General features: G+C 37.6%; 1 long non-coding RNA gene across 1 annotated transcript; it reads left to right on the forward strand.

Annotated features, from left to right (window-relative positions):
- Window positions 1-22,647: 22,647 nt before the first annotated feature.
- On the forward strand, window positions 22,648-197,768 carry LOC128933476 (uncharacterized). Its single transcript, XR_008482786.1, has 6 exons — window positions 22,648-22,706; window positions 65,499-65,577; window positions 105,539-105,587; window positions 134,171-134,224; window positions 159,381-159,443; window positions 195,363-197,768. It is a non-coding gene; the product is annotated as an uncharacterized LOC128933476 (long non-coding RNA).
- The last annotated feature ends 90,590 nt before the right edge of the window (window positions 197,769-288,358 follow it).

Raw genomic sequence — 288,358 nt, forward strand, 5'->3', positions numbered from 1 at the left:
ACAAATTGGCAGTACAAGTAAGGGTCCATTTGGAAGCTTAGGGTGAAAAGGATTAAAAGAGAAAATTTCATTTGAGTGTCATAAAAAATATTATTAAACATCCACAGTGAGTTGATGCCTTCAGTTGATTTTTAAGAAGAAAATATCTGACCTTCTCCTTTCAGTGCTTGTATATGAAGCTTCTGGCTACCCAATTTATCTTGAATCTTGTTTCAGGACAAGCTGGCCCTCTCAAAGAGGCTTCTTAGATATTAAAGATAGTCTGAAACATGCAATTTCCTAAAGAAGTAGCCTGGGAATACAAGCCCAGCATAAAACAAACAAGAAAGGCTGGAAATTAATCTTTTGGAAGAAAAGCCCAATAGGAAAGAATGAAGATGCCCATCTTAACTCCCTAGTAAAAGATGTGCAGGATGATGCCTGCAAGGGATTGCTAGGCAGAGGAAAGCACACGGATGACATTTGGAATTTATTTCTCTCAAACAAAAATTGTAACCTAAAACTCATGCTCTGAAGAAAATTAACTCCTATAGCTCGTAGAAACTCTCTAAACACTAGCCAGTGAATTAAACCACTGATTTAGAGGTTTCTCAGGTAGCTAAAAAATATATGAAGTCTTCAGGGCAGCAAAATCTTTTCTAGCAAATTTGTATATCATTAATCACAGTGACAAGAAGTGCTGTTTCCATTTATGCCAGAAAGAGCGTACTCTGAAAGCTCCTTTGGATGTCTGTAGTTTAATTTCCTTTTAGGGTCATTTCCACCAAAATTGTTTTAGTATTCAGCTGGTTTGTTTTTAATTTTTTTATGCGAGTTTGGCCCTTACATTTTTTTGAGAAAACCAAAGTAACATTTCATATAGCATCTAGAATCCAGTGTAAAGGGGCACAACCTTTCTATCCACCTAGAGTATGAAGGATCAGTAAACAGTTAAAAATCCCTTTTGTATGGGGGATTGTTCAATGCCAATGTTTATCTAGGGAAAGTACTTGAAACAGACAAGTGGTCTTTAAGAGGATTCAAGGAATGGTGAAGTTCAAGGAAGAATAGGAAAGCAGGTGAATCTATTTCAGACCGGTTTGCTCCAATATTTTCCCCTGTGAATAGACAGCATGGCACTCAGAGGGGTTTGTTCTCATCACTGACTGTTCTGTTGTCAGTCCCAGTGGGAGAAAACCTGGACCTGAGTGCAATCAGCTGAGGTATTTATGGAAGCAGTGATTCCAGGTGTGGTCTGAGGGGAGGAGATCCCAGCATGAACATGCCAGAGGTGGATGCTGATCTGAGCTCTAACTCCTGCAGTTGCAGGGTGTGTCTGGAACTGGTTAAAGTGCAAAGGAAGCTCCACTGCTAGTTTCTTGTCCACCATGGTGCTGTGCAGGCTTCCTGGGGAGAAGGGGAGATCTCTTTATATTGACAGAAAGAGAGGACAGAGTCTTGAGCTGTGCCTGGGCCCCTCAGTTTAGGAAGGATGCTGAGATGCTTGAGCACATCCAGAGGAGGGCAACAAAGCTGGTGAGGGGCTTGGAACAGAAGCCCTATGAGGAACATTTGAAGGAACTGATGTTGTTTAGCCTGAAGAAAAAGAGACTCAGAGGTGACCTTATTGGTCTCTACAACTTCCTGAAGGGATGTTGTAGTCAGGTGGGGTCGGTCTCTTCCACTGGCCAGCAACTGACAGAACAAGAGGTCACAGTTTCAAGGGAAGGTACATCAGGGAAGGTATAGGTTGGATATTAGGAAGAAAATTTTCACTGAAAGAATAATAAGGTACTGGAATGCTCTTCCCAGGGAGGTGGTAGAATCACCATCTCTGGATGTGTTTTAAAAAAGACTGGACGTGGCACTTGGTGCTATAGTCTAGTTGAGGTGTTAGGGCGTAGGTTGGACTCGATGATCTTAGACCTCTAAGATCATCAACCTCATTATTCTGTGATTCTGTGACATTAAGGAGATTTTCTTCAGAGAAAGGGTCTGGAATGGACTTCCCAGGGAGGTGATGGAGTCACTGTCCCTGGAGGTATTTAGGGAAAGCCTGGATATGGCATTGAGGGTCATGGTCTGATTGACATGGTGGCATTCAGTCACAGGTGGGACTTGATGATCTCAGGGGTTTTTCCAACCCAATTGTTTGTGTGATTCTGTGGTTGTCCCAAGGCTGAAGTGAGGAAGGCTCTGCTTGCATTGATATTGTACTTATGGACAGAGCCATGGCCAGGTAGCAGCTGAGCTGATTTCAAATATCTGCCAAGCACATCCCCTTGGGGTTCTGCCATCAGTGAGGGTGTCCAGCACAGGGTTGTACTTGTGGGGGTTGCTGTAATTACTTAACAAATCTTAGAATATTACAACAACCAGCTTCATGTTCTGCCGCTCTCCCAGCCACCACCCAACACGTCTGATAAATATTTTCAGGATTCTTCTCTTGCATTAGTAACTTCTTGCTTGTTTGGTGTAGTTTGGTTTGCTTTGTTTGTTGGTTTAAGTTCTCTTAATAATATTAACATATCTTGTAGTACATCCATGAACCTTCACCAGGAGTTAGATGACATGTGGTTATGTCTGTCTGTGAGGAAAAAACCCCACTGTGTTGACAGAGTACCAGGGAAAGGTATAAATGACATGTGACTTCCAAAGTGAAAATCTTGCTGCCGTATTTGTGTAGCTTGTTATGTACTTAATAAAACAAATGTAAAGTAAGTGTCAGTTATGGAAATCTTCCAAAACAATCTTTGGTAACTAAGGTAACTTCTTGCTGATAGTTTTGAAGAGCAATCAGTTTGAAAGAGAAGTTTGTCTTTTGTGACATTCGTTCTTTTATTCTTTTAATTTTCCTCAAGAGCAAAGCAGCTACAAGTTCCTGTACTCCATGTACTTATGTTTGGAGAGTTGCCTAAGAAATACATACTTAGTCTTTCTGCAGTCACTGTGATCACAGCATTACAGTAAAAAAGAGACTGGAAGGGACCTCCAGACATGTATCTAATTAGATCTGGTTGCTCAGAGCTGTGTCCAGTTGTGTCTTGAATTTCTGCACTGAATTCCTTCATGAGGAGATTCCACAGCTTGTCTGGACACCCATGTATCAATGTTTGACTACTCTCATGGTAAAACAGCAAACAAAAAACCAAAAAAATAGTTATTATATATGATCAGAATTTTCCATGTTCTGACTTATGATTGTTGTAACTTCAATGTGAAGCTGCAGGAAGGGTCTGGCCCTGTCTTGTCTGTATCCTCTGGTCAGGAAGTAGACAGCAATGTGTTCTCCCCTGAGCCTTCTGTCCTGTGGGCTGAAGAGGCTCAGTTCTCTTAGCCTCTCCTTTTTTTTCTTTTTTTTTTTTTTTTAATGGATGATGCACATCTGTCTTCACTTTATAGCTTTCTCTTATATATAGTGGATATATATACACTTATCTAACTTCAAATTGGTTTTGATTTATTTTCTTTTCCCTCCAGCCAGGATAATTTAATAGAAAGAGTTCTGGTAGCAATGCTTATCTTAGTACAACCCAGGATGTCAGCATGTGGCAAGGGCACATTGCTGGCTCATGATCAGTTTGGTGCCAGTCAGGTCACGAGGTTCTTTCTTGCAGAGCTCCCTCCAAACTGGTGAGGCCTCACTGTGTGGTGCTGTCTAGGGTAATTTCTCCCCAGGTTTTGGACTTTGTGCTTTCCACTGTTGAACTTCATGAGGTTCCTGTTGAGCCATTTCCCTGCTTCCCTCTGAAGGGCACAACTCTGGCATTTCAGCCTCTTCTGCCAGTTTTGCACCATCAGTAAACTCCTTGGTCCTGCGTCATCGCCTGTGTTATGGAAGAAGAAAATTAAAAATTATTATCTTGAGATTAACTCCAGGGGTAGGCTAGCGGACACTGTCCTCCAGATAGAGGACTTTGTGCTGATCACAACCCTTGGAGCTTGGCAGTTCAGCCAGCTTTCAGTCCCTTTACCTAGTCCATATTTCATTCCTTTGTCCATGGGGATGTTATGAGAGGCCATGGAAAATTGAGATGAACCATTCACAGCTCATTTCATCATAGACAGCTCTCAGTTGGTCCAGCCTGATTTTTCCTTTTCCTGTGCTTATTATGTCTATCATTTCCTTGTCTGCAATACATCTAGAATGTTTTTCTGGTGGATTTGTCCCAGAGCCTGAGCTGAGGTTGAGCAGGAGGTCCCTGGATCCTTCTTCTGACCCTATTGAAAGATGGGGCTGATATTTGTTTTTATTTTCCAGTCCTCTGGAACCTGTCAAGTCACAACCACCTTTCAGAGATTACTGAGAGTGGCCTTGCAGGGACATCAGCCCACTCCCTCAGCACTCATGGGTAGATCTCATCAGGTCTCAGGGTTTTGTTTATATCTACTTTAGTTCCATTAAATGTTCCCGAACCCGATCCTCCTCCACTGAATCTAAGACTTTCTGGCTCCAGACTTAAAATATAAACTTGGACTGATGAAAATATATTATGTGAAAGATGACTTATGTTAAAACTAAGCCCCCCAAATCCCTCCATAATATAAATCTGCAGCATTACAAATATGATAGTAATGACTTTGATGTAGAAAATTTTTTTTTCCAGGAAAATATAAATTTTTTTCATGTTCTATATGGAACATAATTGCACTGCCAGTGGGTAATAGGCCCAATGTTGTTTGTTAGGTATTTGCCTTTGTTTCCTTCTTTTTCCTACTGGGTTGATAAAGACAAGGCTGACCTATGATCCATAGCTCCTTAAGTAAAGTTTCCAGCTTTCTCTGATTATTAACAATTAACGATTTTAGTCATGTGTTATTTAACCAATGGCCAGATATTGAAGTAGGTACTAAGCACACTTCAGTATATCATAAATATGTTTGAACCACTTGCAAATAGTCCAAACCACATTTTGTTTGATAAACAAAAATGCCTTTCTTTTGGCCCCAGACTCTGTAGACAGAAAAATAACCCAGATTGCCTTTGGAAAAGGCTTTATCTCACTCTTTTAGAGTGAGATTTTCTAAGGAGCATGTCCCTGGCATACCAAAGTAGTCTCAAGTTTATAGCTGTCTTCATCTGTTCTGCCTACATAAACAAAAGCTGATACACAGGTAGGTCTCTTGTTGCTCCTTCTGTAAGTGACAGAAGCTTTTAATCTTTATCTTAATTTAGTTTGTGTCCAGTATTCTGCATGATTGTTTGATATTGTCAGTGCAATGCTGACGCTGAAGTTGGGTAATTCCTGCTTACTCATTACCCTCTAGAATTCTCTTAGGTGGATGTGGTTTCACTGTATTTATGAGAAGGATCAGTAAAGATAATCTTGGATTAATCCCATTACACTGTTTGGTCTTGTTTATGGCTTTCTTTTTTGTCAAATTCAGACAAACTGTGAAGAGATGTTGTTCTGTTGTGGTACTTTCATTGTCATTCATTATAGAATTCCTTCCCTAAAAAAAAGTAAATGTATCCCTCATTACATTCCACCGTTCACAGATACACAAAACAGGCACACCAAAGATTTTGATTATGTTACTTTTAAAGTGTTGTCTTTTAGGCACTGATCTTACCCAATAGTGATATGTGTATGGTTACCTTGAAATAATCTTGTCAATTCTGTGGTGCAATTAAGAAAATTAACTTTAGTTTCACGCTGGAGTTTTAGGAGTTCAAGAGGCTAAAAAAATGGGGCTTTCACCTGATAGCTCACAGAGAGCTTATGAAAGGAGTCTATGCAAAGCAGGTGAATTTACCTATCTCAGTTCAAACCTATTAACACATCATTTATGGCATCATAAAAAATGCTTCTTGTTGAATGAGTGCTTTGATGAGAAAACCTGCTAAGAGTAGAGAAGTGAATGGTATGCACTGTAATATCAAGTTGATCTGTAATCACAATTTTTGATGTGTCAATGTGTAGGGAAGTAATCTGTCTCATTAAAAAAAAAAAGTGAATCTGATTCATTTTCACTGGGTCAATTGCTGTTGCTAATCCAGAGCCTTTGTCAGCTTGCAGGCTTTCTTGTGTGTTGTGTTTTTACACTTTTGCTTAAAATGCAGGTAAGATGATACTGCTAGCACTTTCTGCTCTTGTATTTTTTACTTAGAACAATAATGTGATAGACTTAAGATAGCTGCTTTTAGCAAATTCTATTTTCCACATGTGTATTCATGGGGAGACAGATGGCCAGAGGATAGGATGACTTTGATTTATTTGCATTAACAATTTTTTTTTCTTCTGTTTATGGTGTTGTCTTTAGTGTCATACAAATTCATTCATGAAATAAAAACTTCTGTAGTCTTGGAGAAAAAAAAATAATTGTGCCCTCTGAAGCATGGTACAAATATAGAAATGTAGTTTTTTGTGCTAAGGTTTGAAGGACAAAAATGCCACTTTGTGCTCTGAATATTTAACCAAAGGAAGATCTCTCAAAATTATATCCTGTCCCCAGTATGAGTTAATCTCTATGGTTTATATTTGGATTGCAGGAATGATTCTTTCTTGCAACTTTGTGCATATTTCCTAGTGGAATATCTTTGCTGTATTTTTTCTTACTCATATAATGTGGCTTTAAATTTTGCATTGTAATTCTCCATATTTCAGACCAGGGTTTTTTTTTTTGTCAATATTTCTTAACAAAGTTTCATACAGACTCAAGTAATAAGTCTCTGGCTATGAGTGGGAGTGTTGTCCTGAGGTATGCAGAGAGATAACTGCTGAGTGCCTTAGATTTGCAGTGAAACCTCATCTAATAATGTTGTTCCTAGCACCTGGCACACAAAAATATTCCAGGATTGGGTCCTGCAGGCAGTCATGATAAAGAGGATTAATTCCAGTAAATGAACATACACATAAGGACTAAGATCTTTGGTAGTCGTGTACTGCTTGTGTGTGCATACACAGTTTATAATGATTTTGTCTCCTAGATTTTCAGTGTTTCAAACCACTACAGCATTGGGAAAACTATTTTTATATTCCAACCCTAGTACTTAGAACAGGTGAAGTCCTCAGACTTCATTTCATATACTTGTAGATAGTCCTATTTGTCTGGGAAAATATATTCAAACTCTACTGCAGAGTCCGTAGAGTATGGCATTTGTTTTGGCTTTTTTTCTGTTTGTTTAAGACAGAGTAAGTAATTAATAAATTAGTAATTATTAAAGCTGGTTTTTTTCTTCACTTTGGTAAGACTATCTTGATGTTTTAGCGAGCCTTGAGTTGCGACAAAGAGGCAAACCCCAACTTGTACATGAGTCTTTAAAGGATTTAAAAACAAAAGTCTAGTGGGAAGAGCAGCCCCGTCTAAATCTAAATCCATGGGGGGAAAACAAACAAAACAAAACCCAAAAAACAACAAAAATACCAAACCCAAACCAAACAAAAAAAGAAACAAAAAAAAAAACCAAAAAAACCCTCAAAAAAACAATAAAAAGAACCAAAGCGCACACACACACACACAAAAAAAAAAAAAAAAAAAGCCCACAAAAACGGCACAAAAACCAAAGCAACGTTTTTCCTGCTTCTTCGGCAAACTGCAGCATCATTTCTCCGGGGGCCCGGCCCGAGTGCGGCGGTACCGAGGGTGGGATGCCGGAGGTGCAGCCCCTGAGCTCCGGGCGCGGTGGGATGGAGCGGAGCACAGCGGGCCGGCTCTGTTCCCGGCCCTTCCGTGCCTTTTCCAACCTTTCCCGGCCCTTCCCTGTCCGCATCCCCCGGCCGGACTCGGGCAGCGCTCCCAGCCCCTCTGCCCAGCCAGCCGGGTCGCGTTTTCTCCCCTTTGGCTCCTCAGCGCACACGGGCGGCTCGAAAATCGGAAATGATCTTAATTAAAGGGTTTCTGTGCAGAAACATGCGAGCTCCTTTTTGTCCGCCAGGCGAAGGCAGCAGACCTTATCACAAAAGACAAAAGCAAATATTTATCAGGCAACAAAAGATGTCCACGGTTGCTTGCAGCGGGGGAGATTTCTCTCTCTTTCTCTCTCTCTCTGTCGGTGAAGATGTTTAACAGCGTAAGATGTTTATCGGCACTCCTTGTTGAAAGCCTTTGTTTCCCTGCAAGGTCTACAAATGAAACTGTTTTCCTTTCTGTGAAGCACATAATGAAGCCCATGAGTTAAAGTGCAGAGAATGCAAACACCTGCTTGTCCCTCTGTTGACTTTACTTTTTTTCTGTTTCACATGATAATGGTTTGGGGCTTGGTTTTGTTTGATTTTTTTGTTTATCCTGTGTGGAGATAAATGGTCATCTTGCCTGCCTTCACTTTGTGTCACTTGTGGTGCAGTGACTGTCTCCGTCAAAGGAATACCACGTTGTTAAAAGTATTCCTTCTTCAGAACCCTATGTGTCATCGAGTGAATAAGCTATTGCATTTTACTGTTTTCCCTGTCCTGGTATCTTTTTGTATGTTCTTTTTTTTACTTAATGCTCTGTTTGATGAGCTTAAAACTACTTTTTCATCCACAAATGAAAAGGAGGAAATATTAGAATCCATGCAACCCCTTCCAGCACTTTTGCCTGTTCCCCTTAACTATTTCATACATGGAAAAAAGGTCTTTCAGATGTACTCAAATGCTGATTATCCAGTGGTTTCATACAAATTTATCCCTAATGCAATATGAGTTTTTGGTGGTATTTGAAATGTGCAAACTCTTTTATGAGTATTCATCCCCAACAACTGGGTTATCAGTTAACTACAAAATCTATAATAAGAATTTCAAGTTTTATACTATAACCCCCACTTCCTCCAACTTGTCAAGACACTACTTGTGAGTAAATTTATTCACATGGCAAATGTTCAGTCTCATAATAAGCATTGTAAGTTGATGTTATTGCTCAGATTTCTGGTACTGGACAACATAATTCAAAGTAGTGCCTGCAATCAGTATTTGGGATTTTTTTAATAGTTCGCAGGATTTGAGGAATACTTTAAAACACTTTTCCACAGCAATTTAGAAAAGAGCTTTACAGTGACATAGGCTTTAAGTACAATGCTGTGAAGTAAAAGTACTGCATTGTAACAGAAGTGCTGTACCCAGAGAGGGCTTGCCTGCTGTGTTAATACATTTCATAGATATTGGGGGCAGGGGGATGACTTTATTTGTAGATAGTCCTGTTTTTCTGGGAAAATATATTCAAAGGAATATATATCCCTGGGACTCCAGGGAGCAAGCATTTGTGGAATTTAAACCTTTCTATTTTATATACATCATTACATTTTAAGTTAGTAATGCAAAATAAAGCTTTGTATTGGGAAAAAGATTGAATTATTGCTTTTGTTTCTTTATTAATGGCAATAATTTTTTTTCTCAAACTTCCCTGAAACGTCACAGAACTGCCAGTTTCAGAAGAACAATTCCTAGGTATGTTTGTAAATTATTTTCCTTTGTACAAACTTTAAGGTATAAGTTTTAATGAAGTGAAATTACTTTAGTTCTAATTTGACAGGATAGTTCTTAGATTAAGATGCTCTATGATTCTTTATTCTCATATGTCTATTTCACTTCTGATTACAGAGATTGCATTCCATTTTTCCTTTGTTACCGAGTCCAGAGAGTTTAATACTCTTTCCTTAAAGTTGTATAGAGAATCAGTAAATTAAATGGTTTCAGGACTTTCTTTAAACAGGTAAAAATTTCTTGTTCTTGTTTTTTCTTTCTCAGTTCAGAGTTTTCTCCTTACCAGAGATAAAACGTACTCTATGATAATTTGCAAAATTTCTCTCTTATACTAAGCCTTTTTGTGTTTCTGACAATACTAGAGTGTGTGCCTGGAAGCTAAAAAATAAATTGAATATATATTATTATAATTTTTTCCATTTCATCAAATAAAATTATTATCTAGGCTACCTTGGATTGAACTACTGTAATTTTCTCAGGCTCTTTGGCAAGACACAAGTACTTCAGCAGAGAGAGATTTATTCTTCAGAAACAGAGAATATTCTGTAGCCATATATTCTGTAAAATATTAAATGCCATATTTGGACTGCTTTTTCCTTCAAGATAAGTTTTCTTCTTAAAAGAAGAAGAAACTTAGACTGCTCCAACTTTCTTTTCTAACAGCACGTGCATTATTTGAGGATTTTATTGTTTTGAGTTTTATAAATACTGTAGTGAATTTCTTTTTCTGCAGAAGCAGAAAAGTAGAAAGAAGGGAGGAGGAAAAGCATAATACCCAAGTTGACAGAAAAAACTCATCTTTTAAGATAACTTACCTTCTTGTTTACTTCTATGTGTTACCATATCCTGTGTATAAAAGGATTTGTAATGGTTCAGATGGCCAACAACTCAGAAATAATGAAAACTCAGAAAAAGTAAAAAATAATAAATACTGTTGTGGAAATAAATTCACTCCAATATTAGAAAGTAATTTGTACCAGTGTAATGCATTGTTGCTGGTGATAGCAATGCTGACCATTCTGTAGGGTGGTTGGTGGTAAAAAAAAAAATTTAAAATTTATTTTCTAATGCAAGTGAAGTATTTAGACATGAAAGGGAAGGATATTAAAGTACAAGTATTTTTGGTAGAGTTTTGTACAGATGGGACTGTAATTGGTGACATGGGAATAGTATATATACTGAAATATTTGAAATGCTAATTCATTTTTTGCTTCAGTTTTCCAACTGCCAGCTGTAATTATGGATCTCATTTAACAGATGCTAACACAGGGAGTAACTTCACTCCTGGAGTAGTTCTACTGAGACATGGAAGTAAAGTTAAGGCTCAGGTGCTTCAGCATTGGTGTAGGTGCAGTTCTAGGAATTTGTTGAATGCTACTATTAAAGACTCTGGTGCCTAGGTTATAAAGCATTTGCATTTTGAATATATTTAGTTATACATAAACTAGGTTATGCACTCATATTCTTTATCAAGATTAATGGAGGCCTTTAAATTTATCACTGTTTACAATCCTTAAAATTTCATTATTTGTTGACAGAGGTGAATGAATCTAAAGGGTATTTAGATCCACAATTGTCCCATAAAATTTGAGAGATGAATGTGAAATGGTTTATGAACTATTTCAATTAGTTTTATACTATTTTCCAGTGGGATGTATTATATACAAAGAAGTGTTCTAATAACAGTAATAATGTGTCTAAATTTCCTCAAGTCTTCTTTTTGAATTTTCAAGAACATCTGAATAAAGCATCTATTTAAAAGAAGTTCTATACAAGCAGGTGTTCTCTTGGCAGAATGAACTGAAATAAAAACTTAAGGCTTTTATCAGTGTCTTCCCTCTGTGAAAATGATAAAAACACATTAAAAATACAACCTGTTTTATTCTATTTATTGTTAAAATATAAAATCAGCTTAATACACAGAATAGATTTCATTGTTTGTTTGTTTGTTGGGGTTTTTTCCTCTTATCAATATTTAAATATGTGAATCTTTTATAGTTCCATTTTTATTTACTGGAAGAACTGTATTTCTGCTCAGTGGGGAACCCTATGTTATTCAATCCAATTTAGAAATTTAATTTTGAACTTTCAGGTCAAATTAAATGTCTTTGTAATTGTAAAATTAAAAATCATTAATATCCTGAATGACTTCAGTCCCATGGGACTTTTTAACAAGGGTTTAGTAGGAATGGATCCAAAAATATTCTGTATAATATTAATAGAAATTACTTTAAATTCTTTGTTGTGCAAAAGAAAATACCTTCCTTTTCTAACACTTTCTGGCTGCTGAACGATTCTTCAGGAATTTGTAATAGTGATATGATTTTGTAAATCCTGGGACAGGGAAATATTTTTTCCTTCACTATAAGGACAGAAAATCCGTACAGGACAAAGAAGTAAAACCCCTGAGGGAATGCACTACACAGTAGAACAAATCCTCCTCAATTCCTGAAAAGCAACTAAGCTTATCTTGTGGTGTTGTGGGTATTATTACTATTATTATTATTACTACTATTATTATTATTACTATTATTAGTAATAATAGTAGTAATAATAATAATAGTAATAATATTATTATTATTACTATTATTATTATTACTATTATTATTACTATTATTTTCCAAAGTGATTTTAAGGTGCTTTAGAGGTTAATGAGAAAACCGAAAGCATATTTTGAAGCAAATTCTGGATACCTCAGAATAAAGGAAAGAACAGCCTGGTTCTGGGCTTCCTTTTGAAACTTAAACTTGAACAAAAGTGTTTTTGCATTTGTTCAGATGCCCTTTTTCTTCCTGCTTTGAAAGGATTGCAATTGAGTAGGGATTTGTTTTGATAAAAATTAATAGAAGTATAATCATAGAAGGGTGAGTAGGGATTACAAAAGATTGTGTTGTTTCAGGTTTTCTGAGTTATTCAGTCATTATTTTTTAATGTTTTTGGTCTCCTTATTCCAATCCCAAAAAAATGAGGGTGTGAGTGATGCAGTACTTAGATGGTGTAGGTAAATTTTCAGCCTGAATGCAAAAGCAATAAAAAGTATAACAGGAAACTTCATATTACTTCATATTAATGTGCAAGGCCACACCATAACTATGGGAAGGATAACAGAGTGGGAAGTAATTTGCTCTCAGAGCTGAGGTGGCTTTTTTGAAAGACACAACGTACTATCTTTTTAGGCATTTAAGATTAAGTAAAAAAATTTTAAAAATCCTTGCTTTGTCAACCAATTTATTTGCTTGATTTTTTTTTTTCATGTATTTTCCAAGATAGCTTCCTGTGCAAATGAGATGGCTAATTCACATAGTTTTATGGAAGATAAACCCCTCCCACCCACTATTTTTCAGCCCTTTGTCCCTTCCATCTCTTACCATTGCAAGTTCTTATTTTGATATTTAGTTTAGAGCCAAACAAATACAGGAGAGACCTTCATCTTGCCCCTGTGCTTTGCTTTATGCAGTCATGTTTGTTTTGGTGTGTGAGTGGAAGGTGGCAGCAGTGTTTGATGGGCTCTGGGAGGTTTCTGCCTTTCACTAAATCCTTGAAGAGAAAGACCAATCCCATACCTGCAGCATCTGGGTACAAAAGGCAGGAGAACATTCACCTCTTAGGTAGGATTTCAAACCAGTGGTGACCTATTCAGGCCAGAAGGGAAGAGACTCTGTGTGGAGCTCTGGAAGGACCTTAAAACTCCAGCAGAGTGAGTGGATGGTTTTGGTAAATTGGCAGAAGTTCCAAGGTGTTTGCCTAGCTGTGAGAATGACATTGTTTTTGATGAACTGGCAATGGAATAACAAAAGAGGAAGGATTTAGGCATTTGTTTTCTCTGTGACCTGAGTAGTACCAGACAGGTGTTTCTGTTTTGTATGCAACATCAGGAACAGAATAAATGTATTTGGCTTAACGATGTCACAAGTAACTCTGTTGTAGTGAAAGATGTTTGTTAAAAACTGCATATTATGGGTAAAATTAGTTTTGAATTGATTTGTTTTCAAATTGGTTTAGCCATTCAGATTCAATTTTATCTATGACATTGAGGGGTTTCTAGACAACTCTTTCCTGAATAACACTATGGAGCTTTTTGGCATTATACCCAAATTAACAGCACGCTGTGTCATTAAAAAATAAAAGAGCTGCAATTCTTTCTTGGCGTGGATTTCTGCAAAGCAATAAAAGGCTCCCTATGTTGATTACAAATATTTTAAAGTGTTTACTTTGCTCCATAAACTTGGAGCCTTTCATGTTTGGATTTATTATATGTGGCCTCTTAAGACCTTTTCCATTGTTCTGCTTGTATCTTGCTTGATGAGAGTTTCAGGTCTCATGCAAGAGAGATTTTTGAAGGACAAAACTAGTATGCCCTGCAGGAAAAGCAAAGGCTGTGAAGGTATTTTTAGGCAGGATGCACATATATTAGCAATCTTGCCTTTAGCTCATACCTAATCTTTTAGTGATTGAAAGTTGCAGATCCCCAATGCCCTCATTTCTCCGTATTTTAAAAAGGAATAAAATTTTCCTGGCCTGCAAACCAGTAGTGCTGTTCTTTATTGCTACATTGAAATACTAGAATTTATTTGCTATTTGTGATTTGCTCATTATTAGACCAAACAAAAATATTCAGACTAACTTAATAGTCAGTCACTATTTTCTCTTTTTCTAGTTCTAATGTTTATACAGAGAAATCTCCAAGCTTCATACAGCCTAGGTGTTTCCACTTCTCAAAATAATTAATGGAAGAACCTCATGTAACTTCCCAGTGAGGTCTTTGCACAACAAACCTCTTCCTGCATAATCCCATATGACCATGAAACTTTCCCAACCAGAAACTTCAGGTGCTATGAGTTGTAAAATGGTTTACAGCTGGCTAAAAGCTTCCAGAAGTATTGATAAAAATGCCTTTTTCTGTCTCAGTAATGAAGGAAAAAGCAAGGATGAACTATCCCTGCCTTGGGCAGGAGAGGAGCTGGCCCTGGACTTGCTCTGTGGGACAGTGCAGGGAGTGCTTTTCTCAAGTATTACACTAGCTACTCACTGGAGCTCTCTGAAAGCCTAGAATTTCTTTTTAAGAAATAGTTTTGTGCTGTTTAGTTTTGTTTTTTCATTTCATTGCAACAGAAGCAAGATTTTCATGCCTTTTGGTGTAACACATGGATAAAGGGTGTACCATATGGGAATGGGAGAAGGCATCATGGAATAACTGGTGGACCAGAAGCCCATCCTGTTCATGCTACCTGCTGTGCATGACCAGGGCAGGGATATAGATCTGAATCACCAGTTGTTTTCTGTTCTGAAAATGAAGAAGTTCTACTTTATAAAATATGTTCTTGAGAAATGCTCATATTTTTACTTATTTAACTATATTTTTTTACTGGTTCTTTGTTAGTAGCATTCAATGTGTGGCTTTTATGCCATATCCTACTCCAATGCAGGATTGTTTTTAAGATATCTTTCGTCTTAAAGAACACACAATTTCAGACAGAATTGACATTTATGAAAAATAGAAATATGAGTGCTAATGTTCTTAATTTGAAATTCTGGAGGCAGTTAGTAAGAAAGTTTAATCAACCATTAAATAATCAATAGTTACTAGTTCACAGAAGGTTTATCAAAATTTTAATTTATTTGGTTCAAGAATATTGGAAAATATAATTTTCAACAGCCTTAAGGAGTTAGAAGTCTCACTCCCATTGAATTTAAAAGCAATTTGAGCATTTTATTACCTCGGGCTTCCTTAATAATCCCAGCATCCATGGGTTGCATCTGTTGTTCTTTTACCATTGAAAGCAGTGAATTATGAATTCTAAATTTTTAGTTCTTCAGAAATACATGGATCTGGATAACAGGAAATGAAATGTTCTCAGGTAAACTTTGAATTCTTGGAAAACTTTGTGGAGGGACTTTTGAATATTGCATAATGAATAAATTCAGTTTCATTTTTCTTCTTGCTTGTATTTAAGATCCATCTAATTCGGTGAAAAAGACCACATGTTAAGGATCTCGTTTTCTTTTTTGCTAGTTGCATAATTTGGATAAGAGAACTCCTTTTACTGGGAGCGATTTGTGATGCGAAGAGTCTCTACTGAAATTTTTTTTTTCAATTCATACTCCTAACAGAAAAAGTATTTGCAGTCTTTGTCTCTCTCTAGATATCTAATTTATTTTTGGACTGTTATCTTAAATTACTCTGGAAAATATTCAGACTAATTTAATAGACACTATTTTTATTTTATCTTATTATATTAATCAGTCTAAATTTTCTGGGAAAACCATTTTCAGTGAATAAAATTTTCTGAGTATATATGTTATCTTCACTTTTACAGGACCAATAATTCAGCCTCCTTTTTCAGCTCCTTCACTCTTATGGCTTCTAGCTTATCCATAGTCTTCCTCTACTTCAGAAGCAGTTTATATGGATCCATGTAAAACACGCTTTCAGGAAAAAGTATATTAGAAATAGTATATGATTGTGTTTCACGTTTTGGAGCATGTGAACTGGTTTCATTTCAGATGAAAGAAATGTGGGAGATTTGCTGCAGCCAGCAATTCAAACCACAGAGGCAAACTAGAGTGTAAATGTTCATAGCATGGACATCAGGTGCTCAGTACCAGGATGTAACCAGGATCACCCTGTAGCCTGGCAGGTGGAGCATTTCTTTGAAAACGGGTTTGTGTGTATTGACTTCTTCATGCACAGAAAAGAAATGGCTTAACCATCATTGCTGTCTGAGCGACTGGTCAAAAAGTCTATTTCTGTGTTTAAAATAAGAAAAAGGGGTTTGGAGGAAGGAGCCAACAGCATTGCCCTTCCCCTTCCATGGTTGGCATGACTTGTAAAGGAGAAATGATCAGGTGTAAGGAAACACTGCTGAAATCTGGGCCCTCTACATCACCTCCTGAGAAAAGGTGCCCTCCTACAGTGGTGAGCAAAATGTATGAGAGGTAGGATTAAGTCATATCCTTAGTATTCCCTATTGCCCAGCTGGACACAGGGATCTGATAAACATGCTGAGGACATTTGTACTGTCTTCTTCCCTTCCTTCCAATCTCCCTCTCTTCCTTCCTCCCTCTATCCCATCCAGCCTTTACCTCTGCTGGAGTATTGCTGAAGGACAGAAGGGAGGAGGAGTCCTCTCCCTTTTCCCTGGGCTGAGACAATTCTTCCATCCCTGGCTGTGGGATGTACACCACATCCCAGCTCCAGCCTGCTTGACCTCCTGGGAATCTGACTCGAGGTGAGGTGGCCCAGCCTGCTGTGCCATCCTGAGATTTCAGGATGTTTGTGCTGGGTCACCCCTGCAGAATGAGTGGGAGGTGAGTTGAGGGTCAAACTCCAGATTTAGAAATGCACAGTCCTAGTCAGAAAACAGCTTTTGTCTTTGTAGAGTGTAAAGTCTCCTGAGTAATGGTAAAATAGGAACAGCCATTATTACCAGGCAGTAGGATGAGATCTGTGGGGAGGGCAGTTTTCTCCATTCAGGAGGTGGGATGTATTTAACATGGATAGGGAACAACTGTGCCAGGCTGTGAATCTGCTGTGGTAAGCCAGAAGTTCCATCACCAGATTCTGTCATGTATAAACCCTTAAAAAATTCCTAAGCGTCCTTCCATCTGTTCTGCCCCACAGTTCAGACTAAAACAGGCCGCAGAACCATCCATCTTGTCAGAAGTTGGAATTTTAAAAGTAAAATATAGTAATAGAAGAATGATTTGTCTCTTGAGAAGCATTTCCTTTTGATCATTAGATAACTGTAGAATAATTGAGACCTTTCAAAGCATTTATGCAAAGAGGTTTATTATTAATCCCCAAATACAGTCTAAATTCAGAAGGCAAGATTGGGGTGCTTTAACTTCCCCTATGTGTACTGTGGTTTGTGTGTCACAAGATGACAGCTGTAGCTCAGAGGACAGAAGGGCTCCTGGCAAGTGATGGGTGTCTGTGAGCAGGAACTTCCTGGGAGATATTGACTGGGTCACAGGCAGCTGCTCGGAAATTTGTTAAGTAATCTATCTAATATGTCCAAATCAATCCATCCAAATGCCTCAGGAATATCAATAAAGAGATAATAAATCTGATAATTCTCTGTGATTTGCTCTGGTGTGAAGCTACCGGGGAAGCCTTGTACAGTAGGAAGATTAATTCTGGTACACATTTGTTAGGGTGACAAATGCTTCGTGCCAGAACTGTGGCTGGTGAAAAATTCATTTCAAATTAATTCCAAACTTTTTTTCTGTAATAATCTGCTGTCATAAAAGTGAATGGCAACAAATGGCAATTGCTGAGGATGTTTTCAAAAGGGAACTAGACTCCAGGTTTACAGGATGAGTTTTCCAGCTTTTTTTTCTTTTGTGGATCTCCCACTTAATTTCTGTTCAGCAAAAAAACATTTATTTATTTGCTGTTGCTCTAAATTTTAAACCATAGTAAAGATAACAATAAACCATTAAGTATAACATAGTAAATGCAAAGCCTAAAGACATAATATATATATTTAGATAGTTAATACCCTATATATATAACTATATATAACTATTATATATATATATTCTATATATATAATATATCTATATTAACTACCTAAATATATATATTTAGATAGTTAATACCCAAAGGACTTAGAATTAATGTACCCAAATTAGGTACATTAGATCTAAGTCCTTTGTGAGAAGGAAAACAAGAAAAAGTCCCATCAAGTACAGTCCTGAAATCAATATTTTTTTTGTTTCCTTTGACTGTCGTAGGTATAAAATCAAGTATATAGTCTAGAAATTATCTTACATGTATTATAGGCTAATTATATTGATCTATCATTTATTTACTTTTTTTCCCATTTGTCAGACACCTTTAGCATAGAATCCCAGCACTTCTTTTTCTGACTTAATGATGTGAGAGAAGTGGCATTTCTCAGGGCAAACTGGCACTCTTGGAATTTTTTTTAATGTTTGAAAAATTCAGAATTCTGTTTGCGACCTTCATTTTAAAAAATTAACAAACTTCCCTGCATCTTTTCAAATTAACTCCAGATTGTTTGAAGATCAAGACTAGTACTTTAGCTATCTATGTCTTGGTCAGTGAAGGAAATTTGTATTTGTTTTAAAAATAATGAAGATAAAGTAGAATTTGAAGTTTCAGTTTATGAAAATAGAAGGTGAGCAACTATTAATTAAAAAAAATGTTATTTTAATTATTTGTCTGCTAAATTTGGCATTTGGACTGTAGATTTTTTAAAAACTTTATAGATTTATTTTTTTTAAATACTCCTAAATTTTTTGCTGGACAAAAGTCTGACTGTGTCTTAAAATCAAGCAGAACACTCTTTGTCCCCTTTGTTCATACCACCATGCTATCATAGTATCTGCCTTTTGTAAATCTAGGTAAGGAAAAATATATGTTGATAACAAAGTAGATGATGGAATTCAAGCATCCCCCTCACCTCTGTCAGTGAAGTTCTGTTCCTCAGGAACACAGGCTCTGCTGATGCCACTTCCTAGGCCCTTTCACACTGACTCTTGGAAAAGAACAAGAGCCCTACAATGCCTGTTCAGCCAGTGCTGCCTGTTCAGCACTGCACCAAATCTATTTTTTCAGAATATCCATTTTTCCCCATTTTATATGCAATTTTTCAGGCAGATCTGTGATCTTTCGTTTCTCCGTGTGTTGGAAAAAGCACAGCCTCTATCCCTCAGGTGCAGGTGAGAAGATGAAGCTCAGAGAGCCTGATGTTGAGGGTTCACCTCTCCAGGATAACAACTAATGTGGGATGGGGTCACAAGATGGTTTTAATTGGGACTGTGGTTGGGAGCAGAACCTTCCTGCATCTTTCTTTTAGTAAATGGTCCAAACCATAGAATTCTTAGGCAAAGCATAGAAGATTTTATTTAACTTTTATTTCAGTGTGGAAGGCAGCAGGCTATTCCATGGCAGTTTGTTCCTATTACACTTACCATAAATAAGAGGTTCTCTTCATTCCTTGTCCAAGGGAAGAATAGTAATAGCATTTAGCATTTAATGTCTCAGTATCATAAAACTTTGTTTTGGTGGTTTTTCTCCTCCTATGAGTTGTCTCTCTGAGAATTTGGTTTTGTTTTACTTTACAAACAAAAATTTTGTTTTTAAAAATTCCCCTTGTAGCTCTTCTTCTGACTCAAATATATGTATTTCACAGAGGTGTTTTGCAGTCCATTATGAAAGACTTACACTTTATAGTTTTGAACATAACTTATACCTTCTTATTCTGTGGACTTTTATCCATCTTCATAATTTATATATTAAAAGCCAAATTTGCTCAGCTATGAAGTAGAGAATGCTGGTGGTGGACCCCATTTCAGCGTATTCAAAGTGGATTTGACCAAAGTTCCTTGACACAGATGAATTTGTATCGAGTATTATTCATAACTGCTTTACCCCAAAAGAATTCATTTGTTTTAGGGCAGAAGTACATGTTTCAGGTTATTCTATGCTTTTTATTAAGAGTGACTTTCACTGTGAATGTGTTTAGGGACATCAGGTTATGCAAACTGGTAATGAAGGAGAATGTTCTACTGTGCTGCAAGTTTTATGTTGAATGGCTACCACTTGAGGGACTGAAATTTCCATTTAGTCCTTAAGCCACATAGCAAAAACAGCAGTGCCTGATGGCATTAAAATAGGTGTTTCAAAGGCTAGAAATGTTATGCAAAAACACAAGTTATATGTTGTTATATATAATGTATATATAATGTTATGCACGTATGTTATATATGTTTTATATAATGTTATGCAAAAACGTAGTTGAAACCCAAGAATTTTACTTGTGCTTGGGTTTGTGGGTGGAGATATCTGTGTACGCTAATAAGAAAACTAGTTGGAAGCATGTCAGCCTTGTTTTCATGTTTGGATCTCATCTCCAGTGTGTCCATGTCTGATGGTTTGAACCATGGATCTCTTGTGGTTTAGTCTTGCATCTATGTAAGCAGATACCCAGACATGACAAACACACTGGGACCAGTGTTATTTAATATCTTCATTAATGACATGGACAAAGGGATTGAGTGCTCCCACAGCAGGTTTTGCAGATGGCACCAATCTGAGGGGTGTGGGTGACACACCTGAAGGATGGGTTGCCATCCAGAGGGACCTCGACAAGCTCAAGAAGTGGCCCATGGGAATCTCATGAGGTTTGACAGACCAAGTCCAAGGTGCTGCGCCTGGGCCAGGGCAGCCCCAGCACCAATCCAGGCTGGGGATGAGCAGACCCAGAGCAGCCCTGGGAGAGGGCCCTGGGGGTGCTGTGGGTGAGAGGCTGCCATGGCCTGGCCATTGGGAGCCCAGAGCCCCCCGTGTGCTGGGCTCACCCAGAGCCCCATGGGCAGCAGGGCAGGGAGGGGATTCTGCCCCTCTGCCCCCTCTGCTGAGAGCCCACCTGCAGGGCTGCATCCAGCTCTGGGCTCCCAGCACAGCAAGGACAGGGACCTGCTGGAGCCAGCCCAGAGAAAAGGCTGAGAGCACTGGGATTGTTCAGCCTGGAACAGAGGAGGCTTTGGGGAGACCTCATTGCGGCCTTCCGGTACGTGAGGGGAGCCCACAGGAAAGATGGAGAGAGACTATTTACGAGGGTCCGGAGTGACAGGACAAGGGGGGAATGCATTCAAACTGACAGTGAGCATTTTTAAATTAGAGGTTAGGAAGAAATTCTTTGCTGTGAGGGTGGTGAGGTCCTGGCACAGGTTTCCCATAGAGGCTGTGGCTGCCTCATCCCTGGAAGTGCTCAGGGCCACGTTGGATGGGGCTCTGAGCAACCTGGTCTAGAGGAAGGTGTTCTTGCCTATGACAGGGGGTTGGAATGAGATGATCTTTAAAGTCCCTTTCCAACCCATGCCATTCTATGATAATTTAACATTTGAGATTAATGAAAGGGATTTATATTATATTGAGATCATGTGCTTTGTATTTAGGCATACCTGAAATATGTATTACTTTCAACTGAAAAAGAAATGTATCTTGTATAAATAGTTAACCTCAGATACACCAATTATAAGGAAAAACATTTTATTTCTATTCTGTCAGTAGGCGCCTGGTTCACAAACTTCTTACTACAACAGATTATTGAAAAATATTTATTTTCTGTCTTTAATCATGGAAAGAACTTCAAACTCAAAAAGACACTTTGGTGAAAGATATTTTCACCTTGTCTTAAAATGATATAATTTAACTGTGGTCTGCATACCTTTAATTAAAACAGGGTGTTAGTGTGGTTCTGGTACTCCAGACAAAGAGAGTAAGAGAGATATAAAGTATTTTGTACTTAATATAATAAAGTATTACATTGGTCTCTTGTAAATTTGATTGTCAGACTACTGAAGTTATGTATGTTTACAAACTATCTTCAATTGGGTTCAAAACCTTTTGAAAAGAGAATATCTGAAGGTAATGTTTATACATATTGTGTGTTTTTTTTTAATTGGCTTTGTCTTTCTTGTGGTTTCAGCTTGCACCAAAATAATCAGCTTCTCTCTATCCAGTTTCCCTTTCTCTGTGTGTTCATATTGATTGTATACAAGTCTGTGTTGATTTAGGAGCAGTTTCCACTTTGGTTCATGCATTGTCAGAAATAATAGTGAAATTCCAGTTATATGACCATCAATTTGATCAACATAGATCTCTTTTCTTCAATTTTTTCTAGTTCTATAGTGCTTATCTTCACATTTCTACAGTTAGGTGGTGGTGTCACCATCCCTTGAGGTGTTCGAGATGCAACTGAATATGGCACTCAGTGCTGTGGTCTAGTTGAAAAAGTGGTAATTAATTACCATCATAAATGGTTCTGTGGGATATTTTGAAACTGTTATCATGGTAGTCAACATTCTATTGTATCCTGGATACTTGGCAAATACATGAAAGCTTACAAATTTTTAGTTGTCTTTACTTCTAAACTGTTATAAACTCACTACTTCTAAATGGTGAAATCAGTTTTTCAAAGAAAGGCACTTTATTACATTTGTAAATGAAATCCATAAAAACATGGATTGAACTCTAGAAGTCAAGTTGAATTTGCCAGCTTGAGGAGGGGGGAAGGTTTTTTGTTTACTTCTCCATTTGTTTTTGTTGTTTTTCTAATTATTTTTTCTTCTTTGTGAAACATTGAATTTACAAGCGTGACTTGAATTAAAATAATATTGGAATTATACAGCACAGTGTTTTTACAGAGTCTTTGTTTCTGAAAGAGCTGTGATTTGGTTTTATTTTACAGGACTGGAAAGAAACATTTTCCACAGATGCCAGCTTCTGTCTGCTGTGATGCCACCTTCAGCACTGAGTAGTACTGGCAAAGGAGAGCAGCTTCTCAGAATGAGGTAGGTTTTATTCTCTTCCACAAGGCCTGATGAAGCTCTTCATAGTCACTTTTCTGTTTAATATAAGTGAAGTCTGACAGGTATTCCAAGTCTGACTTTACCTTGACTTGTCATTGGATTTGGTGGCTTCCTCTGTGTTGGTATTTACCTAAGAGAATAAGTAATGAGTCCAGACATTGTAGTGGGCTACAATGTTCCATGAGCTTTCATTTGTGTCACAGATTTGTTCCAGAGCATTCTTGGGCTGTTGTGACTGTTACCTGTGACTACAGGTTCACTCTGTAGTCCCCATGCATATGTCATCAGAAAGAGCATATCTTAGTTACCCTTCCACAGGCAAGGTTATTTCCTAACAGAATGGTTTCAGGAGAGTGATTTGAGGAAGGTTTGCATATTATTATTATTTTTTTTTTTATTATTAGACATAATCTCTGATCAAAGTGCAGTGCAATTAATAGGTACTGTCTGAAGGCCTTGGTTCACTTTCCCTATTTTCTCACTGGTGGTAAAAGACATATTGAGGTGAGAGTTTGTTACTTAAACATGGGACTGGTAAATATGACACAAAACACGCAATAGACCCACAGCCATCTGGAATGGCAGCTGAGCCCTTGGCAGGATTCTGTAGGGTATGCAAAATGCATGAGTTGCCTATGCTTAGCAGTCCTATCCTATATGTTACATTTCTCTTTCAGGGAACTGTAAAAGCTGGTTCAGTTTGGATTGGGATAGATTGTAATCCAAGATTCAGAGGTGATGTTGGAAATGAGGGGCAGCAGGAGATGTGCAAGGAAAGAAGGGTTGAAACAAAGCAAGTAAAGCAACAACTAGCAAGGTGCTGGACAGTAAGGGGGGGGCCTAATTTATCTTATTTCCTGTTGATTGCTGTTCCTGCTTACACTTTTCACGAACTAGCAACTTCAAGTGAGAGACACACTGACTTATTCTGTTGTTCATTATTCCACAAAAAGAAATGTATTAATTGCTCTGTGCTGTACTGCATCCCCTCATTGTGCACCAAGTGTAAGGGAAAATATTGCAGTCAGTATCTGACATGTGGAACTAATTTGCCTCTGTTGGAGTTCAGGGAGAGGTCTTGGCTATAGGCACCTCACCTCATGATGCTTCATTTGTAGTTTACACTTGTGATGATATACTATGGATAAAATATGGGGACCATATCCTGGCCCCATTGAAATCAGTAGGAGTTTTTCTCTTAATTTCAACAAGGCCATGACCCTGGGAATCTCTACTGGCTCCTGGTGAAGGAGTTGTTCTATTCCTGCCCCTAACTGGACCTCCTCTGAGGACTTAGTTTTTAATATTGCTACCAAATCTGCTTCTTAGGTAATAATTCTCTCTTATTGAAGTTTATGTTTTCTTGATTTGGGATGTCCTATGCTCAAACGAAACATGTTTCTATACCTATATTTTTATGTCCTTAAATATGACTGTATCATTATGGGTAATTATAGACTGAATCGCAGGAAATAGTATCTGATGAAAAGATAAAGGACTTCAGAACAATTTACCAAGGGATAGGGTGGCAATCCTACAGGCAAGGTATTATTGTTATGCAAGAGCTGCAGGAAACAAGGCTTAACTCTGAGAGGAAGACAAGATCACTTAATAGCTCTTTAATATCATCAGTTTCTCTGGCTGGTAATTCTTTCATGAGCATGTTGTGCATTTTTCCCCTTATTAACAGTTTGGATTTGATTAGTTTATTTTTGTCCACAGATGAAAATACATACTTCAGTATTATTCTTGCTTTAGTAATAGACTCTTTCACACTCCCACAGCTGGAGCATTTGGTGCCTACAGGTCATTCATAACTTACAAATCCTTTGACTAAAGGGCAACAGAATTTTTATTTTCTACATATTTTTTTTTCTATCAGCTGATCAGTGGAACTCTTTGCTCTAATATATTCCATTTATTGTATAAAGTACATTAAAATTGTTGTCTAATATGAGGATAAATTTTGATTGTTAAAACCATGAATGCTACACCAAAGCTATTTTTGACTCAGATATTTTTAATGCAATTATTAATTGTTTCTGAAAAAGGGACAGACATAAAATGCTGAGTGTGCTCTTATCTGGTTTATCTGTTTCAATATCTCAGGTTCATCAGCTCCTATTGGAAGTTTCATTCTGTTGGTGTATCTTATTTTAGGAATTCTACAATGTTTTTCATCAGAAATCTCTCCCAGTTTGGGGTGGGTTTTAAGAAGTATGCAATTTATGCAGTGCATCTGCCCATATGCATCTGTATGCTCTGTGGGGGGCTTGAAGCTGAGTGGTAGAGATATTAAAAATATTCTCTTCTGCATGTCCTGGCTTAAGTGTCCATATGAATGTTCTGTAATGCTTTGTTGTACAAAGTTATGCTGGGAGGGAAGGCTATGAAGGTGTTAAGCCATTTTTTGCCTAGTCCTATGGTGCTAATTTACCATTTTCTGCTCCCTTCATTTTCCATCATTCCTTTAAAACTGTGTAAAAAACATATTTTCCATCTTGAATTCCTTTGCCTTTACTCTCATAGATAAGTGTCCTGGCTCTAGCCAGAGTCTAGGATGTTTAAAATTACCGAAGGGATGGCGTAAAGTATTTTCCCCAGGGAAGAATCATGATGTCTGTCTACCATGGGTGTTGCTGCTTTTAGTTCCCTGGGCTCTTCTTGGTGTCATTGTTTGTCACCTTCTGTACCGAACTGTGAGAGATGTTTTGGGGAGTCATGTTGAGTACATGTGTATTATATGAGTAATGAACCAAAATATTGAGTCTTGCTTATTCCTGTTGCTTTTGGATCAACTCACTGAATCCATATTAATATTTTGCTTTGTTAATTAACCTGCCAAAGGAAACCACTTATTCACCTGAAGAGTACCCAGAAAACAAGACCCTAGTGTTCTCCTCACAGTTGTTCCAGATGCTCAAGTATTTGAAGTATCCTGTAGGTATAGTCCTACACTAATTTGTAAAAAAATTGTAGTATAAGTAAATCCATTTTTTAATACAAGATTTTGTAGTGATAAGAATGTTTGATGGAGGGAAAATGATTCACTGCAATTTGTAACTTGGAGAACACAATCCATTTGACTCCTTTTTCTGTATAATACAAAGAGTTGATCTGTTGCACAATGTTCATTTTTAATTAAACATTTTATCATAGCACAGCCTTTTATTGACATTCCTCATAATGGAGCTGATAAGATCTTGACCTACTCTTCAATACAGCAATGTATAACTCAATACTCTGGCACACACTGTTCCCTTTGGAATTAAACCCACACTTTTCTGATTTAATTTTAAAATTGTATGTACTTTTGGTCCCATTTATTTGCTTTAACTATTTATACCCCTTTTGACTTATACATTTTGTATGCAAACATTTCTTGGGCAACCACTCCTGTTTGCTCAAGCTTTTACCTAGCTGGACCACTTTATTAATTTTTTTTCTCCTTTTTTAAATTTTGCAATGAGAGGTGATTTATCACCTAATCTTGTTTCCTACTGTACTTAGTGTGTACAGTTTTGATTAGGTATGCTAACTTCACTCACTACTGCCTTAATCATAGGTTTATAGAATTTCTGCTACCATAGAAATTCCTTTAGGTACTTCATGAGAACAGATTCCTGAAGATGTCCCCAAAGATGAACAACGAAGCTGATCCCTGCCAGTAACCTTAACCAACCCTTTGATATAAAGATTCCCAGGAGCTTGTGTTTAGCCCTACTGATAAGCACCCCTGTAGCTTGGCAGGATTTTGTCACCTGCAGAGGGTCTGCATCAGGGGAGTGGGAACCAATCTCTCCAGTTGGCAGTGGAAGAGATCTGAAGACAAGGTGGCCACCCCTGTTGCTATATCAGCTGTGATGATAATGACTCAACTGCCTCATGCTTCTCTTTCATACTTTGCAGTCAGTTTTGCTGTTCATTCCTCTCATGCTGCAGGCCTTCCACTGTTCACTGTAAATTTATATTGATTAGGGCTGATAAATATGAGGTAATTTAATACCCATTTGAAATTATTTCACGTAATAAATTGCAGAACTGCCTTGCTCTTGTGAAGAGCTTTAGAGAGGGAGAAATATTCAACTGCAAAGGATGTTTTCTTACACTGTGGCAGACTCTTGAATCTTGTTTGGCCAGCATATTTATAGGTAAATAACCTACCCTAAGACCTGCCTCAAGTGGTATCAATGTAAATTTTTATAAGTGTTTTCAAATGTTCATTTTTATTAACACCACTTTAAATGCAAAAGTTAGCTTGTTTATAGTGACAGAACTCAAATAAATGTAGATGTTATTTCTCTAATAAGAAATATTTTATATAAAATATTTTAAAATATTTAATGTATTTTTATATTTTAAATTAAACCCAAACCACTTGTTTTGTGGTTTGTTTTTTTTTTTAATTCAAAAATACAGTCTCACCAGAGGGAAGGTGAAAGTGGCATTTTACAAAGTCTGTAATCTCATTCCAAAAGATATATTCACACTTATGTCAATGAGTATCTTGAATCTCCATCCTTGGTCACACCCTGTATGTTTCCTGTGCAGTTTAGAGTCTGGCACAAGTGGCAAAACCATGGAAGGATGAGTCCACAAAGGGCCACAGTGGTGGAGATTGGAATGACCTGAGCCCCTGCAGGTGCCTCTGGCTTTGCTGATGGCAAATTACCAGCTTTCTAAAACTCATGAAAATTCACACCCACTTGATGTAAAGTCTAATTTGCTTCTGTGTGCACTCAAGACAGGGGAAAAAAGTGTTTTAAGAAGAGAGGAGTTAGGTAGCATTGTTGTTTCTGTATATATTTGTTTAGTGCTTTAGATGTTGTTGAAAGACAAAGTCTCTTGACTGTGTGCTTTGGTTACATTCACCTCCTTAAGAAGGGATGTGTTTTGTTTATCAGCTTACTAGCTGACAAAATAGCATTCAAAGTTAGTTTTAGAGAACACTATTGGAATATTACAAGGACATTATTTAAAATGAGTGGATAAACTTTATTTTGTTGATGTTTTACTGGGATTTACCCATTCTAAATCTCACTATTTTATAGCAAACAGTTTAATGATTTGTGAAGTACCAAAGTTAATTGCTTAGATACTAATCTTAAACTCCTGTAAAAATAAGTCTATTAATCCTAATAATTTAATTCTAATACATGATTAATATAAATATTTAGAGTGTTCTTTTAAAGTTAAAAAAAAAAAAGGAATCAATCCATCTCAGTATTTTGACCTTTTTAAGTTCACAGGTGGTCATGAAGGAAATATATACTGTACCTAGAGAATATATATGTAAGGTAATGTAGGAAATAGGAAGATGTTGGAGAAAACTCTCTTCATTTCAGGCATTTAGCTAGAACTTGCAAGGTGTGAGTTAATTTGCTGAGTTCTACTGTGAAAAATCTATAATTTTTCATGATTCCCCATGCATGATGGATACTTTAATCCCATGGGAGAAAGTAAGTGAGAATTTTAATACATCCTTTTGCGAAGCCTGCATTTTACTAGACCTGCCTTCTTTTTATAAGATGAGGTTAATTTCCTGCCATTTTTGTTTCTTCACCTTTCCTCTTAGCTTTATTTTATGTCAAAAGAGCAGTCAAAATTTTTATTTCAAATTGGATAAAGTCAACATATTTTAGCTCTGGATTGTGTAAGCATGATGCATATTTTTTATGCAACTTCCTGCTAGAATGTTCTCCTCCTCCCTGTACCCACATGCACACTGAATTACAGTTTTGGTGTGGATTTAATGAAAGGACATTCTTCTGCTCTGCAGTTGCTCTCAGTTTTTGTATTTAGTGGTGTGATATGGCAGCTTTCACTTTATCCATAAAATATGAGTGAGCATCAATAAGGTATCCAAGAGAAAGGAGTTTTAAGGAAGAGTTTGAATGAGGAGGAGGGTGACTGTACAAAAAAACCCCTGGAAGTTCTATTTGTACATAGACAGGTAAAAAATGAAGGGGTCATTTGAGCCTGTAGACATTGGCAGACAATGTGTTGAAATTGTGAATTCCACATGGCATTTGGTATGTTCTGTGGGTGTGCATGTGTTGGTGTAAGGAAGCTCGTCCTCTGTTCCCAGGGATTCCCAGCCTGAAGTCACAGCCACACCAACCGGCCGCCAGATTGTGTGGGGAAAAAACCAACCTGCAACAAGTGTTTGCTAGAAAGTCCCATTTGAACAAAGCATTTTAACTGACTCCTTAGGCAGCTGAGAGCATTTGTGGGGAATTAGCAAACAGAAAAGACCCTCTTTTCTCCCCAGCCAGGAAAAAGCAGAGTTTTGTGCTCTGGGTGACCAGTCACGCATTGTGAATAACGAACAGTGATTGTTCCTATCGGTCAGTTAAAAATTGTGTCACAGGGTCAAATATGTTTGCATACACTGCTCAAGGACTTGGGGCTAATGAAGTAATTAAGAACACTCGTGACCTATTTGCAGACACCTGGTGGACATATTTAAGGGCTCTATCCATTGGCTGTTCTTCCCAATTCCACCAGCCCTAGCTAAAAATGTGTAAAATTTAGACTAGAACAAAATAAGTTTCATCATGTGCTAGCAAACTCCATCCTCAACATCTGCTGTGATATATCCTTTATTGACAGGAACATTACAGATGATGGATTTTGCTTTTGTGAGCCCATGTAGTCCAAACCAGGGCACCTCCAGGCCTACAGAACCTTGAAATACCAGTTTTATTTTTAAATCATCTTTTAAGTATGAGATACTGTCACAGTAATGATATTATTTGATTAATAATATGCAGTAATGATTCAGACAAGCACTGTTCAGAGGTAGGCAAAGGTCTAATCTGCTTTTCCTGGTGTTTGTACTTACTGCAAGGATAAAGTTTTTTGGTGGTAGCCAGGCAGAAAAGGAAGACTTTGTGAGTGAAACGAGGAACAGGATTGGTTCCAGACACTCAGCTTCAGCCTTAAAACTTTCCTTATTCCAATGATTACTGCAAACAGAAATATCTTCCCAAATGAGTGTGAGGAGGAGGGAGTGGAGGCCAGGGTTGGGAGCATGTAAAACTCAGAACCACAAGATTTTAAATTCCATTGCATATTTAGTACAGTTATTGTTTTTCTGGGACTGATGTGCTGCTCTAAAGAACAAGTGGAAACTGCATCAATCTCTGTGTCATTGCATTTCACACAGATTTTACTTTAATACTCTACTATATTTTCTATTTTCAAAAGGAACAAAACAATTTTAAGGAAGAAGTAAAGGGAGTGTTTTGGTTAGAAACCAGCATGCAAACTTTATGACATCTAGTTTGTAAAATCTTTAGTGTCTCTTTTGCTTTTTGTTCTGTAATTGATTACTAGCACCCCCCTCTAACCCACCTTAAAGGGCGAGCAGGAAATTCATGTTTTCCTTCATCAGCCCATCCCTCTGAAGAGCATTCAATATTAAACCAGTTTGCAAGGAGCAAAGGCAGGAGAAACAAGAGGCCCGGTTAGACCGTGGCAAGGTTGGGAGATGCATGTCTGGTGCCTGCAGCAAATATCAGCTCTTGTTCCTGCACAATTTTTGCATGGGGAGACCAAGTTAATTGGGGTATGGCTCTGTTCTTTCCTTTATGTTTGACCTTTTATTATCTCTGTGGCCCTGTAGTTCATGCGGTGTCATAAAGCTGTGGGAAACTCTTGCAGCTGGTGTTATCAGCTGCTGGAAATTAACTTAAAAATTGAAATATTTGTGTTTCTTTTTGCCTGAAGGTGTCTGGGAGTTTTTAAATTGCTACAAAGGTGCAATTATTGTAGTTGTGATTTTGCTGAGCATTGTTTGTGTATCTCTTTCCCTTCTCTCCTCTTCTTTCCCTTGCTGCTTTTTAGTGCAAGCTGTGGGCTGGCAATCAGGTGTTGTGCTGGGGCAGGAGGGTTACTTTAGCAGGGGGGTTACATGGCATAATTCCCACGAATGTAGGAGGAGGATGAAAAAGATAAAGAAATTTTGTTTTTCTGAGCTGGAGGATTCTCTGCATGACTTCCCCACTGATGGGATCATGTGCTTTCAGGCTGAGATTTTATTAACAATTCAAATGGAAATTGAGGGCACAGGAGGAGCAGATTCTCACATAAACTTGATCTGTCCATGAATGCAGTTCTCTGTTTGCCCTGACCCTGCATGGCTTAAGACACTGCCTGTGAGGCCTGAGTGCCAGACACAAAGACCGAAATGAAAAGCAAGCACATTCCAGTAGTCTGCACAAAGGCAATGGAGCAGTTTCTAGCCGTCTCCCCAGGGAGAGATCTTATCTCCTTGCAGCTAAACCCCTTTAGAGTGTTTATTTGTACTCTAGCACCTGAGGTTTAGGAATTGATATGGATGCTGATTAAACTGTAAGTTTCCTCGGTGGGTCTTTTGGGGAGACAGGGAGGTGTTCCGCGTGTAATTTCTTTCCCAAATTCCTATTGATATTTACCAAAAAGGTTGCTTTGCTTTCCTGGAGAGCAGACAAATGCTGAGGGAAAAGGGAGTATAGAAAGTATATTTGTCAATAAAATTATGCCTAGCTTTGGGAGAGTTTTGCAGAACTTAGTCTTGAGGCCCCATCGCCTGGATTTGGCACTCAAAGTAATGCAGAGGGCATCGGGCAGCACTGGGGAGGCTGCCCTGAGTGGCTGCAGCCATGAAATGTGCTGTGCATGGGGTGACCTTGTGCTAGGGAGGCACAGGAGGACACCAGGCCAGGCTGCTGTGGCCACATCTGCAGGGCCATGGCTCTCCACCAATGGCAGCCGGTGCACGACGCTGCCTGACGGGAATTCTGCTGGGCAGGAGAGATGGGGGTGGGTGACGGTGCTTTGCTGGGGGTTTGGTCATCTCTTTTTGAGGCTGGAGAACATATCCCAGTGCAAGGATAGCATTCATACTCCCTTGATGTTATTATTGTATCAGTACATTGTTAATAATGTCAGTACATTTCGGAGATTCCTTAATCAGACTATTAAACATTGATACTTCTGGCTCTCCTCAACACGCTTCCCTTTTATGAAAGCTCCCTAAAACAGTAGGAGTTGACACAGTCAACACAAATGTGTTAACTGTGTTAATTCCAAAGAGTCACAATATTAATTGTCCTACTTTTCCTTATTTTCAGCCACAAAAGAAAAGGAAAATAGCCCCAAAGAAAAAGCCAGCAACTTTTAGATTGCAAATCATAACCATATGTTTTTCCATTTTTCTTACAAAAAGTTGAAAACATTTTGATACTCCTGAAAGTATTTAAATCAGTAGGAAGAGACTATCAAGAAATATTGATTCAAATAGTTTTGGTCCCTTAATTTTATGGGTTTATATTATCCAAAATTAATGGTCTCACTTAGGCAAATTGTCAGTAATTGGTGACAAAATTGCTTTATTGCTTTTCTTTCATTTGATGCTAATTAATGGCCCTACATTATGAAGTTGAAGCCTCTTCTGTATTTCTCCTTCTCCATAAATATTAGTGGTAATATATTGGGCTAAACTTTTTTCTTTGGTGTACACAATAATTGCTTTATAGAAATGTGATAACAAACAGCTTTCTAGCATGATTTATGGAAATGTGATAACAAACACATTTCTGGTAAGATTTTTCCTGAAAGAAAATAAATGGTATTTGCTCAAGAGCTTGAAGTCATTTTGATATGAAACAAACATTGGTAGCATAATGTGTTCATTGATTCATGTGATAAAACAATATTTTTTCATATCAAAGTACTTCCTAGTAACTTACTTAGCAGTTACTTTATAAAATCTGGACTTTGCTTTGTTTTACCAGTTAAAACCCCTTTACCCCTCTCCTGCTAGTTTAGAGTGTGTTCAAGAAAAAAGATTCTCTTTCAATGGACTAGAATAAGACCATGGAATTTTTCATCATATTTTCCACCTTTAATGTAATTGATATTTGGTACAGAGCACTATTTATCCATGTTTCTCCAAACTAAATTATTTTAATGATACATAAATGTATTAAAGTTTAGAATAGATGCAGTAAATAAAAGACAATTCTAGTTATTTTTTTTAAATACTAGAACAATGGAAAAACCGGATTGTGTGTGTTATTTTTTTGTTTTCTAAAAATTTAATTTAAAAACGTAATGAATATATATCACAAAATTCAATATTTTAATCATATATTCAAGTAGAATAGTGAAACTAAATAACAAAATGACTACTAAAAGAGAGTTTTAGTGGCCTTGTAAGAATAAATTAGTAAAAATTATTGAAAGCCAAAAGGTTTTCAAAATATAAGAGGAAATAGTCTCTAAATTTTTATCGTTTCACAAGTTATCCATATTTCTTAGCTGTCTAATCTTGTATTGCTAAACCAAGAGAATGGTACCTTTCACTGGTAGAGGATTGCATCAAGGATAAAATATTGTCTCTGTGGTTGTTGACAAAGTTCTATTTATCTTTAATTTCAGGTATACCCAGAAATTTTTCAAAATTGTGATTTACTAATCCTTGAAATGGTTTTTTTCATCTTTTATCATGAGTTATTCTTGATATTTTTTCTAGTTATATATTAATGAATATTTATTAGTATTTGTTAATATTTCAGTCATGGTGATATTATTAAATAAATCTTTAGAATCACTGAATTTTATAAACAAATCCTTACCTCTTTTTTACATGATTTTTTTAAAATGTGTTCTCTTCCAAAAGAAGTTCTGAGAAAAAGGAGGGAGAAAAATTTAGTTGCTTATTTGTATTTGAATGTGAAGATGGTATTGCTGGACTTGAAACTTCTGTGTTTGTGTGCTCTGAGTTTGACCTCTGGAGGGAAGCGGGGACTCCCTGGCAGCACCTACACAGACTTTATGTTCTAGACTTAGGTATTTTGAGTTTCATCAGAGATAATAAGCTAACCTCAGGTAAAGAGTATGGCTTCTCCTCACAAGTAAATGCAAGGAAAAGGAGAATAATTAGGATCACTAGAATTAGGCAGAACAGTGGCAGTCTGTGGTATAAAAATGTGAATTTAATCTTGCCGGAGAATCTGCCTACAGCATTCACTTGTCAGTGCCTGAAGTGGTGTTGTTTTAGGCTGCCATTTGAGCAGCCATTTATGCTGCTTTGCTGAACTAACCCCACTGAAAACCAATGAAAATGAAGGGATAGTTCTTTGGGGAAGGGGATAGTTTTCATGACAAAGATGACCTTTGAATGATAGCTGAATGCATTATTGTAGGTTACTAGAACGCAAAACAACACTTCTGTAAATTGATGTTGATGAGGGATTAAATGTATGGTTTTTTATGTGTTGTGATGAAATACAAACTCAGTTGATAAAACATTTTATTGTAAACCACTGAGAATTTACCACATGGATGGAACTGTTTGAGGAGAAGGTTGTGTCTTCATATGGAACCTGTGAAATTTGTAAGTGTTCTTAGAAATCCTAAATCTTCTAAATGTAACTTAAAAGTGAAGTAAATTAGTAATTCCTTAGAATTGCTTTCCATTTCTTTTGATATCCTTGAGAGCTATCTTGATCAATTCATAATGCACTTGCCATAAATGCTGTCGAGTTTGTTATTAGGTGCGTTTCTTCAGCTTTTGGCTGTGGTTCTTATCCACTGATACAACCAAGGAAAGAGGAGGGAAAGGAGGTTCTTGCCCTCAGCCCCCAGTTTACTCTGCCCCTTTTGTACATGGAAAATTTTGTTTTCCCTGCCTTCACAGGGTGTGCACCAGGGTGAAATATGTGATCTGTTTGCTCTTCACAGCAATGCAAGTGCTCCAAAGGGGCAACCACACCATCTCGCTTCTGTTACCCAAATTGAGTATCTAATCTGGGCTTTTTCCAAGACAGTCTGGGCATCCTTCTTTTGGCCTTTTAGAGTAGCAGTTTTCTTCTCACTGACTCTGTAGGCACCCTGGACTTGTTATGTTGTTATTTCCATGAAACTGTGGCATCAGGACTTCCCAGCTTACTTCTCTTCAATGAATGTTGTCAGCTTTTCTAGCAAAATCTATGATTTTGACGTCTAGTATTTAATATTGGCCATACACTAATGAGGCATTATCTGCTGTACATATAAGGTACTTCAGCTCTGACTTCTGTGGTTGGAAGTTTTCAATGATACTTTAGATATTTTTTGGCTTTTCAGTAGTAATTTTTTAAAGAAAATATATTAATCTTAACAAGTCCTGGTCAGTCCTGGGCGAGTATAACCTCAGGGGACAGTCATCAAATTTAAAAATTCCTTTTATTTTAATTTTTCTATGGATAATTCAGGTTTAGGCACTGTTCTAAAAGGTGAGATGTATATACAGATTTTTTTCAGTATAATTTTAATAACAACACCTGTTTAGTGATCATTAATGTAATTTTATTTAAAATTGGATATATTATTGAAAATTAGTTCCTTTTGGGTCTACTGTGTAAATACACTTCTTAAAAAAATTGAACTGAAACTAAAGTTGTTGCATACTTTAAAATAGGGATGACTCAAGGAATCTTTCTGCTTTGAGAAGTCATGACTGTCTAAGTCTCCTACCTCCAGCCCAGTCATATTTGATTGTTGGTACATGAAGAAAAGATTAAAAAAAAGACTGAGCACGGATGTAATAATGAAGAAACAATGCAGCACAGTCAACCAGGCATGAAGAATTATGTATTGAAGCTAAGAGGCCAAGTGTCTCATCAGCTGGATTTTAATAGTGCCTGGCAGAAGTGCTTGTACTTGTACAGCAATTGTTTTAATATCTAATTGTGTTTCAAGCTGAAATATGACAGTCTGTCTTGAAACATGAAGAGAACATTTCCTGTGATGCAATGTCTGAGCATTTCTTTACATACTAAACTGAGACCAGAAAATTGGTGATACTTGTGTTTTCAGTTTCCAGGAGCTTCCTAAATATGCATAAGTAAAGCTGTATCCTGTGCAGTTTTACTATTGTTATTTCTTTCCTCTTCCTGTCTTTATAAGTCATCTTGTTTACTGCATTCACTTGATATAACTTGTTTCTTCTTTTTTGTTGTGTTTTGGGGTTTTTTAAAAATACTATTAGCTGCTTCATTTGCTAGTTAGCAGAATACCGAGCTTGGGGAGTTTAGCTACAAAAAAAATGTACGCTTTAAATATAAATGTGACCCAAAGCTGACATGTGAATCATGCTCCTGATAATCTAGCATTACCCTAACAGGGTCAGGAGTAAAAGATCATCATAATTGAGGGTTAGGAAAAAAGAGGAGTTTAAAAAAGACTTAAATTTTCAGGATGCATACTGAAATGGACGTAATACTCAAAGTGTAGCCTGGTTTTGAAATGGGCTTTCTTCATTTTATTTCTCATGATCGATTGGCATGTGAAGCTGGAGCTTTTCAGGAGAAGTCTGGGATTATGAGTGCATCAGCCTCTGCTTTTAGCACAGCAACGAGGTTATCAATAATGCATTGGAGATCTCAGAATCCTTGAACATAGGGAAATCACAGCTGGTGTGGGCTTATTGTTGAAATTGCAGATTTGCGCCAAGAGGTCACGCCAACTGCATGTCAGACGGTCACACACACGCACACAGACATGTCTTGAGGGAATGAGGGGAATAATATCTGAAGAATTGCCAGTGCCCATGTTATTTAGAAACTCTTCGTATGTTTCTATAGCTCAACTTTAAAAGCAGCATATTTAATGCTGCTTGCAGCAGCCTTTTGACATTTTGGCCTTTTCCAGTATTGTAAGTTTTATTGTTTTCCTGACAAGTTTATTCATATACTAACAGCTTGCTTGGCAGCAATGCTCAGACTCAATACTTAGGCTTTCTGGTCACGGTGATGGCTGGCAGTAATAGAGAGGGAGAATAAGTGAGTGTGGAAATGCAAAGCTGTCTCTTGTTACATTTTATCGATCTCATTCTGGTGTCATTCAATTAAGACAGAAATGTGATGGATAGTGTCTGCATAGATCCCTACTTTGCTTTCCAGCCACTCTATATAAAGCTTTGCGGGGGGAGGGAGGAGTAAAGAGAGTGTGAGGGGAGGAGGGGGTAGCAAATCAAAGATACACTGTGATTTGAATTACAGATCAAACTTATCTTGTAAAAAAATCATTATTCTAAAGCTATGCTGAAAAGCAATATTAGCAGAGCTAGCATTCTCTGTTGTCTTGCTAATAAGTATGTGTAAATGTCCAGCATATTGTTCATTGCAGTTGAAGTAATGTTGGTAGGTTTTTTTTCCCCCCAGATTTTGTCTGTGGTTTATGAATAAACACTTGATTCTTCTGAATTTAATACACAGATAGAAATGAAAGGATTTGCTTGCCTAAGAGAGTTGCCTGCATGCTGTAGGGCAGTAATTCCAGATAAACATCTGAAGATAAGAGTTGTCATTTCAGTCCATTGTTTACTTTAAATATGGTGAAAAAAAAAATCGAGAAGCTCTCTCAGTGTAGTACAAAAACAGAGAGATTAGCTCCATAGGTTTAAGCAGACCTACATCAATGCACTACCAAGCCTCTTGCCCAATCTTCACACAGTGGTAACTTCAGAACTAATAAATTACCTTCAATCTAATTCACAGTTTTTTGCCTAAGATGTGAATGAGAGAATCGTAGAATGCATGGGTAACTTCCAAACATGTTTTTTGGTCATTAGACTTGAGGCAGGCGCCTTAAATGCTCTTTAGAATGTACAGGGTCTTTAGTTCCCGATGAGGAAAGCCTTGATAAATCTCATCTCCTGGTTTTCCTTCCCATCTTTGTTTGGGGATAGGAGGCCTGTCTGTCCAGTTCACCTCTGTTCCCATGGAACTTCCAAGGGAAGGATTTGCAACTCTAAAACCTATGTCCAAGGCAGGTTTGGGATTCTCTGCTGAAATGAGGTTACCTGGGCAAAAGCCCAGAACCAAAGTACTTTATAGATGTATATTGGCCATTCCAATTATCACAAACAAGAAAAGACCAGCCAGCCAAAACAAAGGAGCAAACCAAGCTGTGCCACATGCAGCATGTAGGGTTGGTGTTCCTGGCTTTCCAGCCATTGTGGCTGTGGAGGATGTTCCACTTTTCACAGCCTGGCTGTCTCCCAAAGTTCCTTTTTGCTGCCCTGGGGAGCAAAGGAGCCCTAGGAGCTGCGTTTTAACTAAGAGCCTTGGGGTTTTGATGCTCAGGACTTTATTTTCCTTGCAACTGCCATTATTGAATACAAATTTACCACTGTGGATGGCATTAATTACTAACTAAGAAATAATTATGTTTTAAGGTTTTGAAGTTTAAAGGGATTTAAGCCACATTTTACATGTGACAAGGCTAAGATTTGAGAAATGACAGCACACTTCTTATTCATCAGATGAATATTCTGAGTGCTTGTTTGTGGTTGCTGAGTGCCTCAGGTTAGCAGCAGTCACTCGGTGCTCTGCAGAGCCTACAACAGAGTTATGGGCCTCAGTTCTGGATTCTTGGGCTTGAAGATCAAACATCAGCTGGGGTCTGAGTTTTCAGAACTGCACAATTTGAAATGAGAGTTAGGGCTGAGATGAACCAAGGTTTCTCAGAATAATTTGACCTTGTGCCATTAATTAGATGTTTCTGCTAAATCGATCAGCAACAGTAATACTACCATGAGTATAAAGTATCCCTTTATGCAGGAGTTCTACCAGGGATCTGTAACTTGTCTTTTGATGACCCTTGGAAGGAATCACATGAGAAAAGTGCTGCCTTCCAGACATGAGCATGCAAGTAGGGTCTCAGGCCTTTATAGTCATTGCTGGTTTTCTTACCTAAAAGCAAAGATAGGTACACTCAGGACTCTGAACAATTGTTGGACCTGCTCTTTGAGGGCTGATCTAGACTGGGGGTGCTGCTTAGATGAATCATGATTGTTTAATTCCCATTGAAATTCTTGAAGTCTGCGGGATATTGAGTATACACAGCTTGGATACTTGCTCCAGTGCCAGTATCTTTGGAAATTACTTTTAATATAAGACAGAGAGGTAGACTTCTGTTATGCTTCTGTCCTCCCCTCAAAGTGGCATTGTTTTTATTGTTGAAATTAAATCATGGTGTAGCATGTGGTAGCAAAGACAGCATTGTTTGTGCATCATCCCCTCTTAGTTGAGGAGACTTTCAGTTGGACCATTTGATACATCATGCACTTGCCAGACAGGTATGAAATCAAAAATAATAGAATCCATTTAAAGCAAATAATGTTGCCCAGATTTTACAGGCAATCTCATAGCCAATGCTGTTGGTATAACTGCTTAAAATAAAGAGTTAAAGTGATTTCCTCATCTAACATCCTGACTCGGCACAGGTTTCTGTTTCTTTCTCCACTCCAAACAGAGTTTGCTTTGCTCCTTCCTGGCTTTATGGGTTCACATAATGTAACATACAAAATAGTTTTGCATTTGTAATTACTGTTCATTTAACTGCAGGAAGGAAAATATTTGTGGCATAAAAAAAAGAAGAAAATATTTTTTTAAATGATGTGGGTTTGTGGGAGGAGATAAAGGAGCCTTGAGTAGCAATCTAAAGAAAATTGACCAATGTAAAATCTAACCACGATTTCTAAAATTTGACCATCTGGATTTTTTTGCAATGGTTCATTGAAGTGTATCAGGTTCTAACAGCCATACATAAAATAACATTAGGAAAGACAACCAGTCTCTAAAATAAGCACTACTAATAAGCTCCACAAGAAAACTTTTAATATAGTTTGTCTTCCGCAAGCTTCTCTTTTCCCTGACCTCAATGAAGAAAGTCCATTGAGGTGTAGTTTTGGATAAATTCAACACACTGACAGCTGTCTCTGAAGCTGAAACTGAACAGGCATTAAGTTAATAAAACTTGATTTAGGGGGTTTCATGTCAGTGTCGTGCTTTTTGTAGATGTCCGCATTTCATAATTCCAGAGGCAGTACCACAAGAATTACTTGTTCTGTCCAGTATTTTAATCTCATATGGGAACAGCTAAACCAGCACAAACCAAACTTGTTTTAAGACATACCATACACTTGAATTTCCAGTTTTGTTTCTAGACTTCAGAAATTCACAGAAGATTGAGGAGAGGAGGGAGGGAGGCTTCCTAAGCACAAGCACGCAAGTGGTTATGGCCTATTGTACTCTTTTTAGAATTGAAATATTTCAATAGCTTGAAAAAGAGCCAGACAGACTGTATATTATGAACAGGGGAAAAAGAAAAAAAGGATACAAATAAATAAAGAGCAGCTGCATTTCTGTTAGCAGTGCAACAGAGTTAAAAGAGACCTGAAAAATTATAGCTGACATTATATATACAAATCTAGGAGAAAAGAACCCTAAAGTATATCTAGTCTTGTCATATTCTGTTCTGCTCTGGACTGAACTTAGGGTTCAGTGTTTAATGTATGAGCAACAAACATTTTCTTTTTCAAGTGCTTCTAAGGAATTAGGATTAAATATATGAGACACAAGGCAGAGCTTTGAACAGCTTACTTGAAAGCAGAAAGAAGCCTATATCTGAGTCAGATATATTTTTGACTATTATCAGCTGTAGCAAGAATTTACAAGTAATTGCCAACAACACAAGGGTAGAAAATATTAGTATTGTTTAAGAAAAATTACTTTTTGTTGTAGAATTATTTTTTGGATTCTCAGATTCCTGGATTTTACTCCTTGATATTTAACTGTTGGTGGAGTGGACAATCCTGCTTTTCCAATGTGGAATTCACCTTTATAACTTCAATGTACAGAGAATGTCTAAATATTGTTGTATTATTTGGTAATTAGAACACTTTAAGTGAGAAAAAAAGTATTCAGAGTCTGCTTGAATTTGAAACCTGTAGCTCCAGAGTATGGCAAACATTCATTCAAAATCTGTGTGAAGGTTTAATAAATAAATACCTTTTTTTTTTTTTATAGCACTTTGTCCAGTAAACTAAAGATAGTAGAACAACCTTATTTATCCTTGCCTTTTGATTTTTCAGTATTAAGTAATCCTGTCCATTAATCAGAAACGGGACAGTCTTTCAGAGAGACAGTGGCCCAGTTGAAGAGGAATCAATGGTGTTTATGCTTTTATTCCACCTGAAGTTCAGTATTTAATACATAGAGTAATTCTGATTGTCAGAAAATGTCAGATGGTAGACATAAAAAGAACCACATGTTAGAAAAGGGTAAACTTAGTTTAATCTAGGAAAGAATTAATAAATAAAGGTGGAATGCTTTATGAATTTAGTCCTAATAATGATTAGGCGTGGTAATGGTGATTTCTAAGATTTTGGGAGTCAATCCAGGAATGCAGTCATGTTAACTTGCTTTAAGGAAGACAAACAAATACATCCTATTCATAAGTTTTTGGATTGGAACAATTGGCAAAACTCTTCCTACTGATTTTTTAATGTGAAATTCTGAAAATCAGTTTTCCTAATTCTGGGGTAACCCAGAAAACAGAGAGAACTAGTGGGACAAATCATGTTAGCAATCATTGAATCATCATAGAATCAGAATGGTTTGTGTTGGAAAGGACTTTAAAGATCATCTCATTCCAAACCCCTGCCATGGGCAGGGACACCTTCCAGTACCAGGTTGCTCAGAGCCCCATCCAACCTGGCCTTGAGCACTTCCAGGGGTGGGGCCTGACCGAGTTTGGACAATGCTCTCAGGGTGTAGGACAGCACTCTCAGGCACATTGTGGGATTCTTGGCATGACCTCTGCAGGGCTAGGAGTTGGACTCAGTGGTCCTGATGGATCCCTTCCAACTCAGCACATTTTATGATTCCGTGATTTTTCCATAAACGTGGTATTGTGGTGCTATTTTGATTAAGGATGGTATCCAGTCTGGAAAATGTAGTAAAGATGTCCCTTTTAAAGGCAGGATAAACTTTTTTAGGTTGTCCTTTTTTTTTTTTTTTTTTTTTTTTTTTTTGTCAGCTCTCTTCAAGCACTAGGGGTTCCAAACTCTGAATCGTATTTTCCAGCAAATGTCAGATGCTGACAGTAAATTTGAAAACAAGACAAGTTATTTATAGATAAATAAGGTCTAGTTTCTATTGTAATGGATGAGAATTTTCCTGAGAGGGTCCATCTTCTTGATTGAAATGAAAAACTTTGAAGGATACATGCCAGGAATATGCATCATTATGTGTATTTCTGCTTATGCAATATGGAAACTCTTGAAGATATTTGCAGTTTGGGGTCTCTTCTCCCTGGCAAGGACAAGAGAACACAGCCTGAAGCTGCACCAGGGGAGGTTCAGGTGGGCATTAGGAAGAATTTCTTCATGGCAAGAATTGTTAAACACGAGAATGGACTGCCCAGGTTGGTGCAGACTTTACAGAGCATTACATGATGTTCTGGCATGAACCCTGCTTGGCTCTTGGTATTTTATCTTTCTTGAGCTGCTACATTCTCTTATGCTGTGTAATGTCAGTCCCCGAGGAACACAGGGTAATTTTGTGTGTAGAAGAATAGTATTACAAATCTCTGAAGAGGTGTCCAAAATTATCAGGAAGTTTTGCCCATGCCTTTTATGATTGCTCAAGTCACAGAAAAGCAGATACTTAAGAATAAAAGTGTGGATAACCTTAATGACTGTTTCTCAAGAGGATTAGATTTCATTTTCCCAGCAGCACTGCTGTGTCCTAAATAATTGCACAACTTCCTCACCATAAGCCTCACCAGAGTAGAAGGGTACCAGAACTTCACCAAGTCCTGCCACAAGGAAAGAATATTGTCTATTGTCAGGAATTTTGGGATAAGTGCTGGATTTAAAATACAGCTGTTTCCTAACTGTTGCCAAAAATAGGACAACAGTTTAGTCAGAAGCTTCTCTGAGGAGAAGATAAGAAAAGGATTTATTTTGTTGTTTAATTTAATTTTCTGCTATTCTGTCTTGGGTTCTGTCACTGTGTTATGTGGCTGCTTTGTAAACTGGTGTGAAGCTTCTGCAATTGTAAGGTTTTTGGACATACTCTTTTTCATTGATTTGCTTTCCTGAAATTCAGATGATGTTTTGAAGATTTTATTTCCAGAATAGTATCATCTAGCCAAAATGAAATTAGTTATTCTTGTTAGTTTCATAGTTGTGAAGGAGAAAAAAAATTGATGACCTTTTACTTTTTCTGCTTTCCTGTTTGGCTATGCTACAAGCAAAATCCAAAGAATCCAAGATAATCTTCTGAGAATTCAAAAGAAAAAGAGATTTTGCTTTTAATATTAATTTCATTATTGGAACACTTTCCTTGAAATTGCGGAGAGTAGAGATTTAAGTTGTTTTTCTAAGATGCTGTCAAACTGCTAAGATAGATATGCAAATATATTGTCATAGACTCATAGGTGCCTTTAGGTTGGAAGAGACCTTTAAGATCATCAAGTCCAACCATTAACCAAGCACTGCCAGGGCCACCACTTAACCATGTCCCTCAATGCCACATCTACACATCTAAATACATTCAGGGATGGTGGCTCCAACACTTCCCTGGGCAGCCTGTTCCAATACTTGATAAACCTTTTTGTGAAGAAATTTTTTCCTAATATCCAATTTAGACACTCCTTGGTGTAATTAGAGACCATTTCCTTGTATCTTGTTGCTTGTTAAGTGGGAGAAGAGGCTGACCCTGCCTGTATCACTGCCCTTTCAGGGAGCTGTAGTGCATGATAAGGTCCCCTCTGAGCCTCCTTTCCTCGAGGATGACCCCCACCACATCCCAGTTCCTCTGCTGCTACTCACAGGCTTGTATTCCAGACCCTTCCCCAGCTCTGCTCCCTTCTCTGGACACACTCCAGACCCTCAATATCCTTGCAGCAAGAGGCCCCGAACTGAATTTGGTGAGGTGTGACCACACCAGTGCTGAGTACAGGGAGCTGATCATGGATACAAGGCAGGTGCCACAGCTTGCTGGGCACACCTGGGCTCATGTTCAGCTGCTGTTGATCAGCACTCCCAGGTCCTTTTCTGCCAAGAACCTCTCCAGCCACTTTCACCCAGTCCTGTTGAACCTCATGCAGTTGTCCTCAGCCCATCCATGAAGCCTTTCCAGCTTCCTGTGCAGGGCCTTCCTGCCCTCCAGCAGATCAACGCTCCAGCCCAAATTGGTGTCCTCTGGAAACTGACTGGGGGTATGCTTGATCCTCTCATCCAGAGCATTGATAAAGGTATTAAGCATGAACAACCTTTCCTTCTTCCATTGTGTTGGTCATGCAGGACTGCCTTTCATAAATCCTTATTGCTGGGCCTGATCCCTGGTTGTCCTGCCCCTGCAACATCATGGCACTCATTACTGAAAACCTCACACTTTAGTCTTATACTGGATAAATTTTTTCAATCTCTAAGTATATTCTAAATACTTCTAAGGAAATATGAAAAACAAACCAAAGTACTAAGGACTGTACCTTTTCAAAGAAATGAGAACATGGAACCGAACTTCGTGCTTTGCTCTCTGTGCTTCCTTGACTCACATGTTGGTCATGCTACATATATTCGGTTTCTTTCAAGTATCTTGGAGTGGTAGACAGATTGATGGATAGATTGCTGTGCTTGTGGATACAAATGTGTGTTTAAAGGATCATAGAAAACATTTCTGGTCATTATTGTAATACCATTTCACATTAGTATGTTATCCATACCTGATTTTATTTTATGCAGAGGCAAAAAATTAATATGCAGAACTCAGAAAAGTAGTCCTAAATTTGCTTCTTTGTCTCTATGAGGGTATATTAATTGCCTCAAATTAAAGAAATACTTGAAGTCTGTTTAACAGCTGGTCAACTACTGGGATGATAGAGGTTCTTTTGAGCACTTCTATATAAAGGAGAGCTTAGGTCAATTAATTTCCATTATTACAGGTACCAAGATTCAGTGTCGTCAGGCCTTTCCTCCTCTTTCTCTATATACTTTAGGTGGCTATAGCTAATTTATGGTTGACCTTCTTTTTTTGACAAATCAGAAAACAGTGAACTAGTTATATTTAAATGTACAATGGGATAAATAATACCTTTCTTACAAAATGGGTGGCCTGTAACAATCAATCTTGAAAAATGTTTATTTGATTCTTGGGAAAAGAAGTGGGTTGAGTTCTATATAGAAATGAAATAAAACTTGTGGATATTCCCAGAAGTTTGATAGTGGCATGTAAATGCAGATGCAGATATCATCAGGTACTCTAAATGACATGGATATCAGAGTCATGGTCCCCTGGTCTGCTAAAGGCAAATATAAATCTGAGATTTCTGAGCGTTGATCTATTTTGCTTCTTTTGTTGATTATATTTCTCTCTTTTTTATTAATTTTATGTATGAAATCTGACTCACAATATAAGACCAAAAATTATGAATTAAAAAGGTGTGGGTAGGATTCTTCTATATTATCATGCTATAATATCATTTAATATTTGTGGTCCAGGAATGTAATACCTTATCACTTAGTTTAATCACATGAGTATTAGTAATTCATTTCCTAAAAAAATAATGTCCTCCTTGCATGGAGTTTTGAAATGGCTGTATATAATCAAAGAGCAATAATGTATCTTTAGGAAACCAAATCATGCTGGAAAGTAAATGTTAAATGACAGAGTATTGCATGAATAATAACTATATAATGCTGTCTTTAAGAGTCTAAGGAAACAGCAAGTGACTAGATGAGATCAGGACAGCAGTTTAAAGGCCCAGGGTTCCAGGAAGTGACTTTGTCTTTGTGGATTTCTGCCTGAATTCAGGTTTGGCTGAATGAATATAGAAATATGCACTCAGATGCTGCACTGCAGCTGCTCTGTTTAAGGGACTCAAGAACAGATTTTTGCTAACTTTAAGTGGTCAGTATATTATTTTCAAAAATTCCATGTCCCATTGCTTCCATAAGTAGTGGAGGAGAAATCTGTAGTTTTTTGATTAATTTTTACCTGCTTAGGTAAGCCATTGCTCACTGACCTGTGCTACAGGACTTTTTGTCAAATAGAAAAGTAAAGCAGACTTTAACACCCTTGTGGCGATGAAGAGGATTTCTTCTACTGTGCTATAAAGTGGGTTTTTATGGTGTGGTTTCAGTTGCTCTTGCACATTGGTTTTGCTCTGGAGTATCTTAATAAAGTTATTGATGTTGAGGGTGTGATAATGTAAAGTTATTTCTTAGAAGAGACTTTTGACTGTTGTTATCATGTTGGGCTGAGCAAATAAAGCAGAAAGTTATAAAATGAAAATTATTTACTTTATTCAAGGATTGACATGTATCAGTCTTGCTGGTCTTGTCTTTCCACAACAAACTTATCTAAAAAATTGACCATTTTCTGCAAGAAATTAGTTACTGGGTATGTATAAAGAGAAAGGGCTATACTGATTTAAGTATGATTTTTAACCTGTAAAAATAACTAATGCATGTAGAATAGAATGGAATTTTCTTTCACTTTTTTTTTTTTTTAATACTTCAGAGTGCATTAGAATAATGAGCTAGTTACTGGTAATGGAATGAGAATAAACAAGGCCATTTTTATGGCATGGCAAATTAGACATCAATTATGTGGCCAAGCAGCACTGAAGGATGTAGCAGACTGGGAATTAAGCTGTAGTGTTAATTGATTATGAAATCATTTGATAGCCTTTGGTTTTATTGAAATGATTCTGAGAGTGCATCGTAAACTCAAAATCCATTATAGGAGAGGCACCACATTGTGTACTGAGGGCAATCTCAGTAGTGGGCCAACTTCTGACAGCAGTGAAAAACTTGCTTTGATTTTTGCAGCTATTTTGCCAAAAATGATTAGGGAATTGTGCATCTTTCTGGCCATAACTATGAGTACAATTTGGATCTGCATCCTTTAGTTTTCCAGCATGAATATCTTTGTTTCTGCTGTTGGTATATCTAGTTAAATGGCACATGCTCTTTGTCTTTTATGTATATATAATTTGCTTCCTTAAATTAGAGGTAAGCGTGCCAAGCACTTCTACTTGAAGAGGCAAGATGATACAGCATTAGCTGATTAATACTGTCTAGCCTCTGTGCAAGGTGACAGCTCCCAGATTCTTTTGGATTTGAAGAACATTGCACTTTTTGGGCTATTTTTATACCCCTTCCCAAGGACTTTGCCCTTGGGTTGCATGGGAGAGCGTCGGATATCAAGGTGGGCCCCTGGCATCCTACTGAGCTTCTGGGTGTTTTAATGGCTGTTCTTAGGCCAGATGTGGTGCCTGCTTTGCCAGGCTGCCCACTCCTTTTTTTGAACTGTGTTTTGGAAGGTCTTGCTTTGTCTTCTTCTCCAGTTCAGCCTCCTAAGACAGCTGCACCTTTTTTATTTTGAATTTAGAGTGATTGTCATAAATTCATAACACTTAAATTCCAAGTGGTTTATAACCTCCTAACAGCTTTCTCTCTTGCTGCTCCTAAAGCAGGAGTCCCTGCCTTTTTCTCATGGAAGGTCTGGCCAGTTTTACAGCCACACTCATTTTGACTGCTTCACCTCTGCCTTGCACACTTCTCTTTTGGCTGCTTTCCCCTTTTTTCTCCTAAGGGCAGGGGACCTAGGGCTGTGGAGAAGTCAGAATATAATGATAAAAGGAAGATGAAATGGCAAAAAACAGTAGTCTGCAGTGCAAAAAGCATAGAGAGGCAGACCATAAATCTGCAGCACAGGCTGGGGAAGACAGAGGTGAATTATGTGGCCATTCAGGATAGCTGCACAGTTGTGCTCTATGCAGTCAGAGTTTTGCTCTCTCAGGTGTTTTGACAGTCAGTTTTACCTCTTTCTGAGAACAAATGTTGTCCTAGATGCCAGGGGTAATGTTCATTTTGCTGGAATGTATTAAGAGGTTTCAAGCTCTGCTCAGGCAGCTGCTGGAGATTGGCAAAAGAGATCTCCTTTTATTGACTACCTTGAATAAAAGAAAGAAGGGAACTCCAGAAAAAAAAAAAAAAGAGAAACTTTTATAATTCTGCTGAATAATGTTGCCTTTCATATGCACTTATACAGAGCAATAAGGCTTCTGGGTGTATGGGATGAGGTAGAAGGCAATTGAGCCAGTCTGACATTATTTGGTCACTAGTGATATAAACACTCTTCTAGAGCCACTTATACATAGGTACCATACATATCTTTAATGGTATTTAATTGAGATTAAAAAAGCTGTTGGAGTGGATGTTGTGAATGCATATTAGGAATATTACTTAAAACCCTAAGCCTTGATATGATAAACCATAACAAATCTGAAGGACTCATAATGGCTTATCATGTCAATAAAATGCACTTAAAAATCCCCAAGTGATTAGAAGGAGCCATTTCAGTCTATTATATCAATTGTTATATGCTGAGAGCATGAGAGATTTATTTTTCTTTTCCATCCTCTGTTTAAAAAAAAAAAGAAAGGAGGAAATTAAATCATAATAAGCTATGTTCAAATAGAATCAAGGTACTAAAATAAACCCACAGAAGGCGATTTACAAATTGTGGAAGGCAGTGAAAAGTTCTTTCCAATAAGAGAATACTCTCATGTTACACTTGGTCTCTCATTTTTAAACACCACAGGATGGCTGATGTGCAGAGTGTGCACTTGCACCAAAGATGTTCCTATTGAACTGCCAATAAGTGTGAAATAAACATATTCTTACAAAGAATCAGAATAATTTTGGCACTTATACCGAGTGATGACCTCCAGCACTTGCACACAGGGAAAATTGAATTGACTTTACTACCCCATGTGGTAGTAAATGCTCAGCAAGCATTGTAGCAGAAGAGGATGGTGATATTTTTTCCTAACCTCGTACTTTTCCTGACTGATTTTTCCAGATATCTTCTTCAGGGGATGGGCAAAGGTTAGGGATGTAGTCCCCAAGCTCTTGAAGGTGATAGGGGTCCTGATGTTTTTTCTTACCACCCCAACACCCTCATCCAGGGGCAGTGTCTCTGCAGCAGATATTTGGGGGGTAGTTTTCTGTCCTAGAGGAGGTAATTCAGACTGTGTTTTCCTCATGTGTTCCTCTGCCTCTTTTCCATTTGGTCTTGTTACCTGGACTGGCCTGTGAGCCTTACGTAGATCCAGCAGGCTTCAGGAGATGGCAAGAGGACCTGCCCCAACAAATGGTCTTTGCTGAGAGGGATGAGCTGATTTTGGAGGTGGTTACTGTGCTTGTCCAGTGTGCATTTTAGCCAGGGGAACGCCTTGTTTGTTAATTTACACAGCTGAGTGAGGGAAGCTTGGAATTGTTTTCTGCTAATAAATAAAGATCCCTTAAATCGCTTCTTTGCAGGCTCTGAACTGGATTACATAGCTGTTCTGTAGCATGTCAAACAGACCTGAGCTGGCTCTCTGGGGCCAGCTTTGCAGATGGGTCTGGGACAGTCTTAAAACAGCCCCTGGGGGCAGATTGCTGCTGAAATTGGTGTCAGGGCTCCCCAGGCTGGCGCAGCAGTGGAGGGAGAGGCAGGGGCTGCTCGGCAGCTCGGTGTCCTGCTCTCAGCAGACAAGCTTAACCTCTGCAGCAAACACATTTCAGCTGTTTAATGTCTGAATAGATGGAGAGCATTCTGGGAAAGTGAATTTTCCTCTCCCAACAGTATCCCTGCTATCTCACTTGCAGATATTACATCTTACATTTAATGCAATCCTCCCAAACTGTCCAGCTTCGTATTCTCAAAGCCTGGGCTTTGCCTCTTCCTGCCCGTACAGAATTAACCTGTTCAGTCCTGCACCCCACTCACGTACTCAGGGTGCCCCTGGGACGAGGATGTGTGGGATTGCAGATTTTGGGGGATCCTTCAGCGATGCAGCTGGCAGATAGGCAGGAGAAAGAAAATAGGTTCAGGAGGTGGGGAGAAATGAGCTGCTGGAAGCCAGGGGAGGGAAGCAGTGGCAAGTAAACACAGCTGAACAAGAGGAAAAAGATGTTTATGTATGCTTGTTAAAGGTTTGCAGTGGGGATAACTGCAAGTCTGTCAGAAGTTTCTCCCCTCACAGTGCTGTGAACCCTTTGCCTATTTACATGCTGTTGTATGTGAGTAAGAAATGTGGCATTATGCAATTTTCTTTATGACCGAAATGCATCCAGTGAGGCTTGGCAGAGATAAATGTAAATGGTTCACGAGGGCCCCAATTTGAGGCTCAGCTGAAATAACAAGGCAGAGCAGGCACATTCCCACCTGTACGTGCACACGTATGTGTGTACGTGTGTGCAGCGCTGGCTTCTGCCCAAGAGAGGAGGCTGCCCACTGAATGGCCACTTGGCAGCGACAGCAATTTAAGAGAGACTTAAAAACATACATTGGATTAAAAAAGGAGACGGCACTCTAAGAAACACCCAGAGATTACATATCTCAAATTATCAAAGCCGAGGAAATGTTGGACGTGGAAACGCAGCCTCTGCACTGTTAGTCTGCGTCAGGCTGCACATTCTGAAGCAATATTCCAAGAATCATTTTTCATTTTCTGATATCTTGCTGGGGAGAGACACATGTATTTGAACAAAGTGATCAATAAAAGAACAAATAAGGAACAAATGCTAAGAATATTCAAGATAAGATTTTATTGGGCAGAGACCTCCGAATGGGACATTTTTCAGTCTGTTCTGTTATTTTTAAAATATTTGTTTGACAGGCTTATGTTTCAGGCACACAGAAAGATAAAATAATGTTTTAAAACCAAAAAATACTAAGATACTGGAGAAACTAAGTTGAGAGAGTAGGCTGGGAACAAAAGGAAACCAGTAAGATAAACTTGAATAATTAAAATAAATAAAAAATACCAGAAATAAAAGTAGGGTTTGGAGTTTTACAGTTTTAAAATCTGATAGTAGCTCTAGGTTTTCAGATGTTGAACTAGAAATGTTAAAGAAATTATGAACATTTATGAACATATGAAAATGTTATGAAGTTATGAACCATTATAAAAATTGCTAAATTGCATCTGTCCAAATGATCATAGCAAATTCTTTGGGAATGTAGGGAAAGACATTTATATTTTACATTTTTTAAATACCTTGTCTTTGTGTCCCCTAGGAACTTCAAAAGAGCATTATGAGGGAGAGAAAAATGAGAGGAGCATGTTTACAAGTATTTGTAAGGTGATAAAAAATAGCTAAGACAGAGCGCTTAAATACATTGTCTACATTCATTATGTGTGTCTGCATGTGTGGATGCTGCACGGTTTATGTGGCATGTAGTCCTGTCTTATTCCAGTTGAAGAAATATTCGTGGCTCAGTGTGACTTAGGCACATAAAACTGGCTTTTAAGAGATTATTTGTGTTATTTACTGAAGAGCAATACTTACACAATGGTGTAGTATCAATTAGTAGTATAAATTAGTGTTTGCTTTGTTTCGGTTTGTGCTTTGGGCTAAAAACAGGTGAAGCCAGGATAAGTTTGTTTGTGAAAGCTTGGTGAATACTAATGAGAAGAAAAATCGTCCCAGTCAAACTGAATAAATTCTGTGGATAGTATGAAGGATTTTCAGTGATCCATATTGTCCTTGGACTTGGCTGTTGCATTGTACTTTAAATGGAATTGATTGTGTGGTTGTAATGAAAGTAACGGATTGATTTCTATACAGAGTTACACAGAGTAAATAGAAAAATGTTCTTGTCTTGACCTGCATTCATAAACTAAAAATCAGTGGCTTTTGACCTAATCCTTAATAAAAAATGCAAATGTAATATAAGAAATCAAAAGGTTTCTTTAATTCTTAGAAAATCTACTGTTTATCAGGTTTGATTGTGTGCTTTCTTGGATTTTAATTCTTTTTATTCAGGAATTTAGTAACTATAATCTCTTTTTTTATCAAGGAAATAGTACTTTTTTCAGTTCATGTTTTTGGAAAATATATTTGACTGTTTCTTTTCTTATTATTCCTTTTGCCTTAGCTACATGGTATTTTCCTTTATTTAGGTAGAATATATATGATTTTTAGTTCCTTCTATGTTGAGCAGTGTTAGCACAGCAGTTTTGTCAGTGTGTGACCCACACATTTTTAGGTTGCTATTACTAGATTATTTCTAAAAGATAGTTCTTTCTGGACTGAATATGCAGATTAACAGCTTCATGTTGTAATAAAAGGAGGAAGGCTGTTGATGGAAATAAGGTGCAACATTCTTTCTAGTTGAATATACCTAACAAATGTTTATATTATTGCAATGATTATCTCAGTAAAAGGCCAAAGAGATATTTACGAGCAACATTTATTATTTTTTTAAAATTACTTTTTGCATGTGTGACATTGCGGTTCGGGCCCCGGTAAAATGCACAATCCAGCTGGTAAATTCTCTCATTGAGCTGTAAACCAGGACTACAATAAGCAAGATCCAACTTACTGCATTCATCAGTTTCTCGGTGAATTTTGTGACTTTATTTTTGGTGCCCAGAGTTTAATTTCTCGCTGAAGTAGAGCAGCGCATTGTGGCGCCACACAAACAAGAAGAGCAAAACAATAGAAACCCCAACGCACCGACGGCCACCGCTACTCCATTGTAGCTTCCAAAGGCACTCTATTCTTCCCAGCCCACTTGATATCCTGCAGGTTGTGGCAGTACAATTCACAGGAAAAGCTTAGACATTGAGCTTGCACGCTTCTTGACTCCATTTTAAACCCTTTGTTCACACCGGGGTGGCATTTTTTCACACCACATGTGGCAGCTTTGACTCCTATCCAGCTTGTCGTATAGAATCAAAGTCTGTGATTTCCTACATTCCCAGTGTTGTCTCCCGAGTTGCTGTATTCTTTGTTGCTCCCAAAATATTACAAATCTTAATTTCAGATGTAGGTTTTTAAAGCTTTATAGGCTATGGGATGAGACAACTGTACCTGCACACTTAGATTTGCTTAAAATCAAAGCAGCTTGTAGGGGAGGGGAAGAGCTCTTTTCCCCTCCTTCTTCTCTTTTAAAAAAATTTAAACACTGGCAATTAAAAATTATGTGGTGAATCTGGCATATATTCCTTCTGCCTGATGTATGTTTTGCAGAAAAGAATTAAAATAATGTGCAACATTATATATTTTTGGATTTGGAAATTATACAAGTGCTTGTAGTTTGTTTCAGTATTAAAACATTATTCATCTTAAGGGATTCTTTTGTTGCACACAGGCGTCATCTGTTGTGCTCTCTTTTCCCTACTTTTCCAAAGACAACCTTCCTCTGCAATTTTGCTGAAAGTTTTATGTGCCTCGTCAATAATAAATTATATTTCAAACTAATTTTGAGGAGAACAAAACAAGTCTACTGATATAAATGCCCCTAAAATATATGTTTTTGAAAGTTTATTAATAGAAGATATATTGCTAAAATTAATGTCATTCGGTCTAGCTAAAATGCCACTTCAATCCTGAAACAGATGCTAAAGTATGTGTTTCTTACTAAGAAACTTTACCAGGGATTGCAAGTGCCAAGTGACAGGGCAACAATAACATTTGGATAAAAATTGTCACAGGAATTAATATAACTTGTACTTCAGACTTTTTGATATATTTTTTAAAATGATCAATGAAAATTAAATGGATGTGTGATTTGAAAGAACATTCTCAGTTCCGTGTATATTTACAAATCTGTACGTTCATTGTTGCTGGTTCACTCAGCTGAAGATAATAGAATAATTTCTCCTTGGCACATATGCTAGCCTGTACATTGACATGACACCCTAATAAATATTTTGACTTGGGAGCTGTTGTTTGTTGCTGTTTGTCAGGTGGTTAGAATGGTCTTTTGGCTGCCGCTCCCCTCGCGAACTAAAATATTAAAATGTATGCTTTCAACCTAGCAGCTTTCTTACTGCATTTTATACATTTTCTGACTGCTCTTTCTTTCTTTAAAATATAGTACTGCTGTGTGCTTAATGCATACTGCTTATTCACCAAAATCCACTTAACTGCTCAGGGTGTTTATGAAATTCTTACGTTGGTTTTAGGTTTTAAGAATTACATGAAATTGTATTATGTAAGAGAATAATTCAGTAACAGCCTCTAGAAAGAAAAAACAGCATTGTTCTTTTCTGGTTTATAAAATATAGTAATTTCATGTGCTTGTTTTTTTGCCATTTCCTTGCTGTTTGTTTATGGAACATTAGATGTTAAGTTGTTAAATCATCTTAGCTGGTCTGACATGTAGCAGCATTGAATAACAGAAAATCTGTTCCAATTAATATTTATTTTGTATTTCAGTCCAAAATCTCAAAGATATAAACTAACTCCCAGTAATAATTAATTTTCAATTAGAAGCACAGTTTTATTAGCTCTGCTTCTAAGAAGATTTTGTGTAATTTAAAAAATCCAAACTATATGAAAATAAACATTTAACTCATAGTTGTTTGAGGTTTTTTGTTTGAGATTTTTCAAAAAAGATGAACACTCAAAGAGCACATTTAGAATCCATATCTAAAAAGAGTTTTATTTTGAATACTAAATTATACAATTTAGTATAATTACATACAATACAAATGATATAAAATTTATAGAAATGGTTTTGAGAAGATCAATGGACACTTTAAAAAATCCATCTTAATGTAATTTTATTAAAGTTACCTATTACTTTAAAAAGTAATTAATCTAAATTAACATTTTTATAGACAAAATGGGACATTTTCTATTTCTTTTCTGCCAACCACCTTAGCAGTTTCTGCAGTTTAACTAGCTAAAAGGTCGAGGCATTCTGAGTGAAATTTTAGATCATAAAAAAAGAGTTGTTTTATGAAAACTGAAACTATAAAAAGATTAAGCCTTTTGAAATGCAATACTGTAATTTGTGCTAAGCACTTATTTTCAAAAGCATGCTATAAGGAAACAAACCTAAAATTCTCATGCAAGCTTACCCATTTACTGTTTAAATATTAAAACAGTGACTCAGAAAAGCAATGTACACACACCTAGCAAAAAGTTATTTTACTATCACAGTTATCTATATCTAAACTTGACATCACACAGCATTTTTAGAAGACCCAAGTATGAATTTCTCGGAAGCAAGACAAGTTCAATAAGTGTATCAAAATTAGTTTACCTACTTTCACAGCGCGTAATTACTGAAGAAAAGGCATGATCTTATTTCATTAAAGTGTCATGAAGCAGAAATATAGAATAAGCATTTGTCAATATCCATTCCAGAAAATCCCAACTTTTATTTCTTGGCATTTCTTACTTTTCCCCATGTTTCTTCAGACCCTCTTCAGGTTAATATTTCTTCTATTTCCAGAAAAGAGAAAGGGTGTATGTGTGGGGGGGTGAACCCCAACAACAAAACCCCACAAACAATCAGCAAAAACATAATTGGTTTATATTGCCTTTCAGCTTGTGGCCTGTCCTCCTATTATTAGATCATACATACTCCCCTAAAATTCAGCTTGGAGTAATCCTCTGCTACTTAAGGCTGGATGAAAAGAGTACTCATTGTGAATTATGTTTCATCTGTCACAATAACCTTCTTTATTCTTTAGTGCACCTCCCCTTTGCCTGCGGCAATTAGAGAAAATAGGTATGCCTTGAAGTATGAGACAGTGGTATCTCAAAAATATATATACTGATGTCATATACAGACAGCTCTGGGTTAGCAGCACCCTGAAGAATAGTTAAGCCCCTTTTTGATGCAATCCAAATTTTGTTAGAACAGAGTAGACGCTGGCATATTGTACAAATAGGTCCTAATGGCCTTCTGTCGATTATTAGTTTTTTTTGACAAGCAGTGGTCAGAGATTTTGCCATTCCATTAAAAGAAGCGTAAAAACTTGCTTACCGACTGATATAATTTTCCACGTTACCTACAATTCTGTTTGATTTTTTTTTTTTAATTCGAAGGTGTTAGACAATCTTTTTCTTCACTCCTCCCTGAAATTCCTGGAGTTCTGTTGAACTCTTTGCCTGAACACTTTTCAGCTACACTTTCTCCGTGGTTTAGAATGATTTTCATAATTTCTTGCAGTAGACATTTAACTGTTTCATCTTTAAAATAAAATACATATTAAAAAAAATGTTGATTAGTGAGTATCAAAAATGTTTTTGCACTGGTACAGAAGAGCAAAAACCCATGTTATCAGATGTTAATTTTGCAAATTATTTGTCTTTCTATATCAAGGGGAAAAAAAGAATACAAACTCTTTTAGGGTTCTAGTCACCACTGTCAGGGTTATTTTATATATTAGAATATCTCTCTTTTCTTTAAGACTATCTGCTTTATTTTATCTAACAAACAAGCAAAAAAAGCAATTTTTAAATTTTTTTTTTACTTTTTGAATTAATTTTGGAAGCTTTCCAAGTTCACATTCTTTTTTCTCCTGTGTTAATTTTAAAGCCTCATGGCAGCAAACCTCCAGTCAGTATCTTGTTTTGAAACCCCTCACAATTCTGGGCTCTTCATACTGATTCCAAATCAGCCTCCCTTGCACTTTAAGAGGGCTGATGTTGAACTGGAAATGATTAAAAGAGAAAGCACATTAAAAAAAAAAAAAATTTAAGTGCTAAATCAAGCAGGTTAAAACAAAGAGATTCTGCTGCGAGGCTGGTCTAACACAAAAACACTGTTATTAAAGTTCCCAAGAAATTACTACACTACAAAAAACCAATAATACTTGTGAATAAAGGAAGAGTTTGGCCCACTGCACAGGTTTGGGCACAAAAGTGCTTGCTAAGCTATCTATTTCACACATGCAACGACAGAAGGTTCGATATTCATTCGATCGATGACTGAAAAGGCACAATGGCAAAATCGGACGGGCTTCTTTTCAAATACAGATCTCCGATGTCCCCCTACAGTCTGCAGTCGCACGGCTGGTGGTGTGGCACAGACGGAGCAAGGGTTACATCAAGGCTGTTCTCTGGACCGTGCAAACAGTCTAGACCAATGACCTGCAGCATCGTGCCCTTTGAAGAAGAGGCAAGTTCAGTCACGACGAAGAAAAATCAAGGCGTACCCCTTTTAACAATAGGGAGCAGCTCGTGGCTGCAAAGAGGTAAGCAGGGGTAAGCAAAAAAAGGCATCTGCTTCCATGGTGACAGGCCAAGCATGGGAACCTTGCTTTTGAAGAGGGACAGTTCTCAGGCTCCCTCACAGGCTATGTCATGCATTATAAGCAAAGGCAGGTTGAGCTGAAATCCGCAGAGTTATTTCAGAGTAAAATGATACGCGAGCACATGGCTGTTAGCAAAAAAAAAGTCACATGACTGTTTAGAAGCAGCCTTGCACTGTTTCTGAATCCAGCCTTTCGTTCGGGGCAGTTTCTTCTTCTTTCCTTTTTTCATTGTCCTTGATGTTTTTTCTTGCCCTCCGCTTTCGCAGCAAACTAAGAAAATTGGGAGAAGGTTTATACAAAACAAACATTTGTTTGATACACAAGATTCTGGCTATTCTCCTTCTCTAAACTGAAAAAAGGTCAAGGGTCAATGTTTTTTTCGTGACAGGGCCACAAATCCTTTTGTTAATGTAGCTTTAGCAAATGCCATTTAAAATAAGATTTTGCTTTTCTTTCCAAAGGCATATTATTATTAGTTTGACAGAGTATTAATGTAATGAATTTCTGTTTCTACAATAACTTTTTTGTTCCAATATTTTGCCAATAGTTCTTTTTCTTCGTTTTTGGGCTCTACAATGCTAATTTTCAAGATTTGCACTTCTAGAAAAGACAACTAAAAATGCACACAAAACCAACATATAATAGTTCTGCGGTCTTCAGGGGAAAAGAGAATTATCTGCAGGCATAGGTAGTAAAAATGTGATCAGTGACTATAAGCCTGTGGTGTAACCATTAACCTTTGAGAATTGTTATGTTTGTACTTTGTTTCTTTTTGCTTTGTCATTCCTTTAGCTGCTATGTGCTGCATTTCCTCCTGAAAAATTAAAATGTGCAATGTATTTGCCTTGGCATAGGTGTGTCTGGTTTTTGAACTGTGTTTATTATTACATCTGTTCTGTGACATTTTAACTGTTTGTGATTGTTTGTAAATTTTGAGGGCTTGGTGTTTTGCTAGAATTTTAGTGTTAAAGAGTTTGCTTTAGTAGCTTCTGTTACATACAATATGATGGTCTGTATTATTACAAGATATAGCATTTCTCTTCTTATTATCAGTATGAGATTAATTTTATTCCAATTATTCTTGTTAAAACTGGGGAAGTGGGGGAACAGTGGGAGGGAAATGTCTGGCAAACGGTGAAACACAGTTTAAAGTTTCAGAAACACTTATAGTTACTCACAACATTTCATCTGTATTTTTTTTCCTGCTCTTTAATAACTAGAGGGACCTGTGGTACTTGGTAGAATTTGTATTGCTATCCTATAAATGTAATGAATATTTATGAGTGTATCAAGGGTAGTATTTTCTCAGGGTGTATTTTGAACTTTCGTTGATCTTTAGGATAGTTTAACTTCAGAGTGAGGACTGTGTATTTGAAATTAAAGGATGTATGTGAACTAACTGTAAGTTGTCCTCAAATAACAACAAGCTTTTTTTAAAAAAAGTTTTTGGCCTACCCTGAACATTTATGGGCCAAAATTTTCCAAGCAAAAAACCTCAAAAACTGAGTACGGAAATATAAACATACATAGGAAAATATAAATATGCAATATAAGCAATTAAATATTAACAATACAAATTAGGGATCTCATTATCTTAAAATCTTAAAGCCCATTATCTTCAAATGGTCACGATCTGGATTAACTGAATTCATTCTGGATAATTTATTCCCTGCATATGAATTCAGTTTTCAGCTGGACTTTGACACGAATGCAAGCTGTACCTTTTCTCCAGGATATCTATCAATTAGTCCCATTAGTTTAAGAGAAGAATCTATTTGCTGGTCTTTTGTGTAGGTTGTTGGATGTAATAATACATTTTGATATTCCTGCTGAACGACAGAGGCACGTTAATAATGGCAAACATTTTCACACACTCACTGTGCTTTACAAATTCATACACTGTGTGGAAATGTTATGTCTTCAAGTTTATTTAGTCCATATGAAATTCTCTCAAATTTTATACCTTGCAATGGTAAATTAAAAGATTAAATAATCTGTCATACGTATGGCACAAACAGTGCAAAAGGCAGTGCTGTTGTATTTGGTATTCAAACATTGCTTGAAATTATTCTCATGCTAATGAAACACTCCAGTTTAACTATTTAACTTTTTTTTTTAAAGAAAGAGATTTGCTATTGGATGGAAGATTTTTTTTAAGTGGAAGGCTTTCTTCTTGTCCATTTTCATGTAATTGATAAGAAAGTAATTTCTAGATTCACAGTAGTCTGCGCAGTTTACCAAGGGGAGGATCTGTTCTTAATTATTTCATGCTCTTTTCTTGAAATAATTAGTCTTCTCCTATAAGGAGCTGAGGATAGAGCACTGCAATGAAAGATGTGTAAGACTTGATGTTGAAGGGAAAAGTTGCATCTCCAAGACCAATGAAAACATGATTGTGAAACCATTAGGTTTTATTTCCATTGGTGTTGTTGTAGGGTGGTTTTTGCCATGTGTTGATGTCTTACCCCAAAGCACACATGGTCCTGTCCCTCTGGTGGTGTTGACACATTCTGAAAAACCTTTGGGTAGTTGCTTGAGCCATGTGCCAACTTTGCACCTGGTTCATTCAAGCTAAAGTTCAGGCTGCCAGTCTGAGGCCTTTTACTTTCCATTTCAGCCAGTGGTGACTCAGAGCCAGAGATTTCCCTTTTCCCTTTTGGGCCATTCAGTTAAATGGAGGAGTAAATCATCTAAACATCTTATTCCCCTTCTTAAATGCCTTAAAGTGCCTCAAGAAGCACTACTGTTTTGTAACTTCCATTGAGCAATTCAGCTTCTCTGAACCAAGGCACAAAACAGGGAGGAGAGTTTGTTGGTTGGGGTTTTTTAATACAGAAAATGCCTCCAGGATGTTGGGAAGTTCTGTGGTTTGCATAGAAAGGATTATCAGGCACAATTTCTTTTATAAACAGTGCAATTCATACCTCTATTATCTTCAAAACAATTTTTTTTTTTTCTCCACAAGAGAGGTAAACAAAGATATGTCATGGTTTGCTCTAGGCAGGGTTTGCTGTGTCACCAGTTTATTCTACAGGAGTTTTAGACTGAATTTCTCACTTGAATTAAAAAAGAAAAAAAAGGTGTCATCTCTGTCATAGCATGCCAAACAAAGAAAAAGAGACCATGATCATCTTGCTCAGTGGAGAGGAGAATTCTGCAGTTTGGGGCCATCTTTAAGCAATTTGCACCCTGGCTTTAAGCAATTTTGACACTGTACTTTTTATGATATTGCAACAATGCTGTAAATCATAATTTCAAGGACAGTTTATCATGCTGCACATCTTAATAATCTACTGGATAAAAAAAAGGCAGCAAAAACTAGATGAACCCCCAGGTTTTAGTCTGCTGATACAAAATGAATTACAGTTGTCTGAAATTTAAGTAAAAGGCTCCTTTTAAACCCAATGTTTTTAAAAGTGCTGCCAGGTTAATCCTCACCGAAGATCCTTTGATTTTATTCTCCAGGTAATCCTTTTCTACATTACCTTAATGACACAGAAATTCAAACCTGGCTGTGGACTTGCTAAGAGCAAGGACTTGGAGAAGCCTATGGAGCAAAGAATCATCAAAGCTTAAAACTGCGGTGTTTGAATTTTGGTAGCACATGAAAGCCTCTAGATTTTTCTCTTTAAAATTAAGAGCGCTGATAGATCAGTGAAGTCAGCAAAAGTTACTTGCTTTTGGTACTGTACATGGATTTGCCTTGTTATGAACTTGAGAATGACTGACTGTATCCACTTTGATTTAAGACAGAAAACAAATTAAGTCTGTCTCTTGAGTATTCTTCTTGGTCTGTAATCCCCACCACAAAAAGCCTTAGAAAGTCTGATTAAGTCATTATCCATTATTCAAGTCTCCTTCCAAATGCAATGTATATAAATAACAGGTGCAAGAAGAAGTCTCAAATGATCAGAAAGTCACATTTTCTCACTCAGTGTCATAGTTCTCTGATGTTTTGAAATAGAAGTTAGTCTGGTTCCAGGAGCACCTCAAGTGTGTGGGGTTCTTTTCATGGCTGTCATTTTCTGATCCTCTGTTATTGGAAGCAGAAGTCTTTTTAATGCTTATATGCTGTCCACAGAAAAGGAATCTTTGACATTACAGAAATAATATTAGTCCAAAATAAGCTGATATTTGTTATAGCTTTTTAACAGAGACATGTAAAACAACAGCAATAACAGCTTTGCTTTGCTCTTTTGTAGAATCTGGCTAAGATCGCAATCACAAGTGACATGATCTCAGGGCAAAAATATTTATTGCAAAGAGCTGGTCCTGCCCAACAGCCACAGATCACAGAATAGTTTTGGTTGGAGGGGACATGAAAGATCACGAACTTACAGACTATTCTGAGTTGGATGGGACTCACAAGGATCCACCCCTAAAGTGAGTGGTCCATACAGGGATCAAACTCACGGCATTAACACCATGCTCTGACTAGCTGAGCTCATCTTAGGGTCGAGATGATCTTGTTCCAACACCCCTGCCCTAAGCAGGGACACCTTCCACTGGACTGGGTTGCTCAATGTCCCATCTGACCTGGCCTTGGACATTGTCAGGAATGGGGCATCCACAGCTTCTCTGGAAATGCATGCCAGTGTCTCACCACCCTTGGAGGAAAGAATTTCTTCTGAGCATCTAACCTATATGTGTTCTCTTTTAGCTTAAATTCATCCCCTCCATCTTATTGCTATAAGCACCTGTAAAATGTCACTTCCAGCTTTCTAAATCTCCTCAAGAATTGCGGGGTCCCAGGAAAGTTTTCCCCAAGCCTTCTCTCCTCCAGGTCTGACAACTGAACTCTCTCATCTTGTCTTCTCTTCAACTCATAGGAGAGTTGCTCCAGCCCTCTGGTTATTTTTGTGGCCTCCTCTGGCCTCCCTCCAACAAATCCAAATCTGTGTTGTCCTGGGAGCCCCAGATCTGGACACAAAACTCCAGGTGAGGTCTCATCAGAGTGGAGTACAGAGCAAGAGGCATCTGTTGGCCATGCTGCTTTTGATGCAGCCCAGAATATGATTTGGTTTCTGATCTGCAAGAAGGTGCATTATCCTGAAGTAGGAAACAATAGAAAACAATGAAAAACAAGCAGAACACATGGTTGGTTTTGCCTTTCTAATATCTTCAGAGGATCATCACAACAATTCTTCTTATTTAAAATGACTTTTTTCTCAGCATTTGCCTCTTACTTTTAATTTTTTTTTCATATTTGATTTTTCCTACCCCTAACTAAAGAATTAATTGTGAAATAAGGAGTTTTCAGGAAGAAAATTTGACTATTTTTTATTATATACCAAAGATAAGCCTTTGGTAGAAATATTGCATCCCGTTTCAGAATCAGGGGTGGAAATCTGCCTTGTATTTGTATAAATTGAAGAGCTCTGGAAGTTATGCATTACTGACAAGAATTACTTGTGAAGAAATCTTGTTTATGCTTGAGAGTAGGGTGCTTTGCAAACTAGAGCAAGCATCCAAAGTTTTATGTGAAAGAATACATAGCAGGCTGCAAAACAAGACCAGTCATTTCAGAAAAGAGAAGCTTTGAAAAGATCAGTGTTATGCTTAACTATGCCACTGTCAATGATGTGTTTATGATATTTCTGGCCTAAGAAAATAGGCCAGAACTATCATAAAAAATTTTCACACAGAATGTAAAATCTGATGGTTTTTGGTTTATGAGGGGCATGATGGTTGATAGTCTGGCCTTAAAAAGTATCAGAAATTACATTCTGAAAAAAATCTGTCATATTTATGTGAAATGACATCCTTTGAACCTTCTGTGACTGGGATTTTGGGTCTGAATAGCAATCCATTTCTCTCATGGTCCCTTGGCATCCATCATTTTTGTATGTGTGATGCTAGAGGGGACATCCTGCCCATGCCCTTCAGTATCTCTTTATGGACATCCTGTCCATGAATTTGTCCATGAGCCTGAACTGGAATTTAATCATTTTGGTATTGTAGTTCAAGGAGTGAAGTTGTTCAGTGTTTGCTCTTCTGAGAGTTATTCTGATTTTTGGTTTCTGAGCACCAAGTAGGGCAAGTACCCATAATAACTTCTGCTTCAGTGAACAACTCCACTTTGAATTGTTTGTACTTGTGTTCAGCAATCTTCCAAATATTCTGTAATTTCACTGACAGTGGTTTTCATTAAAATTTCCTTGGTTATCCTCACTCGTAAAGAATTTTGTCTTAGCACTTGTGTCACATGAAAAACTGTTCAAATGCTTGTATGTAAGGAGGATTGGTGAGATGTGAAGACAACCTTCATGACTTTGTGTTGGTCAAGTGAAACTCCTGAGATATTCAGTCCAGCCTGTTACTTGCTGCAAAACCTCTTTATCTGTGAAACATATTTATCAGTACTAGCACTTCCTTCACAAAGCAAAGAGAGAGTGATATAGTGATTACACTTTTTTCTCTTTTATAACTTATATTTGGATGATTTCAGGTAAATTCTTAAGATTCAGCAGTATTCAATTTTTTAATAATAATCCACTGTGAGATCATATAGTAGAGTAACTACCTTGATTTCACTCTGGAGTTGAGGGAAAGTATCAAATTCCTTCTGATTTTAATCTGTACTTTGTGCAGAAAAATTCTGTAATCATTCCATTGGAGAAGAAAATAGAAATATATATTTGTGCTTGGGTTTTTTGTTTTGTTTTGGGTTTTTTTTAAGTTTATCTTTTGCTATTAAACTATTTCAAGCTTTTTGCTCAGCAGGGGTAGTTAATGAGGTTTGGTAGAGATGGCAAAAAGCATCCTGCAAACTTCCCCAAGTCTACATTTTTTCATTTAAGACTGATCAAAATCCAGCATATTTTAAAATACTTGTTCCTCTTTCTCATGTGCTAGTATAGAATATCAGTTGTCAAACTGTAATTCTATAAAACACATAAGCACTTGATTTCTGAGGGAAAATTTTGCTGGCCCCAGTTACTGTGGATTTTAAAAGTGTGCTAGAAGGGCCATTTTCAATATGAGATTCAAAAGTACCATCAGTGAATAATCCAGAGAAAACTTCAGTACTGAGAGACTGTGGGGAATGGAAACAGGATGAAGTCTGAAAACTTGGTTATATACATGGTTATGATTGCTTCTGCTATTATCTGCTATCTCAAGATTTTTTAAAGGAAATTAAAGAGCTGACTATATTAATAAACCACAAAATAAGCTCTTCAGTTGATTCAGTCAAGCTCTCTTCAACAGACATATTTGTTTAGTCAGTGAAGAGTATTTCTAGGGCACAACAGATTTCATCCAGTCAGAATCTCTAAAAATAGATCAGATGAATCATGCTGTGAAGTGTCTCTGATTCTAGAGGACCTGCAGCGACATAGCTCAGGGATGCTGCTTAAAACTAGGTAAGAGCAGTTTCATCCAAAATAACTACAACTCCAGTGATCTGATAAGGCCATGAGAAAGGTTTATGAAATTTAAAGTAGCATCAAGTTGGACCTTTCAGATAATGAAATAAAATTAGTAATGCTTCCATGTGAGGCACCACAGCAACCTCCCCAGGAAAGCTGCCAAGGATTTGGAGTTCCCAGGTGTAGGAAGCATGAATTTAGGTGTAGAAATCATGGAAAGAAATGGGACTAAAACAAATAGTGGGAAGGGAAAGGTTATTGTGAGCATATAACAGCTTTATTTCCCTTCAATAAAATAAAGGCCAAGAGAAAACAGCGGGAACAGGACATTTGTGAGTGAAGGAGAGCAATCTAACCTGAGGAACAATGCTGGGACAGAAATAATTTGAAGAAAATCAGACTGGAAGTTGGAATATTTCTGGCCATAAAAGCAGTAGTGTTCTGGAGGAGCCTCGCAATAAAGCAGTCAGGTTTTGTTTTTCCACACATGTCTAAGTGTTTGCAAGGTGGAAAATGATACATTTATGAAAGGAAATGTGAAACACAGTCGTGTGTGATAGCAGGAGCTTGGGCTGGATATGCCACCACTTTGATCCCAGAAGGGCATGTGTAATGCATGACTGCACTTATTGAAGTGACAGTAATTATGCTGTAGATATGCCTATACTATCAATGTGAATATGTTGTGGTGCTTCTTTAAACTTGTAATTAATACTAATTGAGCCCTCAGAAACTGAAGGGTTCCTCATTTAAAAATCCTGTGCTTTCTCTGAGCGTAACAACAATTTCCTAACTTAGCCCACTACTTAAGAAACTCCATGTTAATGGAAGGAAGGCACTAAATATGATCTGTTGATTACAAGCAGCTCAGAGAATTTCTTACTGTGTAGGCTAAATATCTTTTGCCAGCATAGTGGTTCTGCTATATGTGTTTTCTCTTAGTAATGTATTTATTGTACTAGGCACGTGATTGTAGATTAATACTTTCCTTATATATTCTGATAAACACAACCTTGTGTTTTCTGTGAAGATGAGAAAGAAATATAAGTTTTGTGCATGAATTCATTCTATATGTTTTCTAACAATCCACAAAGACAAAAGAGAATTTTCAGGTACTAAAATTCAGTTTAAGAAATTGAATTAGTTACTTTATAAAAGTAAAAAAATTGTGAATTTATTTGCATGCAAACCTCAGCACACAAGTAAATGTGCATCCAGCAAGAAAGTGCCCCCAGTCTGATGTGCTGAAAGGTTATGGGGCCTGCAAGAGAGAAGATGTTGTACCATGTTTGTTGTTTCAGCTACTGGTATATGATAATTCCCTTAAATTTGTTAATATGTTAAAGTTCATCAAGTCTTGTTGAAAAAAAGAGTCCTCTTTTTTGTGTTTATATTGTGTAGTTATGGGACATAATGCTGTGTCTTTCTTTGATACAGGCTTCCTTTTTAAATACCAGTGAAACTCAGCTAGTTTATTGCAGAAGTCCTGTATCCCTCTTCTCATGTGCTGTGTCTCTTCCAGGTGTGCAGCTGCCATTCCAGGTGTGCAGCTGCCATTCCACCTCACAGCAGGGCTGTGTTTGCTGCTCCACAAGCTGCAGGTAAGCCCTGAGGCCACTCCCCAGATTTTGTGTCCCAGTCACCATGACCAGCCCCTGAAGCTGAGGGCAGTGCAGCTGCTCTCCATCCCACAATGGCATTCCCAGGACAGTGAGAGGATGCTACCTTTGTATTTCAGATGGCACCTGAGGAGCTCAGACATGGTGCTTCTCCTCACAGCATAGGGCTGGTTTTCAAATCAGAATGGGCCATTGGACTGTGTAATGTAAACTCAATTTTTTACATTTTGTGCAGTTACTCCCTCACATTTTTTCTTTGAAGCGAGAAATTATTTTAATTTAATCCACTATTATCTTCATAGCAAAAGTGATTCTTTAATGAAATGAAGTATCAAAATCTTTTACCTAATTTAAATTTGACCAGCTTCAGCTCTGAGCCATTTTTCCATTGTTTTCTGCTGACACTTACAGGTGGTATTTGTATTCCTATAATGACTGCTACATATTTGTTCAAGTCAGCTAAAATAGATCTGACATCTCTCTAGACTTTCACTGTAACACATGTTCTCCAATATTCAATTTTGTATCTCTTCCTTCACCTCTATTTTTCCCATATCCTTTTCAAAATACACAGAATTCTCTAAAGGTAACTGTAGGATTATTGGAAGAAAAAGCAGTTGTCCATCACTTCTACTTCACCATCCCTTCAAACATCACAGGGTTGTGCTAAGCTTTCTATGCTGGCACTTTATTTTAAAAGTTGAATGTCTGTGTTTGCTCTGCCCCCTTCAACCATGACACATTCGGTTTCTCTTTCCAAGACAAGGTTGGTCTTTGCATTCATGGTTATTTACAAAGGTTTGCATTTTCCACTTCAAATCATTTTGGTTTGGTTCATACTAAACATTACCTGATACCTTCACTTTTCCTCTTCCTTCAGGAAGAGGAAATGATGTAAGAATGACTTATTTTTATGGTGGGTTCTGCTCATCCTTCCAGCTGATATGGATATGCAATCTCAGAAGGATATCAAACCATAATTAAAAGTTTATGAACAGGTCTTTTGAACTAAAATATAACTTGAGAACATCTTCAGTTCAAATGTCACTGATTTGGAATACTGTTTATCCAGTGCACATCCAAGTAAATGGAATTTGCATTTTGGTATTAAAATTTAAATATTCAGGAATATTGCCAGTGAGTGTGAAAGCCAAGTATAATTGGCTGCTTAGTATTTAATTAGTAGAATGTAGTCATATCACTTTTTGCATTATTTTTATGGTCTTTTCTTTCAATTACTGTATTTACTGGGTTTTTTTGATATCCAGAGAAAATTTTGCTCTACTTTCTGCTGAAAAAAAACCCAAACCAAACCCAACAAACATTGGGAGAAAAAAAAAAAGGGATCTGAATCCCTGCTTGTAGGATGGTGGAAGCCAGCTGTCCAAACAGACTGCGTATTTGGTCATAAATTTAATGGAGAATGAGTGTGTTTTATTAATAAGAATGTGCACTTTTGATATTATCTTTGCAGGCAGATTAGGGCTGAACACAACCCCAGTTAATCAGTCTGAATACTAATATTAGCAGAATAGGAGGGAAGTTCTCTTTTTGTAACATAGGACTTTTTCTTCTGAAATATTAGAAGTTAAAGAAATAAAAAGGGAATAATGATCTTTTGGTTAGAACAAATGGGTAAGTTGGTCCTAGAGCTTGATATCCTACAGAATAGTCCCCATCCACCAAATTAAATTATTTTTATGGTGCCTGGACTATGTTGACAAGAACTTTACTGGTTTTGGCAGTAGAAGAAATTGTCAACTCCCATATTAAAGAGAATTTTGCTGGTGTGTAAAATAGTATGTACTGACTGCAATATTCTTGGTGTAAATTTTACCCTGAGCTTTTATAAGTCAAGAAATCTGCACACTGAATACTTTTGTCAAAAAATTATGCAAAATGTATTTATGATTTCCCCTCCTTCTTTGGAGTTCTTTGGTCTTTTTATTCATTAGCATTTATTGTAAAAGTTTGTTTATTATGCATTTGAAAGTTACCCAGATATTTGTTTGGGAATTATTCCTGGAACAAGAAAACTATTGGAAATAATGCCACTTCTCCAATTTGACAAAATTAGAGCATACTGAAAAAAATATGGACTAATATGTGTTTAAAAGAAATAATCTTGTAGGATATACTGACCAAAGTTGAGCTTAGCTATTAGTAGAACACTTTGCCATTAAATAGGAGGAAACTGGAATAACTCTACTGTACATGTTCAAAAAAAATCAACCTTCCTTCTTAAGGAAAATCCCAAACATAAAGTATGCCTTTGTTCGCTGTGCATGTGGTGACCAGTCCGGGTTATATTAAATTGAAGTTACTGCCATCTGGTGGGGAAAAGAGTGTTACATCCCAACAGTTGGAAGCAATTCTGCCAGGATTACATCCTCTACACCTGTGTGAATGATGTGTGTGTGTGTGTATAAACAGATATATATATATATTTATATATATCTACAATATTAGAATTTGGTTGCTGGTTCTGAAAGAAATTTCAAATATTCAGTAGTACAGAATGACCTGCTGAACTGTAAGTTAGTCAGGGGGAGAGAAATGTAGGAAAGAAAATAAGGAAAACTTCATAGGTAGAAAAGATAGATATGCCCACACTCCTGGACTAGATTAACATCATATAAAAGCCTTGTTCCCAGAATATTTCTTCACAGCTGGAGAGCTTACACTTTTTTGCAGTGTTTCACTATAATTTCATAGAATCACAGAATGGCCTGGATTGGAAAGGAACATTAGGATCATTCAGTTCCAACCCCCGGCATGGGTAGGGGACACCTCTCACTATCCCAGGTTGTTCAGAGCTCCATCCAGCCTGGCGTTGAACTCCTCCAGAGATGGGGCAGCCACAGCTTCTCTGGACAACCTGTGCCAGGGCCTCATCATCCTCAGAGTAAAGAATTGCTTCCTAATCTCTGATCTAAACCTGTTCTCTGTCAGTTTGAAGCCATTCCCCCTTGTCCTGTCACTCCAGACCCTTGTAAATAGTCTCTTTCCATCTTTGCTATGGGCTCCCTTCAGGCACTAAAAGGTTGCAATTTGGTCACTCCAGAGCTTTGTCTTTTTCAGGATGAACAATCCCAATTCTCTCAGCCATTCCTCACAGCAGAGCTGCTCCATTTGACCAATTAACTTGGTGGCCTCCTCTGGACTCTGTCTTAGAGATGACCACTAATTATTGCTGCAAAAACATCTGTGCTAATGCTGCCTCCATTCCTTGCTTAGGCTTTCTCTATGGTGCAGTGAGTTTGGTCCTCCTTGAGTCTTGACATATGGCTTTGTTAGCTATTGCCTGTTTCTTGAAGGATCAGCCCAATAGGAATAGAATTGTATGAACAGAACATCAGGGGAGTCTGTGGGTATTTTATGCATAGTAAATTAGTTAGGTTTTCTAAAACTAAAACTTTTACATAGGATGTACAGGTCAGTGAAGTGGTAGTAGAAGTGAGATTCAGTTGTGGCAGACAGCATCAGATGTCTATCTGCAGTAATAAATTGCTCAGTAACCATATGGGAATAATAATTGGTGTCCAGAATTTGTTCTTTTTTTATAATGTCAGTATCTTGAGGACTCCAAACAAGATTAGATCTGCTTTATGTACAAATATTAAATAGATTTTGTCCTTGCTGTATGCTTCGTCTTCTCCTGGTAGAGAACAGTACCAGTGATCCCTTGGTCTTAACATGCAGAATAAATTGCCATTTTCTCCATTAGCTTGTATCAAAAGTGTATTTTTAATGAGAATATTCAGAGTGAAGGAAAAGTTAGGGGGATCCAAGAGTTCCATGGGGTGCATAGTGGTGCAGTCAAACCCTAGAGGCAGAGTAACATCAGATTCCTCTTTAAAGAGATAACTAAATTTTGCCACCTTATGCTTCCCATCCCTCATAATTCTTCTATATTTTATTTAAAATTATTGTTCACTTGTTTGATCTTTGCTGCCCATTACCGTTTTTTGTTTCTTTTAGTCTTTTTCCTTTTTCTGCCCTCTCTAGGAGGCAGAATCCTGCCCAGATAACATCTGTCAAAAGGAAAACCATTGACCTTGTAATCCTGTCATTCTGCTTTTGAGACTGCATTGTACATGCAGGTGTCTGATTTCTTCATAAGTTTTAGAGGAAGTATTTTTTCATGACTTTGCAATGTAATTGCCTAATGGTTTTTCAAGGGCACAGACACTTTTCACACACAAGGTTTTACTGGAAGGCTCGACAGTAAGAGGGCTGGGTGGTTGCATGAATACACATTAAGTGCTTGGAACTCAAGCCCACATTTTGAACCATCCAGTGCAAAGAGCTCTCTCTGCTCAGTCTAGCTTATGCATGGCAGAAAAGTGAACAACTTTCACAAGGAAAATGATCCCTGGTTCTCTCTTCCAGTCTTCAACTCAACATAAAGCTTACTCTGAGCCGTGTGAAAGGAGCAGCTAAGTTGATTAGCTCTTGATTAGAAAACTAATTTTTGGCTGATTTTTATATTCACTGCTGCTGGTAAAATGAAGCATTCTTTGAAATCCTGATGACACCAAGATGCAAGCTTCTTTTTGTCTACTGGTGTCCTATATCCCCTTTTACCCCCTGCCCTTCACATATTTATTTATAGTCACCAGGGATTAATAAGAAATTTGATAGCTAGATGGTAATTGCACTCTCTACTTGGATAGCTACACTTTAAGAGAAGGTTTGGAGGAAAAGATGAAGTAATGAGACACAAATCTAGGAGGCTGTATCTTCTGAACCAAAAATGAGCATATTCTAGAGTGTCTGTTAGGGTGGGATAGAGTTTAAGGTTATATAATATGAGTTATAAAGTCAGAGTTTGGAATGAATTGAAGTATCTCAAATTTCACTTCTTTAAATCAAAACTGATTGTAGAAATATCCTTACTCAATGAGAAGCTGATACAGAAATGTGTGAGTCCAACTCTGAGTTCATTATGGAGAAAATCAAAACAGAGCACCGCAGTGATCACAGCTACCTTTGAAAATCTATGGGAGAGTGGATGCACCTTTATAGGAACACTCTGATTGATAGATGTGATATTTGTATTTGATAATAGCATCTCCATTCTTGGAAGTGTTCAGAACATGCCTACATAAGCTCCTGAGAAGCCTGGGGCTGAGCAGACCCAGAGCAGCCCTGGGAGAAGGCCCTGGGGGTGCTGTGGGTGAGAGGCTGCCATGGCCTGGCCATTGGGAGCCCAGAGCCCCCCGTGTGCTGGGCTCACCCAGAGCCCCGTGGGCAGCAGGGCAGGGAGGGGATTCTGCCCCTCTGCCCCCTCTGCTGAGAGCCCACCTGCAGGGCTGCATCCAGCTCTGGGCTCCCAGCACAGCAAGGACAGGGACCTGCTGCAGCCAGCCCAGAGCAGGCACCAAGGGCATCAGAGGGATGGAGCAGCTCTGCTGGGAGAGCTGGGGTTGTTCTGACTGGAACAGAGACGGCTTCAGGGAGATCTCATTGCAGTTTTCCAGTTCCTGAAAGGAGCCTGAAGGAAAGATGGAGAAGGGACCTGGGGTGACAGGACAAGCGGGAATGGCTTCAAACTGACAGGGAAGGTCTAGATAAGATTAGAAAGAAATTCTTTCCTGTGAGTTAAGTGAGGCCCTGGAACACATTTCCTAGAAATGCTGTGAGTGCTTCACCACTGGAAGTGTTCAAGGCCAGGTTGGATGGAGCTTTGTACAACCTTGTGAAGTGGAATGTGTCCCTGCCCAGAGCAGGCATGTTGCAATGAGGTGATCTTTCAGGTCCCTCCCAACCCAGGCCGTTTTATGATATGACTTCAATATCCCTTCCAAGCTCATTTATTCTCTGATTCCATGTTCTGAAATCTAGCCCTCTAAAGACAAGATTTTCCAAAAGAACAAAGGTTTCAGTATGAGATCATACTTTTTAGCTTGAAGGTGATGAGCGGCTGAAGCTACTTTAAAAAAATTATTTAATTTTGAGGTAGAAAATCACTGTAACGAATGCAGTTTATGCACACTGGAGCATTTTCTATTCTTCATAAAGCTTGTCTCCTCAGCCTTTCTAAGGACTGTTTGGGGTGGTGGGAGCCACTTTGCTACAGAAATTCAAGCGTAAGGCACAATTCTTTTCTATAGTTTTGTCTGTGACACAGCCATAGAAGTACGTATATATGTTTGCTAAAATAATAAAAGAGAAGAAACCTTACCAAAACATGACATTTAATACTTATTTTGCCCCTCAGGGCAAGAGGAAATGAACCAACTGTGACAGACAGTACTTCTAGTTCATAATAGAGGGTACTTTGATAACCTGATGCTAAAGGCAGTAAAAAGACTATACCTCTAATAGAGCACTAAATAATTTTAATGTTTCTTTTTTGTGTGTTTTTGGAGAAAATTAATTTAAATATCTTAGAACTTTCAGACTATCAGTGTTTTATTTGAAAATTCTGTGTGCTAGCAGTCTGAAGATCAGTAAAATACAAACAATAGTTTCTGAAACCCTTATATCGTCATCTCTGCTTTAGAGGGAACACCCTCTCTCTGGGGTAGAAAAGTAATTTAGTGTAAGACACTAAACAATTTTGGCTGCTCTTGAACAGATATCTCAAGTAAAACAAACTTTTCTGTATTTCATGCTGTTCTTATTCCTGTAATATCCAGAGAACTTCAAATCTTAAGTTGTTCAGGTTAGTTGAATTCAAGAATCACTTTAAATTGAAATCTTGTTTTCTACAGAGGGGGTTAAGTTAAGGGAAAAGTTCTGGGTTAAGTTCTGGGAAAAATAAGTTTCAATAACGTGTCACCATGATGATATTCCTTTAATACTTTAAGTTTTTTACATTATTCCTTTAATTACTTTCATTTTACCTGATTTTTAGTCTTGCATCTTAATCTAGAATGATCTTTATCCTTCAAGTTAGTATTTTATTTATGTACTGCTTTGAAATTGCTGAACAGAAGATGTAGAATTGATATCTTTTATGTGGTTTAAGTTTTTATTTTGCATGTCTTTCCCTGCACACAAAATCACAGAATATTCCAAGTTGGGAGGATCCAACAAGGATCACCAAGTCTGACTCTTTAGTGTGTGGTCCATTCCTTTCCTTATTTCCAGAGTACCTAAATGAGGGAATTGTAGTATCCAGTGCATACCTGAGAACTCTCATGACTCAAGCAAAATTAAAAAAAAAGGGAATGTGTTTTGAATGTACAGAAATAGGTACTCAGAAAAACATCAGTTCATGAGAGGTTTGTTTAGGGTGCCCAAAATAAAATTACCTTGATAATCTTCTGCCAGTTAAAGTGCTGTGTTCTTCTGTCTAAAGGGAAGGTTTGTGGAGTGCTTGGGTGGGACAGTATTTGCCAAAAAACCAACTTACAGGAATTAATAATTGCATGTGAAGATTCAAGTAATTTAAAAAATATCTTCAGTAAAGGGATAATAAGACCAAAAAGATGTGCTGAAAAAGTATTTAGATGATGACCACAGTTGTCCCTGGGCACTGAGCAATGCCTGTTTGGATTGTAAATTATCAATTATCCTGGAAAGGCTGTTTTGCAATAAGAATATGAATCAAGACTTACCATTTGGAATTTCTTGTTTGTTTGGTTGATTGTTTGTTTTTAAAACTTATTTTTATAGTAAAATATGTGTATGTATTATATATGAAATATATATTAATGTGTCCATGTATCAAATATCAAAACCACATCTTTTGAAGCTACTTTGAGGTTACAAAGATGAGCAGCAGAATAGCCTATAAATAGACATATCTGAAAATTAACAGTTATTATATTTTAAATTTTGTTAGTATATTGAATGCTTTAATGCATAATTTTTCTTTTCATGAATATTATACTGGCACTCAGACTTGGATATAAAATCTATATCTTCTCTGTATATGATTATTATTCCAGGATCCTTTGGAATCTGTGGTTTTCATCAGCTTTACTGTACGGCTTAATTTTGACAATCTTCTTAGAAATGATGGCTGAATATGATATCAAATGAAAGTTTGTAAGAAAACCAAGGGTGTTTTTTGGGGTTTTATGGAGCTTTTGAGTCTTCCAAGAAGGTTATATTCCTTACTGGAAAATTTACTATTTTGATTTCTGAATAGTCTTTAAAATTTTGTTTTTTAATTCAGCTCAGCATAGTTGTAGTGTCAGTAGAATAATTTTTAAGGGATAGCTTAAAGGTGAGCATATTTATACATATATAGGCTCTAACATCAGCTCACTATTAAATGTCTACATGTAAATGCCTCATCATTTTTTATTGTTCTTTTTTTGCTTTATTCACGGGTATATATGGAGATATTATTGTCTTATTCCAGTGTGGTCTATATAATTATTATTAACATGCCATTCCAACTTTGCAAAGGCAAAATGAAGACTGACTCAGGAAATAGGTCATGGAGAAAAATGAAGAACCATTAAAACAGTAGGACATTGGGTGAAAAATTGAAACATTTTAGAACCAAAGTTAGGTGCTTTTCGTCCTTCATTTCATTCATAAGAAGGTCAAAGTGCAGAAAATATGAGAATATTTGATTGTTTTTCTGATTTTGCTGAAGAACTCTTTTCATGGAAGACTACTGAATATAGAACTCTGAAAAGATACAGATCTAAATGTAATCAAAATAATAATTAAATGTAGGTGGAAGAGGACACACAGCTGGCCATGGGCTAGTATTATAAGCTTTCTGAGCATCCAGTTAGCACAGCTGTTCTCTTAATTTTTATAGTTATAGTAAATAAGAATGTTAAACCCCAGTACAATTTGCTGAGAGAATCTGTGGTGGGAAGCTGAGAAAGTGATAGCAGGACAAAATGTAGGTAAAGGTGCTTTTAGAGCTGTAACTGCCTAGGATGATGGGAAGCATGTGAAGTAATAGAGAAAAGCTCAGATGGGTCTGAGCATAAATGTTTGTTCAAGACAGAAAAGGATGACATGACATAATTGACACATATGGAACATTTGGTTGAGGATTTGGATGGGAAAGGCCATACCTACAACTGATGAGTATCCTACCTATAAAAACATAGAGGGAAATTCATTAGTCCTATCAGTGAAGGCCAGCTGTTGAAGGCTTTAGAAAAACTGACGAGAATTTTATTGAAGGGACTTCTGTGAGACCAAGTTTTAAATTTTTTGTTTTAGTGATGTACAGCTTGAGTCGATGGCCAGATGTTCATAGAGAGATAACTGAAAAGTTGTGCATTTAATTTGGGTAGAGGAATGCTTCTTCTAAAAGATTAAATATAATGGGGGATGGCATGAGAGTGTGAGCTGCAAGCTGGCTGTATACTTTACAGACTTGAAGGGTTACATATATTTGCTTTTTCATGGATGTGAGTGACATCTAGTTCATTTTTTGATTGATCTTGGAAACCAGGTGGAGTTTGAGAGACATCTAATAAAAAATTAATTCATCAATACTTGTTTTATAAGATCAGAAATATTTACACAAACTAAAAAAATCCCCTTCTTGATGTTAGGAAGACTAGACAGGAGTTTTCTATCGGAAAGCTGTTTCCTTGAAGAATGAAAAATAAGTTCCAAATAATGATTAATGAGAAAACATGTGAGAAAGTTTGGTTTTAAACTTTGTGGCATTGACTTTGCAATCAGCTTCATTCTGAGCTGTTGGGAAATGGCACAGACAGTGAGATGTGGATCAGGACCTGGTGGCACTTTGAAGAAAAGTCAGAGCAAATAAGCAGCCGTCTGATTTACCAGAAGTTTTGTGTTTTCATGTAGATAGCCAGGGCTGGCCAGAATGGGGGGAAATGCCTGGTGCTGACATTTATTCATCCTTTCAAATGGAGTACAGAAGATTGCTGGGTTTGGGATTTTGGTTGTTTTGTTGTTTTATTTTTTTTCCAGAAGATGTTAGTGTAAATGTTAGAGAAGGGTTGCTTGTCTATTTTCAGCAAAGCTAATTTTCCAGATCTGAGGTCTGTTGGCTTCAGTTATTGGAAGTGAATACCAGATAACCACAAAAAGCACAAGAATTCAGTGTTTTATGAGAAATCAGTTCAAATTCATTTAGCTGCATTTGGTTTCATTTAACTATATTTGAAAACTTTAAAGCTGAGGCTAATAGACCAGTACTAAACTTTGAGTCTTGCTCATTTATATTAAACATACATAAACTATATATAAACAATTGGGTTCACTTCCCTTCTCTCCCCTCCATCCAATATGGCAAAATATCCAATCCTGGCAAGAATGAGAAAATTACTTTGTTTCTTGTTATTGCTTGGCTATTCAAATTCACTCTCAGCATCCCAGAAGTTATTCCACTGTGGCAAAGAACAAACAGTCTCAGCTGCTTCATTGATGTTTTTGTGTTCCTTACAGTTAAACAGATTTTCAGTACAGCTCCAAAGGAATAACTGGTTTTAAGTTCTGTATTCTTGTGTGATTGGTCAGAAGGTAATTGAAGGTAGATAAGGCTAAGAACTGTTTTTATAGCCTCTGTTTTAGTTTACAGAGGTTTGTTGAAAGCAGTGGGCACTACCAGTACTCTGTAATATTTGGGATGTTTGCTCTCTAAGGCAAGTAGTATAGAGACCATGCTAAAGAGACAATACAAACTGTGGAAAGTCAATATAAGGTATCAAATGCTTGTAAAACATTTTTTAATTTATTGCATGGCTGTGCTGAGCTGTGATTTACATTTGAGTGGGGTCGCTGGCATGCTAGAGACCTTGGCATTAATTTCTACAGGACTCAGCCAGCTGCAGTCACCTCCAGTAAGAAAGAGGAAAGGACTCTTGGTTGTTCTGCTTGTGGGCATTGAGGACATAAATGCAGAAACTGACTGACTGAGTGGCAGATGTATTCTGGATCTCTGCATTTTATGAATATTGTATTGTTCCAATTTTAGTTGTCATCTGTTCCCTATCCTTTGTCTCCTCAGTGTTTTCATAGATGACAAACATTGTACAGAGGGACTGTGGAAACATATCTCAGCTTTGAACTTTGTGCTGAGTACAAGATGGTCATCTGAAGCTATGTGTGTTATAGCTTTGAGGATGCAGTGTTTAAAAAGGATAGGTAGGAACAGTGCTGAAGAAGCAGAACTGAAATAGAAAATAGGATACTTCACTCAAGCGTAGTAAAAACTTGAAGCAGCAATAATGACAATCATAGAGGAAGCTGCTGTTTAAAATGAACAACATCAGCCTGGATAACTGCATGAGACATGGAGCAAAGAGTCTTTTTTCTTTTCTAGGGGAAAAAGATAGAATGGCAGAAATTAATCTTCTGAGGGAAACAAGTGAAAGAGACCATTGACTAATGATACAAATGTTTTTAAAGCCTTCTCAGAGTGCCCTGGAAATTTACTGTGTGCTTTCTCTTCCAGACTTTCAATGAAGGCTGGGGGTTGCCTATTTTGCATTAATTAAGCTATTTATGAATTTTTTACAACTCTATTTATATTAACTTATGGGACAGGACTACCAGAGCTATTTTATTGACTTACAGAAAAGGCGGAGAAAGAAAGGAACAAAGAAAGACACCAAAGCTGAGATCTTCAAAGTACCCAAGCTCCATAAGGGAAGTTTTTTCTACCTTGATGGTCTGTGGATCTTTGGAGTGAGGGGTTCAATCTACATCTGCCATCTCAAGGCTGGTGCCATAACCAGTAAGACCTCTTTTTGAGTTTTTTTTGTGTTGATTTTATTCTTCCTATAAAATTAGTTTCAAAGTGTTGTAGCTGGTGTGCCATAATAGTTGCCATTTAAATTGCTATTTTTTTTCAAGATGGATTTCACTAGAATATATGTAGTAGAAATTTTTGCCAAAAGAATTAATTCAAGATTATGTACAAACATAAATAGAGAAAAAATTCTAAATGGAGAGAATCTGTTTTCCAAAACAGATTCTGATTTTTTTTCATCTTCTTTGTAGTTTCTACCTCAAATTAACTATTATTTTCTTACAAGACCGTAATATTATTCATGATGAAACAGGTGGAACTGCCTCAATTTTATAAAAAATTGTATAATGGCAACTTTCTTATGATTTGGGGGAATAAATACCAACTTTGCCACAATTTTATTTTCTGTACAAAGCACATTGTTAGACCCTGAATACCTGAACAACTGAATCCACTTAAAATTCAGATAGACCTCTTTACAATAACAATGCCTTAATGTTTTAAGTTTCCTAGGGCAATTTTTCCTGAAGTGTGATCATTATGAAAAATAGTGATAATTACAAAATTTGTTATTTTTGGAGCACTAGTTTGTTGTATACAATGGTTATTAAAATAAAGCTGTAGTATAGGTGAATTATTAGGGTAAGTGGCATAACATACTTAATGGATATTTAGTGGCATTTTTTAAGAGGTGTAACCATCTGAAAAAGAATGGTAGAATTCTAGTTTCCTTTGTTCATAAAGTTTGTTTCCTAGAGCAAATTACTGCAGTTGTACAAATGATGTGCTGCATCCCAATTAGTCTGTCTTTAATGAGGAGAAAAGGAAGGATTGAGGCAGTGTGGTGAGGTTTGCTGTTGCAGGAAGCACTATTAACTTCTGAAACCTTTATCTAACACTTTTATCTTCATTCTCCAGCCTAAAACCTTCATAGCTATCTCTGCTCTGTGGTGTTTCAAGCCTTCATGTAAACATTAAGGTGCAGAGCCAGAACCAGGTGCAAATTACATCAAATGCATGCTTTTAATGCAAATGTACATTTCTGAAGCCATTCAGCACAGACTGTGTTATGTACATTCTTTGCCACAGAGCATCTCTAATAGAATAACACATTATATAAAGTGTTATGTCTGTATTCCTGCACTGCACTGTTTCACTTTCAGATGTGTGCACTTGGCTTGTGCAGCGTAAGAAAATGTCTTCTCAAGACAAATATGCCCCTGCTTGCCTTTTGAAAAATACTCATGGAAGGCCTGAAAGGGCACAGAGAACATTTTCCCAGCACAAACAAAATTCTTGTTATGTAATCTATTTGGCTTCAAAAATCCAGCAAGCTGTTTGGTTCTATACTGGGATTTTGAATGTGCCAACTCTGACAGCTCCACATAATCATGTAGCTGTTGTTTGGTGGTGTCACAGCAAACCTCTCTGCTTAGTTTGCTTTAACCTTGTCCTCCAGATAAGATTCAAAAAATGCTTCAAAGGTGTATCTGTCAGCAATTAATGTGAAAGTCATATCATCTGTGCTCCTATAAAACAAGTTGCATATGGTTTTTGTTATAAGTGAAAAGTAGGTAAGATTTTGAGATTATGAATATAGAGAACAAAAGGAGAGGAGAATTTCAGGCTCTTTTATGTAGACATTTGTGAGGTTTTTGTTTGTCAATATAGCATAAAAAATATTGCTAAGGTATATAAAGTACTATAAAAATTAATAGTTATTTTTACGTGAACTCATATATTTTTATGACAATTACTCTAAATGCTTTTTTGTTCTTAATCATGCACGTTCCATCATTTCATAGAAAGGGCTTGGGTGGCTGAAGGAGGAACTTTTTTATGTTCTACAAAATTTCTTTTTCTACTTTTATCTTTAGAAGGTGCTGTAAATGGAAGTTATGTTATAAACAATCATAATATTTTAGGCACCCTGCTATCTATTTCAAATAAATATTTCCTTATTAAATGTAATTTTCAACATCCCAAAGTGTGATTTGCTTTCAGCTCTTTTAAAAGAAATAAGCATGCTAACCCTAAATTAATATTGTTTTAAATTTTCTCATTTTGTAATTACCATAATATCCTCCATAATGTTATTTCTTCTAGATTATTTTAACTTTTGGTCAATATCCTCATCAACACTATTAAATATCTCAGGAGACCAAGTCCTTAAACCTACTTTACAATAAACACAGGGAAAAGTCCTTATCAGCCAAAAGTTGTTTTTTGGTTGGTTTATTCCTTTTTATTTTTTCCAGTTTTAAACTGACCAGACTCTTCCTACATGGATGTGGTTCTAAATCCCTTCCAAATTAAACACAGAGATAAAAAACCAGTGTGCAAACAATAGCAATAATAGTACCTCTTATATTCATTCCTTCTTGCATTTCTCCATGAGGATCAGTAAGCATGGCCTTCATATATTCCAGAAGAGAGAAATGCACTTAGATGCACATCCTGCTTTCTCATGAGACCTGTATTGATCAACTTGATTACAAGTTCTAATTGTAATCATTTAACAGTAGAACATTGGTTCCTATTCTTCCTTGAAGTTTTTGTCTTTGGAGGGAGCTTGATTAGAAACATATTTTATCCCATCAATTTCTTTCCTTAATTCTGAGGGAAAAAATGTGAATTGTGATTCAACCTGCTTTTAGAACTTGATCTCTAGACATATGTGGCTATGTAGCTTTTTCTCATCTTTCAAACTGGTCCTTTAAACCCCTTCCTCACCCATCAGGAGACTATGTTGCCTATCTTATAATTATGTTATTAAATAAAAATAATTTTCTCATAGTAATGATAGGAATGAAAATAAGACCTATTCCAAACCCTATGGAGCTGAACACATCATATAACTTTTTATGTACAAGTATCATCCATGAAATTTTTAATTAACTTCAGGAGTATTCATTTAATCTAGCTGTGAGTTCTCACTGCAGCTAACATCAAAGACGTGAAATTAGTTGTAGTATTTCTACATGTGTATATTTGTCTGTAGGCATAAATACATGACAACTGAAGGGTTCTGAGGCTTGAATTACAGTTTTGGGAGCTTTTTCCTCCTCAAATGAGCTATGTTCAGATCCTGTAATATTGAAGAAAAGCAGTGAAAAACAGAAGCCTCAGAAAATGTTGATAAAACAGGTAACAGAACAGGCAAAGTTTACTTCCCTACCATGGCCACAATGATATCTCAGGCTGGTATATAAGCAGCATTTTGGAAGGCTGTTGGAGAGTTGCCACTAGTTAAGAATAAAATCATTTAAGATGTGGAATAATCACAAATATTATGCTAAACCTTTCAAATTATCTAGGCATGGTGTGCTGGAAGGAGGAGGTGACTGTGCATTATAATATTGCAACTTTTTAACAGAAAGCGCCTGGAGCTGACGAACCAGATTGGTGGTTTTTAATGAAAGAGAATACAGTTAATCTGTGTATACTTTCATTGACAGGGTTCTGCACTTAGGAGTACAGCACAGATGGTATAAGCAATGAATACTTATGTCTGACTGTAATTGATCCTATCAACAATGACATACCTTTAACTGGGTTGTATCACTTTACGTCACATATGGTTAATTAAGTAAGAAGGGCCCAAATACACTAAGGAGATTTTTATGTTTATACTTAGGAAAACAGTCTAGACAGGTGTTAATGTAAATGAAGTTAGTACTTGTCAAAGGTGAAATTCTCCATATGTAGCCCTGCTTCAGTCTCCAAATAAATATAATTTGTCTATGTCTACATTAGCAAGTAGTGAGTAGCAATAGGACCTGATCTGCAGAGAGAAACAGTTGGTGCTGAGGATCCTGCTTTCCCCACTGTAGGGATCAGGGGGAGAATGGAGGTTCCTTCACTCTGGCCCTGTTCTGATCCCACTGGCTTGAGGTCATGGCTGGGTGCAGTCTTGGAGGGGGTCATTTGGCTTAGGTTGATTCCCTGTATTTAGTACCTTTTGTGTATCTTGTGTACCTACATTATTTCATCTGTAAAGCAAAGCTTGCCCTTGATTTCCAACATCCTTCAGCCTCAATGAGAAGAGCTTCGCTTCCTCAATCAGCATCAGAGACATGAATTGTTTTACGCTATGTGTAGATGACTGACCCATGATGGTGCAGCACGACATCATGTAGTAGGATTTGTTAAATTATTTTTATTTTTTTTCACATGTGTTGCATATATTTGAGTTGGCCCATAGTTGGGTAGTCTGTCTCTTGTAGAAATGCTGTTGGAAAAATTGCATGTTCTGAATTCTTTCCTTTTATGGTCTGTGTTTTCCACTGCCAAGAACACCTTCCCTTTGCTTTGTCCAATATGGGAAATGATATGACAAAATAGAACTTCATATGTTCCCATTTTGGTCCTGGACGTCTCCATATGTACAAATTCTGTATAGCAAAACTCTCTAATTTCTGTATTCACCTTATCTCTGCTCTACATTTGAAAGGTTTTGCAACAGTTTTACCTGCAAGTCACTGTGTAGTTCAGCTCACACATCAGAATCCACTAGCCACAACTGGGTGTCCCAGGAGAAAAATCTCAACCATTATCTGAGATGCATCTACAGTAAATGCCCTTGGCATTTAAATAACTGCTAAACTACATCATCTTACTGGCTGATTGTTCTTCCAAAACAATTATTCCTACAAAGATTCTTTTCTTTATTTAAAATAAAAAAGGACAAATTAAACATTTTCAGGCCATACACGTACTGTTCTAGAAGAATAATGTTTCATGCCAGCCACTCCTTCTTTTTAATATCAAGGTGGGTTTTTGTTTCTTCTGCCAGACACACTCTTTACTTTTTTCCTGCAGGTTCCCCTTCCTTTCAGAGCAAATTCCTGTTTCTGTCTCTCTTTATCCCTAGCCCCAATTATATGTTCTGAAAGAGATCTCTGCTTCACCTCATGTGATTTTTATCAGCTTTTCCCACTTGAAAACATTGCAGCTGCTTGAAAACCTGAATCTGTCACTCCCGAAACACATACTTTGTGGATGTCATGCCTAAACTTTCCCATCCATCCCAGGTGGCTGTGTGATTTCCACATTTTGATTAGCATCATCAGTTTTGGAAGCAGAAACGTTGATGTCATTCTTAAACTGACATTAACTTAGCTGTGATAACCATTAGCCTATTGCCAACTTTTGACTGATCCAGTGTTTCTTTGAACGTTGTCAATGTTATAAATTGATATGAGAAAGTTGTGCGAAAAGTTATTTTACTAACACCTTAAGTTTAGCAGTCTGCTTATTTATGAAGTGGGAACAGACATAGTTGCTTTGATTAGGACTGCTTTCAATTTTTAAATATATAATATCAAAAACATTATGAAAGAAGACACACAAGATTAATGTGGAACATGGAATCTGGTATATACTAGAGAACATCAGTTACTAAATAAAAAGTCAAACTCCCTCTACCATTTAAGAAACTGAGATTAAGTAATTATAATACTTAGTCTTGTCATAGAAAGGGTTTTTTTCTCAAGAGAATATGATTTACTATGTTGAAAAATACTTGGTTGTGTATTTCTTTTTAGCTTAAAGACTAGCTTAAACATTGATGCAGGATTTAGAAATAGGGAAGTAAGCCCTAATAAGTGAATAGGCTCCTAAAGGCACATTTTTATTTCTGCTTATTGTTGACTGTTTTAGATTTAGCTCTTTTAATTCCATTTATGTTTTTATGCTTAAAATTAAAGCAAAAGCTCTATTTTTCTTCTTCTCTGTAAAAATAGCTGGCATTTTGTCAAAGCCTGTTGTAGTGCTGCTTGTACATAGTGAAAGAATAGCAAGCATAGCAACCTAAAAAAATGGACTGAAAGAAATTAATTCCAGATTTAATGGGATGTTTTGATATTCAGTCTGGAAAAGAAAATTTTTTAGGGTGACGTAATTGTGGACTTCCAGTACCTGCAGGGAACGCACAAGAAAAATGGAGAGAGACTACTTACAGGCACATGGAGTGACAGGACAAGGGGAAATGGCTCCAAACTGAAAGAGTTCTATGACATTGTTATTTTTTCAGATATTTTTTCAGATATTTTTCAGACAGCTTCTAATAATTTCTTAATTGGACTGCTTGTACTATAAAATATGTGCTAAAGTGTCTTGATAAATCAATTTAAATTGAAAGGTTTGGGAAGCCTCTTAGTAGTGCCTGAGCTCTGTTTCAGAACAACAAGATGAAGTCCTATACTCTGTAAAACACTTCTCTATGATGTGCTAGTGTGGGGTGACTCCTTCTGTGCCTTGTTCCCATAGAAGCAGTGTCTCCACTGTCAGCTTCCAAATAACTTTAGGAATAATATCAGCCAGAACCCTCAGCACAGTGTAATACTATTTCTAAAGGAAAGGTTCATGTAGGCTCATAAGAGGCTGGCAATGGGGCAGGAGGAGAAAATTATTCTGGTATAATTTGTCTTCCATGGGAATTACTTCTTTTTCTCTAAAGATGACCACTTAATTGACAAATTCTTGTGAATGATGATCTCTGATACAAAAAGTAGGTTTGTAGATAGAGCAACAGATGCGGGACAAATTTCATATTTATATTATGAGATCATTTGATAATCTTTAAAATATAAAATATTTTGTTGTTCATGAGTAGCAAAATCACTCTCCATGTATATGTTATCAGATGACACAAAGAAACTATGAGAATGCTGTCAAATCTGAAATCAAACATTATCAACCATGCTGCAAGATTTTTTTTGCAGTGTTCATGAAGATGCAAACGGGGCAATTCAATGCAAAAGTACAGTCAGGAATAAGGGCAGCAGCTACTGAGTTGAAAGATAAGTCTGTGGAGGTCATTAACAAGTAGAAGAAAAAAAAAAGAAGCGTATTTGTCTATTAAGCATTTACTATGATTAATTTGGTGCAATATGATGCTTGTGTTCCTTGGACTCAACTGAGAAAGAATGGAAATCTGGGAATTACATCTATTTTAGAAAAAAATGTAGGATCAGGTAGTCTGGCTAACCTTAAATATTATTCCATGTATCTGTTAAAGATATTGTTGATCTGATATTTACGAGTTGTGAATTTTGCTTTGTCATATTTTCTTGTTTTGTCCATTCTGTTCCAGTAAAAATAGAAATACTTTCCCAGTATGGTGTGTGTGTGTTGATAAGTAAATAACCAAATGCAAATTAAGGAAGGTTTTTATATATTCTCATCAAGTTGCATGTGCTGTTTGCTTTCATATATCTTTGTATGAAAACATCTTCCACCTAATTATTAAGGGATTCACACTGTTTGAAGGGAGAAGATTCTTTAAACAACCAAAAAAGAAAATAAAGAAGTAAATAGAAGCAATGTTAAGAAGAAATATTTATAGGGCATTTAGCATTTGTAGTTATTGCTCATCAGTTCTCTCTAGAAAGGAAAGAAACTGATTGCATGTAGAAATCTAAACTATTTGGTTAATTATGAAATATTAACTGCTTAGAAGGCCAAGGGAAGTGCAATATATAGCTTCAAAGATAAGCAACATTTGTAAACATCTTATCTGTGTTCTACCAAAAAAATTTGTAAGGTCATTTTATTGTGAATTTAAATGAAAAAAAACCCAAACAAACAAAAAAAAACCCCACAAAACAAAAAAATCTCCAAAATTTGCTCATAAAATATTGGCTAGTAGCAACTGGTTAAAACAAGAATTTGAGCATGAAATTTCATCATTTTTTAGAAAGAATAGTTTTTAATATTGCCACCAACATCTGCAGGCTTTTTCGCCATTCCAGCATCATTCCACCTTGAACCTTGCTTACATTTGCATTATCTAATAGTCATCATGGAACTGCCATTTATTGTGAAGTTTGGCAATTATTTGTGCTATTAATTCCATAGTGGTCAGTTTTAAAGCTTTGTGATTTGCAAGGAATAGACTTAAATTTAATGAGTAAACTGAAAAGCCAAGGAAAGGAAACTTTTTTTCTCATTTTCACCACTAAAATTTGAAATCACTTGGTTTTATTGGTCTTGATTGTATTCTGTGACTTAGTGATCACCATCAGCTCTGGAGCCTGCTTAACTATGGTGTACAGAGTGATATTCCAGGTTCCTAATTTCCAGGGCACTTTTCTGTGTTTACCACCGTGCTGAAAGAGTAAATCTGATGAGTAATATTGTATCACACCACATTTATAAGATTTAGTCAGGAATACATCATTCCTGACAATGCCCCTTCTATATATTTTCCAAGTGGCAAAATAAAAACTTTTGGCCCATAGCAACAAAAAAGGAGTTCTATGAATATGAATACTGAGGTGGATGGTCCTTAATAAATGAGCAAACCCCTCTGCTGCCTCTCTAGTTTGAGGAGAAGCAGGTTTATGGACTCTTTCATTTAAAAAATTGTTCATAAATCATATACAGTTGATGTAATCACCAAAGTTGCAGCCTCACGACTTTCTTTTCTGTATGAAGAGAAGTAATTTCAGCTATTATGTTCATATTTCAGTCATATGTTATTCATGTTCTTTAAGTTTACCTGGAATAACATTTTTCAGACTACAGTAATCTTTTGTCCTTTTTTTAATATGAAAATAAAGACTAATAGAATGCAGTACTCAGTACAGGAAGGAACGTAGTAATTCTGCATTTGGAAATTGAATTTACAGCTGCTACTTTTTGTCCTACTTCCTCCCTTCCTCTGTATTCACTCTCCTAGTCCTGGTTATGGTAAACTGTTGGTTGTTAGGTATAAAATAAAACAGTGTTTATAGCTTAAATATAAATTTAATTGAAATAAAACATCAAGAAAAATTTAGAAAGTCACATTTGAATGCATTAAGCTTCACATGAAAGTTATAAAATGTCTTTTCAAGATACTAATGGAAGAATGCTCCCAGAAGAGTCTGTTATTTTTATGTTGTTGTCATCATGTGTTCAGTTCTGTTTGATAGAACTATCAGAGAACTAATTTCTTGATTTTTTTATGTTAATTCATTTCATGTAGAATGGCTTTGGTGGAGGAAGGCAGGAAATACATTTAAATTTATTTTTTCAAAGTTTTCTGGAAATTCCTAGGACATTTATCCTCAAGTAAAATTGAACCATTGAGACTATTTCATATTAATGTTGTGACTCACAGAACTAATGAGAAATTTAACATTAGTTTTAGATCTAAAACATTGCTTCTGTTTATTATTCTGCACTTGATGGACTTCCTCTTTCAGCTTCTATTTTAAATCATATTTGCAGAGGTGTACTTGACCGAAAATATTGCTTTGGGTGAAAAACATTCCCAGCTCTAGTGCTTGGAATGAAGTTACCCAAATTTTGTGGGTATGAATTCTGTATTAGCTCAGGATGTTATTTAGTGTTTCTATAACTTAAAAATCTATTTATGAATTTTGATTTTTTTTTTGCTAGTATCACTCAGGATATTGAATAACTATTAATGGCAATAGAAATTCCAGTGATAAATCAAGAGCTTGACAGTATTTAGACTTAACCAGTTGCCAAACTCTTCAAAGACTGGAATAAGAGAGTTGTCTTTTCCTCACTAGATACATGTTTAGTACTGCAAGCAAATATTTTCTAGCAAACTAAAGGTGGAATATGTTCCTCACAGAGGTGTCTTTGCAGTTCCATTATTGCAATATATTACTGACCAATGCTTTCAATATGCTGAGCTGTCATTACCTGTTGGGAATGATCTTGTTTTTCAAACCAGTGAAAAATGCCTGAAGTTGGGTGTGATCACATTTGGCCATCCTGGGAGCTAAAGGCAGATCCTAACTAGTTCATTTTCACAGAATCACAGAATTTCTAGGTTGGAAGAGACCTTTAAGATCATCGAGTCCAAACCATGTTCTAACACTTCAACTAGACCATGGCACCAAGTGCCATATCCAGTCTTTTTTTAAACACATCGAGGGATGGCGACTCCACCACCTCCCTGGGCAGATGATTCCAGTATTTGACCACTCTTTCTGTGAAAAGCTTCCTCCTTAATTCTAGCCTGTATCTCCCTTTTCAGCACAGGGATCTAGTCCCTCCCATTGCCCAGGTGGAACAGTCTAGGGCTGCTCTCTAGGCTGAAGTGCAAACTGATGAATAAGTCAGGAGAGGAAGAGAAACTTTTCAACTTGACCTACATCCTTCCATGAGCTGCTTTCCCTTCTTCTATCAAGCTTGTTTGGCCGTGTCTGTTGACCAAAGAATGTGGATAATCTTGATGGCAGAAAATGTAAAGCACTCTCACAGTTATATGCTGCAAAATTAATACTGTGCTGGTAACAGTAATGTCATATATTTTTATTACATCTTATTTATTAAATTTTAAAAGCGTCCATGATCTCTTTCTTAGTAAATCCTCATGGAATTCTTTTAGTTTGCTTCTTCCCCAAGAAATTAATCTTGCATTATACTAGAATGAATATCATGCTAGAATCACTATCGAAGTCATATTTTAAATACTTAATATTAAAGAGAGATTTTAAAGGAATAATCTTAATGGCAGCATTTCTGAAGTTTAAAATTCATTATTCTTATGGGTTTACTTATTGATTTAGCTGCTGACCTTAAAAATATTGTTAAAAAAAGTCCTCTTGGGAGAGTAATACTCTGAAGTAATCAAAGTATCATTTGGGTTGGCTTCTGACTGGTATTGGAGGGGTTTCTTTAAAGTTTTAACTTCACAGGCAAATCTTTTTATACATGACGCTGCCATCAAGTGGCTATTGAGTAGAACCTCTGTGTTACCCATCTCTAATTTAAATGTATTTAATCTTTTTGATTAACAGCTTGGTTTGAAGCAAGGGAGTATTCTATACTTGCTAATTGAAAGGGAAAAAAATATAATTTTACTACTGTGGACAAGAGCTATAGAGGTAGGTGCTCAAAAATGCTTTGAAAGAATTGAATTTCAGTGACATCGAATTTTGTTGACATTGATTTTTACATCAGCTTCAGCTGACATTAGGAATCCCTCTGGTCACCTTGTGAACTATTCTGAGTGTCCTTTTGAATCTTCAGGCACCTTAATATACAGTTAAATCATCTTTTTTAGCGTCTCATTTTAATCCATTCCATCAAAACTCCAAAATATGGATGTTGTCTATAGACTTGGTTTGAGGACTTTAAGGTGCTAGATCTAAAAGGCCAGAATTACTGTAGATGCTAAACATCAAGAAATTTACCCTTGAATCAAGAAGCTGATGTATTAATAAAGCCAACTCTTTATAACAATCCAAAATTAGAATCTGATAATGTAGAAAAAAGCTTTTGCTTTTCAGGTTTTGGGGAGGTAAAGGCAGCAACCCTTCCCCAAATGACCATTGGCAGTTCATCAGAACCCAAATATTGGCATTCACCTTCTAACCACAGTTCACTTCCAGTGGCATGGGGCTGTTGACCAATTTAAGGCAAGTCATGATAAACATCCCGATTCTCCTGAAGATCATTTGCCTCCTTTCACCCTCTAGAAATAATAATAGAAAAAAAAATCATGCAGATTTGCATTTGTATTTACTGTGTTTGAATTAAAGCTGTAAACAGTTCTGATTCACTAATAACTGATGAAAGTGTCTCATTATTGAGCTACAAAACCTCCAACAAATTAATGGAAATTGAAAATCACCTTGCAAATTACAGGCTCTTTAGTCCTATATTGAGTGCTGGAAAACTGCATGAATAGCTTTGTTGCTTAACTGTTTCTTTTGAAAAAATAGTTTTCTTATTACATTTTTTTAAAAACGTGGCTTTGTAATTAAGACATGGCTAAGCAACATCTTTTTTTCCTTGTTATTGTGTTTTGTTTTCTGTAGATGAACATTTAACATTATACTATTGTTAAATATTACTATGTTTGGTTCCTTCTTTTTCATATAACGTTTAGGACCATGGATTCTCTGCCTCTGATGCTGAGTAAATATTTTGGCCAATTTTCTCTCATGCCCCAAATTAAAGTAGAGGATTTTACATGTTCTAATTATTTTCTGTACATAATGAATTTTTAAATAGATAGACCTGTGATATTTTCCTACAAAATTAAATCTTAAATAGAAGAAAATATTTCATGAAAAGAAAAAAATGTCATGCCATGTATTTCTTTGTTCACTCTTTGTTTGATTTTCATTCTTTCTGCCTAACTCAAAATCTAAAATTAGTACATGTTCCTTGTTAGGAGAAAATAATGTATGGCAGGTGATCTCCAGCTGGTATAAAATTTGGCATCTTCATAGTCATGGAAATGTACTTCAACAGGATATCAGTTGCATTTCTCTAAAAGATAGAATGATTTCTGCAAAGTTCTAGATTCTCTTATATCCCATCCCCCCTGCCACTCACCCCCTCCAGTTCCACATTGCAGCTGCATCCCTGAAATAAACCTATTTGATTTAAAAGAACATATTTCAGTTTAACATAGATTCAGGATAAAAAATGAGCAGTTTTTAATTTTGTCCATTTTGCCAATACATGAGTCATCATTAATCTTGTGATGAGTAATTTGTCATAGTTTTTTGCAAACAATAGAGATTTTTTTAAACATTTATAAGGCATAAGAGACAATCTTTTTATATGCAAAGCTTTATATAACATTTTTGCTAGTGTAGTGTAAGTATGGAGTATGGGCACTTTAAGACACATTTTTAACTACATTTGATGTCACTTGACTTGCTGGAACAGTAAAAGCATTGTGGCATAGAGCACCCTCTAGTTATTGCTAAGAGAAATTCCAAAATTTAGCAAAACCTTTGAACCTCCAGGAACACAACTGCTGCTGTTAGTTGGCAGGTGCCTTTTACTAGGAAAGCTTTTCTGTCACTTTCCAAATTGGTTCATTCCTAGGGCTGAATGACCTGTGAGATGTCCATCATTAGCTCTGTCCAACAATAGAACCTGAAGCAGCAAAGAATTGAAGTTTCTGTTTTTCCTGCCTCATTGTTGCAGCCTTGATGAGGGAGGAAAAAAAGGTCCCTTTCTTTTTCTCTTCCTCTTTTTCTTCCTTCTAAACCACCACCTTCTGTTTTTTTCTTTTTGTACTTGCTTGGTATTGTTAGTAATGTATCCACAATTCTTGCTCATCATTTTCATTCTACTCCACAACCCCAATTTTGGTCCTTTTGCACTTGGCCATTATCTTTATGTTTGATAGCAGCTTGCTAGACTTTTGCACCAAATGATGAAAGATGAAGTATTACTGCATTTTAACTTGTTCATGTCCAGTCTGGGGACTCAATTACTACCCCCCAAAAACTATGAAAACCTTGATGTTCTCTTGTTTGAAGCCCAGAAAAGGTTTTTGCTTTGTTCTATGTCCCCTCTTCTGCATTCTCTCCACTCCTTAGTCAGATGAGCAGTGGACACTTGAAGCTTTTGAAACACCATTTGACTGAAGAAATTAGTCAATTTACTATCCAGGTCTTTACATGCACTTGTCACAGTTTTAAAGTAGGCTTTGTTAAATATGCTGAGCATTTGTAAGAACCAAATGCACCTGGAGGAACCATCATTTCCAGCATCAATTTGAATGCAGGTGAATTCAAACTGAGCAGACTGCTATCTTTCTTTTCTTCTTTTTTTTTTTTCTGTTTGTTTTTTGTTTTTGGGTTGGTTTTTTTTTGAGAAAGCAATGTTTGTGAAAGGTTTGGTATGTGTAGAAGTTTGTGAAGCCATTCCTCACACATTGATTCCTTAAATAGTGTGATATTGAAGGGATTGTCACATACCAAGATTCTACATAACTAATGTACACAAAGTCATAAACAAAAACTCTACATTCAATTGTTCATGATATATAAGTACTCAGGGGAATCAAGCAATAAGCATGTGTTCCCCATCAGGACTTTCATTCAGCTTTCCAATACTGATGGAAACTATATGTGTCAAGCAGATGGGAGAGACCATGCTCAGGGCTTGAAAAAGGTTTTGCAAGGCCTTCATCATAAGTGAATTCCAGTTTTCTGGGTTTCACGTTGGAATAGTAATTTAACTTCATACAGAGTAAATGTAAACCAACTTGTGATGATGTGACTAACTGCAAACTACTTTTCATAGCTCCTCCTTTTTCAGCTGGGATGCAGAAGTTGCCTTAGATTAAACTTGAAACTTCTCCACAGTAAAGTGCTGTCTAAAATAACTAATAAAATGCAGATGGGAGTGGAATAAAAGCTGTGTTTGTACATAAGGAGGCATTGTATCAGGAAGGGTAGTCTCTATGCAGAGGTTAATTTTTGTATAAATAACTGTTATTGAATATGACGTACAACTTTAATCTGTGCAAGTCATTGTATTTCATAGAACTTTCACTTGACAGTTAGTGGCAGTCATGAAAATGTAGAACATCAAAATAGTATGACAAAACTTATTAAGTACATTTTTCAGCATAGTATTTTATGGCTTTTGTTTTGATGAATTATCAATTACATGACTTTCCTCTACTTTGTGCCCTTGTAAAACCTGTTCTGCTGTAACACAGACCTAAGAGAAACCATGTAATGTTATGTTTTTTATTTACCTAGTCAAGAGGCTGGAGCTGATGGTTTTTTCTCTGGGGCTGTCATAGATGTGCAATATCAGGTAATAGCTGAGCTTCATTATCCACTGCTTATTTGTTTAGGTAGTTGTTGGCAAAGACTAAAGGATTCTAGAGATGTACCACTTGTTTTATGTTGGATTTGGAAGGAGAAGACTCTAGGCAGTCAGTTTTGCATGAAGAATAAAATAATAGCATTGTATATGTTATTTCAATTGCATGCTATGTTTTTTCTATGGGCAGTTTATAGGTGGATTTTCATTATGCAAATAAAGGCTTTCATTTCCAAACACTCTGATGTAATATTTTGGAAACCTGGCTATTTTGATGTAGAATGCACATGAACACCAGCTATTTCAATGTTGGATATCTGAAGAATTTCTCTCCTATTGCCAGGTTTAATTTTGGTTGCGTCTAAATGTGCAGGAGGAGAAATTCCTGCCGAGCAGGATTTTGAAATCATCAATGTATGCAAATCCCAAGTGGCTTTTTTCCTCTCCAGAGTTTGGAATGGAGCCCAACACAGGTTTTTTCAATCTCCTGGTGTAGCTGGTAGGCTCTTCTGCTTGATATTAATATCAGTACCATCATGATTCCTAAATGAGGTGATTCCTTCTGTAAGTCATTAAAAGGCTGACAAACAAGCCCTCCCCCAGACAGGAGCAATGCATCCATCTGTGCTGGGTCAGCTGCACTCAAACAGGTGAGACTGAAAAACCAGGAAGTGGTAACTTCTCTCCATTTTGGTTGTGTAGGGTCCTTGTTCTCGAAGAGAAATTTTTGCTTGAAAGGTTTATATTAAAAAAGTGAAAATATTTAAAGAGTCAACACAGCATTGACTTAAAGGCATAGACATTGGCAGAGTGACTGGTTATTTAAGCTTTGCAGTCAAGCAAGTAGCTTAAAACTCCAGACATTTGTGCTTAGGACTGTCTTTGTGAAGTAAGCAGTGAAAAACTAAATCTGATGCCCTGTCTCTCCAATTTACACAAAAATGCCACTTCAACTAACCACAAGTTTATTCTGGATATTCAGTTCAACCTTGTTTAATATTTATTTCTACTCTTAATGAACATTACAGGCAATGAAAAGCTGACAAAAATTACAGGGTCAGAAATTGAGTTCATTTTACATTAATTTATTATCAAATTATTTCTTTGATTGCTGCAAAGGAGTATCTTAACTCACTTAGTAAGAATTAAAAATTTTCATATTAGTGTAGTATTACTTGATTATAAATCAGTAGGAACATTGTATGCCACAATTTTAGAGAAACTAAGATGAAGACAACCAAAGATTTGAATTTGCATGTCCTTTCACATGCCTTTTGGGCCTTGTGCCTTATCATCAGCTGAAATCTGAAGCAGAGGAGGTTGAGTTATATCCCATGGGGTACCCAGTGAGCCAGGAATGGGGTTAGAAGTAAGCACCAATAATCCAGATCTCCAGTCACCTTGAGCTGCTGTATCACACTCCCCCTGCAACTGCTTGTGTCTCAGTACTGTGCAATGCTGTAAATGGTAGTGTTTGGTGGGGTTCATTACCAGAAATCTTCATTATTTTATTTTTCTTGCTGTTTTGGTTTTTTTTGACTTCTTTATCATGTTTAGTCACTTCTTAGAGCAAGTAAGTCCATAAAAGATATTTACTTATAGAGGAAAAACTGGGAAATTTCTCTCTTTTTCAGCAATCATAACTGCTCAGGAAATTATCATGGTAGGAGAACAGAGCTAAGCTCTTGTCTATGAGCTCAGGGATCTTATGTTCCAATGCTGAATTTGACTGACAAAAAGGATGATGTTTGAGACAAGAACTGCCTTTTTGTCTGGCAACACAATAGGATCTTCTTCCTTGATGGATTCTCAGCACTACTCAGTATAATAATATGATAATTGGTCCCAAAGAAGGAATGAGTAAGATTGGATGGTGGTCTTTGGGGGCCCAGTTGTGTTATATCTAATCTAATTATGTTTGATACTGACTTTTTAATACATATGGTAGCTATTTCCTTGGCTTGGAACTAAGGCTTATATGCAAGCTTGATATTTGCTTGGTGTCTGTTCTAAAAGCACACAATTTTTTTTTTTTCTTAGGAGAAACCCCAACTATATCTGTCTCATGTCATACTGTATTCTAATTCAAAACTGAAACTGATTTGTTCCAGAAGATGTCTTGAAGCATAAATATGTTGTGGCTTGTGGAAATGTGGGAGGTGTGATGGAAAGAGCAAATGTCTATAGATTGTACTTCAAAAAACCACTGCAACTTGCTACAGAAAAGACATAGTAAGTTATTGCTGCCTTGGAGCAACAATCCTCAGCAGGCATTCACCCTTTTGCATGAGACAATATAAACATTTTAGTGGATTTATGAGCATAAAGGAGCATCTGGAGATGATGAGATTGTGCAAGACTAATTTTAGAGTCTGAATTAAACTAACTTCATAGCTACAAAAGTCACTGCCATGTTTTCTGCTTTTGTTTAAAAAATGTGTATGGACTGCAGCAATACCAGATTTCCTAACCAAATGGAATAGAAAAGTCTAGTGCACTACTGCTGGTGGCGGGGTGGTGGGCACTGGCTTACTGAGGGGATTACAAAAATCCTTAATGAAAGATAGTTATGCAATTGAATTTCTGAGGCAAGTTTCTTCTCAGCTGTTAGCATCTGGGTTCCATTTTGCCATGAATAGGTGACTGTCTCTTGGATTTATTTATGTTTCTCACTTTTTAATAGGGAGTATAGCATTTATTCCTGTTTGCAAGGAGGCAGCTGTTGCTTCTTTTTCCTCTTGCATTTCACCATTGTCTTCCAGCTTAAAATAAGCATATTATAAATGAAACTTATTAATAAAATTAGTGCTGTGTTATGTGCTAATGCAGTAGGTTGAGAAATAAATTTGTTTGAAGTCAGTTTCAGTTTTGGAAATTTAACCTGCTCCCCTGAAGTAACTGAAACACTGAAATGTATGTTCTACTTTGTGTGTAATTTCTTCTTTTTTCTCTTTCCCCAGTGACTCTTACTAGTGAAAGGCTTCCAGCTTAGCAGTGATGGTTATTGAAAGTTCAAATAATAGAAGGTTCAGTTTGTGAAGAAATGCACAGCCTTTTAGGAGTCAGAGACTCCAGTGCCATTGACTTAGTGTTATGTCATAGTTTTGGCCATCGTCTTTTCTAGAAGTGGCTGATGCACAAGTGAGAGCTGGAAGTTACTGATCAGCTCACAGTGATTAAAAAGTAGATCACAACCTGCACAGTTCTTGACATGCACAATTTTCTGGGACCCCCTGACAACTTACTTAAGGCTCAGGGTTGAAAAGGATAAAATCCTGGCTCCTTTCAAATCAATTAGAATTTTATAATTAACTTCAAGTGAGGAATCATGCAGTCATAACGTACTGGGCCAAAGCTGTGCTTCTAAACACAGAAGCAACATGGTTGAGAAGTTGAAATCAAAATGCAAAAAAAACCAAAAAAAGCCTTTGGATGATATGTTCAACATGCTTTCTACCAATTCCCCAGTAAAAGAAAGGTAGTTCATGGCCAGAGAAGCCCGTTTTCCCCTGAATCCATTTTTTGAGGTTAACAGAACTTTGATATTTAAAACAGTATGTGAGTCTGGTGGAAGTTTACAACATGAAGAAAATGAAGCAGTTAGCTCTTTTTCTTCCACAAATTTTCCATATTTACTAGTGGGAATGCCAACAAAATTTCACTCCTCTATTCTTTTGAGCTATATTTTTTGTGGAATAGATACCTCAACACTACTGAGTTTCTAAAAAATGCACCTGAAACCTTCAGTCATGTATTTGATCAATATTGGCCAACAACTTGAAGAGGTTTAATTGGCATAAATGTTCATGGTGTGATTGCATACACACTCAGCTCCCTACCCTCAAAATCCAGGGTAGAAAATGAATCTCTTATTTCTAACAGAGAATCCTTTTAAGACCAACCAGAGATTTTGTACAATAGGAACTGCAAATATGCTTAGCTGTACTAATGCTTCATTTATTAGATAATAAGAATTCTAAACATCTTTCTGGAAGGAAAGAGACTTGTATTTGTCAGCAAAGCTCTACTAGTTACTGGTTCCAGGGCTTCCCTATGTTTCTTAAATTGTTGCCTAAAGCTGAAAAGAGTTTGTTTAAAAGTGAAAGAAATGCCAGATACCACCTTCCTCTCCTGCAGCAACCCTGGAGCAATTCTGACAATAGGACCCATCCTTACAAACTGAAACAAGAATAAATTTTCAATCAACTCTTCAGGAAGGAGAAGGTTGTGCAAGCTTTCTGCTAGTTATACTGTGTTTGAATGAAAAGCATTTGTGTTCCACCCCTAAGACTTCTTTTATGACAATGTTTAGTGTCTATCCACCAGAGTTTATCTGCATCTTGATCTTGTCCTGCCTTGGATATGTTCCTTGCTGTCTTGGATATGTTCCTTGCTGGCTTCACTGAGAACATCCTTCCCTTCCTGTCATTTTCAAATTTTGTCTGTTGATTTGGCCATATTACCTTCTCTACTGCCTCAAGGAGCTGGCAAAGCTTCACTCCAGCCTGTAGTTTGCTTTTTATCTTGTACTTCTGTTCTTTTCCAGCCTTGCTAAATGCAGTGTTGTAAAAGTCTTTCTAGAGATATTGCTGCAGTTTTACCTCTAGTGCAGGGCAAGGTAAGGTGTGAGTTCACAAGGCAAACACCCTCCATGCTGAGGAGTCACATTTTCTTTTGGGGGCCTGAAAATTCATCTTGTGATAAATATTTGTCTGGAGAGAGAGAGGAGAGGTACTGCAAAAACTGTTGTGTTTGTCTCACCTATCTGCCATTTTAAGATTTCAGACTTCTCAGGGGTAGGTAACTGCATTTCTTGTAGTGGTTATCCATTCTTTCATGGCATTTTGGGCATAATGCATCTGCTCTTCTATTTCAATTTTCATGTTATGTAGGAACATTGACATTTGTTGTACTAGCCATTAGTCATTTCACTTGTAACCCATATTCATTCAATGGTAGGTTATTTAAGATCCTTTCCAGGATCTTTTCTAAAACTTTTAGAAAAGATTACTTATTAATGTACTTGAGGACCAGTGAGAGGTGAGGGTAGTTAGTGAGATTTGAGCTTGTGCAAAGTGAATGACTTCCACTGGGTTTTGGTAGGAGGCTGTTGCACAGCTCATGGAAATCTGTTGGTGCCAACAGCCTGTGACAGAACAGGCTCAGCTTTTACAGAATAGATTTTTTTATTATTCTTTTTTTCCATTTCTGTTCAGTAATTTTTTCTCCATTATCAGTATTGAACTGGAGATACCCAGCAGTGTTTACTGAAGGCATTCACATGTCAGGAGCCAGACCTTCCACGCACTTTTATATGAACTATAAAGGGTTGAATTCATCATCTGTGCCTTTTGCTTTTAGGTGAGTGAATTCTTCTAATTTTTTTACTGATTGAGGAAGTTATCATGACATGCAGTTTTTGAGACTAGCCAGCAGCCTTCTGTGGCAAGGTGAGAAGAGTCAAAGTTTTGGTTTAAGTACTGTGTCTAAGTTTAGGTGTAAATGCTGAAAACCTGTAGGTGCCATGTTGAACTGTACAACATGCCCACTGCTTCAGAAGCCTCTATTGATTTTAAATGTGGATATGCTTTGTTTCTGTTGCTCCAACTCTTCCTTGACTTTTTTGAATTAGAAAAAAAGTGCCAACCTCCATGCCATATGCCGGTTTCTACTAATGCATGGGTCTAAAACATGGGGTTTTTTCAGTCTCATGTGCTTTCATATGTAAATTGGCTATCAAATTCCACCCTCAGTTTTAACCTGTAATAACTTCATTGCTTACAGTGCAATTTGCACTGGTGCAATTTAGATCAGAATCTGGATGCATATGTAAATGTGTGCTCTTATGCACATGTATAATGCCTTCTTTTTATATATAAAAATGCCATATATATATATTTGAACTTTCTTTTTACAGTTGAAAATGAGAGGGAGAATCTATTGATTAATTATATATTGATCAATTTTAGAGCACCTAGCAAGAGGAAAATGAATCTTTTGAAGTGGTAGGTGGATTTTTGGAGTCATGCGCACACACACACACCTCTTTACAATGTATTTGGATTCTTGTCTGTCCCAAGCAGAAACTTTTCTTCTTCCCCTGACTTGCAATTCTGAATTTTCTGTGAGCCTCAAATCTCATTTTTAGTCGATTTTGGGGAAAATGGAGGCAGAGACTGTTTAAAAAAAAAAAAAAAGGAGGACCCCCCCCCCCCCCCCCCCCCACACACACACTAAACAGCTACCCCAGCCCCCACTTCTATACCACCCGCCCAAACATGGAACATATTTTAGCAGAAGTGCCCCAGCTCTATCATATGTGCTGTGCAGAGTCATCATGGCCATGGTGCATAGCTGAGAGCCGGAAAGCAAACAGCTGCTGTAGCCTGATTTGAGTTAAAATAGTGTCAGTGTTTAGTCTGGCGCAGTGCTTCAGGAGAGATTGGCAGCTGGGTCAAACAAAGTCATTCCATTGGCTCCCTTCCCAGTAAGCTTCTGCTAGTATTTAGGTACTAGTGCAGCCTAGGCCCCTTTTCTCAGGGATAGCCTAACATCTGACCGCACCCTCTTTGCTTTTTAAAAAATGCCTTTTCACTCTTTAAGATAAATCCTCTATTATACAATCTGCCACTAATTGTGTGTTAAGACTGTTTTTCTCTCGAAAGCTGATGCATCCTGCTCTCAACGTGGTCTAGAAAGTGGGCTGTTACAGTACTGGATTAATAAAAGGGGCCTTTATGGTTTGTGAAAGAATATCTCTGTGCTTAGGCAGGAAACTTTTTGATCCACAGAAAAGCCAGACGACATCCTAGGTAAGGCTGTGTATCAAATCTGCTTTTATGGGAGAGTGGGGCAGCGAGAGCTGTTAATTGCAATTGCTTCAAGTTTTGCATGCCCATTTTGATAAGCTTTTTAGAAAGTTTAGGAAATAGCTGCTCCTGCATCTCAAGCCCTTTCTCTCCTCCCTCCTCCTCACTCCTCCTTTGCCTTTACTGCCTGCAAAAGCTTGTAATGATCTGCTTAGTTTTCCCTGGGATCCGCACGGACGCTTCGCTTCTTTTTGGAGAGGGGTTTCTTGCTGAGGCGCAGGGCAAAAAAGTTCTGTAGTCGGACCCAAACGCTGCCAGAAGTGGAGTGGCTGGGGAGAATTTACAGGGAAAGCTTTCCACTGTTACAGACTGCCTGTGCAATCATTTAAAAGTAGTTGAAAACTGCTTTGAACTAACAAGGGTTTAATTACGGAAAAGTTTAACATGGCGATGGAAGGAATATTAAGTAAGTTGTCTTTGTCTCATACTTTTTAATTTTAGTTGTTGCTTTAGCCTGTTGGGTCACATTTTTTGTCAGCGCTGAAGGCTGCCATGAATTGGTAATGAGGGCCCCTTTTGCACATGATTTTGGCACTTGGCCAAAATCAACTTCCCAAGGCAAGCTTTCTCTAAAAGAACCTGAAGCATTTTTTTGTGATTAGGAATCATGTCTGAAAGCTGCCACAACCAGTTGTGTAGGCATGTCAAAATGACTTTATACAGTATATCTGAAGCATTTGGGGGGGAGGGTCTGTATTTTCCTCGTGTACCAAATTGTTGCTATTATCATTCTAAATTTCCGCAGCTTGCGCACCTCCAAAAACCAGGCTACAGAGAGCTAAGGGATAATGAGGATCGCTGGTATCTTTGTATTTTTCAACATGCCAAAGCAGCGCTAATTGTCACATTTAAGCAAGATACAGTATTAGGGGTTGCTTAAAACACTTGTGGATGTAAAGCAGATGAATCTTTAAACTTTTAATCACAGTAAATTACTCTCAGTGAACAGTAAGTAATGATATTTTCGAGAAGTTTCTTTGTTTGAATTGCATAAGTGGAGCTTTTTGATATATCTATTTTAAAAAGTACATGCCTGGGTCCACTGGGGGGAAATTTTCAAGGAAAATCTTGGATATGCCTTTGGATTTATCCCATTTCTTTGAAATATGGGTATGGGTCTGATCTGCGAGACAGGGAACAGGAGCTGGGTAGTTCTTTGTTGTTAAAAAGGGGGAAAGGGAGTTAGTCTAAACATTAGTAAGGAGCTGCAAAAGTTCATGTTTCAAGTGTGCTTGGAGTTCTGAAATTGTGGAGATCATCAGTGTAACAAATGAGTTATTCCTTACTGATATTATATAAACAAGTTTGGCACTGTAAGGGAATACATTATTATTGCACACTTGAACGTTCTGTGAATTTACTCTGTGAATTGGAAATTAAGGACCTTCTATTACATACTGTGTAGGCTCTGCAGTGTCTTTTCCACGTGTGTTCAGTGTAAAGACAAAATGCATTGTGCAGCACTTCTGTCAGGTATTTTTTTATTTTACATTTCTGCCCTTGTATGTGGCTGTAGCCGAGGATTTGCTCGCTCCTTCCCATGTGTGTTGTTTATTTATAAGCAACACCATCTTTCGGCAGCAATATCGATATGGAACAGCAATTTCCCACCTTCCCTGCCCCCAGCCTTGCTCCCTTTGGCTGCTCTTAAAATGGGCTTTACAGGTATTGTCTTTCTTCTGCTAAACTGTATTTTCTGTGAGGTGTTGGGGGTGTGTGGGTGTGTGTGTGTGGGTTTCCTTTATTACATAATGCAAGCCACAGCTACAGTGGGAGAAAGCTCGAGCTTTACAGACTCCTCAGAATCGGTACTTTCATGTAACTTGGCTGGGAGAGTTTGTTCATTGTTACGTTGCAGCAGACTGAGTTACAGTGCTCAAAAGCCTCCTGCAAGTTTAGCTATTACTCGTTGTATTTGCAATGAAAATAAGCATTTTGCATGTTGCAAAAGAATAGATGGAGAATTATAGCAAAATAAAACTCATATAACTTAATTGAGTTTTTCTGGGGCTTTTGAAAAGCTTTACAACAGAGGAAAAATACGTCACTGTTGAATCCTATTTTAATGTAAAGCATTGCCAGAAAATTATCATACTTGGTGAGAATGTAAGTGTGATAGTAGTGTTTTTGCAAATCATTATGGAACTTATTTGCTGGTACGTGGAAATGATTTCTCCTGGGTTCTTCAGTTAGGTACTGTTAATTTAAAATATGCACACACTCGCCTTGTTACTGCAAAACTAACTTGAAAATGTTTTACTCTGATATTCCTAGTTTTGCCTAGAAGTTTTTACTGGGAAATAATGAACACATGCTAGTGTACTACTTCTAGAGGTTTTCTTTTCTATTTTGGTTGATGAAGGGTTGTGTTATAAATCACAGAAAGTTATTCTCCAAAAACTTTGTGAATAGTTTTTAAATCCAGAATAATTTTTTTAAACATGACTGAAACGTAAAATCTAATATATGAAGCAACAGTTTTTTTAACAAACTTAAAACATTATAAAATTGGCTTTTGATTGCAGAGACCATATTAACATTTTCCTTCATGAAGAACTCTGTCGTCTCTACGAACATGCAAAAGAGTCCTGTTTTCATCAGCTAAATCAGCATTCTGTCTTCATAAGTTTAAAGTTTAAAATGCATAGACACTGCATTATATTTTTAAATCCAAAACCAGTAGATTATTTTTTCCTTTATAAAGAGGATGATAAATAACTGGTTAGTTACTTTTCCTGCCTTTAGAAAAGGTGAAGAATATAAAGTATTCTCCGTTTTGCTATTTTTATTTTTAACAGCTCTCAGGAATAATGTGTCTCTAATCTTCCTACTTGGACGGCTTTATGTTTTATATTTGTTTGCAAACACATAATGAAAGAGTGCAATTATAAAGCTTAACTTCATTGTAATTTTGTATCTTAGATATTTGTTCCATAGAAACGCTGAAGTCTCAGTTACCCATTTCAGTGCAGTAAATCAATATATTTTCCATTCAGAAAACAAAGTCTTGCTTTTTAGTTAGTACTTTTTTTGATCATCAGACATTAATATTTCATTTTTTTTTTGTAGTGCAGTGTAGTGGTGCATATTGTTATGCTTTTTGAATAAAGGTTACAAATGCATTTATGAAATGTTTTCACTTCTATGAAAGAAAAAGAACTCTAAACATCGTGGAACACTTTCAGTTTATCAAGAAAACACTGCTCTTGTAAAAACAGCTTTATTTCTCAGTAGATTCTGCTGCATGTTTTAAAACTCTAGAAGTGAAACAGGGCTGTTTTGTTTTGTCTTATGGGTTTGTTGGTTTTCTGGGTTTTTTCTTAGCAAGGGTTTAATTCATATAAACTAAGCACTTTGTTCTATATGTTCTAAATTCCAGCAATGAGATAAATAAATTGCTGGATTAGATGGAACATAATTATTGAATTTTGGCAGAACTTCAGTGAACTCTGCCATGAAAGATTAATGTGCGCAGTGCGCTCTTAGATTCTAAAGTAACAGAGTAAGATAAGGGGAGTGCATAACAGGCTCCAACCTTTGTGGTTTAGAGAAAATAGAAAACCATGGGCAAATGTTAACTTTTGGTATAAACTGCTAATGATAATGTTTTGTCATCTGGGTGATAAAAACTACAGGAGTAGACAAGAAAATCCAATTTAACACAAATTCTCTCCACCTCTTTCTTTCTCTGCTTCCCATTTTTCAGAATTAGAATAGCCACAGTTGCTCTATGTTCATAGGAAAAGGAGAACAGAGCAGACAGGGTACTTACAGTATCCAGCAATGTAAAGTCCTGACAGAATCCCTCCACATCTGCTTGTGTCGTATGTGGGTTTTTACTACAGTAACGGTTTTGGTTTGTGATTATGGTGCATTGATTTCAGAATACAAGTAAAATTGTACTGGCTGGATGAAGACAGCATGGAGTTATAGTAGAGGTTGTTATTATTCTCTCTCTCTCTCTTCTTTGTCTACCAAACCTTGATTGTTTAAAACATTTGCTTCAATTGACAATTTGTGGTTATAATCACAAAATCTTGTTCCTCTTGGCTTTTAAATGATTATTGCACCCAAATAATGTTTTTTAATTGAGAACAAAGATTTATTGTCCTGCCAGTCAGGTTCCCTCAGCAGGACCAATAGGATTGCAAAAACTTTTTAGTATTTTCAGTCAGTTTGCTTTTGGGGAGAACAGGCATGACATCCACCCTGCTCTGGGGAAAGCGCTGCCGCTTTGCCGACTGCTCCCTGCTCCTGGGAGCAATCCCTCTGCCTGCCCAGCCTCTCCAGCACCCTGAGCCTGAGCCCATGGTGTTTTCTCTTCCTCAGATATGTGCAGCAGCCAGCACCAGCCCCTGGAGCTGGTTTCCAGGAGGGCTCAGGGATTGGCAGCACGATGGGCAGGCTCCAGCATGGCTGCAGACACAGGGGCTGCCTGACGGGCTGGGCATGGGGATGTGGCTCAATGCACCCCAAATGTCTGGAATCAGAGGGAGTGAGACAGGGAGGATGCATGGTAGGATTTTTTCCTCTGTTTGCTCCTTGCTTCCAGACTGTCAACCTGCTGCTAAGGCTGAGTGTGCTCGGCTCAGTGTTTTAAAATGGTAGATATCCAGAATCTCAGATATATTTCATGACTTCAAAGACATTTCTTCTCTCCTTCTCAGCCACATCCTTAAGCTCATGATGACAGCGTTATGAGTGGGATAGTTAGAGAGGTATAAGGGCAAGGGACTGATCCTGTGCCCATTGCAGTCAGCAGAGAGAATCCCCCTGACTACGTGTCTTTGGATCCCACACCCTGTGACCTGGCTGCTCTTCCCCCTTAGTTCCTGATGGCAGTAGCATGAGCAGCATTGCCATCCTACTCAGGCAGCTTCCTTGCCTTCATTGGCGCTCCTCTAAGAGGAAGGTTTAATGAGTAAAAGTCTTGAATGTGCCTTCCTTGTGTTGTAGTGAAGCAGAGTCCGAGTGCTTATTTTGGCTATTTACAGTCTTCTCCCTTGTCTTTCTCCCCTTCTGGAAATGACTGTGCCTGACCTTGATTTATCAATTCATATCACCATTTCAAGTGGAGTTCAGTATGTGCAGCTACATGTCTGTATCTCCATTAAAATACTACATTTGTGTGTGTCCACGATGAAATGAATTTATGTTCTAGGCCTATTGTTCTGATAATCAGGCACACTTTTCTTTCGGTAGTGTTGATTCCAAGATACCTTCATCTTCAAACAAAAAAAGGACACTTTTATCTTTTTTATGGAGCTGTAGAATGCTTCAATCTTTGTTTGCCCTATAAATGTGTTTAGTTGGAAAACCTTTAAAAAGTTATATTTGGAGTATTTTTTAAGTAGACAGTGTCCATATTTTTAAGTAGACAATGATCCTTTTTTCATTTAAGCAATTCACAGAAATGAGCATTGCTTTTAGCAATGTAAAAATGTTATCACAGATAACTAAAGAACAGTAGTAGGAATATTGTGCCTTTTTGCACAGCTAATAAATGTATTTGTGTGTGAAATCAAGATATGCTTTCACAGCAGTGGGGTTATGGGCTGTTGAAATACTCAATCTTAGAATATTATAGATTTGCAAAAGTTGTATATAGGACCCAGTGAACACCCCCTATATAACTTTATTGTCTAATAGTGGACGGAATGTTGAAATGTGTTGCATGTGAGGCTCTGGGATGTCCAGACAAAAAGGTGCCTTAAGGAAAAGGAAAAGCCTGCTGTTCCCTCTCTGTCTGGTGCAGGAGCAGCAGCTCCCAGGGGTGCAGAGCTGGGGGCGCCGGGCCCCGCAGCAGCTGGGAGAGCAGAGCCAGGGCAGGAGCCAAGCCAAGGCACTTGTGACTGCCCACAGCATTTGTTCTGCCTGGTGGAGAGGGAGCAGGAGGCTGGTTTGGGATCTGAGCTCTGCTCTGAGCCTTTCTCAGAGTGGGGCCAGTGTCTTTCAGCTGCCATCCCAGAGCCCTGGGCAGAGTGTGGAGAAGTTTTGTGGGCAGAGCACTGGGAGAAGGCTCAGTCGTGTGAGGGATCTTCTGGGGCTTCATGAGTTACAGCAAAATTTAACACTCAAATTCTACCCGGAAAATATGAGGCAGGTGAATGTGGGTTCTTGGATCTATAACTATGTGCAAACCATTATTTCAAGCACAGTAATGAATTATTAAGCAGTATAAATTCTATTGAAGAGTTGTTTGGGTGCTTTTTAAGTCACCTGCACATTGTGCAGGTCAGCAGAGCAAATTATTCCAAAAGATAATCTGTAAAATTACGTACCTTTTGTTTTACAAACTTGCACATCCTGGTGTCCATTTCTCAGGAGTATGTCACGTCTGCCAAGGGCTGATCATTACAAAAGCTTGACCTTTCCCTTCCACTGGGACACACAAAATCTTGCATGTCAACATTACAACCTTCCAAAATACTGAAAGAGTGTTGTGAACAAGGGGAGTTTGCAGACATCTGAAACTTCTTTTTAATTGTGAGAAATGTGATGTAAAAAAAGCTATTATAGTTGGGCAGGGCAGGAGGGACTAGGGAAGGAGGGTTTGACTTTAGAAAACTCAACCAAGTCATGTAAATCACAATGTTTGCAACCTATGAAAATATTGACAACAGAATTGAAATTGTGTGATGTTGGCAGATCACAGCTGAAATTGTTTTTTGTGGTCTCAGAGCATGGCTGAAGCAGCAGAGTATTTTACTGAAATACTGCTGTATTAATAATAAGAAAGAAACAAGCACCAGAAAGGAATTCCAAATGCTTACTAGGTATCTCATTTGGGGACATGCACTAGTTTGGTAGATTCCAATTCCCAGACTGGCAATAATGATTGTCACTGTGTGTCCTTTATGACTTTCAGAGCAAGAGAAGCCAACTTGAGGAGCATGCACACTGTGATTCCCTCAGTGGTAAGTACCCTAACTGCAATCAAGTTTATTACATTTTTGTAGAGTGGAGGCCTTTTCAAGACCACACTTGATGCAGCTTAGTCACACAACAGCTTCAAATGGCATTCTGGAATAATAGGGCAGTAATGTGATACAGTCCATAATGAAAATCAGTGTACAGCACAGGTGGTTGCAAGCATTTGTGTGGTCAGATATAAAACCTTTGCTATGGGTACAAGCTACTGCTTTCCCGCCTGAGGAAAGTATAATTAGAAGTGGTTTCCAGATGTGCTGGCACACATCTGCTGTTTTTAAGAGGGAATTTTGCAAATACAAACTGAGCTGTATTGCATTCACCATTATAAAGCCGTTGATGGTTTTTCAGGTAATAAAAAGATTGAAGGCATCAACACTCCCACTGTAAAACTGAGGTGTCCTTAGACAACAGCATTTTGTGTTCACTTTGTTTTCTTAGGATTTTCTAAGAGTAGTTCTTAGTTGAGCTGTGGCAAATATGCAAAAAATTTTTGGACAAAAATTAACACTTATTTAATGAAAACATGATAGTGGATTCCTTGCTAGTGATTTCATTTTTTACCAGGTAGATGTAGCAAATTTATATGGCTTTGCTTGTTTGTTTGTTTTTGGTGAAGTGAATAAATGATATTGTAAAGCATTAGTAAAGAACAGTGAATAAATGATAGTAAAACATTAGGATTCAGTTTCTTTAAACAAATTTTCAAGATGTGGTAATAATTAGGAAACTAAAAAAATATGATAATTGTAAATAGACCTTTAATTTCACTTCACACGGAAAGCAGAAAAAACTCTACTTACAGGCTTCCATGATGCATCATTAGGTGAATTATCTGGAAGAAAATAAATGAGAAAAAAATTAGAAAATGTGATGGGCTTTAAAATGTTGCTGAGAGAAGATTATAGGTCTTTTGTTTTAGCTAAATAAACAACCTGTTTTCCATAATATCCCACTGATTTTGGTAAAGCTAGTATTTCCCCTGGAAATCTTGTTATTAAAATAAAATCACTCTTTCAGAAGTAAGTTTTCATGGTTCCAGAAGTTTTAGTTACTGCTGCTTCTTGGAATAAGCATAAGGGAAGAATGTTGGGCCTGCCACCTTCTTAGTGACTCTTCTAGCATAGCAGAAGTACCCATAACTATGATTTTGTGTTGGTTCTGAAAAAAAATGAAGGATGTGATCTACTTGGACTATTGGCCAGGCTGCTAAATGATGAGAGAAGGTTTTTAAGGATGTCCTCTGTAATGTGGACATTACAGTGCCACACCTTTGCTCATATTTTCTTTACTTACTTCCACAGATGTGCCCTGTAGGCTTCCTTCTCATGTGAGAGTCTAATCCTTAGCAATTATCTTAAGGAAATACTGACACTGAGTAAATCAAGTGGATTTTTGGATTTTTCCCCTTAGTTGGACTCTTTCATACAGCAGTTGCTTTTTTCATTTAAATCTTTCTTTCTTGACTAAGCAGTATCTAAAATCTCTTTTTAAGTATGTAAATGTCAGAATAATTTGCAGAAGATTTAGTCAGAAAAATGGCCACTATATCAAATAATTTTTAATATAAAACTTAACATATTGTCTGTACTTAAGTTTTTGGATTAGCTTTTCTGTCTGACACCTTTTAAGTTCTTACAAAGACATTGATGGATTCAGTGAGGGATGCACAAAGCAACCTCAGTAGCAAATTGCCCTGTGTGTTTGATTTTTCTGGAATAACATAATAACTTGCTGTGGTCCTGGTGCTGCTAAACAAGAGTGCTCTGGCTTTAACAATTTCATGCCTCTGAGACGAAGGGTCCAGATCAGCTCATTGCATCTGTGAATGGGGTCTTCTTGAGGATGCAGTGAAATGGATGACAATCAATAAGAAGGATATTAATAACATCATAGTGAAAATGCTGATTTCATCAATACTGCCAGTACATCTGACCTTTTTCTTTTAATGCATACACATTGTGATGGCTGTGGTATATTATAAATGTTCTATTGTGGCACAAAGACTTCAAATTTGCTATCCCAGTGACAGTTTTACAAGGATATATTTACTTACACATACACATACATTTAATATTAAACCACATTTAAATCACTGCTTGCCCAGGAGGGGGGATTTTAGCACTGAACCTTTGTGTTTGGGTATTTTTCTGGCAAAATGCCACTTGACGTGAAACTTAGAAAGGTCTAAAATAATGCAGACATTCAGATGTGAAAACGTGCAAAATGAACACTACCTGGCATTTAAATTACACTCTGCTGCAATTAAGACTTGTTAATAGCCACTCCTCTGAGCTGGCTGCTCACATCAGAGACAAGCCCTGGCCAGACCCTCACAGTTTTGTACATAACCATTTTGTATAACGGGTCAGTTTCTATGGAAGGTCTGGTGGGTTAGACAAAAGTAGTTTATTGGGAAAAAAATATTATTTAAATGTTGGGGAGATTACATCCTTGGCAGCTGCAAAATTTTGAGTACCTTTGGTTTATTTACATTCCTATTATTTGGAAAATTAAACAACATTTTACTCCCCGCGAGTGGGGGAGATGTGGAAGAGTGTTTTGGGGCTGTGCATCAAGGGGCATGAAAAAGGAACTTCATTGGATGGCAAAAATGACAAAGATCCTGCCCTGACCCATAGATGGAGGAGACAATCCACCAAAGGTGTGTCACCCCTCCAGGGCAGCAAACCTGCCCAGTGTAGCTCAAACAGATGAGGCACTGCTCCTCTGGGGTATAATCCTCTCCCAGACAATTCTGTATGAGGCCAGGGAGCTGATGACTGAGAGTGGAGAATCTGTTACATATATGGGATACCACTGCTGCTATGTGCTGCCAATTTGGCAAGGATTTCCTCTTCTGAGTTTACAATCCCATTTTTTAGGTAGTATTCCGGATTCAACAAGTGCAGTGCTCCCTATTTCACCCAGGAAGAGAATTGAGAGTCCCTGCTTGATGCTGCATTTTATCTCCATTTCGAACACTTTCTTTTCTTTTTTTTTTTGGTCTTAGGCTTTGAACTGCTGGTGTTAATATTTTCTTGTAAATCAGGAACATTGCCAGCACTTTTTATGCCTCCCAGATACCCATTCTTCACCTTGAATTAAAGACTTCTGGCTGTGGCTTCACAATGAGTTGCCATAAGAATATGGTCTATAATGTTAGAAGTTTTGGCTAATGCCTTGGGAAGACTAAGCCACAGGGGAAAAAAAATAATACTCTTTAGTATTAAGACTGATTATGAAAATTATGTCCCTAGGATGAAAAAATTCAGGGAGGAAAAAGACACATTCAAAATATTGCTAAAAATCTTCGACTATTTTGATGAAATGACTTTACAGAACTTGAAGACAGATCAAAATGAATTATTACATGAGTCAAGATTTTTTTTAAGTTCCATAACTTTCTGATCTCTGAAATAGAAAAAAATATAAACTATCATTTATCTTATAAGTAAAGGTCAAGTGGAAGGTGAATCAGATCAAGTTATATATTTATATCAGAATATGTTGAAATATTTCATTTTGTCATGTTTTTCTACATCTATATTAGTCTTTGGGAGAAAGAAAACCAAAAAAGATAATTTTGAACTTGAAACCAGAACTTTTTAATCCATAAAATATTTAAATAGAATATTTTTAAAATTTCAGAATTTTTTAAACAATTTTCAAAACCTTCCCTGCTTTTTTAAATGACAAGTAAATGGACACATTTCCTTGAAAATAACTTTATTTTTAAAGAAATAGCCTTTTTTGGAGGCAAAATGGTTAAAAAATATTTTCTGCTTACTCCATCATGTGACAAATGTATATTTTGCACTTGTTCAGTTGTTGTGCTTGTGAGTTTGTACCATGTGAAATATTAACAAATTCTCAGTTTCAGCTGTGAAAATGAAGAAAATTAGGCTTCTTAGAAAATTAAGTACATGAGAGTAGAAACACATGGAAAATTAGTTTCAAGGGCTTTGGCTGTGGATAAACCTCATATGCTCATGGAAATAAGACCACTGAAACCATCAGAAGTGGTGTGCTTAGTGCTTTACTTGAGATCAATATGTGTTACACCACTATAAATATAGTATAAGAGACCTGCACACAGATAGTTACACTGCAAATAATCTTGAATACAGCCATGCAGTGATTGCTGCCCTGGGCTTTCACATCCTTTGGTGAAACCTGTGCAGGGCATGTGTGCAGCCAGAGCAGTGTGAGCAGCAGCAGGACAGAGTCCTTGGGACACCAGAGGTGTTCTGCAGGGAAATTCCATACCCCACTGTCCAGCTGGGTGGCTCTGATCACTTGCCTGCTCCCAAGCCCTCCATCAAACTCGGCTGAGATCCCTTGGTATTTTGCTGCTTCCCAATATTGTCCTGTTGAAATGTTTCAGTGTTGTTTAAGGAAGGCTTGAAGACACAGCTCTTAGTAGGCTTGTCATTCAAAGTGGTTGTGCCCTGCTTTTTACAGGTCTTGTGAAGGAATATCTGCTTTCAGCCAGAAATGTGAGCACTGTGCCTTCTATTCTTGGGCAGAGTCATCACTTGTGGCAGTAGCACTGAGGACAAATATATCCCCTCCTCTCCTGTCTTGCATAACCATTTCTATTGTTTTTTAATTGAGTGCTTCAGAGTTGAGGTTGTTTCTGATCAGTGCTGATTCAGCTACTAGATGTACAGAAAAGCAAGTATGTTCTGAATATTATTTTCACTTTTCTGTGAGGCAGCTAAGAGAGGCTTTTATTTTGAGCTATCCAGTCTGTTATAGAACTGCCTTCCAATTCCAGGTGATTAAAGGGATATTGTCTATCTCTGAGAAAAGAGCTTGAGCTCTTCAGGGGCAGCACATGAGTTTCTCTGCCTGTCAGTAGCTCAGTAAAAATGCATGTCTGTGCAGTGTGTGCAGTTGCTGTTGACAGACACTCCCTGTTGGCTGGGACTGTGTTGGTAGTCTGGAGCATGATATCCCATTTTGGGCACTGGGCAGCAGGATGGGGGCAGAGTACAGCGACAACAGTCAGAGATCCTGAAGGTCTGATTTATAAGGAATGTTTGAATCAAGTGGAGCCATTAGCAAAATGTGTTGGGAAGACCAGAATAGCTGGTGGTGCCTTGTGGACACATAGAGGTTCCCTCGTGTTCCTCTTCAGCCTATCTTCCCATTTCCTCCACCATTTTCCACATGCCCTATTATTTCACTCTGCCCACCCCAACACACAAACTTTTCTAACTTTTCAGGAGGAATTTATGCACAGTGCTTCTAGTTGTTAAGCTTGTAAAGAGTTGATCGGGAAAATTTAACTTCTTTCATTACAATTAACATCTCCTGTTTGATTTGATTTTGATTTGTATGGCAAGAGCTACTTTAGGGGATGACATTGTTAAAAGAAGTCTTTTCAGCCTTTATCACTGCTCCTATTTCCACCTGTATTTCCTAGTGTAGTGCCCGAATACTTCCACTGCTTTCTGAAATAACGAGGAACAACCTTCCTGGAGCTCTTCGTCCAGGAGCAAAGTCTCTCTGCTTTATTTTTTCCTCCATCCATTGTTCTCATGGGTATCTGAAATGTACCACTGAAAATTCAGTGTGAAAGTCTTGCTTCAGAAAAGCTTAAATAATGGGAAGTGCTTATCTAGCAAATTCTGGATAGATGACAAAAAAAACCCCAACCAAACAAAAAACAACAAAAGAAACCCCAAAAACCAAAAAATCCTGAACAACTCAGACCTCCCAAACCCTAACCAATTATAAATATTTCAGCTTCAGCATGGCAGCTTCCTAAGTGGCTAAGAAAGTGCCCATGGGAAGATCCTGTACTCCTAGAATAGCTGAAGATAAATCGGGATTTTAACATTGTGGTAATTTTGTTTGGATTTCACTTTAGCCTTTTCTTACCACTAAGTGAAACAGACATGTACAATGCTAAGAATGTGTGTCTAATGCTAAACAAATCCCTTTGTACATAAACCATGAGTACATGGAGTCTGTATTTTGCCAATGGATGCAGTAACATACTGTAATTAAGATTTGAGAACACACAAATGACAAATCCTTGGTAAAAATGGTGACCTGCAAAGTCTTAGTGGTAATTTAGAGCTGCACTAGGATACTTCCTTTAAAATATGGTGTATATTGGACCAAGAAATGTATCAAATGTCATCAAAGTTGTACAGATAATTTCTGGTCAAAAGTGTTCAAAGTAATGTTCAGATTTTCTCTTTGGATGAGAATGGGGGAGTTACTAGGGCAGAATGTCCCCTAAGATGATAATAAACACCTGTTCCTCCTGAGCAACCAGGTGTCTTCCTCACTGAGTGCTGACTGTTTGCCTCAGTGCTCCACAAAGCAAATTTACAGACCCTGTCTGCCAGGAAGTTCTCAAACTGGAAAGCAAACATAGGATAGAGACAAAATACACCAGGGCATCCAAACCAACTCTAGTAGAGCAAATAGAAAACATCAACAAAAATAAATGGACTGAGGGAGCAGAGGGTGTGTTGGAGATGTTTGGTTTCTTGAAGAAAATGAAAAAAAAATCCAATTTGTGGTGTTTTGAATACAACTGAGGAAAAAAAAACTCTATTAAGGAAAGAATTTGCTAAGGCAAAACATTGTAATTCATGATGGAGTGAAGACCATGTGGTCTTAAAATACAGCAAGAAGGATCCTAGAAATAAAACTTAGGTAGAAGCAGGTTTCATATTACCTACAGATCACTAGGAAATATGAGGTTACTGAGTAGAAGGTGTGCACAAAAATCCGTGTGTGCACTGAAAACTGGAGTTTTCAAAGGCAAATGAAACTCCTTGCAGTTAAAGACACATCTAGACAACATTAAAACATGACCAACTGATCACCAGATCCTGGCTCATAGTTGAATGTAAATTTAGAAAAATTCATCTTGTTGAAATTGTACAGTCATACCACAGAATGTCAAGAGAAATCCTGGAAAAAAGGTTTTCTAGTCAGTACCTGTTTATTTTCAAGCAGTGTAATCCACTTCAATGGTGTAGACTTTGAAAATTAGTTTTTTCTTTAATCTTCTCTGGTAGAAATTTTTTTGTTTCTTTGGGTTTCCAAAAGGAAAAAAGAATAGAACAAACTATTTCCTTTCATGAACTGTTGATTCCTTATCAGCTATAGTCTTCCCTAGTTTTTCCAGCTTTCTCCTGCTGAATTCAGCACAGGTGGGTTTTATTCAACTTTTGATGTTGCCTGTACCCTGATTTTTTTCTGGTGTGTGGTTGGCTTGCCAAAGTGCTGAAAACTTCTATTTGAACACCATAAAAATGACAAACAAGGTCAAAATTATGATACAACCAGTGCAGGAATGAGGCAGTATCTGGTCTTGCGGCAGTATCTTTCTGTGCTGGATTTGTATTTAACTCAAAGCATAATTTGTCTTCTGAGCACAAAACTGATTTTTAATTTTTTTTTATTTTTTTTTTGTGGCACACTGGTATTTTTATATTGCCTTTAAAAATCAAAGAAATGTTAGGAAGACTTGTTATTGCAAAAAAAAATCTCACAGAGGATCAGTATCCAAGTAATCAGAATTTAGAAACCTGAGCTTACAGTGGCATTTGAAGGACACAAGGGTGTCTACAATAGATGTCAGGCTTGTGATGAGATTGTAGAAATCAAGGAGCAGAGAAGGAAACAAATAGGGGTCTGTTGTGACCAAAGCTATGAAAGAGAGAGGAGAAAGGGACACCACAAGGAGGTGGATAATCCTGGGTAAGATTTCAAAGTTTTCAGAGCATACCCAAATGAAACCTCTGTGGTCCCTGACATTTTGCCTGCTACAAACCAGTGCAACATTCCATCCAAGAAGTGTATGTTGGAAATGTGTTTTAAACTGGAATACTTCATTAGTGTGTGTTCCTGAGTAATGAGCCAGTAAGGGGTGAGGAATTAGGCAGCCTAGGAAGTGATTACAGTGGCATGGGAGGCTGATGATGTACAGCTCTCAGAGCAGAAAAATTGGTGGTGAAATTAGAAGTGAAATTGCTGCTTTACTCTGTCTCTGAGGTGGCATTTCTGCAAAACAATAAAACCTAGAGTTTTGGTACTAAGGACCTGAAATATGCTTTCCCCTGCCTGCCAAATCTCAAGTTAAATGTCAATATTGCTTTCAGAAATTCAATTTTTAAAATGTCCTGGAGTGAATCATGTGTCATCTCACAGAAGATCTTTCAGCCAGACCAAAGCCATTTTCCCCCTTATATGCAATATGGGTAATGAGACACAACTGAAAACAGGAAAAGAGCTTTCAATGGGAAATATAGGAAATACTTGAAAAAATATTTACAAAACAGAAGAGGAAGCATCAGGCCCATTATCCTAGAATTAAAGTACTAGTTCAGCAGTTTTCTGTTTATTTTCTAGTCATGAACATTGGTTTCTGGTTTTCTTCTTGCTAGCTATATGTACATCAAGCCTCAGTTAAAACAAGAAAACAGACTCTGACTTTTTGTTCTGTTGACTGTGTAGCAAGTGTTCTCTTCTCAGCAGTTTAATGTAATATCACATTACATTACATAGAAAAATGGCCTATATAAGATTGTGTGCACCATACCCTGGTGGAAAATACACAAGAATAAAGTTGAAAGGATTTATTTCCAATGTGCTAATACAGAAGAAGTTAGGAAGGAGTAGTGGTCTTGTGATACAGACACAAGATTTTCGTTTATTTGGGTCTGCTGATTATCAAACACTGCAGGCTTTACCTCTGAGAAGACAAAAGTGGTATCAAAGTCATTTCCACCACCTTATTAGCAGCAGGCCAGCAAAAGACCTTGGTCTTAAATTAAGAATTCAGGTTTGAAATAAAAAAATTCTGTATATAATTCCCATGGGTTTGGTTTTTTTTATGAGATTTTTATCTGTTTTTCTCTGTAACTTACTGATTTATCTACTGCTCTTACTTTTGTTTTTCTTTAGAGTTCAACCTCCAAAAGAACTGTGCATTTAAAATTCAGCATTAAATGAATAAAGGCCTGCCATACTAGAAGTCTGTGGTGGCATCATACTTAGGTTTTTTTCTGTTGGCCACATTTTCATTCTGAAATCCAGTAGGGAAGTTTTTTTTTTCTAGATTCTGAAACAGTCCAATGCTGCCTGTAATAACACTTTGGGGCATCTCATATTTTTCCTGCTTCCATCTTGATCTGTTCTGCTCAATCCCTTCCTATTGCTCATTTCCAGTTGTATTCCTGCTTCTTTTTCCATGTTGGAAACTTTTGCATCACACATGCACTGGACACTTTGTTTACTAACCTTTGATTGTTGCTTTTGCAAAGGTTTTGTTAATAGTGGTTATGAGGTATAGCTTTGGGGTTTTTTAAATAAAGATGTGGCATAAGGCATTTCTGTTCAATTAAGTTATTCAAAGTCTATGTTTATGCAGGTAATTAAATGAGATCCTTGTGTGGTTTTCTTAAAGTGCTTTAGTTCAGCTAGCTCTGTCTTTAGTCATGCCACACAGTATTTTCTAACATTTTTAATTCATTCCTTACTTTTACAGTTCAGCTGTAGTTTTTCAAAAATTTCCTGTGGTTTATAGGATAAAAAGTTTACTTACTGTGCCCTCAGTGATGGCAAAGAAGTAGAAATTAATAATCATTCATTGCAACATTTTATGCTGTTATATTGTTCCCAGATACCCATTCTTGGAGAGTTTGGGAAATATTTCCATAATCTGATATTAAAAGACATTTCAGAAAATGATGCAGTTGGAATTTATCTTTGGAAAAGCCTCTCTCTGTCCATTGATGGGCATGGAAATATGTCTTCTTAAATACCTAAATTAGGTATCAAAAGCCAAGGTAGGAAAATCATTGCCCTTTGTTTTGAGCTCTTGTAAAGTGTGCTATTAAGCTTGAGGAAAATTAGAGGAGGATCCTCATAACAGACCTGAAGTAAATTTCAAAATTCCCACCTCACTCTTCTCCAAGAGTTGAAGTAGTGCATAGCTTTGAAATCTGCATTACCTTTTATTTAGGGACAGTCCTGCATGACTCCAAACAAGGACCTTCTGTATTTTAATCTGGGAAAAACAAATCCTGTGTCTCAGAGAACATATTGCCCCATGATATTTGCTGAAAGTTTATACATAGCAAGATTCTCTTTTATGTATCTTGGCATACATTTTAGTCAGTTTTATTCCTGGAGACCAACTCCTACATCTTTATAACTTCTATTATAAATCTAAGAAAATGTCAATATTCTATCTGAAGGACAAAGCTAAATGTAGAAGTTGGGTTATTCTTTACACATACAGTACTAATCCTATGAAGGATGCAAAAGCAGCCATTTTTGAGTGTTTCAAAAAATAACCCAAGTATATAAAATAAGAGTTGAAAAGAAGATTTGTACTCCAAGAATTGTCCTTTGCTTTTCCCACATAAATTTCATTCCCGCCTTTTTCTCCTCATTATGAATACAAAAATGGCATCCTGCAAAGCCTTCTGTAATCCATTTTTTCTGAATGCCAGTCAGATAATACCTGAAGAGCTCTTCTTCATATCAGAGATGGGACTGGAGGTGAAAACCAGACGTGGTTGGAAGTGCCCTGGTGTAGCTGCAAAATGACATTTCAGAGCCAGCTGGCCTCATCAGAACCTGGGAACACATTTACAGTATCTTTAGGCAGCATCTCTCTCTAGGAACAGTGATTCTCTGTCTTTTTTAAAGTACCTGTTGTATTGCTTGTAAAGAATTTCTAGTATTTCATTATTATGATATAAAAAATGAGTAATTTTTCTTTAGGTCTGCATGTATAAGGTGGAGCTAAAAAAATCTAACAGGTGCAGGTTTGGGTAAATAATTCATTATAAACTGCAATTTGCAAATGCTAAATCATCAAACAAACTACATAAAAATTTGGGAGTGGCAGAAAAATTATTGAGCCACTGAGGTGTGTATAATATTTATATATATTGCTTCAGCAGTGTTTTCTTGATTTTTTTTCTCATAAAAATCAGTGGTTTTGACACAGTTTAAAATAATGGATATCCTGAACTTATTATATGGATTCTTAGAAGGCAAATCAGCACACATTTTGAGAGTTGAATTTTTGAATTATAATGTCATGCTGTGTGTGATGGCTTTCAAGTTGTGTGGAGCTTATATTTACAGGTGCAGGTAGGGCAGTAGATAGGGCTTGTAGCTGTGCTGAGTTTTCATAAATCCTATAGCAATAATTAAAGCTGATCTCTTTAGCTTTTTCCTGCTAAACATTATTCTGGGATTTCAGTATGTTGAGAAACATTGCATTCATAAGCAGTCATGTGTTTCCAATTCAGCAATTTTAATTACAGGAAATTTAACGATAATGAATAGTAACAAAAAATAAAATATAAAGAGGAAAAAAAAAAAGACAAAAGAGAACTTAGTTTCCATCTCAAGAAAAGAAGCCTTTTAGTAATAAACTGGTGGCTTTACATTGGAAAATTCATTTGTTGTACTTAGAGTATATATGCTAACTTTTAGCAGGGTCTTTTATTTTATTTTTGCTGTCCTTTTTATTTTCTCTTTGGTTCCCTTTTTATGGCTATAAATATCAATTTAATAATTGGGAAAACATGATGGTAAGGCATGATCCTAAACAGGAAAACAGCTGGTGCCTTAAACTCTTAGAGTTTGGTAATGGGATATCAGATTTTGTCACTGCTGTAAAATGAGTAATAAATTGGGCAAGATTTTGGCCCTGCTGAACAAAAGTTTTGCCATTGATTTCAGCAGAGTCCAAATTTCATTGCTGGGGTGTGATAAGTAATAGCCTGAGTCAGAGTCTGTGGCAAGCAGAGGAAAGCTGCCTCTTTGGCTTGTCTTGGCTGAAATGTTTGTGGTTGCTGTGTCTGTATCACAGCGGGATCCGACCTCTGCCACTTGTGCCTTTCCCAGCAGAGTATCTGATGATGGAACAGGCACAAAGGTATGCAGTCTTCTGTTGCATTCCTTTTGTTTTCCAAAAGTGGGGGAAAACTGTTTGAAGGAGTTGCTGATGCTGTGTCCTCTCTACTTTAACTTTTAATAAATAACACCTCAGCATCCCAGTTTTGTAGGACGTCAAAGAATTAAATAACTAAGAAAGAAATCTTCAGCAATTCACATCAAATTGAGCATAAGGATGATAAAGTGTAGAACCCTAGGCCTGGACAACTGGCCAGTTAAAATACCAAATGATCCAATTAAAAATAAAAGACAAATTCATGCTATTGTTGGGGAACTGTGGAGGTCATTTGATCATGGTGATTCATTTGGCCAAGAGCAGCCTATATTAGACAGATTTCATTCCAAATTATCTTTGATATAGAGCATAATCAATTAACTATGGTGATCCTCATGTCAAATGTTATAGCTGATGAATTAGCTTTACCTAACCCCATTGGTAGATTTATTTATGGGCTGTATACCCTGGCAACATACATAGATTTAGGGCACCAAGAAAATAGTTAACTGCTAAGTAATGCAGCAGCTTGTCTGGTAGCCACTTTTTTGGAAATAGAATCATCGAATTTCAAAAATAAAAACTTTCAAAAGACTGCAAATTTCAAGTAGTGACTGACAGTCACATTCTTAATTTTCTACAACTTCTTTAAAAACATCTATTGAATTAATTTTTGAAATTGACTGCAACTTCCTTTTAACTTCAATGTAATTCTACTTCAGGTTTAAGAGGTGTTTCTTTACAGTCCTTCTTTTGGAATGTTCAGTAACAACAAAGATATTAGAAACTTTAAATATGGTAAAATTTTGAAACCTATTTTGTACTCCAGAGTGTTGTTTGAAGAAGAAATGAAAACCGAAAGGGGTTGCTTTTCACACCTGAAACACCATAGGTTTTAAAGAAATCTCAATGCTTTCCTTTGAAACTTACAAAAAAATCTGATATTTTTAAACCCTGAGGATCTAACCTGAATCTCAGCCAGTAATTTCTGGTTTCTCTGTGCATACTTATAAGCAAAGATCAGGAGACTAAGATAATAAGAATTTCTGCCATCTTTCATTTTAAACTAAAACATCTTGATTTGTTTCCTTATTTTGTTCTTGGTGTCATGCCCTCAACTGCCTGCTAAAAATTAACCAGAAAGATGGGAAGGCATGTTTGCAAGCTAATGAACTTAGCCATTTTAGTTTCTGAGGTTCAAATGCGGCACATTATGCGCATGATATGTGTACAAAACTAATGTGATACAGTACAGAACATGGAGCCAGGCTCTTCTCAGTGGTATTCAGTGAAAAATTGATAAGCAATTCTATTTCAAGGCAATTTGAAAAAATGGCAGCTTTTTACCTAGGGATGCTTAGAGAAACTGTGGAGTGTCCCTCCTTGGAGATATTTAAAATTTGATGGACACAGCCCTGAGCAACCTGATTGACCCTGCTCTGAGCTAAGCTGGCCCAGGCAATCTCCAGAGGTGCCTTCCTGCCTCAGTTTTCAGTCTGAATCTGTAATTCAGTCGTGGCTAATGAAATAACTTTGAAAAATGTAGGAGACTATCATCTAATACTCTTACAGAAATGCAAATCATCCAGATTCTGAAATTGTATTAGTTGTACTTACATGATATAAAATGTATAGATAATATGTATTTTGGGTAGTATTCAAAGCCAGCCTTAAAACAGAACTTGGTAACTCTGTTCCTAAATTAAAAAATCAAAGTATTTTTACTGTCATCATAAACAAGTGGATTCTGCAGAGCAAAACCACAAAAGTTGAAAAAGCAGAAAAGTCACAATGTTAATACTGTGTTTAAAACCATGGCCTAGAGGCAGACATTAACCAGCTGAAAAGCACGTAAATTAGGATATTTTAAAAATGCTGAGTTGCACAAATCATTCATAAAATTGATGTATGTTGACTTTTCACTTTTTTTTTTTTTCTTCCATTAAAAGTGTGTTTTTCCCTTGAAGCTGCCCCAGTCCTTTAGGAGCTGTGCTCTGCCCCTGATTCTGGAAACTTTGGTGTGCATTTGTGCAGAGAGCTAAAGATTTCACTGGGGACCAAGTGCAATATGATGATGTTGATAACAGATTTATTTTCATACTGGGATGGCACTCAGAGCTTGAGCCCCTCACTCTGTTAGGTAAACTCAGCATAGAGCAGGAAGGAGAATTTCCTGCCCAAGGAGCTTCTCCTCAAGCACACAGCCAGGGTGTGTCCCCAACAGCTTCCATGTAACGACATTGGTATGCTCCACCTTCCCCCAGCTTGCACTTTGGGGTATATCTTTCCTTGGATTAATTATAGATTTTTTTAGGGAAATTGTTCTTGAAGGTAAAAGGTACACAGAAAAGAGGAAAATAAATTAAGGAGTTACGACACATTTGAAATGTTGTAATGAGCAGGTGGAGGAGTGTGTCTGATATCTAACACTTGGGTAGTGTATCTGCATGCCAAAAATTGTTTTAAGAATTATTAAGTGTTATGTACTTGCAGTAGTTGATAATGAAAAAAAAAAATCACTTCTTTTTTCTTTCTTTCTTTTTTTTCTTTCTTTCTTCATAGGCACTATATACAGATAGCTATGAGAGACACAGCCTCTAAAATGGTGCCCTTTCACTGCATCATTAGCTAATGTCCTCATCAGTAAACAAAGAAAAAAATCCCAAATTTATAAACAGCTCTTTTGCCTTTAAATTAACATTGCATATTTAGTATGTGTTTGTTTACTTTTTTTTTATTTTTAACTATAGTTTAAAGCAATAAGCCAAAGCTTTGAATAGCATACATGGACATGTTTTAATACATTCATGAGTGATCAAAATACAGTACAGAAATCACATATGCTGCTCTGCTGCAACTTTCAAGGTTCAATCCATCATTCTGGAACCCAGGGGGCTGAGATTTGACATCCTGCCTAGAAACCATACTTCAGATTGGCTGGAACCATGCCATCTCATGTTCAGGTTAAAAGAGCAGCTGTAATTTGTCTGGGTAGCACTTTAACTATGCACAGCAAATTGTAAAACCCATTTTCAGTAATAAACTGGAAGATAAAATGGGTCCATTTGCTTCATTTCCTCATCCATACAAGATTTTCATCATTTTGGTACAATACCACTTGGAGTTTGATCTTACAATGATGTAGATTTCTGTAACAACCTTTCTCAGATTAGCAGTTTTATTTAGCCTATATACACTATGTAGAATATTTCTCTTTTGGCATTTAGTGGAAGCCTTTTTCTATTGTTCTTTGGAACTGAAAATATGAGAATAATTTCATAGTAGGAGTTAAGTTTATATGTGATTGCCACAATAAATAAACCCCAATTGTACTCTTTTTCAGCTGTAAATACCAGATGTGAAAATACTCTATCCTGTTCTCTTTTTTCCCCTTTTATGTCTTAATGTGGCTTGCTTGCAAGGGAGTAGCAAATGTAAGCATTCACAGCAAAACAGTGAGACGTTGATATATATATAATTTTTCTTTATGGCTTTGGTTTGTCGTTATTTTATATTTCAACATTTAGTGTTTGCAAGTGTGACTTTTTTCTTTTTGTCTGAGAAGCAAGGGAAGGGAAGGGAGTTTTCTGTGTCATTCAGGACCCCAAGAGAATCATCCCAGGATAGACTTTCCTCAAGGGATTTGCCAATGAGCCCAGTTGTGGGCAGCCTGACCAGAGGCAGCCCCTCTCACCTGTACAGGAAGGCTGTGGGTTTTGTTTAAATTCTTTTTGGATGTTACACAATTTGAGTTCCAGCTCTTGATTTTGATAGAAGTCTGCAGAAGCTTTGTGTGCCCGCAGCCAGTAAGAAACAGCTTTAAATACCATTCTACTTCAGTAAACAAGTAATGGCTTGACCATTAAATAATTAGCCAATCCCCTCTGAATCCTTGGTACATTTATTTCACCAGCCTTCCTAAAAGTGTCAAATTGTTGGGTTTTCCTTTTCACAGAGTCATTTCTCTACCTGCATCTCTACTTGGACTTCTCTCTTTCAGCCCCACAGACCTCTCTCTTTTGGGGTATGTTTTTAAGTCTTAGAGTTTGCTAAAATGAAAGGAAAACCCCCTGTCATTCTTCCTAACCCCTGTGCCCCACCTCTGAGCTGAAGAGTCCCATTCACAGACACATCTCTGGTGCTGCCCATGCTCTTTCCCTTACCCTCCCCTCTTGACATTGTTGGCAAGATGCTTGTCTCTGTTACCCCATTGTTGTAGCTCAGCCCCACTGAAAATACATTCTTGCAAGAGGTTTGTTTCCTTCAGCCCTTTGAAAATGCCTCAGGATTAAGAATTTTTTTGCAGCTACAATGCATTTGTATTAAGCATGTAATTTGCTGGGGTAGCCAAGCCAGGGAAAATGCAATGTGTTCCTGTATATTGCATCTCCCCCTACCAGAGTGAAGCAGGAGCAGGCTGCAGGGTAGCATTGTGTGTCCTGGTGGCCACACAAGCTCTGGGTATTCACTGGAGACTCGGAGGTACGACAGCTGCATATAAATATGCATACTTGGAGAGATCCGTGCTTGTGCCTCCCTCCAGGGCTGATTGGCTGCCCCTGCAAATCAATGAGCATTTCCCTCGTCTATCAGCTGCTCCCTTGCTTGGAAGCAGACAAAATGGTTAAAACACCAGCAGCCCACAGAGGGCTCCTGAATGAGGGAGACTTGTTTGCTTCAGCACTCAAAACATTTCCCTGAATCTACAGTAGCTCTCAGTAGATGAATTTAGCACTCAGCAGATTAATTTAGCTCACAGTGTGCTGGATTTAGAAAGAAAAACTAATATAGATGAATACATTCTGTTCAGCCAGCATATTTTGTTTTGCAACAATACACATGTCTTATTTGAACTGCAATCTGGTTGGAAAGCGTTTTGCGAGTGGCGCATTGGTCATAAAAATGAGTCATGCTTGCTCATTTTTTAAAAAGCTCTCATCTACTGCAGATTGAGGAAAAAGGTATTGAGCAATTCACTGGAGAAAGTATTGGAATTTCAGCCATCTCTGATGAGCTCTGGGCTGTTTTTAGGGTAGACTTTCCTTTTGTGTTGCAAAAAAAAATAGCAGCAGGTTTCCCTTTGTTACCTGCATATCTCAGTATGTGATATGCACCACCCTGCTCTTTGTGGCTTGACTCATCTGCCTTGTGGGCGGGGTTTCCTTCTAAGGCTCTACAGGCTGGAAGCTGAAGACATCCAATGGCTGTTGGGAAGAACTGGAGCAGGATAAAACCAAGATACAAAATCCATTGTTTCATGGCTTCATTTTTACCTTTAGCTTTCTTCCTTAACCTGTAACATGTCACAAGTGGGACTAGATTGCTTATGGATGATAACAGGGTGGCTATTTGCTTGTGATAACAGTCATGTGTACTATTTCAGGAGCTAGGAAACTTAACAAAAAAGAAAAATATATAAACTAAAAATATTTTTAAAAATCCAGGAGCTGATGAGAACACTTGAACAATTTTATTTGAACATAAAATGGTCAAGGAAATGAAAAGAAAAATGTCGTGATATGACAAGCTGGCTTTTGAAAATGTGATCCTCAGTAAATGAGTATCTTATAGGAAAAACTATCTCCCAGCTCAGCTTCCAGAGCTTTTCTTGACAAAGTATTTCCACTACCAGCAGCAGAATAATGATTATAAAACATTCTTTCAGTCTCTCAACATTTTTTTTTAAAGGGAAAAACCCCCACACTAAAGAATGGGTTGAAGAGCAAATAACTCCTCTCAATTGAGTTGGTGCTGCACAGTGCAGATCTAATTTACTTGGGAGGATCTCTGCTGTTACTGTGATTACTGCTTTATAGAAGTGATTCCCAATCCCATTTAATCAAAGGAATACTGAGCCTTTTGGAGAACACAACCAAAGATCTTTCTCTCAATGATAGTGCCATGGTTTACTTTTCCCAATAGATAAAAATGAAGCAAAACTTTGGAAGCTATTATGAGGTTTGTTTTGCCCACTTGTTTGTGTACTGCCTTACATGTGCAGAGATATGCATATGTTTTCTTCTCTGTTTTTAAATCCTGCAATAGTTTTGGAGTTTATCTTGTGATATCTTGCAGGCTCCCAGCAGGTTTTAGACAGCATGTTGAGTGCTGCAAGGAAGACCACAGAAGGCTGGAGGCCTGGTTCCCATATTTGCCAGGAGCCTTGCCCACCAAACCACAAAGTATTCTGTGCTCAGATGCTCTTCCTGCTAGATGGTAAATTCTGCTTTCAGTAAGAGACAGCAAAGTGGAAATCTCTCAGGAATCATGTGGGATTTTGCCAGTTCCCCCGTGAGGAGGATGAGGCCAAGTGGTGCAGCCACAGGACGTGCAGGTAGGCAGTGGTGACTCACCATGCCTTCTGCCTCCTTTCTTCCAGGAGGTGTGGGAGGGTGTTAGGAGTAAATCCTCCTGCTGGAAGAGGAGAGAGCAGCCACTATGCCACATGAACCCCACTGGGAGCTGCAGGAAGGGGCTGGAGAGGGAGGGATTGGCACCACACTGCCCTGGCAAACCTTTGTCCCTGGCTCTGTCCCTGCAGCCCCCAATCCCAGCAAGCAAAGGGGACAAATGCAGAAAACAGGAATTATTCTAAGGGGTGAGCAGCATGTTTGGGCCACAGGAAGCAATGAGAGGCTTCTGCTGACTGAGGTCCAACTTTTTTTTCTTGGTGCCAGTTTTAAGCCACACAATCTTTCCTTTTCCTGACTCAGTTAAGGTGGTTTCAAAGATAAATAGGAATCATGAAAAGTTAACTGTAAGTCACAAAGATGCAACTGTACTTCTACAAGGACTTTGTGAGTGCTGCAAGGCTGAGTACTCCAGACCCCTAGCCTGTGCAAATTAATTGAGGGGGGATTAGTAGTTAGCTTTACTTGCAGTAGTTTGAGATTTTTGCAAATGGACCCAACTTCAGTGTCTTCTGTGCCATGGGACAACTCCAGACCATCCTGCTGCTGCAAATCCCTACATTCCACACCCCACTTCATTCATCTCCTCCTTTCAAGGTTTTTTGTGTTCTTGGCAACAGCTACAGAGGAAATTAAAAGCTTTACTTCCAGACTATCTTCAAACATGGAGGCCAGTTTCTGAAAATCCAGCTCTAAAAGCTTCAGTTTTTATTGTTTTCTGTGCTTCCCTGACAAGATCTTCTTGCTGTGGCAAAATACTGCCATCTGTAAGATGTATTAAACTAGATACATTTTAGTGTGTTGGTACTTGAGAATACCATACTTATGGCCTTGTTATGGCTTAAGATTGTGCCAGACTTCAGGGCACACAGGGCCTTATTTTAAATGTTTAGTTGGTTGGTTGAGTTTTTTTCTCTTTTGGTTCAGTGTGGTCCAGTTTAAAAGTTGCAGCTTGGGACACATACTTAAATTGAGCTAATTTAATCTAGATCTATTATATATAAATGGATACTGTGGCTCTGATGTGTACATGGAAACAAGGGATAACATATATTGGTAGAACTGACTTGTTTGTACATTAAGTGATACATGAAGTGTTCCAAGCAGTCCAGCAGTGGTGCTCTTATAGATTCTCATAAAAAATATTTGCTGCTGTAGTATTTATAGAAGCTAAAGGATCTCAAAACTTCCTCTTGATCACTACACCAGTATTTATACTTTTATGCAAAAACAATTTCATGGTCATATTAAATGAGTTAGGAACACAGTTATTTCATCCCTGGAGTACAACTGGCCATTTCTTCCTATTCCTGTGATATAATTTTAAGCTGCTATTTTCAATGTTCTTGATATTGGTTGGTAGGTTATAAATGATAAAGTGAACTAGATAAGAGATGTTTCATGTGTGCACAAACCATGCTTTGTTATGGGAACAGGACCAAACAACCAATATAGATGCAGTCTAAGTTGTTTAAAAGGACTCCTCATTGTCAGGTATTATTTTCTTTTTATCTTGAGAAACTTGGAGAATAAACAATAGACTAAGGCTGACTAGCTCAATACATGGAAAGTAATTCGTACCACTGAAGCAGATGTCCTTTTTAATAAAGTTGCTGCTATTTGGAATGAATATTTGGTTTGTTTTGAAGTTCAAATAAACTTGGATATAGAGGTTTTACGGTTTTAGATCTAGGAAAAAAGGAATTTTGTTTAATGAGGTATAAAAACATTTTGTCTCCTGAAGTGTTACTGGTTCACTGGAAATCACTTTTATTTATAATTTTGTCTGTATTAGGCACATGATTTACAAGCACTGTTTGCTTTCATCACCTTTTCCTCTTCATTCTCCTGTCTCTTCCCCTCACTTCAGCAGACTTACCTGTCTGATAGAGATAATAATTTGTAATAACTCTGTATCTGAGGAGTTGTACTGGCAAAGTCATAGAGGCTACCTCTGGCTGCTATCTCTATGTAGGCAGTATTTCTTCATGATATAGTGGAGCTATCTCATTTAAACAGACTCAGGTGCAGGGAGAAAATCCCAGTCTTCAGTAAATAAAGTGGGTATCACTGTCCTGAAGACAGCAATGTTTGGAATTTTTATTTTTTGCTCCATATTTGATGAAGGCTTTGACAAAGAGTGTTGAACAGTATGGTGTAATGAGACATATTTTCCTGAGGAATTACGAAGAAATAAGATGGTACTGAAAGCAGCATGGATTTTACAATTGCTTTGGAATTCTGTACACAAACCACACATAGAATGTTTCTTTCTTCTGCCCTTTCTTCTGCTTTTTTTTTTAGTTTTGCTCTTCTTTAACTGCATATGTTTATAGCTATAGGAACATCAATTTTTGTATCAAAGACTAAAAAATGCTGCACACAGCAAAATATTACTGGCTAACCAGTTTCTGTCTAAACGTGTATAGGAAAAGACACTCCATATTTTGCTTTCAAGCCAGCCAAGATAGTTCATCTATGCACAGAACATTCCAGGGGCAGCAGGAGAAAATCTACATACATCATATTTGCTGAACCCTTATCAGTCAGGAAGTGGGAGGAATGGTCTTTAGATTGGCATTCTAGTCCATGTTATCAGAGACTCAGTCGTGGTTCCTGAGTTATCACAGATCTCCTGATGCTAAGTAGCATAAGTAGTTTTCCCTTGCCTCAGTTCCCCATCAGGTAAAAATAGGGATCTCTTACAGGGCTGTTGTGGGCATAAATACCTAAAGCTTGTTAAGTGCTTGGCTTATTCAGTAAGGAAGCTTGTCTAAGTACCTCTAAGCACAGTTTAGGCTGGAATGTGTATGTGCAGTATCCATGCACCAGGAATTCGTTAATATCTTGGGAGGCCCAGTGAACCTTAGAGGATGGAAATGTCAGCAATGCACTGAACTGCTCTTGTGTAAGAACCAAGAGACCCTTCTTGGTGCAAGGCAGTTCTTTGAGCTGTGGCTGGACATTACTAAAGTAGAAAAATATTGAATTGCTTGGTCCAAAGGGATGCCAGGGAACGAGAGAAAGCTCTTCTGAAAATCTGCATTGAGAGAGGAGGAAGTGGAGGAGCAACCAAGCAAGTACTTTATAAGAGGGACTATTTCTAGAACGGATACTTCTTTTTGGAAGTCAGACATACAGGAACAAAAATATGGAAGAGAACCAGGAAACAGTAGAGAAGAAGGATTCTTGAAGGAGGATTTTTCTTCTGGTAGACTATATAGCTCCAGACACAACTGGGGAGTTGGAAAAGGAGAGAGAGAGTATGTTGGAAAAGAGGGATAGAGTAAGAGTAGCAACTACTGAAATACTGATGTCAATTTATTGTATTTAACTGGTGAAGCACTAATGTTGTGGATGAAGTTGTGCAGAGGAGGACCTCACAGAAGGATTAGAAATCAGAAGATTTAGAGTTTGCAGCAAAGAAAATAATTTTCTGTGAGAAGATTTCTGTATTAGAATAGTCAGAAGAATAATAATTATCGAAACACTTCTCTCCAGCTGAAAAACCTCTGCAGGGAATCCTGTCTGTTTTAGCAGAGGGAAGAAGGGTGCTCTAGAGATAACAGAGCTCTTTCAAGGTTAAAGGCAGAGGTCACGGTGGTGCTGTAAATTCCCCCAGCTCCAGTTGTCTGCGCCGGGCTGTGAGAGCGAGCCGGGCTGTCCATGGGCACCGGAGCCGCGGCTCGTCCCTCGTCAGGACAGGGCAAGGAGCATCGTGAGTAAGGGCTTGGCCAGGGAGGCAACAGGTTCCTCCTGAGGCAAAAATAGTTATGGGTGGGGGATGTGACTCGTGTGGAAAAATACTGAGAGATGAGGCACTCAACAAAAGGGAAAGCAGAGGGAATATTGAAGCTGTGCCGGGAAGGACGAGCTGGCATTTTGCTAAGAACAGATATCAAAATTTTAAGGTAGAGAATAATCTTTAGGGTAAATTTTAAGTGCAGAGAGTATCTGACTGGATTTAGAAGATGAAATTTCAGATCATTACCTTTGAAAATCTCAGGGATTAGAGGTCTTTTCCCTTGTTTTGTGTTTTTCTTTGCTTTGCTAAGACCATTCAATTTCATAGGAAAAAACCAAAAGTACAGAGTGACATGTCATCCCATCTCACCTCCTGTATAACACTATATTCTGATAGATTTGCTAGATGAGGTTTTTGTTTGGCTTGTTCGAGGGGGTGAGCAGCAAACAGAATATAAATTTCTCCTGTTTAGTCATACTGGTGAAAAAATGAGCAATTTGGCATTTAGCTGTCAGGTCTATGTACTGTTCCTGTACAAACTTTGTTTAAGAAGGATTTAGGCAAATACAAATGAAGTACTGAAAGCATAAAACATCTGGAACATTTTAAAGATGCACTGAAACATAATGTGATTATTTTCTATTCAGCTAATTATATGTATTATGAGTTTTAAAAAATTCCACTTTGCAGCCATTGTTATGTAACTTGTAGCTTTTCTGTTCTTTGAAACTCAGCTTTCCATTCATGTGGTATATTGAAAAATGTTACAAGACAAATTACAAAGCTCAACTGAATCAATGCCAAAAATCTTAACCAAGTTACTCTACTAGATAAATAACTAATATAGTGCTTACTCTTCTGTGGGGTTTTTTTTATTTTTTTTTTAATCAAAAAAGAAATGCTAATGTAATAAGCCAGGGCTGGGCAGGATGTGCTTTTTTTTTTCTTTTTTTTTTTTTCCTGGTGTATGGTTTAATGGAGTTGCTCTGAACCTATAGTGAGGTATTTAAGATAGATCAGTTTGTAAGTTACTATTCCTGCATATTATGTTCTATTCACCAGTCTGGAACAGGATAGTTTTGTCCCTGCTAGCATTTGGATGAGGGATTTCTTCTCCTTGGGAGAACACTTTGGACCCTGGAGAGGCTGCAGGGAAGAAGAGGAAAGCAGAAATCTGCTGTTTGCCTACTGAAGGGAGATGAAGAGGGTGATTTCCAGGGGGGTTGCCTGGCTGTGGATTTGCTCTGGGTGCCCCACAAAGCTGCCACAGAGAGTGATGCTGACTCAGTGGGAAGTGTCGATGTGCCTTCCAATCCTCCTCCAAATGCAGTGCAGTTTTTACTTCTCTCTTTTTCTGCTAAAATTTGTTTACAGTGAAATTCAACCCCTAGAAAATTATTAAAATCAATACTGGATTTAATATTTTAGGAGTAAAAAGACTTAAAAGACTTTTTTGTTTCTTTTTGCAGCAGTGACTGAAACTACTACTAACAAAATGAAAAGAGTTAGATAAGCTTTGTGTTGATAAATTGGTCACTGTTTGGGCACTGCTGTAGGAATCTGACTGAAATTAGCAAAGCCAATGTTTGAGTCCAGTTTTATCCCTAATTTAAGAACTGAAGTGAGCTTGAAGCCTTACAAAGTAGAATAGCTTTCACTGCGGAAAGAAAAATTAAGTTTTTACCCCCAGATCAGTCATAATTTGCAAAAAAACCTTGAAGAACTCGAATTCATTTAATAAAATATTTGATTTATTTTTCTGTATTATTTTTTTGAGACAACCGTTCACAAAATATTTTTTTTTTAGAAATGTGAAAATCCATACGATGAAAATTCCTCTAAATAGTTTGTGGGTTTTATCACACAAATGCAAAAGATGGAAAGAAAGAAAGAGCGAGAGAGAGAGTTTGGTTCCTCTCATACCTTACTATTTGCTTGAAATACAAAAAATACCATTAACACCTTTTATTGCCTACAAAATTATCCAGTCCAGGTTTATTAGTAAGTGAGGTACTGGTAGGTGACTTCTTCATGTTTTCTTTTAATTAAATATGACTTCTCAGTCTTTTCAGATTGACCCTGTTCAGCTGGAAACATGCATTAAAAAAGGGGTATTTATTAAATATTTAAATTCAATGATTGTCAGCATTTTTCATGAAATTTAGAGGATTTTGTTAGCTATTTTTGCATGCACTTATTACCATCTCCAGTATTATTAGCCTTTTCCTCCTGAAATGTGTAAATTTGTTGAGTAGAGCTCCCAGTGTCCTAGGAGCACTGGGGAGCATCCTGGGAACGCTTGCTAGGTTCCACTGGTTGTATTCTAAGGAAGTGCTATGGATAAAAACTGGGAAAACAAACATCTTGACCCCAAGAGTGATGTATCATGATATATCTGAATCCACCTTGAGAACAGGAACCTGATTCCAAGCTGTGGGTAGCTGACACAGGGGTTAAAACAGAGCTGAAAGGCAGGAATTTGCAGCTCTCAAAGTTCACTGGACATATTTGTTATTGTGTTTGTAACCAGCCAAGTGTGTTGCTGGTGTAAGGTGTATGAAGCCCATTGCAGTATTACACCAAAAAAAAGGCCATAAAAACACTGTGCAATGAAATTTATGCTGTTCTGAAATGCCTTGATGCTACCATCAACTGAGATGCTTCCTATTCCCACAACTTTTTTAAGCAGGCATCTAAACTGATAAATTTATTTTCTCCATGGTTAGGTGGAGGATGTACAAAGCCGTTTTTATAGGAAGACTTGAGTCCATAATAATAAAATAAGGTTGATGTTAATACTTTAAAAAGTCATTGCTTTAATTACTTAGTGTGCATTTCTGTGGGCTCTCTGTTCTTATTTCTTTTCCCTTTTTCTCATAAATGGGTGTGGAATGGGATGGAAGAAGTTCAGGTATTATAATGTGCATTCCAGGATTGTTTGTGCTGAGCTGATTTTAATGTCTAGGGTCAGAAAAGCCAGTTTAATTATGTACAAACATCCAAGAGCTATAGACAAGAACTCCAGCTACTGATAAAAGTAACCCCAGCACTGATGAGTGTTGCAAATAAAGATCCCCCAGAAACCCAGTTAATGGCATCTTTGTTCCTAACTCCTGACTTTGTAGCAGTCCTGATACTTCAGGTTTAAAAATTAACAACGTGGACCTGAAGTGAAAATAATACTTTGAAAGTGGGGATGAAACAAACTCTTCCCTTTTCATCTTCCCCAATGATTTACAGGCAAACACCACCCCAGGCAACTTCCGAACTTCCATAATTGCCTTGAATTCCTTGTTAATTGGGCTTTTCTCTTGCTTTTGAGTTCTTTCTTGAGTAATGCCTGCTTTATAATGATTTGTGTGCAGACAATAAATGTAGAGATTTAATAGGATGAAGGCTGTGGCTCCATATAAAGGTCCTTAACTCCCATTGAAATCAATACCTTTCCAATTATTGTTATGATTTTAAATTAATATGCATAAAATAGGATTATTATTAAATGTTTGAGGGATAAAAAGAGAATAAAAACACTGTTCTCCTCTAAAGGGATTGTGAAAATTGTATCTTTAGAATTTCATGGTAATTGTTCCTGTAACTTGATGCTTTTTACATCATATGTGCTCAATTTGAAAATAAGAATTTGGTGACTGTGTCTGGAAACTAGAAGGGAAACTTGCTTCATTTCTTGCTTGGACGTCATCACAAGTTAAAAACCCCTGTCTTTCATCAGACTCTTTATGATGCCTGTTCTTCCAGACCACGTGGGGATAACAGCTTGTTTGTGAGTCACTAGATGGTAAAGAATTGAAACTATTTTCTCTAAGCAAAGCAGAGATAAGTTGACTAAGGAGGAGTGAGCAGTATCTTTTGCTCTGAAAGAGGCTGTGAAAAAATTAATGAAGTGGAGCTGGTGTTTTTTTCCCCAGAGCAGAGTCAGAGGTTCAGGGATTTTGGCTGGTTCAGGAGTGCTGGCAGCAATGTCAGCATCAGCAGGGATGGGTGGCCACCACAGTTCTGGGACCTGGCCAAATCTGCAAATTGTATCCCATCTCTCATGAGTGCATTTACTCTTGCTAGTTTTCATGCACATCATGTTGTTACTGAAAGGAACAGCAAAAATACCCAGAAGTCAAACAAGGAAAGACAGTTTGCTCTCTAGTGCTAAACAAATGTAATGATCAGGAGCATCCATGCTTGGTGCTGGAGTCTAACCACGAAGGATTGAGGTTGATAGGACATAACTGGTGACCTAACAACACTGTCAGGAAAAAAGGGAGATGAGCAGTGATGGGCAAAGGCTTCTGTCTTTTAGTGCACATAGTGATAATCCTTCTCATGCAAACATAGCTTTCTGAAACAGAACAGATTCTGGTTATATTTTCTGTTGGCTTTAGATTTTTGGGGTTTTTTGGGTTTTGTTTTTGTTTTTTTTTTTCATAGTATATCTCATTCCCATGTAGGACCTCAGAATAAAGGATTATGTACAGCAAATCTTGCAAAAGCACACTGACCCGTTTATTTTATCCTTTATCCCATCATCAGTCATCTTTTCCCTGTTTTTGCATTTACTCAAACTCTCTTGCTGTCAAACTGTTTCCCTGCTATTAGATCTGAGCAGAGAAACTGTTTTATCTACATTTACATGCACAGCCCAGTGATGCAAACCCAATAGCAGGGCTGTGTTTAAGACTCACACAATGAGCCTTTCTGAAATGAGATAGGTGTTCTCAAAAGGCACAAACAGGCAGATGGCTGAGGAAATGGTGAGGACATGATCCTTTCAGTTCAAAGTTGTCTGACCTAAATCAGAGTTTCTGAATTTAGATTAACTAGCCTGACTGCATCAGAAAGATTCTAATGTAACAAGAGAAACCTTTATTTTAAGCGAGATGTACTCTGGGCTTTGCTGAATACTGAGCTGATTTGACAGGGTTTGCATGTTGTCTGCATCTTTTCTTGTTGCCATTTGTTGGTCCATTCCAAAATTCCCAGCATCATGGTCAGTGGTTTCCCTTTTAGTGAAAGATGTAAGGAATGTTGGCCAACACAACTGCATAGAATGATATTCCATGTGGCAGAAACTGCTGTCTCACAGGGCTGGTAGACAGGTGAAAGAACTGTCTTTCTGTGTCACCATAATCCTTTTCAAGAGTCTTCTGCTGACGTTGTTTTTACACTTCCTATCATAAGTCTCAGCTTCTAGAGTCCAGGATTGAAGCTGTGTTTCTTTCTTTGAGGTCAATAGATGTCAGGTGGAACACTCCCAAAAAAGCCTTCTGTCACAAGAGTATGAGGAAAAGATGGAATGTGCTGTCAGTTCTTCCCTGACCTTGAGGAGGATCATCTGCTGGAGCTGGTGATAGTGTTTGGCAGATAAAGCTCTTCCTAACAGAATTTCTGAAGATTATATCCAATCTAAACACAATTCTTAGATATTTACTTATCAAGAAAATTATTTGCAATGTGCTCAGTGTTTGTTTTCAACTGAAATCTTTGAGCAGGGCCGTGAATATATAAATTCTGCAAAATTTATGAGAGTCCCCTGCAAAAAATAAGTCCATGTGATCCAAATTAAGTATTTAGTTTTCAGTCTGATTTCTTGGCACTGGGGAGCTCATCTGGGACAATGTTATTGCTGCAAAGGAATTTGCTGAACTTGAGTTGTGCAGAGTTTGCAACACAGTCAAAGCATTCATGATTAGAATATATGGACCATAACAAAATTATCACTCTTTTTTTCTATGAGGATTTGAATACTTCTTATTTAATGTGTCTCCAGACCACAGGTCAGTCAATGAAATTTCACATAATATCAGTGCTTGGACCTCTTGAATGTCTGTTTGTGCATAGGCTGAAGAGGAGTTCCCATGGAAATTCTGTGTGGCTAAGTAATTAAGGACTGTAGCATTTCTGTACTCATTGAAAAAATAAAAGTTGCTCAGGAAGGCTAAAAACTTGGCATTTTTTGATGTTAATATTTATCACATAAGAGTCTTAATAATGCTCTTTTGACATTATATTTATTTAAAATATTACAGAAAGTAAAGTAACTGCATTTCTCAGTTCCTTGAAGAACATTTAATGATAATTACTTGCCTTTTCACCATCTGAACATCTGAGTATCTTATAATGATATCATTATCATATAATGATAGTTATACATTTGGATTTGAATAAAAATATACAAAAATTGGTACTACCTATGTAACACATAACCTCAAACATTTCTTTGAATAGCATGGTTTGTTATGTCTGTTGGGTTTAGTTTGTTTATAAATGTAATCCTGCAACACAGTCAGGAATCTTCTGAACAAACAGGGACCTGCTAGATTTTAAGAGGCTTTTCATTTAGAATGATATTGCTGCTTGCAGTTTCTATATAAGAATAACCACTCATTACTGAATTTTTCATCAAAAATATGAAAGAGAAAAATAAATTATAATTAAGCTTTTTTTTCTGCTTTGCAGGTTTCTTTTACGATGTGTTCTCCTGCAGCCAGTGAATTTTGTTTCACAGACTGGGTAAGCAAATATCCATAGTCTTTTTTTTTTTTTCAGATAAAATGTTTTCCAGACATTTGACAACTAATTCTGAGAGATTGGTGTTCTTAATTGTTGGATAAAATTTCCAAAATCTATTATAAACATATTCAAAAAGCTTTTGTTAGTTTTTAATTTAAAAAAAACTCAAGAGAAAGACAATTATAATTTTAAGAGTGCTACCATTTTCAAGTAGGAAATTTACCACATTTTCCAGATGTTTGAACTTATATTGTTTCTCTCCCTTCTTTTCTTTTCTCCTTGTTTCCTCACATTTCACATTGATATTTACGTGGGTTTTTTTTGTTGTTTTTATCAGAGTCTTACAAGTGGAACTTTTTTTCGCTATCTATTTCCTTCTACTTACCAGAATTTCAGCATTGCAAACAAAACCATCTGCTGAGAACTCCAGGGATGGTATTTTAACACCATGGGAATGGCAAAGCAATGCTCTAGTGACTGTTGGGAAGTAGAGATGGGTTTGGAAATTTATAAACATAAATTCTGAAATTAACAAAATACAATTCAGAAATTAGTGAATTTAGAGGTAATGATCTGGTTTCATTGGCATCAAAAAAAAATAAGGCAAAGCAACAAATTACACTCTTGCTGTGCCTAGGTTCATAGGATGAATTCAGTGTTTTACCTGTGGAATTTCAGTTTGGCTGGCTGTTTTTGTAGGTAATTTGCAGAAAATAACTTTTTTGTCCACCTATTTTATCATTATGAGAGACTTGGACAATATTATTTACATGCAGTGCAGCTGTAATGTTGCCTACATAAATTTAATAATTTTTTATCTTTTTTTATAAAATGATGTGGACAAAATGAATTAAAGTTGCTATTTTGGATGGAATATTATGTTCTCAGTATACTGATGTGGTTTGCCTTAGATTCAAAGTTTTTGTGCTTTTTTAAAGGCTTATCCTAGCCCTAGCTAGAATAACCAAAACCAGCCAAAATAATAAATAAGATCAAGGTATTCCTTGGCAAGTATTTTTCTTATTTTATGTTAAAATAGTCCATTGCTCTACCTTTTTATCAGTACTGTTAATCTCACCTTTTATTTAGATAAACTCTTCTTTGATCATCCTCTCATTATTCTAATTTCTTGACATTGGATTTTTCTGTGGTGCTGCCAACACTTAAAAAGCTTTCTCAGTCTCAGTTCACCAAGGAGAAATTTCATCCCTTTGGATCTTCTCCTGAAATGTTTTTTACACAAATTTCTCCCAGTACCTTTAAAGTTCTTTAAAAAATTGATATCTGCTTCAGCCTGTGCTGCCTGTTGGGTGCTTACTGTGATATCCCTGGATTTTGTTTGCAAATTAGTCTGCAATCACACTTCCAAAGAAAGATAAAATCTTGGTTGAAAAATACCTAGTAATTTCAAATGCCTAGTCTTAAGAATTTTTCAAAAGAATTTATTATTAAAAGTTTGGACTACTGATCAAAGAACAAAAAAAAAAAAAACACAAACCAAAAAAAATTATTTATTTTTTGCCCCCAACATCTGGAGTCTCTTTTTCTGAGTCATTTGCATATCCGAATTAGTCATTTCTCCAAGATTCATTATTCTGATATTTTATTATGATATTTTCTTCAAAACCTTGATAGATATAATTATTAACAATAAGTGAATCCATTAATTTTACCAGCTCTAGCAAAAAGATGGCTGTTGATATTTGATTTTTTTTCTTCTTATATCAAAATGTCTACTGCAAAATTTGTCATGGTGTTTGCCTTACAGATATAAATTGCAATGAAATTTTAATGCTTTGATTGATTTGAAATAATAATTGGTTTATTTATCAATATGAGATATCCAAGAAAACAAATCATTATGACTCAAATAGCTATTTTAATTTATTTTTAGCAGCCTCTCTTTAAATATCATTAATCATTTTCCTGAAACAAAAAATCAATGTAATTTAGAAAGATTTCCCCAAATATGTCTTTGGCAGGACAATTTTTTAAAATTACTTTAATTAAAAGAGTGAAATAAAATTCATCATCAAAACTTTATTTTCTGTGAACAAATTACTTTCTCCCACTTCATCCCTACACCTTCCATACTTTCTTTGTTTGGCCACCACACTCAAAGATTGCATGGTCTATGTTTCTGGATAAAATATGTCTGGCAGTCAGTGACATTTTTTTCAAGAAGCAAAGTCCAAAGGCAGAGATTAGATCCCCCAAACAGTTTCATACAAACTGGAGAAACAGAAGAAGTGGCCCAAGATGATCTTTGAGATCCCTTCCAACCCAGGCCATCCTATAATTCTATGATTCTCTGAACTGTTTGCTCTCCTTACTGATTTTATTCATGGCCTCCTTTGCCCTTAATGGTGATGCTTGTAGGCTTTATGAGGTACAATAGAAAATGAACAAATAAAAAGCTACAAAAAATGATGTACAAAAAAAATGCTACAAAAATGAGGTACAAAAAAAATGAGCTACAATAGATATTTCTGCTCCATGAGCACAATATATCTTTGCATGTACTCCCTAAATTTCAATGAATTAATTGTATTATTGTGAATATATGTATGTAATGAACATTTCTGTGATGAAGTAAAAGGCTTGGCTGAATCAGGTGATGACCAGCTCAACATGGAGGGCAGTGCTGGTCTTTAACACTGGTACAGAAATACAAGCTGGTTTGACACTTTTCATTTCTCTTTGTCAACTTAAAATGTGAATCAAAGGTTATTCAGGGTTTTGATGAGCCCATGACTCTGTTTATATTTGAGGGGTAGGACACTGTGAGCCTGCAAGGCTGCCTGGTGACTGAGATACTAGGGTGCTGCTGCAATACTGTCCAAAAGCAGAATTTTCCGTAGATATTTGATCAGCAACAATCCTTACAAGAATTAACATTCTGTCAAATAGCTGCATTTTAAAGTTTGTCAGGCTACTGGCATTCTCAGAGACTTTGAGAATGGTATTTCTTATAGTATGGTTGCATTGTTATCACACAATTTCTATGCAGTACACAAATTGAGAACCAGGAATTATCAATAATATAGAAAATCCAAGGAAAAGGCTTACTTTTAAATTTTTTAATTTTAAATATTTTCAACAACTGGTGGTATCTTATATTTTCATTTCAAGGAGTAAATTTGGGTTCTGTATGAAATAATAAGAGCTCTAAATAACTATTTTGAGGCAAAAAATATCTTAGAAGTGTATTCCATAAGAGCTCTGGTGAATGGCATGGCAATTCTTTCAGAAAATTTTGTACTCCAATGATGCCTTTTTGAAATACTCAGAGGTTTTAGCAAGTTAGGAATATTGTAGCTCATCAAATTACTGGCAGATACAGAACAAACTCTAAGGAACAGCCATTGTGAGCAAAAATTGGATTCACAGTTTTCACAAACTGAATCTGGTTACCAGTGTTACGCTTGAACAAAGCCACAGGATGCATCTAATTACTCTCCACTCAGGTCTCAGATGCATTAGGAGATCTGTTCTCAAACTATAAACCAAAAGCCATACAAGCTGGAATTAAATAAATCAGTGGTTCTCCATTAATTGTGCTTCACTTAAACCTCCTTGTAAACACCTGGTCCTGGCTCTCTCAGAAATTCAGGTCTGGACTTATGAGCCCCAGGTTTCATCTCATGTGGTGGTTTCTCTATTGCTGTTTTTCTGAAGTCTTGTGTGGCATAAAACTGTGTGTTTGTTCCTGTGCACAGGGATGAGTTTCATACAGAATCAGTACAGATGAAATAATTTCAGTTTGCCTCTGAAAAATTAATGACCGAAAGAAAAATAGTAGTTTCTTCACCAAGTCTAGGGCTTGCACACATTTGTACTCATAATTTCACAAATCCCTGAGTGAGTGCAAAAAGTCCATTAAGAGGAAGCACTTTTATTTTTTAAAAAATGCAAAAATTCAATTTCATTCATTTGACTAAATATTTTGGCTACTGAAAATAACTAAATGCAGAGAAAGTTTTCATAATGCCCAGCAGTAAATAATTGCTCTTCTGGGCCCTTTGTTTTAATTGGTGACAAGAATACATGAATATGTGCATTTTTTGAGAGAGGCTTAAATTTGTTAAATGGCTGTTTCTTTTTCAGCTTGGATGTGCAAGAATATGAACTTCAGTACTAGTGATTATAAAATGTGTTTTGAGGGTTTTGCTGTTGTGGCGTTTTGATTTGCTAAGAGGGTATCTCTCTTCAGTTTATATCGGCAATGGAAGACCCCAGAACTGGTATTAACTTGGTATATATATTTTTGTTTGCAGTATTTTTATCTAACTACTCCTAAATTTGCCTTTTCATTTCTTTTGTAGCAATATCTGCTGGTCAGATATACTAAATCCTGGGGATGATTTGTATGGCAAATCTCTCCAAGTTTTTTCTACTCCTGAGTGACTTTTCTTCAGGGTGTTGGCACATATAACCTCCCTTTTCTTGGCAGGAGATTATCACCAAAAATTCCCCCTCTCTTTGGTCAGAGGTTTGATGTGTGCTGAGTCAGATCCTGCACCCACACAGTTAAAACACAACTTTAGGTGGACCCAACCCCTCCTGTGCAGATTTCACCCTTGCAAAGAGAGGAGCTGCCCCTGAAGAATAAAAGTAGTGTGTGCTTCACTGTTTGAGAGAGAACTGGTTAGGGAAGGGAAATCCAGCCTTTATTCCTGGATCAGGGCTCTTGTCCTGGCCCACTGTGTACACTTGAGAAGTCAGGATCCAAACCCCTGTCTCCCTTCAAGCAGCTCGGCCACCTTCCTTTCTTAAAGGAAAATAAGATTATTTTGGGATCATTTGAAATTAAATACAGCCTTGGAATGATAGTTCTGATGGGTGTGGAATACCTGGTGTCACTTTTTGTGCTATGTCTGCAGACCTGGGAAAGCCCAACAATAGAGCCTCAAGCTAACGAACCAATTAAAATGTTTTTAATATTTCCTATGCAAAGTTCCATGCAACATTGTCAGAGTACACATATGCAGGTTCTGCTCTTGGAGCTCCATCCAGACAGAGCAAGCCCTTGTTTTGAGAAAAGGCATGTTTTCGTAGATCTTTGTATGAGCACAGGAGGCCTCTTGCAGGGTCAGGCTCTCAGCAAACTTGGCAACTCTTTTTCTCCTGCCATCAGTCTTGCAAAGTTTGATAATTTCATTAATGCTTAATCACTTGGGTGTGAGTATGAAAAAGCTCCTCCTTTCACGCTCTCTTTGACTTTGTAGCCTCAGTGGTTAGATAGGATGTTTTCAAAGGCTAGTTCTAACTTCAGACTTCAAGCAGTATTTATAAAAGAAAGGATAGCCGAGACTCAAAAACGTGTATTTTCTTTTTTAAATATCATCCTCTATGCTATATTGTTACAATCATGACTACAAGGAGAACAAAGACTGAAAAAATTATTTCACACCTTTTAAACAATTGTAAAGCAAGTCTTTAAGGCAATTGCCTTTTATGCCTTTTTTCTTCATTCTATATTTTCTTATTTTCATCAGGAAGCAGCAAATGAAACATAAAAAATTGGTTACCTGAAGTTTTAAGATTTCAGCAGAGCCATCTCATTGATTTCATTCTGTAGAGCTTCCAATCTACTTTTAGAAATTAGTCAGACATGTAAAAATAGGTTAGTGTATGTGATTTTTTTCCTCAAATATCTCCAGGCAGTAGAATGTCAGAAGCTACAGGAGCTGAGAGCTACAAGCCTCATCTTGGAACAGTGGAGACATAACTATTGTGGCTTTGGCATTTTCTCAAAATGAATAACTGGATGAGATATTAACTTGCTTCATTTTTACAGCATCTTAAAAACTGTCATATGTCCAAAGGCATGGTTTTAAGTAGTTTTTCCTGGAGCATTTAAGGGAAATTTCATCTAAATATACTTGCAGTATTATTTTGTAGTTTAAACTGGTATCTTCAGGATGCTATTTTTATTATTGCATCTTTTATGTCTGAAGGTTGTTTGGTTGATTTTCAATATATAGCAAAGATGAATAGCTGCTCTACAATTTTATTGTGATTTCTCAACAGTATCATTTTTCTAACCTTCTCTGGGGATAGTTTCTATACAGTATTGACAACTTTGTTTTCTGATCTACTTGAATGAAATTAAGGAAATAATAAGGAATAAAATTCTAGAAAGGATAAGGAGGGATGGCCTGATAAAAATGAGTTAAAATATTTTCCAACCTTTTTACAATTGCCCTGTTGGAAAGGCCAACAGCTATAATAAATTAAGTGAGATTATAGAGTTTTTTCTGCCAATTTTCTTTTAAGATGTTAATATGTCCTAAAGATTCTGTATCCTATTAACTTACAATGGTTTCAAAACAAAACAAAATGCTTTTTTAGCAGTCACATCTCGTTCTTAAATAGAAACTACACTGTGAAGAAATAAGTTCTGAGGAAGTTTCTTATGTTACAAAGGGAAACATAGGAGAGCAAGTGAGTGGCAGATTTACAGGTCTAAATGTGCTCCCCATGTGTCATTCTGAATACCTAAGGTGGCATGGACCTGCTAGAAAATGGGTGGTCAAATTCATACTCAAGTTGAGTCTTAGTCTCCTTGAGTCTCAGTGACTGCAATGTTCTCTTCTTGCTTTTTAGAGTTACAGAATAGAAACCTTAAATATTGCAGGGTGGTTTTGCCTTTAATGGTGGCACATAGTACAAGAAAAAAATTCATTTTTCAGCCTGGGCTTGCAGGATCTGTGGTAAAATTCCTGCTTCCCACTGCAAATGGGTACCAAACTAAAGTCCAAAATGCCACCATACAGTAGACTTTGTTCAGAATGATAATGAGATAAGACACATACAGCTCTGGGGTTTTTTCTCTATTTCTATTGAGAATTTAACTGTCTGGACACAACCCTGTGCCATGTGCTCTGGGATGACCCTGCTTGAGCAGGGGCTGGGGCCAGATGACCCACTGTGGTCCATTCCAGCCTGACTCATTCTGCAAATAAAAAGCATAATATTTTTAAAACTGGAGGGAAAAAAAAATACAGCCACATTTCACATGCATCTAATGATGTACTTCCTAGGGAAAAGGGGAGAGTGCAGAATAGAAGAGGTAAAAACATGCTAGGAACTATATAACACCAAGAACTAAGGGCATGTATGGAGCATTGTGCTTTGCTTTATTGTTCTTCATCACTGAGGTTTTTTCTTTGGGATTTTTTAAGCTTCCTGTTTCTAAACTGCTCTGTTCTCCTTTCTTTCTCACCTCTTCTGCAGGCTGAAACAGATTTTGGACTTTGAGTACTTAGATAACAGGCATTAGCCAGAGGAAGAAGTGTAATTAAAGAAACAATATATTTGAGGAAAGGGCAGAAGGTAGCTTGAGACAACGCTTCACATTGAAAGACATGGTTTCCTAGAACATAGAAAATCTTTATGCCTGTTTGGGTTGTCTTCCTTTTGAGTCACTTGTTAAATTGAGACTCCAAATGTCTGTGATGAAGAGATGCAAGTGTGCTAGACTGGGCCCATTGAATGTACAGATGCCAGACTTATTGGGAGTGACACTGTGAAATTAATATGTACACACTGCAATTTAAAGGATAATATTATGCAAATATTCCTAAGCATGACATGTTAAAAAGTAGTTACATTTTAGACACATCCATTAATATTTTCTCTTGAATATCAAGTACTTCCTCCCACCTGCCATCTCTTCCATGTTTTCACATGCTATGATATTTAAATGTCATAAAGCTGTCATAACGCTGTGACTAGGCTTTTTGGTTAGTAGAATCTAGCACAATCTGCATTTATATTGTGCTCAGCACTTTAAAAACAGATTATACACTTCAAGCAGTACCAAAAAGATGTATTTTTAATAACTTTTTCTTCTTATGGAGCAGATTCTGAATTGATTTTTCTGTTTCCAGTATATAGCACTACTTTGTTTTGCCCCTCAGAAGCATATGGGGGGGGGGGGAAATAAACAGTCTTAATGGCTTATTCTGAGTCCTTGTACTCCCACTTCAGACTTACATTTATGCATGTGATGGTGTCACTCACTTTGGAAAAGAAGTAGCAATTTTAGGTGCTCAGACTTAGGCCGTGCTTTCCTACTCCCCACCCCAGCCAGTCTCACACAAACATAGCTCCTGTTCATTTTAGTTTGTGAACTGCTCTTAACACCTGGATTTGAAGGCCAGAATTCCACACAACAACTAAGCAAGCCAATGAATTGCCAGAGTTTTCAAACAATCACAGCATTTCTAGAATCTTGGTAGCATCTGAAAGTCAGTGTTTTATTTTTCTGATCAATGCTGCCCATTAATAGCAATGTACCTGAAGTGCTGGGATTTCTTGCCCCCCACTTGTTAACCTATTTTTATTGTGAAGAACTGCAGAATATTGTTCACATTCTGTTCACATGGACATTCTAGGCTTCAATTCACATGTATTCTTTTGGACAAGTTATATAAAAGTAATTGTAGTTTAAAAACACCACATTGCTTTGAATTAAGAAATCAACTAGCAGTGGAGAAGTCTTGCTTGGAGACTTAAATTACCAGCAGACTTGACTATAAGCATGTAGGTGTAATGACAATACTATGAAAATATCACCAGCAACATTATGGTTAGATATATTAGGGTTTTCACTTTAAGCAGGATAAATATCCTTTTACACACTTAAAGTGAATGAATTTTATCTCTGAACTGAACAAAGTATATTATGTGGAGCATTACATCTTCTAATGTTTCTCTATCAAAATTTGTTAAAAATGTACTGATCATGAACCTGCTTATTCCTCTAGGAAAAAAAAAGGTACACTGGAAAAAGCACACAGATTCTAAATAAAACCACATAAAATTATTATTTGCAAACACCTACAAAATATTAATTTAATAATATTGCAATTATGTACAACATTTGCTAGACATCTACATGCATGATATAGATAAAATATTATTACTGAGTTGAAACTTTATCATCTATTGTCTTAATTCAAAGAATGCAAAAAAAATTGTTATACATATACTGAGATTTCTTGTTTTGTACTCCAGTTAAAAAGTAGGAATCTTTAGGGACTGGTATTGGGCAAAGTTAAAATATCATAGAAATCTAGATCATTAAGTACATTTGTCACTCTGAAGAGAGAAGAGCAAAAAGGAGGAAGAAAATACTTAGATTAGATTATATTCCAACAAGAAAAGGTAAACACAAATAAGAAGAACAAATGGACCTCTCTAATCCAAATAAAACATTTTAACAATGAGGAATTATGAAATATAGACCACATGGATTATGAAGCAATATCTTTTTCCCTGAACACAACTTTTCTAACAGTATCAAGCAGATAAATTACACCTCATGTTAGAATAAATAGCAGGTATTTTTGTGGTTGAGTGTTTGAATGGCAATTAAATATTCCTAGAAGTTGTTATCAATATAATAGTCTTGATTATACAGAGGAAAATAATTTCTGTTAATGATGCTGTCTTTTATATACTGGATCATAGATGAACTTCCAGGAAATAAGTTTCTTCAAAGCACAAAAAACCAAATTGCTAGGGAAGATCAGAATGAACAGTGATTTACTTTATTCCACACAGATTATTATACTGCTCTTATCATCGTAATATCTGACTATTTTCTGGTGGTGCATTACACTATGGGTTTGTACCTCAGCACACCATTGCAGGATGAGACCTGTAGGCCTGGGGGAACACAGAGTAGGAGAAATGTGAAAACTTGCTTAAATATTAAAATATTCTGCATGGGTTAATACTAAATAAGAGGAGGAAAGAGCAGGAATGAAAGTGATGTCTAATTGGGTGAAAGAAAACACATTGACATGTGCTGGCTAACATAGCAAAGACTTTTGGAAGTTTAGGCTATCAAGAGGTTGATGTTTGATCCATGAAGGTTGGTATCTGTTTCAAGAGTAGTTCAGAAATGTCTGACAGATTATTTTAAGGTATTACAATCTACAGAAAATGCCAAAATTTTCAACTCTTGGATTTTAATCAACTCAATATTTTATTTTGGAAAGGAAAAAATGTCCAGAATATAGTATCCTTTTATCTCTTCTGTGAGATTGTTCCCTGGGCAGATGGGGTTTTGGAGCCTCTTTCCTTTGGTAGATGCTCCTCTCCCCAGAAAGGATTGTTGTACCCTGAAACCTGTGACCTTGTGTTCTCACTGGGTGATGCTGCACAGGTACCCAGACAAACTGCAAGCAGAATATACTCAAACAAAGATTTATACAGAGATTAAGCAAATTTAATTAAGGTAAAAAAGAAAAATAAATAATAAGAGAGATTAAAGAAAAAAGAATAAAAAAGAAAAAAAAAAAACCAAAACCCCCCAAAAATAAAATTATATTATTTGGTGCCCAGGACAAAAAATAAGCTGAAAATAGATAAGCAATGGGGCTGAGATTCCTCTGTAAATAAACACAAGCTAGAAAACTATGGATTAGAAACATATGAAACATTTGAAAGGACTCTATCTATCAAATATAAACTGAGTTTTATGATATTTTACAAACCTCTGCAATCCTGATGCATTTCTGTGTCAGTTTCTGCCGGAAGGTCCAAGAAAATGTTGTGTTGTAGTAATTGTTTCAATTAAGAAAATTTCTGAAAAATTTCTAAATTTGTATACTAAAAATACCCGTGCACAGTATGTGTTTAAGAAATGTCCAACTAATTAAATGGATAATTATTCATCCGTATCAGACTTTAAAATTAACTGATCCATTTATTTTAATTAATGTCTAATAGCTTATAAATCTGTTACTTGCAAAATGAGCCTGAAGCCTGTTGAGAACAGGATGTCCTTGCATAGTTTTTATTTTGTGTCACAGGTTTTTTGTAAATGTTGCAAGTGTCTTTCACATGGCCATTACAGAGTTGAAAGTTATGTCAAATATCAAATGGGTGTTTCATTTTGCAAATTTTCTTTAACTAGAAAGGGCACAGAACCTGAAATACCAATTTTCACATGCTATAAGTTTAAATCAGAAAATAATATATGGCTGGGATTTAGTCCCAGGTATCATATAAAAAATGTCTTGAATTTTTTACCTAAATCAGTTTATGGATAATCCTGTTTTCACAAATCCTGAAAAGGCAAAGCTACCTATTTTCCTAATTGTAATTATTTGCTGATTTGAGTAACCTGAGATATTTAATTGGTCAGATAAGAGTAGTTTAACTCAGACTATGGGCAGAAAAGGCTTTCACATCTGGGCATGTTATCATCACAGTTTTTAAGCATCTTATGTGTATAATACCTCTAGTAACTCGCAGTTTGACCTTACCTGAAGCTGGACTGGTTTCTGCATAAATTTTTTTGCAGACTTTATGATTTACATTGGACAATATAATATCAGTTGTAGAATCTGCTTTCTCAACTGCATCAGCTTACCAATCACTCTTCCTCTCCAGAAGCGAGTTTTCTTAGTTGCAGTTCATTGCAGTACTACAGAGGTGCAATGCCCAATGCCAAAATCAGAAAAAAATTGTATTACTTATCTGTGAAGAGCTTTTATTTTTTGCAGCACCCACAAATCCACCCTAGTCTCTTGTGTCGTCTGCTTCAGAACCCAATTCCCCTAATTGCAAAGAGAGCCTCATGAGAGAGAGATGGGGTGTGAGAGAGGTGAAGCATTTATTCTGTCATACACATAGGAATATTCTGTATGCCTCTCTTGTTATACTCAAGAGAGGAATGCATGCATTTCCTTCCCAGCAATATTTTCACAGGGTTTCTTTGACTACACACCTGTCTGAGTGCACACACACCCTGCAGTATCTACAGAGGAGCTCAGGATGGACCGGACGCCTGGTTCAAGAGAAGTCATTGCTGGCAAGTAACTCCCCAATACTCAAAGTAAATGGGGGTTTGGTCACATCACATTCAGTCAAAAGGTACCGACTTTTTGGGAGGAGTTGCCAAAATAAGGAAAGGAAATACCTTGTTACATACAAAGTTGCAAAGTGGGATTTTTCTCCCACAGAAAAAATAAAAAAGGTTTTTCAAAATGAAAATCAGAAAGAGAGGTTACAACAAAACAGCACTGTGGTAGGAAGCCTTTTTTCATTAAAATGCTATTTCTTGTGATATGCTTGGTTTGGAAACACTTAAAGATTAGGATTTACATTGTGACTGAAAATGCATACAAATACTATATCAGTTTTCTTTCTCATTATTAGGTATTTGTAGTATGTTGCCGAATCCTTTGAGGGTAAAGCAGTCCTTAAGCTTATTTATTTAGTTTGGTAGTGTATCTCATGCTCTTCATTAGGCATCCAGATATACAGCCATGTCCTGAACAGGAAGGATTGCTGATACCTTTGAAGACAGATAGAAATGGAGGAGAAAATTCAAGTAGACACTGCCTATGTCAAAAACAAATTTTTGCCATGTAGATAAGGAGGCAATTTATTAGGAAATCCTCCCCATATATAGGAGAAGCCACTCAGCTAACTAGTCTGAAACTTGAAACTTGTGCAAGTTGTCAGTAGACACCAGCATCATGTAATGATCTGAGGTAGACAGTGATATATAGATAAATATTTTAGTTCATCTTGATGTTATATGTTGCTGTTTAGATCATCTCTAAAGACCTTGATAAAGTATTTTAAAGGAACTTTACTTCACTAATTTTTTGTTTGCATAATAGAACCCAATATCTATTGTAGGTGCCTTTGATTTTAAGGCTCCCATACTTGACAAAGCTCTTCAGACTTGCCCACATTGGATGGTTCTTAAAATTTCAGTGAGAAGGCTAATTGTACAGATTAAAACAGGTGTAAGAGTTTGCATGATTAAGGCCTTGAGACATTATACAGCCCAACTCCTCTCCCAGAGCATGGAAATAAAAGGTTCATCATACTGTATGAAGACAAGTTTTCTGCATGCTCTGTGCACAGCATTGCTTTCAATCAGGTATATAGCATTCAAATTAATATAGGATTTTGGCATTCCTTGGGAAAGTTTATTTCTCTTGAACTAGGAATACAATTCTTTACTGTGAGGGTGACAAGGCACTGGAACACACTGTCCAGAGAAGCTGGGGATGCCCCATCCCTAGAAGTGTTCAAGGCCAGGTTGGATGTGGATCTGAGCAACCTGGTCTCGAGGAAGGCATCCCTGCCCATGGCAGGGGAGCTGCCATGAGATGAGCTTTCTATGACTCCATGAATTCACCATCCCATGACTACTATTAATTTTCTGAGGACAGAACTAGATTCTGCTTATAGAACTTAGCAGCATTTTAACGAAGGGGGCTGTTGCCTGCATGTTGCATTCAGCTTCTTTCCTGCTAGATAAAAGCTATCCAGAAACACATTCCACAAATCTGGTTGCTTGGTTTCATGCTCTGTGAGCATTGGTTACCATAGTGTTTTCGAAAAATACTTTTTCAGGAAGCAGAAGCATGATCAAACATAGTCAGCTGGAGTTGTGGTGAATGAATGAACCAACTGTTAACAAATTGAGAGCAATGCATTTATAGATTTAATGATTAGTAAACTTTAATTTCCTGCTACAATCAGAAAAGTGTAAAAAAGATGGTGGCATGTCAGTAAGTCCAGAAGTATTCCTCTAGGTACCCAGCAGCTGCCAACTCTTTGAATAAACCTCCTTATGATTGTCCTGTGACTGCTGTAAACTGACTCTCTTCAGCAACCAAGTCTTTCTGGAAAGCAAACCAGACAGTTCCCTCCACCCAAACTGCAGATTTTTCTGTAGATACCTATCTCTGAGCCACTGGAACAGGCCCTGCCTCCCAGCTTTTAAGCCAGGATATACTTGGTAGTGATCAAAAAGTGTTATATTCATACCGGATTCCTCTTGTCCAAATTTTACTTTACATGTTTTTGTTGTAATGAAAAAAATGCAAATTCTTGACTTTGATCCCAAAGACCTAGGTACTGTGCAAGTTTAACATAAAAAGCCTTTAATGTTCTCAAGTTTATGCAGTCTGTGTAAGCTAATGGTTCAGAATTCCAGACAGAAGTTGAAAGGCAACTGAGGACTCTTGTCCCAGTTTGAAACAAGAAATAAAGGTCTTCTATTTATTATTAGGAAAGAAAAAAACATAATTTAGGTACATGATGCTTGTTGGTCCTCTGAAATCTCCTTTGTGCTGGTCATTCATCCAGTACTGAAAATTTCAAACCAATGACTAACCTACTGTGCTGCCTGGTTTTGGCTAATGGTTCAGCATGTTTCAGGTCCTTCAATAATCATTCTGTGCTTATTTATGTGTCACCCTTTGCCCAAGCTCAGCTTTGCTGTTGAGTGTGAACTAGAACAATCTCTTCAAGTCAGATGTGTTTTCAGCTACACTATGGCAATCTTGGCTGTGATGAGGCTCCTGTCTCTCCACCAAAAACAAAATTTGGATATTAGCCTGAAATTCACAGTGTGTGAATGTATCTCGAGAAGAAGAAATATGTAATATCATAAAATTAAATAAGCTGTGAAATCACAAGTTACATGAATATCATTACTGAATTTGAATTCTTTCACTAATGTACACATAATGTTTGATATTTATGTAGTTATTCAGGATTTTCTGAGTAAATATTTTTACCTGATTGGCCAAATCAAAACCTGAGGGCAACAGTTCCTTTGTTTGTAGGAAAAAAAAAAATTAGAAATGTTTTGTCAAGTACAGAACTTTATTCTGATAGAGAGGGATGACAAAGTAACCAAGGATCTGGTAGCTAAGATACTCAGCTGATTGCATGATAGCTGATCCCAGTGCTGATTTGAAGATCCTGTATGGGAAGATGTGAAAACTCTTATGGAAGGAAGTCTGCTTGTACACAGGAATATTGCTAAAATGTGTGAGGCAAAAGCTAAAGAAATGCCCTGATATGACTGCACAATGTGAATTTCACAGAAATAGTGTAGAACTTTAATTTGACAAAGAGATTAAGAACTCTCCTATGAGGAAAGGCTGAGAGAACTGAGCTTGCTCAGCCTGGAAAAGAGCAGGCTCTGGGGTAACTTAGTTGTGGCCTTTCAGCATCTGAAGCAAACATTCAAGAAAGATGGTCAGAAACTCTTTACAAAGGCCTGGAGCAATAGGGCATGGGGGAATGGCTTCAAACTGACAGAGAGTAGGTTTAGATCAGATATTAGGGAGAAATTCTTCCCTCTGAGGGTGGTGAGGCCCTGGCACAGGCTGCCCAGAGAAGCTGTGGATGCCCCATCCCTGGGAGTGTTCAAGGCCAGATTGGATGGAGCAACCTGGTCTAGTGGAAGGTGGCCATAACAGGGATTTGGAATGAGATGTTCTTCAAGGTCTCTTCCAACCCAAACTATTCTGTGATTCCGTGATTTTGGGTTATATTGCACTAAATTTTCCCCAAAGTTAGTATAACTAGTATGTCTTTACTCAGAACATGAATTTTCCCTTATTCCTGTGAATTATCCCTTCCAAAGAGCACAATATCTTTGTGATGACACCCACCAGCCATTGTGTGTCTTTTTATATGTTTGATTTTGTCAGAAAGAGACAGTTTATTGAAAAAAATACTGCCTATATTAACAGCATTCCCTATTGGAAAATGGGATTTTAAAAGACACTGCCTATATATTTTAAACAACCAAGTTAATTTTTGTATTTCAAATAACTTTTCAGGCTTTAAACTATATTTAGTGTATAAATAGTTCCCCCTCCACAAGTCAATAGCCTGTAAATTATACATGTATAGTGGAAGTAGGAGTTAAGATCCAGAGTCCTCTCTTCCCTGCCTTTGATCACTCATAGCCTGCTCAATCTTACAAGAAGGCTCCGTGCCTTTGATCTCCTCTGCCTCTATCTCTGTTGTTCAGGTTAGCTGGGGATGTTGATTTTGAAGTGTGGGTTTTCCTCACAAAATTAAGTCAGTTCAAACTAAAAAATAACTGCAAATGTAGCTGTTTGTACTAAAACCACTGAAGAAGTCAAAATCTAGAATGAATATTTAAAACATTTCAATGTACGAAGTGTTAATTTCTTTAATATAAAAGTACTTTAAGATCTAGGTTTGAGGGATTGTGCTGCTATGGGTGAGAATATTTTGCAGAATCAAGAATTCACAGTAGGGAAATTGAGTAATGCTATATTTAAAACTGTTCTAACCATTTTTACTTCAAAACTACTTGATACTTTGGTCTGCTGAATCAAAAACACACCTTGCATTGGACTATAATGCACATGTTCTTTCTTTTCAACTAAGAGTTATGACCTGAGCAGTTTTTTCAGGCTAATAGAACTCAACCTGCTGGGAATGTAACCCAGCAAAGTGCATGCACAAGTCCCATATTTTTTATGTAATTAAAATAAGAAAATGTGTGGGATATTTTTGTATGCATGTACATATGCATCTACCTGGAAAACATTATGATGTTTCGGAAAATACTGTCCAGAACTGTAGGAAAATAAGGAAAATAAGAGATGCATGCCATTTCCTTCTTGAAATAATTAACTATGGTTTAAAAATTTGAATTTTCTCTTTTTTGCCAATGAACTCTGCCATACTGAGGTGTAAGACTGTGTCATTTATAGCAGTCAGGGGATAGGTGACACACAGCTTGTGCTCTACTTTTGGTTCAAGGCAGCTAAGCAAAACGATCCTCTTAGATAACATTTTATAAGATTTTGGGGTATAAGTAGCCAGGATTCATACATGTTCATAGAGGAAAAGTATGAAATAAAAAACAAACCAACTCTTTATCAGTGACAGATAAATCAATGGTCCAAAGAAGGACCCTCTAATATCTTTTATATTACAGTCTGTATTCAGGGAAGAATGAGTCCTAAGAAAAATAAGTGGCTTTGGGGGACCCTTGCTACATAAGTGGGCAGAAGGGAGCAAGAAGTCATCTGGGCTTTGTGTTGAGTCCTATCTGTGCTGTCCCAGGCCCCTGAGGATTTTTCCTCCTGAAGCTTGGGAGAGGATTGTTGTTGTGATAGTGTTCTTTGCACACGTGCATGAGCTCAGAGCAGCATTGCTGCTGGTTTTGAAGGGGATCATTGGGATGGGAGCTATACTGGGACAGGTCTAGGCACTAGGCATGCTGCTAAATCAGGAATCCATAAAAGTTCCTGGCTTCCTTTCTGGTTATACTTGTCCTTGTTTTGAAGACATATTTGGAAAAGACAGGCAGTGCTTTGTTTATCACAAGTAGAAGGCATGTAAGGAGGATTTGTTGTTTACCCTCTTTGCTAGCTGATATTCTGTGTGCACTGTCTTCCCACTCTAATGACCAGGAACTATACCAAGTCATCTTCAGATTTCAATTTTCAAAGGTAATGGTCAAGTTGGTGTAAACTGTGTGGGTGTTATTTAGAAATTATCTAATTCAAGGTAGTACTTGTGATTCAGTGCAGTGTACTTATCACTGAGCAGTGTCAGGTGTTCTGTGCTCAGTACAGTAATGTTGTTTCTGAAAACAAGTTAATCTTTGGCTCCTTTGCCTCTGAATCTGGTAAAAACATTTAACTGCCATGCTACCTAGAAATTTTGAGGAGTTATGTGCTAAAATATTTTAAATTTAGGGGAAAAAATAGACGGTTCAGAATTTTTCTTCTATTGAATGGCGATGATAATGCTCAGTAATATTTGCACTTAAACCCAGAAGAGACAAACAAGATAAAGTGAATGTAAGTGTTTTTCTACATCTAAGACTGGGTATATGTGAGGGGATTGGATGTTTTATCTCTTGCTGTGAACTTAATGTTTCTGGAGTGAGAGTAATTAAATAAATCAGAGCTGGAACAAGTATGTTGAAGGAAATGTCTGTGGCAAAGATCTTCCTAGCCTCAGGTTTGGATTGATAGAACACCATGGCATTTCTACCTCTCTGAGCCACTGTGTTGTTGCTTGTGGAGAAAGGGACATATCTCCTTGTGCCTGAATTATCACCTGTAAAAGACTAAAAGTTTTTCTAAGGGATGGTGAGTAGTGATAGAGCCTGGCTTTTGCTTGGGCCTCGCTATGAACTCATCTCCAAACGAGCTCTCCTGCAGCCATGCTGTTTGTTCTACCACAACTGTGTTTCCTTGTGGAGAAGAGAAGGGTGTCTCCTTTTTGCTCCTGGTACTTTCTTTATACAATGCAAGAGTTACTGAAGAGGCTCATCTGAATTTTCAGTAGTGGTTTAATTTCATTTTATTTGTACCCTTTGTTATTTATGAATATCTGCACACTTAAGGGAAAAGATAATCTTAAAAAATCCATGAACAAGCCTTTTATTGTCTGAACAAGAGTGCTGGATGTGCATTATTCAGTTTTCCATTGCTATGTGTTTCTAAAGACTGTCTTAATCCAGTGGCAAGGCAGAAAGAAGATTGTGAAGAGCTGGTACCCAGCCATAAAGCCATAGGCCAAAAGTTAAATAAGTTTCAAACAACACAGTGAAAAGTTTAGAGGAGAAGGAATTTAAAACAAAATTCTTCATGGAAATTTCAGGAAGGGGAAATTACACTTAAATTTAAAAGGAATGACATCTCTGGCTCTTACCACAGAGCATCTTGCTTAAGTCTCTTAATTCGGTGCTGTTAACCTTAAGGCAGAAAAAAACAGAAGGCATAGTGCCATTTGGGGATAAAATTAAAGTAGCTAGCAGATGATAACTTTTAATTTGCATGCATTTTACAAATAATTTTTGTCACCTCTGTACACTAGGGTCTTTGAGAATGTGATCTGCAGAGCAAGACCATTTAGTTCTAATGTGTTATGCTGTGCAATATAGCATGTTAAAGTTATCCAGAAATGTGCAATATACCCAGCACTTGCATGTCCTCTTCACTTTGTGCATTTTTAATTTTTAACTTGTTGGTTTAAAGTTTTAAACTTGCTAGTTTTGTTTTCATGTTGAAGAACAGCCATGTAAAGAGCAGAGATTCCCTTTGTACCTCTCCCTTCACACCAGCATGGCTGTTGCATTTCTTTCCCATTCTCTGTCAGATTTTCTGTCATATCTTGTGTGGGTTGCCATGCCCAGGGAATACTCTGATTTTTCCTTTCCTATTGTTTAGCCTTTTAACCTGAGAATTTTGGGGTGATGGTTGTTCTGTGGGAACTGTATTTGCAACTATATTTGTCTGTGACCAGAAACGCACGGCACAGCCCAAGTTTCCCATCCTCCTTGCATTCCTCTTGCTGCCTCCTGAGCAGAGGAAGGATCAGTGCCCTGTTCTCCCAGGGAGAGGCTGTTTCTGTGCAGCTTCCCTCCACCCGGCCTCCCTGCCTCCTCCAGCTGTGCACGAGCAGGGCCAGGCACTCCCACAGACACAAGATCTTGGTTCCCTTTGTGCTGCCCGTGAATTAGTTCATAGGCAAAGCACTCTGAGGTTCATCTACATCCCTAATTGTTGTCAGGCACATATGCAAGTGATATTTTAACAGCTTTTTAAAATCCTTCTCGAATATTGGTGAAGTCGGTACTCATTATTGAGGGCTAGCCACATGTTGAAGTGTTTTTCCACACATGGAAAATAAAAAAAAAGACTGTAGGATGCTGTGCCTGTCACTCCTCAAAAACTGCTATTCAGATTTGCCCAGTTCAGACTGTCTACTATTTGTAATTATTGGCAAATATCCTTCTGAGGTCTGAAAGTCAGACTGTTCTCTTGTCTTTTCATGTATTACCATTGAATAACAGTAGCAAATTTGAGCAGGGTATTAATTCATTGTTGTTTACTTGGAGATTTTTACTCAATTCTACTGAAACCCTTATTTTTCACCATGGTTCAAAATGTACCTGGGTATATGGGTGGTTCTGTTGGAGATGTATTACACCCTAAACATTTTTATGGTTAATAGTAAAATATAAGGTGGGATGAACTGAACTTAAGTCCCAGGTGCCCTATTAGAAAAGAAAAAAAGTAAAAATTTGGTTTGATTTTTGTTCAAATCAATAAGAAAACTGCTAAAGTGATAGAATTTAAACTCAAGTTTCAGTTTCTACAGAACTGTCAATTATAGACATTCGGCTGAATTTTCTGAGCCTGTAAATATTAATTTATTTCTAAATAATCGCAAAGATATGTTATTAAATCTCAAAGACCTTTATGGATGAATCTCCTCTTGCTTCGTTCTTGTGGCTGAGGGGTAATGACACACAGAGCTTGGTTGTGGTCCTTGGAGGTCACTGTGATCCCTGTGGTCCAAGCCATGGGTCTTGAGGCAAGCAGCTGGAGTGATAAACAGCATTTCCACTTATTTCCTGGTGGCACCTGTTCAGACATCTTTAGTTCGTAGGGAAAAGGAAAGGAAGTCTGGATTCAAAGCCACACACATGGCATTGCAGTCTGGAAGACCATTTGAGAGAGCTTACACCATGTCAGTGCATCAGAGGGCTTTCTTCCAGCTACTGGTCCTTGAAAACCTCCAAAGCTGGAAAAGAGGCAAACTAAGCCATGAACTGATTTTCTGGAGCCATAGCAAGCTTCCCTTCTGACTGACAGCTCCCACCAGCTGACCAGAGTGGGGCTGACCCCATGAGCACTGGCTCAGCAGACAGAGCAGGGTCACTTCCATCCCCTAATGTTGTACCTAACACCTCCCATCCCCTTGCCCCTGCTGGGCTGGAGTGGTTGTGCCTTCTCCCCATCCTTGAGGTCCCACCATCAACGCCACCACCATCTATAGAGGCTGCTCCAAGTGTTCTCCCCCTCCCAGTCTCACTTGCCTTCCCAGAAACCGAGGTCCCAGCCTCCAGGATGGGCCAGGAGCAAGGCAGGGTGTGACCTGTGCTGCCAGGCTGCCATGTGCACTGTCCTAGTCCCAGCTGGATGACAGCCTCAGGACCTCACTCTGAGGGCTGCGCCACCATCATAACAATCTCCCTCCACTTCAAAGCCCCCTTTCTCACACTTCCTTCCTTTGGTAATGAACCTTCAATTTCCTCCAGGTAAATAAAGTGCAACTGGAAAGAACTGTAAAACAAAACATAAAAGTAGCTGAGCTGGAGAATTATAGCCTGCAGTGTCTCTGGGAATGGGTTTTCCTGTCCTCACACTGCAGTTTCTAGCCTGTTATCTCCTAGTTTGTTTGCCTTTTCTTCTAATAGGTAGGGAGACTCCTCCCACAGCTCCATTTTTATTAATGCGAGGATCAGAGAAATTGCCACGTTTTTAACATGGCTTTTTGCAGTAGCTATTAAAGTTCATGGTGTAGAAACAGTAAACTCATTTGTTGACAACACAAAGCTCTGAGGTCAATTCTTCTGTATGAGGTTTTCAGGTGCTGGGAGAGCATGTGTTTGTTGCTCAGTAGGTTATGTGGTATTTTCATTTGGAAGTGACATTTTCCGTGACATTTTACTGTAGAACAATAGCTGGGCAAAATAGAAATTTCAGGTCTGTAGCAGAAGAGTAATGTCTATTACTTAGTCTATTTAGTAACTTGCATCATTTATAAATTCTGCCTGATTGCATCTCTTTTCACAAAATTCAGTTTAAATGTATTTTGAAGAAGGGAGGGTGCTGACTGGTTTCAAATGTGCTGGTTTGCAAACTTGCAGACCAGCTGTCCCACTCGCTGGTGAAGATAAGAGGGCTCAGAAGAAGAGTTTTGTGTTGCTGGAAACACAAGCAATTTTCTCAGGAGACTGCTTTGAGGGAGATTGCAGCCCCACCGTTACTGGTGGGTATTGCCGCATGCATGTATAATTTGTGTTAGATAAAATCAGGAAGTAATAAAGACAGGTAAAAAGAAGAGATGAGAGATCTGCTGTGTAGGGTTTTTTCCTTTTCTTATTTTTCTTAGGGAGAAAAAAAATGTCCAGGGGATGTCACATTAATCTGGGGAGAAGCGAGTGCTGCTTTAAATCAGAAAACTTGTGCTATACCAAGTGCTTTATTTTGGGAACCATTTCAGTATGTTATGAAAGAAAGTTGCATACTAGGCATGTTTACTAGACCTTTAATTGCTACATTTAGGAGAAAGGAGCTTTTTTTTTTTTTCTTCTACCCTTCCCCCTCCCCTTTTTAACGACAAGAAGCCAGAGTTTGCTGTGCAAATGAAGCAGGCTTTGCAAGAATCAGATTCACTTTGGACGACTCTTCACATTCCTCGTCATCATTACATTAGGCAGCACAATTCCATCTCTGGTTGTTGGGCAGAAAAAGTGGGCAGCCTGCCAGGTAGACGTTTCCATGGCTCCCAACCCCCAAAGGTGATGCGTTTTTCAGCTAATTCAATGAAGAGTGGGCTGAACTTTGGGTACAAACTAGACAATAGCTGCCTTCGCAGTATCAGCAGAATGGTTTATGGGAATGCACTCCACATTTGGCAGAGCATCATGTGACCTTACGGCTGAGATTTTGTGATGGTGCCAACGGAGACTTGGAAAGCAGTGCCCGTTCTGACTTTTTTCCTCTTTTCTTACATGGCTCAGAAAATGGTGGATCTTAATACTTGACTTTAGCCAGACTCAGCAAGCAATTGAGCTTTGAAGCACAACTTTGCCTTTATTCTGGCTTTTTTGGCACACCACCAGGAGGCTGTCCCTTTCACGCCTGATAAATTCTGCTTCTTATCTCCAGATAGAAAAAAGAAAGAAAGAAAATATAAGCAGAATAATTATACTTCATAACTGCATTTTAGAACTGCACGTTTTCTTTTTTTATTGGTGACGTGTAGTTTAGAGCAGCCCTCCTGAGTGTCTGAAGGATAAAAGTTTTTATTTTTTTTTATTTTTCTGGGTTTTCTTTTTTTTTTTTTTTTTTTTTTTTTCTTCTTCTGTTTAATGAACAGGCGTTTGAACTGGGCAAACGGGGCGACAGCATTGAACATGAGATCATTGCAGCCTAGTGTAGCAAACTGGCACCCTGCCTTTTCACCCCTTTGCTCCGGCACATTTGTGCAAGCCCCATTTATAAAACCGGCACAGGGACGAGGTGAATTTTCTGGTCTCTCCCCACCTCTTGTCCTGGGCAGGCAGTTGCGGCAAGGATTGGTGCAGCTTTTGCGCAGTGCTTTGTGCCTGGAATTCCGAGAAGAGCGAGAGAGAGAGAAGACAGGCATCCTGGTCTTCTTCCGAGAAAGAACAGGAGCCCTAAGAAGAAGAGACAAATCTGAGTTTGTCCTACATACAAGAGTACAGAAAAAAAAAGTGACTCTCCTGCTTCCAAAAAAAAAAAAAAAAATCTGGCATGTTCCACTACAGAGGCATCAGGACGTGTTAGAGCTTCTTAAAACAGTGTAACAAAATGAGCACAGGAGATTGTTTCTTTAAGTAAAAACAAAACAAGAAAAAAGAAAGATGGAACTAATTTTTTGTTTGTTTGCATGGTTTTTTCACTATTGCTCACATAGCAGTATTTGGCACTGGGTGAACACGTACCTTTCATATCAGGTATAGCTTCTGTTTCTTTTTTTCCTCTTTTTCTTTTTTTTAAGCTGTTTTAAACGTGTTGTTCTGCAACTGAGTTCTTGTGTCTTAATTTTAACGTAGTCTTCTCTTCACACTTTTTAAAACTAACTTTTTGGGGGTGTGTTTGATCTAATGCTGCTAAAGATAGAAAGTAAACAAAAAATCGAGGGTCTGTAGAAATAAGTGGTTAGGCACATTTTGTCTTAGCTAAGCACTGGAGTTATGCAAAGACCTTAATGTTACATTTACTCAGTCCAAGCTTTGGTTATCTCTAAGAAAGTTGTGGGTATTTAGATCTGGTTGCTAAGGAAATTAAATTCTTTTTTTACAGTGTGACTCATGCTTTCAGTTTCTAAAGAGCAGAAGTGAAAAAAAAATCGTGTTAAGCTGCAGGAAAGGATCGCTCTTGTAGCCTGTATATTAAAGTTGTAACGGAGTTAATTCAAATATGAGTTTCTTACAGTTTATATCTAAATCTGTTACAAAGAAATCAGTGTGATAAGCACTGGAATAAAAGGCACATTATTGGGACATTCATGAAGCACGCCTGGTTTGCAGCCAGTAGCAGTAACTATTTCAAGATATTTGGAAAAGGAGCCCTTGTCCAGGAATAGCTGAAAACAGTATTTAAGATACCCATTCAGGATGTTTGTGATAAGTGCATGTACAGTTGAAGTAAGTTTTGAGCATATGACGCTTTAGTAGAGCCTTTTACTTAAGGCATTTGTCTGTTTGTTGTAACATATTCCTAAGCAATTAGAAGACTATGTAACAAAATTCATTCTGACTCACAGATTTTGAAAATCTTGGCCAAATTGGTGTTTTACGTTATTTGGATTATTTTATTATTATTATTATCTTAGTCTTTTTAATTTATGTTAAAAATACAGATGTTCTTAGCTAGAAATGACTTGGAAATTATAGCATCTCTTTCATCAGAAACTCTTACATTTGTTGGGTTTTTTTCAAAATATTAATGATATTTTCATCTATAATAAAAGGCTTTATAAATATTCTTTATGAAATAGATCTGTTTTAACATGTTCTTCACTTTTTATGCATTACTGAGTAGAGAGTAATTTCTAAGATTATAGATTATATGATTATAAGATTATATGCTAGTTTTGCTACTTTATATTTTTTTTGTTCTGCAATGAATTCTGGGAAATTGCTAAATAGAGACCTTATATATATATATGACACATACAACTCCATATACCCATTTTCAACCAGAAAGTGTTTCTTAGGTTTATGGTGATACTGCCCTCCCCTATACTTTGTTGGAATAGTTTTGTTTGTCATTAATACCTAAGCCTGTTGGGAAACCAAGGCTTGCATTAGCTTAAAATAACTTTTCAAATTTCTCTATCTGGTCAGACAATCCCCCAATCCCCCCTACCAATAAGTTTTTGCAAATGTTTCTTAATTTTAGCCACTTAGTTTATGCCCGTATTTTTCTGAAGTTCCGTACCTAATTACCTCATTGTGTTCACTGCTTGATAAAAAGTATTCCCTTTTGTTAAGTTTGCTCCTTCTCTTCTGAAATTCCTAATAGAAATTAAATATTTTCAGGTTAAAAAAAAGGCTAGAAAATAATAAAAGAAAGAGTCCCTTTTCCAAAGCATGCATGTTCACAGCATGTCTTCCCATGGCCCTGAGGAGGGGCCTCAGCACTGTCGGGTTTGTAATCTTAGAAGAATAATTACTAATTTTGTGTCTATTTCATGTTCAGAAAACACTTGACATAAAACAGATTTTTCAAAATCTTTCTCTCACAATTTTTGTTTGTTTTTTTTTTTATTTTAGTGAAAGAAAAATTAAAATGAAAAAGGAAAATGAAGAAGTTAATGATACCAGATTTCAGCGAAGGTAATACAATGATCTTAAATAACTTTTTTCTTTTTTTTTTTTGGTTATACAGTAAAGCTATTGGCAAGAACCTGAAACAGTTTAAAAAATATTTCCTTAAGACATCCTACAAATATAATTTCAGAGATGTGCATTAAACTTTTGCTCTCATTATTTGCTGTTGGGAATGTTGCAGATTGTGTAGCTGTAACTGCATAAAGATGTGGCTTTATACTGTATGTTTACATGAAGCTTAAGAATTAACTGAAAAATCAAAACATAATTTGTTCTTTGATTAGGCCTAGCAGATAAATAAGATATATAATATAAGACATGTATTTGCTAATATACTCATATTACTAATGTATTTATAGTACATATATCTACTTTCTACTATGTAACTATAATGCAGTGACCAATCATTTTTCAAATATGAAATATATCTTCTATTCACAAAAATAAAAAAGAAAGAAAATGGGAAAAGCAATTTTATAACACTACAATCATTCAGTAAGTTGTATATGCAGTCTGCATACTCATTTCTGATACTAGGATAACTATTCTAGTTTGAGGGCTTGTCTCTACATATTCTGTACAGTGTCAGCAGAATGCAGTTATAAAAATATCATTCCTTCTGAATGCTGATGTGTTGCATAGAAAGTGCAAGCAGGTTTAAAAGAGACTTTTCTAGAAAATAACTAAAGTTATTTTAAAATGCAAGAGGGTATGAACATGCAAGATTTAATTCACTAATTTAAAAAAGAGAAGGAAATGGTAATTCACTAATATTCAGCTGTCATTACTGAACCAGAAATACATGTTGAAGTCTGCAAGAAAATGAAACATTGACTTGGTAAAACAACTTTGCTACTGACAAACATTTATTCTCTTGAAAAGTATTTTGCCCAATTAACAATGGCAGAATTAGGACTATGGTGATAACTAGAAGAAGGAAGGCATTAAAATTTTATTCAGATACAGATTTCAGTTACCTGCTTAAATCAAAAGACACCTTTATATGGTGCCTGGTTTTAAAATTATACCTGCATCTCATGGCTGTATTTTACAAATGCCTTTGCATTCATATTGTTGCAAGTTATTCTGATGTGTCAGGTGTTGTGCTTAAAGGTGCAGTGTTTTTCAATGTTTTTGGTTAGAGTATGAAAGTTATAAAACTGTGTCTGTGTGTCACCCTTCTGAATTACTGGGTTTTGCCCCAAAGAAGCTGGTTTCAGTCTGTTGTTTAGGGTGCCCTGCATTCAGTGTGGGATAATTTTTAGTGAGTTGCTTGCCTGTCAGAAGAAGCATGGATTTGTTGAAGGCGTTAACCCTGAAGTTTTGCAAGATTGCATTTCCACTTGCATTCTTATTAGTAGGGAATTGCATTGGTGGGAGGGTTAGTGAATAAAATATACAAATTAACTTCTTTGCATTGCTTAGTGGCTGTTATCCAATCAACAAGTTATTGTCAAGCAGCACTTTAGTTGTGGTATAATATGAAGAAATAGCTATGCAGTTATCACAATGTTGTATAGGAGCAGCACTCCACTGTGCCTTGTTGCATCTCCGATTTGGTGGGGTGAATTTTATTTTGAATTGTAGTACATGATATGAGCTCAGACATGAAGGAAAACCCTTACTGTTCGCTTCTATGACATGTCCAGTTTTTGATTCCAGTCGAGCACACCATAGTCAGATGCAAGTTGGGAGTTGAGGGTTCATCAGTAAGGGAAACAGCAGACAAAAGCACATTAGTTTAGTTCCAGCTGAAGACAGAACAATCTCTTGCCGTTAAACTGTTAAAAAAAAATAAAAATCCTTCCATTTTCAAATAGAAACTATTTTAAACAAATGTTTGGCTTGTTTGTTGCCTCCACCATTTATGCAGTTAAGCTTGGAGGAGCCTTCTTTGCAATAGATGTTTCACTCCTGGGTACTTGTTCTCACATCGCGTGGTATGTTTGTTTGTTTGAAGTCTGCTGCGGTCCCTGTAAGAGGAAAGCCCTAAGCAGCCATGCCAATTGGCATAAACCCGTAGATCCGATCTTGTGTTGAAACGCACTGCACAAGCTCGCTTCTATGGGTCTGTGTCAGTGTGGTGATCTAGCAAAACTTCACGCAGCACCCACTGCAGTGGTGTTTGACAACAAGCCCAAATGAGGGTACAGAACCATGTGCTGATTCTGAAATTCTTCTCTTGTCCATTGCCTTCCAACCTGATTAAGGGATTTCTTCTTTTGGAGGTTGCTTTAAGCATCTTTGGCTTAATGTCTTGTTAAAATTTAGAAAGAGGCGTGAGGGAACTGTAGGGTTTCCAGCGAGGGAGTGTAGTATATACAATTCCCTGGCTTTATTAAATATGCCATTCCATGGTATTACACTCAAAAACAAAGAAGGCATTTATATTTTATTCTTATTTTAAAGTAACACCAAATACTTATTTATTTCCAGAGATGTTCTGGGTTTTCACCATCCCTATCAAATATGTATGCATATATATACGCACACAGCACACGTATATATCTTTATACATATGTAAACAAGATAGTACAGAAGTTCTACTTCTGCAGTAGAAAAATCTATCTAAGAATATACCTTATGGTCTGAAAAGTGGGAAATAACTGCAGTGGAAAGCTTCCCCCCATGGGAAATATGTAGGCCAGTGGCTGCTGTCACATTTCAAAGAAAGGCTGAAGAAATGAAGAAGACTTTATGGTCACCGTCGGAAGCTGTGTGCATCCGGGTTGAGGTAGTAGGTTGTATGGTTTAGAGTTACACCCTGGGAGTTAACTGTACAACCTTCTAGCTTTCCTTGGAGCACACTTGAGCCATCGAGGAATTCATCACCACTTTAATCTGATCAGGGAAAGTATGCAAAAAGGTATTGTTTCATGGCTGTACATAATGATCACTCTGAGGCTTTATTGATGTTGAAATAGTCCTGATGACTTGATTATTTCATTTAAATCCTGTTATGAACAATGCTGACACATTGCCTTAATGGACTGTGACTACGTACTGCAGACACTTAAGGAAAGAATGAAGATTATTTTAATACCATTAACAGAAAAGATTTAAAATTTATTTTGGTTTATAAACTCAGGAAAATACCAAGTATTTAATGCTTTTTTCCTTTCTTTAGGGAATAGCTTGTCCTGTACATTTTTTTGTTGCTGGCTATATAGGTCTATATATTTTTGAAAAAGGAAAAGAACATTTGCTTTTATCCTTAAAATGCTTTCCAGAAAATATTGCATGCTGCTGCTTGGATAACAGTGGCAATGTCACAAGCTGATGCTGGTCTTCCCTGGATTTATGATATTATTTCTTTGTGCCTGAAGAACTCAATGTTATGAGCACAGATCCAAATAACCTTCAGGCCCACCTGTGTTCCCCCCTTCCTGTGACTCACTGACTCAGCCCAGCCCCACTCTGGGGTCTCAGCACCTGTGTCCTTCCACAGCACATCAGAACAAATGTCAGGCCAGGGTCAGACCTGACCCAAAATGCCCCCGTCTGTTTCAGGCCCTGATTCATCTTTCTAGCTCAGCAGGACTTGGAGAAGTCACACTCCCTGTGCAAATGGTCTCCAAAACACTGGAAACTGCCCCCAGTATCAGGTCCCAGCACTGGGTGCCTCCACCCATGTGGAATGGGTGCCATAGACAAAATTACCCCTCCTTATTCCTGGTGTTCTATCTGCGTGCCTTCTGCATGCTGCTTTTTCTTCTGCAGGCTTTTTTTTTTTTTTTTCTTTTTTTTAAGGAAATACCAGAATGAACCAAGAAAAAAAAAATCCCCATCTGACTCTGGAGACAGAATTAGCCTTGTGGAGGTTTATGCCCCAATTTGTGTGACCCCATTTCATTCTGGTTTGCAGCCTTCCTCATCCTGTCTGGAAAAACAAAGACATGTCCCTTAATATGGACCTCCAATAAGCAGGTATCCTGACAAAAAGAGACAAAAAGAATGAGTGTTTCCACTCCTAGAAACAGCTATGAAGAAGGAGAGAAAAGAGCTGTGCCTGTATATTCACCATGATTTTTTAAGTGAGGGCTACTTCTGGAGCTGACCTCAAAGATGAGGCCTCCCCAGTGAGACGGAACACACATTATTGCCAAAGTCAGAGCATCTGCACCAGACAGTGATGCTCATTCCATAATAGCTGGGAAAAAGAGACACTGTCTTTTTCCACATACTTTTCCATAAAAAGTGAAAAGGAGTATTATTTTCAAGAATAATTTGTCATTAAAGACAGCAGTGGTGATAATTTTGCTGGAAAGTGACTTAGGTTTGTTCATGCGCTCTGCAAAAAAGCAGAGCACAACACCCCTGTGGGGTTGTGGTCAGGGACAGATCAGACTCCTGTGGGATGAGGAGAGGGGGAAATGTGACTGTTCCACAGAGGGGTGAGGGATCTGTTCCTGGAGCTGCCAGGTTACCAGCAAACAGTTCTCTTTTCAGGGTGTTTGGAAACCCTGAATTTCTGACTTTACTTTTATTGGAGGTAAACATAACAAGATGTTTGATATTTCCAATGTTTAGTTGTTTTATGTTTTGCATCAGCAAGGACAGTTAAGAATGTTTAAGTGGATTAGAAGGTTGCTTGTATTTTGATTGTGTTTTCTTCCCATGTCTGTGTATTAAAAAAACCACTTGTTCACAGGTCCCTATGTTTGTCTCCTACCAACTTAAGGTTTACCTGAACCCTTTTCTAGATAGGGAATAACAGGAGGAGATGAAAATGGATTTAGTTTATCTTTTTAACAGCACCTATTTGCAGTGATTAATTTTTGTGATAGGAAATTGATAAAGAGGATCTACATGACAGGTGGATCCAGACTGAATTTTAAGTATATGGGACAGAGGAGAGATGAGGTTGAGTGAGTCAGAATTGCTCCTTGCTGATGGAAAATGCTTAAGGGAGCACTGGCTAAATGGGAGGATAGAGGGGAGACCTCCATCAACCAGTGAAGCCTAACAGGGACCACTCACAATCTGAGTAAAAACTGCAATATCCTCTGTGGATTCAAAAAGACTCTGGTCACCAGTACATTTTCTTTTGTTATTTTAATTTTTTTTGCTTTTGTAGTTTAAGTTCACTGGAAGAAACATTGTAATTGCTGATTTCTGCCAACAGAGCAACAGGTGTTCAATCCTTTTGTATTAATTCTTCAATTAGTTGCAAAATAAGGGGAATTGTTTATACTAAGCTGAACTGAATAGAAATGACTGATGCAGAAAATGTGGGAATGTTTCATCTGTCCTTCAAAGGCATGATAAATTTGTAATTCTATCAGGCCTGGTTGCAGGTTGCTATGCAAATTTTCATGGCAGCATCACCAGCTTTAATGAATATACATTTTGTCTACTTCTTTCTCTGTTCTTTAATTTAGGTTTTTTACCCTGTAATATGCAATACATTGTTTTGGCAAGAGTTATCAAGTTACAAGCAAAAAATGAATGAGACTGTGAGGTAATTTTGAAGCGGATTAAGGTAGAGAATGAAAAACAAAGGGGGAAAAAAAGCTCTATTAAGAACAGCTGGATGGAGTTAGGTCTTCTGTGATTTCATTTTAAAGTCATAAAACATATTGTCTGTTTTAAGTAAAATCTGACATATTTTACCTTTGCAGTGCAGTTGGAGTATAAGTGTGCCTCATAGACTCAGCATTACACTGGTGTGATGCTTCTGTAGGAAATAAATGCACTTTGTGGCATGACTAAGTGGGGATGGATTCCAACCTAGGGCCCATCTGAGTGTGTTTTTTCCTGTAAGCAAGAGAAAACATTGTCATTTTTCTGCCTTTACTTTGCTTCTTTCATTTGGAAAAATTCTCCATTAAGATATTCGGGGAAAATCTGGAGATCCAATGGATCTGCAACTCCCAGTTGTTCCTTTGGGAGACATGTCCTCAGTGTTTCACTAGTTTGATCCCAAAGAAAAGCTGCAGAGACACTGACTCACCCAGCGCTCTTTTGCTTGCCACAATTTCCTAGGTGAAGATTAAGGCTCATCCATGGTGAGCCCTGGTTCCCAACAAAGAAATTACAGCATGGCAAAAACCCACTGCAATGGCAGGTCCTGCCTGTCTTAAGAGCTTCAGAGAGCTGGGGAGAATTTGTATTTCCTTCTGCAGCCCACAGTGTCTGTGTTCAGGGGCACATCCAAAGCAAACAGAGTTAGAGGGACATTTCTGAGTTAACAGCCATGACTTGGAAGCACTGACAGAACTTGGGTGTTTTGGGCACAGCCATTTTGAGACCCTTCCCTGTACCAAAGGTGAAGTTAATCCAGTTTAGCAGAAGAGGTAAAGTAAGTTATTACTAGTTTTGTACTGTTGAAATAGCACACAGTAGTCAAAAATATATGAGCAGATTTCTGGGTTTGTTATTCTACTCAGGAAAAGAAAATGTGGAGTTTCACTTGGTCTCATCCTTTGTTTACCCTCCTTGTCTTCAAAACAGTTGAAGTTCTTTAGAGATTTTTAGGTAAAGACTGTGTTAAAATACTTAAAAGCAACTCCAAACAAGGTTTTCCTCAAAAATCTGTCCCTTAAACATGACAAACAGTGTTTAATAATCTCCAAAACTTGTTTATTGAAACTCTTCAGCAAGAGACCTGGGATAGTTCACTTAACTGATAAAGTTGGAATAGAAGTGCACTTGAAGTTTTTCAGATCTTTTGGATGTGGTTCCATATGACATTCATTTATCTATTGAGAGAAGCTTCTGACATTTTTAATAAAACAAGCATTAAATACATATGGCAGGCCTTGTTTAGATGTGGGTATTGCTTTTATAGCACAGTTAAATACAAGTTTGAAAAGCTTATGCTTTTGTATTGCACAGTACAGAAGAATGAAATTGTTTCAGCTTTGGTCTTCACATAGTAAAAATATTTACATCAGAGTGATATTTTTGGTAGAGTTAAATTTTGCATAAATTATGCTTCTGGATATTTCAGTTATAATTCATTATAATATATATCATATATATAAAAAATTCAGGCTAATTTTTTTGAGGCTTTTTCCCTTCACCTCTTCTTTCATGCCTCTTCTAGAAACAGTAAGAGTAAGCTCACATTGATGAAGTCTTTTGATGAAGAATGCTTGCAAAATCTGAGAAAAAACTCAAAAATCAGTCCTCTTTTTTTTTTGTTTTCTAGAATGACATCCTCATGTTCAGGAATTCCTGTCTCCTTATCCCTTCTTTTGCAAATATAATTGGCATGGTATTTGATCTTGCAGCAAAATAAGCATGGATCCCTTTACTCTTATGGGCTTTGATGCACCTCCATTTGAATGGAAAGATGTTCCCCATAAACACCTGTATTTGGAAGTTTTCTGGATAAGGTGGTTTTCTGGCTTGAGTAAATAATGGTTGATATGCATCAACCATTGCCCCAGGAGCCTCATTAAAAGGCACAAATACAGAACAGCAGACTAATCCTTGTTGTAAGTCACAACAGCCTTGTCTACAGCTTTGCTTTCATGGCTGGGGAAAAAGAGAGTGGTGTATTTTCTTGTATTTTCATGTGCATGTGGTTAACATACATATATTATGCTTGTATTGTCTTTATCTGAATGTTATGAGTCACCTCAACTAAAATTTATGTCCACGGTTGAGAGTGATTTACCTGGGTTTATCTGCAGTTTATCTGGGAAATGCAACTCCCTTCCTTTTACCTTTGGTCTCCACACACTTTTTCCACTGGTCATTTTTTGATTCTTCATTTACTGGCGTCATGATAACACTGGCAATGGATGTAGAGTCCATTGCAGATATACTGGCAACAGGGATGGATTGGGAATGCCCTGATGGCTGGAGAGAAAGGGATTGCTGTCATGTTCATAAGGTTAGCAGAAACCAAAGTTTACTCAAAACATCTCCATGAGTCCTGTCTGTCATGACTCCTCAGCTTGGGAAGGAGGATAAAGCTGTTGTAGGTCTGCCTTGAGACTCTGGAGTTGAATTTGCTCAAACTCTGTGTGACTCTCATTTTTCAAAGCCCTGGACAACAAAAGTAGTCTAAAGTAGTAGTAGTAGTAGTAGTCGTCGCTTTTCCCTGACAAAAACGCAGACTTGTTACTGCAGTATCAAAGCAGATTTGCATGTCTGAGAAAAGATGATGTCAGTCACACGTATCTTTATGTATATTTGCTGTCAGGGATTTTTGCTTGGCACTACATGTAAATGAGCAAAAGAACACTATCCCAAAATTCTCTATCTCAGCCATTGCAATTAGTTTGCTGAGACAAATTTCTTCATTTCCCATGTTAAGAGGGAACAAGCAGATGGGAACTTGACCATGATAGCTTCACTGTTGCTTGAAAGAACTTCACTTTAGACTATGGATAACATTTGGAGCATGCTAAATCCATGAAAATGGCTGGTTTCCTGGAAAGGTACCCAAGAAAGATGTTCTGTCTGGACCAGGAAGTAGATTCCATGGTAGATGGAGATATGGCTTGAAAGTCCCTTCAGTATTCAAATGTCCTGGGCTGAGAATCATTGTCTTCTATTTTATATCACAGCTTGTCTAGCAAATCTTGCACTTTCAGAGAGCATTTCCATCTTCACCTTTTCAAAAGGCCTAATTGCACTTACTTTGCACAATTGAAGGGGATTTATTCCATAAGTTTTTTGAACCTGCAGATTTGCCTATGTCAGCTGAGCCTTTTATTGGGAGGAGAATTATTTGGGGGTAGAATTTTTAATAAATTAGGATAGATACTATATTGAACTAAGTTTTTTGAGAGCTGCTGCTGAGGCTGACATCCCTGTGGGGGGACATCCTTGTGAGCTGGGGCACAGGGAGCAGTGGACCAATGTAGCTGTTCATCTCTATGCTAAGTAATGTTCTTTTGTCCAAATGTTAACTTTTGATCCTTAGGCTAGATCTTTCCAACAGTATGTATTTTACCGTATTCACTTCTAATTTCTTCAGCTCTACTACCCAAATATATATATATATATATATATATATTTCCATGTTGTGTACTGTAAGGAACTAAGCTCAGAGCACCTAAATCATGTATTGCACTTGTGTCTCATCACTGGATAGGAAGACAGTGTCTGAAAATTCCCAACCTCTGCTGTTCATGGTCCACACACACTTGGAGATGAGACTGCAGGCTTGAGTCCATCTGAAGTCCCACAGCTGGCACTTTGGCTACTGCCGTAGGGAGGTTTTTGCTTGAGAAGGATTTTTTTCTTTAGACAGCATTTACTTAGAATGTGACTTGTGAAGTACATGATTCCTGTGGTGATACAGGCATTTTTGTGAGTGATTATTATTAAATATTGCAAAGACTATTGCTCTTCTTAAATGTTCATCATCTGATACAGGAAGAATTTAGAGGTATTTTTATCATTATTTTGATTTTGAATTATGGTAATAGGAAGGACAAATTGTAAATTTTAGTGATGAGTCTAAGAACATAATAGTGTAACATTTCGAAGAAATCTTGCTTTTTTTCCCAAAATATCTTAGGCATTTAGCAGCCAGCATCCTCTTGATTTACAACATCTGGGCAAGTTCTAAAAGAGAAACCTCAGGTGCAAAGGCATTTTTACAGCTTTTTGACCCAATGACAGGATGTTAAATCTATAAAGTGGTTGGAGCTGCCTCTAGGTTGTGCTTCTGCATGTCAGACACTTAAACATGGAGCACCAATACACTCTTAGCCTCTGTTATGAGATAATAGCCCCTTAATTCCTCTCCTCTGGCTGGTGTAAAGAAAGGCTGTTGTAAAGAAAAGCACATAAACAGTGCAGCCAGAGGAAACAGGCACAGCTTGCACAACTGATACTCTTCTTGATGCCGCTGCCAGCCACGCAGGTGCTCCAAGGGGATATAGGACTCCTTTCCTCCCCTTGCCCAGCACTGTGGGAGGAGTTGTCTGCTGTGGGAGACAGTGCTGGCTCCAGCCTCCTGTTTTTAGGGCAATGCTGTTAGGGAATGCTGCCAGGCACTCCTGCCTCTGTCCTTAGCACCAGCAGGCACCATCCTACCAGGGGCACCAGGGAACATTCGTGGGGCAGGGGTGGCTCTCACTGGAAGGGGCTACAATCACCACCCTACCAAGGACAGGGACGTGCAGTGCCGTGCCCAGAAGGAGTGTAACATTGAGTCAGTGTGGGGTTTTGTTGGCTAAAAAAGTCCAAGTGTTGGTCTTTGGCAGTAAACACGCAGCCTGCCTAATGAATGTGCTATTTATTAGCCGGGTGAGCTGCTGGAAATACCAAAGAGGATAAGGGCTGTGATTCAAGGCCACGGGGCTGGGCCCACACAGCTCCCTAAGGCAGGAGCCAAGGATGTGGGAATCCTCTCCAAGGGACAACCCTGGGAGTCCAGAGAGAGGGTCAGGCTGTCTTCATCTCCAGGCAAGAGGAGGTTTGTGCTAAGGATCCTTCTCATACCTGAGGAGTGGCTGTTGTTTGTTATTGTGTAATTTGATTTGACTCTAATTTAATGACAGTTCTTAGCAGGCAACATGATTTGCAAGGCTGATTTCAATTTTTATTGATTGGGCCTTTAATTTACTTGGACTTGCACTCAGAAGCTTCATCGGAGATTTAATGAAAGTCTGCAAAACCAGCTTGGTAAGGAATTTTTTGATGGAACTTGAACTCAAATGCTTCTATAACAAGTCATTCAGGTGCAGTGTGGAAATATTTTAAGAAAGAAAATTCTTAGTTAAACTTCACTTTTTAAATAGCAGATTGGCAAATCCATTATTTAAAACCCACCTTTCTTGTGGATTTTTTTCCCCCAAATTCTCAACTCAATATCCGTTCAAAGGTAAATTAAAGGTTTCATTTATAGAATTTTGCATAATGGGCTTTTAAAGAGGACATCTTGGAGATTATAATTGCAAAACTTTCATGGAAAAAAAGTAACTTGTAACTTTGGCAAATCCATTCTTTTATTCATTAGTAATAAATTTTCCAAATGCAGAAAAAAAATCTGTAATATCATCTGCAACAGTCTACTACTTATTTTCATGCTGCAGGTGTTTTTCAAAGTAAAGATTGAAAGGCTTACAAAGAGATTATATGATTTTGAAATCTATCAGTAATTTTATAAATACAAGCTTTCTTTCTTTTTAATATTTATAAATTAGTATTCATAAATTTTAGAAAGGAATGCTTCAAACAGAGAGGAGCTAGGAAGAAGTTAATTAATGATTTTTTTTTTTTTTTTTACCTTTTCCAAAACCAAACTTTTGCACTTGAACCGAGGAAAGAAAAAAGCAGCAAGAGACACACAGTGTATCTGTATGGGAGGAAGGAAGGAATAGGGAGGATGAATTATTATGTGATAAGAAGTGTAAGAGAATGTAAGAGAAGGAAGGAGATTGAAGCTGCACATAGAATAAGAGAGAAGCTACAAGGGATGGAGCTGCAGTCACTGCTCTTTTGCATTTAGAGGAGCTCTGGGAATGCAGGCACAGGAGTTCAGGAAAGTAGACGAACAAAAAGGAACTTGAAAGATATGGGGAAAGGACATGAGGATGTTGTAGGTTCACATTGTTGTACTTCATTGACATTGGTGCATCTTGGTAAATGTGAAATATTAAAAGAAGGAAAGATTTACAGGCAAAATTCATATTTGTCAATTTACAGAATATTCCCTACTGGGAATAAGTTTTTGTATTTCCCGGTCAATTCCTTTTTATTTTACAAGCAGAAAACCCCATTATAATATATAAATTTGTAGGGCAGTAACTATGAAAAGTAGTATCTGAGGATGCTACACATTTCAAACATATTGCAACCATCTCACTGTTATCCCCCACTACTGAGAATCAGGAAAGCAAAAATATAAAGCTAAAGATAAACTGAAAATCCAGGGCAAAGGCACAGCCATAACTCTAATGCAGGCAATACAGCAATGGTGCTGGTTAGTTCAGTTTAGTCTGAGACAACAAACACTAAATGTGATTATATTATGGCCATATTATAACTGCACAGTGTCATCATAAGGGAGGATTAACTCCTGTGTGTGCCCTTCCCTTGGCATCTGCTCGGTTGATTTGCATAAATGAGAAATATAAAACTCCCAAAAGCCTGAATCAAAAAGAATAAGATAACTCCAGCTTCTATATGAACTGTAATTAATTTGCAGCCTGTTACCACAAAACTTAATTTAGGGAAATTCCTAGTTAGAATCAAGAATGTTAAACATTTGTGTGAATAGGAACAGCATGTGCAGTGGTGCTAGAAGTAGCAATATTTCTGATTCAAACCATGCACTGAAAAGTTGTTGAGGTTCCAGAACTTCTTTCCCTTTAAAATTATGAGGGAATGAAGTTTATTGACTGCTGATCACTTCCAGACACAGAATGGTGGTCTATTAGTCCTTTTCAGAGTGTAATAGCAGTTCCACATGACACAAATTAATGGAATATCTCATTAATTCCCTAAATGTCACTAAACTGGTCAAGTGTAAGTTTCCATCTCCTTGAAGTAAATTTAGCTGCTTCCAATTTTTCAGTTCTGTGAAAACATCTGCAGAATATGGAATCTGTTAAAACAGCAGGGTATACATAGGGAGATCCCATGATCTTAACCTGAGTTATTTCTATGAGGGAAATCAGCTTATTCAGCATCCAAAAAGAGCTTGCAGTTTACATTCAAGCCTGTTTTGAGGATAATTTTTATCTCTCTATTCTATACATAAACACTAATTTCTCTGTCCAATAAAAGGAGGGAATATGAATATTTATAATATGAGATAAATAATATTATTAGGTACTTTCAAATTTCAGTTTTGCATTACAAGGTTATTGGCTTGCTAAGTGAAATGGCTAACCAATAAAATATGCTTTTGCTATGGTTATGAAATGATTATTAATCTTCATGTAGGGTATCCTCAGAGCTTTTGTTTTAAACAAATAGCAGCAAAACACAAAGTGAAGTGAACCATATTCATTCATTCACTCTTGTGAGAGAAAAAAAAAAAAATATTGTCTTCTAAAAGACAATCCTAATTTACCAGATAGTAATTTCTCATTGGAGAGAATTACAGTAATTTTACAATGTTTTTAATGTTGCATTAGAGGATTGTGCTGACTTGTCTGATCATCATCAGTTGTTTCTCTTCTCTCCATTTGACATAACTGCAATAGACCAGTCAGGCCTCAATTTACTGTTTCTTTCTGTCAATGCATTTTATATACTGCATCTCCAGCACAGCTCCCCATATGCAATGCTACATTTTTAAGACCTGGTAGTAAATTTCTCCCTGAGTGAAGTCTTGATTGAAGATTTATTTCAGAACTAGTGATCATGAAAACAGTATCCCTGCAGAAAGAAAAGTGTTTACTAATGTAAGTCTATATATTAAAGTCTATATATTAAATTAGAAAATACTGAGAGAGTCAAATTCTCAAAATGTATTAAGTACATTTCTTTCATTTACATATTTTTTTGCTCACAACTTTTTGAATGTGAGCAGATCTTCAAAAATACCTTAAAATACCCTAAAAACCAGAAAACCTCTCTATAAGGAGAAATTAATAAAATCCTTGCTGATTTTAAAATATTCAAATAAATTCAGTCCCAGTCACCTTTATCATTAAGGTCCATAGAATAGTATTGGAAATACTGACAATGTAACTATCTTTGTTAAGTGCAATAGCATTTGAAAATACTTGTTCTAAAAATTTCTGTATGGCTTCAGAGCTACAGAGGACTTCATAAGCTTTAAAGCTGCTTTAAACTTTAAATCTGTGGATTGAAGCAAATGTGTATAAATATATTTTACAAATACTTAGGAGTGTTCATTAATGAGAGCATGCACATTGAGTTCTAACTCTGTGGGATGTAAGGGAGTGAGAACATTTCCTGACATAGAGATGTGGGGGCTTTTGTTTGGGTTTTTTTATTGTTTGGGGGTTCTTGTTGGTTTGGTTTGGGGTTTTTGTTAACCTTCCACCACCTTGATCTTGAAAATCTGTTAAAGAATCTAAAAAAGTTTTATTTAAAAATGGTGGAATGGAATCTAACAAAGAGGTTACAAGGATGCTAATTCAAGTAATTTATACTAAATTTTAGAATCTTCATGTTCCTTATTAATTTAAAATTATTTAAAATCTGTGTTTGTTCCAGGATGAAACTTTCATGAATATAGTTTCACCAGTTCATTACTTTGTTCATATAAATTTTCTTCGTTCATTTTTAAATAAGAACAAGGTAAATGATAAATGATTGAGGGAACATGGTGAATCCTTTTCTCTTCTTAAGCTCTAAAATCTTTTCTACAAACCTGGAGGTAGGAGTTTCCCCAGATATCAAGAAACAGTTTCATGCAGACAGACAATAGTTCTGTGCTTTATGGAAATGTTTAAGTGATGACTAAATACTTAGTTATTGAGCCTTATTGAGGTAAAAAAATAAAAGTATAGAAAGTGTTAAAATGAAGTCTTAACAATGTCAAGTTCCTTCAGGGACAAAATAATTGTTCAATTTATCTTTAAATAAAAAGTAAAGGGAAAAAAAATATTTACCAAAAAAAGCCAACAAGCTGGCAAGAGAAATGGGCATTGTTGCTAGCAGTAGTAGTAGTCAAGGGGAAAAGAGAAATTAATCATTAATGATCAGCTATTAGACAAAGAAAATTATCCCATGATATTCGAGTCAGTAATCCTAAAAGTCCTTGTACTTATGTGTCTTAACATCTTTGGAGTAACATAGTCCAAGAAGTGTAAATATTAGTGTTCATGTGAAACTGCACAAAACCAGTTCAAAGTAATTCAACAGAAGAACATGAGGGAAAAGAGAATAAATATAAAATTGAGAGCATAATATACCTTCATAATTGTTCACCAGATAATGTTTGCCAACTAGCTGTCTGAACCATTACCTTTTCACCAATCTATATATTTTGTGGGATAATATCTATTATCTAAAGGTAAACCAGCTTAATATGCAGCAGTTCATTGGCATCCACTTAAAAGTATTACTATCATCAGTATGTAGAAAAAAGTAAATCTATTTACTGCCAGGGCTACAAGCCACAGCATTTTGAGAAATTCAATGTACTCACATTTTTCAGTAGAATAAATATGATGCACCTTTAAGTGATACACATCCATGAATAAGACATTGCAATTACATTCATCAAGTGTTAGGGAATAGTTAGAAAAACAGGCTAATACACAATCTTACAGAAGTCCCTCCTCTTCCATGATAACCTCACTGAAGTCTTCAAGGACGTTTGTACTCAGGAAAACATTCAGATTTGCTTTGAAAGCAAAGGTTCTTGTGTCTTTCTCCATTCATATACCTGTATTTAATAATTTTCCACAGACAGCATCTAACAAACAGGATGTACCTGGGAGTGTGGCATCCTTTTGTGACATGATACCCACAGTGAAAAGCAGGAGCTCAGGACAGTTTAATAGTTTGTCCAAGTTTGTGCTAGATATCATTGTCAGCATTGAGATCAAGGGATGAGCCCTCTGGTTTGCCAAAATGATGGCTAGGCCAAAACACATATTTATCAAAGTCCTTTCTGGGCAGCACATTAAAGGCCTGGTGCCTGTGTTCTGAGTTAAACAGCACCATCTCACAGTTTGAAGTCAATGTATCACATTGGAATGTGTTTTCTCTATCAGTGTGATGTTTTCACATTGTGTTTTATAATGTAGTAATTACACAGCTTGCCCCACAGTTCTTCTTGGAATTAATGCATCTCTTGTATTTAATAATAGCACACATTTAATAAGACTATTTTGTTGTCATAAATATTAAAAGCTACATAATATATGCACATATAAAGACTGCAGTAATGAAGGTGTTTAAAATAAACAACACCAATTGAAATTCAAGTGCTGAAGCTCAGTGGATCCTGAAAGTAAAAGTAGCTGTACAAATAAAACAAAAATCGCCTTTGTTGATCTTCATGTCTAAGAGGAGAGGAATATGGCAAATGAACAAGGAGGGGGAACAGTAATGGGAAGTCCAAACTTTCCTCTTTAAATAATCTGCAGCATTGACTTTCCCTTAAAAAAGCTGAAGAGATGCCCTTGCCCACAGCATTTAACATCTCCTGTTCTGTATCCTCTGTGCCCTGGCCCTTTTTCTATTGAAAGGACCCCTAGACCTGCCAGACATGGCCCTAAAAACTCCAGGTCCAGCCTGGGAAGAACTCTGCTATGGAGGGAAGCAAGAAAATTGCCATTAGGCTGCTTTCCAGGCAAACCCTGGGGCTGCAGGAACTCCAAGTGTGCCAGGCACTGCTGGACAAATCCCAGCCATCCTGGCTGGAGCTCATGGGCAGCTGAGCATTTCCTGCTCACTCCTAGGCAGTCTCAAAGAGACAACTGAATTATGTGAAGGGATGTAGAGCAGCCCAGGATAAAGAAGGCTGGAAATTGGATTAAATCCATTTTACTTCCACTTGCCACAAGGTGTGAACGGTACGTTCTGCACCTTAGGAATAAGAAGTTTAAAGTATTTATGTGAGCATTGTTCTCTCAACTCTTTAAAGGATGTGGTAAAAACCCCTATGTAATCTCAAACTGCAATATTCAGATACAAATTTTAAGAATCCCAGAGCTCTGGGAATACTGTTTGACACTTGAGTGGGAAAGAGTTTAGGTGTCAAATTCTCAGTTCAAGATTATAAAAGTTGTAGAAATACAGAAAGGTTAAGATCAAAAAGTGCCTAGGAGTATGGATTTTTATTCTGATTTGAGTGACTTTGCTTGTTACATTTGGATGCTAATGTAATTAAAAGGTCTCATTCTCTCTGGTCTGTGAAAGTGACAATACCTCTCCCTTCTTACATTAAAGAAATGTACTTTTTGGAATAATGTGATAAAGATTATAAAGATTTCTTATTTATATGTGGCTACATTTTAGTTTCTCTATCGACAAATGAAGAGTAATGACTCTTCACTACTGAAAAATTGAATAATACTGTGACAAGTTTTCAGAAAGCTGTTACAGATTAATCTAGTGAAGTTTATTTCTGCACAATAGGAAGAAATAGAGACTGGGAATTGAGGAGGGCTCTATTTAAAGTAAGATGCTGAAATGCTAATATCATAGTTACTAGTATTTTTTTGGAAAAGATATTAATTCCTCACTATTCTATTAGCTCTCTTATTTATGTTTTTTTTTTTTTAAACCAATTATTAGAAAATAAGGGGAAAATAAATCAGTCAACATAATATTTGGGCTTCAAAAATTTTCTCCACAGGAGCAGCTGTTAAGGAAGTTAAGCAGTCACTGGGGGAGAGGAAAATTCTCCTCATGGGGTGAAAATGGCTGGATGACAGAGTCTAGAGTAAAAATATGTAGTCGTCCTCCACTGTGACTGAAAGATAAAGTGGGCTGCTCCACTGCTTCATGTTTTGATGTTTGTTATTTAATCCATGGAAATAATGGAAAGAAAGGCAATGAGATGGCAGCACCTGCAAATGTCACAATTAGCTGGGTTGCTCAGATCCAAAACACACTATATGGGGAACTTCAAAAGGGATCCCTGAGATGTACAGCAGTGGATGACACGATGCCAAACAAAATTCAACAGTATGAAAGCTAGCAGGCATTGAAAGAAGTAATTTGAACTATTTATGACCTGTCTTGGGTACTAAATTAATTTAGAAATACCAGAAAAAGAGATCAAGTCATTGTGGACAACTCAATAAAACCTGTGATCTCTGTTAAAGTTTTATCAGCCTTTCCCTTCCCCTTATAATTTCTCCAAATAAAAAGAATTTCTCCAAAAAACAAGAATTAATGGCAATATGACCCTGTCTGTGCAATAAACTACATCCAGTACAGCCAATAGTCTATAATGCAGCATCTCCTCTTATTCTGACTGCTGTGATAGACAAGAAATAAGCAACAAGAGGAAGAAATTAACCTATTTCTTAATAAATATGTTGCACCTCTTTCTAAAGTAGAATGAGTGAAGATTTGGCAAAAGTGAGGGGACACAAATTTTATCTATGCAGGTATAACAGATTTTTTTGTATTAAATAAGTAACTAAATGCTAGTCTATGCAAGAAGGTTCCAAACTTGTAGGTGCTTACATTTGGGAAAGGAATTTAGATGTGTAAAGTCAAACTGGGATGAAAGTGCTTCTAGTAGCAGCCATTACAGGGTGCTAGGCATCCCATAGAGACTCTTCTTCTTTCTCAGAAGTCCAGAGTGGAAAAGTGTCAGTGAAGGTCTTAATTGAGCCCTTCTGTCTCACTGTTCCCTCTGTGGGGCAAGATTTACCATCTTTGCCACTATGTAAAGAGCTGAGGGATTTCTCAGGACAGTCCTTGTTCCCTGCTTACATTTTAGTTACTACTTAGCACAGCTAAGGTTTGCAGAGTTATCCCTGTAATTAACCTGACTGCATCCCCTGCATTTGCTGGGCTCCATGTGTCTCTCTCCAGTCCAAAGGTGAGGGTAATAGTAAATCTCATATGCTGTAAAAAATTAACTGCACAGTTGTACCAGAACCGTGCCAGTGTTCCCATGGACAGTCACACACCCACAGCAGGGATCTTTACACAGTGTACCTCCAAGCAGAACACGTGGGAGGAGAGGAAGGAAAGACTAAAATGAGCATCCTCTTTTTCTTTTAGTTTTATGTACAGAACTGATTAAAATAGATTTCAAGGAGAAAAGTTCGTTGTGCAGTTGTTAAACAACAGTGTTTTTAAAAATATTTGGAAGAGAGAGGATTTGCAGAAATCCATTAAAAGGTGCTCATTAAGGTGGCCATGATTCATTCCCTGCTGGAACTTCTGGTGCCAAAGATTTCGCAGGGGCAGAGGCAGGAGGTCAGATGCTGTCCAGAGAAGTGGTTGATTCCCTATTCCTGGGGGGACTGGGGGTGTTTACAAGACATGGAAATGTGGCACTGAGGGACATGGTTTGGTGGTGGCCTTGGCAGTGCTGGGTTAACTGTGGGACCTGGTGATCTTAAAGGCCTTTTACAACCTAAATGATTCTCTGATGCTATGATTTTATCCTCTTTTGCTAAATTGGTTTGAACTGAGTATGAGTTGAGCATGCTGACATATATCTACTATTCAGCATAAAGAAAAGGTCCATATTTTACCTATGGTTACAAAGCTGTCTCATATTTTGGCAGGTTGTTCCATATTAAAATTGCAGCAAAGAATCTCAGTAAAACCCCAGGTCAAAGAAATTAATTGAAGTCTTTTCACAGTTATCCTTAACTCTGAGGCAAATCCATGCATCACTCTATTCATTATTTGGTCTATGTTCTTTTACATACTTGAAAATTCCTCTAAATTACTAAATATTTTTCAACATCAAAAGGTTTCATCATTCTTTTGTCATTGAATAGTCCTCCTAATCTGTAATTACTTCCTGCTGTCTTCGACAGTTTACAATATTTTCATATTCTCATAGAAACTTCAATTCTCTGGAAGGGCAGGTTGCAGAATTCCCACTTGGACGTTGCTGTTGTGATCTTCTTTTAGTCCCTATGAAGGCAAATGAAACCTTGAACTCCTGCCATGCTCTGAGGTGCCTCCTCTCTATTGATTCTCACCACTGATATCACACTTTGACTTCCTTATTTTTGTATGAAAGTCCTTAAGAACTAAAGCTAAAAGTGATCCATGTTGCTATCTGGATCCAGGGAAGGATTAGTCCCTGCTCATGTTTGGTTTAAGTTAGTTTTGTACATGATAGCCATTATCTTGAAGTAGTGTTTCATTATGAAAAAGAATTCCTTCTTACACAATAGGAAGTTCTTATTTCTGTCTCACTTCTGCATAGGACTCTTTATGGAAAAACTCCACTTTTTCTGTGGAGATATTGCCCAAAAAATACTTTTAGACTGTTGTGCAAATGCCTAAAACATTTACTTAAAATAAAACATCTCTCTTGACAGTTCTCCAGACTATGTTGGCCTAATCAAAACCTTTTTTTTTAAAGTTTTTTTGTTCTTTTTTTTCTGAAATCCCTCCACATTATCAAAGTGTTTCTGAAAACAAGATGGCAAGAGTGGGAGGAGCTAATAAAAATTAATTTGACTGGTACATTTCATTTTAGGCTAATTTTGGCTGTACCCTGGTAGCAATGGTAAATGAGAAAATAGTCTCCTACACTTTGTTTGCATATAGGTTATATCAGTGGAGAAAATTCCTGTAGGAAAATGTGTAGTGCAAGCTTGTTGTTCATGCAAATTTGGGTAAATTCTGGCTGTAGTCCTGAAGCAGAGGACTCAGATGACCTTAATGAATTACTTGACTGAGTTTATATGGAAAAACCCTTTACTTGAGATCTCTTTGCTTGAAATACCTTTACTTGATTTATTTTGAAGTGAAAAGGTGATCTGTGAAAGAAATGTTATTATTCCCTCAAGTTTATTTTAACCTTTGAGTAATAAGCTGAAATGTTACATTGATTCTGTAGATTTCACTCCCACACTTAACATCACATTTGAAACTCTTACAAATCAAAATAAAATTCCTATTCTCATATTAGACAATGATTCAAATAAATTTTGTCTCTTAAGAATAGAATAAAATCTAGAGGAGCTTAAGAGTGAGAGGAGTCCAGGGTTCCCAATCATGAGCACTAATAATTGTACCAAGAATCCAAATGAATGAATGGGGAGCGTCATTTGATACTGTTTAATTTGGGTTGGGTTTTTCCTTCAAATGGATGTTGGGTTTCACAGGAATGCAATATAATTTATTTTTCTTTTCCCAAAAATGATAGAAAAATATTAATAAATTAGATTAATAATAAACATAATATTTTTGGTGCATCTTTGCCCAAAAAATTTGGGAATCCAAGAGTATGAGTCCTAAGACAGTTTTAGAAGCAGTTTTCCCTGTGAACAAAGGGAAACTGTGTGCTGATGTAGTGTAATTTGCTGCACATTTATTGAGGTGTGAATGCCTGGTATTTAAAATTAAAAGCTGCTGCTATGAGTTCACTAGCTAAAGTAGTGACAGGAGTGAAGAAGAAAATTTCAAACAACTGAAATCTGTAAGAATTGATGGAGAGGTAGAAGTTATAAACCTGTCCTCATGTATTGTTTGCCTCATGCTTCCTGATGCTCCTCACTGAACAATGAAAATGCCTGTTGACTTATTTGCTGAATTCTAAGAAAGAAGCAAGTGTAAAGGCAGGCTGAAAAAATACTGTGCTTCATCTTGCTTTTGAAGAACTCTGACATCATCAAGGCTTAAGAGGGCCACTTTCCTCTGAAAAAAAAAAAAATCACATGGCACTTCACTTGCAGGTGGATTTAGGAAAGCAGCCTGCCACTTCTGTATTGCGTTGAACCACTTCATAAATCTGGAGACTTAGATATTTGGCTTGATTACAGGCTTTTGTTTTCAGCCCATGAAGGCTGCAGTTACCTAACTAAAATACAGTAAGAAAATTTTGGCAATTAATTTTTCAAGTAACTATGCTTATGGTGTCTGTACCCTGTCCAGAGGTATAATGTTTCTGTCTAATAAAGGAGATATATAAGAACTCAGACTGTAAGGCTCTCAATTGTTGGCTCAAGGCCTTATGAAGAACTTCTACGCCTCAGAAATGTAACATATATTTACTCAGCATCCTGTACATTTTAGTAGTGGTGTAGCTCTCTTTAAACTTGTCAGTTGTGTATTTGATGACATGTAGGGCACAAGAACTTTTAACTATGTTTATCAGACTCATCTAGAGACAGTATCTTCAAAGCGGCTTTCTGAGCTTTCCAGTTGAAATATGTTGATCCTGTTGAAATATGCGATCCTGTCATTAGGAGTTTGTTTATAACTTTTCTTTCTTTGCAAAGCTCCCAGGATAGATTCCGAGGGATCCCTGGATAGAGAGAAAAAAAACCCCAAATTATTAAAAATAATTTCTCTTGGTTAGCTGTTGTTGTTGGGTTTTGTTGGCTTTGCTTCTTTGTCATCTGGGTATCTGCACTCAGCAGACTCCAGGCTCTGACTGTATGAAGCAGTTCCCGTTTTGGTAACAAGAGATTCCTTGCACCAGAGAGCTGATGTTCAAAGGCAGTGCAGTTACCACTGCTCATGTTGAACAGAGTGTGGAATCTGACCTTTATGAAAGAATTGCAAAGAGGCTTTGAAATCCCTGTAATGGTATCCACGGAAAACAGAGAGGAGCTGGGAACAGGGAAGTTTTAGGGGGTTTTGGAGAACAGCACGTTAACCCCCTCCCTGTCCTCTGCCACCCTTCAGTTCTTGAAAAAAAAGTGACTGCAAAATTCTGTGATATTTCATTTTTCTCACTTGGAGTCTCTCTTAATAATATACAAACCTGTTCCTTTTCCTTCTAGTCACCTCGCAGTCTTTTGTTAGAAGGATCATCTGTGCTTGTCTGATTCAAAGGAAGACCTTTGGCATCTATTTATATGCAGTGTTGGAGACAGGATGCTGAGCGACAAGGCTCTTAGATTTAACCCATTATGGCCATTTTTATGTTACATGAGGGATTGAGAGTTACATTCCTCCTATTGCTGGTTTTCCTACAGGCATATCTTCTGCTAGCTTGGAAGCATGTGTTTTCAAAGTGCAGCACAGCTTTTGTGGAGAAAACTGGTGTGTTAAGGAGGATTTGCTCAATGTCTTTGTGTTGCTGTCACAGATTGCAGTTTTGGATCCTGGGAAGGCAAGACTTTGTACAGATGGATTTCACAAGGGAAACTGTGCCTTTCAAGCTGCCATTGCAACCTAATAATCAAAAATTAAGAAAAGATAGAAAAGATACCTGTATTCTCTGATGCCTACATCTCCCTAGGATTATGCTCAAGAACATATTCTTTTGAGGATATGCAAACAAAGTGCTTTGAGCCAACATTATGGGTCAAATTTACTTTATTACAAAAGTAGTTATGTTTTGGGGGCTGTTTCAAAGGTAAATGAGCACGGACGTGGGAAGTTTATTTTCTGTCTGTGCAATAATTCTTTAAGCTGCCTGGTAGCACATGCTGCTGGTCTCTTCCAGCCAGCTGGTGGGCTCCCAGGCAGAGTCTGTCACACGCTTGCGTCACATGGAATCCCCATGCACTTGCAAATGCTCTGATCCCTGGAGAGGCATGGCCCTTTGGGGGCTGAAATGCTCAATCCTTGTGCCGAGATGTTCTGCTTAGGAATTCAGGGCACAACGTAAACCTAGCTGTGGATCCTGCCATTCCACCTCTTCTTTTTTTTTTTCCCCTCCCTCCTTTTCAGAAGTCCTGGATGTGATATGTTTCACAATGATATGTTTCATCTTATGTTGTTGCTCTCAAATTGCACGTGTGAGAACACAGCATCTCGGAAAAGATTTACAAACACGGGTGTGGTGACTGATGGCACTTTATTTGTGAAGGAAAAGGCATATGTTTGCCTTGTGGTGTGTGCATCACAATCCAGTGTAAAGTGAACTGACTACATCAGTAATAGGCACGTTCTTTACCCCTTCCCCTCTCCAACCCCCACTAAAATAAAAGACAGGAAAACGCTGAATGCTATGTGGAGATAACACACAATTTATTGATTCTTTCTGTATGCTTTATGGCTATAATGGACTTTATGAAAACCCTAAGCCTGTCCATTTTATCTTTGTAAATAATTGACTGAGAACACTATTATAAATAGGGTAAGTGGAATGAGATACATGCAAGAGAAGACTGTACAAGTAATTATATGTATATGGTACATTTCAGCCTGTTTTGGCAAAGTTCAAATACATTTCTTCATAGTGTCTGAAAATTAGAGATCTAATTTTTTTGCCTTAAGTCTGTTGTCACAACTACCCTTAGCTCTACTGTAATTTGCATTTCAAGTGTACTGGAATCTCTGAGCACTGCCTCTGTGTGTTGTATGATTACTGTTAATACTTGATTTCACAGTTATTTACAGCCTTGATGTATTGCTTGACTGTTGCTAATATCTCATTTACTATTCTGACCACCCTGAACAGCCCTTCTACATGATACTTCCCGGAGTGTCTAGTCTTTTATCCCCTGGCTGTAGCTTCTAATTTCTCTCTGGCTGTAAAACAGTCTCATACCTTTGCAACAGAAAGTATTTTTACTTTTGTGTTGCAGAGCTCAGCACAGATGCCAGGGAGGATAGCAGCACTACTTCATAGTCAGAATATGGGGACCTTTAGTGTCCTAAGGAGCTGACTTGGAGAAGCCCAGGTTCATACAGTTCCAACTAGGTGCAAGGCCATGTATATTCTGCCTGGGTTCTGGTTGCCACTGAAAGAATAACTCCATCCTCTTGCTAGTGGCATTCATTTCCCCTTGGCTTTTTGTGCTGGCACTTAGATTACATGACTGCTAAATGAGCCAGATGAAGGATTGATCCTGCTGCAAACTAGTCTTGTATTTCTTCTGATTTGCTTTTTGGGACAGTTCCCTAATCTGCCTTAGGATGCAGCTGTGAGAGGCAAGTGTCAGCACAAACAAGGTGGAGGAACAAATGACCCAGCTCAGGAGGGAAAGCAGAAAGGACCATCACATCAGGCAGATGTCCTGATTTATGCTGCAGGTCTTGGTCTGCACACTCACTGGGATTTGGCAAATGGGAATTGCTACCTTGCATGGGAGCAGGAGTCTGCCAAAAAAATGATTGTCAACATCACTCATCTTTAAATGGCAGCAGGTTCTGTCCCCCCATTCAGTCCCTATTGACAAGCTCTGTCTTTAAGACAGGAGATGGATGTGAAGTCTGGCACTCCAGGCTTTGTGAGCTGCTCATCCCTGCTGCAAGTACTCAGTGGTACAGGTTACATAAAGAATTCTCCACAATTTAAATTGGCATAAGTAAATGCCTTATACAAGAGAAGCATAACTATCCAAACTTTTAGGTAGAAGTGCCCATAACATTTGCCAAACAAAAATGCAGATAGTTGGAATATCTGGTTTAGCACATTCTGAAATTGGCCTTTGGGATCTCAGAATCTCTGATTTGGTCATCCTAGTTTGGTGAGTTGGATTTCCACTTGGGAGACTCTTTCAGCAGAGCTTAGGTTTTAAACCAGATATATATTGAAACCTCCTCAGGATCTACCATGGGAGTTATATTCTAGATAAATCAGAATACCTTCTGTACTGCCAACTGCAATGGGAGAGAGTTAAGAGAGGTCTTTTAAGTAGCCAAAGGCAGCTAACAAAAATAGGTAACACCTCCCTCCAGGCTACTTTACTTTTCCTAGTCTGTCACAGGCCTTCCAAGGGTGTATTTCAGATTGTGACTTAAGGTTACCCCAACCCAACTTACCCGAAACCCAAGGCAGGCAGGCAGAAAACAGGCAATGTCACATCATGGACAATAGATGATGTCTGAACTGAATAATAAATCCTGAAAGAAATTTTATTTTCCATTTGCCTATTGAGTAAAATAGTTTTGGCAAGACAGAATCTGAACTACAGAGGGGCGCTGGTGGTGAAACAAAAGAAATGGGTGGCAAATGAAGTTCATGCTGTTAAATTGTGCTGGTGATTTTGGTAGAGTTGATCATGGCAAGCCCTGCAGAGCCTCACTCACTGGGCACTGATGGCTTCTGTTCTGACAAAGTTCACTTCTTTTTGTGACGCTTCCCTTGGTTAAGCAAAACCTCAGCCACAGTTACAGGTAAATACACATTAGGAACTGAAGTGAGAAAGCTTTCCAGAAACACGGTAATTAACTGAAAACTAGATACTTTTAATTTTAGCATGTTTATGTGAATCTATACATGTTAGTGGACAGAAATGCATGTCTAAATACTCTGAAGTTTGCCCTGGAGTGATGTGATAATTATCTGGTTATGAGTTGTGCATGTTAATTTCTGCAGGTGATTTATCTGGTTTATCTGGCTTTTATTTTCCTTCTTTATTTTTTTTTAATGCTCCTATTTTCACAACAGAGCACAGATAGCATTCCTATAATTATGAGTGCAGGCAAGAGTTGACAAGGAGAAGCAAGAGCTGAAGGTGAGGTAGCTCCTCAGTTAATCTGTGAGGAGAGATAACTGGCAATGAGACGAAGAAGTGCAGAGATGTGGCCAGAGAGGCAAGCAGAAAGGATACTTTTATCAGCATTGTTTCAAAGCAGCTATTAAGTAAGTACTAAAAGAGGAAAAGAAGCAATTACAGTAGTGAAGTGTAACTGAATTTTGAAATGCCTTTTAATAATGTGCAGGACAGGAGCTACATCTTTACCTGAGCAACTGGGGCATGTTCTGGATGTGTCTAGCTCACCTGCTTTCAACAGAAACACAAAGACAGAGAAAAATTTTAGTTGAATTTGTAATTGAGAGCATGTGCTTATGAATTTGTAAATAAGACCTATCATCAGAACTTTCAGTGTTATAAATATTTTTGATAGTGGGGCCTGGGCCAGGCACAAACCCCTTCTATTGCCAATGTGTTTGAGTGCTTGTTTTGCCTGAAAAGTAACCAAAGATACAGATTTTATGAGCCTTTAATATTCATTGTTCTTTTCCTCTGAAAGATTCAGCTGGTTTGCTTTGCAATTGCTTTTGTGGAAGAAATGCTGCATTGTAATCAATTTCTGTGTGCAGTGTAAAATGTCAGGGACATTTCTGTTATTTAACCTGCAGACTCCTGCAGTATGGGATGAGGCAGAGTTTTTGAAGTAAGGCTATTTTTAGGACTAACTTCTAAGAGATTTCAGGTTCAGCATATCCAATACAGTATATGCTTTCTTATAGTTTGTTTTCTTTTTAATTTAAAGTTGAGGTGCATTTCGGGCAGCAGCAAAGATGCATTAATTGAGATATATTTTTTTTTCACTACACTGCTATTTGTTTGGTCATTCTTTTGATGTGATAAATACACACACTGTTGACTCTGATCACTTTTGACATTGTTTGGAAATTCATGGGAAATACTAAATATTTCTTTGTTATCAAAATGCATGTTCGAGTTAGAATTCAATTAAAATGTCATAATCAAAAATAGTTAAAGAAGCAAACTGCTCTGTGCACTGATTTAAAGAAAAAACTTTTAAAATAGAACTCTGTGGGGCTTTCTTAGATACATAGGCCTCTCTTCACTGTTGGTTGAGTTTATTTAAAGAGCTTTTCTAGTCACCTTTGAACCTAAATGATTTCTCCAGATGTACAGAAGTGAACAATGTAAAAATCTTGCTGCTTCAGCAGAACAGGATCCAGCTGGCAGGGAACTGGATCTGCAAGTCATTGGTTACAGCTGTGTTTCGATTTATGTGATGGTTGAAAAAATAAATTACTGGATTAAATGGCTAGAAAGAGGACTCTTTGTTTAGCCCTTGTGTGGGGACTGAAAGTGTTTATGGTGCTGTTTTCTTCAGAGCCTTTGCAAAGTAAGCTGGACAAATAGACTTATTCAAAACTTGTTTGAAATGTTGTGCATTCAGCTTTATTTCTTTACAGAAGAAACTGTATGTTTTTGTATAATGCTGTCAGCCAGCAACCATTCTTAAGGTCTCTTGGCCTTTGAAAGTGGCAGTAGCATTTTAGCCATGTCTTGTAGGCACTGCAGTTTATCACTGGAAGGCAGTTTCCTTTCGTTAAAGGTTTTCAAATGCACTTCTTGGCATGAATGCAAATACATGTAGGGGCTCTGTCAAACTCATAACTTTTTAATGGGTTTAATATTTCAGCTTTGTATACCACTTACCTTTTGCTCTACATAATAGTGCTGATGTAATTGTAAATTGGGAGCACAATAATTTACAGAGCAGGCACAATGAAATCAGAAACTAATGCCAAGTGTTTGGATTATTGCTTATCTTATTTCAGTGTTCTAACTATGGTGATTATGTCTTATTATCTGATATCCTGATTCTGCAAAGATTTACATGCTTAATTTTACTGAACTCTTCCACTTTGCTTGATAGGACTGAGTGCTGCATAGAGCCCATCACAGCTTTGTTACCTATTTTGATAAGAAATGTGTCAGGTTTTTTAAATCTTTATACAATCAGGGTCCTTTGAAATCTCATAAACTGCCTTTTCAACTGCAGATAGCTTGGGCTGAAGGAGTTGAGTTAGCATCTTCCAGTGAAGTCCCTGTTCCATTGCAGTCACTGGACATGCTACCACTGGCTTCTCTTAGGATGCAATTTCACTTTTTAAAGTGTATTTTAATGCTTTTACTTATAACCAATATCCCAAGTCCCACAAGTGATTTTTCTTAAGCAGTAAAACTGTTGCTAGTAATGCTAGTGAAGTGATATGCTACCAAGTGTGAACAAAAGTTTTGATATTAGACCAACAGGAGGCTTCTTGCAGGAGCTATGGAGAGCAAAATAATAGTATAAAACTTTCAGTGATGGCAGACAGTGAGCTTATAGTGAATTTTTTAAAGATTTAGCTGGCTTTCAGCATAATAGTTTGCAAAGCCAGGAGCTTTTCAGCACTTATATCTGTTTATTCAGCAATATTTCCTAGTAATTATTTTAGGCTGACCATTAGTTTCTTTTTGCAGTCATAAAGCTGTAGCTGTAGCCAAGTATCAGTTACATCCTATTTATTAAAACATTTCTAAAATGGTCCATAAATGTGGAAAATTATGGTTGTGATTAGATCACAACTGTTATTCTATCAAGATCCAATTACTTTTTTAAAAACAGTTTGCACAAATTGTTTTCAAAAGATTGCCTTTTTAAAATCCTACAAAGAGCTGACCAAGAAGAGCTAAATACCAGAACAGGAGTTCCAAGGCAAAAATGAAATCAAACAAGTTGGCCAAGTTCCATCATAAGCCAGCCTCAGAAATACCAGAGAGAGGCTTAAAATATTTTAAATGGAATATTTCCCCTCCCCCAATTTCTTTTATTGTTGTCCCCAAGCAGCATTATTACATTAGGAGCCATGCGACAGAAAGTCGTGGTGATGCAGAATAAATAACCATAATGTATCAAAAGCAGACAAAGGTGTGATTGATCTGTCTGGAATTGGCAGACTCTTTCGCTGTGTCAGGCTGTTTCTTTGATCAATGAAGGTATAGCCTCTGACCTTTAAAAAAAATCAATGAGATTGATTGAAAGGAGAGAGAGAGAACTATGAGAATGCAGGATAGCTTTAACCTTCACTGTCTAGAAAATTTAAAATATTCTGGTTTTGCAGGCATTGAACCTATTTTGTATTTTCTTCTTAGAATGCTTTCCTTTTCTCCAGACTGCTTTTGAAACCTCTAAAAACAACACTGTAGAAATGTTGTGTCTGAATGTTTCTCACAAATGTTTATCTTCAGATTGCATTGTTAAGAAAACAGGAGTGTTTTGTCCTACAGCAGAATTTTGTACATTCTCGTAGTGTTTGCAGCATGTACCAAATACCTTTAATTTCCTTTTACAAACTCGGACTTTTATGTGGCAAATACACACCTCAGAGTCAGTCCTCCGAGAAATTGTTTAGGTAATTTCAGAAACATTATCCACCCAAATAAAGAGACTTGTATTGCCCGATTTCAGGATCAGACCCACTGGTGATTGCAACAATATATGTGTAACCAGCATGGAGGGGTGACTTCTGGGAATAGACAACATATTTTGGTGATCCAGTTCTATGTAATATTGTGTTTTTATCAATTATGTGTGTCTGTGTGTGCAGGAATATCTACAAGTCAGAGAACAGTAAAAATGTCATGCTGGAAAATTTACAAAGCAGGATTTTTTAAATAGTGACTGTTCTTATTGAACAGACTACAAATGCAGACCTGGCAGTTTAGGGAAAAACAGGTTTTAAACAGTTGGAATTTCATTTTAGTACTGGGCCCTTCCTTTCTTCACATTGTGCTGATGCTGTATTAAGTAGTAACACAAAGCACTCAGTGAAGTAAGTATAAAAATTATTCATAAATAGAAAAGTCAATTCATTCATCACTTCATGTTCTCACAACTCAAGGAAACATAGGTCAAAAAAGTATACATATCACAATGGTTTGTTTTCATAAATAAGTACTTTTTTAATTGAAAGTGTTGGCAAAATCAAGGTCTGTTGAATAGAATTCAGACAAAAAGTAATTCAAACTGCAATAATTTCTGCTGTCATGTCTGTGTTTTAATAAAGGGCAGGTAAATTGACAAGTCAGCAAGGAGATGGTATAATAGAATTTCTTGAGTAAGATGGAGCTTGCGTAGGAAGAGAAGGATATTGCTGTTTCTCTGTAATTTTATTTCTGTGATTTCCTTTCTGTAATAGATTGTGTAGGCTATATATATATTCAATACTTTTTGATCAGGTGGGAATTACAGTTAAGTTAAAAAAGGCGCTGTTACTAAATTGCAAGAAGAATTCTGGAGGTAGCATTTCTAGACAAGAAAATAGAAGGTTAGATTTTTTTAATGGCAAATCTGGGGCTAGATAACTGTGGGACTTTTCTGAAGTCTTTGTCCCCTTGCTGTTCATCAGTGAGGTGAGAAGGTGTTAGAGACAATCACACAGAGCTATGGCGTAGGTCATTCCAACTAGGCACAAGTCATTCTAACAGTGTTACTCTTTTAAGTCATTTAAATTCTACATTAAGAGAATCTTTTTTATGAATATCCTTTCCATGTGCACTTTGATGAAGAAACTTTTACTTCTAGAAAAGGAAAAGGGATGAGTGTGTTATGAATCAGTTTGAGCACACTGAGGATCTGAAGATGAGAACTGTAAAATCAGAATAACATTTGCTTTTAGTGCATTTCTCTCTTCCCATTAGATACGTTCTGATTTTGCTCTAATGGTATCTAATTCTTCTTACCACATTCCCTAACATTACTATCTGTTATTCCAGAGAGTCCTTATCTGTCACAGAAAGTTTGCTTTAATATTGCAAATCACCTCACTCTCGCTGTTTGAGAAACAAAAGGCTGATCCTGTATTTGAGCAGGTTCTGATATCTGACATGCATGTCCAGTCTCACCTCTCCTCCCTCTCCGTCCAGAAGTAATAATCCAGGAAATGTCTTCTCCTTTCTTCTCTCTCTCTCTTTTTTTTAATTTTTTTTTTTTATTATTATTTTTGGGTGCTTTCAGCAATGGCTGCTCCCCTTTCTGTTCCTCACAGACACAAACTGCATCTTTCCAGTGTGGATGTGGATGCTGTCCCCTTGTGGATGATGCTCACAGTCTGAGCTGCTGCCTGCAAAACTGAGCAGTGCCCTTCAGCCAGTTTAAGGTGGTGTCTGGTACAGTGCATTCATTTAGCATGACTAAAGGACAAAATTAAGGTTCTTTTTGTTTCTCATCCCCCTGCCAGCTACAGCTTTCCCAGAAAAGAGGCAAAGCTGAGGTCATTTTTTTTCCATCTGTGAGGGGTCAGTGACTGCAACCAAGCTGTTCCTGGCTGAGGTATAAGCCTGTTAAAAAGCACCTATGCTAGCAGCTGAATCATTTTCGAGACCAATTTTTTATATTTCTCCTAATCAAAACAGCAGGTCATTAAATCCAGCAGTGGATCTCCAATTATAACCTGGTTTGGACAGCATGGAGCCCTGCCCAGACAGACCCCCGACCTCAGCCTTTGCCGTGAGATCTGTGCTTGCTGCCCCTGTCCCAGACCCACTGCTAGCATCTCCAGGAGCACAAATTCCCCCCCAAAATACCATTACCACAGCTATTTCTGCTATTTGGTGTTCTCAGTGCTGCCTGGAGTGGGGCTGTGCATGCTGTCTGTCCAGATGAGAAGCAGATCTATGGTTAAAAAAGGTGTGGTTCTGCTTGGAAGCAGAGGCAGTGTGTGCAGGCAGTGATGTAAGTGTAAATGTACCAGGGTTTTCTTACTTGACTATTATTTAAGTCTAACAGAAGAAATCAGACTTAAGAAGCCTGAATTCTGGATACCTGCTACCTGTATTCTTTCTTTCCTCCTAACAAAATCAGAGACAGAACTGCTGTAGCATTTTAATGAAAAGCTCTTAGATCTTTTCCTGCACAGGAATTAAAAAAAAAAAAAAAAAGAGTTTAATTGTTGACATTTAATCTTTGTACAGTAAATTATAATTACAGGCAAGAACTTAAAGTGGTTCTGCTCATAGTCAAGCCTGATGGTTCTTTTCTCCTTGCATTGCATGAGGATTTACTGTACTGTGGATGCAAAATGTAAATGATGGGGAATTCTGTGAAATTCAGACATGCACACAAAACTGTCTTTCCAACTTTTTCACACTTACCTTCAAACTGAAAATGGATTTTCCTGGTGGCTCATTAACCAGAAATGAGTTGGTTCTAACTAGGTTGTGGGGTGGAGGGTTCTGTAATATTGGATTAGTGAAAGGAGTGAACAGCTTCAGTTTAATTCAACTAGTCTTCTATTTTTAATCTCCAAGGAAACAGCTGAGTTGAATGTTAATTAAACAGCAGTCTTTGATCCACCCAGCCACTCCCGGAGGCATAATAATAATATATAAGTGCACAGCAGCACATATGTAATAGGTACACTTAAAGGAGTGCATCTAATCTCACCATATTCACATTTAAAACATTTCTTGCTGACCCACTCTGATGTTATTTAAATAGGGAAAGGAAAAAAGAGGAGAAAATGCTAAGCTAAACTTTGTTGGTCTGAAGGTAGGGCAGCAGAGCAAGCGTGAGTTCCTATTATGAGGATGTATAAGGGTTAATGATTAGAAGAGTGGAATCAGGAAAGACCTTAAGCCCAGATCTATGACAGTGGTAATTGAGCTGATTGATTACGACATCTCGTTTCAGACGACTATTGATTTAATCTAGTCTGCAGTCCCATTGGCCCCAGAGGTGCTCCCGAGTGAGGCTCAGCACTTGAACCTGGGTACTCTTCCCTACTCACCGTCTGGATATAAATTTCCAGAATCTGCAACCATTTATAATTTTCACTCATCTTCATCCTTTTATTCAGAAGCCTCTAATTTCATCAGGCTAATGTTTTTAACCATTGAGGGAAGAGGCACAGGGAAAATGAAGTGGAACAGACTGAAAAGGGTGGGTTTTTAAAAAAAAAAAAGGCAAGGCAGAGAGCCGGGGCTCTGTGGCCAGTATTTGCATCTGTTGTCTCTGATTCGCAGAGCTAGCAAAGGCTGCTTTTGGAGGCAGTCCACAAAGCTGGGCTATCAGTAGGCAGTTTGCTGTACGTGCACGTTCAATTATTAAAATAGTAGACTTTTTTTTCTTTCTGATAGCCATAGTGAGGTCATGACATTAATTTATCCAGGGTATTGTGGGTAACTATACAGAAAAAAAGCATAAAGGGCACAGATGCTGGAGCAGCAAAAAATGGATGGGTCTGAGCAAAAGGAGATTAAGAGGCGATGACCAATCTAATGTACGTATAGCAGTAAGAAGCCGGCATCCGTCACAGACTGTTGATGGCAATAAGTATTTTAAGCCATGCTGTGCATGTGGTAATTTTTTTTTTTTTTCATATACCTCAGTAACTGCTAAGCTGAATGCTGTAATCCTGTATTTTTTCAGTTTCCCAAATCTGATTTTGGTCTTGTTTTTGTTGTCTCATGCTTGGCGTTCTTCGCTCGCTCTCTGTATGTGGGTGTGTGTCTGTCTCCGTCTCTCCCTTTCTCCGAGATTACAAACTTAACTGTTTCCTAATTGTCTACTTTCCTCCATCCTTTTCCTAAGAAATCAATCACCATCACCACGACTGGTCCCAAGTGCGCACTAGCTGGGCTTAGGGCGTGTACCTGGCGTTTTGGCTTCCTTCCTTTACTCTGGGGCTGTGTGGTATTTTCATTTTGGACCTTCCCTGCGAGCGGATGCCCTTCCCGTTGGCTGCTGCTGCCGTAAGGTTGCCAAAAGGGCTACCTGAGCCGGGACTGCAGCGCTGCATCCTGGGACCTGCCCGCCCGGCTACGCCGAGGGCTTCCACAGCACCAGGCAGCTCAGAGAATTGGCTGGTGAATTGCGTATCACCTGTCCCCCCCCCCCCCCGGTAAATAATTTCTATACCGCGAATCACAGTGGTGTGGTATTGTCTGGAAAAGTAATTCCCAAATACTGTTGGGCGTAAAAAAGGGAAAAGCCGAAAGACTGTCAACACCGTAAGCCATTAAAGTCCCTTGCCTTAAGAACAAAGGAACAGGTAAAAATGCACACAATGATTATGCTCTGTGGATTTTCATAGCCTGTCAGACAACTTGTGCCTGTGTTTCAGTTATCAGCCTTTGTGCTTTGTTTGGTGTTGTATATTTTCTATACGTGTCTTCAGTTTCTGTGTGTGTGTATTCGGTGTGTATGTATGTGTTCAGACTTCTCTACCAAAACGGAGCAAAAGACATACAGAAAAATACACAAGTGGGGCTCAAACATGCATTTTCAGTACTCAGTGTGGTGGTGCGGGTGTATTGCCATTGTTCTCTTGCAGTGCTCCCTTTGATACAGGCAGCTTCTATTTTTTTATTTTATTCTAACTAAGAAGTCTAAAAGAAAAGAAAAGAAAAAGAGGAAAAAAATTGCTTAGTCCAGTTAAATGCCAATTGAAGCCCAGAAACTCACGATTTCAGCACAGTGAATGGTGATTCAGACCCTGGCAGGGTTTTGGCTATGAGACAATTCCTACTTATAAAGAGTACAATGAAGAGGGGAGGAAGATAGCATTAATTTTGAGGAAGATTAATATTAGTCTTTTAATGTTCATTATTTTCTGAAGAAGTGGATCCTTGTAGCTTTTGAGAGCTAGTGTGTCCTTCCCACTTGTATTTATTCGAGCAGAGGAAAAAATGAAGAAGGCGTAGAATAAACTCCTAAGACTGTTCAAGAATTATTGGCATTATTTCTCTCTACATCACGTGTGAGCCTGGGTTGCCTGCTATTCCTGAGGCAGAGGATCGAGGATGAAAGTCTGTGTGTCAGAGCCTGTTTTCACAACTGCATTTGGAGATCTGTCTTATTGATTAGGAAAAAAAGGGGGTGGGAATAGGAGTGTGAGGTGAGGGGAGGACCGACTGACTACTGGCTTATTGCAGCTCAAGACATTTTCTTCCGGAAAGATGTCAAACAACTGAGACACAGCAACAGAGGAAGTAGAAAGGTGGAAAAATAAGAAGAGGGACCCTTTGGAAGAAATGAAGGCATTCCTTATGAGAGCCTTGAGGTGTTTTTTTTGTTTTTTATTTTTTTCTTCTAACATCTGACCCACAAGGGCTAGAGTGACAGCGTCATGCAAATGCTGCAGTCCAGCAGGTCTGAGAGAGGGTGGATGCTAGAGAGTGAGTTAATGTTAATGATGAGTGCAGTGAAAATACCAGCCGATACCACCCCCTCCACACACAACTGCTCTGAGTCAGCATCCGCTGCTTTGCCGTGCCTTTCTGTGCCTCTGTGTGTGTGTGAGTGTGTGTGCGCATGTGTGTGAGTGTGAGTGTGTGTGCTGTGACCGCGTGTGTGTGTGTGTGTATGTGTGTGCATGGAAGGTAAAGCCAGTCAGTCAGTGAGAAGCAAAGGTACGTTCGAGAGCAACTAAAATCTGACTGATTTCCATCTTCAGAGCATCAGATGTATTCCCTAAAGAGGATGGGTCTATGCGATGGGGGTGGTATAATTATGTTAATGTCATATTTATAGAGGGGAGAGATTTTTCATTCTAATTATTGATTTGAAAGCTGTGGTCAAAATTGTTTGTTAAATCCTGATCAGCTTTAAAAAAAGAAATTGAATGAAATCTAGGGACTGCTATACATATATATCTCTCTCATATATGTATATATATTTTTTTGTTTCATTTAACTATTTTGTGTCTGAGGCATAACTGATTGAATGGTGCACAGTGACAAAGGAACGGCTCTTATATAATGTTGCATTATATCATCAGCTGAAATAATATTGTAAATAATCCAAAATGTTCTGAAATCTGAAGTATCAGTCTGGAAGGGAGGGTGAAGGGCAGGGGTGGGGGTGGGGGGCACTGGCAAATCTTTTCTTCGGCAGAGCACTCTGTACAGCTTTCTTGTAAATGGATGGTTCACCTGTTCGACCAGCAGAGATTCTAATTCTTCCCCCCCTTCTCTTTTTTTTTCCTTTTTAAAGCTGAACGGCTTCCCGAAGAGCTCTGAGTTTTCTATGCCAGATTCTGCTCCAGTGGCTAGGACCTTTATGGCTGCTGTTTCTTTTGCTCTGGGATCTGATGGAGGAAAAAAAAAAAAGCCACGATGGATCCTGTCCCTAAAGTAGAAATTTTCTTTTTCATTCTGCAAACAAGGCTAAAGATCGGAGGAGAATGAATGCAAAAGTAATTCAGGATTGTGGTCGTGCCATTAAAAGTGTTCGGCTTCAGAACAAAATTATTTGGGAAATCCGAGCAATTCTTCTTACTGTATCGACAGTATTTGAAAGTTATGTGTGCTTTGAGTAATCTGGTTCAAGTGACAACAATCTCTGCATGTCAATGTTTTCTGCAGCTTATGGAGTGAAGGCTAGTTTTGCCATTGGAAAGGAAGAAGCTTTTTCTAGCAGTCTGTAGAAGGATTAAATGTTGAACGTGGGGAAGAGGCAAAAAGTGAATACACGCCCAAAGGTTATCCTTGCATCGTGGATGGGTTTAAAGTACTCTGTAACCCAGGGCCCACCTGAACAGCAGGACTAAAAGTATACCGGGGAAATATTTCAATTAGAACCCCCTTAACAAGCATTTAATCCTTCTTTCAGGCATTAAGGAAATAGAATAAAATTGTTACTGTACAAATCTGCTGGAAGCAGATTTTAACCCATTTGTAGACGCTTCCCTCTGATGCATCATAGTAACATAGCTACTTGTGAGACAAGGCAGAGAAGATTTTTATCCTGTGTTCTTTGTTTTTTCTTTTCAAAAGTTAAGGACCATACTCCCAGAAAAGTCTGTTCGGTCAGCTGATACATTGTTCGAATGTATGTATGCGTCTTGCCTGCTTATTTGATCTTTTCTGCCCCCTACTTGAAACTGTGGTTTGTTTATTTGGGGGGAAGGAGGTGGTGTTGATTTTGTGGGGGGACGGGACATTGGTTTTAGGGTTTCTTTCGGGTTTGGGGTTTTTTTTTCTATTTAACAATAGCAGTGAAAGTTTTGGTGACAGCGATTATGACTACTAAACAATTCAGTTTATTGGAAGACGAATTCTTCTGGATCATATCGGACTTTTCCTAGTCCCTGAGACCCTAACTTGTGAGGTTTTTTAGCAACAATCACAAGTCAGGCTCTTGGGACCTAGGCGGAGGGGAACCAGCAGCTTTGGACTGTGTTTGTTTCTCTGCAGAATTTAGAGAACCAAAGGAGCTTTCCTTGTCTGGAAGGGTAAAAAGGAAAATATACCTATTTTAAATGTTAAGCTTCAGAACTGTTCCTAAAAAAGAAAAAAAAAATCCAAACAACTGTTACTCCTCGTGCAGCATTGGGATGTTACATTTTTATATGTTTAGAAAACTGGACTAGATGTCATGTAACATTTAGAATTATAATTTAACCTGGATGTTAGTTCGCACAAAAAAACTCCCCCCAAACAATAAAAACAACAAAACTCCCACTCAAAACAGATACTAAAATATATAAACTATTTCCAACTATAATATTAATACTATGACTATTATTATTATTATTGTGGACAATTCTGATAAATAATTACCAAAAAGAATATATTCATCCTTACTGTTCAAGCATCAATTGACTTTTAAAACATAAAACATAAACACTGATGTTTGAGGCCTAGAAAACATTCATTCTATTGTTTGAATAATGATTTCAGTCTACAGGAAAACTGTTGCTTAGCTTTTCCTGTAACATGGAACAAAGAGTATTTTGTACTTAGTTGCCATCCTTTTTCTTTGTCCAAGTGAGAGCACAATATGTCATTTAAAATATTCTCTCATTTAATTTACATTTTAATTTGAAAGAGAATATTGGTTTAAAAATCATGCTACAGCATTAACATCCCTCTGCACTCAGAAACATATTTCTTGTACCTGTTCAATTTAAAGCAAACCCACAATACTCTAAGCACCAGACTCAACTTGTAACTTCTCCATCACTTCTTATATTTTTTTATCCCTCTGAAAATAACCAGTGTGAGCTGTAGCTTGTCCCTCATGTTTTAAGTTCTTCACTGACTTTGCATAAGGAGATTCACAAGCACATGAGTTATTCTGCACTGCTTATTTGTCTCAAACATCTGATCTAAAACACGTCATCTGATTTGTATTTCTTAATATTTTATAGGTGAGTTAGTTCTGAGTCATTTTTCTCTGTTTCCTGTGTCTAACCAAGATGCTGAAGGATTTTGTTGATACATCAGACTTCACTGAAACAAAGGCTTCACACAGATCAGGCATCTAAACTATTTGTTCATTTCAAAAGTGGTATTTTGGCTAAAGTATATTTTTTCCACTTGTGTGGGAGGAATTGTGTTTTATTGTAAGCATCAACACTATTGTTAAAATAAATTGTTCTTATCTGTTAGTATAATACTTTTTCTTCTTGTCTTGTTTTCTTAAGAGACAGAAACTATGCTCAGTACATAGTTTTCAAGTTGCTCAAGATATAATTAGTCTTTAAATAGTCATAAAAAATATTGCCTTAGCAATTACAATGATGATACTGTTCCTGTAAATATGTAATTCTTTTCTTCGTAAACTGTCAGTCCCACATGCTAAGAATGCCCAAAAGAGCTAAAAATTGCAAAAATTCAGATGCAGAGGTAACCTTTTTAACACAAATATTATATTCAACGTTGATTTCTGCTTAGGAAATATTGGAAAAGTAGATTGGAATGTGTATAGGAAAGACAAATGCACCCAGGTAGGTGCTACACTCGTGAAACACATTGTTAGGAATTTACACATATTCTGTAGCAGTTTTCAATACTGAAAACAGATTATTTAAGATACTGATCAGATGAACACATATTCTGTTCATTCGAGCTGTATAATGAGATAAAACTATACTGTGTGTTGTTATATACATGTCAATATATAATTTAAATTACACGTAGAGTTTGTCGAAATAAAAGTCCTTATAGATTTAATCAGCTGTAAGATGCACCCATCTATGCATATCAAAGATTGTCATTGCATTTATTTTTCGATCAGCAAAATTTTCTTGAATGAAGATAGTTCAAATTCAGCACTCTGAATTAATTTTGCATTTAACACTGTATGTACAATGAAGGTGAAACTGTGGTGTGAAACGTTCTGTCTCTGTCAATCTGAAGATTTCAGCTATGCTCTGCCCTGCACTGAGAGTGAGAAGAAAATGAATCATTATACACCCCTGCCTGGCGTATTTGGTGCTCCAGCAAAAGTCGTGAATACGCAGTCCTGCCTCTGCATTCCTGCTTGAACTGGGATGACTCCAGTGGCTCCACTCTGCCCATCATACTCAGTGCTGCCCCTTGCCATAGTGATGGGAAAGCTGGTGCACTGCCTGCCTCTTTGCCTGCTCCCTCTTCTTCCCCAGTGTCAGCACAGCCAGCCCAGCCTCAGGTGCACAGGTAGGGCAGAGGTGGATGGAGGGGAGGAAGAAGCAGGGTCTTCAGTCATGCAGAATTTCCACCAGGATCAACAACATGTTTCTGTGTCCTGGAGCTGCGTGACAACGCCTACAGAGACCATGCAGGAAGCAGTCCCATTTACCCAGTGACAGAATATGAAAGCTGTCTCTATTAGCACAAATAAATAGAAAGCATAATATTCAGTATGCTATGCTTAGATATATGTGCAGAATTTTGATACATTTCTATATATAGGAATCATATATTTCTATACAACTTGATGTTGTTTCAGTGCAAAAGCCATTTAAATGCTCTTTAATAAGTGATTTCAGAGTAATCAGCTTGTGCTACAACAAAAACAAAAAAACAAAAACACAAGCTCTTGCAAAGGGGGAGGAAGAGAGAGAGAGAGAGAGAGTGAAAAAGATGTGTGGTGCATACAAAAAAGGACTGATATTAACAATTCGATGGGTTCCTAGTTGGTGGAGCAGACTGAGCCAGACGCATATATTAGCGGCTGTCTGCTGCTGATGGGAGCCTGCTCAATGCGGTGGAAATGAAGGATCACCTAGGCTCTGACACCAGCTTATTTGTACGTTTTAATTTCAAAAAGGAAAATCACTGTTTTACATAAACATCTTAACCCCCACGTGATTTTTTTTTTCTTTTTTCCCCGCTCATATTGTTTGCTAATTTACTGTCAACCTAAAGTGCTGTTTAGCTATAGCCCAACAAAACATCAGTCAAAAAAATAGAGGGAAGTATTAGCTTCTCTTTTGTCTGCCATGTACAATTGAGTTATTATTATGATAATTGTCTACTTTAATTTTTAGTCTTCATGGGAGATGCAACAATTTTCTGGAGCTTCACTTTTGAGGCATTTTAAGTTTCAGCAATATACCATTTCATATTTCACCCAAACAATGCAAAAAAGAAAAAAGGAAAAAAAAAAGCTCATAGCTCAAGCTGGGGTGATTTGATCAATTCTTTTCATTAACCTGAAAGTCTTTAGCACCTTTGTATATATGGGACAGGATTTCTTTTCCAACCATATAAACTCTAAGATCCATTAATACAGTGCTGAAGACTGCTACATGAGTCAAGGGAATTCCAATCCAAGTTAATTACTGTTGGAATTAGAGGGAAGAATATTTTACTTGAAGTTGTATAACAAGAATCTACAATTATCACATTTCAGGGCATTGCTCTATTCACTTGATGAAAAATGTCAAAGAGGTTTAACAGGAGATGTTCTGCATTTCCGTGGGTAATGAAAATCGGCATATCCACAATAAGCTAACACAACATTTTCAGTGTGTTAATATGCAGTGCAGCAGAAATTTCTGTAGGCAGTAAATGTAGCCATCATTTTGATTCGCCCGTGTGATGATTATGCTCAATTCCTGACTAGGTACATAATTTCACACTGAAAAGCAGTCATCTCCTCTTAGGGGCCAACTGTAGCTTACAAAAAAAATTTAAAAAAAGAAAGAAAGACTGCCTGCCATCTGAGTCTGAAGTCTATAACTAGCTAGGTAGCCACACAATAGAAAAATCATATCTGGAATACTATAAAAATGCCAGCTGAAACTGTATCACTCAATTAAAAGTAGATTTATTTTATTATGTTCATTTAAAATGGTTTTGTCCAAACAGTGTATCTGAGGCATTCATCACCCTGTTAAGATTTTCATTGTTTGATGATTACAATGGGCATCTTCCAAGTTTGTTGGATGCTGTGTTGTTGCACTCCTTGGCAACACTAGAGTGATTCTTATGGGGAGTTATATTCTGACCAGAATCCAGCTCAATTGATTGATGAGTTTCACTTGCAGTGCCTGATTAGCAACAAGTGGATGGGAGCCTTAGAGAATAATTGAAAGATTAATAAAATCCACACAATAAAATTATGTCATCTTTAAAAACATCTTTAACCTATTAAGTAGGATTTAAAATTAATCACAGAATCTTCCAGTTGACTACAGACTAAAGTTTATCTGGGAGGCTTTCAGAAGTGCAATCTTTACGCCTGTTCCTACTTATTTAGAAGTTAAAGATTAGTTGTAATTGTGGGATAAACTAGGTATGGTAATGATAGTTTGAGCAATATGAGTTTTCTATAGGGAACAAGAGAGACAATATTCTGTACTTTTCTTTTACTCGTTAGCTGTTGTGCTGGGGCCGTGATTCTCTACAAGAAGCGTGTTCATTTATTTAAATGGCCAAGCAAATCAACAAGGTTGTGCTGAGTAGTTTAGGGCTGGTAATTTTGGTTTTGGTTTTGGGTGGTTTTCTTCCACCACCACCACCCCCAACTTCTTTTCTTGGATGTGTACGTGTCATGCATGGGAAGGTATGAAGGAAAAACAGCTATTCAGCAGAGACACGTCCCACCCCTTTAATTAAGCTTTTCCTGGACTATGTAAAAACACTGGCAATGTGTAAATCCCATTTGTGTGTTTGTTATTATTATTTTAACAGATTCCTAAGTATTATATTAAGATACGTCAGTGATGAAATACACATGAAAATAGTTGCATTAGTAAGTCACTCGATACCAAAAGGGTTGGATGGCATCGGCACAGAGCCAACTGGAAGATTTTATTTTTCATTTAATTCCTTTCACCTAGTAGGCTCCCTAAGCATTAGGCAGAACCCAGTATGTGGCTAAGTTATTGCTCTAGTGTTCATCACACAAAAAGCACAGTCTTAGCATTTGTAAATTTTCTTCGGGGAGGTTTCTAATCTAGACAGCATTTGCGTTTGGGGATTACACCACAGTCTGTTCCCCACCACCTCCCCCTCTAACATGTAGCCCTTTCAACTTCTTCAAAGAAGTGCGGAAAAGTAGGTTCTTTTATTAATAGCAGAAAACAAACCGACTGCTGGACTTCCGTGGCAGAGCTCACATAATGCGGCAGGGTGGGAACTGTAACAAAGAATGCTTGAATGCACTAAACGTATAGTGAAACCCCATTTACATTCACTGATGGGGCTTAAAGTACAATAAATGAGAAGTTTAAAGTAGAAATAAGCAGGGCTATGAAAAGACTTCAGTGAAGGTAGGTACTTCTTGAAAAGTTTAGCACAGGATTTAATTTCAAACTCAAGCCTTTCCTAGTAGAATGCATTTCTTCATAGTGCATCCCTTTGCCTAAAGCATTTCCATCGGATGACAATAAATCAGATGAAGTGAGTACCTCCAATGCATACAGAAGCAGATTCTGTTTATCCAGTTTATATACTGATTTTCATACAAGTGAGACAGTTAGCAGTGGAAAAGTCTTCATGGTTCACTGTCTGATCCCCTATCTCTCTCTTCTGCAAACTGCCTTTGAAGTGCAGGGGGAAAACTTTGTGTCTAGAAAAAGTTTGATTGTGGCATCCTCACTCGCTCTCTAGTACTAAAATGTTTCTGGCCATGTGGGTGTTGGTATGCCAGAGAATTGGACAAGGTTGCTTTTCTTCTGCCAGTTATTCTGTGAAATAGAATCTTACTAGTGAGTAACAATCACCTCTCCCCTTCTTCTCTTCATTTCTTTGTTTCAGCCCCTTCCATAGCCTCGCTGTAAGGCCCTGCAAGAAGCTGGCTTTGTTCACCTAGGAGTTTAAATCAGCCTTTCTCCCACTGATTGCATTTTTCTCCACAGTGGTTCTTCATCCTGAACATGAAGGATGTATAAATTGCCCCTCCATGTAAATTTTTGCAGACTCTGCATTTCTGCCTTGGCCCCATTCAGAAACAACCAGACATAAGATATTAGGTTGTTAGTTGCAGTTTTCAAAATAAAGATCTTCTTTCTCCTTTTCTTTTGAAGAATGGCATGATAGTCCTGATCTCTGCACAATCAGAAAGGTTCATTTATGGAACATCAGATTTAATAACTGTGATTTGGGAAGAGCAGGCTAGGGATAATTTTCTACTGCTCTGTTCGGCAGAGGTAGTTTCTGCTGGTGATGTGCAGGAAAGTTTTCTACCAGCATTTAGCCAGATTCATAATTCCAGAAGGTTTGACAGTCGACCCTACCTCGACAGAGGTTTCCAATGCTGCACTCAGGGATCATAGTTCTGCTTTGGGCCTACAGGAGGCAGCTCCACAGACTGTCACACTGCTGCCATCCTGCAGCAGCTGGATGAGCCTAACCCAGACACAGCCTCTCTCCATCCCTATGGCATGGTGTCCCAAAAGCACAGGGATCAGTGTTCAGCAAACCCGGCACATGAAATGGCCGGCACAGCCATTTTGTGGTGGGATTTATAGCTCTCCCCTGGAAGCACAGGGTTCACCCCTCTGTTGGGAAGATTTGTCACAAGTCTGAGGATACACAGTGCTTATAGCTCTTGCTGATGTTATTTATATACGTGCACTGGGGTATTCAGGGAGCTAGATTTACTGTGACATTTTAAATAAACATAGTAGACTGTGCTTTTCTGTTGTTTATTATGTTGGCATATTACTTTGGATCTTAATTCTCAAACTTATGTCTCCTACTGAAATAGAGAGGTATGGTCAAATATTGATGTTTTAGGAGCCATTGAGGCACCTGGTTTTTAAACAGTGGCTGGATGTTTAGAAGTGAAGCAGGTTACCAGTGCAGCATTGGAAACCTCTCCTGGCTGATTCAGAAGGTTAGATTTTTTCCCAGTATCTGAGTGTTGAGTTTGGTAAGCTTTTATGAGTTAATAAATTCCAAGGACTGCAGCTTGGCTTTCTGAAATTTGGTAATCATTCCCTAAATGCTAGTGGGAAATCAAAATTACTACATGCAATAACTAACACTTTTAAACCCCTTTGAAATGTTTCCAAACTGCTGCCTACGGGGTTTTTTTTGCTGCATCGATGGCTAAAGATTTAGGGTCACTTCCTGGCACCCATCATGAATGCAGACAAGTTCCCTTGAGCTTTACTTTCCTTCCCTGCCATTTTCCCATGCTCTCCTGGCCCAGTGTGGGCTCTTTCATGTGGAGAACACCACTCACTAATGGGAGCACAGTGACTGTCACAGGGGGACCTTGGATTTTATTAGAGCTCTGAGACCTCAGTATAAAGCAAATATTAGCAAAGCAGGAGGTCGTGATTTAGTGTGGTAGTGTGAAGGAGCGTTTTATACATTTCTTTTACCATCTTATTTCTGCTGTTTGTCCTTCAGTTGCTGACAGTAACTTAGTGCAGTGTTTGGAAAGAGAGGGTGGCATCTGAACAAGCTCTAGAATCTCAGATCCCAATAGTCAACCAGTTTCCATTGAAACTCTTCAGACTACACATTTACTTTTTTCAGATTGATATTTTTAATGGTCCCAAAGATTCTTATGCAAAAGCAAGTAAGAAAATGAATGCAAAGGAGAAGCTCCACAGAGAGTCCCTGGCTCATCCTTTTTGTATCAATCTGTCTAATGTGTGTGTCTCAATTCTGTGTGATTTTAGCATGGAAAAAAAAATCCTTCAGCTTGGATTATGAAATGGCAGCAGAACTTAATACCTGCAGTACTCTTCTGAGAGGACTTGAAGGCACTTCTGCCTGTGGTAAAACCTGTGGATGAATGCAACCCATGAACACCATGGATGCCTTCCTATATTCCCTCTGCTTCCAGATACCATGTGCCATTCACTAGACCAGGAAACTTGGTACCACGTAGGACTTGCACCTTACATGGGCTAGGCTAGAAATACAGCCAGGCATCTCCTTCCTTCTTTCTTTCCCTCCTTTTCCCTCCCCCTTGCTCTCCTCCCTTGTGTGTCCCACACACAGCAGAAATATCCTGTCCGCTGCCAAGGCAAACTCAATCATCCAGTCTGACTTCCTCCATAAAACATGCCAAAGCATTCACCAAGCAACTCCCACGTCAACACCAACAATTTCTGTTTGGTTAGCATGTATATTTAGGATTTGGGATGGCAGACAATCCATAATAACCTCCTGGAACAGTCTCCCAGTAGTCTATTACATCAATATAAAAAACATAGGCTTTATTTTCAATTAGAATCTGTTTAGCATTAGTTTCCAGGTACCTTTTCAATTTTCCTGAAAATTTAAATGATCATTTGCTTCCTTTCCCCTCTTAGGATTTTCAGTGAAAAACTAATGAGATTGTCTTCATTGTCTTACTCTAACATTTTTGGGAAGATCAGACCACATTGCTTCTTCTTGTTTGAGTCTTTTCCATTTTGTCAATATCTTCTGCAAATACTAATAGCAGAATGAGAAAGCTGATGTCAGGAATGGTATTATTAGCTTGCTAGTAATTCTCCTTTTGTTTGACTTGCTTACTCATTTATCTTGTTTATTCTCTTCTTTGCTTCACTATACTGAAATCACAAGTTTAGCTAAAGGCATAAAGAGAGAAAATTATTTGGAAAAGTCTTTTTTTAGGTATGTAAAAGTTCCCAATTCCAGTTAAAATTAGTAGGAGTTTATCACCTAAACTGTTAAGTACTTCTGTTGCCTTTATTTAAGCAAAACCTTATGTCAATGAGAGAAATAACAGAATTAGCTTATCAGTGTTTGAGTAATTATTAGCCAGGTAGTTTTTGACCTCCATTAATCTATTTATTGTATAAATTGAGTTTAATTTCAGAAGGAAATGACAGCAGCTGTATTATTCTTCTATTTGAAAGCTTGCTTGGTTTCAGCATTTCCTATGTTTCTTGTATGCTCGAGTTACAGAAATAGATCCTACAGATGGATTAAAACATACCCATGTGTTGAAGCCAGGCAATCAGTCTCACATTTTACAGGTATCCATCCAAACAGCTAGGATATAGCTAGCTAAAGGATTATTTTTAACATGTTTCTCCAAAATTCTCAAACCTAGTCCCTTCACAAGGCTTATTTGCCTCATCTCAGTAAATCTGCAAGACTATACATTTTATCATTTTCCTATCTTGTGTTTGGGGAGGAGGGATGGGGGAAGACTGATCTGAGATAAGCAATGCAAGTTGGTTAAGAAAGGAGGAAGCTGTCATCTGTAGCCTTTCCAGACACAGCAGCACAGTTCCAGACAGTCACCTGAGTATTATTGCTCTGCCTCAACTATAAATCACAGTCTGGTAATGGCCAAGGCTGACACCCTGACATTTTCAAGAAGAGTAAAAGACCTGATTTGAATGGAAATCAATTTCATTTCACAAATCTTGGGATACTCCAAATATGGTCTTTTTCTTTTTTTTTTTTTCTTTTTTTTTTTTTTTTTTTTTGCATCTTATTCAGAATTTCCATGTTTTTTTTTGGAGGATTAGTTGCTCTATGCAATGACTCTGGTTTCCCACATAAAGTGTAAAATTACAGAAATATGTGTGTGTGCAGTGCCTCACAGGACCTGATACCATTGCCTTTTCTGACAGCCTGCTGAAGGTGATGGGCACAGCTCCTGAACCTACATTACCTTTTTCCCACCTCCAAAAGCAGTAGCTTCCCTGCACAGGAAGGATGAAAAAGCAGGTACAGAGCATGTGATGCCACAGATCTGCTCTCTACACTTGAATTCCCATGGGGTGCTCCACAGTGGTGGCAGTGTTGGCACACCAGGACTCCCCATTGTGCAATAAAATGTCCTGCTTGTGACAGCCTTTCTGTAGCAAAAGTGGCCCAGAAGTTCTAAAAAAAATTTCAGCTGCACTTTTATTTATTTGAAGAGCCAAAAAAAACCCCCAAGCAAATGGAATTAAAGTGGCTTTTTCTTTTTTTTTTTTTTTTTTTTTTTTAACTTGGGTGGTGAGAATGCACTGTAAAGATAAGATTTTTCTCATCCAAGGAGGGAGGGGAATGAGCTTAGTGACTGTAGCACCCATAGAAGTGCTGCAGTGTAAGTAAATATGATTCCAAGTGTCCTTCACTCTGACTGCTCTCATCCATAGCACAAATCCCCTTTTGGAGCAAGGCCACTGCCCAAGGTGAAGGCTTTGAGGTGGCATCAGACCTCCAGTGACTGAAGGTCCAAAACTGACCCTGAAATGCTCTTTCCAATAGTTTCACAAGGAGCCACCATGCTCTGCAAAATTTCAGTTTTCTTACTTGGCAAAACAAAACCATCTAGAGGACGCTGGTAAAAAAAGGAAGGTGGTGTGAGGTAATGCATGTATGAGAATCTAAGCCAGTGAGTAAGCTGTGGCTAAATTTGCCAACAGATGCATTCCTGTGTGAAACTGAGAAAGGAAAAGCATCCTTAGCATACAGAGGATTAAAAATATCTGATGGCCATTCCACATTTAAGCCCCTTAAACAGGATAGAGTGGAACACATTGTGGTGTCTATAGCAACAGGTGTGAAATCAAAGGTAAGGATTTTTCTCTCTTTGTGTGTATCTTTCCTGCTGCTGTACTCCTGGAAAACCTGTAAGGAGCTCATTAAAATCATGCATATATAACACAGACACAGTGCATCAAATGATTTCCCAAGGCCTTAGCTATGTGCTGTGTCTAGACAGTGTCGGTGGGCTTTATCACAGCACATCTTAAAGAGCAGTGAAACACATCTGGTGTGCAGAGAAATGCTAACAATCCAGCAAATTGCTAGCATCTAGCCCAGAATCCTTTTCCTCTGACAATAGCCACTAGGACATGCCCAATGAAAATGATAAGATCAGGACAAGTAAAGTGATACTTCTCTGTTGTGGTTTGGTTCTTTTTTTTTCTGTCTCTTGTGGAATTCAATACAGTGACTAATAGCTGGTACCAACCTATTTAAGCACCCATGGCAGAATTTTTCTTTTCTTTTGTGCATGGGTTTAATTACTTGTGCTTTAATTTTCTGAACCCTTTTGGTGTGATAACAATGGTATCTTTCCTTGATAACAAATATCCCCATGTTCTGCAGATTCATTTGCATCCACGGAAGACTGAGAAAATCCTGGAGCCGTGTGTAAGTGGTTTGCATGGATTTCCAAGGTGCAAGGCCTCTGTGTAACCTGCATCATTATGCTCACTTCATTTGTCACTAAGTGTTTTCTTGTCAGGGACAATTTTTAATGTTCAGTCACATGAGAGATTTTACCTGGGGCCAATGATTTTTTCTGATACGTATAGCTTATTGGCAAACTTCTCCAGCCACACACTGTTCTGGACAATGGAGAGACTTAAAGGTGGATTAAACCAGAACTGTGACATTTGGCACTGTGATGTTCTCACGACTGTTTTTATCAGTATAAAGCATGTCCTGGAAGACAGAGGCATCTCTTAGCATTGTAGTTTCCATAAAGGAATTTTTTGACCTTGTTAAAGTCAAGGGGAGCCCTTGGCCTCAGTTGCTAAGGTGTCACCATCAAATTTAAACATTTTGAAGAGTGGCCACCATCCTTACAAGACACAAACTATTTCCACTCTCAAAAAGCTCCATACTATGAGCTGGATCCTTCTGTGCTTAACATATGCCCAAATTACATGGGGACGCTGTAATGAACCCTGGAAGGCATTTCCCTTGTCAGGACATCACATCTACCTAGTCATGGATTTCAAGGACAAGATGAGAAGTTTACTTTGAAGCCTGAACCAAAGTAGAATGCTAGCTCTGGAAAAAAGAGTCTAAACTGTCTATATTCCAAGACTGAAAGGTTCTGTTTAGATTCCATCAAAGAAGTATAATATTTAACTGCTTTGCTCAGGATCTAAAAGCTGCAACAAAAATAGAATCAAATCAAGTGGCCTCATTGTGTATCATTTAACATGATGCAAAACTATTCTGGCATATTTTTAATGGAACATGAATTTAAATATTAACTGCTTAGTTTAAACAGAGATTTTAGCTTTTAATATAGCAGCTTTATTGGATGATTCATGTCAACTATACATGATTTTTTAAAGTAAATATAGCATCACAATTAATAAATTGTATGATATTACCAAATTCTCTACCTGAAGTAATTCACAGTACTCACTTTTTAATACAGTGATTGAGTTCTCATTTCCAGAACAAAATTTAGCATCTAATAGTAAGTGCTGATTTTAGGGGAATTAGATCAAGTACAGCCACTCTGCAGCATAATGCCAGTATATTAGGGCATATTACAACCCAGCTGACGAGAAAAATCAAAATGGATTCGTATGGTTATTTGGTATTTCTTTCAGGCCTGACTAAAATTTAGTGCTTGGGACTTTGGAGGAGCCATAAGTCATTAGAAATGTTTAGAAAGTGTAAAGTTACACTTGCCATTTGTCTTAAGGCATCTGTCTTAGGGCATCCTACTGGTGCTACTCCCAAAAATGGCAAGTCCACTGGAACTGTGTGACATACCTGCCAGCCTCACATTGATGTCTCAGATGCTTCAAGACATCACAAAAGGCAACAGACACTTAATACATATGAAATCAAGTCCTGTGTTACCTGTCCCATTCCACTGTACTCTCGAGAACTTCACTCCACTCAATTGTGACTATTATAACCAGCTTCAATTTTCTGAGTTTATATTTTCAGGAGGTTGGATAAAAGCACAAATTAATAAAATATGTCAGTGGATACTTGGTGTAGCTCAGATTTATGAGAGCTGCAGTTTCATATGGGGACACAAGACAGCATTTGACCACAGTTACTGCCGTAATGGTCAGGTCATGATTTCTCTTTCTTTAATTTCTTCTTTATTTATTTTTTAATGTTGATGGTAAAAGGTAGACTTTTTAACCAATAGCTGTCTGTAATGCTTCTGCCATTACAAAATTATGCCCTCATTTTTCATTAATTGGTCTCTTTTTGGTCTGTTTTCAACAAATGTCAGAACACCAACTGAGGCACATGTTTGGATTTCAGCTGTGTAAATATATCAGTACTCTAGCTAACCCCTTTCATAGCTACAACGAGCAGCTTAAAGTGTGCAGCCCTGGGATTTATTAGTGATAAATATGCTGCCAGCATCACAGGTGAGGGTGGGTGCATCTTTCCCAAAAAAACTCCAGCCCTAATAGTGGCCCTGTCAGGCTCACAGAGAGCAGAGGCAGCTCTGCAGGTTCTGCAGACCCACGCTGGGGCTCCCCTTTGCTCCATCCCAGGATGAGCCTGTCTCTCCTCAGCAGATCCATGTCAGAGACAGGGAAAGGGCAGCCCACTCGTTTTGGAAGTGCTGTCTCAGAATGTCTGCAGGCTCAGGTGAGAAACAAAACACATTTCATAACAAAATCAGGACTTTTTTCCTTTTACCATGTGTGATGACCAGGGTCTTTTTCAGTTCAGTTTTTTTTTAAATAGAAGCAAAATTTCTGCTCCCTGTGCTGAAATTTTTAACCTTTTCCCAGTAACTTTTCTCTTCTTTTGCATTACTTGCATACCTCTGAATTTCCTGTGAGAGTGATCCTTGTAGAAAAGACTCAGAGGCCTTTTTGATAAATTTCTCTCAAAAACGAATTATCAGTTTACATAGATCCCTTGAAGACTGAAAACCAGTGTATTAAAGCAAATTTCCAGAAGATATTTTCCTAAAAATCCTTTACATAATTTGAAAAGACTAAGAGCAATTCTCAGATTGGTAGAGAAGCAAGCTGCTAACATTTCAGAAACACGGAGATCAATGAAAGAAAAGCATTATGGAAGTCGTTCATATTTTCCATGATGAAAATCAGGCCAAATTAATGACCACCATAATCAGGTTTAGACCTACAGACCTTAGGAGTCCTCACGCACGCCAAGCACCAGGCTGGCTGATTTAAAATATTGCTATGGGCATCTTTTGATCTGCAAAACTGCTGACAAAAACTGTGCAGGTGTAGAAAGGTCATGCTCCACTTCTCTTTAGATACCAGACACCTCTACTACCTCAACAGAACTACTCATTGGCGTGGGTACTAATGGTAAGTATTTATGAGATCAGGATGCTGGTGTCAAACTATACAGAGACATGAAGATCTACATGATGTGCTGCCTGTGGACTGTTGTGGACTTTGGGTTGGTTTTTTGGGTGTTTTTTGCATATTTTTTTTTAAAGCTAGAATGCCAATAACATGCTGTTGAATTAATCTTCCTTTTATTTTCTTAACATATACACAGAACTGTGAATTGGTGATTGATACATACCCTTCTCCAGAAGGCGCCACACTTAAATGAGTAATTTTTATCCAGATAGTATTATTACTAGAATAAGAGCACTTTTTTCCTGGAAAAGAATTGCTAAATCTGGTCTTCAGTTGCCCAGTCAGAAAAAAGAAAGCCTGTGCACTGTAAAAATATGAGGACAATTCCTGATCGCATTCTCAGGTTGGAAATTATTTTGCTATCTTAACCATCTGAAATACTGCAATTTTTTCAGAAGTTTCTTATGCAATTAGTAATGGCAAGAACAGTTTGAGTCTGAATAGCATGCCTGTGTGAGAGTCTGAAACCATGCAGTTTCCAGCATCTGGGAGTGAAGTCTCACTGTTCAGCAAGCTGCTCTGAGAAGCACAGATAGCTCTTCCAGCAAGCTGGAAACACTGATACAGGAGTGGCAAATAAATAGCTTATTTGCTTTAATTGTACTGTTCTAACCATGGTGTTTCACTTACAATCTGTCTTTAATACACATGAACAGATATATGTTCTTTCACAGAACCACTGCTGATCTTTCCGACATCAAATCTGCATCTCTGACCAAAATGAACAGAGATGGGTTTTGTGGTCCTCACAGCAGTAAACAATATGGGCACATATATATGTATATTTTGGAATATATGTTTCAAAGCACAATTCGATTTTGTGTTTGGTGTGTACTTGTGTCTGATAGATATATATTTTTGAATACATATTTCAAAGCACAATTCGATTTTGTGTTTGGTGTGTTGTGGTGTCTGATTTGTCGTAAACTTTTTTTCAGCTGTGCCAAGGGGCCTGGCAGAGTGGGGATGGTCCAGCAGCCAAGGTGCTGCTCTGTGCCCTTGTGCCTGGCCAGCTGGGTGAGCAATCCAAGGATGATATCCTTTGTTAGGATCATGTCCTTTGTTTTGTTATCTGGGGGGATTCAGCTGGACAAAGCCCCATACCCAGCATCAACTATTCTTGAGGATGCTGTGCTCAGCTCCCCATAGGAACATGGTGGGGGGACAGGATCCCTTGCCCCCAGTCTCCCAGGAGCATGGTTCCATCAGAGACTGCTCTGCCTTTTTGTGTGTCTCATGCAAGGGGCCATGCTCAGGATGTTTTTCTGTGAGCTGTAAACTCATGTCACCCTTAACTTCACATAGTTCAGACATTGCAGTCCACAAGACGAGATCTTTAGTGCTTTGCTCCACTGAACTTTTCCCTTGTCTGTAATGGATTGTGGATGGGAGAGGGAGGAGGGGAAGGTGATAGGGAAAAGCAAGGGTTTGATTGGCATGCAGTGATTTTGGACTAGCAGGAAGCAGGCGGCTCTGCTCTCCAGCCCCCACATACTTCTCAGTCCATGTGTGTTGAGAGGGGAAAGAAACCGATATTGTTCCCTCTAAAATTAATTCCCAGTTAGCCAGTTATTCCTGGTTTTTAGCTCAGAGCACACTGTAATTGCATTTTTCATTTCAGTAATTATAGAGGATATTAAAGTGGATAGACAGTTGTAGCAATCTGGCTCTTTAGACATATCTACTTGTCCAAGATCAAATGGCTACAGCATATTCAGGGTTACAGTCTCCTTCTTTTCCTTCTTGTTCTCTACTGCAGTGGATTTTTTTTTTCGGCGTTACCATGACAACACTATATCTGGCTGCCAGCTCTGTCGTAAGTTATTGAACTGAGACTGGCTTTTGGTTTAGCAGATAATTAGGTTCTGTCTCACAGGTTCATTTTCCTGTGACTGGGACATGAATATGACCTACAGCTGGCCTCAATTTCAGTGTCACAGACAAAACTTTAACCCTTCCCAGTCCCGCCACTCCTGTACCCGCTGTGGCGGATGGCGACAATTCCAAACCCTTTCCCGGGGTGCTGGACGCAGCACACCCTCCCAGGTCCTCAGGGCTCGTTGCCCAGGCTGTGTTAATCCCCAGGGAGGAGGAGGAGGAGGAGGAGAGGGCTTGCACCCCCATGCAGGGCGGGCGGGGAAAGGGTATCGCTAGCAGCAGATGAATATTGATTGTCTGGTATGGAGATTTGTCGGAAAGGTAAGTTCACTGCTTGATTAGTGACCCTTTAAATAATAGAAATGCACAGGGTGGTGACAGGCCTTTTTTGCTTGTCTCATGAATATGAAATATTGACAAGAGGTCTGTTTTAGCACACAGTGCCCCATCTTAGGCTGGTACCTGCAGTGAGGGAGCAAAGCCACAAAGAACTGACATATTGTTTCTGTAGGTACCTCCCTGGTTTTCCTTTTCTCCCTGGGAAAAAGGGGGTCCAGCCTGGAGTGTCTGGGCATCTGCCACTGGAATGCATCAGGGCCCAGCACCGAGGCCCTGGGGTGGGTGCAGGCAGAGCAGCACCACACCAGATGGACATTTGAGTTCACAAAATCGGGCTGGAGAAGGAGGGAGAGCCACCATTTTCTTCAGCCCAGTTTTCAAATGTGCTCTTTCCCAACATTTACATGCTGTGTAATATGGTCTTGCAGTTTTAGTGATTTCCAGCCAGGATTTAAACCCCTCTCCTGTCTCTGAAAAACTTGCAATTAAAACTACTGGTGGAAGGGATAGTCCATGAGATTTCACTAACAGATATTTGCTTAATTTGTCCATGGGATAAGGCAGGTTTTTCATACCCTTAAAAGAGTAAGCAGGTTTCTCTCCCAGAGCTGGCACATCCCAGAGGGTGTTCCAGAGCAGCACAGGACCACTGGGGTAGGAGTAGTGCATCTACTCCTCAGAGGCTGCAGATTCTTGGCATCTGGCAGTGCACACCATAGTGCTGCTGGGACTGCTCTTTCTGGGGAATCTCACAATTAAAAAGGAAAAAAAATAAAAGAGGCTGGCTGTAAATATTGATGGACTTGCAAGCACTATACTCTTGTGTGCAGGATATCCTCAGTGCGTGCCATGGCAGGGCGGACACTTCTTCACAGCTTCCCTCCCCTTTCCCCACCAAATTATTTGTGCTGAGGTCTCTTGATTAGAAGGTCAATGCATAGAAGGAGCATCCATCCTGCCTCTAGGAACATGTCCTTCTGAGCTAATCTCCCAGCCTGTGTCTGTTGATAATGTTTGAAACCTGTCTGTTATACAGGACAAGGAAAATGGCATTTCATGAACCAGAGATGGTGACTTCTTACCCAAGATAATGCCAAAAGCTGCAGATTTAGCATATATGCAGAACCAAAGCCATCACAAAGAGGCCCTTGAGGTATTTCTTGATTAGCATACTTAGTGTGGATTAGACGTCCTTGCGATGATAACCTAAAAGTTTTGCTGTGGGGTTAAACTCAGAGTGGGAGTGGGCTGGAGGGGGAGGTCCCCCTTGAACTGCAGAAGAGGGGTGTTAAACTCCATGTGCTGGTTGGCTGATGAATTATCCGGCTGCTGGGTGTTAATGAACATTGCCCCATCTGGGACCCTACAGCTCTGGCTGATACCACATCAGCAGCATGTTACGATATAGCAGTGGTATATTGCTATGTTTATAGCAGTGGTATATTGCTATATATAATACATTTATTTATTTACATAAGCAACTTTTATGGGGTTTTTAGGGTTATTCTCCCCTCTTTTTTTTCAGATTTCATAACAAAAATATAGACTACATAGTTTCAGTTTTTGTTTAAAGTTGGTTTCAGTGCTTGGCCCTCATAGTCTGGCATAGCCCTGTAATGTTTCATCTGTGATCACAGTTTTAAAGCCAAATGAAACACTGTTTTCATTGTACCCATTACAGAAATCAAGCCAACATTGCCAGTGGGATTAAATTTTATAAAAATAGATAAGAAATCTCATTGTTTGGCTTAAAGCAACCTGACATTGTCCCAAAAATATTTGCAAATGAGGGCATGTAAACCAGATCACAAGGAAAGCAGGGAGGGGCACAGGGAAGATGATGACTAAGAGAAAATAATTTCATGATTACCAGTTTGAATACTTAAACTGAGAAATTTTATTGTAGGTAATTAAGCCCACTACTCACCCCAGTATATATATTTTTATTTAATTGTCAGCAAATCAGTCTCTTCTTGAGGATGCAAAGCTGTCAAGTCCTTCTGAGCCCCCAAAGTCCTTCCATGGCTGATCCTTTCTAATGTGAAAGTCAAACACTTGCAGGATTTCTCCTGCTCTCAGGCGCTGAGACCAACACGCTCACTTCTCTTTATTCCCAGAATAATTTTCCAAAAGTAGAACACCAGCAGAAGTTCAGGCAAGACAGAGGAAATTACAGCATTTAATGCATTGTAGCAACAGTACATGCCCTGTAAACTTAGCTTGAATGTAAGACTTTGTTGTTTAGAGCTAAATAACCTTCTTTACTACCCTCTGACAGGGCCTGCCTCTACACATTATTGCCTCTGTGCTGGATGTTGGCTGCTAAACTTAGTTACATGGGATCACGTCTGTGTTATGTGCCTTGAGTAGGCTGAGAGAATACTCCCCCAAGTGTGCCTCATCCTTTTGATTTCTTATCACATTTTGCCTGTATGTGGTACTTGACCAGGGGAGCAAAAATAAGTCCCTTAATTTAAATATTTCATTTTGACACCAATGTCAAAAGTGCTTCAGATACTCTGATCAGTTCCTCAGAGCCATAATAAACTACCAGGAATAAGAAATATTCTGGTTTAAAATCTGGAATGCCTTTTCTTTTCCTCTGGCTTTAAATTTTTAACTTTTTTTCCCCCTTATGTTATCAGGCAAATAAGATACCCTCTATTACCATGCCATTAAAGAAACATAAAATGACATCAATAAGAAAGAAAATGTTTTGCACTATCTAGTATGGCCAAATTACAGCACATACCAAGAATGAGAGTAGGAGTGCGATCTTTAAAGATTAAATTTTAGATTAATGATATAACTTTAAAAATTAGCTACAGCTCAATTCTTTTCAAAAGAAAAATTAAACATTTTTTTCCAAAACCAAAGTGTTATTTTCATTCAATACTTGATAATTTGCCTAGTAGAACCCATGAGATGATGCCTCAGCAAACAGAACTGTAGCTTGTTATCTGTGTAATGAAGGATGATTTTTTTAATTTCTCATTTTACAGGTTTTCTGAAACCTCCTTTTTTATTAAAAATGAAATCTTCACGAAGAAGGCACGAGTGTTTTTCAACCCTGAAGAATAGAAGTTTTTTTTCTCTGCAAAAGAAATAAAATGATGACAAAAGCTCCAACAAACCTAAGAATAAAATTTGAGATACCTGCTCCACTCCCAAACAGGTGCTTGACCCAGAGAGCACTGATGTCTCTTGCCCATACAGTGGTGCAGAACATTTGTTTATTTCTTTGGCATTCCTAAACCAAGGATTATTGTGGCAGAGGGATCACTCAGAGGAAGAGGAAGAGGACACTCCCCACTGGTGATGCTTGCTTTGGGTTTGGATAAACATCACCATAAAAGTCTCTTCACTTGTAGGTAGAGTGGCCCAAACCCTGTTTTCCCAACTCCTGTAGCAGATCTTGGCCGGGGTGGAAGTTCACCTGAGCAAGGAGGTCCTTTTTAATTTTTAAAATGTCCACTTTATTTTTAAGGGCATGATGAGAGAACTTATTTATTAAAAAGTGAATTACGAGCTGTATGGTTGGCACCTTAATCTCTCAAATCTAATAATTCTTTTTGACCTTTTCTAAAATAATTCCCGTGAAATAATTTCAAAAAGATACTTTAGGCAGTGCATTTCTGGGAATCATTTCACTTCTCAGGTGACTGAAGTCACTTATTCTTCATCCTCATGCTTCACAACTCATCTGAGGCATGAAATTATTCCCTTCCAGTGTGATGCCTTCTCCTACGCTTATTGCTTAAATGATTCTTAAGGATTAGTGTGTTAAAAGCATTGTGAGAAATTCAGGGCAGCATGGGGGAAGGAGAAGATAATATTTTACATTAGAGTTATCAACCTGATCCACATTTTGGTGATTTTTATTCCAATCAGAAGAGTCTGGATCTAATACACATCCATGGTATGGGCTAGCAAAAATATGGAGGACACAGTGACTTCCTTGACAGTGTGGTGTGAATAAAACCAGTCACATATAGCAGAAACTATCAGAATTAAGATGGTTTTGTATTTGCAAGAATAAAGAGAATTGCATTCTCTGTCCACTGAAGGGTATTGCCAGCTGTCTCATGTGTGCAGGTACCATTCTTTGTTCTCAGGATTTTATGCATTCAGCTGTGATTTCTCTCTAAATCCTTTTACCATATCTTGATTGGTTTGCAGACAGAATACAAATTCTCTCGAGACAAATGTACCATTACCATTTTAAATTGTAATCTTTTTCAGAAAATGTTGTTGGGTTTTTGTCATTAACATTTGAGAACAAAAGACTGGAGTTTCAACAGTTGTTGCCACCCATGGGGCTTTTCCTCATATAAGGTTCTAGCTGCAATATGAGGAAACAACATTAGTTTCATGTCCTTTGGAAAACAATGTGCAGACAATCACAGAAACTTACCTTCTGTGCATTTATTTTACTGTGAGCAAGGACTGTAAAACACCAGCATGCATTTCAGCTGGAGGACTACAGAAGTAATCTCTGAAGCCAATGTTGGGGAAATAGTGTATTTACTAAGTCATTACTTAGTAAAGTCCTTATTTACAAAGCCCTGGTGAGCACTAATCTCAAGCTTAAAATTATAAACATAGCTGCATGCTCTGATGAATCAAAATTTTTGCTGTTTCCATTTCTGCCTCAGTGACAAACTTCATGTATTGCAAGAAAATGCTAGAGCTACTAATAAAAGTAAAAGATCTGTTTGCTATCCAAGGCTGCATCACCAAGCTGACTGTCCCCCAGTTTGAAATCCTGTATAAATGCAATCAAATATTTATCAGTAAAACCTTACAGCATTAAATGCAGCAAAAATGATTTTGTGCTCTCATACAGTCCATTATTCACATATAAAGGGCAAATGTCATGTGATAGATAATATACAGTATATAATGTATATAGGATGTGTTTAAAAATACTTTTCTTTCCTAAAAATATCTTATTCCTATTTATTCTCTTCTTCTTCCTGCTGTACCCACTCTGAAAACACTTTCATATACCAGTAAAGTGGCAAAAGCAGTGAGAAAACATGATTGCTTTTCTGTTTCACTAAGTAAAGGCCTTTGTTAAAATTATTTTTCTCGCCTCTTTATTTGATGAAATGTATAAATCTTTATAGCTTATATTTTATATCTTGTATGTGTAGAGCATGCTTAAGGCATTTTTCCTCACAGGAGAGATGAAAATGTAATTCTCAATGTCAGCAAAAACTGATCTCTTGTTTTTTACAGGTGAGAGGCAGCACCCCAGGAAAGGCAGGTTAACCCCAGTTAGGTGTGCTGTAAACCTTATGCATGTTCAATGTCTTATGTAGATGATGTCTTGTAGAATAAAATCTTTAGTTAAAGACAGAAGGGTTGTCAAAGCTCTTTTAAGCTTGTTCTCCAAGTCATTGCATTGAATTCCTTTCTGGAAGCCTCACTGAAAAGTTTGTGGTGGTTTGTTTGAGACAGCGACTATGGCAGTTCTGGTCCCAGTGGGCACATACATTGCCTTTTACAAATACTGAAGGGACTGGGAAATAAAAATGTTCTCAAGAAGCAGGAAAGAGTTCTGGGATAGATCCAGGAAGAGCCACCATGGTATTTGCAACATCATTTTCACATTTTCTGGTTAATTTTTAAAGTAATACATAAGTTATAGGCTTATAAGGCAGTCTGTCAGTGAATAGCAGACTCACTGGATTTAAAGCAAATTTTTCTGTTGTGTCTTTCAGAAACTTTCATCCCTTTTAACACTGTGGTTTTGAAAAGTAATTCATCCTGCTTATGGTTCAGAAAGGGAAAGGAGCTGCTAGCAGAAAATATTCATCTGATGTGCTCAGCCTGAATATTGGAAAGAGTAGTGAGAAATTTCATAAGCTGTCTTGTCCCACTTTGCTGGCCTTAACAGTTTAGACAACTTGGAAAGGACTTTCATCTTCTATGTCCAAGCAGACTGGCAATTCCAAACACCATGAATCCAAATTCTTTGCCTCTCACTGCTCTGAATTACCATAGTATTTAACATGCTGCAAGGTGCAGAGTTATGAAATTAATGCAATCCCATATAACTCAGTGGCTCAATCCTGTGCTCAAACCTGGGAGAGGTTTAGGAGAGACATTACATGTGTTTCACATCTGTTGGTTTCTGGAATTGTGATGCAGTGGTCTTTGGCTTGTTCTTTGCCCATTCATATTGTACCTATTTAAACTCCAGATATGAAAACCAAGAAAAATTAATTTCTTCCTAGCCCATCTTTTAATGCTGTCAGATGAATATGAATCTTAGCTCCCTGGAATATACAACACAGAATTTTCATTTTATTTAACAATTATTAATACTTCTACAGCTGTGAACCCAAGCATATTTCTTTTTTAAGCTTTACACAGCATATTACATCTCCTGGGATGTGAGTTTTCTGCATGTCATTTTATAATCGATAGAGGTTTTTATTTACATTTTTTTTCTGACCATTTTTGCACAATCTGCTTATCCTTTTTATTATTCCTAGCTAGAAAATGCCAGCATAATTTTATTTTCAACCACTGACATTTTGATAGGGTAAAAAGTACTTAGTTAAGTATTTTTAAATTATTCTTGGTTTGTTTTCCTTTTTCTTCGCAGTACCAGATATCACCTTTGATTAATAATAATCATATATGGGCTTTGTTCCTCTTATCTGGGTGTCAGCAGTAATTGGAATCCATATCCATATCCTACCTTGCAATCATGCTGCAAAAGGCCAATAAATTCCCGCTGAGTGTGTTACTTGTTAAATTTAGTGCATTACATTCAGGGTAATGAATAAAAGCACTGGGCCGTTACTGTCTGCTTGGCAGAGGAGGAGTGAGAGCAGCCAGACTCCCCTGAGGCCCCAGGCAGGCTTGAAACGGTGACAGGCAGAATCAAGGGACTCCCTAAGCATCACAGCTCAGTTTGTCTCCCTTAATTTCCTCTTCCACCAGGATTTTTTAGGGGAAATGGAGGTGAGATAATCTTGCACCGAAGCACAAAATGCACTCTGCTGGTGCACAGTACTCCCTGGTGCAGATTATCTTCTAGGCAAGTAATGCATCTGCATTAAACATCCAGCTGATGACAGGTTTGACTTTGCTTTAAGAGATGCATGTATCATATATATATATATATAATAGATAGAGAGATATGTAGATAAAATATACAGAAAACTGTAGGATTCTAACCAGCCCATGTAAAGCCTCTGTTGGACTGCTGACTGATAAAAATAAACTCCCAGACTTGGATGTCTGAGCACTGTTTTGGCTGACACAGGAGCAGCTGTGTGTCTCTAGCTGAGGGAAGAAACAATATGTGCTCCAGCTCTGAACCTGGGCCTGGGAAGTTCATGGATTTCAGTTCCTCCTGGTTGGCACGCAAATTTACTGTGCTAAAACGATGAAAGTCTGATAAATAAGGCTGTGGAAGAACTGAAGTAACAGGACAGAATCTCAGTGAGAGGATACACAAATCTATTTTGGGGAGGCTGGGAAGGAGATTCTCACTCTGTCTGCAACCTCCCTTTTTGGTTTCTCTGTGCCTTTGAACAGTGGGATCCTCTGAGTGAACTCCCTGTGTTGCAAGAGGGACTCGGGCTCCTCTGGAGCCTCTGCAGGCTCCAAAACAGGGAGTGTGGAGAGCTGTGTGCTCACCCATGGCCCGGCAGGAGGGAAATGGAAATGGGAAACACGCCCTGGAGCCTTTCCCGCTCGTTCCCATGCCTGTTCCCTATTCCTTTAGGAGACTATGGAAGGGAGATTAGGATGATCACATTCAGACCCAGTATTTTCTGCAGCTATGGAACTATGGGTTTTGGCAAGATTTGGACATTTATGGTAGTTGCACTCCTTTCAGGGACACTACCTGGTGTCCTAGTCCTAGTCATGGCCAAAAGCCTCCTGAACTGGAAATACTGGTACCATGTCAACATGTATCATGTAGATCCCAACTGCATGTTAAATCTTCAAGTAAATTAAAATCCACCAAACAGACAAAAGTTACAGTGGAGATCTGATCTCTGCTGGAGTCAGATGCAAAGGTTTTACTGCTTCATGATATTGTCAGTTTGGAGCTGCTTTATTGAGTCCTTCTGAAGTAGTACTGGGGTTTTTTTGTATTTTATCACTACAACAAAAATCTTCCTCTTATCCTTCGAGAGCAGATTTTCAACATTATTGAGGAAGCACAGGTTCTTTGGGCTACACTCACCACAGCATTCAGGTTATCCAGCTTTTATTCTAACTGTCCCTGGTGGCCTAATTTTTTTTTTCCATTTTTGTGGTTTTGGTATTAGTCTAGTTTAATATTGGCTGAATTAATTTGCTTGATGGTGAGAAAAACATTTTATAAGTAATGGAAGGAAGACAATAAACCATGCAGCCTCCATATCTGCATGTAAGATTTTCGAGGGTATTCCTTTCTTTTAGGGTTTTGAAGAGTCTAGGTTTAAAGTAAGATTAATTTTTTTGTATAAAATTACATATATGGGATATCTGTACTTCAAGATTTGATTATATGTTCAATTCCAGAAGTAACTGTGCCTGGCAGTTCAAAACTAAGGAAGGCCTCTGTCACCAAAGGGAAAAAACAAGATCCTTGCAGTACAAGGTGCTGCATCAACTGCATCAAATAACTGCTCCAGGTTATTAGAGTTTAACATAAACCTTCCCCAACATGAAAAGTCATATTTTGCTTTAGAAAAGGGTAGTCTTTTGATATGGTGATCTACACAAAATGAAATATTTGGTGTTGCCCTGTTTTAAATAACATGGCTCGTGATACTGCTAGGAAAAGCTCTTTCCTAAAATTGCCATGCTCATTATCTTAACCTTACAATATATCATGGTTCTGTTTGGCAATTGCATTAAAACTTAAAATGACAAATCAACATTTCCAAAACACAAACACACATGCCTATGGAGCATACCCATGGAGAGAGGTTTTAAGATCACTTCATTGGGAGGACAGTTCTGGCTTCTGATGTGGTCCTGTGGGAAGCCCCCTAAGTAGCTTACATTTCATTAGGGAATGCAAACAGGTCCTTGATTTTCTCATTGTTGAACTGGAAAATACTGCAGATGACCCCAGATCCTCCAAAGAAATCCTTCTGAATCATCACAGAAGGGAGGCTGGGATTATTTGCTACATTCTGAAAAGCTCCACATGTCTGAGAGCTCCAGTTCCCGGTCTCAGGTCAAGCAGTGGTTTTGCTCTGTGCCAACCATTGACATTTGTTGTTGATGGATTTTTATATCATATTCGCATATTCAACATTCCTTTCATCTGGAACATTTAGTTTAAGGCTATCTGGGTGCCATGGATAGAATCATCTTTAATCTTCTTACCATCAGAAATTGTGCAGAAGCAGATCCAGGTGCAATAGCTGTTGACTGGCTAGATTTTTTAATATCAACCCATTAACTTTTGCAGATGGTTTGTGGGTTTTGTTTTCTTTTAATATATTCTAGTTCATGCTCTTCTCCTCTCTTTATTTTTTTCTCCCATTTCTCTGAGGGCAAAATAAATGATGGCAACGATGTTAAATATAACAGCTCTATGAAAACTTTGATTATTTTAAAAGTCCATTATCTGACATGAGAACTTCATGTTTTTCAAGTATTTACTTACTTTCTGGACAATGTGTGCCACTTAGGTCTATATAAGCAGAGCCAAACCAATATATCTGGAGAAGTAATAAACCACAGTACTGTATTTGTGTCCTTTCCAAAAAAACTAGTCTGTTGCCTCTACTGCCAAGATCTGGCAGGTAGCTTTGAGGAGATTAATGGCCCTGGTGATTGTTACTATTTGTGCCTTTTTTTGCCTTCCTACACTTAAATTATTACATTCCAAATGCTTATTTACTGGATAGAATGAATGTGCTGTAAAAAAAAGAAAAACAAAACAGTCTAGCATACAGCATGTTGTGATCTGACCTTGTATTTGTTTATAAATTTGTGTTTTTAAAGGTGATGGACTAACACAGCCCTCTGAAGTGCTTGAGGGATCAAAATCAGCTGTCTTTTCAGAGGCGGTCTATCAGTCACATAAAGGTTATTCCAGTCCTGCCAGTATGGAAATGGATTTGCTGGACATGGACTCACTCGCCACTGACAAAGGTGGAGTTGAAATTACTGGCAAATCTCATGTGTTAGTTTTTCATGTCTAACTTTCTTTGATCGGCCAACATTGCTGCCAAGATGAGGTCAGATTGTATTTATCGTCATCATTGCCTCTTAGTTTGGTGGCTGGTTACCATTGCTATTTTCAAGAGGCTGAAGTGTTTTCCCCTCTGAAAACTTTTGTGTTATAAGATCGTCATATGGGAAAAGAATTAGATAAAGTCATATTATTTGGATCATAGTTGAAAAAATATCCATTGACCTGTGTCCTGTTTCTTGTCAAAAGCTACCATGAACAAATTTGCGCTGAACCAGTAAAGTCTGTGAAAGTACTGGGAGTTTCATCTCTATTTCAGCACAGTTTTTTGCATGGCTTTTTGATGTAATGGAAAAGGACTTTGGTCTTCTGGAAGTCTGTGCAAGCATATTTCCTAGCCCACATGAAGGTGTGTTTGTGGCTACTGGCGGAATAATTTGAAGAACGACATACCAAAACAGGGGGAGATATACAGCCTGTGGCGTTGGGAGTTTATTTTATAATAACTGGGTTTTTTTTCTTTTTCTACAAGCTTTAGATATTAAAATCATTAAAGAACAGCCTTCAGAACTTAAGAGTTCCCAAAGCATGGCATCTTACTGAGGAATTGTCTTCAAGCAGTTCTGTTGAAATTCATGCAAAGTGACTAATATTGGGGGTTTTTGTTTGTTTTTATTACTATTATAGCTACATTCTCAATTTTCTGACTCTTTCCTCTATCATAGGGTCTTGAGTAGGCCTTAGTGGCTCTGGCCAGCCCCACATGGAACCCTCACCCACCTCCCTATTTTGGACCCACCAGCTCTATTTGAGCTCATGCTCCTTCTCTGGAGGACTCTTTTTGCAGGCTGGAAAGATTTTGGTGCTGAGTTTTGGCCCATCAAAGGGATGTTAAGGGAAGCATTATCTTCCTCAGGGAATGATGGGCACAGCTGCATGTGGGAGTTCTTTATCAAGAGGCACTTGCCAACAACCTGTTCAGAGGCCTTGTCTGAAGAGCACTTTTGTCTCTAAAAGACTCTCTGCAGTTGTTTTCACTGTATCTGTTTTTGTTAAGATCTGTAGAAGTGGCATGTGTTCTGTTGCATGGTATATTAATTTTAAGCCTTCTATTGGGGGAAAAATCAGAAGGAAAATATACTCCTATTTTATTTAGATTATTTTCCTAATTCATTTAATTGAAAGTTCAGGGCAGAATAGGAAATTGATACTGGCACACCCTGTTTTAAATAGCTTGCTCTTCTGCTGAATATTTATTTATTCCACTAAATAAAGACTTTGAGATATTTCAGAAAACTAGTAAAATAATAATGAACTTTGTTTGTGGGACTATCTGATGGAAGGACAACGTAAGGAATCAAAAAGGAAACAAATGATGAGAGAAATCTTAACTGAGTGAACTGCTTTTAGCTTGGGATAAGTTGAATTCTCACTTGATAAATTTAGATACAGTCCAATGTCGTTATGGGCTTGTTGGCCCTTAGTAAGAAGTCTGAGTTTTGCAGATGAAAATAATAGGGGAAAGAGTTAGGAAATGGCTCTCAATAATAGACATTCTGATGGGCTTAGTCTATGATGTCAGACAACATGGAAACCTTCCCCTAAAGAAGTAATTGGAAGAACCGAAACATCCTGCATGAGTACACAGGAGAAGAAAAATTAGAGTTTTGTGAAAATTTGTACCTGGAAGAGCACTGAAATATATCTCTGCACATTGATTCAATCTATAGCTGTAGAGGCTGGGCTGGGCAGTTCTGATACAGGTTTTGTTGGACTGGATAACTTGAGGTGCTGAATGATCTCTGGCCTAGCTGAGAAATCATAAATATAGTCATTGGTTATGTTTAAGTAATTATTTAATGATTCCTCTTTGAGTTTGTGAGGAAGAGCAAGAACACCACAGAGAAAGAGTTTAGGGTTAGGGGGTTTTTATCCTATTTCAAAAAGGAAGCAGAATGCTTTGGTAAGAGAAAGAAAATAATTGAATCAGTTTTTCTGAAAAAGTATTAGTATAGAATAACAAAAAAGAATGACTACGGAAATACTTTGTGTAACAGAGTCTTTTTAAAAGATGGATTTCTCTAAGCTCAGATCTCATACTAGGCTTCTTTTCAAAATAGAGATGCGAGTCCAAAAGGAGGAGCAAGCGTGACAGAGACCCTTCACTTCCCTTGAGTGTGGCAGGCATCATCTTTCTATGCAGGGGAGTGTTATTATAATTAGTTGTTAAGTTTCATGAGTAATATCCCTAACACAATGCTACAAGCAAATGGGCATCAGTACTAGCCTAGATGAAATGTGTGCTTACAGCTTATTTATATTATCAATCACTGCAATGATGGTTTGTATATATATAAAGGAAACTACCCCTCAAAGACAACTGTATAAAGTGAGTTTGGAGGATAAGAACAAGGTTAACTTGGGAAGACAAAGAACAATATAGATACCAAATTTTGATTTGTGATTCCAAAGGTTTGCTTATAATAGGAAATTCCATTATAGAGTTGGCTTGACCTCGGACAGTTTATTGGCTTCTTTTTTTATGTGTTTTTGGCTGTAGACTTTGCTCAAAGAGGGAAACAGAATTGAACTGAAAAACTGTCTTGGAACAGTAAGCTTAGAGTTTTTGCAAGAGCTCTACAAACTTGCTTCACAACAGATGAGGAGCTGAGTTGTTTGATTACTTGGTTGTTAGTGTGGTTGATTTATATTTGCTTCTTAAGCTATGACTGGCCTTGTTATGGAAATCCTTGAGTGAGGCTACCTACCAACTTGAAATGTGGAGATTATGCCTTCAGAAATATCAGACACATATCAAAAACATCTGGCAGAAATAATCTGCCAAAAATGATTTTATTATCCTGACACTTTAAATTATCATGGAATTGTTTAGTTTGGGAAAGTTCTTTGAGGTCATTGAGTCTGACTATCAAGCCAGGGCAGCCAAGCCCACCATTAAACCCAGTCCCCAAGAGCTACATCTGCATGACTTTTAAATCCCTGCAGGGATGGTGACTCCCTGGGCAGTCTATTCCAAAGCTTGACAACCATTTCCATTGAGAATTTCTTTTAACATCCAATCTAAATCTCTCCTGCTACAAACTGAGGCTGGTTTTTTTTATTATCCTATCAGTTACTACTTAGGAAGAGAACTGGCTACAGCCTCCTTTCAGGAGTTGTACAGAATGATATAAAGTCTCCCCAAGCCTCCTTGTCCCCAGGCTGAGCCCCCTCAGCTGCTCTTCATCAGTCTTGTCCTCCAGACCCTTCCCCAGCTCTGTTGCCTTTCTCTGAACTCACTCCAGCCCCTCAATGTCCAACTGGCCCCAAAACTAAACGCAGAATTTGAGGCGCACCAAATTCTGTGCCAAGTACAGGGGAATGATCACAAAATACGCTCAGCTGCAGATCTGCGTGCATCAAATGGCAAGTTCAAATATCTTCCAACATTTTTTCATGATGAAAATATCTAAAGCTGTGAGTGAGGGTACTGGTGAAGCCTTGATGACATCCCAGACTGTCAGTGTTTGAAGATCCTTTCCCACTGGAACCAGTGGACAATTCTGAAGACTACACATATTCAAATGAAAGATTGTTCTTCAAGTAATATTTGATGAAAGGCAGGAAGGACATGTCTGAAGCTCTTAGAATCCACACTGAAATGAGAAACAACATTTCAACTGGGATCTATTCAGCTGGCAATGAATTTATAAGGTAGTTTGGCTGATATAGTCCAGACTCCACAACAATATTGTGAGAAATATCACGAGAATGATCTTGAACCCAAAGTTTACTGCCAATATTTTGTATTGTCAGCAAAAATAAAACCAGTCACAAAGTTAAGCAAGAAATGTAGAAGCGTGTAACAGCCATCACAGTGCACTATTTTCAAAATTAGTGGATAAGTTGATGAAAAAATCATATGTGGGTGTGGTGAGTGAAAAGGAGAGCAAAAGTGAGCATGTTATAAAGGAGATATAATCAGGTAGTCACACTGAAGGGGAGTAATAGAGAGTTTAAGAAAATAAAAGAAGAGAAAAGAATAAAAGAACAAAACATAAGGAATAGACTTCCATTTGCTGACTGTTGCAGGAGAGATAAAAGGATATCTGTAATGTGTAATCCACAGTATATGGAATTTACAATGAAGATAATTAAGAAGGAAAAAGTAAATGCTAAAACTCTGATGAGGATACAATTCTATTTTTTTTTGCATTTGCAGATGGAAACCACCTCTCCTGTACAGAGCTGCTTCCCGTCCCACAAGTTAACACTCCAGAATTCTAAATGCCTTCCACAGGCCATATGTGAGCGGGAGACTCCTGATACTCCTTTTGAAGTACTTTGGAAATGCAAGCATATGGAAATGAGTGTGAAGACCACTTCCACTGCTGGTTTGAACTCGGCAGCACTCTAGCAAATGGGATTTACAAATGTTACCACATAATTATACAGCTTTGACAAGTTCTGTAGGGGAACACCACCCCCCAGCATGTGTTGGGTACTTCTGAAGTTCACCAGGGAAAACCTCCACTTCTGATTTCAAACTTTACTTTCCTGTTTCAGTAACTACTTCACATTTTCAAGAAATATGACAGAATGTGGTAGGACAAAATGTTCTGATGCTGTTTAAGCCAAGGGCGTGGCACAGGTGTAAACAGAATTTAATCAAATATTTCAAGTTAAATTGGATGACAGGTATGGTCAAGGCTCCCCAGTAACCATTTTCTTGTTTCTTCCCTTTTCTCTTTTTTATTTTTTTGGTACATTCTTTCACAAGGAGTCCTAAAATAGATATTACTGACTTTGTATCATAGATACTAATATTCCTTTATTTATTAATGTGATTTCTTGAGAAAAGTTTAATTATTGGGGCTCAAATTTCTTAACCTGTTCTGCTGTCATCCACAGAATCTCCGTAGCTCTTTGCACTGATAGATGTTTTTTTGAGAAGGCAGCTCACCTTGTGCCATCAATGTCTAAACAAGATTGATACTTGACTCAAGTTTATGGAAAAAAAAATATAATCTTACAAAAAAAGTGGCACAAACTCCATAAATCTTCATTTCATATTAATGTTTGTGGAGTGAGTATGGTAGAGAAAAATTTGACAGGATTTTTTTTTCCAAACAATAATGGACTTTTTATGTGCTTACTTCTACTTTAAGGAGTTAAAGGTTCCATGGACAGCTGGTGAAATGAAGGAGGAGTTAAAAACATATGTTATATCTTCATTTACTTCTAAGAGCAGAACAATGAAACTTCTGATGTTTTTGTATACACATTATTATGCTGGATGCTACCTGCTTGGGGTTTTTAAACCACACCATTTTCTAAATTTCACTTTCCTTTGCCCAAGGAAAATGATTCATAAATAACACCTTAGCACTTAGAGAATTTTTTATTTTGTCTTTAATGTTGTTAAAGCACATTTTTAAAAGGATAGTGAGCATCATGATGCCTATCATATAGGCAGAAAATCTGCAGCAGAAAGAGGTTAAATGACTTGCCAGAAGGCACAGAGAAAAGCAGAAGTAGCAGACAACCACCCACAAGTCCAAGGATAATTCTGTTCCTCAGTATTATCGTTCTGGAAGGTAGGAATGAGAAGTATTGCACAGCCTCTTCTCTGCAAGATGTCTTTTCACAACATGGCTAAGTTTGGCTCTCACTGCTCTTTCCTGCTTAGCTGATACAGTTTCAGCTTTTACAACCATATGTGATAAGAGCTAACCTTAACATCTATAGAAATTGGTACTTAAAGGACCTTGTGCTGATGTTATTAATAGAAGAAGAATTTGGAAGATCCCACTGCTGAGTGTCATCTTTGCTAGATAAAAGTTTCTTCCTAAACTTAACTGCCGTGGAAGTGAATAAAAAGACTGGAAAAAATTATTTTGCCTAACACATAACAGTTTAAATGAATTTTTGCAGGCACCTAGAAGACAGCAGCAAAACAAGACAGTAAATGGTTCTTCATTCTAAATAAATTTAACAAATTCCTGTAGCAGAGTAACAGCAGATGTTGAGTTTGCTGACTTTCAAGAAGGTTTTAGTAGCATTTTATTGTAACACATAACAAATTAAAGAAAGAGGGACCTAGATGAAAAAATTTAAAGGCAAACAAACTACCTGGGAAGCCACAGTTCATGACAATATCAAGATGGAAAGATCTTTCAAAGTTTCTGCAGTGGTCTGTTCAGTTCTAGGTAGGGAGGAATAGAGTGGTGAAAGACACTTTTGGTGCTTAAAATTATTCCAAAAATGGGAGAAATGATCTTGAGGCTGAGTGGGGATGGGATGAATGTCAGTAGGGGCAACTGCAGTATGCAAAGTTTGGGTAGGAATAATCAGCCATACAAAGGCAGGTAGGGGAGCAACCAGGTAAATTGTGTATGGACAGGGACCTGCAAATTGTTGAGACTAAAACTAGAAGTAAATATAATTATACTGTTGAAAACCAGCAAAATATATACCAGAGTGTACCAACAGGTTTGGTTTTTAAGATACACTCATCTTACTGAACAGGTAGAAGCACAACTGAACCATTGTGTTCAGTCTTGGCCACTGCTCTTCCAGATTCATTGAAGAGAATCTGGAGGGAAATAAAGAAATTAAGAAGTCCATATACCTTCATTTGCAGGGTAAAATTATTTAGTTTCAATGCTAGAAGTCTGATGAGAAACACAACATTAATCTTTAAGAATGCACAGAGGAAGGGAATGATCTGTTCCCTATCTTCATGACAGATATGCCAAGGAGGAAGTAATAGACTTCATTTTCAGTAAGGAACCTAGAAGTTAAACATTAGATAATCTTTTTATCAGGAAGGAAAGTAAAGCACTGAAGCAGCTGGTTTAAGGATGTGCCGTTGCTGAATATATCTTTGGAAATGTGGGCTGTGACCCTCTCTGAGGCTGAGGGAGACTTGGGTAAATCCTAAGATTCTGCTCTGTGCCTAGCCCCTGGTTTTGGCATGAGACTTTCCAAACACAAGCCTTACAGCCCAAACAGTGCAATCCCCCACAGAGCATAAGGTCTGGGGTTTTGAGATTTCTATAATCTTATTAAAGTACAAAATATTTATAGCAGTCACAAACTGAACAAAAAAGTATAAACTTTCCAGATGCTTTATTAGAGTTTAGCTGGGTCTGCAGGCATCATGAAACAGCAATACAGAGATGTGACCAGCACATCCCATCCTGAGGATGGAACTCTGTGGTAACTCAGGGTAAAAGCCATGGGAGAATCACCAGAGGCATGCTTGGGCCTTGCCTTTGCAGGTAACACGAGTGGGTGAGCAGGTCCTTTCTGCATCTGCTTATGGTTAGCTTTGCTACACTGCTGATTTTGTACCCCTTTTGTGTAATTAAAATTTAGCAAGTGTATGTTAGAATCAAGAGCAGATAAATTAAAGCAGTGCAGGTCAAAAAACTACTGAAGCAAGTACACATTTCCTATTCTGTGTTGCCAGGTGCCTGTGTGGGTACACACTGAAGCAGGTACATGGGTAACTTTTGGAAATTTATGTGAACTGGATTTTATACTCTGGGTTGTTCCCTGCTCTCTTCAGGCTTCAGTGTAATCAGGCTGATTTATGTCAGCTGAAAATCTGATGCTTTATTTTTAGCATTTAAACACACAGAAAGAATTCATGTTCTTGGTTTAATCCACTGGAACACAGGGATTTAGTGAAAAGCTTCTGTAGAGATGACAGGACTGCTGGCTGCATCAGCAGAGGAAGGTGAGGGGGAGGAACGTGCAAAGAATGCTTTGGAGAAGTATATTAACTTTGGAATTTTAACATCACTCATTATTGAACAAATGAACGAGGAGGTTCTTTCTCTTTAGAAGGGAAGATTTTGTTCATTTTCACAGATAATCAGTCTGTTTCTGTAAAGTTAATAGGACGCTGTCAGGACTTTCTTGCATGGTTTGTTGGTATGCTTTCATTTCTTCAGTGAAACAGGGGAATTATCTAAGGGAGGATGGAAAGGGAACTGGTTCTGAGTAAAATTTCTCAAATGAGCTTAGTGAGCTAAGCTTCAGTGCCAAAACAAAATCTATATTATATACAGACACCTGACGTTGTTTGTTCCATACTTCTGTTTCAAAGTGTAGTAAATTAGGCAGCATGGAGTTAATGACAAGCAAAATTGGCCAATTCTACATAGTATTTTTGTATCTGTGTGCTGTTGCTTCCCACTGATTTGTCTCCCCACTAAGACAGTCCATCTCTTTCTTCTTCCTTATCTATCTTTGTGTTTAAGTTCAGTCAGGACCAGTCTATTTCTAGCTAGTCTTGGATGCAAGGGCAGAAAAAACAAGTTGTTGGAAGCCTTGAATTTCCTTAGGCTGGCCTATTTCCAGTGGGATAGGTACTCAGGAACATCTACAGCAGAAACATTTGCTACATTAATGTCTATACATGTTTCTGGACACCTCACTGGCCATTGCACTCAGATTGACCATTGGCCTCACAACAGGAAGAACCTGAGAATTCAGCTTGCAAGGATTGCCAAGAAGCAGCCCTCCCCTGTATATTTGTGGAGAAGCCATTTCAGGAGAACAGAGTAGTTTGTGTTTGTTTCCAGTGGTAGGGGCAGCTTCCTTTTCTATTCCTTTATATTTATATTTATATTTATATTTATATTTATATTTATATTTATATTCATATTCATATTCATATTTATATCTATATCTATATCTATATCTATATCTATATCTATATTTATATTATATTTATATCTATATCTATATTTATGTTATTTCCTTTTTGGTCCTGTGACACCAGTCCTGACTGCAGCTCATGGAAGGGCAGTGAGTTGGCTGCAGATGGCCTGGGTTATCTCTCAGAGCAGGAGAAGCAATTCTTGCAACAAAAGCCTGATCTGAGGCAGTAGGAGTCTGAGAGGGCTAGAAAGAAACAGGTTTCTAAAAGCCCTTTTTAGTTCCACAAATATCATAGCATGTTATGAAGTGCATTTCAGAGCACCAGAGAATCAACATGCAAGGTATTCCCTGCAGCATTTAGTGACATGTAGATTAGATCATTACAGCTGTACAAAGGCATTTCAGTTTTTACCCTTAAACAAAACCTAGTGCTGCTCTTAGCCAATGAACTATAAGGAGGAAAAAAATATTTTGTGGAATAATTCTGTGAAAATACATATCGGTATGAAGACATTGTCAGCAATCATTTCAAAACTCCATTTATTTCACAGTGAACTTTGTGCATGACTTCAGGGGGTATGAAATGGAAAGATAGGGAAAGCAATTTACTAAATCCCAACTGTGCCAAGCTCAGATGCCTTGTCACCCATCCCTCAGTGGGGAGCTTTGCCCTTCCACTTATGCCAAATGTCACAGTGCTGGCGAATGACAAAATATACACAGTGCTGAGATCACTCTAGTCTGCCTAAAGAAACTTTCTCTGCTCCCTGCTCTCATTCCTTCTGCTAAAAGGGATGCTTGTACCAGTGCAGATATGACTGATAATTGGTCCTGCTTCTCCCACAGCCCAAAGCAAACCCACCCCATTACTTGTTAGAGTAATTTGTTATTTTCTCAGGCCTGCAAGAGTGCCAATAGACAGCCAGGGGCAGTGGATCCTCAGGAATGCTGGAATGAGACAGCACAGGTGGGATCCATCTCACCTAGTTTAGTTTAGATCATACTATTTTCATAGAGGGATTTCTGTCCAGTAGTTGCTAATCCTGTATGTTAACTCATACTTAATTTTCCTCCTTTTTCAGTAGAAAAATGCTTTAAAAAAGGAGTAGTAAGAAAATTTTCATGCTCAAATAGAAAAGAACTTTCCCTAGAATTCTGGGGGGGAAAAAAAAAGGCCTTGAAATATTCATGTTGTGTTGCGTAGACTGCCCATGAAATATGCATGAAAAATTATACAAGGTACTAGAAAAAAAATAACATACCACTGGAAATTGGATTCTTTAATTTAAAAGACAAGTCTTTATCTAGCAAGAAGAGCAAGAATAGAGTAAGAGCTAGACATGTCCCTTGTAAGTGTCATTTTAGAGGAGGCTGACTGCTGGCTCTGCAAAGCTGGCTGAACCTGTGCCTCCCAGCCCCCAGAGAGCTGCTTTCTCAGGCTTCCACTGGTGTTATGTAACACACAACCTGCTCTGAAAATGCCAGGTGGAGACACTGCTTAGCAAGCACTAGCCTAGTTGTGAAAGAGCATCCTTCCTTCAGCCAAATGTAATTGCTCTGATGGTGGTTAAATAATTTCAGCAAATATCTAGCTGTCCAATAAAAGTCACTACCAGTCAGGAGAGCATCAGGTGACTTCCCCCAGAATAATGAGTATAATATCTGTACTTTTGCCATGCTTTTAAAACAAACCTCATAGGAAAAATTGGCCTGTGCACTCAGGGTAGGTTCCTCTCAGAACAGCAGGAACAGATAGAGAGTATGATTAGAAATCATGTAGCTGCTTTTACCACAAAATTCCACCCAGGTTATCAGTCATTAGCCTAAATATGATGGTAGCAGATCCATTGATAAGAGAGTTGTGTTTTCATGAAGAAAGTCATAGCAGCCAGATGATAAATCCTGCCAGTCTCTGGGACACTACTGGGATGTTTGCACTGAGGCAACAAATGGTATCTACAATCATATTCTTGTACAATTGCCCTCCATGCTCAGAGCTCACACATTTTCCAGCATACTGGTTGGTCTGGAAATGCCCACATTGACAGGGTGGTTTCAACACTCTTTTGCTTGATTAAGAAAACCCAAATTTCCTCACCTGTGTACTACCATCGACAATAGCGATGATCTCATTACAGATGTTCCACGCTGACACGTCCCGGTCTTTCCTCACTTCCACTACCCTGGCTGATAGATGAGCCTGTGTGTTTCGTTAAATGCTGCCAAGGCAGAGCAGCTTAGCTGACCATCTGCATCTGTCCCTGAATTTTGGGCAGTGGCTTGGGGACACATTATCCCAAGGAGCTTCCTTCCAGCTAGGCCGGTGCCGTGTCCCCTCGCGGTGGCCGCAGATGGGCTGATGGCCGCTCTGTGACCAGGCCCTGGCTTGGCTTGGGCAGGCTGGCATCCTGCAGCTGCCCCGGGCCCTGGCAGAGCCCCAAATGTGCCTCCAGATGCCTGGTAAGCACAAATGCTGCACCAGTTCCACTTGGGTGGCTGGTCTGGGTGCGGGCACTGCCAGAATGGGAGGAGGAGACGGATTATTGCCTGGCAGGAGAGGGATCAGGGGCTGCTAAATGTGCTTTGTCTGCTTGTTGCTGTGGTCTGGAACGTACAGCAGGTGAAATTCTGCCATGCTGATGGGCTGGCAGGGGGGAAAGGAGCACGGAGCATGGTCATGTAATGCTTAATATGAAGAAAATCCCCCCAGATATGGAAGCAGTTATTTGCAGTGTGGATGTGAGCCAGCTGGCTGCGTGGCCGTGGCTGCAGTGTGACATTAAATATGCAGCAGTCACTGAACTGCAGCTTGCTGGGAATGATACACCTCCCCATTATCCCTCCTTGTGCAGACAAGCCCAGAAAGAGGGAAAAAAAAAAAAAAAGAAACATAAAAAAGCTGAGCTGAGTGTTCAGTCTGCTTCAATGCTTTAAAAAGAGTGTATGCCAGTTTGTTTTGGGCTTCCAAAATTTTCAGCTTAAAGATTATTTTGGGTTTTTTTCCCCCTTATGTTTCAAACAAGAAAAATTATATTAGAGTGAGTCAGATGCAGGCAATTGCAGGCTCCCTTCTAGATGTCTTGATATAAATACATACAACAGAATACAAAAGTTTACCATGTTTTGGTGTAAGTTTCAATCCTTCATACATAATAAAAGTATTTTCCTTATGATAAAGAGAATTGAGTACTGAGTGTGCATCTCTCATTCTACTTAATTTCTTTCTTCACAGACCAAGGCATCACTTGGATTAAGAAAATGGTGCATGAAATTTAACTTACAATCTGTTTAGGGGACAAAATAATTTTAAAAAAGATTTTACAGTGCAATGACATGGTTTTATATAGTGCTATTGTACTCTGAATATTGAGTTGTAGTCATGGGAGAAAAAAGACAAAGGGAGGAGAAGATTATCTAGTTTGCTGGAAATTTTGTGCTTCTCATGGGGTTTTTTTCATTATCTGTAATAAGTTTAAGTGTTACAATGCATCATGGAGGTGGTACTTAATGAAAATTCTAAAATTTTAGTAAATTTTAAGATCACAACAGACTTCATATCATATCTGTTTGAAAGGCTATACTTCTCTGTTGATAAAGGTAATGATAAAAGAAGGGGAGGAATTCTGTTTTTCTTTTTTTTTTTCCCTAACATTTTATATATAACTGATTTTAATGTCTTCCTTCTGTGTTTTGCGCTGAAGTTTTTTAGTTTACTTTGGTGGAGTTTTTTTGTTTGTTTGTTTGTTTTGTTTTGGGATTTTTTTTTTTTAATCACTGCTTCTATCACTTTTTTGCCTCTAATAGGGAATATATATACCTATGCCAGCCTCTTTATTAACAAAAAATTCACAGAACTCAAAAGCATATGTCATCATTGAAACTACATAGAAAGTTTCAGTTTGAAATTAGTAAGTGTGGAGGGACTTCAATATCAGCTAGTCGCTATTTTCCTCTTACACTGAAATCTATTTAAGTATGTTTTAATTGCACAAGGGCAGGGATATTAATAATGCAGATCCAGGGCAGTGCCTTTCCTGTGGCCAAAGTGGGTGACTTCTTTTGGGGCAGAAAATGAGTCAAGTTTAAACACTACTTAAGAGATTAAACACTTCTTAATTAAAGAGTTTCTAAAAGGCAAATTGTGCTCTTACAGTTATGCTGCTCTTAAATTTGACAGTGAATTTACTCAGTGTTTGGTAGCTTCTTGCCAATCTTGCTCTGTAATATCTGAGTTATGGCAGGGCAAGTGCTGGCAACAAAATTTTGTTTCCACTTGCACAACTGTAAGAGTCATAAATTGGTGGAAAGATCTCTCTTTTTTTTTTTTCTCTCTCAAGGGAGGTTCTTTCCTAATGTCCCTTCTAAAAAAAAATCTGTGGCAAGGATCTTAATGATTTCAGAGCAAACTAGATGGAGTCCTTATGAGCCTCTTGAAAAATTCCCTTAAAATGTTTTTAATGTGATCCCATTTCAGTAATGCCTCCTCTGTAAGCTTTTGTCTTGACTAGAAATAAATATTTTAAATTACTCTGCATGAGCTTAAGGTTAGACAAACAGAAATTGGATCATCTTTCTTTTGTCAGTAGGTATGTCCTTTTCATAGGTGTGCAATTTTTTTTTTAAATCTATCCCTCTGTCCCTCCCAGCTCCCTCTTTTTTTTTCCTTCTGTCACACTGAACACTTATTGGTTCACAATTTTTTAATGCCTGTGCCCTATGATAATTCTCCACTTTCCAAAATTACAAGTAAGAAAAAAACCTGAAACAGGGACTTTCATGTTGGGCTAATAGACAGAGATCTATAATCTGGAGGCTGGAATTCTGCCTCTGTTCTGCAGTTTAACACTGAGGCAATAATTTGGTCAGGATTCCATGTACCTGAAGCATTTAAAGCCTTAATGGAGCCCCTAATTACCCTCCCATCTCTCACTGCACACTAAAGACAGCAGTTTTTAAAGACTGCAGCTATGACTGTGAGAAAGGAAAGTCTGCAAATAAATAACAATGTAGGTAAGCAAGTAGAGCAGGCTAATTCCAGGCAGTTTAACACGGGTCTTGTGGCCTGCTGAAAAAAAATGGGCATTGTTCTCTTATCTTTCCTGGTATGAGGTAGTTACAATAAAAGCTGAAAATGTCATTTCTTCCAGCCAGGGATTTAAAAAACCATATCCATCTATCTATCTATCTATCTATCTATCTATTTATAATTTTCTGGGCTTTGAGTATGGATATAGAACTTTTTTGTTAACCTGAGACAGCTAACCCCACTAACTACATAGAAAGGAGAAAATCATAGGCAGTGAAAGATGAAATGCGAAAACCTGACTTGTAGGCAGGACTAAAAGACAGCTGGATGCTCTTTGGAACACATCTACCTGGTGCTATGTTTAAGGCATTAAACTGATGCTGTAACAGGACAAACTGATCACTTTCTGTATGTTAAAATCAGTCAGAAGAGGGCATTTGCTCTGTTGCAGCCTTGGGTCTCTTGCCAGGTGAGTGTCTCGTGCTGATTGTGTGTGACCATGGAAGCCTTTACTAAGCTCAAGGCAGCAAGGGCTTCGTCTGATGGAGCCTGTGCTGTGAGCAAGGGACACGTGGAGAATGTTGGATTGTTGAATTTTTGGATTTACTTCTATCAGAGAGGCTTGAAGGAACATAGCCAGGCTCGGTGTTCCATAACTAGGACACTGAGGGTCAAGCCCTGGTTTTGATTACAATAAAACAAATTCAGTCCAAAACCACTGCAATGCAAACACTAATTGTATTCTTGCTCTCTGATATTTCCTGCAAATTATTTATGTCTTTATTTTCTTCTTTTTTTTTGCTTTCTGACTGAATTTTTATTGTCTTTGCTTTACTTGGATGTGTAATACACTAGGACAGGGAAATTATTTATAGAATTAAGTACTGAATCTGCACGGTTGTAATTCTTTCTAATTTGTTTGTTTGGTTTTTCAGTACTGAAGTCTCCAGGCATGAATTCAGTGTCCTGCACACCAGGTGAAGAACTCCAAACACATTTCCACAGTTCAAGTCAAAAGAATCTTTCTCTTGCATGACTTAAAACAAATTATAAGTGTGATATTTAATGCTTGTAGATCGGCTGATGTCAAAGTCTTTATTGTATGCCTGAACAGGAAAACTCTATTCGAGTTTAGTAACTATCACTTCTAATTTTGTTTTAATTGCGATTGAAAATAAAAATTGGAGCATTTAGTATCTCAATTCATGGTTTCCCACTGTATTTCACAGTGCCATGGATAAAAGACCAGCTTAGAGGAAAAGTGAAATTTGTTAATGGTGGGACTAAAAACCTGGTTATAAATTAAAAATAAAATAAATTAAAAAAAAAAAAGACAAAAGAGAGTGCCAAATTCTGTACTGAGGTGATGAAGCAGACGCCCTTGTGTTGCTCAGAGGGTTTGAGGGAGGATGTTTGACCCGCAGAGCCCAACAGGACTCACGCAAGTACAACTGTGCCCCCACGTGGAGATAACCACAGAGCTCAGAGCTAAAACTGCCCCTCCCAGAGGTGCCCACACCCCAAAATTCATGCTGGTTTCAGTGAGGATGCAACAAAGCCTGGAAATTTTTGCTTTGAGGAGCCCTTTAGACATGGTCTTTACTCTGTGCTCTGGTTGCAGCTGAAAGACAGAAGACTGTTATACAATGAGATATAGGGATTTGCTTTTTTTTCTTTTTTAAAGGCTGTTCTTGCTTTCCAGTATAGAAGCAGATGCTGTTACTCTTTTTATTTAACCAAATTGCTTTTTTCCTCAAGCTTGCACCCTATATTTTCAACTACTTCTGCTTCATTTCTTAATAATAGCCCAGCTGCCTCTTGTTTTTCCGTGTCTTTGTTGATGCATTACCTAGTTATGCCTCCTGAGAGTTTGCTTGTTGAGCCTTTATAATACCCAATGGAAACAGTTTTAGGGAATATATCATTTTACAGAGCAACACCTATTTAGCTTCCATTCCATATCATTGAAAGTGCCTTTTGAACAACCTCAGCTTAGGAATAAATTTAGAAGCAGAGGGTGTGACATTAAGTTAAAGAGTGAAACAAGATCGTGGCCTGGAATTTAAAAATATGCACAAAGAGAAATTCAGTGGGTGCTGTGATAGTCTCTGTTAACAACAGAGTGAGGATGAAATGACCCCTCTTACATCCTTGATGATGCGCCTGACTCCAGTATCGAGCACCAAAGCGTGCTCTGCTTATCTTGACATCTATGGCTGGATGAAAATAGCAGCTGAGGTTTTGACCAAAAAGCCCTCCAAACTGGAGCAGTGTAGGAATGTTAGAAAAATCTCAAATCAATGGCAAACCATCCTACACTGTTTTCTTTCTAAGGCCCTTTATATAAGTAAAGAGCAAAGTTGTGGGCATTTGGAAAAACCTGCCTGGAGAGCAATTCCTATTCATATTGCAAAGAAGGGGAGGGAGCAACCCCCTTCCCTTCAGACTTCTGAGCCTAAAGGGAGCTTATTTAAAGTAAATCAAAAGGAGAAATCTGAAAATATGGTAAGAGAAATCAAATATTTCTCTACTCCTAAGAGAACAAGCGTCTTCATTTCTGGTATGCAAGGTTTCCCCCTAAATAGACTTCTGTTCTTATAAAACTATTGAATTTCCAAATATAAATAGATAACTATTGGCAGGGTACTTGTATGATCCTTTTTTTTAACCTGGGTTAAGCAACTGAGTGACACAGAGTATGTGAGTTTTTCTCAGTGATCCCAAAGGGACTCCTTTGCCAAGGTTTCAAACTCAGCAGCTTTGTTGACATTCCTCCAAAGAGGGCCATCTAAAGTACAAAAGCACCCATGGATTCACCTTAGGACAGAATTGAAGATATTTTTCCACCTTCCATATTCTAACAGAGTATTTCTGAGATACTGAACACTAAAGCCACTAACTATTTAAAATTCAAAGACAGAAGCCTCCTTACCCTGTGAAGACCAGGAACAGCGTGCCAGGTGAAATGATATAAAATAACACTTCTTGTGCTCTGGCTTGAAGAGAGATTGATTTATTTTTTTTTAAGCCCAAAATATCAATACAAGTAGAATTGTGAATATGCCAGCCAGATGACTACATTTAAGTGTGAGGTTTATTTCTACTTAGATCTCCCTTTGGTGGTCAAAGAGTTACACAACTATATTTTCTGGTCTAGAGCAGCACAGAGGACTCTACCAGACCTTCTCAAAACAGTAGGAAACTGTGACAAAAATGGTTAGAAATCAATGTGTACATCTAATCTATTTTTTCCTTTCTCTTCAGTTGTTGCCAACCACACCAGAAGAGAATTTGAACCTCTGATGATCTGGACTATCATGTGGAATGCAAAGAGAATTGTTTTGCTGCTAAATTTTTGGTAACATTTGTGTAAGGACTGGTTGAAATTATTTAGACTGTAAGGGTAAATGACTTCTGCAGTGGGGCTGCTTAATTAAAGTAAGCCTGAGATAAGGAGTGAGCCCTGAAGAGTCGTGATGATGGCACAGTACTCTTAAAATTCTTTTACTTCCATTTCTTATGCCATAGACTTAAGGAGATAAAGATTTTAGCTTGAGTTTTGAATTTCTTTTAGAATAGAAAATGGAAGCATCCACTTCTGATTGTCGCATGATCTCATCAAGAAAATTAACAATTTCTTCCCAGGACTTTTAACATAATGGAGAATTTTAATGGAAATTCTCATCCTCAAAGGTAATTCAGGAGTGTGGTTGTTGCTCAGCAGATATGTAAACTGCACCAGATTTTTGAGCCTTTGGTAGCTTCAGTCTGGGTATCCTCAGTTTGGGATTCACCTATTTCATTGCCATACTTGGATCTTCTCCTAGAGACACATAATTTGCCACCTCCTCCCTTCTTTCTGTAAAAGTATCACCAGTTTATTCACTGACAACTTCTGCAGATCCAAGGAGAGTTTCTCATTGTGACAGTGTGTTTGCTTTTATGGTATGTCTGTGGTTTTTGTTTCATGTTGCAGATGTAAGCTTCATTTAGGAGCAATAAATTAAATCCTAAGACATTGAATCATTCAATATCTTCTTGTTTTCTGCAAAAAGGAAAAGTCAGCAAAATCTTCACTGGTGCCACTCCGGATTTCAACAGAGTATAGCGAAATCTGTAGCTCTTATAAATCTATATGTTTTATTATTTTAAAAAAACATTTTCTGATAGTCTTATGGGTTAAAGATGATGAGGTCTAGCTGTGACATATCTGATCTTTATTTTATTGTTAAGTGCCCAATAAAATGCTCATCAAATGAGAGTCACTGTGAGATGCATTTTCAGGACATGCATTCAGTGAAAGAAGGCTCTAAGTGCAGTAATGCCCATTAAGGATACCTTGCTGGCAGCAATTATTGATGAAGATTCAGGGGCAGCATCTCTGACCTCTGGTAGGGCACTGAGACCTTCAGTGCATTTTTGAAAATCCACTGCCTCCTTGGGGTCTGCTGCAGTGGTTTGATGTGGTCCTGCCAGACACACACAATCCAAGATTTAAGGCAAAGGTAGAAAAGTGAGTGGGGAATAGGAAGAAATGAGGTGTACCTGGGCCATTTCTCAGTCCCCTGGCAAATGTTGTCAACCTTTCAATTTTTCTTTTCTTTGCTGACATATTGATTTTGAATGTACGGGAAGAAAATGGAGAATAGGGCCAAATAAGCCTTAGTAATTATTTAGGGCCACCCTTGCTCTGCACCTAATTCTGATGGTAGTTGTAGACAGTAAAACTGGTTTGCCTAAATATTTTTTTCTTTATTTTGGGGTGGAATAAAATTATTATTCCAATCACCAAATTCCTGCTTATTTTTTGTAGCACGCTTTTTTAGCTTTTGTTTTGTTTTGTTTTTTTGTTCGTTTGTTTTGGTTTTGGTTTTTGTTTTTGTTTTAAGTATCCAGTCTTTGCCTTTGACTTGAAGATTTTAGTCAAAGGACAAAACTCGTCTGTTTGGGAGAATCTTTAGTTCAGCTTTGAGAGTTTGGGTTTGGAGGATCAGGTTCATGACTTATCAGCATCTTGTACAAAAATGTAGTTCTGTGGCAATGGCTACTTGCAGAAGAACTTCAGAGCTCCACTTTATTAAAAAATACAATTTCTCACACATCATATTTTCAGTGGGTTTTTGGTTTTCTTATTTGTTTTTCTATCCCAAAGTATATTTTACTGGTTTCCTATGCAACAAAGATTTCTCTTATGTTGAGCTTGTTTATGTCTATATTTCATTTGTTTCAGCCTACATTTTTTCTGCTGCTTCATTGGGAACTGTAGCCATTTCAGTGCTGTAATTATGCAATGTTTTTTCTACTGCTGTTAACAGCCACAGAACCAAGGTGGTAAAGTGGGAGAAAATGGGAGAGAAAGGAAACAGACCAAAAAATTGTGATCCATATGGTTTACCAGAATCCCAATTGCTCTCCAGAGTGTTTTCCTTGTGCTAAGAGGAGCTTTATCTAGTTTTAGCTTAATTTTCATCTTGTATGTTTGTTTACTACTTTGATCCCATTTTCAGTCTTGCATAACAAATAGATGGAACCTTCATTGGTGGTACCTAATCATACGAGGGATCCATAAATCAAAAAGTTTCCAGTGGAGAAACAGATTTCCTCCAGTAATTTAAATTTTGCTGAATATAGGCTTTCTCTCTTCATTCTTGCAGGCAATCTGCTGGCTTCTGGGAGATCATAGCTGGGAGCTAAGAACTACTTGTCATTCACCATCTGATGCTGTGGAGTAGTAAACAGTAAATTTGTGCACATCTTCAATTTCAGGTGCCTATATTTATAGGCAATCTAGGCATGTTTTGCCCATATTTTCATACATCCAGCATTTGGAGTGCACTATGTGCTCATCTTCTCCTTGAGAGGTTCTGCTGCTCCTGTGGAAATCAATACTGAGGCAGTAAATAGCGCCAGGTCTGCTATTTTCAACATCACTATGCCTGTGAATTGTGTGTCTGAAGTGCTCATTAGCTGTGTGGTCAGAGCTACAAAATCTTCAAGTACTGTAGTCTGAAAACACTGAGTTTTATCTCTGATAGCAGACGTGTTTGGAGAGACATGTTATAATTTCTCTTGTTTCTTAGAAGCCTTTCTATTGTTTTGTACAGTGAATGAAAAATACCCAGGTAGGTGCCTCATGACTTTGGCCTGTGAATTACCCTTTGATGTTAAGGAAATCAGTCTGAAAATTTGATTGATTTTTGCTTTCTTGAATGAAATCTGAAGTAAAGAGAGATTTTTCTTGGTAAAAGAGATAATTCTTGTCCTGCTATTATGTTCCATGTGATACATTAAAGGGGTAACCCAATCTGGGTTCAGAAACACAACTTTTTAAAAATTACCTGACAGCTGGTTTTTCAACATATAATTACTGTAGGAATGAATGTGTATATTCTACTCTTTCATGAAACAAAATCCATCTGAAGTCTAGCTTTCACCAACACACTGAGAAATCTAAATTTGGTGTTTCCTTTGTTCTGTGGGTTCTCTAACAAAATAAATAGCATAGGGATCTGGCCAGTCTTGGTCTGTGGGGCAAACACAGTCCATGTATGCCACTTATTTAGATGTTTATCTACATTGTGCTTTCATTTTACTTCCAGCCAGGAGAGAGCCTGTGGAAGATGGTGGGCGTGGAGATCCCTTAGGGTGTCAGGGATCCCACCAGACCTGTGCAGGGTGAGGTGGGAGGATGGCTGCCTTGCACTCAGTTGTTGAAACAGCCTTGCTCTTGGTGTCAGTAAATAAATACCATCAGTTTTCACTCCTGATTTGTAGCCAGTTTATTTGGATAACAATCTATCTGTGTATCTTTTTACAGAACAGTTTGGGCAGGAAGATTGTTCGGTTTATGATGCTAGGACACCTGCTTAGGCTTGGCACATGTTATTAACCTTTAGCTCGTAAACTAAGCAAAGTATTGAATTTGGGAGTGCCTGGTTTTTACCAAATCCAAATTTGTTTCTCTGACTTCACCAGTTAAACACAGCAGATATGAGAATGCAGCTTCAGTGGACATAAGGTTCTTCAGACCACAGAACACCTCAGGTTCTTTTCAGAGCCTAGCACTGTGTACAGATTCAGTAACAGGGGTTTTGTCTTTAACAGGTGCAGTGTGCAGGTGGTGAACAGAGGTTTTTCTGAGCTGTTGTTTGAGAAGTGTTAAAAAATTGGCTTGCATTTTTCCATCTTTTTTTTCTTTTTCTTGGAGTAGGTTATTCATGTTTTTATACCTGTGGAACAGTCTCTTCCTTTTTTGAATTACTAGATACCTGGAACATTAATACAATTCCTCTTTTTCATATATTTTGTGAATACAAGAAGTTCTAGTATTGAAAAATACTTTGTTTTTTTTTAAGATGACATTTGTGTATTTTGTCCTTGACATTTTCTTGAATTTTTTATTAAGCAAAACTTTCTGGTGCTGAGTAGTTCATTCCCCAAGCTTGTGAATCAGGCCTATGAATCTTTAATTTTATTTATGATCAAGAATATAATTCAAAGGTAGGTAATATTATTTATCAAAATACCACTTAGAAACTTATCTTTAAAATAGAAAGAACGGTACATAAACCCCATGTAACAGTGTAATAAACTTTCTTGCATACCAAGTATATATTGAATTAACTTGAGATGATCAGCAAGATGTATTGAACCAAGTGGTAAATATTGATTGAGTCAAGGCTGAGATTAATATTTACCTCAAGGGTCAAAATTTTTGATGTTGACTGAAATGTGAAGTCAATATATATATATTGGTAATACATGCTGAGTGCATTCAACAGAAATATCTCAAAATTTGTTCTATAACCCTGGGGATCCCCAGGGACACCTTCTTTCCAGCTAGTACGACAAAGGAAGAGAAAGAAATGGAAAAAAATGACCCTGTTTTAATTAGTGAGTCAAATACATATGTGCACAAACACACCCTCCATATCTAGTGATCAGACAGGAGGAACAAGAGCTTTCCAGAGGATAGGTGCAAACAAATTCAGCATCTCTGCAAACCCCTAGGGAATTACCACCCCCCTCACAACTTTGGTTTCATGAATAAAGTATGTTTATTTGGCTGTGCTTTATGTATCATAAATATAAATGAATAAAATTTACAAAATCCAGAGATCCCCTGCCCTTCCTCCTGAATACTGCGGTATATACTGTTGTCTCTGGAGAGAGAGGAATGAGACAGGTATATATCAGGAAGATTTGCATTGAGCAAGGCCAGAAGAGAGCCAGAAAGATGCTCATAGGGCTGGAGTTCCTCTTCTGCAAAGACAGGTTGAGAGAACAGGGGTCATTCAGAGGAAGAGAAGAGAGGCAAAGCTCTGGGGAGACCTCACTGTGGCCTTCCAGAACCTAGGAGGGACTTCCAAAAGATAGGGAGAGTGACTTTTTGCACAGGCAAATACTGATAGGAGAAGAGGTGGAAAGGCATTAAACCAAAAGAGGAGAGATTTAGATTAGATATTAGGAAAGTGGTTTTTGCTCAGCAGGTAATGAGACATTGGAACAGGTCACCCAGAGAATTCTGGATGCCTCATCCTTGAAGATGTTAAAGGCTGGATTGGGTGGGACCCTGAGCACCCTGATTTAGTAGAAGATGTGTGTTGCAACTCAATAAGCTTTGAGGTCCCATCCAACTCAAGCCATTCCTATGATTTTTATGTTGCTCAGTGTATTGTTGTCAGTTGAACAAACAAAACTACTATGGATGTTATTCTTGCCAAACTCTGATTCAGCCATTCAAGACAGTTTTAGCCCTTTGTTCCACATAAATAACTAGAGAAAGGCCTTCATGAGGCTGATTTGAATGACACTGAGACATATTCATGTGGAAAGAGAAAAGAGCTACACCTTCCCTCCCCATCTGCAAAATGAGTTGTCAAGTCTGAGTTTTCCTGAGTCTATTTGTGTGTGAGATCCTTTGTGTGCCATTTTTTCCTCCATCTGTTTAGTTGTTACTAAACTAGAAAAAATAAATCACCTTTCATAAAACACGTGCAGTCTTCTGCTGGAAATGGGCATCTGTCTTATGCATGACTTTGGAAATCTCCCAATCTGTTACACAGAGTGGCTGGGCTTTTTTCCTGAGCTCATGGTTTTTATCAAGTTCTGGTACTGAGAAAATTTTAAAAAAATATATAAAACAACACTTTTCATTGAGGTTTAAGAAAGTGATGGAAAGAAATTGAGGTTAAGTCTTTGCTGACCCATCTGTCTAGTTCTTGCAAATTATTTGCTCTGTCTGTTTACCAATGGGGTGTGACAGTTGCAGTGTGCAGGCACAAAGGAAAGAAAAACCTCAGCTTTGGCTTTGAATTGCCCTCTTTCTAAGGTTAAGTCTCACACAAATGGTATTTTAATGAACAGTTTGTATCTAATACAGTTTCATTTGAATGAGCAATGTAGCTATGTTATTGCAACATTGCTGAACATTCCTGCTATTTCCCTCTCTTATTAAAATAATAAAATACAGTAATGAACTGTTGCTAAGGATAAAAGTTGGCTCAGAATGAGATACTCATTCAGCATCTTGTGAGTTATACTGCACCAGAATGGCATCACATTCCTTGCAAAACCAGAAGAATAGGCAGAGGAAACCTTTGAATCTTGCTTGTGTAGTGAGGAAGGAGCAACATGAGAAACAAGTGCAGTTCAAAGGCTCAATGGGAAACAAAGCCCAGCCTGATTTAGCACAGTGAAGAGCTAGAAAAATTTCAATGACAGTAGTCTTGTTCATTTTTTACTTTGTGTCTGTAAACCTTCTTGAAATAGATTTAAAGGAGCTGGAGCTCCCAATTTTTATTTTGTTCTTTTTAAGGTCTTTTTGTTTCATTTTCATTTTTTGTCATTTGTTGTCCTCTTAATGCACACACTCATGTTAACTCTTAAAAGACACTTCAGGCTTTTTGAAGACTGAGCTATGCAGCCAAACCTTCTTCTTATAAAACATCCAAGGACTTCTTTATAGACTTAGCTGAAGACAGCAGAATTTAAAAAGTTGTTTCTTCTACTAACTGTTTTATGCTTATTCAGCTACTTTACTGGAGCTTCAAATGTAGGACCAATGAGAATTTTTCCAAAGGGTTTGACCTGTGGGAGAAAAGTCAAACCCATTTGAGTTATATATGTTAATATTTTCCTCCTATGGTGAAGTTTTTTGATTAAGAGTTATCGTTCCTAAGACAGTAAGTTTACTAACCCAGAAACTTCATAGCACAAAGGTGAATAAGTGAACTTGTCAACACATTTGTAGGACTTTTGGGTGTTCCTCCTACTTGGTCATCTTGCTTTGTCATTTTCCTTCTCCAAACTATTCTTTTGTTTTATGGAAGAGATGGTATTTTAGCTACTTCCTACATCTAGAAAGACAAATTTTTTTCTGCTCTCCCTCCTTAATTTTTAGGGTTTTTTTTTTAAGTTAATGGGAGGAGCATTGTCGCTCAGCATCAACTTGTCATTTCATACATGTTTTTTAAAGGAAGCTTGTTAAGATACCACTGCTCCAAGTCAGAAATATTTTTGGTTGTGGTCAAAAATAACTGGTAACTGGAGAGACTGAATTTCACCTGCTATGCAGAGAGCATTGAGTTGTTTGAACCCTAGTTCTGTGTTGCTGAGCAATCTGTTTAAGGTTGTTCTGGTCATGAGGAGTTGTTAGATATAGATCACACTGTCAGGTTGTCGTGGTGTACTTGAGTCAGAGCTCATAGAGATGTAAGATAAAGCAATCTATGAACAGAAAGAGCAGTGGTTTTTTTCTCTTGTTCTTGCTGGATAGAATCCTGCAAGCTTTACTTTCAGAGTTCATTTTTGGAAGGGGAGAGTGGACCTGCTCTGTTCACATACCATCTGTTCAAATATGTGACTCCTAGGACTGGTAACCCCTTTCTTTTCATGCAGTTTTTTAGTACTTCTGTCTTTTAATTCTTGCTGTTTGCTTGCTATTTGACTGATGGCAGCATAACTCAGTCAGCAGCCTCTGGACACACATTGCCAACCTGTGAGGTTTAGATGACTTTGAAGAGTTATGTGTTAATGCAAATTTGGTTTCAACAAATTCTGATCTTTTGTTACATCAGAGTCTGCTTTTATTATCCCCTTTCATTCTATTTCTTAAGAAGCCAGATTGACAAATCCCAAAGATTATGGTAGTGTGGTTTTAGCTCAGATATAAAGGGAAGAATAAAAGTTTGAAGCTTGAAAGCAATTTTCTTCCTAATTCCCAGGGGGCAAATCTATTGATATAACTAGTCCAGCAGCTAACTTTTCCAGCCATGCTGCTAGACCTATGGGAGAATTATCCTACCTGACAGACTTTTCCAAGGGAGAAATCAAGGGTGGAGGGACATAAGACATTCTTATGATGGTCAGAAGTCTTCTAAAGGCTTACCAATGTAGTACAGATACCATTTTCTATAGGTGAAATTCACTGGTTATTTTCTGCATTCATTTGCTCCTCTGTTTTAAATCTAAACAATGACTTTGTGAAGAATTTAATCTGCAGAGAAACACCCAGACCATCTGTCAGACATCGTTTATAATGCACTTTTCTTACTGTAAGTGACAAAGTTCAGGCAGAAGTTCTAGATGAAGAAAACAAAAGCTTTTATTGAAGTCCTTGAAGTGCTATCCCTGGCATCAGTTTGAAGGGAAGAATAATTTCAGGTCCTATAATAAAATAATAGAGGCAACATTCCATTTTCAAGAATAAGTTTTGGCAATTTGAGTGCAACTTTTTTCTTTATCTTTGCCCTCAAATAATGACGAATTACACTGAATTTCTGTCACTTGTTTTAAACTGGCTGGGCTAGTTTCAGCCTTCTACAGACATATTGTTGCTGTGGAGTAGGTCTGTATGTGACCTAATGTATTTTTATTGATTGAGGAGAAGGAGGAGAGAATTACTTGTTTTTATGCATACAAAAATCTTCATTTGCACCTGATGGTGTGGACATGATCTGCTGGTGCTCAGCTGTTCATAAGTTAATTTTTCCTTCTAGTGAAACAAAAATTTGTTCACTGAGAAATTGTTTGTGCAGAACTTCCCAAGGTGAGCAGGAATCCCAACTCAGTTTCCTAGATTGCTGCTAGTTTCCAAAGACTCCAAAGGCATTATCGATATTGTTGGGTCCAGAAGAACCAGACAGCATTAAATGCCTTTGGGATCCATAGGGAATTTACAGAACATCAGCAGTGTTTACATAACAGAAGTAACTGTATTAACTACTAATGCAATGTATACCCTGAGGCAATATAGTCAGACTTTGAATGACTTGTAGAAGCAGCTTTTCATACCATTCAGAGGACGGGGGCAGCCAAAAATAATCTCAGTGACAGTGTGAGTCTGTCGCTGGTCTTCAGATGTATCAAGTTGTCTCTGCTGTTCAAGCCTGTCTCTAAAATAAGGTCACTGAAGACTTTTGAATGTGTCACTCTGGTTCTTGCTTTCCAAGATATGCAGAATCTGCAGTCATGAGAAATGCTGTGGGTAGTGCAATATGTCTGTAGGTAGTCAGAGCTTGGTCTCCAGCAGGAAGAAGGAAAGGGAGCAGGAAACAGCTACAGAAACAAGGACAATTTGAAAACTGAATTGTTTTATTGATGCTGAAATGCAAAATAAGGTGATCAATGAAACCACTGTGTTGTCTGAGTGTGAGAAAGCTCCTGGGCTCTGCCTCAGCTGAGATGAGACAGAAAATACAACTTGGAGCATGAGGCCCCTTGTGCAAATCTTTAGGAGTGCATCTTTATTGCAATTGCCTTGATTCTATATTTGCAAATGTGGTGATTCAGGATGGATAAATATTTTTTTCAACCCATGCTTAAGTGTAAAAACTGAAGCATTTTATGAACTACATCTCTGATAATAAATCATGTATGGTATTTCTCTTCCTAACTAGTTGTTCTGATATAGGGAATTATGTATGGTTAGCATGAAATGAACATGCAGAGAGATAAATGTATAGCACTGTGCTCCCAGTCTATTGTACTAGTAAGATTTGCTTTAATATTCTTTTCTCTGACTCAGGACTATGAAAGGGAAGAACTGGTGTAGAACCACAGAGGTTTCTTTTTCTTCTTTTTAAAAACTTAGCCTCTAAAGTGCAGGTATTGAGATTAATTAAACAGTCCTAAAATCCCTTGTGTTACTCTAGCCTTTTCAGTTGTATTGAAGTCACCAGAGCCCTGTACTCTTCCAGATGGTATTTGAAACCCCAAACCTCATCTGGGTTTAAGGATGAGTGAAAAGTGTTCCCAAACATCATTGTAGCCACCTCTCAGAAAAAAAACACATTGCACCTTTTAAAAACTGCTGCTGCAATAAGCTAATTGTGATTTTACAAAGGAGAAAATAAGGTAAAACAAACTTACCTGCAAGGATTTTAGCTGCATGTTTCCATTCTGAAACCAGTCCAATGCTCAATACTGTGAGCAGTAGGAGATATCCAACTGCAGGTGGATGCTATCAGATTTAATTAAGTTTTTCCATTCATCTGCATTCACTGTTTTACTCAAGGTAACAATATTGTTATAGTCAGGTATGTAGGTAACAATATTACAGTCTTTATATTTAACAATATTATAGTCTTTATATTTCCAAAAGATAAATCTTAGGTCATAATTTAAAAGGGCCAAATTAACCTCAAATGGGCAAAGTTGTTTCCCATACAGCTGCCTAAAAGAATTGCAATGTCTGAACCTCACATGTTTAGTATATTTCCGGTTTTACCCAGATCTCAATTTATAACAGTGAAGATCCAAGTTTAGCAATTGTTCATGGAAAATTTTTTTCATGGAAAAAATAGTGTGCAGCTCCCATTGGTGTGATTTTTTTTTCTGCTTCATCCTGGTATTGGAGACTGAAATTTTTCAGGCATTTTATTGTTTCTTTTAGTACATTCCATATATAAATTTCAGCTAAGCTGTGAGCTGCAGCACCAGTGTTTTTAACGAGACAGAAGGAGATGAGATTAATCAATTTATTTCATTAAGGGTTGTTTCAGCATTGGTACTCACATCTCAGTTAGTAGAATTGAGTGTACTAATCTACTTATTTCTGGGTTCTGTGTGATCCTCCTAAAGACCCTGAAAAGGAATTTTTAATTTATTTTTTTAATTCCCAACACCTAAAGCAAACCATGGCAAAAATTACTATTGCACTGTTATTGCAGTATTTTGAGCTTTATAGCTCAAAATAAAGAGTAAACATGTTCCTTGCCAAATGTGTAAAAAGGTTAAAAATGGTTTTCCTTAATTTTGTGATCTCACACTTCTAAATGTTTGCAATGTGCCATAATAAGGGCACATAAAAATATATATATTTGCTGTTCTAATTCAATGACACAAAATTCGAGATCCCTGAGGTAAGGTTAAGCAGGAGCTCGTGTAGTCAGGGTTGAAATTCAGACACTGCAGATATAATCCATCTCCCTGACACATGCAGTGCCTCATTGTGAGACTGCCAGACACAGTCTGCTGAGATGGGAATGTCACAGAATACCAAAGCAGGGGGAGAGGCAGTTTTGTTCATCATTGCTTTTATCTGCGAATACCCATCTAGCAGCCTACATGCACGGCTATTGCCAGACAGAGAAATATGAATGCAGCACGGAGATGCAGCAGCTAACATTCACAGATGTATATGGAGCATATGCTGGGAGCTCAGAATTACCTGCAGATAATTTGGGCAGTTAATCAGGTTAATTGCTTATTGCTAAGGCAGGATTTTGGTACAGACGCTGAGTCACCACCTCAGTTGTCTAGCAGAGATCAATGAAAGGCCTGGTTGTCTGCATCTTCTAGTGAATTCTGAGCCTAAATGACAAAAGGGACCCTGAAGGCAAAGAAACTGCACTGTCATCACTGGGAATGCAGGCAGGCAGGCAGAAAGAACTGCAGTGGCAGAAAGAGAAAAAAGCTTTTTCAAAAATATCAAGCGCTACTGGTTTTACAATTACTTCTTGGTTATTCCCACTCCATTATTATTATAGTTTATATATTTATATATAAAGATATAGTTATTCCCACTCCATATACTCTGTTCTGGGGACAAAAAAGGGAAACCTCTGAAGCAGTTCAGAGAAATTAAGGTTCCAAAATGAGAGATAAAGGTGTATGTCTGTCATACGTGTAAGTTGGTGTTATGCAAAAGAGCAAAGAAACTTGGTTGTGTTTTTCAGACAAACAGATTTCATTGGATTTTCAAATGCCCATGTCAGGCAGCAAAATACCAAAATTATTTGAGTGCCTGGCCTGAAGTGGTTTCTACCTGGCACGAGCATAGGCAGTTCTTCTGTAAACTGTTGGGATCCCTGAATAGCTATGGCTCTAATCCGAAATGAGGAAAGCTTCCAGGGCCCTGACAAAGCACACCCTTGCCACAGACTTGGCAGAAATCAGGTTGACCATATGACCAACAGGGCTGGAGGGACATGACTGTCTGGGTTTATGTCTGGACATATGGCAGGATTTGCATAGTGATTAAATACTGTTGACTCTAGCTTTAAAAGTGTGTTTTTATTTGAAATAGTGCATCCTGTTCTAGGTGGACTGAGCAACGTCTCTGTACAGGCATTTTTCTGCCGAGTTGTAAAAGGCAGCCTTTAGCTAAAAGCACCATCTGTGACATGAATCAGCAGTTCAGTGATGCAGCTGAGGAGCTTGGAGCAGTGGGATGGATGGAAGGAAAGGGCATTTTTCAGTGTTAGAATGTAGCTATTGTAGGGAGGCTAATAGTTCCCAGCCTTGCAGCAGAAGTTTCCGGGGGAACCTGCAAGCAATTAAAGGTTTTGGAGCAGTTGCAGCAGGTAGGCTGTCTGTGGGGGAAGGGGGAGCTAAAAGTTAGGGCTGAAATTTTGGCCTTGGTTTAATGACACACACACACACACACACACACACACACACACACCCTGCAGCTCAGTTCCTGTAATCAGTCATTTAACTCTGTTTGCTTGGTGATGGTTTTCAGTGCCCCCTTGGAATTCCCTCCCTCGAGCCCAGTACAAAGCCCTGGCCTTTGCAAAGTGCCCTATAGCACCATGGAGCAAACCCAGGGCAGCAAAACTACACATTTCAATTCTTTTGGTCATTTCTGCTTTTACTTGGGTATGATTTCTCTTTTTACCTTCTTTCTCTGAACACCTTGTTTACCTACTATAACTGCAATTTTCAGGGCTGGAGGGAAACACCATCACTCAACCTCAGGGTTTTTTTTATCACTCCTGAGAAGAATAGTGACAATCACACCAACAGTGTAAATCTTGATTTTTCCACCTGCACTAATCTCACATGGGCATGGGATTGCCACTGAAAACAAGTTCCCAGGAGCCTCATTTTGTGTCTCTTCAATTTCCTCCTGCTGCACATTTTCCCCAAAAGGTAGTGGGACATTGAATTACTGAGCATAAAATCAGAGGCTAACCTGCTACTGCCACTTAGAAATGGATTAGATTTATCTATAGTCTTATAAAACAAAGTTGAATATGTCATTTGGTTATCACCTCACATCTGTATATTTTGGGCAAGACTTATTTTTTTAGGTGTGGAAAAAATGATATATTTCTGTGTGTATTGGTTTTGTAATTCCACATCTAGTAAAAATGCAGAAAAATTCTGCATGATATTTCTGAGAAGCTGACAGAAATAAGAGCATCGACAGTTACAAATAAGAGTATCATAAAAGTTTTGCTTTTTTATTTTTTTTAAATCTATTTCAGGGAATCAGAGAAAAATATTTTAATCCAAAATATATAGATGCAAGCATTATTATCAATTCATAATTCGTAACATTATTATCAGTTTTTAATTATTTGATCTATCAATGGTTCTTTTATAGTTTTGTCTCTTGGAAGAGAGAGAATGTGGCAAAGATAATATGTACTTTTTACATATTACATAGGAAAAAAAAATTCTCCATTTTGAAAACTTTAAGTAAAAAGTGGGATACATTTTTTCACAAATAAATGGGTAAGAAGTCCTGTTCTACCTGTTCTGTTAAGTGATTGCTTTTAACCCCTAAAACTCAAATAAGATCCTGCTGAAGTTTTTCAAACTTAACCCCAAATTCAGCTTTTTTTTAAAATTTTATTCTAAAACTAGACTACAAACCCCAGAAGTTTTAAAATAAATAATAATTAAATTTATATTAAAGTTGCCCTCTAGGGATATAACTTTTTATACTTCAGCTTCTTCATTAATAAAGGATATGATGCATGGGATATCCTGAACTTTCATTCTTTGACTGTCCTGTCTACCTGTGACACTTCTGACAGTAAGTACTTACAGTCTTGTTTTGCTTTAACATCTTTGAAGTATAATCTTACTGTATTAGCAATACCTTTTCCCATGTTGCTGGACTGTCTGATAGAAGGGAACCAGCATTACCTTCATATTTACACACATAAAATCAAACATATGAACCCATTAAGAAGTTCAGTTAACACAGATTTCAGTGTGATTTCTTCATGTATTTGAACATGCATTTCAGAAACCCAAAGAAATTAGAAATTCTTAGGGATCAATCAGACAGCAAGGATATTGTCCAAGTGATATTTTACACAAGGGCAGAATCAGCAGGTCCAGTGACCATTCCATAATTTAGGCAACCACTCTGTCAAAGATCTATACTAATTCTTGATTCACACTGTCTGAAGTGTTTTGAAAGTTTAATTCTCAAAAATGTGTTGTTTCTTCTTTATGATCCACAACTCCTAGAAATGACCTTTAGGAGCTACAGAGGTTTCAAGAGGCTTTGAACTTTGGGAGAGCTAAATGCCTTTGGGGTGTTATACTTCACCTTGGTTGTTTTTGATTCACAATATTGCTGATAAAACAAATGGGCACCAAAAATTTCAAAAGGCTCCATTTTGTTATCAAGTTATCTGATGAGAATATGTATTAAGAAAATCTCTGATGTATCAAAAAGAGAGTATGATGGTGGGTCATTGGTTCATTTGGAAAGTGTGGTGTATCAGGTTTGTCACCCTTCTGAAAAAAACCATATTTGAAGCACCATCTTACTGCTTGTTTAAGTCTCCTGTTTAGTTGCCATAAAGCTGTGGAAAAGCCAAGAAATTGAAACTGTCATGGAATGTGTTTTGCTTTAATTATCACAGTTAATGAGATATTGGCTGTTTCTAATATATCATCAAAGGTAATTTTTATCTATGCATTTTTGTCTTCTCTGTCATGTGCTGATTATTTGTTGAAGGAGCTTTTACATAAAGAGAGACTGAAAATAGCACCAGTAAAACAATTGACAGTGCTCTAAAAATGGTCTTTAAAGTAGTCATGTCCTCAAGTTATACCTGACAGAGAGAATTGGGAAGGCACACTAGAAATACATTCATATTTGTCTTGACTAGCAGTTGATGCTGTTATTTTTGGTCTGAATATTAACATGGTTTATTGGTAGGGTGTTGTCTAGATTTTGTCAGCTGCTGTGTTGCTGCCTTGCAGGTAACATGAATATGTACCTGTCCTTTGGGGTGACTCTGCATTGTGGGGTTTTCACTCAGGCAAGAACTCCTATGTAAATAAAAACACTCACAAGTTTTGACTTTTTTCTGCTGATTGTTTTTCTTCTGATTTCTTCTTGACAAGTAATAGCTCCGTGAAACTACACTGGACAGTATATTTAAAATTAATAATAAAAGAAAGGAAAACTACCTGGGGAGACTCCTCAACAGGAATGAAGTTTGGAAAACAGTGGAAAGTCAAAAAAAAGCATCAGTCTGCTTGTTCTGAGGCAGCTGCTGTGTCACATGAGCCAGCAGCAACCAAGGCCTTCCCCTTGGAGGAATTCTGCCATAATTATCCTGACTCATTACAAACCTCACCTGGCTTTAATTCACTAACATAACTTACTGAATACTTTTCCATTGAGATGTCCTGAGCATGTAAGCACAGCAGGGATTCATGTGGGGACATCTGACCTCTTTTTCCTCCTTCCCTACACTTTTCCCTCTTTTCTTACACTAAAGGGCAACAAAGTTCCTGCTGCATGTGAGCGTAACCATCACATGGATGCCAAAAGAATACAGCGAGTTGTTTTAAAAACAAAAGCTGAGCAAAGCAATAATGATTTGCTGCTCATTGTAAAGCTTTGCCAATTTAGCTATTTGTTATGCTCTGAAGGTTTACATGGGCTCCTTACCAAGACTTCAGCAATGTGGCATGCTGATCCCTTCCTCTCTCTGGTTTGTCCATGCATCCCTGACTGTTGCACATGGTTTCCATATGCAGTTGCCTAAAGTGCACTCTTTGTGGGGATTTCAGCTGCTGAGAGCAACTGTGGCTAGATTCTAATGCTGGGTTTGGAACATGATATAAAACTGTGTGGTGTTTTATGCTGCAACACTACTGTTCTATTAATTTTTAAAGAAGATGCTAACCATCTCTTAGTCAAACACCTTTATTTCTTATTTCCCTTTTCCACTACTTCTGGCAGCTTATTTTGATTTCAGACATGCATTTTGTGGATGCAAAGAGTTGTTTGGTTTTTCTTGAAATATATCTCAACATAAATTTTTATTTATTTCATACCCCCAGTGTAAACAAAATTGAAGTTTGAATTGATGTCTTAGATTTAAATTCTCCTGCAGAGGACTTGGGGTATAGTTATTTGGCACAACAATTTATGAGAGAGATTTTAAGGGTAGTGTTACTTATATTAATGGATGTTGTTGTTTTAAGAGATCTGAAGGATTTTAATTGTTGAATTTAGTGGGAGTTTTCTTGTCTGGTTTTGGGCCATGTTTTTGTTGGTTTAGATGTTCTAGGGTATTTTCGGTTGTGTTTTTAAGCCAGCTGAAGATAAATGTATATGGGTACCTAAGGAAACAAGTAAAAGCAACATAAAAATTATATTATCTACTACTGACAACTATCTTGAAACATGCTGTGCCTCTCAAATTAGAAATATCTGCATTGATCATTCCAGCTAACACTAAGAGACAATGGTAGCTCAGAGAATGGTAGTGCAGAGAGAGTAGCTGTCTTTATATTTGCACCTCTACTATTTCTATTTGTGGGTCTTCATTGTGTGCTCAGAACAATTGCATTCTATTACATTCTATTTTGCACAATAACATTAGGTTCTTTTAATTATTAGTTATTTAGTAGTTTTAAAAAATTAAGTTTTTGGTCTATTTCTTTCATGCATTTGTGGACCTGATTCATAGAATCACAGAATTGCTTAGGTTGGAAAATAACTTTAGGATTATTGAGTGCAACCTTTGACCAAACAGCACCTGGTCAACCAGAGCATGGCACATCCAGGTGTTCTTGGAGTCACCATCCCTGGAGATGTTCACCATCTCCCTGGGCAGTCCATTCCAAAGTTCAATAGCCCTTTCCATTAAGAAGTTCCTCCTGACATCCAACTTGACCCTCCCCTGGTGCAGCTTGAGGCAATTTCCTCTTGTCCTATCAGTGGTTTTCTGGGAGAAGAGGCCAACCCCAAAAGCTCAATGAAGTCAGAGGAAAGAACTTCACAGATCTTTCTTTCCTCTGTTGTTTTGGTGTTTGATTTTCATTTTCCCCCCCACTGAATGAATTGTGAAGGCAACAAGCTTTTGCTGACAAGCAATGGGATGATTCATGCAAAATTGACAGAAATAGGAAAGACAGATCCTTGTGCTTTGTACCTGACATTTGAGGCTGTAAAAGCACACAAGTGTTGAGGCATAAGCAGAAATGTGCAAGCAAAATCTGATGGCAAGCTGCAGAACAGGTCTGAGGAGCTGCTGCAGGTCCTCTGCAGCCAGGTCCCAAAGATGATGGGCATCCTTTTGTTGGGCTGGCACACTTGGCTGCTTAGGAAGGGTTTATTAATTTGCTGAGTGCCAAACAAAGAGCGCCCAAATAAGAGAATGCCAAAGGTGATCAGCTTGCCAAAAGGTTTTGATTTCAGACATCTGTCTCTAGAAGGGTGTGGACTTTATGGGGAGGTTTGTACAGCTGAAACACCAGCACCAGGCCTGTATCTGCTTCTTGTTCTTGCTCTCTGTTCCCTTTATGTTTTATGTTTGGCAGTTGCCATTAAAATCTTTCCTGTTGCTGTCAACCTTGTATTGACAACCACTGTGACATTTAAGCTGGAGAACACTGAAATACAACTTTCTAGGCCAAAGAAAGAATAGTGATTATTTTCATAGTTGCTATTGCAAATGACTGCTGCAGATAGAAGCAATCTTTAAGTTGCAAAAATTATTAGGCCATATTCTGACCTCTTTCTACTCCCTGTCCTAATGTGAAAATTGCCATTTTTGTATTCACACTTTACATGGAACAGTTTGGTTTAAATAGAGTTATATTTATCTGATAAATATCTGTTTAAATATATGCACAAAATGTTCACAGTTAGGTCAGTTATCCTCTGATAGGATTCTGGGATTACCTGAAAAATTATAAACACTGTTATTTTGAGTGCTTTTCTTAAAATGTTTTTTTTATAATAATCTGCTAAGAGAGAAATAGAAGAAATTTAATGAAAATATAAAAATATTTTAGCACCGATTTTTTTCTAAATTTCTAGTTTGAAAGCTAGATAATATTTTATATAGATAGTTTTGATGGTGATCTCTTGTTAGGAGGGTAGCTGTGGGGCAAAATGGAATTGCATATAGGTTAACATTTATACTGAAAGGAATTTTGAAAGGTATTTCTATGCATTATTTGGTGCCTAATTCCTAAAATGTTCTAGATGCTAACATGTCACATATATTCCTGTTATTTTCCAAATTAAAATAAGCATTAATTTTAAAAACATGTTGTCTTTGTTTCTATGACTGGCAGCATTTGAGAAAGTAGCATTTCTTTGTTTATCATGATGCAGCACAAGTTCCTCAGAAGCAATGCTCTGTTCTACTGAAGAACAGGTAAAGGCAAATGCTGCTCTTATCTCCAAATTTAACAAACATTTGGTTGTTTGTTTTCTATTCTGTGAGACAGAGACACCTTGGAAAGATTGAAGAGGCATCTTGGGAGTGAGAAAGATTAATTAATAAATATTTTCTGGGTCCTCTTCATTCAGAGTTCTTTCTCAGAAGCAGGAGCATGAATGAAAGACTGTTCAGGACTGTTTGCATGAGATGCTGAAAATTAAGTAGAGCCTGACACTGCAGAAAATGTAGGAAAGGTGGGAAGAGAATAATATGAAAAGACAACCTGCAAAAGTAAGCATGTGACTTGAATACATTTCATTCCATGTCCTAGCTATTGCTGGATTGTCTTGGAAAACCATCAGGTCACAGAAATAAGTCAGTGGTGAGTTACAATTTACTCCAAGCTCAATCAGCAATAATGAAGAAATAAAAATAAAATTAATAAATTTTTTTAGACATTTAGTTTGTTTTGCTTAGGGAAATAAGGCAACCAGGAACAAAGGCACTGTAGGTTAGTGGCATAAGCTTATTATTTTGGAAGTGTAAAGCTATTAAAGTGACAATTGTGAAAGTCACTTGAAGAGGGAGAGAAGCTTAGGAAATAAATATATCTACAGCAGGTAGAGACTGTGCTTGTGACATCCCAGCTGTTAGTTATATCCAGGAGCTGAAATAAAAGTACATTTTATGGATTAATTAAAATGTTTAGTAAACAGAAGTGGTGCTTTATTTAATCTAATGTGCACCAGCTAGATCCAGTTCCCAAACAGTCTTAAGTGAATACAAACCATCTTACAAATTCCCTTCTGATACTTGTGGATTTCAGGAGGCTTAAGCAGAGGACACACACCCTGGGGTCTGTCAGGACTCTCTGAAAGTATTTTTGTGCTTCTTCCTGTGTGTGATGTCACATGCTCTCAGACTTCTTTTCCTCTAATCCACATTTCTTCCAGAATAGTGTTTGAATAAGGATAGAAGTAATAACTTTTCCTTTTTACTTTTATTTCTAGATTTTTTTTTTCTTCTCATCAGTGTTTCTTGTCTTTCTTTATTATTTGTATCATTAGCAAGTAGGCAGAACAATAGACCAAAATGTCTCTTAAAATCATTAATGGAGAAAGTCATCACCAGCTTATATAGTTTCTACTCATTCTGTTGACTGTTTCTTATATTATGAATTACTTTTCACTTTTTAGGACTAACAACATGGACAAATGCTTGCAATCATACAAGAAGATAACATTTTTTTTTTCTGCAAGGATTTTTTCCCCCTTTTTCTGTCCCAATTCATACTTTCCCTGAAGTTAATGAAAGTTACATGCAGAGTACATCCCCAAAGGATTTACTGGAAAATTTTACAATGCTAAAATAAACAGAGGGTTGTGGCAACATGCTCTGGTGAAAATAATGCTGTGTCTGTTAGCTCAGCTGCTCAGGTGCAGGAAAGCAGTTTTTTTCCAGAGGCTCCTGTCAGATGCCTGCAGGACTTTGTCTCATTTACCATTTAACCTTTCCACTATGCTTGGCAGAAAATCCACACAAGTGCCAAAATATGATCAGATATTGAGGAAGTCCAGGTCCCCTCCAGTCTCCTGCCTTTGCTTGAGGAGTCTGAACAAGGGCAACCCCAATGTGGATTTAAGGCACATGCAGAGAACAGAGGGGTGAGTAGGAACTGTGGTTATGTATAGAATACACATTTTTCTTATTTTTTGTGGTAATTTAGAGTGACTTTGCTTTCCTCCAGAGACCAGCAATTGTAAACAGCAGTCTATAAGATCTTGGGGAGGGGAGCAGAGATTGAACCTTCCTGATTTTCATTCAGATGCTCTTGGGTTGCTCAATGCTCCCAAGCAGTAGCTGGATCATGGAGTGGAACCAGGCATTGGCTATGGATGTGCTATGGCTTTCTGTACAGATGGCATGTACATGCTGCCTCTTTATCCCAGTCCAGTCATTCCAGACTGAAAGTTGGGGAATTTTTTTTATTTTATATATTGTTTTATTTTATATATTTTTGTTATATAAAAAAGTTGGGCGTTGGGGTCTGAAACAGTGAAAAGTAAGGAAAGAAAACTAAAATAATAAAGAAAAGTATTGTTATGTCATTTTCAAGATATTATCCCTCTTCTTTATTTCCTTTCTACCTGCTACACTAATGTATAATGAATACACTATTTAGGCAAAGTAGATTTTCTGTACCTGCTCAAATATACTGAATAAGTCAGAGTTGAAGTTGATAAAGTTGGCATAGTCAGGCTGGGGTGTTTTTTCAGATTGTTTGGGTTTTTTTTTAATCTGAGATATACAGCAACACTGTCCTTGGAATCTTCTTGGCAAATTCTTAGAATTTACAGAAAAAATGGGTCCTTTTCTGGATCTGGGGCTTTGCTGTAGCACTGCTGCCCCAGTTCTGTGTGCTGATATCTAGCTCAGCAGATAGCAGAAGGAAAGCCAGTGTGCTCATGGAAACAGTGCCTCCTCAGACAAGTGATAATCAGCCTAATGTCGCTGTGATGCTGCAATCAGACTCTGACAAGGTTTGCAAATATCTTGAAAGGAGCTGCTCATCTTCAAATGCCATAGCTCAAAGCCCAAGTGGAGCAAACCCCAGGCTTGCTGCACGTCAGCTGCAGAATTTTGTTGATGAGCACAGCATGAATAAACAGAGGCCACTGCTATCATCACCAGCAGAAACAGCCAGATGCACTGGGCTGGTCGACTGCTTAAAATCTTGCTGCATAACCACAGAAACTAAAAATGGAGCTTAAAAACCCATTACACGTCTCCAGAGCCATGGACTGCCTTTTTGAAGATTCAAGGCCATTTTTAATCAGTGCCAAAGTCTTTTTTTAGGCATGTCTGTTCTCAGGAACTTCTGTCTGGCTTTCACCATTCATGAGAACAGAATGAGTCCTGGGGAGGGATAGGGTGTAGGATGGTGGCTCAAACAGAGGGATAGTCCATGAACCATCCCAGCTCTGCCACAGATATGCATGCTCTGCAACTGGGAAAGTCATTTGCTCTCTTTGTGCACTTATTTTTCCAGCTGTGAAATGGGGGCAGCATCTCATCTAAAACAGTAACACAAGGGCTTGTTCATTCATGGGTTCCCAGTGAATTTTAAGCTCTCTGAGATGAATAGTGAGAACCCTGCAGGAAAAAAAAAAAGTCAGAAAGAGAAAATATTGTTTGTTATGCACTGGGCTATCTCTCTGTGGTTTTGAGGGAAGGCAATTTGCTTTTTCCAGTAGTGTCTTCAGTCTGTGAGGATTAAGGGTTTGGGGAAGGCTAAGGCAGGATTCTCCATCTGTTGGCAGCTCTGCCACCATAGTGGCATGGTGAAGCCAGCCTGCAGTGGAAAAGCCATGTCATGTGCATTGCACCTGCTTTCTGTGGGTCTAAAATGACTTTCATGATGGGCCATACTGGAATTGCTAAACATGACGTAGCCAGAAAAGACCTAATCTGGGGTTGGCTGCACTGAGGGCTACAGAATCTCTCTCAGTGGTGCTGTGCAAAGCTCCAAAAGGCTGTGCTTGATGTACATCTGCTTCCCTGGTGTGGGAGGAGGCAGTAACAGCCTAGCTGGGAAGTCTTTTTCTTAATCTATAAAACCCAATCAGTATTGCAGTTTGAGATAACAGACTCTAATGCCATTACTTGACAATTTTAGGCAATTTGTTTATTCAAGTCAAATGTAAAAGATAAAGAAGAAGTCCAGCAACTAAAATTTTACATGAGGTTTGATGTTCTGCTTTTTTTTTAAGACAGTGGTTTTGGTCTGTACTTTGGTCTATACTTCCCTCGCAGTGTTAAATATGGAAGTTATGCAGTGAGAACATTTCTTTCTCAGAAAAACATAAATCCCCTAAGAATCACATAGAGAAAAGCCTCTAAACCAGTGGGGGTTTTGTTCTGCAAACTAATTTGTAGATTTTTTGTCTTATAATGAGCCTTGTGGGGCTGCAGCTGGGGGTGTTTCCATTTGGGCACATTCACTGTGGAAGACCTTCCTGGATCTTGCCAGTTCCCAGCTGAACCCCCTAGATCCTTGTTCTTGCAGAGCAATATGGTGAGAGAGTGGGAGCATTTACTACCTCAGTTATAGCTGTGCTCTCACACTCCATCACTCCCCAGGGTCTGAAAAGACTCTGAAAGATTCCATGAAAGCCTCCAAGCCACACAGAGAAGGGATTCACCCCCCAAGAGCAGTGGGGATGTCCAAAGCCCCATGGTGACACACTGAGATTGCAACAGGTGCAGAATCCATCCTCCTTTTCTGCTTTGCAAGTTAAAAAACCTCCCTGTATTTAAAATGTTGCCTGGTATTTTCTGTTAGTTGCAAGATGATAGCACTCAGTGATGGGTGGCCTCGGAAAGAGGTTAATAGACCATATCCCAGGACTTCATTGCCAGATCCTGGGAAGTCTGAATTTCCATCCCCTTGAAAGACACACTAATTTTTTAGTAGTTGTGAGGATTTTAGCATTGTTATGAAAATTTTACCTATAGGAATAGAAAATTAAAAACCGACATATGGAGTCTGGTTCAAATGAATTTGAAATTTGCTCCTGGAGACCACTCTCTGAAGGAATTGCATGACATAATATTTCACTTTACAATTTTTCAGCTTTTGTTTATATTCATGAATTATGGGGAGACTGCAGCTCCAGGTCTTTATGGTGAAACAGGTCAAATTTAATTCTAAATAAGGAATGACATAAAGATCTGGAATAAAATTCATTTAAAGGAAAGAAGTAGTGCCTTAGAAGAATTAAAAGGCATAGTTAAGACAATATAAATTGAAACAAGTTTTGCCAATGTTTTTCTGTGGTTTCTGGTATATTTATCTTTTATGTATTTCTGCTGAAAAATACAGTCATTTATGTATTTATGCTGAAAAATACAATCATTAGTCATATTGGCCATGACTAAATTAATCATTTTTCTGCTAATTTATCCCTGTTGGGACAGTACCATAACAGGAGACCTCAGCTTTTGTCCATGCTATGAATCTTGTTTGGCTCAGGAGAGCAGGTTAAATATCTTTGTTTTACCTGCATTATCTTCCTGAAGCCTGAAGGACTACTCAGTTATAAATATGCAGGGAAAATCTGTTCCAGTACATGTATACCTTCTCTGGATTATATCTCTAATGGAAAATGATTGGGAACTGACATACACTGACCTCCAGCAGATAATTATCTGATAAAATTGATACTTCACTTCAAAATGCCTAAAAAATTATACTGTCAGATTGATGTTTATTCCTAAAAGCATTCTGGAGAACTTCCCCTTGATCTTAGATAAGTCCATTGTCAAATTCCTTAAAGGCCACATCATTTATAAATGATATGAACTGCAGATGTATAATTCATCTGGAGCATAAAATAAGGTTTAAAACATTTGTATTAAAAAGGTAAGGTGATCCTATATTAAATCATATTTATGGCCTAATTTTAAAGTATGGAATCCTTCCGACTGAAGTTTAGCACTTACTTTTTATTTTTTAGAATTTATTGGAAAAAGAGGCAACTGTGACAATGATGTTGGCAGACAAGTGGTCTCTTTCTAAAGTCCTTGTGTTGATCTGTCATATTATTTTCCATTAGTTCCCCCTACACTTTCTGCAGATTGCTTTCAGCCATATTTTTACTAAATGTTTTTGGAAGTGCAAACTGCAGATTTCACCATCATTGTTTTGACATTGCAAGCTCAAGGTTAATGGAATTTCTTAGTGGATAAAAAAGAAAAATAATGACATTTTAAGTTAAATCATCTTGTGGGTATGGCCAAATTGCAGGAATCTTAGAAACCATTGCCATTAAAAATATATTTTTAAAAAACCTTATTCTGTAAGCATTTTACTAATTTTTTCTTCCTTCTCATTAAGTTCTAAAAAACTCCTAAAACTTATATATATTTTCCTACTGCAGAAACCCAATTTGTTGCTATTATTTCTTTTCGAACATCTTTTAATAAATTCTGAGAAGTACAATAATGTTATTTGATATGATAATCTTATTTTTAAAACCTTAGCCTTGATGTCATTATTCACTTTTACCAAAAGCAATAGAAAGCAAAAATTGACATGTAGAGTCAGGTTCAAATGAATTTGAAGTTTGCTCCTGGAAACCTCTCTCTAGCAGTACATAAAGATTTGCCACTGTCTAAGTTCATCAATGACCTTAATTGTTTAAAGACAATGTCTTTACACCTCTGAAGATCTGCAAGCATATACTAATATGATAGTGAGCAGTGTTTTGGCAGTATTCTCTCTGAGATTTGTTTTCTTTGAACTGTTAGCTAGATTTACATTTGTTTTTCTTTAACAGTGAAGAAAAATAGCAAGAGGAATTGTTTTCTTGTAATACATGATGAACTTTTCTTTCTACTTTGCCTTAAAACTATGGGAATTCTCCTGAGTTTGCTTTTATAGTTCATGGGTGCTAGAAGTTAATGATCTTAAGTGAAAGCAGGCAAACTTTTGGATGCTCCAGCAACATCTCACCTGAAAAACAATTCCAATAATAACAACACTAATTTTAAGGCTGAATGTTTAGTATTTTAACAATCTCTCTTTTCCTAAGTGTCACTACTGCATTCCTAATTTGACTGTGCTACCCAGTAATAAAACCTGGGTTAGAAAAATGAGCAATATGCAGAAGAACCACAATAGACTTGCCATGACCTAGCTTTTAAACATCTGGGGTTTCTACTATCCCTCTTCATAAAACTCTTATTTTCTCATCTATTCTCCCCTGTTTAGGATAAGAAGCCAAAAGATTTGATGCTACTCTTTGTTCAAGTTCACCCATCAAATTCTTAATCTGCCTCAGTAATTTCCATCAATATGATTATTTCTTGAAACAGTAACTGAAATATGATAGCAAATTAAAAAAGAGGATATAGCACTGCATGTGTTTATTAAAGTATGATCACATCAGATAGCCTGATATTTTCATCAAATTAGGATTTTAAGTAACTGATTTCATAGGCAAGGAAAATATTAGATTTTAGTCTGTGGGGATTTATGTAATGAATTTGAAATCGTACTATGCAGAAAATTAGCTTTGTTTAAGAAGATGGAGATAATAGGCAGAAATTTGAGATCAATAACACATTTTCAAAAGTTTTGGTGCTGGAGTTGATGAAGTTTACAAATGAAGTTCCCTTAGGATCACTCCTGAGGCTTTTGTTTCACTATTTAATTAACATTTTTCACACAGGGACCATGACAGTGACAACTGTTCATGATGTTAGGTGGTGTTAGCTGTATACAGGAAAGCAAAAATTTCTTACTGGAAGAACTGAATAATCCCAAGGAATGGCAATACACATGAAGAGTGGACTTTTTTATTGCAACCTGAAGGTTGTCTTTTTGGGGCCAATATAAAAAGAATTCCCATTTTCAAGTAGAAGGGAACCATTTGGAAGTGATGAAAAGTATGTGTGCAATTTTAGGGACAATTATGTGCTTCCCTTGTAGTAGAACTACAAAAAGGGGAAATAGACTCCAAGGGTTACAAAGTGAAAGGCTTGCTGTTGTGCCTGGAAAAATTTAACTCCATTGTTCAAAGACCTATGAGATTTAACCTGAAGTAGCGTTGAATAGTCTAAAATAGTTAGAATTTTAGGTGTGCAATTGACAAAGAGGACACAAGCACCAGCAGTCTTTTTATTTTATTTTTGGAAAACAGTGGGAATTTTTTTTCTAAAAAAAGAATGTGATTTACAAGAAGAAAACTGGTGGTTTTCTGTAATGCTCACATCTGTGGTGCTCTGCTACCATGCCCTGACCATTGCTGCTCTCAGAGAACAGGAATGCTCTGCTTCAGTCTGCTGAGCCCAGGTCTTGCCACAGGGCTTTATGAACCTCTCTTTAAACTGTTACCTCATGCCTACAGAGCTAAGCTATCTTTTAATAAGGGGTTTAATTACAGAGGTGTGATAATGCTATTTTTCCGTGTAAAACAAGTAAGTACAGACTTATGTTTTGGTGCTTCTACAAAGGTGATCTTTGTTTCTGCCTTTGTACAGGTGACTACACAGACTGTAGGAATGTGAAATTAATTTAATTTTCAAGGCCATTCTTCTTCTGATCTCTACTGTAAGAATTGTGATCAGTGCTGCTTTTTGTGGTAATTTTCTACTGGGAGAAACAAGCAGGTGACCCAGGAGATAGTTTTGTACTAGAGGCCGATTCAACACAACAAATTCATTTCTTTTTAGGCTGCCAATCACTATGATCTTACAACTTTCATTGGTTTGAACGAAAATATTGCTCTCCACAGCCACAAATCTCTCATAAACACTTCCATGCCATCTAGGATGTTTTAAGGGAAAAAAAAAAGTGCATATAGAGAGAATAAATACAGGAGTTTTCCCAGTTCAAATGAAGTCAACATAAGTTGCATTATGTACTTAAAGCCATTGTAATTTATACTTTCTTGAATAGTACTTTTTGCATTGTGGGAGGTGTTGCATCACAAGCAGCCTTAGGTGTTTACCCCTTACTGATGACATTGAGCAAAATGCAAACCATGAGAGGAAAATTAGCAGCTGGTGTTTGAGCATCTCTTGCAAACATCTTTATGAAAGAATTTCAGAGGCAGTTCACAAGGGGGTCACTGGCTGTTTTGCTCTTTTGAATGTACAAAGGTAATGTAAGGGGAAAATAGAGGGAAAACAGTGTATTTTCTCCCCCTACCCCTGATCTCTTTCAAATGGTAAGAGAGGAATCATCAGTTTCTCTGTAACTAGCCTTATTTCAGTATTAAATCAGACAGAAATTTTGGCTGTTTACCCTGGAGTGGGCAGGGAGGCCTTCTGGTTCTGCCAAGAATAAATCATAGATGGTGATAATAAGATTAATATTAAAGCGTGCATGCTCAAGAGCAGCAGCATTTGGGTTTGCATCACCACCAAGAGGCAACATGTCAGGCTGGCTTCTATGGAATGTTCCTCCAAAAGAAACTATATCAGGAAATAGTCCATGGGTGTGGGAGAGACCACACTGGATGAAGTGAAGTAAATAAAGCTATTTTGCTGAAGCATTCATGACTTGAATAAGCATGTGTTTAGAAGAGACAAACAGATGGGCAGAGGAAAAATTGTTTTCAATGCTGGTTTGAATCTGCTTATGGTTTACACTTCTTGGATTAGCTTTAAATGAGCAGAGACTCTATTTTTATCTACATAATTATTATCCTTTGTCATCATTCTGGACTTCCTCCTCAGTATCTAACAAGGCCTAAATATACCTTAAGAGGGAAAAGGACCTTTTCCCTATCTACATGGAGAGGAAAATCTGGCATATTCTCCTAAGTATAGCTTAAAGAAAAGGAATTTTGATGGAGAGGGAATGGGTAAGAACATTAACATAAAAATTACATTATCTGCAACAACCCCTGTAATAATGAAAAAAGAAGATATACAGATAAAATGCTTTGATAGTGCAGGACCTGGGTTAACATAAACTGACGTTATCATCATCATCATCATCATCATCACCACCACCATCAAGAGGACTTCATCCTGCTGTTGCTGTACAGTGCAAAGATTAGAAATTATAAACATGCCCTATGTTTTCAAATCAATTATTTAAATTAAATTCCTTTGTATCTCTTAACTTTTGGTCTCACCTATTTTTATTCATCAACCTTTCTTCTATTTATGTGTTAGCAGAGGCACGTGTATCTTTTTTGTTCCCCAATAAGGCTCGATTTCAGTGGAGGTTATCCCCTGGATGGATTCAGCATTCATAGGCTTAATGTTCCCATAACTGATTAATTGGAGCTAAAGTGCTTTCTTCCTCATTCTCTCAAGCACACACATAACAGGGCATTTTTCAAATTATTTTAAATATTGCTTTCATAAGTTTAGGTCTGAGTTATCCTAACTTTGTGCTCAGAAAAAGCTTCTTCTGGGAAACTCTGGATAAACCAACGGTGATACTTCCATGCTTGTCCCTCTTCTTTGCTTTCTTCTCCTTTTTCTATTTGGGGTAGAGGGGATTCTGAGATTCAGAGGCCAATCAAGGAGGAAGGGGAAGACGAGGAGAAGAGAGGCTTTGAGGAAAAGTTGGCTTGTATCAGGATATACTAGGACTATTCCTTAATTTAATTGATGAACCGGGAGCTGAATTCATTAGGACATTTAGCCTCCACCATATGTGGAATAAAAATTCTTTTCCCCACTCTTTGTATGTCTGAGCTCTTAAAATTACAATCTCCTACTTCATTTACACATCCAGTGTGTACTCTTATAAGGATAGACTCTTCCTCTTTCTTTCTCTCTCTTTCTTCCTCTCTCTCTCTCTCTTTCTTTTTTTCTTTTTTTCTTTCTTTCTTTCTTTCTTTCTTTCTTTCTTTCTTTCTTTCTTTCTTTCTTTCTTTCTTTCTTTCTTTCTTTCTTCTGTCAGATTGGGTTTATGTCTTCTCTGCTCAAACATTCCTTTGAAACTTGTGCTATCAATATGAAATTGCTTTCTATTAACTGAAACAATATATATATATATGAAGTGAGTATACTTTGAGCACAATACACTGTTCTAAGCAGCAGCAGCAGTGAAAAATCAAAGTATTCTTTCCTGTAGCACAGTAGAAGTGGTTAGTGCTTGTGGTATTCATTCAGCTTGTATTTACTCAAATACTGTTAAGAGCATTTAGCCAAAAACAAATTTGAAAAGTCAAACAGAAGAGTAAGAGTGAATAAAAGACAAGGGGGAGGGACAGAGAGGAAAGACTGACAAAAGCTAGGGAAATTAAATGGATAGACTTGTGAAAAGGGGAGGGAGGAAAAAGAAGATGGCTGGCAAGGATAAGGAAGGTGAATGGGAAGAAAGAAGAAATTTTTTTATGTAGGTTTGAAATAATGCTCAAGCCATGTCTATTTCTGATAGTACTCTCTGTACATACACACAGACAAGCTTATACTACACAGGACTGAAAATGATGCCATGAATGCCTAAAAATATCAGTTAATATAATTTTTGCTATAAGTTTACAGAATGCTAAATTCTTACATAGAGAAAATGAGGTGACAGAGAGCATGTGAGGATTAATGGGAAGGAATTAATGTGAAGTCTGTATCTTCTAAGAGATTTTTATTTCAAGATGCCAAATCATTCTCACAATGTACAATTGTCCTCCATGGTTTCACTCACCCAGCCCTAGCATTTTCCTGCTGTTTCACTGCCTTCTCACAGGCTGCTGTTTCCTCTTTGCTTCTGACAGCTGGACCCAGTGGTGGGATCCCATGAACTCCTTTAGAATGCTGGAATGAGAGAATCCATGTTCTCTGCTTTCCTAGTTATGGAAACTTGAATTATATGTGAAGATTTAAAGAGCCCTTTGCATATGCTACTCATTAATTCAATCCATCACAAAATAAACATGCATATGAACTCTATCCTATTACATTTTGTGGGGATTTTAGTCTGGTTCTTCCTTACCAAAAAATTTAATTAAGACAAACCCAGGGCAATTATGTTGGTAAAATGTAGTTTTATCCTTGAAATTACAGTGAAATCCTCTCTCCTGCATAATCAGTAATACCAATTATCAATTATTTAAGGAAATAGGTACTTAAATCATAACAGCTAACTAATTTTGTGACTTTTCTGAGGTGTGTCCTAGTTATGTTCTTTTTGAAGCTAGTAAGTAGTGCTTATACCAGCCCACAAGTCCTGGAAATTCATTTCATGAAAGATTTCCCATAGATGCATTGCATTTTTTGGAACATATTTCGAATCTGCCAGCATTTTAGGAGTTAAATCATATTCTGGTCATCAATAAAACTTCCAGTTATTATTGTACAAGGTATGAATACTAATAAATAATGGCTGTAGCCATATGTAAGCCTTTAAAAAGACAAACCTGTCGATGTGAACTTGGGACTTCAGCCAAGATCTAACTAGGTGGTTTTTTGTTAGGTGGCATGTCTTGCTATTTGTTGGGGGGCTGTGGGTTGTTTTTAACTGTCCTGAAAAGTGATGATCCCATGGTGATGGGTCATGGGAATCTTGTTTGTGCAGGGCTGGGAGAAACCACTGTTTGATTTGTGAAACACTCACAGAGGTTCTTGATGAGTAGTTAAGACTACACAGAGAAAAAACTTGGTTTGGCCCTCCTGGAAAGCTTGACTTATATTTATTTTAGTTAGTTTTTGTGGCCATGTAAACCATCAGGCAAAATAATGAAAGAAAAGGAGAGTGTATCTGAAATTTAGCCCTCAAAAAGCAATTTAGTTGAAATAATTTTTAATTCAATGCCAGAACTGAGGTTCAGAGAGCAAGGAAATTAGCCCCCATGGGCACATGTAAAATCTGGGGGTTTGGAGATGTAATTTTCTTTCTTAATGGGTCCACATTCAGTAAAATGCCAGTTAAATGAAGGGAGAATTGTAAATAATTAATTAGAACTTCTCAAAGGTTTATTTTAGGTTGAGTCTGTGGGTCAGAACTAATTGTGATGACTAGGAACAGGTTAGATTTCTTTTTTTGCCTTGCCAGTGTTGCTTCTTGGGCTTACCTAAATATTCCCAGGCTGACTCTTACCCTGACCTTAACTGAACAAAAACTGCTTGTAAACCAAGTATGTCAAGTGCATCAGATTTTAACTCTCTTTCTGGATCTGTGCTTAATATTCAGGGAAAATAGAGGTATTGTTTCCTGAACAAGATTTCATTTATTTGTTAAAATTGGTATTTGAAGCTGATCTGAATTTGTAGAATTTGGGAATCAGTTAGTGGCCAGAGTGAAGTTAAATGGAGCAATGAATTTAAAGTTATGATATTGGCATTAAGCATGCAGACTGAGGTTGTTCAGAGCAGCTTATGCAACACAAATAGACAGCCTCTGTAAAACGGAATGGGAGCTGCATAGTTGCAACTCCAGCACAGTTTTAAAGGTTTATGGCACTATTTTAAATCAATTTTGCAATCCTTTTGTTTATTTTTGCTACAGTTGATCACAGGATTTTTTTTTTCTTTGCAAGTTGTGAAGTTGTGATTGGCTTCAACCTTTCCAGGGCCCTCTAAATTCTGGATCAAATTTAAGATGCAAAAATATGTAATTTTTGAAATGCTGTGACTTTATGAACAGTAAAGGACAGAGGGTGGAATGAAAACAAGGTTGTGACTGGGATTAACTATGCTTTTGATAGATTAAGTTTATTGTAGCAGTTTGGGCCTCTCTGGAATGGAAACTGGAATAGAGAAATGCATTGGTTTGTTTTTTTTTTCAAAAGGCCTTATTTCCTGCAACTTCACTCTGGTCTGCTTTCCTCCTGTCATCATCTCCTTGGTCTCAGAAAAGACTACCTGACTTGTTTATGCAAACCTGATGACAGAATTTGGACAAACAGGAAAGTAAGGAAATCACTATGTTCTCAATTCTAGGAGCAAGGCAAATATATTCCATATTTCAAGCAATATTTGGCTTTAATAATAATACTACAAAGGGAAGAGATGTTGCCCAGACAGAAAGCAGCATTCATGGAGAAAGAATCAGAAAAGTGGAGAAGGTATATTCAATCCTTTGAGATTTACTTTTGCAATGTTAGCTTAAATGGAAAACAGAAACTACATATTGCTGTATAATTTTTTAATAGTCATAGCTTAGCCAAATCCCTGAGGTTAAAATGTTTAAAGAAAATAAACAACAAAAGAAATAAAATTAAAACAAAATACTCTCAAGTGCTCTGTAAAACAATCTTGAAGACACTCCAGAAAGCACATCTGTTGTTGGATGATGGAAAAGTACATGATAAACAACCAAAGAGCAGTGCCACTGGCATGGAACGATACATTTTCAAATTGTCAAGATAACGTTGTGGAACATAGTAATACCTTCCTCTCATATCTGTAGAATTTGTTGCTTCACAGAATAAAACCAAGGAAACATAAAATCCGTTTCAAGGTGAAAAAAACCAATGCACAGACACAATTTACCTATGATTGTGTGTTAGAGCCCTAAGACAGCTGAAAATTGAACCAGGGTCAGACTGGTGCCTCATTTGATAAGTCATATGTCATTTGGTAAGTCACATCTCTCCATGGTATAGTGGGGCAAAGCTCTGTCAATTTTTTCGTAAGCACATTTACTTTTCTTGAGGATTAGAGAGCTCCTGGAGACAGAATGCAGAAGTGTTTTTCTTTCTGCCATCATGTGAAAAATTATTACGGTTATAGTTGTACTTAGCTGGCATTATCAGTTTAGCATTTTCTAGGTATTTACAAAGAGTCCAATACCCATTTCAGGTTTTTTTTGCATAGTGGCAGCAAGATTGGCCCAATGTGTGTGTAAGATTAAACCTGGGAATTCTGGTGGAAGGAGATCATGGTAAGGAAAGAGCTGGCATGGCTAAGTAGTGGGGGTCCCTGACCCAGCGCATGGTCTCAGAGGATGGTGATGTGGTGGGTGGACACATGGAGGTGGTGTTAACAGCCTTGGAATGGGCTGTATCCCTCAGGCTGCCCAAGTGGTCAAACCCCTACAGAGGATCAGATAAAATAAGCCCACATCAGCTCTTGTACTCCTTAGGACTTTCCTTTTTAAACCCCTCATGCAAATCCTTGAGTATTTTGAGTCTTCAGTCAGGACTAGAGATGTGGGACCTGGATGAAGGACCAATCACCCACTTCAAATTTATGATAATTTATGGAAGTCAGGTGAGGTGCTAGCAGAAATATCTGAAAAGCAGTCACCTAAATAAAGAGCGTACAGAGATCCAATTAATTTTTTTATTAATATTTATATACTATTTTTATTTCAAATGACAAGGGGAAGATATTTTTTAGCTGCAAATATGGGCTCTCCATGTGAATAAGTTGCTGCAGTCCCAGGGCAGTACTGGGATGCTCAGTACTGCCCAGGGCAGTACAGATGCTCATCTGCACTGTGAAGCATCCCAGTACCTCAATCAGCCCAAGGAGGTTCATGATCAGGATATGCTGACATTACTACCACTGAAGCAAATACATTTTAAACAGGTCTACTCTGATTTAGTACTGCCATAGACCTGCATGTGAGATATAAGCCAATCTTAGGCACCTTATTTTCACCACACTAAGTTGTTGCTTACTTTTGAACAGGGAGCATGAGCAAGTTACATTTCAGTAGCATGCAACTATTTAATATTCAAACAGGCATAGTTAACTGACAAGGCCAGAATATTGCATGTCAAGGTTTAATTCTCTACTGTACAATAAAATTTCTAGACAGTTTGCCAAAAATCACAGAGGAATAGAGCCAAAAATCTCCTCTGGTCAACAGTTTATATTTGGAGTGACAATGCCAGGAGTCTGCTAAGTGTTAAGGTTTCTTGTGAGATGCGTGGATTCAGCAACCATTGTCTTCAGTTCCTACTTCAGCCAGGCTTTTGTAACTGTGGGGAGAGTAGATGCAAGTAGTATATTCCTGATTAAAATTTGGATTCAACCTAGAGACTACCCAATAACTAGAGAAGGAAGGATCCAGATTTAAGCATTTTTTTCCCTGGATCCATTTTTATCCCCTGTGAGAGGGCAGCAGTGTCTGCCAGCAGTAACTATTTAATCTCCCACTTTGAAGCTGTTCCTTTGCATGCACTCACTAAAACAGGACTAGGATCTACTGGGAGAACACCTTCAGCAGTGGTCAGGCAGAGACTTCTTTTTTCTTCTGCTTCTTTCTTGACATTTCTGTGTTTTAGACAGAGCTGAACTGGAAAGATTAGCAACAACTGTGAAAGTTGTTGAGGTATGTGCACTGAGCATCAGGAGCAAGGTACCTCTGTGTGCACATTACAAAGGAAATTTGAACACCTCAGCCTTATTGATGGAGGCTTAAATCTGCAGGGACTTTATGTGCCTATGGGTAAGGAAATGTCTGAACCAGAATATAAGGGTTTGTGTACATAAATATGCAGACCTCAAATTGAGACTCTTGTTGTTGGTTTTTTCCCCTCCACAGGTGAAATTGGTGGATAAATATATCTCAAAAAGTTGGATTATTTTACTTTGACAAGTCACAATTATAGTGTAACTATCTTCTGCCTGTGATCTTACTTGTCTGTTCTTTTAGTACTACTTTTAATGTTTTGCACACTGGGTAGTATATCTTTCTAATTTAAAGGAGGGAGGTTATGAGGCTGGGAATTTATGCAGCTGGTGCCTGCAGGGGCCTATGTTTCCAAAATTCCTTGGAAAGTATTTCCCTTCTGCCAGGAATGATGTGCTAATATTCAATGGTAATGTATCCTCACATATTAACTGATTCAATGCTGCAGAAAAAAGTGCTACAGAAAAAAAAAAGAAACTGAATATTAGGATTGGAGGCAGGCAATGATCAGGTTGTATTACTTTGGAAAACAAAAGCTGTGTGACCTAATTAACTGACAACCTGGTGATCCAGAATTTTTAGCATATTGGTAGGAATTAGTGGCTTTTAGTAATTCTCTGTATTTAAAATAAGAATAAACCTCCATATTCAATAAAGTACTCATTCAGGGGATTATGTTGGAGTAAATTGAGATAGCAAGGAAAATGGTCACAGTCAAATTCCACTGCCTCATTTGAGACTTGAGATCAATAAAACAGGTGAATGAGAATTAGTTAAGAGAAAACCCAAATAGAAGCACATATCTTGGAATGATTTTTTGTTGTTGCTTTTAAGATGTTTGTGAATACCTTGCTTCCTGTTACTCAGCTGAAGTTTTGTTTTATGAAAGACCAATCCCTTCTTCAAGGGGATCAGGAAAGGACAAGGACCCTGTCATCTTGTGAACAATCAAGGCTATGACTCAGAAAACTGCATGTGTAGATTTACAGTTTCACTTAGAGATAGTAAATTTCTGGTATAAAAAGGAATTTGTAAACTATTTGATAGAGGAAATGATTGCTCAGCACTTGGAGACAAAAAAGGAATATATAAAGAAGTATTTAGCAGAAAGAGCAGGCAATAAAGCAGATGTGATGGTCTTGAGGTTATGACCCTGGTTTCTGAAGATGTGAGATAAATGGGTGATCTGTCAAATACATTTAAACCCGAAAAAGGGAAAAGTTGGTGTGTCTTCAACTTTATTGTGGTCTTTAGGTACCATGATAGGCTCCCTGTTTTGTTAGCATGAAGACCACTTAAATTTGTTAGGATATGGCTGTTGCTGAGACGTAAGTGCTGATGGATAATAGCAAAGCAAAAAGGAGCTATATTTGGAACAACTTTTCATGGTTTCTAGAGCTCTTGCACTTCCCCCCCATTGTCCTGTGTCTCTCTGGAGCCTTCAACAACTAAAGGGAAAAGATGAAGAGCTGCTTATGAGCTGCTTCAAAAAGAGCAACAGTAGAAATCAACAAGCTTAAACTTCTACCAGGTAAATGAACTGTTTATAGGTTAAAAAAAATTAGATTTTTTTTCTTTTGATAGTTCCAAATACTGTCAGACACCCTGCCCCTTCCAAAAAATGTCCAAAAAAATGCATTAGGTTATTGCACTCTGACATCACTTGCATTCATGTGTCTGTAATTAACTTACAAGAAGTTTTGTACATAAACATGGAAATTGCCATGATTTATTCTGAACTGCCACTACTCCCTGCTTATACAGAGTTGCTACAGCTATTCCAGAATAGGAATTTTGAGAAGGGTGAGAAAGGACTGTTTAGAACTATTTCTGATCTCTCTGGATAACAAAAGTGGAAGAATAAAAGGGAAACTAAAAAGGCAACTAAAAAGGCAACCAATATGGAATTCTTGGATTTATGTTTTACTGGCAGTGTAGGCTTTTCACTCTATGTACAAGTACAAAAGATGTGACAGTGTCAAAAGGAAGGAAATTCCAGTAGACACATCAGGGCAGCTGCATTTTCAATAAAGCAGCAGTTTAAATTGTTTTATTCTATGTTAAATTGCTTAAGAAATAGGCTTCTAGACAAGGGAAATCCTTACCTAGAACTAGAGGTATTAAGAAACAGGTTTTGGAAAAAACAATTGCTTGTAAGAAGAGATACCTGAGCTTAGGATTTGCAATAAATACCTAGGAAAAAGCAGAAATAGATTTGAACAAAATAGTTTGGTCAGTCTGTGATGTCACAGACCTGCTGAAGTTGAGGAGCCCTTGACAGCAGCTACCCCTTGAGGATAAACAAAACCGAATTTGACTTCAAGACATTAGGAAAATGAGTAAAATTGAGACAAATGAGAAGCTTGTATTTGTCCAAGGCAGCATCAGTTAGGAATCTTAAAATGAGGTAATAATAATTTAAGGCATCTTTTGAAAGTATAAAACAAATAAATCTTAAAGTAGAAAAACAAGTTTGTGCAGCTGAAAAAACAAATAGGAAAAAGGAGGAGAAACAGTAAAAGAAGCATCTTAAAAGGAGAATAAAAACGGAAAGAAAGGTCAATAGAAGCACGGTGCAGAGTTATGGGTTTGTCTGCAGCAAAGTTAACATGACAGATACTGCCATGGTCATGCCATGCACTACAGTGCCTTCTTCTGAGGAGGAAGGCTTAACGCCAACTGTAAACTTGTCTGGCAAGTATGGAAATTTCTATAAAAACAATCTCTTAAAAGAAATTGGGTTTCTTGGTTAATTTTTTTTTTGGTTGGGGTTATTTGTTATTGTTGTTTTCATTTTTTAAATTTTTATTCCTTTTATGTGTCTAGAACTGAAATACAGCATATCATTAAAAAGGTATAATTAAACTGTTCTGGATAATAAAAGTGAGAGTGGGGATAAATTTTTCAACTGAACCAGGTGAAACTGATGAACTGCTTGAACTGGTGAACAGTTGAACTGCTTGGACCAGTTTCTTTTCAAGTAAAAATGTGTATCAAAACAACTGAGCATTTTTGTCTAGAATTAACTCATTACCATTGCTTTAAATACCTTTATTTCTGCAATGATTTTCTTTAAATCCTGAGTTGTTTCAATCCTGAGTGAACATCAAGATAACATGATATGCTTGTTCTCTGCTTGTACTCATCATTCTTTTACGTATCTTAGCTCCAGTGCATGAGAGAGAGAGAGAGAGATCTTATTTACATAAGGTACATAGACATTTGATTTTGCAGTCAATGTTGTATGTCAATATTAAGACAGGACTCTTAAATTCAGTTCTCAGCTATTCAGGTTATAATTCTAATGCCCTAGCTCTAAGTGCTATGAATGTTATTAAAGTCATTTTCTTGACATTTAGTTATGAACAAATTGTTGATATTTAAATAATCTATAACTGGAGAAATGCAAATTAGTCAATCAGGAATGGTGGTCAGTTATGGTTTTAATTATTCAATCATATTATTTTTATTTGGTAAAGGTTTAATTCTAACATGCATGTTAGGTATAGCTTGAGAAGCAAATCCACATGGCAGAGCTACACTCTAGTCCCAGTACTGTTTGGTCAACCACCATTAGTAATATTACAAGCATTTGGGTTTAAGAGTTTTATTTGTAGTAATTGAAATATATGATATATAGCTGTATCTATGGAGCTCTAATTACAGAACAAGCAGAAATGAAACAAAAAAAGTATTTTTATTGCCAGTCACATGTAGATTCTCCTGAGGAAATTAATCAGAATCCTATTTCAAATTCCTTAATCACCGACAAGATATTTTTCACTCCTACTCAATCCTCAGGTTTTTGTCTTTGTTTGCTCTGGGGAATGGTGAAGGAGAAAAGTCAGAAAAGATAAGAAGGGACACTCTTCTTAACTGAAGAGAGTTCAGTGGGATTACCTGAGTAGAATGTAATATTCTGTGCATATAACCTGCAGAGGTGAAAACTGCTTAAGGAGTAATAAGTTCTTGGTGCCATCATCAGCATCACGTAAAGCGTTTCTAGAGAGGGACTTACCTTGATGCAGAAATACATGAAGGAATTTTATCTGCCCTTTGCTGCTTATATCTTTATGTAACCTTGTAAATCTGTAGCTCCGGATGTGCTGCATTTGCTTTTTTGTCATGACATGAGATGCGAGTGATTTCAAATTAACTGGTCAATACAAGTGCATTAATGCATGAAAAATAACCACACACTTCCTGGGTTCTAAAGGCTGCAGATCAAAACTCCATGCTATGGGATAATCAGACCTGTAACTCTTCTTTAATCTGCACTGGCTAAAAAACTGACAATTGAAAATATTCTTGGCTTAGAGACAGCCTCCAGTGACAAAAGCAAAACGAAATGCCCAAACTTCTCCTCTCAAAATGGAGCAAATATCTTGATGAATAATAACCAAAAACCAAACCAATAACCAAAAAATCCCACAAAACCGAAATAAGACAATCAGAGATAACCAAACATTATAAAAATACTCACATCAGGATTACTGTCTGAATAAGAGCTCAAAGTTCATAGTGTATTCTTTCATGCAAACCTTAAATTTTTGGGCTTGTTTTGGTCTGGGAATTTTTATATTTGTTTAGAAAGTGGAGATATGTGTATCACCCTGAAAGAAGTACTACCTGATCAACAGATCTATTATACAGAATTACTGTGTCTGTAGGTTTTAATGCAGCAGACATGACACAGACAGAAATGCACAGTCTTGACATTTTTGAGCTGCAGTAACAAATACAGAGGGTGAGATGGAAGCAAGTGGGTGCCACAGCAGAGTTTCTTGCCTGTAAATGTTTTCTATGTGCCACCCCTGCTTTGCACAGCAGCTCCAGAGTTGCTGATTTAGGGTTACAGGGCCTGTGGGTTTCCAAATGGGGACAGGGTGAATGGGCCAGCCTGGTGTGTTGAGGTGTTCAGTGAATCCCACTGTACCTGCCATGGCTAACCCCATGTCCTGGGCCACATTTCCTGCATGGATCTGGTCTTCACAAGGTGTCTTCAGGAGTTCCTACAGCCTGTCTCACCATCCCAAGCCCTGCAGTGAAACTGCAGCAGTCCAGCCCTGAAAGCAATGTAGAAAACTGCATCTAAACAGCAGCTTTTAGGGTAGGGTCAGTTTTAGGGTCAACTAAATGACCACTCATTTAAATACCCTCTGCTATCCTGGAGACTGATTCCTTTTACAGACCAGCTCCCCTCAAGACAATAGCATGCATTACATGATTGTCAAATCGGTGTAAATGGGATCAAAACCAGATCCATTAACTCTAATTAGGAAATGTGGTGTGATCTTATTTCACTGCACTGTATACAGCCTCTGTGGCTGTTATTTCAAGTGACAGACGTTCGTTTTCCAGCACTTAACTTGCGCATAGAATTAATGGTAATGCATCCAAGAATTGATATTGCTAATATGCAGCATTAGCATAGCTCTCTCTGTCCCTAGCTTCTGCTGAGAAAAGGATTCCAAAAAGAGAGAAAAACAGCTCAGACCCTGTGGAATAATGACATTTCTGTCTTCTATAGTGAAGCATTTCAGCCCGATGAGCATTGAAAATATAGACCATTATTTACTTTCCATGGTAGTGGAAACCATTTTCAATGGACTGCACATTTCTATTAGGGCACATCATTTGCTCCTCCTAGAAGCAGGAAAATTCGGCAGACAGATTTTTGCCTGTCTTTAAACCCCTGACCAGCTGACTAACTCCCAAGGTTTAATAGCTGGTGGGCGTCTGTAGGCAAAAGTAAAAGAAACGAGTTCATCAAGGAACTACATCATGCTTCCAACATGTGGCAACATGAGTGCCTCTTCACCATCTGTTATTTGTGTGAGGATTTTATTATGTAAATGACAGTACACACGGCGCCCTAAACAAAGGAATATCATTCCCCTTACAGTATGTTGTGACTGCCAGGCTTCTGTGTCAAATAATGAAAAAAATAATGAAAGCAGCAGAGCCATGGCAGGCAGAATGTCTTGGGTTCTTCTACTTCTCCTCTCGAAAGGGAGAAAATATCTTGATGAATAATTTGTTTTTTGCATATATTATGACCTATAAAGATGGGAAGTCAATGAAACAGCAAAGAGTAGACAGGTGAAACTAAATTGAGGCGAGGTATGCAGGCTTAGAAGAGATTGAAGAGACAATCCTAAAAAACTGTGGAGACTTCTAAACTCTCTGTTGTTGCTGAGAGCCAAAAATAGGATATTCGGCTCCTGAATCATCTGCAACAGACAAAAGGTTCTGTGGGATAGGGTTAGAAGTAAAATTCTGCCCTACACCCTGATTTAAAATTTTCCATTAAATTACCAATTTAAATTGAAATGTAATTATCTTAACTGGCATATTTTTGGCAGCTGTAATGAGAAAAAAAAAAAAGAAAAGAAAAAATCCCTATGCTACACTGGATCAAGTAAAAGCCCATAGGAGTTCTAGCACTGGCCCTTAATCAAAGTCTGCAAAGACACAAAAGCTTTGAGCTAATCTATGCCAAGCCATGTTGGACAGTATGGCACTGCCAAGAGCATCCTTCTGGTGGCATTTAAAGCACCTGGTGCCCTAGGAAAAGAAATCATATCCAAAGCTGTAAATTCTCCATTTTCCTTATACCCATCTACCGACCAACAGGGGTTGCTGTGATAGCAGCACAATACTGCATGGGAAAGAAAACACACTACTAATTTTATTACATTAATTTTTTTAATGTGTGGCATACAAGTAGTTATCTGCACATATACTCTTCCTTATTGGGTGTTTCATGTGGTTTAATATAATTAAAACATTGTGGTATTTATTGGTTTAACTCAAATCTTAATTTGATAATTGGAAAAGATACGCATTAAGGATTAATTTTTATTCCAGATTAATTTAGAAGTAACTGAAAGCAGTGTCAGAATTGGCCAGATTGATGATTTTAGGGTGCTTGGTTACTTCTATTGCGTTGTTTTTGTGTGATTTCTTATGCTTGTATTTGTCAGCTTTTCCTGACTTAATTATGATTAAATGTTGAACTTTACAGATGGCCAACTGCTGGTACTGCTGTATTGATCGGTTGCTTTTATTAATGTGTTAAATTTTGTGGTTGCAGCAGGATCATATTTTGTGATAGAACAGCTAATAGCTGAAGAACTCTGCCATGAAAGTCCCAAGCAGCCCAGCCTTAGCAGGTATTCATTTTTTTTTCAAGTTATTGTTATTTTTAATTGTTTTTATTTATTTATTCATTAACATCTAACTTCATTAAAAATATGTCTGGAATGTTTTCATGGTAAAGGACAAACCTGTGTTACATTTTAACAGGTAGCAAGGAAAGAACAGAATGTGTACAGAAGGAATACAGCTACAACTGATTCATGGAAGCACAAGTATAACTGGCTTTTTTTTCCCTTGAGGTCTCCTCAAAATCAAAATCTGTACTTTCTGTGAGAACCTGTTGTCATGGGGGTTTTTCAGAATTATAAATCAATGGCAACTGTAATCTAATTCTTTAAGTCAAACTATTTGTTTCAAGTTTGCAAATGTGAAATAAGCCTGCTTTAATCATTTCAGGTGTCAGAATCAGTTCAAAATAAATTAGGATATTGATGAATATTTCTGTGTCTTAATCTTTTCCTCTCATAATGCATGTCTACAATTCAGACATCATTTGAAGATAAATTTTTGCATCAATGGTATTCAAAACAGTCTAAAAGATCTTTGTGATGTGAAATGGTTCTGAAAATTAGGAAGAAATGTGAAATATATATAGATTTTTTCATCACACTTGTTATTGCACTACTTATTTCCTACACATTTCTGAGCCTTTTCTCCTCTTATTGTACAAAGCGTGATATTTTCATAAGTATTATGGATAAAGTTACCAATTTTGTGTCCCAATTACTGCCATTTGAAGTTATGCTTTCCACAGTGTCCTGTGCAGACAGACTCTTTCCTTATACCATAAAACTGAATTAAACTGTAACTGCAGAATTTCTGCCTTTTATCCAACAAATGTTTTTTTATACATCACATATATACGTACATGAAATTGGCAATTATTTTATATTCTGAAACTTTGAGGTGATCTTTCAAACAGGAATGCCAATATTATTTTTCTTGACATGCAACATGTTGCATGGAACCATAATTATTCATTCCTATGTAAATGTTTTGTCTCTACCAGTTTCTGTATATATAAACTAATGGGGAGCACTTACATAATAAACACTCTGTAGGGCTGAAGTCTTTGTAACCTTAGAAGCCTGGAAATGACATTATTAATATCCCATACAATATTTTACCCAGTCATCTGTTTTCTGTTTCTCAGAGCTCTTTGGTGTGGGGAAAGGAGTCCAATGTGCTCACAACTCACTGATTTGAACAGGAACTGAAAAACCAGGGAGAAAAACCATCCCACTCTGGCCATGGTCACAGCAACAGGGCTTCAGCCCAAGGCAGCTGTTTGCCACAGCCCCCAGCACTGCTGGGATGGCACAAGTGAGATGTCAGTATATATCTCTGCAGGGTGCTCTACCCAACCCCAGCTGTCAGAAATGCCTTCCAAGCCCTTTGGTCAAACAACAGGGGGTCTCAGGAGGTGTTAAAAGTATTGGCCAGCCTCACAGAGGAAAATATTCTGGTCCTGGTTTTTGGACTCCAGAGAAAGTAGAAAATGAAGTTGTGGCTCGGATTTAGTAGTTGATTAGGCTATTTGCACATGCAAAACTCCAGAGAAAAAAAACACTAGCCAAATGAAAACAGAGAGCTGTAAAGGCAAGATCTTTCCATTCAGTTTTCATCCAGAATGCCAAACAAAGGTATAACAATGTAACAATTACACAACTTTAATAATTTTTCTATCTTTAGTTCCTGTAAATTCAAGCTGACACTCAAACCTCCCTTAAAATCTGATACCTCTTGATTTATATGAGATTGGTTTTGCAAGACAAATTTAAGTCCTGATTGCTGCTTGATGGTGCTATCTGTTGATGTTTCTTCTCTTACTTTCTGGTCCCTGTCTATTTTTGTGTTGCTGCCCAGACTCCTCTTTTCCCATATCATTTCAATCCTTAACACTGTATAATTTATTATTTCTTTCACAGTGCTTTCTTTTCTTTCTTTCTTTCTCTTTTATTCGTGTATAATCTCCAAGGAATCTAGCAGCTCTTGGGTTAGATTGAATAGATAGAGCATGGTGGACTGGATGTCTGAGACTTAATATTATTTGTAGGTGCCAATAGCTTTGAGCATGTCAGTTTGTCATTCAATATTTTTGTTCTTCTCTTCTCATTTCTCGTAATGCAAATAGAGATTTCCCCCTTCAGAGCAAAATGCCATGATGTTTACAAGAGCTATATAGATAGAAAATGGTGCTGATAGCAGCAAAAGAGGAAAGTTTTCATCATCCAAAAAACATGGACCTAAAGGTGTTGGAAACTAAAGGCCAATTACTCCCTGAGGTGCATGGGGGGGCCACTTCCACTGTAATCAGTCTTGTGATTGTGAAGGCAGAAGAGGACCTTGACTGTCTGTATCTGGACCATTTGTTTGTGACCAGAGTTGTATCATTACCGTGCTTTTCAATAAAGGGATGTTCACTGAGGCATCACATTGATATTTTTGAAATATGTTCCACATTTTCAAAGGAACAAATTTATCAGCATAGAATTGAAATGTCTAGCTGCTTCAGTATGCAACTAAGATTCCACATCACTGACATGCAAGGGCATTAATTTTTCACCTACTGGATATAATGGGAATGAGACCCTTGCCTGGATTGCTGCATCCAGCCCTGGAGTTCCCAGTACAGGAAGGACAGGGACCTCTTGGACTGAAGCCACTATGATCAGAGGGATGGAGCAGCTCTCCTATAAGGAATGGACGAGAGATTTCAGATTATTCAGCTAGGAAAAGAGAAGGCTTCCAGGTGACCTGATTGCAGCCTTCCAGTACCTGAAAGTGCCCACAAAAATACCAGAAAGAGACTATTTACAAGGGCCTGGAGTGACAGGACAAGGGGGAATGGCCTCAAACTGGCAGAGAGTAGGTTTGGATTAGACATTAGGAGGCGTGATGAGGCCCTGACACAGATTGTCCAGAGAAACTGTGGATGCCCCATCCCTGGAAGTCTTCCTGCACAGGATGGGGCTCTGAGCAACTTGGAGTAGTGGGTGGTAGCCCTGTCCTCATCTTGATTTGGAATTAGATGATCTTTGAGTCCTTTCCAATCCTAATAATTCTGCAATTCTACGATTTTCAGCAAGTGAAGGCATGTTAAAAGAAGGTGATTTGGCCAAACCTTGCTCCTTTTTCCAAAGAAATTTTGTGGGAAATACTGACAGGCTTTCATCTCTGAGTCCTGTACTAATACTTGCAGGTATTTAAGTATTTTGGTATTTTTGTACAATAATGCCTTTAGCAATGACCTTTGGACCTTCCACTAAGTATGTTCACAAAATCTGAAGAGGGATCCTGCTCTGGCTGACGCATGTGACTTTTCAGCCTGAGAGCTGAAGTGGTTCCTGAAGGACCATGCAGCAACCAAGCTGATTCTTTGGGCACTGAACATCTGGCATCACTTGCTAAACACACTAAAGAAAACAATGGCTGAAGTTGTATAGTTTTGCTGCAACATCAATTCCTCTTCTGGGATCTATGGAAAATGGATGAGTGAGCCCAGTCTGGCCCTTTGTTTTCAGGCCAGTTGGAATAATTGGTGTCTTTTTTTTTGCAGCATTTCTCAGTTAAAAAAAAAAAAAAAAAAAAGCAAGGCTGGAGCTGAAAGAAGGAAAATTCTCTTCATGGAGTGTTTTATGTCTAGGATCAAGACTTTTTGAAGGATTTAAGTCTCAAATACAAATGAAATATGCAACCAACTATAATAGCTATCGGGAGATGGACGAAAAAATGGAGAGGAGAGGAGGAGAGGGAAAGGGAAACACCTCCAGGGAAGGTGATGCTGTTTGGAAAAAATGTCTCTTACAGTTTGGCATCTAGCTGTTAACATACTCCTGCCAACCTGCGAGTTCATCTGAGGTTTATAGCAAGTTACAGGAAGAATAAAAAGTTAATCATGTGCAGAGACTTGGTGTTGTATTCTTGCCATCAATTTCAATAGTAGTAATAACATACAGACTGTGAAGCGATTAAAGAATGGCGCAAGCTGCTTTCTACTTGTGTTTGCAAATGTATTTCCATTTAAACTTTAATTTGTGTGGTTTTCATCCAAACTTGAAGAGATGATTATGTGAGGTCTAAGAACACTCTATATGGGTTGGGTCTGGGGTCAGATTCTTCTATCAGTTTTTACCTGCAATAGACATGGGGACTTTTCTCCCTCTAGCAAAAAACAAAGTAATATTTTATTGAGGTTCAAACTCACAAAAAGAAATAAAAGGAAATTGGGAGAACTCAGTGATGAAGATGGTTGCTCAACAGAAGGCTTAACTACATGTTGTAGCCTGCATCCTTTTTAAAAATTCCAAAAGTTCCCATTAAATATTTTGGGGATTTGAAGCTAAGGAAATCTATTGAAATACTGTCTGGGCCTGGATTAGCACTCCAGACTAAAGTTTAATTTCATTTTCTTTTAAGATTTGCAATTTTTTTCTTTCCTTTCAGTTTGTAACTATGATCCTTACTGTCATCAGCTGTGATAAAAGTTCTTAATGCCTCAAAAATTATCATTGACACTTACAATGAAGAAATAAGCTTCTCAAAAATAAACCACGTAGTCAGAAGTCTTTTCAGTCAATTAAACTTCTTCCTTTCTATTTCTGAAATACTTTTGAGTGGTAATCACCTCGCTGAAAATCTTCACATTATTTTGTTGTATATAGCTGAAAACTGGACAGAGATTTTTTTGTTCTTTTCTCTCACACTACACAAATGGAATGGCAAATTTTACTCATGGCACATATGTGCCTTTAGCTACATTAACATCTTTATTAGCATATCAACATGTATTTGAGTTATCCTGATACATTGTAAACACACCAGCTCTCAGGTATATAACAGCATATAAAGATTTATTATTTTCTTGAAAGGACGTAAAATTCATCAAAAGCTTGCTGTAGGTGAGTGATCCTACTTATTAGCGATGAATTTCAATAACTGTAGTCCACAAATTTCTGCTGTCCTTTGGGGGGGGAAAAAAATTGATTGTAGGAAAAAAAAAGTTGTCTTTGCATTCCTTTACTTCTTGTCATTTTTCCTTTGTTTGATGTATCAGTTTCTAGTGCAATGCTTTCTCCTCTTGTTTATCAGAGTTACTAATTTATGGTCTATTGATGCACAGCAGTTCTTTAAGCTTAGACTTAGTACTTGGCTGTCAGTAAGAAAGATGAGAAGCAAAAGTGTGAAGGATTTTCCCAGGGTAAATCAAGACTTATAGCCACATCTCCAAGTGGAAAACTTAGGCAGATGTAAAAAGTTGGATTGCAGAAAAATAGAACAAGGCTATCACTTTTTCTTGGGAGATAATATAATTAGATTTATATGTTTAAAATAGTTATTAAGATTGGTTTATATTCAACAACTTTGATTTGTTCAACAATTTCAGTATATAAAATAGTGAGGCTTTGCAATTTATTTGAGTTTTGTCTTGCCAACTGGCCTGCCTCCTTCCCTTCCCTCTTGCCTCATCTGCAGTCTTATGCTATATATGGGAGTGAAAGTTTTCAAGAGTTTTCGCAAAATGCTAGTTCATTGCCTTTTAACCTTGAGTTATTTTTTCACCTTTTTTTTTTTTTTTGGAAAGAGAGTGTAAATTTGTTCAACAGTGCTAAGGTCTGGTCTAACCTAAGTTGACTGAGATTTCTGGACACATATAATATTGTTTGCGTGTATGTACTCTACTTATCTGCATGGAGATTAAGCTGCCCTTACTACAGTACTGATTTCACTAGAAATATGTTGCCTGTAGATACCAGCATGCTAAGGTTCCAAAAATAATTGGTTGATAATTTGAATTTCAACAGGAAATACAAGGGAGAAGGAAGATTAAAACTTTGTGAAATAGTTTCTTCTTCACTTTTGTTGCTTAAAACTTTAAAACTTGAATCGTGATCTTTCTCTCCACTCCCCCAAGAAAATTTTAGTCTTCAAGAAGGGCCTGAAGGCTTCGTAGGAGTTTAGTAAGAATATAGGAAAGTCATCATCTTCTTGATGAAGATTTCTCTTGATGAAGGTGTCTTAAAGAATGAAGCAGAACTCATAAGTTCTGCCTCATTCTTTAAAATTAGGAGGAACATTTTTCTCTCTAGGTGTGTGATTTACATGTGCATTGATTTTACATTCATCTAAACTACAATGCTACCTACACCTGTCAGTTGGTTCCTTGATGCCAGTATGGTTATGCTGCAGTCCCAAAGGGAAGGCATGTGGATTCCTTGTAGTTCCAGCACTCCAGGTAGAAATATTAGGGGTATGATTTCACTTATTTGAAGTTACCAGAAATGCTGGAAGAAGGAGTCAATGACAAATAGACAGACTGTTTAATTTTGTTTACTTTCTCTTCTAGGAGATTGGGTATATCAACAAGAAATGCTGAAAATCTGTGTTTGAAAGATGCAATTGTTATGGAGCAGGAAAAATGTAATGTACAGATTGTCTGAGTACCCTGAAATCTTGACTGATAGATAAATACGAGGTGAGCTGCAGTGACAGTGGTGAGAAAGCTGACTTGCAGAAGTAAAACACACTAGACTATTGTTTCAGTGCTAGAAGAATGTCTGCATTTTTCTCATACATTTCTAGGGGGGAAAAAAGGCATTTTGTACATGCTGTCCTCAGTTTGAATTTATAAATTAAAAAGGAATATTTCTATGCTAGTATGTTGCCATGACAGTATTTCTCCTGATATATACTTGAATATTATAGTCATAATACTGTACAGTGCTGTATATTTATGTAGCATACATATTCATTTTTTTCTACATTGACTACATGGAATAATTCAG

The sequence above is a fragment of the Melozone crissalis genome, unplaced genomic scaffold (assembly GCF_028551555.1).
Source record: "Melozone crissalis strain CALT ecotype California unplaced genomic scaffold, PUWL_Pcris_2 ptg000009l_1, whole genome shotgun sequence".
Classification (NCBI taxonomy): Eukaryota; Metazoa; Chordata; class Aves; order Passeriformes; family Passerellidae; genus Melozone; species Melozone crissalis.